At 41.1% G+C, this 264,774-nt stretch overlaps 8 protein-coding genes across 11 annotated transcripts; 1 reads left to right on the plus strand and 7 right to left on the minus strand.

Annotated features, from left to right (window-relative positions):
• Window positions 1-11,511: 11,511 nt before the first annotated feature.
• On the minus strand, window positions 11,512-36,614 carry xkr4 (XK related 4). Its single transcript, XM_041949779.1, has 4 exons — window positions 35,920-36,614; window positions 14,054-14,253; window positions 12,247-12,601; window positions 11,512-12,112 (listed from the first exon to the last, which is right to left on the minus strand). The coding sequence occupies exons 1-4, from the start codon at window positions 36,612-36,614 to the stop codon at window positions 11,512-11,514; spliced, it is 1,851 nt and encodes a 616-aa protein (XP_041805713.1).
• Window positions 36,615-40,681: 4,067 nt separating this feature from the next.
• LOC121614462 (E3 ubiquitin-protein ligase RNF31) lies at window positions 40,682-106,083 on the minus strand. The gene is made up of 23 exons (XM_041948324.1): window positions 105,886-106,083; window positions 82,795-82,941; window positions 82,183-82,338; window positions 81,744-81,800; window positions 78,311-78,518; window positions 77,405-77,582; window positions 76,741-76,874; window positions 75,405-75,577; window positions 70,962-71,195; window positions 70,681-70,866; window positions 70,405-70,572; window positions 70,111-70,296; window positions 68,879-69,085; window positions 68,618-68,791; window positions 67,013-67,111; window positions 65,903-65,992; window positions 56,472-56,586; window positions 55,471-55,583; window positions 48,155-48,265; window positions 47,666-47,714; window positions 44,346-44,442; window positions 41,660-41,825; window positions 40,682-40,732 (listed from the first exon to the last, which is right to left on the minus strand). Exons 1-23 carry the CDS (start codon window positions 106,081-106,083, stop codon window positions 40,682-40,684), a joined length of 3,297 nt encoding a protein of 1,098 aa, XP_041804258.1.
• Window positions 106,084-109,211: 3,128 nt separating this feature from the next.
• On the minus strand, window positions 109,212-133,464 carry LOC121614463 (potassium voltage-gated channel subfamily B member 2-like). The gene is made up of 2 exons (XM_041948325.1): window positions 132,847-133,464; window positions 109,212-115,872 (listed from the first exon to the last, which is right to left on the minus strand). The coding sequence occupies exons 1-2, from the start codon at window positions 133,429-133,431 to the stop codon at window positions 113,851-113,853; spliced, it is 2,607 nt and encodes an 868-aa protein (XP_041804259.1). The 5' UTR covers window positions 133,432-133,464; the 3' UTR covers window positions 109,212-113,850.
• A 5,387-nt stretch (window positions 133,465-138,851) lies between these two features.
• LOC121614469 (dnaJ homolog subfamily B member 6-like) lies at window positions 138,852-149,791 on the minus strand. The gene is made up of 8 exons (XM_041948333.1): window positions 149,647-149,791; window positions 147,637-147,743; window positions 144,616-144,725; window positions 144,330-144,395; window positions 142,581-142,691; window positions 142,264-142,410; window positions 141,925-142,123; window positions 138,852-140,617 (listed from the first exon to the last, which is right to left on the minus strand). The coding sequence occupies exons 2-8, from the start codon at window positions 147,699-147,701 to the stop codon at window positions 140,512-140,514; spliced, it is 804 nt and encodes a 267-aa protein (XP_041804267.1). The 5' UTR covers window positions 147,702-147,743; window positions 149,647-149,791; the 3' UTR covers window positions 138,852-140,511.
• Window positions 149,792-152,001: 2,210 nt separating this feature from the next.
• exoc3 (exocyst complex component 3) lies at window positions 152,002-187,519 on the minus strand. Its single transcript, XM_041948326.1, has 16 exons — window positions 187,390-187,519; window positions 184,394-184,584; window positions 183,586-183,805; window positions 182,124-182,296; window positions 180,568-180,780; window positions 179,272-179,450; window positions 178,676-178,792; window positions 167,540-167,657; window positions 162,970-163,095; window positions 161,857-161,957; window positions 161,482-161,592; window positions 160,707-160,848; window positions 157,014-157,136; window positions 156,594-156,755; window positions 156,235-156,356; window positions 152,002-152,416 (listed from the first exon to the last, which is right to left on the minus strand). The coding sequence occupies exons 2-16, from the start codon at window positions 184,535-184,537 to the stop codon at window positions 152,212-152,214; spliced, it is 2,256 nt and encodes a 751-aa protein (XP_041804260.1). The 5' UTR covers window positions 184,538-184,584; window positions 187,390-187,519; the 3' UTR covers window positions 152,002-152,211.
• Window positions 187,520-202,833: 15,314 nt separating this feature from the next.
• blvra (biliverdin reductase A) lies at window positions 202,834-223,126 on the minus strand. Its single transcript, XM_041948332.1, has 7 exons — window positions 222,931-223,126; window positions 222,163-222,282; window positions 205,606-205,725; window positions 204,506-204,603; window positions 204,120-204,227; window positions 203,695-203,863; window positions 202,834-203,480 (listed from the first exon to the last, which is right to left on the minus strand). The coding sequence occupies exons 2-7, from the start codon at window positions 222,279-222,281 to the stop codon at window positions 203,225-203,227; spliced, it is 870 nt and encodes a 289-aa protein (XP_041804266.1). The 5' UTR covers window position 222,282; window positions 222,931-223,126; the 3' UTR covers window positions 202,834-203,224.
• Window positions 223,127-236,886: 13,760 nt separating this feature from the next.
• LOC121614470 (cytochrome c oxidase assembly factor 1 homolog) lies at window positions 236,887-244,684 on the plus strand. 2 transcript variants are annotated; one of them, XM_041948335.1, is made up of 5 exons: window positions 236,887-236,932; window positions 238,895-239,002; window positions 239,543-239,694; window positions 240,359-240,435; window positions 241,849-244,683. In XM_041948335.1, exons 2-5 carry the CDS (start codon window positions 238,909-238,911, stop codon window positions 241,973-241,975), a joined length of 450 nt encoding a protein of 149 aa, XP_041804269.1. In that variant the 5' UTR covers window positions 236,887-236,932; window positions 238,895-238,908; the 3' UTR covers window positions 241,976-244,683. The 2 variants fall into 2 exon arrangements, with proteins under 2 accessions (XP_041804269.1, XP_041804270.1); XM_041948336.1 differs by lacking the exon at window positions 236,887-236,932 and adding an exon at window positions 237,724-237,796 and having other exon boundaries at window positions 241,849-244,684.
• LOC121614467 (zinc finger protein 260-like) lies at window positions 239,572-246,632 on the minus strand. Of its 3 annotated transcripts, none has more exons than XR_006007231.1 (3): window positions 246,359-246,632; window positions 244,359-244,493; window positions 239,572-242,929 (listed from the first exon to the last, which is right to left on the minus strand). XR_006007231.1 is itself a non-coding variant. In XM_041948330.1 (3 exons), the coding sequence occupies exons 1-3, from the start codon at window positions 246,534-246,536 to the stop codon at window positions 239,983-239,985; spliced, it is 339 nt and encodes a 112-aa protein (XP_041804264.1). In that variant the 5' UTR covers window positions 246,537-246,632; the 3' UTR covers window positions 239,572-239,982. The 3 variants fall into 3 exon arrangements, 2 of the variants coding, with proteins under 2 accessions (XP_041804264.1, XP_041804263.1); XM_041948330.1 differs by having other exon boundaries at window positions 239,572-240,008; XM_041948329.1 differs by having other exon boundaries at window positions 239,572-244,493.
• Between the last annotated feature and the right edge of the window lie 18,142 nt (window positions 246,633-264,774).

Genomic DNA, 264,774 nt, shown 5'->3' on the forward strand with positions numbered 1-264,774 from the left:
CCAATAAAAGCGGGATGGGAATACAAACCCTGGTTCGGGTAGGGGGAGAGAAAGTTTAGAGGGCGCTGAAGGTGGAGGCCTAATCGATGGCCTCTTCTAACATTTCCTTCAAGAAGCAAAGAAAACAGGAAAACAACCAAAAAAGAACAAACAAGCCAACTCTGTATCTTACAACGCAAACTCACCTGAACAGGCCACATGGTTCCAAAGAGAGACTCTAGCTGGCCACACCCCCACCTTATCTACACTTCCTCTTCCTGGATCTCTTCCTACTGGGAGAGCGAGAAGATGGGGCGGGGAAAGCAGAGCAGAGGAGAGGTGTCTTGTTCAGACTTTAACCTCTTCTCCTGCCGGATTAGGCATGCATGTCCTCTGCCTCCCCCTACCCCCTCACTGCCCCTATTTCACCCCCAACTACTATTATTTCTCCTAATCCATATCCATCTGACATCTCCCTCACTGACTTCCTTAAATTTTGCCGCTGCACTCCCAGCTCCCTCAACAGTGAAACAGCTGACCCTGCAACAAAACCTCTACACCCCACTTCAACCGGACAGACCCTGGTCTTCCATCCCCTCTGCTCAGATTCTGTCTTTAAATCTGCATACTTAGTCTTCTTCCTTTCATAAGCTGCCTCCACTGAATTTTCCCAAGGGACTGTTAACTCAATAAAATACACAGTCTTTTCACTCATGGACCATAAAACAATGTCCGGCCTTAGATTACTATAAACTATTTCCTGGGGCACAACTAGCTTTCCTCCCAAGTCGACCTGCATTTGCCATCAGCCCCTACCAGGCAGCCACCTACCTGCCTTCTCCCTGACTTAGCAGCTCTATTTTTCTCCCCTCTCGAACAAACTGCACAACTAACCTCTCCTTTCTACAACTTCCAGAATTCACCTGCTTCCTTCTCTCTTCAATGCCTGCGGCTAAGCTTCTCAGCACCTGATTATGCTGCCATGTATACCGGCCTTGTGATAAGCTAATTCTACAACTTGACAAAATGTGCTTTAAACTTGCTGTGCCTGAGCAGAGTGGGCACGATTGATCGCCCTGTACCCAGAGTCAGGTTCTGCGGGGTTGGCAACACATTGTATGTCGCCCCTATCAGAAATTTAATACGGCCTTCCTCCATATTCCACAGGTCCCTCCAACTACGTTTCCTCTTCTCAACACCTTCCCAATTCAACCATTGTCCCTGTTTGGCCTGACCAACTGCTTTTGCAGTTATACCTTTTGGTGACCACTCCTACAAACATGATGAAGTTACCTGTAGGGTAGCACAAGGATGAATTTTAGGATTTCAATTCAATTTCAATTTTTCAATTTTATTTATATAGCACCAAATCACAACCAAAGTTGTCTCTGGGCACTTTCCATACAGAGCAGGTACAGACCAAACTCTTTATCTAGCACTTGGGGACAGTGGCGAGTAAAAAACTTCCTCTTAGCAGGCAGAAACCTCAAGCAAAACCAGGCTCTGGATGGGTGGCCATCTACCTCGACTGGTTGGGGGAGAGAGCGAGAGAGAGAGAGAGAGCACTGCAGCATTATTGATCTAATAACAATGGTAGTATAACTAATATTAATAGAAGTTGCAGTAAATGTCAGGCAGGGTCATGGCAGAAGAAACTATTCATGACACAATTACAATGTCAAAACCAACCACATATGACAGTTTTGCCTGTAATGGTAACACATTAAGCTAAAGTTTGATAATTAGACCTGTTATGGTATTTTTATAACAGCATATGTTTGTCTTGGTTAATGTCAGACATCTCAAGCAGTGTAAAGTTTGCATTGAAAATTACCTAATTCACCGAATGACACAGCAGCAGTCATAATAATTCATAAAAGCTCATGTTTATGATAGCTGTCATGTCAGCCGTATCCCCACACCTTCGAAGTGTTACCCAACATTGTCTACTTCACCAAATGTTTGATCAGACTTCACCTCTTGCAAGTGCTTTTTGTCAGTTGAATGCAAAACAAGCATCCAGCTTGCAGTCTTCTGTGACTAATGATCATTTCTGCTCACAGTTGTATTTCCACATTTATGCTGATTGTTTTGGGATGCTCTGACATGTATTTTTAAATCATGTCAATATTGTACAGTATAAATGTTTTGCACTTTTAAATATTGTGATCCATTGCAACCTGTTAATAAATCTGCTTCATTAGCATGTTTCATGTAAATTTCGTTCTTGTTTAATCAAGTGAAGAGCTACATCTGAAAATACATACTGACCTGACCATTCTGCCATTATAAATATGTGCACATGATTTATCATTCATATTTTTTCCACATAACCCTCGAGGACTCCATGATAAGGATTAAAATGGGTAAAAAAAAAAAAACCCAAAAAACAAGAAATCACACGACGTAGTACCACGACAGTCAAATTCCTCGCAGCACTAATTGGCCAAGCAATGTACTGTGATCATCTGCAGCCAGTGATGGCTAAGTGGGGCCTGTCATCACGAATTGAGGTGGGTGTGTCTTGACCTCCGCGGCAGAGGCTCTGCCGAACCCCTGAGACCAACTCACCGAACCCCTAGGGTTTGATCGAACCCAGGTTAAGAACCACTGGGTTGGAGTAGGCATGATCAGAGGTAAACTCAGGTCTAAAATGTTGACCAGACTTGGTTGTGGTATGGGAAGTCATGCAGGGTCAGATCAGTAAGAGGGAGACCAGATGTGGAGGTGTAAACAGAGAGATCCATCTTCCCTGAAGATATAGGTCAATAGGGTTAGAAGAGAAAAACACCTCTCAGTTCTTAAAATATAATCTTGTTTTTGAGTTAGGAAGAAATGGATGGAGTAAGACATAACGCCATGCCATATATTGTGTTGTCTGTATGTTAAGGGCACAGTTTTCTGATCTGACCCTGAAGCTCTCTCGGATGGCCGGCATCTGATCTGATACTGCTTGTTAATAAAGTTCTCCTCAACTTAAGCTTAAGCTTGAGTTCTTCCTACATCATCTTCACACCACTGCTCGGCAGGACCTGGCTGATAAACATCACTAGAAATCAAATGGTGAAGTTATTATACTGTCAGTTTTTCAATTTTTAAGACGTATGATGATATGACATCATCGTATGATGTCGCCTTCTACTGGTCATTCCTTAAACACTGGAGCTGTCCTAAATAATCTCGTCTGATTAATCCACTAATATCGCCACTGGCCTTAACACATTAGGAGGTTTTTGCATGGCACTATTACTCTCAATTTTAGAAATAACAACAAAATCATATCATAGAATGTGCAAACACTTAACAAGACGTGACTTTGATACAACATGCCAACCTGATCTGCACAAAATGGCTCGGTCCTCAGAAACAAATAAATTCAATAGTAATAATCCCAGAATACTCTTGCTTCAACTTTACAGGATAAATGAAAAAACAAAAGAAAAAACTTGAGGCCAGAAAAATGACCACAGTGTACTTTATTAAATTAATTTTGGTAATTTGTGTTGCATTAGATTCAAATAAAAATTTACAAAAATCCCATATATACAAAAATGTCATTTTGTTCATGTTAATCACTCGATTTATTTTTACAATATAATGTATACTGTCCCCCATTGAACGCATTTTTAGCACTTCAGACTTTCATCACATAATGCAACTTACTGAAAAGACCATTTTTTTTGTCTAAAGCATTTGTATCTTTTTTAATACACCACATACACCACATTTATCTGTTTTTTTTCTCTGTAGTATATCGTCATAGTTACAGTCATCATGGTGGCATCAAACCTTTAAGGACACCCTTCACAGTCAGAACTCAAAAAGAGAGGAATGTTCTTTTTAAACATGTACACTTTGCATACATTTATTTACAGATAAGCTTTAAAGTTGAGCAGTTCACTATCTGTGGTACTCCTTGTTTAATCAACTCTCTAAACTGACATCTGTACAGAATGATTATACAAGCGTGACTGGAATCCTTCAAATCAATATTCACCTCCTGGTTACTGTGCTTGTACTAAGGCTGCATTATCTAATCTGGAACTGTTGCTGCTGCACATATCTTTTCCTTGTCATTTTCTCTGGTTAGACAGCTGCAAGCTAAGAGTTAGAAAGTTAACTTCTCTGTTGTGTTTGACTGGCATGTACAGACCCCTACATCAGAGCTTTGAAGAATTGGTCCCCATCTCTCACATTGGTGTCAGAAAGAAACTGACTTTGACTTTTGATAGGAGATGAGATGTTTTCCAGGAAGAATAGCCTTGGTTCAAAATTATTAGAAATTATTTTTATATCTCACCGTCTCTGTAACCCAACTGGCCGGTAGCAGTGCAGCGATAAGGGCATGATCCCTCACTGGCTGCTCATCACCAATCAAAGATCATCAAATTGTTTTGGATATGTGACTTGCCCTCCATGTACATTCAGTTCAATTCAATTTTATTTCTATAGCGCCAAATCACAACCGAAGTTGTCTTAGGCCACTTTACATATAGAGCAGGTATAGACCAAACTCTTTATCTACAGAGACAATTCCCTCATGAGCAAGCACTTGGCGACAGTGGCGAGGAAAAACTTCCTTTTGGCAGGCAGAAACCTCGAGCAGAACATGGCTCTGGGTGCGCTGCCATCTGCCTCGACCAGTTGGGTGGTTGAGAGAACTACATATGTATTATAATGTTGCAGATTTTTACTGTATATCCCTGATATTATAAATTTTGCTTATGTAATTCCCTACAAATAACTGAATAACTGGACTCAGAACAATTGAGATGTCCAGGAATTTGTGAATAACCTTTACCTTTACTGTCTTATTCATGGAGTGACTGCTTAGTTTGTAGGCTAATTTATAGCAGTGCAGAATAAAGAAGTGCAGCAATAACAACCTGAGGCAGAGAGGAGAGACTGAAAAGTCTTAAAGGCTTTCCTACAGTGAGAAACCAAGGTTATGCAATGGGAAACAGTATTTACAGCACTACACAGCTGTCTATTTCTTTACAGCCGTTTTGTCAGAACTGATGTCTTTCATTACCACCACCAGCAGCCACATTTCTGACAATTGGACAGAAAGCTTTTCATCTGAGACATATTCAGGCTGGGGGGATAAAGGAAGGAGGTCTATGCAACCTCCCTGTTGGACAATGACTCCATCCTAGTATAAGCACAGTAACTGCTGTTGACACATTACTGCTATTATGAATAGTGTAAAAAGAACACACACACACACACATACACGCATATGCCAGGCTAATCAGAAAACCAAGCTGTGCTCTCAGTACAACCTCAATTAATGTCCTCAGCTATCAGGTTGAAATAAAGCCAAAAATAAAAAATATATTGTCTTTAAGGCCAACAAAACATGAAAAGCAGCTTTTAAGAGTCATGACCAAAGTGAAGAAAGGAGGCTGATGTTTCATGTCCTATGATACACTTCCAGTGAGCAGGATACCCACCACCAATCACATGTTCGAGAACTCAAGCACCTGTGGAACATTGATGGAGGAGTCCCATTTTTATGACAAGTCATTGTTTGTTTTAACCGTGAGATTAAACAAACCATTGCTTGGAATAAAGAAAGTGAATGCAGCCCAAATGCTGCCTGCTGTTGCAATGGCTTGTTTATAATGAAATTTACGGCCACATGCATTAAAAACTGTGCTTGGGAGTCCAGTGCTGTTATGCTGTGTGCATGATGTATGACAATTTAAGGTGAAGAATTAAAATTTTTATCGACAGGTTTAAAAATTACATGGAAATCAGCACATAATTAAAAAAAACAACAACAACAAAACAGTTTGCAGTTTCAGTTGTCTGTACATTTCAAAATGAACAGTCCAGAGTCACGTTCACTGTCACTTTAATGTCAGTGTTATATTTTGGAGTACACTGAATATCATTTGTTATTGGTATTTTCTATTTATTTTGGGAAATACTATACTTTCAGACTAATTGAGTTCCTTACAGAAACAGAAAGCTGAATCTAAATTGTCACCTGCCGCCAATGAGAAGGTGGAGGGTATTCTGTCCATGAGACAAACTGAGGTAGCTTTATGTACAGTATATATCAGTACACATCATATATATCAGTATATACTGTAAGTTAGTTCAAAAGATGTGATTAGCAAACAAACAATGTATTTGGGAGACACTGCAAATAAATGTACATAAAATGCTTTGATGTCTCTTTCAAACAATATGTGGCTGCATTTACACAAAGGAGACTACAGAGAAGAAATCTGCTTTTTAACCTTTTCAGCCTACAACTCCAGTGTTGATTGATAAGCCAAGGACCTCTGCTGGTGAATTAGACCTGTAGTAGAGAACAAAGATATGCTGTTTTCTGTAGTTATTCTACCAAAGAAAAGTCTGTCCAGTGTGATACCTATGTGATACCTATCAGCTGTTCTGTGAATTCTTGGTCTCCTGCCATCCACAGCATATATATTATCTGCAAAGGTTAATTAATAAATCAATAAATAAATTAAGAATGAGAATGAATAGATTCCTTCCAGGCACAAATTAAAAATAGGCAAATTTCTCCCTCTTCATAGACCTGAAGAAGAGCTGAACATGAGCTCTTGCAGTGCTATCTAAATGCAGCCTTGTACGGTATGTGCCAAGCTCTAACAGTATTGTGCCATCCTGAAACCTGTGCTTCTTCTACTTAGACAGTTAGAAAAAAGAACCCCCCCCCCGTTTCATTACCCACAATGCAACTTGCCTACTGACAGTTCAGTAGGACATTCAGGTGTGTAAGGCTAATAAGAGCTAATGTAGCCTGGAGCCTCTAGCAGAAATGAGGAGCGGGCTACAGAGGTCTCGTAAGCTCACTTCTTGTCACGCAACACCTGCAGATTTTTTTTTCATTTTCAAATTTGTAGTCTTCAGCCTCAACCAACACATGAGGCAATTTATCCAATTTCACGCACCATCATCTGAAGCCACAAATGACTTTATAGAACCACTTATACGACTCATATTTACTTGTACTTCCCAAGTCCTGTTGACAGAATTTGATGTGCAAAATGTGTAAGTCAACTAGAAGCTCAAAATTACATAAAAGACAAAAAGATATTTCAAGAGAACTATGGCCAAAACAACTGCAGCAGCCATTAACCAAAAATGTTTCCGACAAAATGCTCAGTACAGCAAAACAAGACGTTTGGTGACTTATGCTTAAACATGCACACTGTTTCATCAGCCACCGACTGAACTGAAACTGAAAGAATAAGACACTTTAAATAATAATAAAGGCAGCCAACTTTAAACTAATAACAACCTTGACAAACTTAAAGAACCATACCACTGTATTTGCAAATTTGATCTCTTACTATACATTATCTATAGTTATATTTTTGTAAATACAGGTACACAAGTACACAATACAAGTTTTTGGATGTTCCCAGTCTCCATAGGTTTCCTTTCATTTTGGAACACTATGACATAGCAGGTAATGCAGACAGATTTACCACGATAATGTCAATTCAACAACACTATAGATAATGTTCACTTGATTGCAAAGCTGAAGTGCAAGTTTTATACTATATTGCAACTGCAGTAAAACAATGGTCTCTTGGACAGTAGGAAAAGTACATTCAAATTCCTAAAACAAAACAGTATGGTTTGCAAAACAATTGGCTGTGACAGGAAGTAAATGTGACATTGTTAAATATGCAAAACCGCTGGTATGGTGCCTTTAAGTACGTCTCTGACAGAACACAGCACTATGAATCATTCAAGATCAACCAGCATTCTTGACTTTCCACCACCAACAAAGCATAGCTATTAAAACTTAAGCCATTTAAACGTATATCTAGTGAGAAAACCACAAATAAAAGCTGGAATATGTCAATATTTGTCAGGACAGTGGATCATGGAAACACATACTCCTGGTTCTCTCTGTAGTCTGTATCCATTGAGCCACACACAAAGCCTCTGTTTAGTGCTATATATTTGTATAAAATAATATGATCAATTTACTTTTGGTTTGGACATCAACTATAGTAACTTGCAACACAATTCTGACTTCATATACAGAATGACAACACCAGCTGAGATCAGAACAGCTTGGTACACCTGCGGCTGGTTTGGTTAAGCAGGACAAAAACAAATACTGTTTGCGGTCTTATGCCATGATTACCCCAATGACTTGTTTTGTGCTTTTCTCTCCTCTCGCCATCCAAAACAAGACATAACAAATCAAGTAACCTAACAAATCAAGAAAAACAACCTTGAACTCTCTCTTGTGCTGATATTTAAAGTTCTAACATAAACAGGTATCATTTAAACAGCATTGACTTGACTCTTTAGTTGTAAGTGAGACAGCTGAAATTCCAGAACATGGTGGATTTGACTGACAGCTCATTTAAAGTATGTGATGATGTCACTGCCTCTGGCTTCCCAGCATTCCCTGAAGTCAAACTGTTTGTGTTGGGAGTATAGGGTATGGAGTGTAGTGTAGTGTCCCCAGTTGATCTGCTCTAGCCCGTTTTTTCCACTCTGATGTTTGGATGTTCAAGGGTTTGGTTTTATATATGTACAGTGTCTGGCCACCATGTGGCAATTTGACTGGTACTGGTACAAGTATCAGTCAGGCCTGTGGGTGGCAATGATAGACAGTTTTTTCCACCTGTTCAACACTTTGATCAGAGTGAGGTATCTCCTGATATGGACCCTAGAAGATGGCTTTGGCAACCCCCTGACGCTCGCTTTAAAGCCACCATAAAGCTATGTCATTTTACTAACATTTTGACCCATGACTAGGTATCTTGGAAATGAATGCCTGGATTGTAATGAAATTTGCTGTAAATTTTAATGTCTCCACAGAATGGAAAGGCCCTGGTCTTTCCTTCCACACCACCATCAGGGCAAACCTCCAGTTTTCAACACCACTAATCGTAAGCTCTGAGAATAACAAAATAAACTATAGACCTTTAGCTTTGTTTCATCATTAGATATTATCTTGTCCTGATCAAGCACCTCCATACCACGCTGCTGATGTTGATCTGATCCAATGGAACCTGGACATTTAGGTCACCAAGGCGTTCATAAACTTTATGAACATTAAGGGAAGAAGGTTGGATGACAGGTCATTTCTTAGTGACTTCTTATGGCGGGAATTCACATTACAATTGTTTAGCCATGATAAATATGATTGAACATGACAACTGATCAGGCCAAGTTCAACAACTCAACTACTCAGTCTACTCCAGTCTGGATCAGGTGATGTTCACAGTCAGGAGTCATGTGATTGTGATCCAGTTGCTGCCTGTAATTCTAATTTAGTTATTTATATTTTAACAAGTGTAATATGACTTGAGTAGGACACTGACATCATGTTTTTGAAGTGGGAAAAATAATGATAAAACTGTTCAAAAATGGCGAGCCAACTAGTGCCGTGCTGTGAATGATAGAAACGCTTTAATTTTAATGAGCTACTTCATTAAGGTTAAGATCATCTTCATCTGAGCAATAGCTTAGCTTAAGTTCACAAAAACGTTCTGTGCACACCTCTCCTCATCTCTCCATCCACTATTTTCACATTTTCCCCTTGTTTCTTTCCCACTGCCATTGATTAGCTATGCAAACTTTTGATGAACATGTCTATTTTGGCACAGGAACACACAAGGATTAGTCTCCTCACAGATGAAAAATACCAAAAAACATTAATAACATAACTCGCTGAAAGGGATCTATATCTGTTGGAATCCTGTTTTTTATTATTTAACACCCATGTGTAATTGTTACTTTTCTTGTTGTTGTCACTCACTGAAAAATGTCTGCATTTGACCATGATGTGTGGCATGATGGTCCTGGATCAAGCTTTTATAGTGGCACTTCAGTTTAAAAAATCATTTTGTTAGCATAACTCATTGAAGCTAGTGGACACTACCAGCACCATACGGACTTGTGTTATGCGGGGTTAGCTTGAGGACAGAAACAGGAACATTTTCAGCAGAAGGTGACATGTGCATCAAGCAGACTTAACTCCAAATGTCAAGTTATACCTTCACTGATTGATGATAGCACAGAGCCGATTCAGGCATCCGACAGCACGTCCTCCTGAGCTGTTTCTTTTGTTTAAACAACACACACACACACACACACACACACACACACACGCACACACACATATCATCTATCATCAAGACATACACATGTAACCACAAAAAACACAGAATTACAATGACTTCAGTACCCTCTACATCATCTCTAAAGTAAAAAATGCTGCATGTTGTATCAGAGCACTGTACATCCTGGTGGTTGGTTTAGTTTGGCTGAGATGGCTGCTTGTCTACGTTTTCTCTTTTTCATCATCCCCTACTCATTTCCATTTCTTGCATCATCCTCTCTTGTCATCTCCTATTCATTGTTGTCTGGTGCTTTGTTAATTTCTTCTGCTGTCCCCTCCACATTCTCCTTCACAGACAAGCAAAGATCAGTATCATTGCACAACCAGGTTTATGAGGCTGGACTGCAAATAGTTGAATTCAGCTGCCAGGGAGATTTTTTTCTTGGCATTGTGTGATTTTGACTTATTTCCTTATGGGACAAAGACCATGGGCCTTATGTCTGTCCAGCTTTCACCGCCTCTGTCTCACTCCTTATCCTTTCCATCGAGCCAGGTTTTGTTGATTTCATCCAAACAAAATACAATGACTGAGTATAGATGCTACTTTGACTACTGTCTTCATGTAGTTCACTGACCTTCCGACCATCTTCCAGTGTAGACCAGAATTATCCAAGAGGAATGAAATGTCCAGGCCAGAGAAGAATATTTTGAACTACCCAACCATCTCTAAGGTGATCCACTCCTCAGGAGCAAGAGCACATTTCCAAGGAACCTTTTTGGCACTAAGAGAGCAGGAGCAATAAGTGTTACTATGTAGACATTGATGTAAGTACCCACCCAGTTGTGACTGCTATGGGACCACATCCTCAGAACTACAAATCAGTTAGCACTCTTCCAAATGCATTAAGGTAGATATGACAGTTTGAAGTTTCTACTGTTGGTGTATGAGGGATCCCTTCTTTTACTCAGCACATTAGGGGAATTTCTGTGTAACTCAGGTGTCATTTAGATTAAAGTGGAATATCTGATGACTTAAAACTTGTCTGCATGGACATGGACATATGCTAATTTTATCCTAAACTTTTCCAGCCATAACCAAACAGTGCATCACCTTCTTGTAGGGTCTGAGCAGAGTTTCTAAGTACTCTGTTGATTTGCATTTAGTTTGTACCAGACAGGGTTTCCCTGATGATGGGAAATAAAAATAACTGTAATAACCTACAAGAACCCAAATGCATCCAGCAACATCAACTGCACTGCACAGAAATCGCTCCTCCAACTACCTCCAACTAAGCACTGATGCCAAGGAGCAGAAAAAGAAAAAGGGGAATGGGAGATGAAAAGTGAGCTTGTTGGTCGTACCAAATTCTTATTGCCACAGTCCCTGTTGCTGTTGATGTGATAGCAGGATAATCATCTGAAGGCAGCACCCCTGAATGGGTTCCTAGAGCAGGGAGGAATTATAATGTGGTCTCATATTCCAACCTCTCCTGCACCATAGCATCATCTTTGTACTGCAGCCGTGGAGGAGTCAGTGAGCAATCTATGGCCAGGATTGCCTTGCGTATACTGCGGTCAAGAACATGGCGCTCCCAGGCTGGGTAGCGGTTCCTACAAAGATCGATTTTGATGACAGTTTCTTCGAGCCGTGGAGCACGAGATGATGGTGTGGATGGCACTGTGGGTCGGACCTGAAAAACGGGCATGCAGCCGTCCCGCTCAGAATACTTCCCCATGTCACGCTCCAGGGTTGTGGTGGCACCGCGGTTGGAACGCAGTGAGTTGGTGGCACCTTCAGATGGTAGTGTGGAGAACTGAGCAGTGGGGTCCAAGTCGAGACCCTGGCCGCTCGGTGAGCGTCCAAAGCGTGGCCCATTCGGATGGAAAAAGGCATAGTACATGAGCATGAAAACCACACCGGTGAGGAAACTGCTGAAGATGACACAGAGTGCTGGTACTGCAAAGGCGTCAGTGGTGTGAGGAGACCGATAAAGGTACCATAATGCACTGAGAGCTGCATTTTCCACCAGGATCACCAGGTAATAGATGAAAAGTCGACACCTATACAAGAACAAGAAACATAAGAATAAATTAATCAGATACTGTGAAACCAAATCAGTTAGCATAGCATGGAGCACTGTCCTCCAGTATTATTAGCAGGATAGATCACACTGAATGGAGTTGAGAGTCCTCACCTTGTCCGTCCCTCCTTGACGTTGAACCAGGAAAAGATGTAGATTATGCCCACCACCATGTCAAACACAATCTCCTCCCATTTGCTGATGCAGAAGTCTGTCTCACAATGGACAATCCAGAAGGTCATGATACACCAGTGCAGGACAATGAAGATGCCAAAGTAGAGTTGGAACACAGAGGCAAACAAGGCAAAGGTGATGACCCTCGCAGCAATAGTGAAGAAGTGCCAGCAGAACTGAATGATGACAGCCAGGTAGCTGATGGGCTTCTTGTCATCGCGAGACTCTCTGAGGGCTTTCTGGTAGGAAGCCAGGGCCCAGGCCAGAGAGACAAGGGATGCTGCTGCTGTCATACCTGCAACAGACAGACACACAGTGACACAACAGGTTTAATTTCAGTGCCATATTTGCATATGATATTTTTGCAGTCTACACAGCAAACTGTAAAATGTAAATGAAATGCCTGTTCAGAAATTTCATTTTGATTAATTACTTTGGTATGCTTGATTTTCTTTTTTTATTTACAGTGGATAATGGACAATTTCATTTTCTCTGTATTTGCCATCTGTTTTGTTAATATGTTTAGAATTCTTTATAGCGTCCTTTACTATGAAGTCTGATGTGATATAAGCACTACGAAGAAAGCATTATGTTCGACAATAATTACTGCAATATCACCATTGATGAGGTATGTGTTTGGATAGGATCCAATATGCTTATTGGTTGCCATAGGCCCTTTTCACAGCACACAGTGTGTCACTTCCCATAGACTTTATGTATGACAATTAGCATATATGTAAAAAAAATATATATATACAAGAAATTGGTCAAAGCAACACATAGGCTACACAAGAGGGTATTTTTCAAGGATATCAACTTTGGAGTAGAAAAACTATTGAACAGCTTTTAGGCTTTGCTGTCTTAAGTTAGATTAGTAAGTAATAAGTTAGATTGAGACCAAGAAAGATGAAGAAGAAGAAACATGAACAATATACATCCACTGAGAATTAGACAAGAAATGTCAACAAAACAGATAAGACAAAATTATGAAAACATGCAGGCTGTGGATATAACATTAATGTTACCTTCAGTTGCCAATCTATAGTGTTGCTATCCAAAAGAATGAGTGAGTTTCCATCAAAATTCAGGATTAACCATCAAAAATTTGCTAAAGAAATATCACAACATTATCAATTAAGTGAACACAGCTTTGGTATGAGTCCCTGCCCTGCAGTGGAGAGCACAGCTAGCTGTGGTAATGCTACATGAGCAGGGACAGAGAGACAGTGGTTCTGTTCAAACAGTGAGAGTTTGGAAATAACAATTGGATTTACAGAGAAGACTATGTCTGTTGTATTCCTGCAGAGTACAGTGACATGAGCACTGTTTTGTCAAGTGTCTTTTCCACTAACCTCACACAAGAGGAGAACCACGCCTGTGAACATAGTAACTACATGACAACAATCGCGGCCAAGTTAAATGCATGACAAAATTAGACTAGTCACTGATTAAAACTAGACTACCTGTCTTATGTTTTGGTTGAATACAAAAATCAAATGACTAAAGTTTCACGACAACTACATTTTTGTGCAAACACTAAGACTAAAAACTAAAGTGGTGGTTCCCAAATGAATACTATTTGTGAGAACCAATTTCTCTTTTAAGCCAGGGTTAGGGTTAAGTATTTAGCAGTGATGGTTAAGGTGGGGGTTAGGGACTAGGGACTAGGGAATACATTAAGTCAATGCAGTTTAGAATAAGTATAGAAAAATGATGACAACAAACGAGACAGAGAGAGAGAGAATACCTTGCACAGCCTGGAGTTTGTGTGTCTGTATGATGATGCACAACTGCAGCACCAGTTGTGGAGCACTCTCCAGAAAGGTGGCCAGTAGATGCAGCATGCTCACATCTGCAAACTCATAGACCATCCTCCAGTAGTAACGCCAGCGCTCTGTCTCAGCACTCTGACGACTCCGAACACCCAGGTAGATGGTATGGAAATACCTGGAGATAACAGAGAAAAAATATCATAAGATATGGTAAGATAAAACTTTATAAATCCCCTGAAAATTCAGGTGCTACAGGCAGCAGCCAATAGTAGTAGGAATAACAACAGCATAGAAAATACAAAATAAAAGTTGACTATATGTACATTTTATACAAAAGAACTATAAAAAATATATTGCTACAAAAGAACTATAAAAATATTGCCACAAATACACAGTACATCAACATACTAGAGAAAAGCAATGGTAACACCCAAGAATCGGATTGCACTGATTTTGCAATTTTAAATTATCAGGAATTCTGATCATCACATTTTACCAAATCTGTTTCTTAAAAGGTGCAGAAATACACTTTGAGTTGTGAGCAAAAATTGACCAAATAATATATAACAGTCAGGCTGGACAAAGATCCTGGTTGTGGCTGTATGCCTATTCAGGAACTCTGCCCAATTTGAAGGTGACATGATTTGGTCATAGTGTTCAATTGCACCCAAAATTCCTCCCAGCCACCACTGGTACAATTTAATGCAAAGTCAGTGTGTGAACTGCACCACTGTGCCCTTTGTCCAAAACAAAATCATTTTCTATAGACAGAGATTTCCAGCATATACAACACAACCACCTTCCTCAGAGGAGCCTTGGTAGATTTGAGCACAAAACTTGTGCAATTACTGTAAGCAAAACAAAGTAAAGGAAACAGAAATAAGAAATGGCAATGGAAAGCTATCATGGCAGGTGCAAAATGCATAAATATGTGGATTAAATTGTCTAATGTTTATCATGTGATATTAACAGTATACACTGCATAGAGTATCACAAGACAACACATGCATCAGCAATGTGAACAAAATGGCATCTGTGGCACACAGACCCACAAACCTACAAACTTATAAACTCTTATTTGCTGCATGACTAGCATTTGAAAGCACTTCATGATGGTGGAGGTCAGTGCAACAGGGCGGTAGTCATTGAAACAGGATGGAGATGACTTCTATGGCACAGGTATGACAGTGGAGGCTTTGAAGCACGTAGTGTCGTATTAGTGTTGTAAGTAGCTGCCTGCTTAAACATGTCCCAGTCTGTGGTGTCAAAACAGTCCTGAAATGGTGGGGGAGGGGTGACCCCTTGTATGCTCCTTTGCGCGTTGTGTAAACCAGGTCCAGAGTATTATTTCCCCTTTTTGGAAAATCAACATGCTGGTGTGTACAGTCATGAGGTCTGCATAGTTAAAATCTCTGGGTAGAATGAGAAATGCCTCTGAATGGGCTGTCAGTTGTTCACTGATGGCCTGATACAGTTCCCCTAGTGCTTCCTTTCTGTCATCATTGTTGGAACTGGGGAAATGTAAACAGCAACCAGTGCTAGGTGGAACATTAGCTGGTTAAGTTGAACAGCAGAGTCTGGGATGTTATTAAGCCATGTTTCAGTCAATATGAAAACACAGCATTCTCTCTCGCAATGCTGGGTAGACCTCAAGAGATGTATGTGGTCCATTTTGTTATTGAGGGAGTGTATACGGATACCTCCGTAGTTACTCTTTCACACCGCTTGCGGTGTCTTCTCTTCAGATGGGGAGCAGCAGTTGAAGCTGGTGATGTGGTAGGCAGGCTAGAAATCCAAGGCCCCAAAGTTTCTCAGCTTGTGTGGTTTCTAGGTTGTAATATGTCATTCTGCTGATGTCTAGCAGAAGATGACTGTGCTTATGTCTAGACAAAGACAGATTCGACAAACTTTTTACAAGAACACAACAACTTACACAAACATACACATGTAAACACTGTACAGTTGAGAGAGTGAGGGGCCGCTGTGTCTGCACGCACCACCATCTTGATAAGGTTTGTGCAGAACACACATTTTACTTAACATAGTTTTAATTTGTTACACTTTTGTTTATTAAAACTTCCAGGGTGGTTAAATATCAACTTTGTGGAGACACAAAAACAGACCCTCTTGTATATTGTTTAAACAGCAGCTTCACAAGTCGTTTCACCAGAAAAGGCTGAATTGCAAAATGAACATAATATGAATGAACAAAATATGCTGTAGCTCGTGGCAATCCAACTCCAGCTACACCTATTAGACCTGACTCGAAAGCTTGTTAATGAAGTGAATTTATTATTACTTTTCAGTTTGTCTGTGGCCCTCATTTTTATTTCTCTCTCTGTAACAAGATAATGAGCAGAGACTGAAAATGAAAGTGTTTCCATTCTCTGTCTCTATCTCTAAAATATCACCAACACATGGCAGTTTAGTAGCAGGCTAATGTCCTGTGAAATGAACTTCCATTGCCAATAAAGATTTTGGAAATTAAATCTGGGCTGAGGTCATTAAAGCTGCAGCCTGTACATGGACAGATGGACCTGACACATTTCTCACACACATAGACTTCCACTTGCTACAAAGTGAAAACCTGAACAAGTTTTTACATTTCTGGAAGGTGAGTGCATTTTGGAAGGTCCACGACTTTCCAAAACCAACTTTTTTTTATATTTATAATATATGTTTATATTATTGAAAGTTGTCTCAGCACATTTTCCATATAGGGCAATATATCCAACAGTCCCACCACAAGCAAGCATTTGGTGATGACCGTGAGGAAAAATTTCCTTTTAACAGGCAAAAAACCTTGAGCAGAACCAGGCTGTGGGCAGCTATATATCTACATTCATACAAAAGAGTATAAAAATAATATTGCTAATGGCATTTTTTTTTCAATTGCACATGGTAAAATATGGATAGTTAACTACAGTGTTTGTACTGTTGCACAGGAGAAAAAAAATATGTAACACAGTAGGAATAAATGTATAAATAAAAATATATAAAAAATATGTGATATTGCACAAGATATTGCATGGACATAGCAATTCAATTCAGTCTTATAAATATAGTGCCAAATCATAACCGAAGTTAGGGTTAGTGTCTCAGGACACTTTCCATGTAGAGCTGGTACAGAACTCTTTTCAATCTAAAGAGGACCAACAATTATCTCATGATGTGGGAATAGCAAGATGTGACACATAAATCACACATTTGTCCAACCACAATGCTAAAGTCGAACAGTCTGACACTTGTTGGAAAGAAGGACCTGTGGTAGCATTCCTTCTTACACACTGGATGCAGCAGTCTGTTGCTGGAGGAGCTACTTAATCCATGATTGATGCCAGTTTAGCTAATATCCAGATGTCCAGACGGTAGTCCAGGACATAACCAGTTTGTTAAGTATTTTTCTGTCAGTGCTCCGACAGTCCCAGTAGACCACTGCGTAGAAGATTGTAGCGTCATAAAAAGTTTTTAACAGTGTCCTACATACTCCAAAGGACCTCAGTCTTCTCAGCAGATGGTGTCAACTTTGACCCTTTTTGTACAGGACATCTGTGTCATCAGCCCAGTCAAGTTTGTTGTTGAGCTCCCAGATATTAGTTCTCACCCACGATTTCAAGGTCCAAACCCTGGATGTTCACTGGTGTAGTGTGTACCGGTGTAAAAAACAGAGTCTGATGGTGTTGAAAGCACTGGAAAAGTCAAAGAACATGACCCTCACAGTGCTGCCAGCAATCTCCAGCTGGGTGAGCGCCCACTGCAGCAGGTAGATGACGCCGTCCTCTACCCCAATGTTGGGTCTGTAGGCAAACTGCAGCGGTTCCAGGGTAGAGTCCACCACGGAGCGGAGGTGGCTAAGGAGGAGCCTCTCCATGGTCTTCATGAGGTGGGAGGTCAGGGCAACAGGTCTGTAGTGGGCTGGTTCCTTGACGTGCATTATTTTCGGGACTGAGATCAAACAGGAGGTCTTCCACAGGACAGTGACCTTCTCCAGGCTGAGGCTCAGGTTGTAGAGGTGGCAGAGGACCTCACAGAGCTGCTCTGCACAGGTCCTCAGCAGCCTATGACTGATGCTGTCTGGTCCTGCAGATTTCCTCTGCTTCAGTTGCCTCAGCTCTCTCCTCAGCTGGTCCAATGTGATGGAGAGGGAGGAGTGAGGGGGGGGCTGGGGTGTGCTGCAGAGGGTGGGGGGCAGAGGGGTCTGGTGCTGGGAACGGTCTGTGTGGGTGTGGGGAGGAGGGGGCAGGTAAAGGTGGTCTAGGGAGGGGGGAGGGAGGACTTTAGCCTCAGGGGTGACCCAGGGGTGGTTGTTGGAGAAGCACCGTACCCTCCAAGTTGACACAGTGCTGTCCACACAGAAGTTTATGTAGTCCGTGATGCAGTGCGTGAGGCCGTCGATATCATTGCCATAAGAGCTGCAAAGCATGCTCCAGTCTGTGTTCCATCCAAATTCCATTCAAACTAGACTACATTTAAACATACGCATAGCTGGTATAACACACTGCTGGGTATTAAACAGCCCCGGAATACCAGGCAGGGCTGGTGGGGTTCTTGACCGATCCTTTTTCATTGTACATGACAAAGCAGCTAAGGAATGTTAAGCTGCTTCCAGGATGTGTAATATCACTGTTATGCCAATGATGCACAGATCTATTTTTCTGCTAAACCCAGTAACCTGAATCAACTGTCCTCCCGCCATGATTGCTTAGCTACCACTAAAGAATGGATGTCTCTTAATTTCCTCCACCTAAACCCTGACAGTACAGAAATTCTTTTAATTGATCCTAATAACTTTTCCTGTGCATTTTATCAGTTTATTGATCCATTTCAATATTTAATCTACTGCTAAGAATGTTGGTATCATATTTTACCAGTATATGACTTGTGACCAAATGCAACTAAGCTCGTTCAGTCCTGTTTTCTTCAGCTAAGAAATATGGCAAAAATCTGATGTATGTTGTCTAAAGATCTTGAACTATTGATTCACACTTTCTTCTTTCTTCTTCATTTTAATAAGTGTTATATAAAGAGAGTTTTACTTACTTTTGAGGACCCTCATTAATATAATGCATTCTTAGCCCCAATCCCAACCTTGACCAAGACAACTAAATGGCTAAGCCTACCCTAAACCTAATTGTACTCATAAGCAAGCAACCTTTAAACTGCAAATGCAGAAATGTCCTCGCTATGATGGTTTAAAATGAAACTGGTTCTCACAATGACAGCAATACCAGTATCCTCAAAATCTATAACTCATATGAAACTGCAAAAGGGGAAAACACACTGAGATCAGGTCTGATGGTCGTTCAGTACACACAATTGAGCAGATATTCAAGCATCTACAGATAAGACACTCACATCAATATTTAACTTCCCTATTTGCCACTGATTTAGTAAGTGCAAAATGGCCTTGTTCACTATATCTGACGCAAGAAAAAAGTTGATTGACAGTTCTCTCCTTCACTCAGATATCAACTTGAACAGTGTGCATAGCACTAAAGTACTTCCTACAGAATATCAACAACATGGTCAACCACTAACTGCAAACATATTTACTGTAACTGACAACATTTTAAAACAAGTGCAAGAACAGTTTTTGAAATTATCCGCTGAATACAGTACAAACTCAGCTGGATCTTTTGTCTTTTTCCTTTGTTTGCAAAATGCTAAAATTATTTAAGGACTGTGAGAGGATTTTCCTTTTAATAAATAGGATTTTTAGTTTGCATATGGTCTGATTTATGTTAAAGCGGCTACACAGTTATGTTAAAAGTCTGACAATTTGACGACTACTGGGTGGAAAGCTGGTCCTTGAAGCAGCAGGTGAGTCTTGATTGCATGATTTGAGGCAGGTATGCTCATGACATGCCAGGCCTGCCAGCCACGTCCTGCAGGAAGACAATCACACATGATAGACAAGGGAGAGACATACAGGAGACATAGGGGAAGGGAAAAACAAAGGCACAATAGGAGAAAAATGAGGGAAAACCGTAGATCCTAACATTTTGGGCCCATTTGTAACTGGAGAGGCAGCCAGGAAGAAAGAGGGAGAAAATACTTAAAAAGGTAAAAACAAAGCAAGCAAATATGTATGTGCCAAGGGTAATGCAAATGTGCAAATGGTAAATAAAAAAAAATCTGATTCTGAACACATGTTCTTCTATGCACTAAAATCTTTCTTCTTATTATTGTTTCTTATTGTTATTATTATTTATTTACGTTTTTTGGTACTTTGGTCCTCACACATTCGTACTATTCAATGTTTCAATGAAGTTTTCTTCATTTTAAAGTAATGGACAGAATTTTTACACATTTTCACAGTCTTCATGCATTTTAAAACCTTAATTCAAACATTCAAATGTTCTACATATTTTCCGCAATATTTAACTTTCAAATCCCACTCAAATATTCAACAAAGCCACTCACCTTGATTCACATAGAAACTCCATTCAGATTTTCTGATGTTCCTGACATTTAGTACTTTATCATATTTATTCAACTTTTTCATATCATTAATACTTTTTACACACTTAGAGGTTTAAGATGTGAAAAGGGCTGTTTTCCTTTTTTGTTTTTGTGACTGTAAAAGATGGGAATAACAAAGTAATGTTGCTTAAAATATGAAAGAAATGTGTTTGTATCTGACTACTTTTAAAGCCAGCAAAGCGGTTTGGCATCAGCATTTCACTTTGCAGTTTCTTCAGAAATTGCCTTCTCTGGCATTCTTATTTATCGTACGTTTTTTGCTTCGCTATTTTTTCTGCATACTTTTAGCTACAGAAACCATTCAATTATCCAAATGTTCAGCTTTTTAGGCATATATATATACACGCTATACGCTACTTTAACCATTCTACCTTTTACAGTTCTTGAAATATGGTGTATTTATATACAGAACAGGCCAAAAGTTTGGCCACACCTTCTCATTCAATGCGTTTTCTTTATTTTCATGACTGTTTACATTGTAGATTCTCACTGAAGGCATCAAAACTATGAATGAACATATGTGGAGTTATGTACCTAACAAAAAAAAGGTCAAATAACTGAAAACATGTTTTATATTCTGGTTTCTTTACCCTTTGCTCTGATTACTGCTTTTCACACTCTTGGCATTCTCTCCATGAGCTTCAAGAGGTAGTCACCTGAAATGGTTTTCACTTCACAGGTGTGCCTTATCAGGGTTAATTAGTGGAATTTCTTGCTTTATCAATGGGGTTAGGACCATCAGTTGTGTGCAGAAGTCAGGTTAATACACAGCTCACAGCCCTATTGGACAAAATTCATATTATGGCAAGAACCAATCAGCTAACTAAAGAAAAACGAGTGGCCATCATTACTTTTAAGAAATGAAGGTCAGTCAGTCAGGAAAACTGCAAAATCTTTAAATGTGTCCCGAAGTGGAGTCGCAAAAACCATCAAGCACTACAACGAAACTGGCACACATGAGGACCGACCCAGGAAAGGAAGACCAAGAGTCACCTCTGCTTCTGAGGATAAGTTCATCCTAGTCACCAGCCTCAGAAATCGCAAGTTAACAACAGCTCAGATCAGAGACCAGATGAATGCCACACAGAGTTCTAGCAGCAGACCCATCTCTAGAGAAACTGTTAAGAGGAGACTGCGCGAATCTGCCTTCATGGTCAAATAGCTGCTAGGAAACCACTGCTAAGGAGAGGCAACAAGCAGAAGAGATTTGTTTGGGCCGAGAAACACAAGGAATGGACATTAGACCAGTGGAAATCTGTGCTTTGGTCTGATGAATCCAAATTTGAGATCTTTGGTTCCAACCGCCTTGTCTTTGTGAGGATTCCACATGAATGGTTCCCAGTGTGAAGCATGGAGGAGGAGGTGTGATGGTGTGGGGGGGTTTGCTGGTGACACTGTTGAGGATTTATTCAAAATTGAAGGCACACTGAACCAGCATGGCTACCGCAGCAGTTTAGTTGGATGATAATTTATTTTTCAACAGACGATGATCCCTAACACACCTCCAGGCTGTGTAAGGGCTATTTGACAAAAAAGAGAGTGATGGAGTGCTGTGGCAGATGACCTGGCCTCCACAGTCACCGGACCTGAACCCAATCGGGATGGTTTGGGGTGAGCTGGACCGCAAAGTGGAGGCAAAGGGGCCAACAACTGCTAAACACCTCTGGGAAATCCTTCAAGACTGTTGGAAAACCCTTTCAGGTGACTACCTCTTGAAGCTCATCAAGAGAATGCCAAGAGTGTGCAAAGCAGTAATCAGAGCAAAGGGTGGCTATTTTAAAGAAACTAAAATATAAAACGTTTTCAGTTATTTGACCTTTTTCTGTTAAGCACATAACTCCATATGTGTTCATTCATAGTTTTGATGCCTTCAGTGAGAATCTACATGTGTATGTAAATAGTCATGAAAATAAAGAAAACACATTGAATGAGAAGGTGTGTCCAAACTTTTGGCCTGTACTATATTGTATTAAACTTATTTTTTTGTTTTTGTTTTAGAGATATCACAGGTTTAGTTTTATGATTTATATATTTAGCCTCTTTTGAATGCTGGCTCCTTCTTTGACTGGAACTTTTACAGGTCTGTCTGTTGTATTTCTTATAGGCTTTGCCCTCTAAGGCTATTGCTCATGGGTTTATCTCTTGCGCATGTGCTCAGCACTGCCTCAGTCTTAGTCTCAACCCAAGTATAAATTTTGTTGAGACTGGACAATCCACTCTCTTTTTTCCAGCCTGAATTGATGTGGGGCAGCCTTCAGCATTTCTGCTTTGTACGGACAACAAGGCAATGGCAGCCTGTAAAAGTTGCTACGACGGAGTGTCCACAGTGCAGCTTGCCAGATAGCTGCTGTGACAAACACACACTTACTTACTCTCTCATGGCAGTGTACATTCATGTACCAAGAGCTGAGCATTGGGATAGACATCATGTTGAGACAAGGTCCTCATCAGGAACCTACATCTAGACCAGGTCTCCCAGGTTTTCAGCAGTAGCGTGGGGGTTGGTCTGTTTGTGGTGCACGGGAATGCACAGCGCACTCTCTGGTTCTCCTTGAGTGCCAGAGACAACCGTCAGCCATGGCCCACAATGCTTTTGTATGCCTTCCCTCCAAGTTTACTCATCCCTCAGCTTGTGAACCGAGTGTGGAAAGACCAGTGATTCTGATAGCTGGAGTGCACAGGTACGCTTTCCATGCCTGTGGTGGCTGCTGTCAGGCTGGCCGTGGCGGCTCCCATGCCACGGGAGACACTCTTTCCCAGGCCGGGGGGAGAGATTAGAAAGCATGGAAATTCTTCAAACTTTGTTGGACTGTTACAATGTGTACCTTCATCTCTCCTCTTTCACAACCAAAACTTCTTTTTGTTCCCTGTCTTCATTCATGGGAATTTTTTTTCTTTAGTGGCATGTGGCAGTCTGTTCGCAGTTATGCATGATGCACTGGCAGGGCATGGCATGCTATGTTTTTTCTTTTGTGAAGTAGGTATGCGTTTGTTCTTGTTGTACTGGACGGACCCAGTGTAGCATAGACCATATCCTGTTTCACCCTTATCCCACTAGCAACAGCCATAGAGGGCAAAGCCTATATAAAATAGAACATCAGTTACAGCACGTGGGCATGAATTTAAGTTTTTCAGTGCCATACAGGTGCACAAGGGATAAACCCGCTAGAGGACTGCGCCTAAGGACAAGAGAAGATGGTATAAACCAACCATACTGTCTCTTATTATGGGGAATGTAAGATCTCTCCCTACAAGATGGAAGAGCATGAACCAGGCTGTAGTGGAAGTACCTGGAGTATAGCATCATTTGCTTCTCAGAGACGTGGCTGAACGAACTCACGATGGACACACATGTTGCCTTGGACAATTTTCAACTTCTGAGAGCAGACAGGAGAACGACGGAGTGCAGTAAGACTAAGGGTTGGGGCATAGCGATGTTTGTGAACAACAAATGATGTAACCCAGGACACATCAGTGTTAAGGGGCAGTGCTGCATGAGAGCTATAGAGATGCTAGCTGTTAGCATTCGGCCACATTATCTCCCGAGGGAATTCTTGCATGATAATGGTGTACATCCCCCCTCGGCCAACACAGCAGCAGCACTGCAGACATCGTACCCCCAGACCCTCTTCCTCATCTCCGGAGATTTTAACCACGCTTCCCTGTCTTCAACTCTCCCCACCTTCATACAGAATGGCAAATGCCAGACCAGGGACAATAAAACACCCAACTTACTGTATGCAAGCACTAAGGATGCTTACAGCTCTTCACCTCTCCCCCCGGTGGGTCAATCTGACCACAACTTGATTCATCTGCTACCCACTTACATACTATTGGTGAGTAAACAACAGCCAACCATTAGGCATGTGAAGACATGCTCACAGGAATCCAGTATGGCACTGAGGGACTGTTTTGACACCACTGACTGGGAAGTGTTGTGCAGTCCTCACGGGGAGGACACTGACAGTTTGACAACATGCATCACGGACTACATTAATTTCTGTGTGGACAACACTGTGCTTACCAGGAAGGTGCAGTGTTTCCCAATTAACAAACCCTAGGTGTCCCTTGAACTGAAAGCCCTATTGAATGAGAAGAAGAGGATTTTTAGATCTGGAGACAGAACTGAGTTGAAGAAGGTGCAGAGGGAGCTGAAAAGGGAGATAAGAAGAGGCAAAGACAGCTACAGGAGGAAGCTGGAGGAGCACCTTGAGGTTAGGGGAGAGGTTAGGGGAGGCCTGAAAATCATCTCAGTCCACAGCAGTGACAGTGGCAGCAGGGGCCCTGAATCTGCAGATCAGGAATGGGCAAATTAGCTTTTTCTTTCTTCTCCAGTTCTTTCAACACAATCCAGCACAACACACTGCTGAGGAAGAAGCTGGAAGGAGCTGGGGTAGACTGCCACTCTGCTGCATGGACCATCAACTACCTCACCTACAGACCACAGTGTGTGTGGCTTCGGAACTGTGTGCCTGGTGTGGTAGTTTGCAGCACTGGGGCACCGCAGGGTACTGTGCTCTCTCTTTTTCTCTTCACCCTCTACACATCAGACTTCAGACTGACAGCTGTCACCTCCAGAAGTTCTAGGTTCTAGTTAGGTGGAAAATCTCAGTATAAACCACCTTTTCACATCAGTCATTGGGTTATTTGACTTAAAACATTAATTAATTCAGGTTAAATCTGTAGTGGACAACATCTGAACATACATAATATAAAAATGTGTGCTCCCTTGTACCACTCTGTTAAGCCCCTTGACCAAAACCACAATATTCAATGGCGGCAGAAAGGGTCGCTGGCCCTGTGAAACGTCATGCTTCGTTGGGCCTCCTCTCCACAGCCTGTGCCTCACCAAATCCCTGATCCCTCTCTCCGTGGCTTGTCTTGCTTGTTTTGTTAGAGACATCCTTCCACTGCTTCACGCCCCTGGCTTCAGAGGCGGCTCTGTCACCATCTAACAGCGAGATAAGAGGCTAGTGCACCACTCTCTCTCTCTGTCTCTCACACACACACACACACGATCACATGCACACACACACACACACACACACACACACACACACACACACACACACACACACCACTGTACCCCTTAGTTCTCCATTGTTCGTCATCATGCCTCTTTGACACTCGTCCATACGAGCACCATGGTGTCAAATATGAGATTTTCGCCCAATAACACCTATAATAAACTGTAATCTGTACATTTGATGCCTCAACAAAACTTTAAAAAATTAATTTCCACTGCTTATATTTGACTGCAAGTACATGGTGTGATATGCATGAGCAGAACAAGCAGAATGTGGTTGATGACTGCTCAACCCTCACATCTCTGTGAGGAGAATCTGCTGGGGACTGACTGAATCCAGAACAAAGCTGTGCATGCATGTCCATTAATAGCAAAGTGTGATGTTGCATGTCACTTAATGAAAAGTATGATGAAGTTCAGTTTGACTGTAATGTATCAATTGGCATGTAGTTTTTAATCAATAGTCCACTGACATCATCTAAAATACTGATAGTAAAACGGAATGATTCAGTACATATCAGCATTTTCCACCACATTTGAATATTTAGTCAAATGGCTATTTCTTTTGGAAAATTCACTATCAATCACTAAATCTCTGATTTTATCTATCTATAAAATTCTAGTAACTGAATAGTCATTTATTAAGATAAAACAGAAAATCTGTTCCGACTCCTCAAATGCTATTGGCATATTTTTTTTACTCGATTTAGTGTGATTAGAAGTTGTCCATTTGGATTGGTGTTCAAACATTATTTAGAACATGTGTCACAAAAAACATGGGTGACACAACCAAAACCAGACACTGTTGGTAGCCTACATGAAAACAAGTTACACAATGAGATAAATGAAGATATGAAATGTCATGTAGAAATACTATACATAGAAAAAGAGTCAAAGTAAAAGTACTTATGTTTACTGATACATATAGCTTTTGACATCCTTTCCAGGTTTGCAACTCTTACTGCTACAAGTGGCATTAAATCAGTTGTTTAATGTCACTAGGAATAGCATTTTTTACAATTTGAAATTCTTCATATGCAACTAGACAAGATTTAGATTTAAGAAATTCCTCATAGTGCAAATAAGAATCAGAACATTATCATGTTGTAAGTCTGTAGGAAAAATGATATTCCTATCAATCTAATGCTGTAAGTACGAATATTTATTCTTTCCGGTAATGTATTCATCATTCCATATAACAGTTTTGTAGGAAGAAAAACTGTGTACAAAACAATTTTGCTGCAGTAAGAACCTTTTGATACAATTTAGGCAATGTTTGTTGTATTGCAGCTGGAACGGATGTGAAAGGTCAAGGCTAGTGTGGTCCCTGTGGTAGTGGGGGTACTCGGGGCAGTAACCCCCAAACTGGGAGAGTGGCTCCAACAGATCCCAGGAAGATCATCTGAAGCCTCACTCCAGAAGAGCGCAGTCCTAGGAACAGCCAAGACACTGCGCAGAACCCTCAAACTCCCAGGACTGAGCTTGAGGATGACACAGACACAGATACCACCCCACCAGGGTGAGAGGGAGATGAGAGGGGATATATATATATATATATATATATATATATATATATATATATATATATATATATATGCACACATCTACTGTGCAATAGAGCAAGTACTTAATGTATCCATAACGACGTGCAATTGTTGTTTCAATCCCTTTGCAGGTCTTTGTCAATATTTCTCAGGTACTTTCATTGACATTGCCAATGTATTTTCTATATTCTTTTGCATAGAATGTACATGTACATAGTCAACTTCTTATTTTGTATTTAGTATTCTTTATTTTCCATTGGCTTTGCTATTTGCTATTTTTATTGATGTTTCCTGTGACACCAAATTCCCCCAGCTGGGGATTAATAAAGTTGATCTTATCTTATCTTATCTTATCTTATGTTAAAGGAGCTAACAACTGGGCCTCAAAAACTCTGATTGTGAATGACTTTGAGATGTAAAGTGATGTAAAGATGTAAAAGACATGAGCACTGTATGTGCTGTGCTGTGTTATGACAGACAGAATCCTGTGTACATACAGTACCAATGGCACTGTAAAAAAGCAGAGGTACAGAAACAAACTGCTATTGATCGACACACTGTTAATCAGTAAATGTTCATTAGTTGCCCTCTACCCCCAGTCAGAAGAGAATTTTGAGAATGAAAATATGGTGTTAAAAGAAAAAAAAAAAGACTGGATAAGATGAGTCTACAAAACAATGATAAAGGTTGATATTCTGAATGGTTTACCAATATATTCATGGCTGACCACTATTTCAGCAGTATATGCTAACTTTAACTAAGCTTAGAATAAATTTGTCCTTGACTTGATTATAACAACATGTAGAGTCCACCCGGATTCTTGGGCCGCTACAATTCAACCAGTACATCCTCCTAAGTCAAAACATGCATGGTAATAACATTGCTTACCACAGCTACGAAAATGAAGTTGACTTAGCTCTCTCACCAAGTTACTATGGTCTGTGCAATCTCATTTTTGTGACTTTAACTGACTATAACCAAGTGAGAGCGAGATAAATTGTTTGATACTGCGTGTGTGCTTTTGAATACAATGGTATCTGGAACCAATGGAGTGTGTTTGTCCACTACCATGAAAATATCAGTCATTGAGGAGGGAGGAGGGTAGACACCAATAAATTTCAGAAGGTAGTGGAAGGCACAGAAAGTGGAACAATAGTGTCTTGGCGAAAACTGATGGGGATGTGCTTAGAATAAAGCTACACATTAGGAGGAATTAGAAGTATGTATAATTGAGTGCAATTTTTTTTTACTGATTCAGTTGTTTCTGGGACCAGGAGCAATGGAAAAGAAAATACTATGAAAGAAAATTATATGAAAAGCAGCATCAGCTCTCACACTCACTGATGGATTCAGGATTTTACACCTGTTAATCAGGAGCTCATCTGTTGGATATGTTTCCTGCAGCTGCTGTTGTTAAGGTGTCATAGAAGTAAATTGCCCATTTAGTGCAAAGGACCTCTCTGTAAATGAGGCAGCAAGCTCTGTTGCTGGCAACTGTGGTTCAGGAGGCTACCTGTCTGAAGGCTGGTGGTTCAATCCCTGGCCTTGGCAGCCTACATGCGGCCTTAATACTTTAATGCTCATATTGATGGCATGGCCTAGATACCATTGTGTGAATGTGTGAATGCAGGCTTGTGTTGTAAAAGCACTTTGAGTGGTAAATAAATAAATACAGTCCATTTACCGACTTGGTTTATTGTGCACTGTTTGACAATAAAGAATAAACCTACCACATTAGACTCTATTGACTACTGGTTATTATTAAAGTGTTTCTAAGTTACGGAAATGAGAGCCTTTCTGGCCCAGGCTTGGGTCTTTTCATCCCCACAATAATCATTGGTGAGCCACCCAGGAGAGACTCAAAGTAGCTAAATGCTTGGACGGAGCTGCTAATTGTCAGATCACAGTGGCCACCAAAACACGGTAAGCAGAGCCTTTCCTAAGTCTGCATATACTGGTTGCATCTAAGGGCAGTATGTATATGGCGAGGCAAAAGTAAGCTGTAGCCTCTCCTCCAAAGAACCTACATTAATGAAGAGTTCAGTGTGATGTGTACATTTGTATGAAGAGACCTGAACTGTACATTCGCCTTGTGTACACCCAGTGTACAAGGTGAAATGACTGAGTGGATGCTTAATGTGAAGATAGTGTGTTGGTTAGCTGTTTGCATTATGTTTGCTGGTGGATTGATTCAGTTAGTGTTGACACATTACAGACAGTAAGAATAGAAGTAAGAGAGAAGGATACTTTTCAGTGTGTGTGGAAAACTGTGGTTACTGCTCTCCTTGTGATGGGGAAGTGTGAGAGGTCTGTACGGGCAGTGTAGTGTTTTGCAAAAAGTGGGAGAGAATGTGCTTATAGTTGTGCAGATCTGGGCTGAGGTTTTGCTCCTTGAGTGTCAGGTTTCAGTAACTGTGTGTTATTTTTAATTTTAGTGTGTAAGCAACTGTAAAAAAAAAAGTAACTACTCCAGTACAACTAATACAGTTTTGTTTTTCAATTGCTTACACACTAAAATAATTAAAAAAAAAACACACAGTTAATAAAACCAGATATATAAGGAGCAAAACCTCAGCCCAGATCTGCACAACTATAAGCACATTCTCACACTTTTTTGCAAAACACTACACTCACTTCTCTACATTAGACACAGAAATCTAACATGAAGTCACTTCCTTGCCATTCAAGGCACTGCCTTTCAAAATACCACACCTATAAACCAGTTGATCAAACACAGCTGTCAGGTGTGGGGACACTTAGGTACTTAACTGTAAACACACCAACCACACGTAAGCACTATAAAAAGGGAACAGGTGAGTGTACCTGTCCTCAACAAAAATGGAAGGTAACATTGCAGTCAGAGGCGACAGAGCTATTTTGAATGTCCCGGGTCAACGTGGTTGTAACATCACAATGTGCCCTACAATCACGCAGAATGGGGTCCTCCACCGCAATGCCAACTTAGGTCCTTACAACACCGCCCACCTACTCACATTTTAGACAGACTACACAACACTGTCACAGCAGAAGTCCAAATGGATGCAGAGCAGATGAGATACATTCTCATCTGGGACAATATATTTTTCGACTGATCTGCTTTGGTCCAAAACTGGTTTCATCAGCATCCACAATTTTCACTCCAATACCTCCCATCATACTCTCCCTCCTTTACCCCACTGAGGAGTTGTTTTTTCAGCATGGCGGTGGAAGGTTTATGATCAAGCCATGGAGGAGGCCTGTGACCAAATTGATTCAGGGTCTCTGCAAGGCTGGATTTGCCATTCAAGAAGATTCTTCCCTCCAAGTCTTGTGAGCGAGGACATATCCGGTGGTGTGGATAAAGTGTCATGGCCAGACCCAGCTAGGCCAAGAGACCATGCTTAGGGTTTCTTTTCTTTCTTTTTTCCTTCTTTTCAATTTGTCTGTCAGTTATAAATTATTGTTTAATCTTGAATAAAGGGTTTCATTTTGCGAAAGTTCTGAGGTGTTCTGCTTCTTGTGTGTGTGTGTTTGTGTGAATTGTGTGTAGTGTTTTGACAAAATGAGCCCTGTTTTCAAAATCGTGCTTAAGCAATTGTAAAAAACTGTAATAGAACGCCACTCAGATAATACAGTTTTTCTCAATTGTTTACACACAAATACTGGTACTTGAGACACAATGACCACAACATGTAACTCATGCACCAACCCCCTGAACCAATTCTGCTAAACTACAAGCACAATTCCTGCTTTACACTGAAAGTGCCGTTCTAAAACACGTTTTTCTCAAAACACTACACACAATTCTCTGCATTTGGCACAATTTTCATAGAAAAAATCTCTTGTTTTCACAAGGAACACACTGTCATTCAAAATTCTAGTTAATTGCCCTACAATGCACACTGACACATCACATGGGCAAACACCTGTCACACAGTTTTACAATTAGCAATCAGAGCTTTAGCATAAAAGGACAGGACAGAACAGGTGAGCTTATCTATTTTGGAGCAATGGATGCCAACATTTGCAACAGAGGCAGAGACAGAGCCAGAGGAGTGAGAGTAAGAGGAGGAGGATGGGGAGGACGAGGATGAGGACAAGGAAGGGCAGGGACCGTAATCTCTGATGAGATCCGAGCCACTTTGGTTGACCATGTGGTCAACCATGATCTCACAATGAGAAAGGCTGGGCAAAGAGTACAGCCAAATTTGAGGAGGTACACTGGAGCATCTATCATCCAGACTTTCCGAAGTGGAAATAGGTAAGTAATCTACTCTCACTAGAAAATAACAGTACTGCATCAATACAGTACTTAATGAGTACAGTAGTACAGTATTGCCTGTGGACTGTTCTGTAGGACTTTAAAAATAAAGTATGTTTTAAGTTCTTGGTAAATGTATTCCTACACAGTAATGACAGTATTTTACTATTTGTATTGCAGAACTGAAAGATTATCATCAATCCTTTTGCGGATTTTTTTCTGCCTGGAGATGGAAAGTGTATGGCCAAATTCCACAAACGCATATACCCCTTTGCCAAAGTTTGGAAGACGCATGTGGAGCTATAGCAGTTGATGCATTTCGTGGCTGGATAAGTCATGCTAGGTGATATTTCCCCCACTGCTTGGCCAGGGAAAACATTGTTTGCAATGTGGATGTGGGCTGTGGCCAGACAGAAACAGAAGAGAGGATGCAGCAATTTATTTTATTTTTTTTACTGTAAGTGTATATAGTAATTCCTTTTTTGTATGTAGACCACTGTATGTGCAACTTTGTGTTGGTTGGGATGTACACTTTGTACATTGTTTTTGTGAGAAAAATAAAATATATTCGTTATCATGTATTTGTGTATTCTCAGTATAAAAACAATATTCTAAAATATTTAACACATATATGTATGTACTGTCTATAGTAAGTGCAACACTGAACAAAAAAAGGGCTAAGTCATTATGATGAATGGAGAAGAAGCGTTTACATTAAGTTTACATTGAGCACATCAGTGTTCAACTGGTTCTTATAAATATATGTTCATATGATGGTTTGTGTGTGTCATTTGAAAACAAAATACCATTTTGAGAAGAAATAACATTGTTTTCAATGTAAAGTTTCATTTTGCAGGAGAATTGAGGGGTTTTGCACATTGTGTGTATGTTTTTTGATTTGTGTGTAGAATTTTGAGAGTATGAGGCATGCTTTTAGGCAATGTGTTGAAACAATCGAGAAAAACTGTAAATGACAGATTCTGGACTGCATGAACAAATGGCACAAAAGAATAGTGGAGCACCAAAATTGGCCAATAGAGGTCACCCTTGAATTGCCTGTCGTGATGAAGTGAAAACAAGCATTAAACATGACAAAGCCAAAGACACCAACAACAAAAGGGTAGGCAAAAGGCAGAAGAAAGAGCTGGGCTAGGATGGTTTAAATAATGGGAAAAGCAATATAAACAGTAATCAGGACAATGCTGAGCAGTGAAGTAGGAAATCAGGAAAGGAAGCGAAAGTGGAAAGGACAGTGGCTGGGGCATAAACCTGTCCCACCTAATAGCAAGGATATAAAATTTGCTTTAGAACAGGACAGTTCTAGGTGGCAGAAAGCAAAGCAGGAGATGAAGAAGAGAACCTACGATTGGAAGGGCAAATGGAAATAGAGGCTACAATGACAGTGAAGGTGGAACATCCAAAGCCTCACGCTAGAGGGACAATGAATTCTACACAAAGAGCAGGGTTGAGAAAAGAGATGAAATGGACAGAACCAACCATAAACAGATAGATGATAAGGGAGATTACCTGAGGGCACCGGGGAAGAAAAGAATAGGACAGAGTAAGAGCTTGACTGACCTATCTAAGCAACAAGCATCGAAGCAGGAAAGCTGCAGAAACAGCAATAGTGAAATAGAGGAGAGTGACTGTGAAGGATTTAGCAGGCCAAGCTCAAAGTGTATATGTCAGTTGACAGGTTATGACCAAATACAGCATCAACACCAAAAGGTTAGGGGGTGATTCCCAGTCAGGGAGAACACCACCACTAGTGTGTGGGGGCCTAGGGATTAAAGGCAGGGAGTAAGCAGACAGAAGATTGGCAAAGGTGGAGAGGATGCTGCAAGAGAACCAGGAAAGGTTGGAGAGGTCAGTGGCAGCTTTGGATAAGATAGAAGAGCAAAAGGCAATCGCAATGCAATTGCGCAATGGCACAATAGCGAAGGACAGAGTGGAGATAGACTGTGAAAGATCCATTATAGCCCCAATAATAACCAGAGGAAATCAGACTTGGTATTTGCCCTAGTCGCATATGTTAATGGTAGGACTAGTAGGCAGATTGCCAGAACTGTCAGAGCGAGTCGGAAAATGGATCACTGATCCATAGAAGAGTACAGATGGTACCAGGCTGGCCTTGGGAGACATCAAACCCCTACATGCATGTGGCAGAAACACCCAACAGTAGAGATATTTAGCAAAGCAGGACACGCAGTTCATTATGTTGGCTTTGGGGGATTCATAAACAACATGTGGGCAACACTTCACCAAGAATACCCAGAGAAAATAGATCCCTCTAAGCTAGAAGTGGAGAGGCTGAACAAAGATGAGTGTGTACAGAAGTTCCTTCACTCGTTTCAGCGTAGATGGAGGAAAGAAACAGAAAGGCCATGGAATGACAACATCACCACAGATAATTTATTCAAGCTAATGGTCAAGGAAAGCATGCCATGGCCAGTGCAAAAATGCCTGGGCAGTGTGGTGGGGCTGATGACGATAGATTGGCCACTGATCACTGAGCACATAGTAAATCAAGTGGAGAAGAAATAGTAGTAAAAAAAGATAATGACTGTTTTCAGCTACTGTTTAGGCACTGCAGCCTCATGGATTCAGTATGATATGCAGGTGTTGTCTGATACCTGTTTTATGTAAACACACTTCTGGAAAGATTAGAAAAACTTCTTCTCTGACTCTTGAACTGAGAGATCTCTCAACTTTGTGACCAATTTCTAATATATTCCATATCTTCAAATTCAAGCACTGTCCGTGTCAGAAAAAGACTTTGTGGGTCCTGGCACATTGGATCACATGAAGTATTTGAACACAGAAGAATACAAATCTAAAACACAGACTTTCACTACATTCATAGTGGTATAGACACACCTCTATAGGACCAAAATCATTGTCAGTATGATATAAATCTGTTCTTTAAAGGTAGTACTGGAGGATGATTTGCTGTCTTCCACTGATAAAATATTGATTTAATTTTGGTTATTAGCAATTAGTTTTTCTTTTGAATTCTGGAGAGTTTTTAGACAATTATAAGAAGGTAGCACAGTCCCATGGAGCTACCTGCAGGCAGAAAACAACAGAACAGTTTTCAACAGAAAACTCATTAGCATTAGTTGTAATCAATTAAGTCAGTCATCAACTGAAATGCCAATCACTTTCTACTTCCAGCTTCTAAAATGTGAGAATTTCCATTTTAGCTGACAACCATTTTTATATCCCATCAGTATATTTGCAGTGATAACTGTCTTCCTATTTTTATTTATTTATAAGGGAAATTAATTGGTTTACAAAAGACCTCAGCACACAGCACATCCCATGTCCACCCTATTCAACCTCTATTGTGTATTATGCACATCCAAATACACAGACCATTGTCTGCAGTAAAGAAAACTTCTGAAATAAAATACTGTAAATGTCACAAGGTACACTTCAAGTCCCAGTATATTCATATACACATGCATTATTACCCATCCCGAGGCCTCCATCCTACCTCCAGTCAAGCAGACAGTAATACTAAAGCTGCAGCCAGGGCTAGCAACTAAACAAACAAACTAAAGACCCTTAGGTCAGGTGTGGAAATATTTGCCATGTAGGGTAATCATCAGTGACTACATCAACTTCTAATTTGACATTTATGCCTCCCTTTGCTTTTCTTTGTCTTCTTTGATAGCAACATATTTCAACATGGCAGCTTACACTCTGCATTTTTAGATCCACTTATAAAATATGAAGCACTGTTACAAATTAAACCACCCAACAGATCAAATTAGCTCCACCCCAACCAGTTACAGCAGGAAAATGCTATTTACTCATTAAAGATGGTATTAACTCCAATTATATAATAATAGGAGTCTTTCACAACAGCTAATTTTTACTTTTGTTACTTTAGGTAGGCCTACATTTTGCTGATAAATCCTTTTGTATTTAATACTTTTACTGAAGAATCTAAATATTTCTTCCACCACTCCTTACTATTCAGTATGTGCACCCCAGGATAGGTCTATGGGGCTGCAGGCTTCACTTTTTATTTTATTTATTTATAAGTTAATATTGTTTAATATTTTGTAGAAACAAAGAGGGCTAGCTGCTGTCAAACACCACCATATGTATCTTGAGTTAAGGTTTATTCAAATTCATGACTCCACCCAGAGGCTGTCCAACCATTGAAGTTTTTTTCCAATGGCACCAAAAGGAAATAACTTCAGTGTCGACGGCGTTCACTGTGTGACATTATATTTGACTGGCATTTAAGGATCAACTCCCTCTGTGTTATACACAAAAAATACATTTTACAGTTGGTAAGGATATAGGAGACACAAGTGAGCTAAAAGCGCATGCTAAGGATGGCAGTTGGTGGCCATGCTGTAGGAGCTGGCGTCATTCAGAGGCCACAATGGTGCCAAGAATGCCAACTACTGTCAGAGAAGCCCCCTACTCACAGATTCATTTGATTACACACAAACGCACGCACGCATAAACACACACACACACACACACGCACACACACCACCATTATTACCCATCCCGAGGCCTCCATCCTACCTCCATATCTGGCCCAGCTGGAGGATGTGGATGACAGACTGGCCGAACCAGACGCAAAAGGAGTAATAGGCCGATCGTTTCCTACTCCTGCTGCACACCGCGGTGCTCGCGGTGCTGTTGGTCGTGGTGTTCTTGCTGGCGGTCGACGCCTGTCTCTGCGGCGTGGCCGGGTGATGCTGAGCGGTAACGTCGCCGTGCGAGGCAGAGCCGCTCAGTAGCTTATTCCCATCCATATGGGCGCAATCGGCGGCGGATTCCACAACATCCTCGGTACTGAAGTCGTGGACGAACCATCTGAAGCTAAACAGCTGGACTGAGAAGGAGCCGAGCACCACGAAGAAGAGCGTCAGGCCGAACCACCAGTAGTCGCGCCGGAGGTAGTAGTCGACTGACAGCCACACGTCGGTACCTACGTCGGCCAGATACACGGTCACTGCGGCTACGATCCACAGGCAGTCCCATACCGTGTATTTCTGCTGCTCCCTCGCCAGGCGAAGGCACGTCGTGTTGGAGCCTCCCCCGCCGCAACACCGCGACTCGCCGTTGGCAAAGTCCCCGTCCCCAGTGCCCGCAGAGTCGAGCTGGGCGCCCGGGTGGAGTCCTTGAACCGAGCCGGAGTGCTCCGAGTTCTGCAGGGGTGTGAAGGCCACGTCGCTCTTCTTCATCTTCAGGACCCCGTCCGATTTAGCCGCCATTATTAGAAGCTTGTAATATTCCTACTCTAATATTTTCCTCCGTTCCTCCCCTCCTCTTCTCTTTTGCCCCTGCCTCTCTCCGTCGACACCCTTCTGCGCGTCTCTCCTACTCCTCCTCCTTTCTGGGCAGGACTAGCTCCTCTATACTGCCTGTTCATAATAAAGAATAAAGACAAAAAAAGAAGACCGAAGGTCGCCCTGTGCTTGCACCGATATTTTGGTCCATACCACGTCTTTATTGGAACAGACTGCGTCTGTTGATGATTTGCTCATCCAACTGACAGAAGGGTTTTTCTTTGTTTCCTCCACCTGCAGATAACCTACCTTAACAGATTCTGTTTCTGCGGTTCGTCACTCTCTGCCCTACATGAGTCCTGATTCAGAGGCAGATGTTGGGAATGGTGATGGAAAAAAAGAGCCAAGGAAAAAGGGGAAGGCTGCAGCCATCTGTTTCTTCCATGGCACAGACTAAAAACTATGACATCATCCTCCCCCCTCTCTCTAGCTGACTCTCGCCCTCTCTCTGCCGGTCTCTTGGCTGTTGACATACCGTTTGAACTCAAACCAAAGACTGCTATCGTTAAAATCCCCTACCGAGGCCAAACAAATCTCCCAGTGTGAATCAGGATATTAAAAAAAATGAGTTGAAGCAGCCTTAAATCCTGCAGGGTCCAGACTGGTTTCCAGCACCATGGACAGATCCTGCAGTTGCTGTTACTTAGCAGCTTCTGCAGAAACTTTAACTTCATAATCTTACATCTTTTATCAAATAAAAGCAATCACCACATCATTTTTCACAATAATTCATTTGCCCAACATACGGCTGCCTCTCACTCAAAACCTTATCCAAACTGTTGCCACAGAATTGGAAGAATATTGATGCTCAAACTAGCATTGTACAGTGTAACATTCAACCAGACCTAAAGTACACTTAAGTTTGTGGACGGGACTGACCCCTAACAGGACAAGAAGGTCTAGAAGGTTCATTATCTTTACTGTTATCTTTTCTATTCACTGCTCTTCAGAACATTAACAACAAACTCTGTGCCTTTAGTGTTATGGACTAAATCTGGTCAGGTGACCTTTTTTTATTCTGCTGCTGTAACAAATGAATATCTCCAGTGTACAATAAAGTCTTATCTTATCTGATCTTATCTCATAGCACCATGAAGTACAATCGATGCAAAAATTACCTCTTTTGTGACACAGCAGCAATGTCGCTGCAAAGATGAAACGTGTGTTACATTACTTTATTATATGAGAATGCAAGGAAAAGAATGATGCAACCCGCCCTAAGCTCTTTTTGTTACTACTCTAAGTTGTCCTCTCTCTCAGTGCATGATGCAAAATGTAAACCCAGCTCAAAGCTCTCTTGAAGTCTCATCAGGATGGGCTGAGTCTATATAAACGACCAACGACCACATACAGTATATTGATCAGCATTAGTGTAAACATGCATGAAATGATGGCTGTAACAATGGCAGAATTATGCATTTCTACTACATGTTTACTTTCAGAGAGAAATAAACACACACACACACACACACACACACATAGATAGATTGATAGATCTAGCTGTTGTTTTTTCCAATCCTGATCTTTTTATTGCCATTACAACAAAGGCTGACTTGACACACAAACAGTTTTGCTTGCTGCTTGTGAAGTTTGCAACTTTTAAAATGTTTCAACAGAATCTAGTATAGTTCCCTGTTGATACAAAATACTTCTTGTGTGCTACCAAAATTATTCCATAATCAACACTAACACCAGCACAGTGAATGGAGTGTAGTGCTAGTGTATACTGTAAACTTCTTTGTAGAGTTATGCATTACAACTTTTGGAACCTTTGTATCATCATTTTACCATTAAAATGACTGACCCAAATGCGGACAACCAATCAGTCCTCTTCTGCTGCCTCGTACACATACACACACGAATTTATGGTAAATTAACTGTATTTATAAGTCACTTTCTGACGACAACTCAAAGTGCTTTTACAACACAAGCCTGCATTCACCATTCACACATGGTAGCTAGGCCACCTGCTCATTACGAGCATTAACATACTCACGCTCCTCCTCAACTTTGCATTTTCTTGATTTATTGTCTCAGCCCTCTCCTGAGACAATAAGACAATGTGGCCAGCTACATCTCCAACACCATCCCATGTTTGCTGATGACACTCCTGTCATTGATCCGATCACAGACAACAATGAGATAGCCTACAGAAAAGAGGTCAGAGCCCTGAAATTTTGATGCCAGGACAACATCAGCAGAACAAATGAGTTGATTGTGGACTACAAGAAATGACAGGGAGACAAAATGACACCATCAATGAGACTACTGTGGAGAGAGTCAGCGTGCCTCAGCATCAGCAAATACCTCACCTGGACCCACACGATCACAGAGACAATGGCTCTTCTTCTGCAGGCTGAGGAGTCTGTACTTCAGGATACTTTGCAATCTCTACAAGTGCACTATTGAGAGCATCCAGACTCGTTGCATCACTGTCTAGTATGGCAATTGCATCACCCTCAACTGTAAGGCTCTACAGAGGGTGAAGAAAACTGCTCAACATATAACCAGAATGGAGCTGCCATCAACGAAAGATCTATACACCCTGCAGTGCAGGACAGAGACCATCGGAGATCATCAGAGACCCTGCCACCCCGGGCATAATCTGCTCTGCCTGCTGCTGTCAATGAGATGGTTCTGCAGCATCCAGTCCCACATTGCCAGGCTCGGGGACAGCTTCATTCTGTAGGTCATGCGACTGTTGAACTCTTTAGTTCTTGAGCCCACCACTATGTCTGTACTTGTACTGTATTGATCGTTTTTAGTCTCTCTTTGTCAGCCCTAAGATAGCATCCTGTCTGGGGTTTACACCACCTTTTGCCCCATGTCAGCTGGGATTGGTAATAAAGAGCTTTAACTTGAAATGGCCCAGGCATAAACAGTGTTTGAAAACCTTTCGGTATGATGCTCAGTTACATCCTGAGTGTCCTTTGTAACTGTTGAGGCTGTTTGCGATTGTTGCCGTATTTGATATATTCCTCTTATACCATTTATCTGCTCTATGTGCAGATGTTCACAAAATAAAAATTTTTGATCAAATTTCTCATATTGTCATACAGTACACCATCACACGTCATGACCTCAACAATGATATGTTAGACTAAAGTTACACATGTGTGACAGTCTGGAACAAACATCACCAGTTGACACAGTACTGAGCACAGCTTTTACACTTCTTGCTTGTGTCTGTCAGTCCTACAAAAACCATATTTTCAAAAGAATAACATTCTCAAAAAAACAAACACTTCTTAAAAGTACTTGCAATCAGCAAGTCAGCAGTAGCCAGCAAGATAAATCTGTTCGTACTGATGCATATTAATCACACATTCACTGCACCCCATTGAATTAGTTTAATTTAGCAACTCTGCATGGTATGGCGGGGACTTCGACCACACCCCATCAGCAACAATGAATGCGAGACAAATCATCTGCAAATACTAAATACATGTAAACTGAGTCTGATACAGCACTTACATATACAGTTTAAACATGCACAATTATAATGTTTCATTTTACATGCAACAAATAAGACAAAACAATGACAAGCATGCAGTTGAGATTAAGGTAACCAGCTATGTTTGGGCTGAACAGTGGTTTTCTGGAATCACGAACCCGGCTCACTTTTACCTGGGGTAGATTACTACGGTAACAGACAATACACTGCAGGGACAAGGAATGAAGATGGACACATTTTATATTGTGTACCAGTAGAATCACTTGATATTTATCGCCTGATATATTTAATGAATTGATATTACTTTACTACCTTACCTTTTGTGCCATTAACTATGCTGTCAGAGCTCCTGTCAGCAATTATCTCATTTAGATCTGTGGTGAACACTAATGAAATGAAACTAAAATAATAAAAAGAAAGAAAAATATTCAGACAGAGCTTCAGAGATGACACTCTCCTGTATTTATACAATCATAGGAACGTGTGTGTGAAAGGTCAACATTATCACAACTGCAGGAAACAGGAAGCAAGGCGTTCATTATTTCTTGCGTGGCACCTTGTCACCAAGCGGTACTTCATCCATCAGTTTCTGGGGAGACCACAGAGGTATGTTAGTGTCATTGTATCAAAATAAACAACAATTGTTCATTTCAAAAATAAGAATAATTATGAATGTAAAAATGTATCGAACATATTGGTTCATGACATCCACAAGATGGTATTGTTTCATCTGATCAGAACAATATATTGCCATTTAGAAACAAGATATTACAAAAACAAGGGGTCCTTCATGAGCTTTAATTTAGTCTTCTAATAATTGATTAAAAATAAAATCGATTACACTCTGTAAATTTGCACAGTCCTTCAATCTGCTATGTCTCTGGTGCTTAGATAACTCCTGCAAAGGACAGTATTGTTTTTTACTGCTTGAGCAGCAGGGACTTATTTGTATGTGAAACTGAATCAACCTAGTCCTCTCAGATGGATGTTGTTTTGCATGTTTGCTGCAAAGGCATTTCAAACCAGTCCTCTGAATTGCTGAACCATAATTAAAGCAAACTCCTCGACTCCCTCATGGTCTAAGCTAGAGGTAGAGCTAGGTAGCAGCCTTTGTTTTTGCCTCTACTCGATACACATGCACAATCCATTTAGAATCACTGACATGCCCTTGTTATGGTTGGATCACCATGGTGTGCAATGTGCTTGATCAATGCACATGAATCGTCTTATTTTAAGGATGTTACGATCCAGCCCCAGTCCAAGTACAACAAACACTGCTGTGCCCGATAACCATAGGCCTATATTTGAACTTCCATTTTTGTCAAAAACGTAACTACAACAAACTCACCTCCATCCAACAGTACACATTTCACACAAAACCATAAAAAACCTTATGGTGGCATCACCAAAGTTTTTAGGTTTTTTCCTCTGGGTAAGCGAAGTCACATTTACCAATCAATCACATATGTACCATATGCAAACACACACACACGCACACAGAAACATACCCACTCACCTCCAGCAGTCTGCTGTAGTAGGTGAAGCCGTCCTCCCCATCCCTGCGGGTGTCTTCCACCTTGTACCTCTTGCAGGCCAGCAGCAGCTCATTGGAACTGTAGAGGGGGGCGGGGTCGATGGAGTGGCAATTGATCAGGCTAACCAGGTACTCCCGGTAATGCTTCCTGGACAACAGTACACCACCGTGTTAGCATGATCACATAGCACAGCATGGCAGCCTCCTCCTAATACTGATTATAAAACTCTGAATCGATGGTGTAGAATGAGCTTTTGTGGTTCTACCTGTCATAGGAAAACTATATCCTTTTTTCTTTTTCGTAGTTCTAGACATTTTTTGTATCAATTTTGATCATCTTATGATCGATTCTCAAAAACTGATGAGGAATTTAATTTACCTCAACTGCAGAAAGTACCAGGCTTTTGTTTGAATCAGGTTTATATTATAGGAGGGCTTTATTTCTAATTTTAATCATAATAATCATATTTTAATAAGAGAAGAAGCCTCCATTTTTACCTGCTGACTAGAAACATTTAGCATAATGTCACACTCACCATTCTGCTGCTCTTGTTGCCTCTCTTTAATCCAGTATGGCGTATTCACATTACAGCTGAAATACCAGGGCCTTTCACAACACATTCCACGTTGGTTGCCAGAGTAATTGCCATCATAGAACTCCCACACTTTAAGACAGTGCCATCTTAGTTATGATGCTAAATTTGCTAGCAGTAGATTGCTACATTTCAAATACTTAGTGTTTTTACAACAAACCTGGTATCTGCATCTGCATGCTGATATTTTGCCAAAATCAACAATTGTGAACCTTTCAGCATGGGTTATACTGGTTCATTCACTGACTGAATATCTTTCAGTTGCTTCTATTTTTCCCTTGTTTTTTGTTACGGTCAAAATAACTTCTTGAAAGTAGCTTAACAGTGAATGAAAAACTGCAAGGTGAAAGCAATTAAACAGTCAACCTGTCAGTTCATGGTAATTAGTTTCCATTGCTGAGACCTGAGGACACGGTGAAGTAAAATACAAGTCAAGCCAATGTGCCTAAGTTAGGTTGTGTGCACTCACAGAAATGAAAAAGACCAAAACTCGAGCATCATTACAGCTCGAAACATGCTAAATTGAATGCGTTGCAAGGACTAATAATGAAGTAATGCGGAAGACAAACAGACAGCAGGGGTAGAACAAAGCGACAAGGGAAGGAAGCTGGGTCCAGTCAACTGAGAGCTGGTGGCCCTGGTGAAGAGTCAGAGGGACTTCCACGAGTCTAGTGTTATGTGGTTTAAGGAGACATGTATACAGGAAGACATTTCGGATCCCAGCATTACCACTGATGAGGAGATCCAGCCAATCACAACCAATTATGCAAATGACTGGCCCTTTGCCACTGAAACACAGGGATATGCCACTTTATTTGTCAATTTTCCAACTACAACAAGGAAAACGTGTGTAATGGGACTAATACACAGCAGGCGTCCGTTCGTCAATTTATGCAACTTCTGCAACTTACATATGACTGTGTATTTTGGCATATATATTGGACTTCAACATAAATAAGTTCTAGTTTGACTTATGAAAACACATTTTGTAGGCTGCTTTTCACAAGAGACCAAAACCATGCATGTACGGCAAATGGTTCAAGAACAGCTTTCAATTTACTTTGGGTAGGCTTGGATAGGTGTTTTTATGCTGGAATGGTAAAGGGTATACAATTCCTCCCCTTTCTGCTGAAGTTGAACTTCATTATGAGCACTACTTTTACTATATTGGGCATTTTTTATCTTCACTCTTTACTATATTGTTATTTCACTTACCAGTAGTAGTTTTTACTATTACTTTTTACTTTATTATTATTAGTATTATGGTTATGTCCTCTTTATAGTAGTTTGTAACCTGTATGTTGAGCAAGTTGTACTGCAACAAAGCAATTTTCCTGCGGGGATCAATAAAGTTTTTCTGGATCTGAATTTGACCTTACAAAGTTCACACTCTCTGGCAGAGTTTGGGTGCTCACCAAGCTGCTTTCACAATACTGCATTTTGAGAGAGACAGCGCTATGCAGGCAAGTTTTGTGTTGAGTGAGCTTATAGCTAAGGAGCTGAAATCTCATTCAGGAGAATTTGTAAATGAGCACCTGTCTTTGCCGGACAAAACAAAATTGGTTTTAAGTCTCAGTTTGTCTCAAAGACTTCATGGCGATGAAGGGAAAACATGTCATGGAACTGTGATAGCAAGTGACTGTGTGATTTGACCTTCATGGTAAAGATCACCAAGGAACTCTCAGAGCTGTACCTCTAACTCCAATGTCTCAAGCTTTCTATGTTTGAAGTTAGGAACATCTGGTGCAACCAGCTCTGGTGACCATCTGCATTGCTGACTGAGGAAGCCTGCTATGAATAATTCTTATAAAAAACAAATATGTAAGAATGCTTCATTTTGTGCCAAATTACATAAGTAAGTGGAGTGGCATTGTAAGTCCTGGGAAAGCTGATATTGTGAGCAAAACCACAAGAGTCTGATTGAAGGAAGCATGACCAATCAAAAGAATTGCACAAAGGTGAAAATGATTGGACCTTGGGGAGTCCTAAAGACTCAAGCACCGAAGACGCATACTGTATAACATGCTGTTTTGGTTGGAGATAAGAGCAAACAACACTAAACAAAACCCTCATACTCGCAGAGTCCAGCATGTCCTGGTTGGGTCTGAGCTCCACAAGCTGAATCTGGCTGCTGACCTCCCTCATCCTTCTGCTCTATCACCCCACACAGACCTGGCAAAATAGGAAGATAAACAAAGCAAATGAGAGGTCAGAAGGGGGAAAGGGAATTGCAACAAAAAGAGTGTACTACTCTTACAAAGATCAAATGCACTAAAAACATTTAAAACGGCCACTTATTATTTTTACATGGAACTTGTTTTTTTTATTGTTAGGATTTATGCCCGAGGTTAAGATAGACAGACTTAATTAAGAATGAAGGTTAAGGGCAACGGTAGTTGAGAGTTGCTGCCATCCAATTTAGCGTGTTAGTAATATTTGGTAATTATAGTAATTATTTGTCAATCTCTTAAAAGTTAAGAGATTCCCTTGGCATCACTTCTGAAGGTACTGGGTAACCCTGTAGCATCATTTGTCAATGTGCAGGGCTCCATGGTCAAGTTACTAACAATCAATATGCAACGTCCAACTAGAGAAAAAAAGCTGCTGAGAACAATAATAAACATGTGTTTAACATGAAATGGTCATAGTTTGATTAGGTTTAGGCCCCAAAACTTAAAAAATAATACCAACACTGCAATAGTACAGCAAGATAGGGGAATTAAACATGGACTCTAAAACATCAGATCTCTGCCCCCTAAAGCTGTAGCAAATTGTCATTAACTGTGCTTGTCATGCCTGTTTTATGTTGAAGGTTTTCTTTTTGTGTTGTCATAGTCTGTTTTTGTCACGTCCTGTTTTATTTTGAAGGTTATGTTATGTTTCTTCTTTTGCTTTACTTTGTTTTTTCCCGCCCTTGTAATTGTCTGATTTGTTTCACCTGTGTGTCATTAGTTGTGTATTTAAGCCTGTGTCTTCCCCTTAGTCTTTGTCAGGTCTTTGTCTGTGAACCCTTGCCATGCCCTTTAACTTGTGAGTGTTTTTTTCCTGGTGTTGTCTTTGTTCTTGTCCATGCCATGTTTCAAGTAAGTGTTTGTCCAGCGACTTTAGTGTTGTCTATGTTTCCTCGCCATGCCATGAAGCCAAGTAAGTGTTTGTTCATTGTCTTCTAGTGTTGTCTTTGTTCCCTTGCCTTGCCATGTCCCATGTAAGTGTTTTTCCATAGTACCTAGTGTGTTTCATGTGTTTTGGATATTTGTTTAGTTTTCCCTGGACCCTTTTTTGTGCTTTGAGTTTTGGATTTCCTTTTCTTGTGTGTGTGTGTTTTTGGATTTTGCTTTATTTCTCATTATGGACTCATTATGTTGAGAGCCAAGGACCTCCCATTATGTTACTTCCTTGAACTTTTGATTTTGGTTAGATACTCACCCGCCTACCTGCCTTCTTGTTTCCTTTTAGTTAAATAAATTTGTTAAATTGCACCAGCTCTCCCTTGTGTCTACATCTGGGTTCAATCCATGTTACCTTGAATCGTGACACAAATGATTTAATGTTAGATTCTTATTTTATATATATATTTATATTTCTTTTGTGTTACTGAAACCTCACTGAGTCATGAGAGTATGGTAGCCTAAATGAAGCTACTTTCCCAGCTATATCAATACTCACATTCCTTGAGGTACCAGCCGAGTAGGTGGAGTCACAGCCATTTTTTAGCAATCCTTTACTTAAACTCAATTAAATTGTTCTTAGTCTTTCAAATGAAATCTGAAACACTGCAGCCAGTCTTATTTCTTGAAGTGTATCACATCATATTCTGAAGTTCATAGTCTTCAGATAATGTAATTATTGTAGATGATTTTATATTCATGTGGACATAGAATAATGATAGCATTAGTGCTGTGGTTATCACATTATTAGATTTGATTGGCTTCTGTCAGAGTGCTCACTGTTTTAACCACACCCTCAGTCATGTTCTGGCATGTGCATAGAAGTTGAAATTCAATAGTCTCTTCACACAATCCCCTTTTATTGGACCATAATTTAATAATGTTTGAATTCCTATTACCAGATCACATGCCATTAGGCAAAAATTCCTACATGTCAGGGAGGGATTCCATCGGCATTTCATTCATTACCACGTCTCAGTATAATAGAGGACTCCTATCCCAACGTCAGTCCGTCCCAAAGTGTTGCAGACTCACTGCATATGATACTCAACTCTATTGCCCCTCTAAAAAAGAAGCTAATAAAACAAACCCACAAATTAAAGCAAGTGAAGATTTGACGGGAAATGGTGTTCCACCGATATGGAAATAATAATAACAGTAGCATAGCACAGCCACAAAAAAGGTTGCAGGCCAACATTTGTGCTCCATTTTTCAGGTGTATGTCCCCATAGAAGGTTTAGACCAGGCATCTCAAACCGGTTCCATAAAGGGCCGCGTGGCTGCAGGTTTTCATTCCAACCCAGGAGGAGCACATCAGGCCAACCAATCAACATCAAGGGATCACTTAGTTATCAGCTGAAGACTGAGATGAGCTGATTAATTGATTCCAGCCTGGTGTGCTCCTCCTTGGTTGGAATGAAAACTTGCAGCCACGCGGCCCTTTATGGAACCGGTTTGAGATGCCTGGTTTAGACTGTGTCCCAGTCCCAGAAGAGACTGTGAAGACTGACAGAAACAGAGATACCCATGTGTGTGTCCTGTAAAAACTGCAGACATGTTATATGGATGACTGTCAACTACAAATTCTGAGTACTAAAACCTGTGTGGTCATGAGGGGCAAAAGGTCAAGCTCACAGATAACCAGAACTAATAGTAAAAAAAAAATCCTAAAATGGATGAAAAGGGGTGGAAAGAGACCCCACAAATGTGGGAGCTAACCAGGGGATACGCTGATTGAGTTTCAGTGCCAGTGTTTATGAACCAGCTTCGGTTCTACTGTATTTTGCTGAATTTACAGTGAACCTACATTGATATTGCACCTGACTCTGCCTGTCTTTGTGTCTTATTCTATTCTTGAACTTTTCTCAAAGAATTAAATGTAAACTAAAGTATTGTGGAGGATCTGAAGATTCACTGGCCCATCTGAAGAGATTATTCCACGACAACAGTATTAAAGGCCCTCCACGATGTTAGTTCAGCCTATTATCTATTGTTAATATAGGAAAATAAGAACCCCAGGATTCTTTTCAGCACTGTAGCCAGGCTGATGTAGAGTCATAACTTTATTGAGCCATATCTTCCTAAAGCCCTTTATTATGGATTTTCCATGTCATTTCATTTCATTGAAATGTTTCTATAATTTTGTACTATTATTTAAAAAAATACTAGAAACACCTGGAAACTTTGCCTATGTTTGGAACTATATTATATATCTGCATGGAGTCTACCTGTCTGTGTTCCAGGGGGGGGTTCAGAGTTGAAGGCCACTCCAGTTGTCTGTGTCAGATAGAAAAGAAGAACACTGATGGATGACATGAGATAAAGGCTCTGAGGTGCCAAATAGTAAACAAAACATAACAAAAAAATAGAAAACACAACATTTAAAAAAACATTTCTGAACACACTACAGCAAAACCGAAAACACAACCACATTTTGAGAACAAATCAACTAATTAAAAAACAAAGGAACGGAACGGAAAACACAACAACATGGCAGAAAAGACAGCCATAAAATAGAAAACACTGACAAGTCACACATACAAAAACCAAAAACATTTTAGAAAACAATGCAAAACACAAAACAAAGTGTTAGTTTTAAGTATTAGAAAATAACAATTCACAAAAGACATTTTAGAAGCAACACAACACAAACAATATAAATTTTATTTTTCACAAATGGTGTGTGTGTGTGTGTGTGTGTGTGTGTGTGTGTGCACCTGCAGTAAAGCCTGTAGTCTGGAAGGTTCCCAGTCTCTCAGATAAAAGAGGCAGTCTCTGGGATGATGGGCATGTAATCCAGATACACTGCACTCATCCACTGCACAGGTCTGATAGATAAATAGATAGATAGATAGATAGATACTTTATTTATCTCCAAGGAGAAATTTGCAGTTCCAGCAGCTCAAAAAGGTGGACACACAAGGGCATGCAAAATAAGAACAGTGTCACGTTTCGGGGTTCAGAGGCTCAGGTGCAGACTCAGACATGGCAGACGCAGGTTTGGCAAATAATTTGTAATAATATTGAGTTTATTTATAACAGAAAACGCTATGCAGACAGGGCATAGGAAAAACTAAATAGACACGAACCACTAGCGCCCTCTAACGGGAAAAGACAATACTCAACCGAAAATTACAACAACTGAAAACCAACACAGACCTCTAACGGTCTAGTGGGGAAAACTATATGGAGGGATAACTAATGAAAACTACTTTGTACAACAATAAGCAAAACACTATAAACACTAACAGAAAGTACCTAACCTAGGTTTATTGGCGGGACGACCCAAGAACTGAACACAATACCAAGGACTAATAGGTGGGGCCGAAGAGTACGGGCTGGACGCAGGGCTTGAGGGTTCCTGGATGGCAGAGGGTGGAGGTGGATGGTGTGGAAATGGAGCCAGGGAAGGCAGCAGAGCAGGTTGCGGTATGGCAGATGAGACCAGGCAGCAAGGAGGGAATTGATGAGCTTTTACGATCGTCGAGTCGTGGTCAGCAGGCTCCTTAAATAGCAGAGGGAATGATGAACAGGCCACTCCTCGCCGCAGCTGCAATCAGTTACATCAGGATCAGGAACAGGTGTGTCTCCAGCCCATCAGAGTAGGCAGGAATAGAGTGATGGATGCTCCACTAGGCGGAGCCAGAGGTGGAGGGCATGACAATACCCCCCCTCTTCTTAAGAGGGGGGGTACTTCTCCGGGTGACGCCTCTTCAGATCGTGAATTAACTCTGGGTCCATAATCAATTTCCTGGACACCCAACTCCTTTCCTCTGGGCCGTAGCCCTCCCAATCCACCAGGTATTGGAATCCTCTCCCATTTTTCCGCACATCCAGCAATCTTCTCACTGCAAACACCGGAGAGTTATCCACCATTCTGGGTGGAGGAGGGAGCTGGACAGGGGGGGCAAGAACAGATTCAGAAACAGGTTTGATTTGAGATACGTGGAATGTGGGGTGGATTTTCATAGACGGAGGGAGCTTTAGACAGACTGCACTGGGATTGACAATTTTAATGATAGAAAAAGGACCAATGAACCGAGGAGCCAGCTTCCTGGATTCCACTCTCAGAGGGAGGTCCTTGGCTCTCAACCAGACCTTCTGTCCGATTACATAGGTTGGGGCTGGAGTGCGCCGCCGATTTGCCTGTGACTCCATCCTTTGATTGGCACGCAGGAGAGATGCCCGGGCCTTCTTCCAGAGTCTTTGACATCTTCTGATGAAGTGCTGCACAGATGGTACGGCCAGTTCTAGTTCTTGCGATGGAAATAGTGGAGGCTGGTAACCTAAAGAGCACTGAAATGGGGATAAACCAGAGGATGAGTTAACCAAGGAGTTATGTGCATACTCGACCCAGGAGAGCTGGTCGCTCCAGGTGGTGGGGTTCTCAGAGATCAGACATCTTAGAAGGTTTCCAAGGACTGGTTTGCCCGTTCGGTCTGACCATTGGACTGCGGGTGATAGCCCGAGGACAGGCTAACTGTGGCTCCCAAAGCAGTGCAGAAAGCCTTCCATACTTAGGACACAAACTGTGGGCCCCGATCTGAAACGATTTCAGCTGGGATACCATGCAGACGAAACACATGTCTCACCATCAAGTCAGCAGTCTCTCTTGCAGAAGGAAGTTTGGGCAGTGGAATAAAGTGAGCAGCCTTAGAAAAGCGATCTACTATGGTGAAAATGGCTGTATTACCGTTTGATGTGGGGAGACCTGTGACAAAATCCACAGCTACATGCGACCAAGGACGTGAAGGAACCGGTAAGGGTTGCAGTAAACCAGAACTGGGGCTGTTTGAGCTCTTATACTGGCACACAACGTACAGGCTGCAACAAACTCCTGGGTATCTTTCTCCACGGTCGGCCACCAGAATCTTTGCCTCATGACATCAAGGGTGCGGGACACTCCAGGAAGACAGGACAGCCGAGAAGAGTGCGCCCACTGTAGTATCTTGGAACGGACACTATCAGGCACAAACAATTTATTAGGAGGGCCGTTACCTGGGTCAGGGTGAACTGTCTGTGCTTGTCGAACCTTATCCTCCACTGCCCAGGTGAGTGACGCAAATAGGCATGTTGAAGGCAGAACTGGCTCAGGATCAGATTTCCCTTCTTCTGCAGAGAACTGACGAGAGAGAGCATCAGGTTTCACATTACGGGACCCAGGACGATCTGAGGGTAGAGTCCTTTTTATCCACAAAAAAGAATCCGGCGCCGACTGGGGATGAAGAGGGACGAATTTTTCCCGCAGCAAGTGAGTCTCTGATGTACGCCTCCATAGCCTCTTCCTCAGGTTTGGACAGGTTATACAATCGGCTACTGGGTAGAGTGGCTCCAGGTAACAGATCAATGGCGCAGTCATAGGGTCTGTGAGGCGGTAGAGACAGAGCATCCTCTTTACTGAAAACAGGGGCCAAATCATGATATTCATTAGGTACCTTGGAGAGGTCGACGGGCTTGGGGGCGGTCTTAGGTGTGGTGGAGGCTGGAGTCAGAGCTGACCGAAGGCAGGTTTCGTGGCATAGCGGACTCCAGGATCTTACTATCTCCTTGCTCCAGTCGATCTGGGGATTATGCAACTTTAACCAAGGGAAACTGAGAGCAACTGCAGGATTAGAATGTTCCATTAAATGAAAAGTTAATGTTTCTTGGTGATTGCCAGCAGTAATCAAGGTTATGGGAACAGTCTTTTTGTCAACTTGGGCCAAGGGCAACCCATTCAGAGAATGTTCTGGGATCGGAAAGTCTGCTCCCGTCGCCTTTCCCTGAAACGGCAATCGAGGCGAATGGCAACGTCTACCAGGGAATCCAGATCAGGTGGATCATCCCGGGAGGCCAATTCATCCTTTATTAATTCAGACAGGCCCCGGTAAAAGGCTCCCTGCAGCGCGACGTCATTCCATCCACTCTCAGCCGCCAACGTACGGAACTCCACCGCGTAGTCCGCCACACTCCGCGATCCCTGCCGGAGAGTGGACGTAGAGTAGACGGTTTCCCGCATCTCGCCCGCTGATGGGGTGGTCAAAGATCTTCTTCATTTCAGCCGTGAAGAGGGCATAGGTCTGACAGTATGCGGCTTGTTCCTCCCATGCTGCGGCGCCCCAGTCTCTAGCTCTTCCAGACAACAAACTGATTAGATAAGCTACTCTAGACCTGTCTGTCGCATAGGAAGAAGGCTGCAGATCGAACACCAAAGAGACTTTGGACAGGCTGGATGCAGGGCTTGAGGGTTCCTGGATGGCAGAGGGTGGAGGTGGATGGTGTGGAAATGGAGCCAGGGAATGCAGCAGAACAGGTTGCGGTATGGCAGATGAGACCAGGCAGCGAGGAGGGAATTGATGAGCTTTTACGATCCGGCGTCGAGTCGTGGTCAGCAGGCTTCTTAAATAGCAGAGGGAATGATGAACAGGCCACTCCTCGCCGCAGCTGCAATCAGTTACATCAGGATCAGGAACAGGTGTGTCTCCAGCCCATCAGAGTAGGCAGGAATAGAGTGATGGATGCTCCACTAGGCGGAGCCAGAGGTGGAGGGCATGACAAACAGGAACTATTTTCAAGTAATGTGCAACTTACAAGTGATGAACAACTTTCAAGTACAGATCAACCTTCAAGTAAGGCACAACTTTCAAGTAAGAGGCAAAAATCCAATACAAAATACAAGATACCAATATAAGAAAAAAAAATAGTGAAGTAAAAAATAAAGAACTAAGCTATACAGGATAAACATCTGAACTAAACATTTGAGCAGTTAAATATGTGCGCAGTAGTGCAGTTGTGCAAAGTAGCAGTGTGCAATAGTCAGTTTGAGTCCAGCATATGGATGTGTGTGAGATAAAGTGCGTGTGTGGTGTAGGTGTGCAGTGGGTTCGGAGTTGTTGTGTTGGTTATTGTTTTTGTCGCCCTCCCAGAGAGGTGTTGAAGAGCCGTACAGCGTGGGGGAGGAACGATCTTTTCAGTCTGTCCGTAGAGCAGGAAAAATGACAGCAGTCTGTCACTGAAGCTGCTCCTCTGCCTGGAGATGGTGCTGTGCAGTGGATGATCAGGATTGTCTATTATGGACAGGAGCTTGTTCAGTGAACGTCGCTCTGCCACAGATGTTAGACTGATAGGAAGAAAAGAGAGATGCCTGCCATATGTTCAGGTACTGTATGTCAAATGTTACAGTTTATGATACCTGACACTCAAGGAGCAAAACCATACTGGCACATTCTCTGCCTCACACTTTTTGCAAAACACTACACTCACTTCTCTACATTAGACACAGACATCTAACATGATGTCACTTCCTTGCCATTCAAGGCACTGCCTTTCAAAATACCACACCTATAAACCAATTGATCAAACACAGCTGTCAGGTGTAGGGACACTCAGGTGCTTAATTGTAAACACACCAACCAGGGCCCTATAAAAAGGCAACAGGTGAGTGTACCTGTCTTCAAAAAAAATGGAAGGCGACATTGCAGTAAGAGGGAGAAACATCATTGGTCACAGAGCTATGGAAAGTGTATGACCGAAATCCACAAACTCTTTTACCTCACGAGGGAGTTTACAGCCATACTGTTTGTGGCTGTTTACATCCCTCCAAGCTCCAATGAAAACAACAGGAGCGAGGCATTGAATGAACTGTACCAACACGTCAGTGAGCAGCAGACTGCCCACCCAGATGCCTTCCTCATCCTGGCTGGGGATTTCAACCATGCAGACCCAAAGAGGATGTTTCCGAAGCTATACAAACACATAGACTTTCCAACACGTGGACATAACACACTGGACCAGGTTTACACCCCCCAGAGAGGAGCTTACAGGGCCCTTCCCCTCCCCCACCTCGGCGCCTCTGACCACATCACTGTTATGCTAATGCCAGCATACAGACCACTGGTTAAAGTTACCAAACCAGTTCTGAAAGAGATGCGAGTGTGGCCTGAAGGGTCTTTGGAGGAACTTCAGGACTGTTTAACACCACAAACTGGGACGTGTTTAAACAGGGTGCCACCGACAACAACATCACCGACCTCCAGGAGTACACAGACGTCGTCACTGCTTACATCACCAAATGCATCGATGATGTAACAGTAACAGAGACCATCACTGTCTGGGCCAATCAAAAGCCATGGCTGACAGGAGAGGTCCACAGGCTGCTGAAGGCCCGTAACACGGCCTTTAGAGAAGGAGACGAGGAGGGCCTGAGGACAGCCAGAGCCAACCTGTCACGCGGCATCAGAGAGGCCAAGAAGGTGTACTCCAGGAGGATAGCTCATCGCTTCAGCGACAGCAGGGATACGCAGAGCCTGTGGCGAGGGATACAGACCATCACGGACTACAAACCCCCACGCAGACCTGTGACAGCTCCACCTCCCTGCTAAATGAGCTAAATGACTTCTTTGCTCGCTTCGAAGCACGCAATAGCACACCGGCACAAAAATCCCCATCCCCTCCCGGCGAACAGGTGCTGTCGCTGTCCCCTGACAGTGTGAGGAGGACACTCAGCAGGATCAACGCTCGCAAAGCTTCTGGTCCTGACAACATTCCTGGTAGCGTGCTGAGGGACTGTGCCGGAGAGCTCACTGATGTCTTCACAGACATCTTCAACATCTCGCTGAGCCAAGCTGTTGTCCCCACATGCTTCAAAACCACCACCATCATCCCTGTCCAGAAGAAGTCGTCGCCCTCCTGTTTCAACGACTACCGTCAGGTAGCACTCACCCCCATCCTCATGAAGTGCTTCGAACGGCTAGTGTTGAGACACATCAAGACTGTCCTCCCACCCTCCCTGGACCCCTTCCAGTTTGCTTATCGGCCCAACCGCTCGACCGATGACGCCATCTCCACTGCCCTCCACTCAGCCCTCACACATCTGGACAAAAAAGACTCTTACGTCAGAATGCTGTTCATAGACTTCAGCTCAGCATTCAACACAATCATCCCACAACAGCTCATCACAAAACTGGACCAGCTGGGATTAAACACCTCTCTGTGCAACTGGCTGCTGGACTTCCTGACTGGGAGACCTCAGGCAGTTCGGGTCGGCAGGAACACATCCAGCACCACCACACTGAACACGGGGGCCCCCCAAGGATGTGTGCTGAGCCCCCTCCTCTTCACTCTGCTGACCCACGACTGCACACCGTCCCACAGCTCCAACCTCCTCGTCAAGTTCGCCGATGACACAACTGTGGTGGGTCTCATCAGTAACGACGACGAGGCGGACTACAGGAGCGAGGTGAGTCGCCTGGCCTCGTGGTGTGAACACAACAATGTCTCTCTGAATGTGGAGAAGACGAAGGAGATTGTTGTGGACTTCAGGAGAAGACGCCCCCAGTATCCCCTTACCATCAATGGTACTACGGTGGAGAGGGTAAGCAGCACCAAATTCCTGGGTGTGCACGTCACTGAGGACTTCTCCTGGACCACCAACACCACATCGCTGGCCAAGAAAGCGAACCAGCGCCTCTACTTCCTCCGCAAACTGAGGAAAGCTAGAGCCCCGGCCCCCATCATGCACACCTTCTACAGAGGCACCATCCAGAGCATCCTGACCAGCAGCATCACCGTGTGGTATGGCGCCTGCTCCACGTCCTGCAGGAAGAGCCTCCAGCGCATCGTGAGAGCAGCTGAGAAGATCATCGGTGCTTCTCTCCCCTCCCTCCACGACCTCTACACCTCCGCTGTCAGGATGCTGAACTCTCTCCCTGCCTGCCCTCCCCCTCCTCCGCACAAACACTCAACCTGGACTATAACTCCCTGCTGCCCCCCCCCCCCCCCCCCAACACACACCCACACACACACACACACACACACACCCTGCACCCTGCTGCATTTAATCTAATGTTACAGAAAAAAATCCCTAAAATATGTGTATTTTCAATTCCCAGTGTAAACCACAGTGTATGTTGTTGAAATAATTTAAAATGATAAATATATCTTGGGTACAGTAGCATGTGGACCAGTATTTCATCTAATAAAATATATTACTATGACATTACTTTGATAATTACAGCATGAAACGGTGATACAGGAAAATATGTGTTAGACTTACGGTGTGAAAAGGGTTGTTGCAGCCGCTGCAGAACTGGTAACGACACTGTGAGCAGCAGAAATGCATGCAGCCTCCTTTAGACAGTGCATACTGAAAGCGACAGTTAGGACAGGCTGGAGGGAGGAGGAGAGGAGGAGTAACAGGCAGGATGTGAATGGTAAGAAAAAGGAAGAAGAAAAACAAAGTGAGGAGAGAGGCCGTGTCTGTACGTGATTGAACAGTGAGCATAGATGACTTATTCACTGAATTAATGTCTCATATCACTGACTCATATAGGTGACTAGACAGAGAGACCGATATTGGGAATTTTGCCAGGACAGGGAATGCTCTACTCTTTGCAAAAAGTGCCATGGGATCTTTAATGACCACAGTTAGTCAAGACCTTGGTTTAACATCTCAGCCAGAGGAAGGCACATCCTGCAGCACAGCACTGCATTGGGGGCATTAGGATTTTTAAAAACATTTTTTATTAGGACTGCTCCCTACTGGCCCACCAACATTATTTGCAACAGCAACTTAGTTTTTTCTCATGGTGTCTTATCCAAGTACTCGCCAAAGCCACAGGCATTCAGCAGAAACAGGGTACATGGTGGTATGGTTGCTGACTAAAAAACTGCAGGCATGACAATCAAATTCAACTCGTCTCTCAACTCTTCTGCCCATTAGAACATTTTTGCATGTAATAACTCTGAGTATGACAGTCTTCTGTTTGGAGCTCTTTAAGATCCCTGATGTTGTCGTTCTCTACACTTGCAGCTTAGTGACACTGGTGGGTATCAGTATAACGCATCAATTTTGACAGGGTTGGTTTAAGAATTTTCAGTGTGGGGAAAGTGTAGCGTACAAAGATTACAAATCTATCATTTGTGCACACGTATGAACCACGTATACCTTTAACAAATACTGCTAGAAAAGAAATCTCTCCCTCTCTCTCTCTGTGTGTGTGTGTGTGTGTGTGTGTGTGTGTGTGTGTGTGTGTGTGTGTGTGTGTGTGTGCTTACTGATTCCATTGTCTCTAAGGTATCCAGCCAGGCCCTGTCTCTGATACTCTGGATCATTCTCTCTCTTCCATGACTGGAACTGTTCACAGGACAGGCCAGCATGCTGAGACTCCCACTGCAGAGACAAGGGCAAAATATGCATATACTGTATGTTCCACTGGTAACCACCTGTCCATTCCATGATGAAATCAATGCTCCAAGGGGATGAAAGGGAACAAAAGGGAACTAATTTTAAGTTTATTTTTGGTCATATTTTTGTGTTGAAACAACTTTAGATTTTTACTTTTATAGAGCAATGTAGAGCTCTGTCAATGATGATAGCATTACTGAATGCGCACAGATGCAAATGCATGTCTTTATATCTGAATGTCAGAAGGATACTAATGTATAGGACAAAAAGTAACTCCGACTTTGGTAATCTGTTATTAAAATGACCAAAATAAGTCAGATTAATGGCCACTAAGGCATATTTGAGATATGATGAAAAGAAAAACTGTCAAGAACAAGGCTGAAATTATATCTCAGATAAGTGTATAATTTGTAATGTAATATAATATTTATGAATAATATTGCAACAGTTACTCTCATGTGAATCTATTGCTGCTAAAATAACAAACTCAGGATCCCATTCTGCAGAAGAAGGCTTTTGTTTCTGAGGTATATGGTCAGATCAAGTATGATCAGGAGTAAACTGATGTCTGGAATGGAGACCACTTTTAATTGTGGTATTTGAGGCCACTAGGGTCAGATAAGGAAAAGATAAACCAGAGGTAGTAATGTTTAGGGGGCTATTAGGACTATTAACTTTAGATTTAGACATAGATTGTCACAAAGGAGAACATTCCTCAGTGGGACAATGCATTGTCTATATATAGACAATGCCCATGATCCAGTCTGTAAGATGGGAAAGGTATGGGTGGAATTAGATAAACAGTCATGCTACATATTGTGTTGTCTGGATGTTAAGGGCAGAGTCTTCTGATCTGACCGTGAAGCTCTCTCAGATGGCCGGCATCAGATCTGATACTGCTTGTTAACAAAGGTCTCGTCAACTCAAGCTTGTATCAGCGGAGTTCTTCCTACATCATCATCACACCACTGCTCAGCAGGACCTGGCTGATAAACCTTAATTCTCTTACGAAAATTCTCATGCCATCATTGATAGTGGCATTTTGATTATGCAAGTTCTGCTTTGCAAACTGGTTTGAACTTTGAACAAACTGCAGATGATGTAAAACTGTATTATTTGGTATTTACTAAAAGTGTCCCATCACACTCAAGTTGGTTGTGATGAATTAAGTAGGGTGGGACTGCTGCCAGTATAGTTCAGATAGACATTGCAAAAAATATGCACATCTTATCTTAAAAGAATGCAGAATAACTAGTCCACACATTTGTTACTTCTAGGCTGGATTATTGCAAGTCCTTACTATCAGGCTGCCTCAATTTGTTGCTAAATACTCTGCAGCTGATCCAGAATGATGTGACAAAAATTAGGAAAAGAGGTCCAGAATAGAATTTCAAAATCCTTCTCCTCACCCACAAAGCCCTAACTGGTCAGGCAGGTCTCAGACTGTCTCAGTCCACGGGGCAGACACCATCTCTAGATTTAAGAGTAGACTAGTAAACTTTCATTTTTGATGAAGTTTACAGTTGCACAGTTAGATATACTATGTTATGCTGTCATTGTTACTGCCATTGCATTTCTGTACACCCACCCGTCCAACTCTCTCTTCCTCTCTCTCTCCTTCTCCCTATTTCTCTCTAACCCAAATGGGCGAGGCAGATGACTACCCACCGAGGGCCTGGCTCTGCCACATTCTGTATTAACCTGCTCATTACATCATTGGGAACTCAACATTGGGGGTAAAGGATACTTCGACATGCAGTCTGCTGAGGCCAGGGATCGAACCACCACCAGCTCTACCTCCTGAGCCATAGCCACTTACAAATGTAACTAACATACTCATTTTAACTGAAACCACAATCTTTTCCTAAACCTAACCAAACTGCGACCATTTCATTGCTAATCACATGTTGTTACCATGATGATGGTCACATGACTATGATGATGAAGGCCACCTGACTATTGTTACCATCATGATGAAGGTCACCTGACCTCATCCTTCCCTGCATGTCCACAACTCATAACATGTGAAATAATTCTCAGCAAGCTTTATTTTTTAAGTCTAACCACACGCTGCATATTTGTGTAAATGCTCCAAGCAGATGCAGCTTCTTCTATATATTTTGTCCACATTGTTGCAATTTTCACAAATAAAGCATATATGTTTTACAGTGGCAGTTACTGTGGTTTAAGTTTTAAGTTTTCGGATATTGCTATCTTTTTTTTTGTTTGTAATTGGTTGCCAAAATTTTAAAGATGTGGCACAAGTGTGTAGTATTTCTTACAATTCTACCTCTATAGGGGAGGTAAAAAAATAACATGATAATTCTGCAATTCTGTGGTCTGTTAGAAAATGAAAGTTTGTACACAAGTTCTCCATGAGCAGGTTCATGACATTTTGAAGCAGGGTACCAACAGCCCCACCTTGTGACCCTTCAAAGACTTGCTTCTAGACTAGACCGCTAGACTTATTGCTGGTACAAATAGAATTGAACACATCACTCTGGTTTTAGCTGCACTTCACTGGCTACTTTAGAATTTATTTTTAAGATTTTATTATTAATTTATTATTAATCTGCCATTCAGGCAAATTAATAATAATCTAATAATCTAATCTAATAATAATCTTCAACCAGTGGTGCCTGTGGAAAGCACTCAGCATCATCAAGGACCCAGCACACAGACTGTGCTCCTTGTTACTGTCTGGTAGATCATACAGAAGCATGGCTGTGCACACCACCAGACTCAAGGACCATTTCTACCACCACTTGTAACTTTTACTCATCTTAATATATGTTTATAGTGTTAAATATTTCTTAATACTTACATTTATTTTTTATTTCTATATTTTTAATATTTCCTGTTGTTTATCTATCTTATGACTAGTGCTCTCTTTGCTGAGCTTAGCTGTTCCCTCCTCCAACACATTTCATTGTAGAGTTGATCCTCTGTTAACCTAAATATGACCAACAGAACTGAAACTGAACAAATATTATAGAGAGGCAATAATTTTGTTTATGGGTCAGTATTTTTTTTTCTTTGTTGTTGTGTAGGTTCTGGCTGAAAAAAGGCAGAAAATTAACCTGTCACCAGAGTACAGTGTCCAAGCAATGAAGTAACATGTTGTCGTCATAGGACCTTTGAGATTTCAAGTAAAAGAAAAGGTGTAAAACATATCACACTTTTCACAATCCCCTCAGCTGTATAATATCTTCAAATAGTTTATAAATAGAGAGTAGTAGCACACCGTATTTATTGTACACACTAATCACAAGAAGCAACAGCAGAAGATGCAGAAATCAAATGTCTTTTCTTCAGGAAATGTAAATATTTTAGTTATTATTGCTAACATGACCAAGGAGCACCACCGATCAAGTTTCTGTATTTGGGAGTGAGAACGTGTTACAGTGACATATGTGTGGGCTGTTGCCAAGGCTGAATTCGGTGCACCAGAGGGTTTTACCCCATTGCCCAGCAAGGAATGTTGAAATGTTACCTGTGATACAGGCCTCTGGCCTGACCCAGTACAAAGATGTGAATAAATCCCTCATCTGTATTATTATATTGCTTGCAAGACTTACTGTATATAATATGTTCTGTACTGAGTTATGAATTTACACACGTGGACAAAGAAAAACCCACAATGGTCACAGAAATAATTTTGAATCTGACAAAAGTAATAATAAATAAAAATTCTATTAAAATTAAACAATGAAAATCAGACAATGCTTTTGCACCTTGATTCAACAGAATTATTTTAAAAACTAAACTCATGAAACAGGGCTGGACAAAAATGATGGTACCCCTAGAAAAGACTGAAAATAATGTGACCGCAGGGACATGTTCAATCAAGGTGTGTCCTCTAATTAGCATCACAGGTGTCTACAAACTTGTAATCAGTCAGTCTGCCTATTTATAGGGTTACAAGTTGTCACTTTGCTGTTTGGTGACATGGTGTGTACCACACTAAACATGGACCAGAGGACGGGAAGGAGAGAGCTGTCTCAGGAGATTAGAGAGAAAATTATAGACAAGTGTGTTAAAGGTAAAGGCTATAAGACCATCTCCAAGCAGCTTGATGTTCCTGTGACTACAGTTGCACATATTATTCAGAAATTTAAGATCCATGGGACTATAGCCAACTTCCCTGGAGGAGGAAAATTGATGACAAGTCGAAGAGACAGATAATAGAAATGGTAACAAAAGAGCCAAGAAGATCTAAAGACATTGAAGGTGAACTCCAAAGTCAAGGTACATCAGTGTCAGATTGCACTCATTGTTTGAGCCAAAGTGGATTTCACGGTAGACGACCAAGGAGGACACCATTGTTGAAAACAAATCATAAAAAGCCAAACTGTAGAAGATGTAGACATCTCATTGACAGTTAGAGAAATCGTTTGATTGCAGTGATCGCCTCAAAAGGTTATGCGACAAAATATTAAGTTAAGGGCACCATTTTTGTCAATGTTTCATTAGTTTATAAAATAATTCTGTTAAACCAGAGTTCAAAAGCAATGTCTGATTTTCATCATTATTACTTTTGTCAGATTCAAATTATTTCTGTGACCATTGTGGGTTTTTCTTTCATTAACCGAGGGGGTACAATTTTGTCCACATGTCTGTCTGTTTATTTATTTATTATTTTATGTACTTTAATAATCCCAAACTGGGAAATTACTCTCTGCATTCAACCCATCACTGGTTCACTGAAACACACACACATGCAACATGCAGTGAAACACACAGGAGCAGAGGGCTGCATTCAAGCGCCCGGGGAGCATATAGGGGGGTTAAGTGCCTTGCTCAAGGGCAAGGCGGCTGGCTAATAGAGGGGGAGAGGATACTCTACCACACCCATTGGACTGGTCCAATGTAGTATGTAATGTCTTGGCAAATCTGCTGATCTGTTTTGTTCACTGGTGTTTGGTCTTGTCATACACTTCCTGTTTTAGTTTGTGCACACTCTCCTCTTGTTTCAGACCCTGACTTCCTTCCTGTCTGATTGTCTGCCCCACCCTGATTGTTTCCACCTGTTCATTGTTACCTCATGTGTATATATAGTCTGCGTCTCCCCTTGTCCTGTGCCAGATTGTCTTGTGTCCCTTGTCCAAGCAAAGCCTAGCTCTGTATTATATCCCTGTCTACCCGTGAGTGTTAGTTGATTCAAGTTTCTAGTTTGCACATTTTTGGAATCCTTGCGCCTTTTGTTCTCGTCTATTGTAATCAAGTCTTTTTGTTGTACTTTGAATTACCGAGCGCCTTTTGTTTGTTACTTTGTGAACTTCAGTCCTGTTTTTGCCTGATCCTTGTATCTGTGTTTTTTGTTAATAAATACTGCCTCGTGTTTTTGAACCTTGCCCGGGTGAACCGAGTTCCTGCATTTGAGCCCTGAAAATCCGCAAGCCCAACCGGCCCTGATACAGCCTGTAAAATAACAGTAAAATACTGGCAGCAGGGACGACAGTATTTTACTGTCATTTATTTTAACAGTATAGTACTGTATTTTGAATTACAGTATATTACCATAGGATAACAATGGCTGGTGTGGTAATTTTACAGCACATCTACTGTTTTTTATATTAAAAGTGTACTACTGTATTTTGGCCGGTACCGGTCCGTGGATCAATTTGTACCGGGCCGCACAATAAATAATTAATTATTTCCGTTTTATTTATTATCTGAGTCTGAACGATGTTTTATTTTGAAAAATCTTTTATTTTGAAAAATGACCGGATTCTCTCGGTTACATCTCGGTCACTTGAGTGTTCAAATTTACCCCACAAGCTAGCAAAATGCGTAAAAAATAAAATAAAATAATAAAAAAAAAACAGACGGAAAGTTTCTTTGCGAAGGCTAAAAGGCCCAGTGAAGAGACAGAAGAAGTCCAAGAAAAAGAAAACTTTTAACAGACATCACCAGCAGTCCTGCTTGAATTATGGATTTGTCGCGACAGGTGATTCCCACACACCGGCGACAGGTGATTCCCACACACCGGCGACAGGTGATTCCCACACACCGGCGACCGGCTTTCTAATGAGGCAATGAAGCCTCACAACTGCTTCACCTGGGGTCCGTTTCACAAAGCAGGTTTAACAAACTCTGAGTGTAACCCTGAACTCTGAGTTGATCTACTCTGAGATAGGAAACTCTGAGTTTTCGATTCCACAACAGCAGATTTGAGTTAGTTTGATAAACTCAGAGTAGGTTCACCTCGAGTTAAGCGCGTGCACCCCAACTTTAAAAAGACAGCATCAATCGAACCCCGATTTGAGGAGTCACCATGGCAACGGGGAAGCGGAAGGCTGCCTACTTCACGCCACTGGAAATTAGACATTTTAATGCGCTCATACTGCGAATATGAACACGTTTTTAGACGGAAGTACAACACCGCTGCAGCTGCGAAGGAGAGGGAGACGGCGTGGGAGATTGCTGCTCGGGTCAATGCGTGAGTATAAATGTAGTCCTTTGAAATCACAATAATATTACAGGGCAAAACTGCTTGAATGGTTGCCTATTGATTTATTTCATTTAGGTGCAATCGGGGGAGAAGCGCACTTGGCAGCAGCTTAAAATGAAATATAAAAACATGGTTCAAACAGGTAAGACCTCTGCATGATCTCATGGAGGTAGCTACCTCATTTTGATCATGTTTTACATTGTAAAGTAAATATTAAGTGGCTCCCCTTCATTGTAAAATTGGTTATATTTTTGTTTTGTTTTGTTTTTTGTTAACGAATGAAATAAAATTTAAAAATGAAAAAAAGTCTTCTCATCTATATCATGTTATGTTAAATAATTAAGCCTATATTTAAACTAACACAGACTTTTACCCAGCTAACAGGAAGAAGGCAGATGCACGAAGAACGGGTGGTGGCCTAAAAACTGTCTGGAAAAGCAATAACATCGTGGTCTGACAACTATCTCCCGACGAATATTTAATTCTATGCGCAGTATCGCATCACCTTCATCCAAAAGACGTTAACACCCTAACCCTAACCCGAAAAAAGTCACCACCTACTGTGCCTAATGGACTGACTGATATTTTTAGTGATTTTTTTTAATAACGTCTGCCGACTGAATGAATGAATGAGGAAATGAAATACGGTGTGGTTGAAAGAGGGCGGAGACACAGAGAAACTCGAGGTTCCTTGAGTAAAACCTGGTCCCGACCAGGTTAGGTTCATAGAGTTTAACTTACCTCTGTCTGTGAAACAGGCTTGAGTTACCTCTCTTTCTCTGGTTTGACTTACCTTCCTATGTGAAACGGAAAACTCAGAGTTTCCCTCATTTCAGGGTTAACATACTCAGAGTTTTCAGTAAACCTGCTTTGTGAAACGGACCTCTGGAGACCAAGCACCCTGGATTAAAAGATAGTGTTGTTGGCGCAATGTTACAAGGAAGCTGCAAATAAAGTTGCATAGAGTACACAGTGGAATTACGTTTATAATTATATTTACAATATACACAATCTCTGTACACCCCCTCCCCTCCCGGGCTGAATAAAAATCAGATCAGACCTTTCAGTAATAAGTTTGAGAGCCCCAGGTATAAAACACAAAAGAATATATATTCCATAACATTGCTACTTTAATACAAACCCCCAGCAGACTTTGTAATACTAATCACATTTGGAACATTTGTATTACAAAAAGAAAAGGTGTTCCATTACGAAACTGTACATAGTAACAAAATTCTTAATGACAGGCTTTACTAGTAGCATAACTAGCATAACTTCAGACAGTGCATTAAAATAGCATCAAGAACAGTGTAACATTGAATTAAAATGGCATATCAGTGTAACACAACAGTCGAGCTTTTAAACAAGTCTTTTGCACATGTAGATGTGAACAATAAAAGTGAAAGTGGAGAAAGGGAAGAGAAGGAGGAAGACAGAGTGAACAGTGAAAGTACTGACTGCAGCATTTGGCTGGTATCCTCCATCACCGATGACAAGTGCCTGTAAAACAAACAAACAAAAATTTAGCAACACAACGTCACTGGTAAAATATAAAAATGTGAACAGACTAATGGAGGGAGGTACCGGTACGTGATGTACTGTTAACAGGCTGGCCTATATTTGTAAGAACTCTTAAATGAAATGAAATGAGTAAGTGATAAGATGCTAACACACCTTACAAAGGTCAGAAACAACACCACATTGCTAACGTTAGCTAACTGAGTTCAAACTTGCTAAGTTACAGAGCTTGCTTTGCTAATTTTAGCAGCCTGACCAGGTGAAACAGACCTAATGAAATAGGCTATTATTTATAATGTGTAATAATCATGCAGACAGAACAATACTGGACACTGACATTTTTAAAAATTACTTTACCTCTTTGGCTGAAGTCCACATGGACTGCTCGGAGAGATGAAGAAACTGCGCTTTCCAAAGTCAGGTTCAATAATATCCTGTCACATGTTGTCACTCCAAAATGACTTGACTAATGTGAAACTAGTGTAGGCTAGTGTGAACTGGTACTAGGGGGGGTGACTCTGGGACGCAGAGTTTACCGCCTAGCCTCCTGGAGGTGTAGTGGGACTAAGTAGGCAAAACACCGTTGAAGGGAGGTTTCCACCTGATGACCCCCAGAGACGTGTTAGGAATCACTGCTCTTTGGCATGTATAGAGGCAGATTAGGGCTCCAAGGTTCTTCACTGAGAATGAATCCTCTTTTTGAGCACAAGTATCTTGTGTTTAAATTAACTGACTAATGTGTAAAGTTTGATTAAAAAAGAAGTGGTATCATCAAAGCAGAAGTCCACAATTATCAGTAAGATGCTGATGGATAGTGACAAGACTTGTGAGGAATGTGGTGCCTATCTCCACCGCTTGACAGAAAATACTGTGTTATACCGCTAAATTAGAGTTTGTTATTCTTAACCAAGCATTAACTGTTAATTTACATGCTGTGGATAAATATTTAACAGTATTTTACAATTATTATAAAAAACAGTAAGATACTGTTGTAAATCCACCGTAAATTTACAGAAATTCGTTACAGTGTACACACACACACACACACACACACATATATTATTGTTTTTAATTAAATATTTTCTTAATAATTAATACATTTTCTGTTCCCGGTTTTGAGAAAAGGGTGGAAGGTTCAATGTGTCTTAGCGATTGTAGAAAACCTTTTGCCACATTTAAAACATTTGTTATGATATAACATTTATGACTGGGGGAGAGGACAAGGCTACAAAAAGGGCGAAAACAATGTGATTTACAAGAAACCAAATACAGAAGGCACATAACAGGAAGAAGAGATCAAGGAAAGAGAAAGAAACAGATAATACCTACGGGCTTTTTACACTGAGCACAGAAACTGTTGCGGCACTGAAAACAGGTGACCTTCAGCTGATCTCCGTCATAGATAAACCCATATGAACACTGAGGAGGATGAGAGGAAAGAAGGAGAGGAAATAGTAGAGGAGAATTATCTAATAAGAATACACTGGAATACACTGGATTATGACTAAGCCATTGGAATACATTACTATCAACATTAGGTTTTGATTTAGCCACACTTAATGTTTAAAAAAATGAAACTTGGACAAGCAGTTATTCTTAAAAGCAAATTTTATTATAATATCTGCTTTACTGAATTGACATATAATATAATTCAATCTCACATTGTCCATACTGATGAGTGTATAGGCATGTGTGTTTATTCTGAAGCCGGTGTCATTTGCACATGATTTAGTGAAGATTAACACAGTAGACTGCTGTGTGTAATGGAACTCTGATGGAACACTTCTCAAATCGAAGGCTGCAGATTTAGCAACATGTGACCTGTTGTCTTGAGATGAATGCAGGGATTTCAGGCTATGAAGAGGAATTTTCATACCAAGCACTTTTGGTATGAAGACAGATGCTCACAACAGAACACAGACAAGAATCAAACAGAATCACTGTTTCTAATCGACAGATCACTGAAGACTGATTTAATAAAGTTCCTGCTTCTACTATTTTAAACAATATTTTTGAATGCCAATTTACACCCTTCTACTGGTTAGAGTGTTAAGTCAAAATAATATAATAGTCAGAGGAGTGACATTGCACCAGAAACAGACATGTTCCTGTGATGTCTAATCTCAGATCAGCTTCTAATACCCAACTTCAAACAAACAAGTAACTTTGCAGCTGCCTCACTGAATGACAGGAAATTTGTTCCTTTCCATCATCTGTGCACCGTGTAGTCTTTGCTGGACACCAAAATGCCACACAAGTGGGCAAAGTGAATTTCAAAGGCAGAAAAATACCAAAAGGTCTGAAGGCTGCTTGTGCTGACACGACCAAAATAGATCCCTTAATGTTATTGAAGCTTCCAGTCTTAAAAATTGTACTTTACAAAATCTGTTCAACATACTTTTTGTTGACAAAGACAGGAGTGACTCATTGTCTACTCACATGACAGCACCAGAGGAACTTGGGGTCCTTGATTAGAGCTTGCTCTGTCAGCTTCTTATGGAACAGCTCATAGACTTCCGACTCCAGACACTCTCGCAGCTGAAGCACATAATACAATAATGCAACCTGAAAATCAATGTCTGAAAGGTAGCAAAACCCCAGTCAGTATAAATATTTTAACATTGTTAGCAGAAGATGGGCTGAGACGTGCAAAAACAAATGAATGATCCTTTATATGTGCACCCCACTAATTTAACAGATGAGGTCATGGTTAGCATTAGGGTTAGCCCTCCTATCTCCTCCATAGGTCTCTTCCATATCTATATGTAGGAATGTATGTGATATTGTTAGGATCAGCTTGCCTCCCCTTTTCCTTGTGCTGTCTGTCTCTCCCTGTGTGTGTGTGGATGTGTCACACAGGTCACAGCGACAAGATTGGCTCTACCTGACCAAATAACAACTAAAATTCAGATTAAATGCAAGATTGTCAAAATCTGTATCACTGTAGCAGTTCGGTCAGAAGCATTTATTCTAGTAAAAAGTTTGGACTAATCATTCCAATGGAATCACTGCTAACAGTGGATTTGTGGCAAGTCTCTGAAATCAGTCTGAAATTTTCCTGTGGAGTTTAATTTAGGTGAACTTGGTGAAAGCTGACTAGTAGCAAACCATCTTGACAGTCCTGACCTGTGGGGGGCACAATGTAGGATGTTCTGATATTAGCTGTATTACACCATCCACTTTTATATAAACTTGAACTGATGGAGAATACATTGAATATTGTTGTGGCCCCTTTCTTGTGCACCAACAGTAGTCCCTATGTAGGGCTTTCAATGAATATTCTGCACTCGAATTTATATTTGAATTGCAAAAAAATCCATACATTGAAAATTAATATTCAAATGTAAAAAGTAGCAGCTGGATTGATAATGTTGATAATGTTGTCAGACACTTGTTATAACTATTTGAGCCTTAGAGTGGCAAAACCAAACACTTTTAGTGGACGTATATTGACATTATTTAGGAACAGAAATTATACTGCAGTGTGTTTCATGGCTGCTAGCTACAGCACTCTCATTCAACACTGAAAAACTGAAAACTGTCTCCATTAGTCACATGGACAAAAAAAACATGGGACAATAGGGTCCATAATCAGACAATATTTGACCGGAATTTCTCCCGTTTGTTTGGGACATTGAAGTCTTCCATGAAAGTGGACATCAGCACCAACTAGAAACTCTACACCTGCTTCACTTGAATTGATTTAAAGTGTAATGTAGGTCAAGCTGAAACAAGCGCATAATTCAGCAACACAGTATAGGACATTTTGTTTTTTTGTAATGTGTAGGTATGTAGATCTTTTAAGAGAAGTTCATGTGGAAATAATAGTAGTAGCATGTCCCTCTTTGTATTGGTTTTCCCTCTTTACACCCCTGTGGATGTAAAATAAATATAAGTAGATATATGTGTTGTTTTTTAAAGGGAGTATTCAAATGTCATTTTAGGACAATTTTGACAGCCCTATTGCTATCTCATCGTGACACTTGTGAGTCCAAGATAAAGCCTCACTCCCTTATTTCTTCCTCAGTACATCTACTTCCCTACCTGGATGTCGAGGGTGGAGAAGTAGCTGTTGAGGTGTTCTGGGTCGTTGATGTCAGGCTCCCAGCAAACTGGACACACCATGTCTCTGATGTGTTTGTCCCTCACAGCAATGGTGAAGTGCTGCTGGAAACAACTACAGCACACTGAACACTGGCACGATGTCAGAGACTGCATCTGAGGGAGGAGAGAAGGCGGAAGAAGAGGAAATTAAGATATGCTCCAACAATGTAAAACTCAAATAAAGATTCATTGTCTCAGTACCTTGTTGTGGGGGAAGACAGAGAGGCAGATGGGACACTCTTTTGCCAGCACTCTCTTTATAAACTCCCTGTCATGGGACTCTCGTACAGCCTGCACTACATCTTCCAGTGAGTAGGGGGCACTGTGCTCCAGAAGCAATGACAACGCCAGCTCACAGCGACCCCAGCTAGGAAGATCGTACACCGCCAGTAACCTCCGACATATACGCTGTAAATGAAGAAAAAAATTACAACGATCCCAGCCTGCTCTTTCCATGACATGAAAAGGCAGGATGAACAACTAATGCTTGGATCAGACTACATGAATCTAACCTAATTTTGAGATGATTTTGTCATGGCTGACCACGTTCATGGCCGATAGTGATTGACAATCAGGCGTTGACGTCCGTTTAGTGTGACATGCTAAATGACAGTGTCTGGGACACCCCATGACAGCCTGATGAAAAGATGTGACATTTCCCATGTCATGTTCCTGAGCATTGACCAATCAGATGCTCCCTTCAGAGCACAGTCAGGTAATCATAGTGAAGAGGAGGAGGAGGGATGCTGAGGTTGCTGCTACCAAGTGATACAACAAAAGACAGAAAGGGGTACTGTTGCCACAGCTCAACAAACTTTTCCTATTTCTATGTTTCCTCAATTGTGGGAATATGCTTATCATTACTAATTCCAGATCTAACATTAAGGTGTTTGATGCAAGCAACACAGCCAAGACTACTCCTTGTAATAAATACCTATGGAAATAAAATTACTATATGTGAAACTTCTTGTACCTATCGAAATTGTTATTCAGATGCTACCCAGTAGATGTATAAATAATGACCGAATGGGTAGAAGTTTACTGCTCCTCTTGCATTTGCTTTTAATGTTATAGGACATCCATATCCGTTTTTCCTTTTTTCTTTTTTTACACGAGTCCGTGAGCATGACACACAACACTTTCAGTTTGATTGACAGTGATCGTGGAAAGAGACGTGCTGTGATCGGTCGGGGTCATAAGACGTAGTCCTGCCAGTCACCCGACCAAAACACAGCAAGAATTTATGGCACTGTGATCGTTATATCTGAAACAGTGACCAATCATCAAAGACAAAAAAAAATCATGTAGTCTGATCCCATCATAAAGAGCATTTATGAATATCTAAACATCACACTGATAATAGAAATAAGATGGCTGAGGATTGAAATTTTATAGTGTCCTCACACTGACCTGATGTAAATGCCTGTTCTCACCTGTTTGTCAGGGTGATGGATGTCTACAGGTGGCTCAGGCTTGTCACTCCACATATGCTTGTGGAAGGATTCCAGAAGGGGTCGCTGCAGCAGGGCCAGGGCCCCTCTCACCTCGCCTCCACTCTGCGTCAAAACCTCATGACAGTGAGTCTCATCACTGAAGCCCAATGCACATAGCTCCTTTACCTGAGAGGGTGGTGTGAAGAAAAAATATGCTACCATCTCTACACAAAAGGAAAACTGATGGAATATTATCATGCATCCCTAAACAGGGTACAGAGACGTATTTGTTACCTTGGTGAGTCTATCTCTCAGAGCTTGTCTGGCAGCTCTCTCAGTGTCACCCCCGGCTGTCAGCCAGGCCTGCTTGGCCTCTGCTCTGGACAGCTGGACCATACTGTCTGTCTCTTCAGGGTCTACCTGTTTCCCAGCATCCTCAGCAGGAACTTCACATGATTTGCTCTGTGTTAGAGGAAGGGTTGTCACTAACAGGAAATACTTATGTGACAATGAGAGGAACACAGAGGTGTGATCTAAACAGCCTTTTATTACTATGAGACGCATACTGACTGTGTGCTGTGTTGTGGTCTTGTCAGAAATAGACTTGAGGGAAGATGTTGCCACCAACATCCTGATCTGGTCTAATAGCAGAGGAAGTTCTGTCTTTAACCACTTGCAGGGGAGGATGCTGCTGTCCCCAGTTACTCTCATGATTGTGTACACCTCCTCTGGACTGACTCCTTTCTTCTCCCCATCCTGATAAAGACATAAAGATAAACAGATAAACTAGAATATAGACACTAAATGTAGTCTAGATCCAAGAACAATGACATGGGATGAAGGTGACTTGCTCTAATCAGTTGAATTAGCTTCAGCCCCTCCTCCTTCATCAGCTTCTGCCTCCAGGAGTCCAGATCTTCAGAGGCAGGTTCTTTGGGTTTGGTTGGCAGGGCGGGGACCCGTCTAACAGGAGAGTGAGGGCGAAGCTTCACAGATAGGGGTGCAGGCTCCGGACGAGCCAGGTCACACATCTCACACACAGTAGCAGGAGAGTAGTTCAGATAGGTACAGAACTGACATACCCACTGGTCAGAGAGAGAGAGAGAGAGAGAGAGAGATCATTTACTGTACAAAAGTCAAAACATTATCTTATATCTCTCTGAATGTGAAGAAGACGAAGGAGATTGTTGTAGACTTCAGGAGAAGACGCCCCTAGCATGCCCCTCTTACCATCGATGGTGCAACGGTGGAGAGGGTAAGCAGCACCAAATTCCTGTCAGGCCGGGACTTAGATCAGGACTCAGACGCAGAGATTTTACTCACAGAGATTTATTCAGGCAACCAAGTAACCTCTTTGCTTCGTGCCAAACAAACAGGCTATGAAACTTACACTAGACTCAGTACAGGGAATCACTAACAAGAAATATATAATCTAAATGAGCCTAATAAACAAATCTCTACGGCTATGGAAAAAGAAAACAAAAACACTCCCGAAGGAGAAAGAACACAATGGCTATGAAATATAAAACATAAACGCTCCCGAAGGAGGAAGAAAACAATGGCTATGAAAAGATTAACTGAGCAACAAAATGAATCGAATTAGCAAAACTCCCAAAACAAAATACACTCCTAAAAGAACTGGAGGAATAAGATTCTAACTAACTAAACAATCAAATAGAAAATCACTCTTAATAGAGGAAAACAATTCGGCTAAGCTATAAGTATAAAAAGGAAAACAGAAAACTAGGTTATCAAAGTTACAAACAAAAAACACTCACGAAGAGTAACAAAGGCTTACGAGAATTAACGCTGTGGCAATGGGCAGAATCGACCTTCGGACAAAGACACACTGGCACAAGACAAGGGAGACGCAGACTGTTTAACACATGGAGGGTAATCAGGAACAGGTGGAGACAACAGGTGATCGGGGCAGACACACAGGACACACGAGGATGGGCATTTGCTCTGAAACGAGAGGTTAAGTTAGACCTTCAAAATAAAACAGGAAATGACAAGACGAGACAGACCTCACCACGGTGTGACATGTTGCGCACGCCCAAAAGGCGCTTAACCTTGTAGATGGGACCACCGTCTACCATCTCTGGAGGAAGAGGGGGCGGGGGGGCAGGGACCATGGAGCTTTTCTTGACCGGCTTGACCTGGCTCACGTGGAAGGTGGTATGGACACGGAGGGAACGGGGAAGGCGGAGATGGACTGGAGCAGGACCGATGACTTTGGCAACGGGGAATGGACCGACGAACCGGGGTGCCAATTTCTGGCACCCCGGAGATGGAGGTTCCTGGCAGAGAGCCACACTTTCTGGCCAGGTTGATAGACAGGTGCTGGTTGCCGCTTGTGATCCGCTGCCCTTTTGACCCGGTCACCTTGGCGGATGAGGACCTGTTGGGCAGCAGCCCAGATGAGTCGGCATCTGCGGATCATGGCGTGGGCGGAGGGGACTGAGACCTCGGGTTCCTGATCAGCGAATACTGGGGGATCATAACCAAATACACATTTAAAGGGTGAAAAACGGGTGTGTGTGGGTAATGAATTATGGGCATACTCAACCCAGACCAGGTGGTTGCTCCATGTGGAGGGGTTCTGGGACACCAGGCACCGGAGGCCGAAGCCTCTGATAAACTGCCTATAAAAGTTCACAAATCTGAGGAATTGCTGAACCTTCTTGCGGATATCGGGGGCACTCTTTCAGGGGCTACAATAAAGCCCAGGAAGGAGATGGTTTCGGCATGAAACTCACTTTTCTCTGCTTTAACATACAGCTTATGAGATAACAGATGCTGCAGTACTGCTGTAAGATGCTTCTTGTGAGTCTCTAGGTCAGGAGAGCAGATTAGAATGTCATCAAAGATACACATAAACAAACTGATCTATGAAATCTCTTAATACGTCATTAATCATTGCCTGAAAGACTGCGGGGGCATTGGTGAGTCCGAAAGGCATGACCAGGTATTCATAGTGACCGCTGGGTGTATTGAAACCTGTCTTCCACTCATCTCCCTCTCTGATTCTGACCAGATGATATGTGTTCCATAGATCTAGTTTGGTGAAAATTTTAGCCTGCTGGAGCTGGTCAAAGACGGAAGACATGAGCGGGAGAGGATAGCAGTTCTTTACCGTGATGTTGTTAAGGGGACTGTAGTCAATGCATGGTCTAAGGGACCCGTCTTTTTTAGTCACAAAGAAGAACCCCGCTCCGGCCAGAGACGAGGAGGGGCGTATCAGACCTGCCTTAAGCGATGTCTGGATGTACTCTGTCATGGCGGCTCTCTCGGGTCCGGAGACCGAATACAGACGACCCTTAGGAATGGTTGAACCAGGAATCAGGTCGATGGCGCAGTCATAAGGTCTGTGAGGGGGTAATGACAAGGCTTTAGACTTGCTAAAAACTTCCCTTAAATGGTGGTAACAGGCGGGTACGGTGTTCAAGTTGGTTTCTGGGTCTGTGGTAACATGAAGAGAAACATTGTTAATCGTGGGAACATTATTTTCCTGGAATCAGATGACACTCAACATGATCAGCACAGTCTTTACCCTACCCCATAATTGTCCCCGTTTTCCAGTCTACATGCGGATTATGCTTGCACAACCACGGGTAACCTAAGACCAGAGTCTGTGATGGAGAGTGGAACAAGAAAAAATTCATAGTGTCTTTATGACCCTGGATTTGTGTTTCCAGAGGCTCTGTGGCATGAGTAATCGTAAAAAGTTCCTTGCCGTCAAGAGCCCTAGCCTGAAGTGGAGTAGCCAGAGGCTCAGACTTGAGCCCCAGCTTAGCTGCCAACAGTAGAATAGAACAGTCTTTTAGGAATGCTTTGCACTGAACCGGTTCCCCGGAATATCGTTACGGTGGAGCAAGCTTGGGTCCCGCTCCAGCGATGGGTAGACTCTGAACTGGAGTGGGCGCGGCGGCAGGCTGTGGTGTCACGGAAGTCCTGGCAGGTTGCCGGAGGTGATCGATCAGGTCTCGCACCTGTGACGACAGTTGGCCTAATTGCGACGCCATGGCAGCCTGGAACTCCTCCTGATGGGAGAGATGAGCCTCCTGACCCTGAACCCGCAGCGGTGAGCTGGCCTGTGTCTGCTGAGTCCATACTGGCCAGTGTGTACTGTCAGGCCACTGCTCCTCTGTGTTTCACTGCATGTTGCATGTTGCATGTGTGTGTTTTAAAACAGCGATGGGTGAAATGCAGAGAAGAATTTCCCAGTTTGGGATCAATAAAGTGAATAAAATTAAAATTAAAAATCTTCTTATCTATCATCCCAAAACAAAACATGATGACTTTCTAGAATTTTCCTTTCTGCAGTGTATGCGGGTATTCTGTTCTATTACTTTTGTGGTTAGTTTAGATAAATTTGTTTGCACTATGACATGTAAGATTCTTATACTGTTAATTAGTGTAAAAAAACCCTAATTAATCCAATCCACTCTGATATAAAGAAACAATAAAACAAAGGGGGAATGATGACATTTTACAGGCACTGTATGTAATGTGACTTTGGGAGACAGGCTGTTGTGTCACTGCTCTCACATTCTATTAGGCTTTAAAAAGTATGCTTGTATTGTGTGAGAGTTTCTGAATTCAGAAACACTGTGCCATTTATTCTGAAGACTCTTTATGGATTTTTTGTCTGGGATTGGATTAGAGTATATATAATGAAACTTGTGAAAAAAATCAAGTATTATTAATGTGCTCTTGAATGTTAACTTGATTGGATTAAGACACAAACAATTTGATAACCAAAAAGACCAAAAATCTACAGCCATGCTAGCTGCTTTGTGAGTCTATAATTAGGCACAGTGGTGTTTTAAAATAAATAATAATTAGCATGCTAACATGCTCACAATGACATGTTAACATTCTGATGTTTCATTGGTATTATGGTTACCATGTCCACCAGCTTAGTTGTATGCTAGCATTGTCACACACATAATTATGCTTCTGTCACTTTTTGGGACATTACATAGACTTATGTTCATTTCCTGGAGACTTACCTTAAACATAACCACTATTCACTAACCCTAACACTAATCCTTACACTAACCATAGTTTTAACCTAACCTGACCCTAACCTTAGCTAAAAGATCACTATAAAACTGAATGATCTAAATTATGGGGACTTGCATTTTGTCCCCATAAGGAAGGTGAGTTCCCACAACTTGAGTAACACACACACACACACACACACACACACACACACACACACACACACACACACACACACACACACACACACACACACAAAACACAAACAAACACACACAAACACTGACCTGGCTGTCAGGATCACCAGGCATGCCCAGTACTGGTGCTGGTGGTCTCGGGGGGTTGATGGGTGGGTGTGACGAGGTCACTGGAGGTCGTGTGGCCAAACGCGGTCTTTCACACACCTCACACAGAATACTGCTGGCTGCATTCACCATGGTACAGCTCTTACACTGCCACTCTGCAGTAGAAGAGAAAAAATCCAATGAAGTCCACCTTGCCATTCTTTCTTGATTTAAATTTGCTGTAAATGAAATTCAAGTAAAGGCCTTACATGTAAGTGAAGGCATTAAGCCCCCTAGATATTTCAAATGAACCCCAAGTGTTCTAAGGGGCCCATTTTCTCATACATAATGATGATTAAGGACGTACTTGGGCCAAAAATAAAAACAGTACCATTTCACTTTAATAGTACAATCAAGTATTCATTTTATGATTAAAACTACAAATAACATCAAAATAACGAAGATAAGATAAGACAAGACTTTATATACCTGTTAAAGCAGCAGAATAAAAAAGGAGAGATAGAAAACAGAATGAGTAGAACATATAGACAGTTAAAAAATATTTAAAAAAATCAAAAATAGATTATAAAAGATACAAAATAAAATTAACAATAGAAGGCTGTGTTGGCATACAGTAAGTCCAGTAAGTAAGTTTTGTTTCTGGTGTGGCACAGACTCTGTGAATGTGGGGAGAGTGGAAGACAGGGAAGCATAATTGAAATCTCCAGAGATGAAGAGGGTGGACTGGGGCTGCGATGTGAGCAGCTGTGAAACCACAGTATGTAGGAGATCACAGGCCGCTACAGCATCGACCGGCAGGGGGGTATACACTGTTATTGCGATGACATGCTAGAACTCCCTCAGGAGGTAATATGGCCAAATGCCAACAGCTAGCAGCTATATGACTCTAGTGCAGCGCTGCTTCTTTACATTTGGTCACCCAGAGTTGTTCTAAATAGTTAATAAGACAGTATAAAGCATATCACTAGTCTCACCAATCATACATGCACCCAATCAAGCGAGACTTGTGACAAAAGAAACTCACAAAAAGTGCAGATACACACCAAAACAAATAGGTCAGAACTGCTGTCACTAGCTGCAGTACCATCTTGACATCAAGATTTACTGAATACAACGCATACTTCAGTGAACACTTGATTAATTGTTTTAAGTCAACAAACTTTCTCCTATCTGACACCACAGGTAGTAAGTCAAGGATAAATGCCATAGATTAATAGATTTACTTGCTTTTATCTTAGTTTCTATGTCATGAGGAAACTGGAAAGTAGTAGAAAAAGGATTACTGGAGCTGTGGGATGCACCTAGTGTTAACACAGACCAGTGAGGCTGGCAGGCTGAGATTCATCTGCTTTAGAGCTGATCGATTCCATGTGGGGGCGCTCACACTCCTTACAAAGCACATCCTGGACAGAGTTGACTTTAGTGCAGTGACGGCAATGCCAGGTGGAAGAACTGAAACAAGGGAAGAGGTATTGTTACTGTTGTATCAATTTGTATCAACAGAATATACATCCATGCATATTGATCTTGTGCTCCTTGTAGTCATAGTAGGGCTCAGTTCTAACTGACTTCCAATATGTCTAAACTGTCACTAGACTTTGCTGTGACCAGCTTTAGCTTTGACTATAGCCCTGACTTTCTGTAAACGACAGAATTTGATTGGTTCAGACACAGTCACAAGCACAGTCTTGGCAACTTGGTTCGCAAGTCAATATTCAGATGAAAATGAAAACCAGCAATTGCATTTCAATTTAATGTATTCTACACCACATTAAAGGCATCATTGAAACCTCTATTCTACAGGGACACCATAACAACTGATCTGCATCAAACCACACGGGGCGAAGAAAGTGACTCCTCAAATTAGTGGTGCTGACACAGATGCTGACCTTTTACCTCAATAGTTAAAGTTTTATTTGCCACTTGACATTGACTGACAAGCAGTCAGAACCAGCGCTGCAATCAAAACTATTGTTCCTGACCTGTAACTGTTCCTGTTTTGGGATGATGAACATGGTGATGATGATGTGACAGCTGTTCGATGGTGGTTGGCCCTCTCAGGGTAAGAGTGGTACAGTCTGTCACATTCTGAGCAGAGCCCCTGGAGGCAGGTGAGGCAGTGGGCAGAGATACGAAATATTTCACAGATAGTGCAGTTCTCTGAAACAGAGATAACATTAATTTGTACCAATTCACAAGTACAATATCTATGAGTAACTATAACTCTATTTTTTGCTGGGGAATAAAGGGCAGTAAAGCGTAGAATAAAAAAGAAATACTGATGTGCATACACAAGCAGAAAGTAAGAGGTTAATATCTTTAATTGAGTTACTGTATTCCTGAATGGTGACAAATCAATACTCTCCAGGTGCTGAAGTATAGGTGTAGTATGTAGTTGCCTGTGGTTGGCTGGCATATAACAGGGCAATTTATTGGATGGCAGTGTTGTTCTGGGTCAGTTCTCAGTTCAGGGTGTTGTAAATAGGTCTATTAAATAGAGTTACTGGGATTCTACTTGGCAGCTGCTATGTGGTTTCTATGGTCTATCAGGAGGTTATTCTGGCTTTGTAAATGTTAATGCAAGTAGCAGTAGCTGCTAAAGTAGCAGTAAAACACCATGTCAAAACATCTACCCATCGTCAAGTTCACTGTGGTTCTATGTGCCTTGATGCAGAATATATACCACTGTCCTATACACCCTAAAATACACTCTACACAATACAGCATTAAAATACATGAATCTACTATGTTTGTTGGATATGGCAGTAAGACACACATATCAACCATGTTTCTTCTTATTAAGCTATCCTAACATAAAATAAACAAGAACAAATAAATACATAGCTAACCAAGATGGTTGGTTAGTTAACAATGGTTTCTCTCCTCACCAGGGTGTTTGTTTGACGAGGTGGAAAAGACCTGAATGGACCTGAGACCTTGGTAGTTGGAGGACAGGAAGTAACCATAGTTGCTCTCCCTGGAGGTGTGATGGTGGGGAGGATGGAGGGGGAAGCCTAGAGACTTGGTCTGACCATCTGAATGGCATGAAGTAGAGGAGGAATGGCAGCCCACAGCATCAGTGTTGAGACCCACATCCTAAGATGATAGAAGAGTGAGTAAAAGCTGATTTGAAGAATTGGTGCCCATCATGAACTTCAAAAAAGAAATGGATCACTGAGTATAAACTAATGCTTACTAAAAAAGTACAAAAATAAAATGTACCAGACAAGATGGTGGAGAGTGATACAGCTGCAGCTACATTGTAAGCCATTTCGTGTGGTACAGCGCCCACGCTCAATACTGGACCAAATTCTGTCTCCATTAAACACAAAAACAAGCAGCAATTTTATACTAAACAGACTGCAACTTTGGAAGATACTCACTTGATTAGTCTAACCAGCCAGTCCTCACAAGAAGAATGGCCATAAAGGTTGTCTCTGTAAGTAGGTTATTACAACCCATATTTACATTTATTGTGAGGTTACAATCTCTAATGACCATAGTAATTGTGATGAAGCAAAGAATGAAGTCAGGAAAATCAGGTAGTATAAAAATCAGGGATGGCTGGTATAAATGGGCTAACAGGGCTAAGCCCTCCCAAACAAAAGATAAGAAAATAATTTTTTAAATAACAACAGATTGTTTAGAATTTAGGTGAAATCAAAGGTAGCAACAGCACCAATCAGTCAAAAGAAAAACATAGAATATCTCTAAATGGGCTCATTTTTTACAGTCCCAGCACGTACAGTCCGTTCATTTCATTCTTGTAAGTGATTGACAGGTGTCATGTCACGCCCCCGTTATTTACTGATCATTTGGGCTAACTTCAGTCAGCCCACAGGCCGATGACTTTTGACTGATATCAGCGAGTTAACGCAGTGGTGCAGGAGGGAGAAAAAGTTCAGCTATTGTGGGCGTTGGCATGAACGAGGTGGATTATTTGCTTTCTTGTCCATTTTCCTCAATGTCTTTGGAGGAAAAGCTGGAAGTTAAAGAGGATTAAAGCAGCAGCTATGCTAACTATTTTATCAGTATTATGCATTTGATAGCCCACCCAACATAAAAATACAAGAATGTCCACATGTGAAGGGGTGGCTGGATGTGTCAAACAAACACAGGACTTTTACTCCGGAGACCGGCCTTGTAAAACCAAAAGTCAACATTAACTTAAGTTGTTTACCGTACTTAAGTTACATAATGCAAGTAATGCTTTCAATCCAAACCATGATCTTTTCGTAACCTTTAAGGACTAGTTATGTTGCATTCACCGAATCAAGTAGTTTTGGTGCCTAAACCAAAGCAAACTGCCACCATTTCTCAACCATGACCACATGACGACGAAGGTCCAGTACACCTGTTGCTGGTACTCTCAAACAATCAGATCTATTATTTTGGGAGTAACTGGCATTCCACTTATCCAGCCATTTAGGTATGACGACATGTTCTAACATACTGAGCATCTTTCTATACAGAGCAAGGATTGTGAATTTTGTCTGTCATTACTTACATTGGAATCACATTAAGAAGAGCTCTTTTCAAGCCCAATATGAAGAAGAGGAAAGACCTCTTTCAATGTCCATATAGGCACCTGATAATTGTTTTAAGACAGGCTTAAAAAATTATACAACATATCCTTTAAACTAGGTCACCACGTATAACAAAGTGAGTGTCTTCATGTTCAGATTTAATCAACTTTAAAGCACTTGTTTATTTGTTATAGGGGTGAGCAACAAGGTCAAAATCATTTATCATGGTCCATATAATTTTATATCACTTTAACGGTACTAATCATAGTGTAGTAATTGTTCAGTACATTAAATTGAGAAATGCTTTAAAGTAACCATAACATAGCATACTATATAACCAAATCTCTGCCAGTGGACACATTTCTAACTAGTCATACCAACCCTAATTTGCTACTATGAGCATTGGGTTAGTGTCTGGTTTGGTAGCTTTCACTGTGTTCTGATGGTGGATTGATTTTTTTTTTTACCTCTATCATTAATTTGCTGTGCTTTTAGAGGAAACAAACTGCCCTGTAGGTGAGCCGCATGATATGTACTAGCTAGAAAATCATTTACTGTATGAACCAAGCCACATTTGACTGACACACAGCCATACCCCATCCAGTCAACATAAATGTTTTTTTTTTGTCTATCTGACAAATCAATATTCAAACCATGAAATCTCCACCAAGACCTTTGGGGAATGTCATGTTTCACATAAAAAAGTCATCAATAAAAAGAAATGTAAGCTTATACAAAGCTTTTCTCACAGAGCTAACATGGAAAGCAAAGAGCAAGTTAAAAGAAAATAAAAGTTTCAGCTTAGTTGTAATGGAATGAAATGACATTTGGTTTTGTCAGTAAATTTCAGTCACTGCATGCCTGCATTGAACTCAGTTCCCTGCCAGTCTATAATATTATCATCATTATATCATTTGGAGAAGAGATGGGATGGATTTAATTTATCTATCATAGGCTCAAAGGTGCCAAATTTAGGATTTCTCATGGGCAGCTCAAAATTGCTGCCCCATCCACCCCTGCTTCACCTATCTTTGCTATGTCCTATTCTAATGATATAGTCACCTCACAGTATGATTACTCCGCATGTGCTCACAACTGCTCATGGGTAAATAAGCTGCCATGGAATCAATATCTTCTCATCTTGGAAAGCTGCCCAAATAATACAAAAAGTAGCCCAAATAATCATGTTCCAAACTATATTTATCTGCCCAATCAAAAAAGAGGTTGCCTAATGTGGCAGAGAGAAATGTTCTTCTTACACATTAATTCATATTAAAAATTATTAAAAAGGCAATACCCGTTAAAACAATTGCATTTAAAAAAAATCTAAAGGTCACAAACATTTTTGTGTTATGATAATTTGAGACATTGTGCCCAATAACAAATAAAAAGTCGAAAAGAGCTGTACCAGTAAAACATTTTGTTGCAGTTCATGTTTACGTCCTGTATAGTTCACTCTAATGCTCAATGGTCAAAAAATGTGGACAACCTGGGAGGCCTGGAAAAACTCATATCATATGTGGCATTTCATTAGAAGAAAAAATGGTATTCAGGTCTCTCAATACATTCCTGGAATAAATTGAGGAAATATAAGAATATGATATGAGAGATAAATATGAGAATTTAGGACAGATTTTTCCTGTAAAGTAAACCATTCTTTCTTTGAGTACAGCAGAGGTTTTCTGACCATGCAATTCACTATTGATTTACCCCATAACAAAGTCTTTGCCAGTAGAATTCCTTTTAACTTAAAATGTATCTAAAAGAATGACAGACATGATCTTACGGACCCTACCTTATGTCTCAGTGTAGGAATGATTCTCTCATAGAACTCAGGATGGGGATGAGCCTCCTGGGATAAAAAATAAATAAAAAAATCACATTATTATTATTATTATTTATTTCAAGTCACGCAAAGAGTAATTTGCACTACACATTGTACATTTATTCGCGTACATATACCACAACAGTACCTCAGAATGAAGCTGTTGATGGCTACACAATCGGCATTAAAACATCGAAAACATTCTCCTGCAGCGATTACAACAATAATTAGTGTTTCACGATGACAATGACATCATTATCACTAACTGGGTGATTCCATTTCCATCTGTTTGGTAATTTCAAGGCTTCAAACAAACAACTGTGGCTCCATGTATACAGTTCAGGTAGTGCAGTGCAATTTATGTAGTTTTTCAGTCAACATGAACAATTGCAGGGCTACACATGCACACCTTAATTAGCATTTCTAGTTCCATCCTCAGGCTCATCACTTCTAATGTTACTGCAGCCACTCGGCCCACATCAGGATCCACAACATCATCAGGAAAGCTGAGCCCATCTGGCTGCTGGTTGGAGTAACCATAGAGACAGAGCACTGCTCGTCCTCCCTGGGAGCGAAAAGAGTAAGTGTAATGTGAACTCACCATTTTTGTTTATTTTTCCAAACAGGTGAGTATGAAATTAGACATTCCCAGGTTCTTTACATGGAAGTTCTGTCAGGCAGCACAGAAAATCATTCCTTGGGACATCATTAACATTATTCAGAAAAAATCATCACAATTTCAGGATAGGGGAAAGATACATTTGGGGCAAGATCAGGACAGGATCAAAATAGGTATGGGTTCAGGACAAGATTGGAAATGGTTTCAGAATAGTTTCAATGTAGTTTCTGGGCAAGTTTAGGAGTGGCTCAGAACTGGTTTGGGACAAGATTGGGACAACTTCAGGGCAGGTTCAGGGAAAGACAGAATTATCAGCATAATATGGTATTCAGGGCTGCTCAACTGAACTGGTCAGTGGTACTTTTGTTTTTCTTGTACTTTTTTTTTTTTTTTTTTTTTTACCTGAATAGCATCAACAGTGGCCCTGAAAACCGGGTTGTTGTGTTTCACAGTCCTCCAGTACTTTGGCCTGTTTGGATTTGTCAAGTTACAGCCATACTTTTCCAGGATGTTCAATGCTGTAGACAAACGCTGGATAGATGCAAGGGTCTAAAGAAGAAGAAGAGGAGCAATTAATCTCTCTGTTTATGTGTTTCTTCCAACTGAGGTGGCTTTTGGCTTGAATAGAAAGCAGATCTATGACAACACTGTCTACATTCAAATTTATAATAAAAACTTTGATATTTTCTTCTATCTCTTCTTCCTCTATCTTGTCAACTATTCTCAGCATGTAAGCAAATAAACACATTTCCTAGAATGTAAAAGTATACCTTTAAATATGATAATACATAATATACACAACATAAATATTTTAAATATAGTATAAGTGTTTTTTATCTTTAAAAGTCATCCTTTAATGAGGGTCGTCTTTAATCAGAGTCAATACTGTTTATCTTTAAAGCATGAAAAGTAACAACTTATTGAAAAGTCTCTGTCTTGATGTTGGGGCAAGGTGTGAAATGCAGCATTTTACTGGTGGCCTATTCAGTACTTTCCTCTACATATATATGAGGAGATATATATATATATATATATATATATATATCCTGATTTCTTTCTCTTTGTGTTTTTATTGTGCTTGTATTTATCTTGTGTTATTTGTGTTTTACCCGCTCTGTAAAGTGTCCTTGAGTGTTCTGAAAGGCGATTCCAAATAAAATGTATTATTATTATTATTACTTACATTTTTCAGATCATCAAACAAATTTTAATATTAGACAAAGATAACCTGAGTAAATACAATATGCATTTTTAATGATGATTTTGTTTATTAAGGGTAAAAAGCAACCCAAACGTACCTGACATGTGAAAAAGTAACTGCCCCCAACCTAATAAATCAATTCTGAATCAATTCTGCTGAACTACAAGCACAATTCCTGATTTACACTGAAAGTGCCGTTCTAAAACACGCTTTTCTCAAAACACTACAGACAATTCTCTGCATGTGGCACAATTTTCATGAAAAAAATCTCTTGTTTTCACAAGGAACACACTGTCATTCAAAATTCTAAAGTTAATTGCCCTACAATGCACACTGACTCATCACATGAGCAAACACCTGTCACACAATTTTACAATTAGCAATCAGAGCTTTAGCATAAAGGACAACAGGTGAGCTTATCTATTTTGGAGCAATGGATGCCAACATTTGCAACAGAAGCAGAGACAGAGCCAGAGGAGTGAGAGTAAGAGGAGGAGGATGGGGAGGACAAGGATGAGGAAGGCCAAGGACCATAATCTCTGATGAGATCCAAGCCACTTTGGTTGACCATGTGGTCAACCATGGTCTAACAATGAGGGAGGCTGGGCAAAGAGTACAGCCAAATTTGAGGAGGTACACTGGAGCATCTATCATCCAGACTTTCCAAAATGAGAATAGGTAAGTAATCTACTCTCATCAGAAAATTACAGTACTGCATCAATACAGTACTGAATGAGTACAGTAGAACACTATTGCCTGTGGACTGTTCTGTAGGACTTTAAAAATAAATGTTTCAAGTATTTAGTAAATGTATTCCTACACAGTAATGACAGCCTTTTACTATTTGTACTGCAGAACTGAAAGATTATCATCAATTCTGCCTGGAAATGGAAAGGCGTATACCCCTTCTTCATGCTATGGAAGACACATGTGGACCTATAGCAGTTTATGCTTTTTGTGACTGGATTCGTCATTTGTATTAATGCACCAAAAATGAGGTTGTTAAATCACAAATTTAAGTTTTTTCTTGTTCCAACAAAGTATATCATAACACACATCTCATTCCATGAGACTGAGTCTGCCTCTTTGTTCTTTGTTTTCTGAGTTCACAAACCCACTGGAGGACACATCAGGATGCCCACTGTGACCTGAGAACTCCATTACCAGCTGCCAGAACTTCTATATACAAGAAATCATTTATTCCAATGGAGGAAACATTTTTATTCCAGTGCATTTTAAGGAGAGTTTTGGACATTTTAAAATGTTGTATTTTGGGCCCTGTGGCAATCGAGAATATATCATGTTCTTTCACAAAGGTTTTATGTAATTACACTATTTGAACAAGTGACATAAATGATATAGAAGGGTCCAAAAAAACTGGTACATTTAACATGCCAACTATAAAAATGTGGAGTAGATGACAATTCTTTACTACAGATAGGAAATAGTGACTATGTAAGTGACAAAAGACTTATCTGTTTCACAATCAAACTTTATTATGGTGTTGTCAGATCACAATATAAATAACACAATATTCTCTACAGTATTTTGAAAGATAAGATACTTTATCTACATCAAAACTGCAGTAGTTGCTGTATAAAGCAGTAATAGTGCACACATGAAATAAAATATATAAAAACATGTCAGTAAGGTGCAGATCCTTAAAGGTAAGGATCAAAGATATCTATTCGAAGCAGAGGAAGAAGAGGTGTCTAGACAGTGTATATTTTCATTTAAAAACTTCAAAGATGATGTCTGTAATATTGCACACAATGTCCCATTATTGCGCATCATGGCCAACAGTGTTCTGTAAATCAATCTGTTATTGTAATCCACGGAGAGACAGGAATCCAGAGAGGAAAGGAGAGTGAGAGATTTTGATTTTTAAGAGTTACTTTATTCCATCAATTCTTTAACGAGCTATTTACAAAAAGAAGAAAAGGACAAACAAAAAAACAACAATCATCCTCAAAACACAAATACCTGAATAAAAACTCAAAATACATGAATAAATAAATCACTTCAGCTCCTCAGAGTAGAAAACCTGGTTTTCTTTCACAAAGCACAAAACATCACCATGAGTCCATTTTTCACTGAACTGATTGACATCTTTCATTTCTTTGTAATAATTAAAGTCAAATATTATTCTGGCTTTCACCATCCTGATGAACAGCAACGTCACATCAACGTCTACTGAATCCTCAGTTTTCCTCTTCCTGCTGACATAAATCGCCATCTTTGATTGTCCCAAGATGAAATTCATCAGTTGGACATACAGAAATAAATAAATAAAAACATTACTTAAACATACATCAAGACAACACGCAACTGTATTGTCACCTGACTCAACAGAAATCCGTCACGTTTGATCTATAAAGTGTAACAAAATGACGGTAAAAATTAAATGTACCTCATTGGCCGCTTTCCCTTGAGAGAAAATTAGAAGTCTTCTTAATCAGTGATCTCAGGTAGAGGAATCAGCGAGGTGTCTACCTGCTAGCTTGGTCCAAATGGTTTCAATCAACAAGTTCCGACCCTTAAAAGTAACACCCCTTCAACCCGCGGCAGCAAACTTTGGTTCCTACCTCAATTGAGATATGTCCCCCATATCAAACAAACAAAGAAAATACATGAAACAAATGAAATGTTACCTTTAATATTAAACTATTATTAAACTATTGTTAGTAGAAATATATATATTTATGAAGATTATATTTTTAACCTAATATTTATTAATCTATTATTTATTTATTTATCCTGACTTCGATGGCAGCTACACTCCCACCAAATCACTTGTGATTTTACTCAAACCTACATACCTAGCACTGGATGATTGCAAGAAAAAATGCTGCATCACTCAGCTTCAGTCAGGGTAACCGTCTTATGGATGGGTCTCTCCAAGTAAACTGGTTTTCCAATGCGTTTTCCTTCTTTATCCAAAGTTGAATTACTGATCAGCAGTTGCAGCTTCCTTACGCAACCATCTTCTGCAGGATAGACCTTTGTGACCTTTGCCAACTTCCACTCGGTTCTTAGGGCAGTGTCATCTTGCACAATCACTATATCATTGACCTTAGCATTTCTGCGTTTGCGTTGCCATTTCTGATGCTGTTGCAAGTTCAGCAGATATTCTTTGCGGCATCTGGACCAAAACTCGTTGGCTAAGTATTGGACCTTGCGCCACCTCTTACGAAGGTAGAGGTCTTCTCTTTCAAACTTTCCAGGTGGTGGAAGAATGATAGAGGACTTCATCGTCAGTATATGATTAGGCGAAAGAGGCTGCGGTCCCGTAGGATCGTTCAGCTGTTAATGGTCGACTGTTTATTATTGCCATGACTTCATAGAAGTATGTCCTCAATGAGGAACTATCGAGTTGATTGGAGGACTGGTCCAGGATAGACGTAAGCACACTTCTTATTGTCTGAATCTGCCTTTCCCAGGCACCGCCCATGTGATTTGCCGATGGCGGATTCATGACAAACTCGCAGCCCAGTACCTTTAGGCGTTCTTGATCCATTTCCTTCAAAGCCTCAACGAACTCGCGCCTGGCGCCAACGAAATTGGTGCCTTGATCACAGCGGAGTTGTCGAACATTGCCAGGTATGGCTATGAAGGCACAGAGAGCGATAATGAAAAAGTCTGTAGTCATCTCTTCAAGATGTTCTATTTGCACTGCATGAAAGCATAGGCAAGTAAACAGCAGGCCGTAGCGCTTAGACTTCTTCCTTCCATCCTTAACATGGAATGGTCCGAAGCAGTCTATTCCGCAATACGTAAACGGAGGTGTTTCTTCCATGAGGTCGCGTGGCAAGTCTGCCATTCGCTGCTGCTCAGTAGACCTTTGAAACTTTCTGCATTTGACACACTTGTAGATACAGGACGAGACGGCATGACTGCATCCGAGTATCCAAAATCCGTTAGCTCGTAGCTCGTTAACTGTTATGCCACGTCCTTGATGTTGCACTTGTTGATGATAATGCTGTATGAGCAGTCTTGTTACGTGACCTTTGGAAGGCAACACAGCTGGATGCTTGATATGATGGTGCAAATCAGCATACCTCAGCCGACCTCCCTCCCTGAGGAGTCCCTGTTCATCAAGGAAAGGGTTAAGTCCACGTAGCTTACTGGTCTTAGCGAGCTCCTTCCCATGTTGGAGGGTTTGGATTTCTACAGCGAAAGCTTCTCTCTGAACAAGACGAATGATGGTAGCTTTGGCATCACTTCTCTCTTGTAGACTTGTGGCTTCATTAGTTCTTGGTATTGAACCTTTCAGCTCCTAGCAAGTTGCATGAGATGAGCAATGGCCTTGACTAATCTTGTCCAGCAGGAGAACTTAAGGAAGTGATCCAGCAGTGAAACTTCTGTAGCTGAAGCCCTATGTATGAAGACATTACGTACTTCAGGGTCTTTTGCTGTTATATCTTCCACATCAACATTTCCACTAGGAAATTCTTTGCACCAGAGAAAATCAGGACCAGAAAACCAGTTGGAGGCAATGAGCTCCTTTGCCCGTAGGCCTCTCGATGCATGATCAGCGGGGTTGTCTTCTGAGCTCACGTGTCTCCACTGATCTGGTCTGGTGCTGTCTTTAATGCGTTGGATGCGATTTGCCACAAACACGTGGAATCTTCGCGCATCATTGTTAACGTATCCTAAGACGACCTTTGAGTCCGTCCAAAAGACTTCTTGAGCATCTATTTCTAGCTCCTTTCTGAGCATGTCGGCTATGACTGCCGCCGATAGCTCGAGTTTTGGCACTGTTGTCACCTTAGTGGGGGCCACTTGAGCTTTGCCCATCACTAAGGAGCAGTGGATTTGTCCTGTTTTAATAATTACCCTCAGGTAAGTACATTCTCCATACCCCAGGACACTCGCATCTGAGAAGTAATGGAGTTCATACTTTTGGACTTGCTTGAACTCTGATGGGAGATAACATCGCTGAATTTTGACGTCTGCCAGGTTCTTCAAGTCCAGGAGCCAAGACTCCCACCGTGGTCTTAGATCGTCAGGCAGCGGATCATCCCATCCAACCTTGTCGCGGCACATTTGCTGAAGAATTTGCTTCCCGATAAGAATGAAGGGAGCGACGAAGCCTAAAGGGTCAAAGATGGAGGCCACAGTCGAGAGCACTCCTCTTCTCGAAAGTGGCGTTCGTCCACCACCACTCGGAAGCTGAAGTGGTCCGATGTGACGCACCACTTAATGCCTAGGGCTCTCTCCATCTGGGGTTCACCCAGAGCTAGATCTTTACTTCTTGACGCATCTGCACACTCTTCTTTAAGGGAGGGATGCAAGCACCTCTTGGCTGTTCGAAACAAACTTGTGGATGCGCAACCTTCCAGAGCTGCAGAGTTGCCTGGCTTCACTCACCAACTGTATAGCTTCTTTGGCCGTTGAGACCCTAATCAAACCATCATCAACGTAAAAGTTGCGCTCGATGAAGTGGATTGTTGCCTCACTGAATTGACCTCGACCTTGTGCAGCGACATGTTTAAGGCCGTAGTTCGCACAGCCGGGTGACGAGGCTGCACCGAATAGGTGCACTTTCATTCTGTACACTGATGGCTCTGACTCGATGTCCCCGTTGTCCCACCAGAGGAACCTGAGATCTTGAGCTCTGACCCGAAACTGGTGAAACATGCGCTCTATATCGCACATCACCGCTACTGGGCCCTTCCTGAATCGACAGAGGACGCCTACCAAAGTATTTGTCAACTCTGGTCCAGTGAGTAGATGATCGTTAAGAGATATCCCTTCGAACTTCGCTGAACAATCAAACACCACACGGATCTTCCCTGGTTTCTGATGGTGGTAGACTCTGTGGTGCGGGATGTACCAGCAAGAGCCCCGTTGAACTTCACTTTCTGTTACCTTCTCAGCATCTCCACAGGAAATGATGTCGCTCATGAACCCAACGTAGTCCTTGTGGTATTGCTTGTCTTTCTCAAACCTTCTCTTGAGACACCGGAGACGATGATCTGCACATTTCAGGTTGTTGGGCAGACACGGCTTGTCCTCCTTGAATGGCAAAGGCATCTCGCGCTGTCCATTGGCTTGTGTCTTTATGCCCTCCTCCATTATTGAGATGAAGCGTAGGTCATCTTGTGAGAAATGAGCGTCTTCCACGTTTCTCTTGCTGAAGTCTGATTCGAGCACTTTCAGCACATCTGTGGGAACAATGACTTCTTTGACTTGCGTTCTGCAAATGTACTGAACTTGACTTGTTAGGTCACTAGGTGACTGTAGACTTGGTGTAACTTCTTTCACAACGATTCTGTGGCTGCTTCCAATGGCATCTACATAATCAATACAGGGGTTGACGCAGCCAATGATGCTCCAGCCAAGATCGGTTCTGGTTGTGACTGAGACTAGCAGGGATAAAGTCTCGTGAGTAAGTCACGGGAAGAGAGACTTTCTTGGAGGAGTAAAACCCTCTGACCTGCAACCCAACTAGCTTGTGACTTGGGATTACAGTCTGCTTAGACGCAAGCGTAGAAAGCTTCAATTGCACAGGCTCCATCTGCACATCAAGACTCTCTGCTCTTTCTTGGAGGATAAAGGTGCTATCGCTCTAACTGTCCAGCAGAGCATATACCAGAACCTCAGCCTCTGGGTTACTTGTGGTTGACAACCACACCGGCATTATTGTGGAAGCATATGTGTTGTTCCCATTGTGCATCACTTGGTTAGATGTTGCGGTGCTTGTTATTTCACTCGTTGTAGACTCTGCGTCAGTATGTTTAGGTTCTTTAGACATTTCTTTTCCCTTTAAGGGTTTTCCACTGCCCCTTTGTTTATCAACTTGGGCCTCTTCATTCGACTTAGCACGGTCTTCATGCAAACATGTGGGATGTCTCCCCTTGCACACGTTGCACACGCTTCTCTTTTCGCAGCTCTTTGAGTGGTGTCCTGGCTTTAAACATGCAAAGCATAGTTTCTTTGTCTGCACATACTTGACTCGCTCTTTGACAGGCCTTTCCATTAACTTCCGACATGTCTGAATGCCATGGTTTGTCCTTTCACAAAACAGGCACCCCTTACCATCGGCCTTTTGTCGTTCAACATCTTGCTTCTCTTCAGATGCACTTGCTAGCACCTTTGCGCCGACATTTCGGACCTTAGATGGCCTTGCCTTGTCAACATCACCACTCTTCAGAGCATAAAGCGAAGTCATTGGATTGCAAGCTATCTTGGCTTCCTTAGACACAAACTCAACAAAGGTGCTGAAACTCGGGAAGTCATGCGTTTCTTCTTCGAATTGCATGACCTTTCTGTTCCACCTGGCAGTAAGCCAGTCAGGGAGCTTGCTCAGGATCCTTTGATTTTCACTGCAGTCGTTTAGGACTTTAAGACTCTTAATGTGACTCCTTGCTGCTTGACAGCCTCGCAGGAAGTCTGCAAATTCCCTCAGCTCGACACTGTCTTTGGGTCCTATCTTGGTCCACGAATTCAGCTTGTCGCGGAAAGCTTTAGCAACCACAAAGGAGTTGCCATATCGCTCTTCCAATATTTCCCATGCTGAATCATAGGCTTTCTCTGTGCTCATTTACAGGAATGTTCTTGCGGCCTATCAGGGTTTGGAATGACATTTTCCAATCCTTGTATCTGAGTGGATCTCCGCTAAAGATTGGAGGCTCTGGCACTGGCAGAGTTCTAATTGTCTGCGTTTCTCTTCTAATAATCTGTGTCTTTCAGCATTTTCTGCTTCTTGTTGCGCAAGTCTCTCAGCATTTTCAGCCATTTGTTGCGCTAGTTTCCTCCTGTTCTCAGCCTCAAGTCTTTCAAGCTCCTTTTCTTCCTGTTCCATTTCTGCTAGAACCTTCAAGGTAGCTTTAGTTGCAGCTAACTCTGCCTCCGCTTCCTGTTTCCTTGTGGAGGACTGGCTTGAGCATCTCGAAACACATCCAGAGCCTGGGCGGCTCAACATGGATACTTGGTCTTCTTTACATGAAAACACAGAGCCAGGTTTACCCCATGGTGCTTGTACTGTGGGTAAATGCTGATCTGGGTCTTCTTGTAGCATAACATTTAGCCATTCAATGAGCTGTCTTGATACAGCATCACAGGTGTCCGCTCGACGGCATGTGTCTGTGTCGGGGACACTGTGTTTGCGAAAGTCCTCATAGCGTTCCTTTACTTCAGTATCAGCAGTGTGAATTTTAATTTGGTGTTGATGTAGAGCATGGCTTGTGCTGGGTAAAGCGAGTGCCTTTCTGGCCACCTTAGCAAGAACCTTCCATTTCTCGTATGTCTTATCGAACTTGCGTTGAAGTTTCTTTAATTTTTCATTATGGAGTTCCTGACCCTTTTCAGTAAGTGTCCTTTTTCTCTTGTCTTCAGCCACACTGGTTTCTGTATTCACTTCAACTTCCTGCGGAACATCCAGGTCTTCAGTTGCAATGTCCTTATCAGCCATTTTAGTATATTTATTTTAATCAAACTAAGGTTAGGAAATGTTAAGTTGGCCTTAAATAGCTTTAGGTAGCTTTAAATAGCACTAATTAACTTAGTTTGTTTGTAAATGAAAGTAACTTTCAGAGTAAGATAAACTATTTTTAAATCTATTAAACTTATTATCCTGTAGTTTAAAGGCTATGTTGTAAGGTAAAAAAAGTAAGAATATCAATAATGCAATGTTGTTAATAATGTAATGACAATGGGCTACTAATAGTGGCAAGTAATAAGTGAAGTAATAATATTGAAGTCAATCACACTAACCTAAGTCTTATGTGATAGCCTAAATGCACTATATGGCAAGAGTAACTTATTTTAAATGTATATTAAATGAGAGCACTTCTCAAAACTTACAAGTACTGCAAGTGGGAAAATGCCACAGTACCCCTTTAAACTAATTAATTCTTAGAAGATGCTAAATGTTACTTACACTTAACCTATAAACATTCATATATGAAAAGCAACCTTACTCATCTCCTCTCTCAGTCAGGAGGCTAGAGCCTTGGAGAGGTTTTTAGTCCGCACACAGCAGAGATACAGGCCTCCAGTTCCTCAGGTCTTGTAGATCACCTTTTTTTGGCAGCAGAGTGATAACTGCCCTCCTGCAGCTCAGTGGCAGCCGTCCTTTTTCCAAACTGTTCTTGAAGACCTCCAACAGATCTTCCCCCATCACTGACCAAAAGGACTTGTAGAAATCCACGGGTAATCCGTCGATGCCAGGTGCTTTGCCGTTTCCCAGGCCCATGAGAGCGGTGTACATTTCATTTAGGGAGAGTTCTGCGTCCAACACTGCATTGCTGTCAGCATCAGGCAGTCCAGCATAGAAACCACCAGCCAACTCCACCTCCTCCACATACTCCTTTTTAAACAGTTCTTTGTAGAAGCAGGTGGCATGTCTGTGAATCTCATGTCTGTGGATGATCTTCCTCTGGCCGTTCTTCCGCTCCAGACTGAAGAAAAACTGTGAGGGGGCATCCATTTCAGATGAGTTCATGAAGCGAGAGCGGAGCAGAGCACCCTGTGCTGTCAGGCCTGTGCTTGGTGACATTGCGAGTATACAGCTGACAGAAATGCATGATATGGATCTTTCCCACATCCCACCATTGCTGCACTGAAGAAAAAGCAGGTTTGCTTTTTCTGTGTAAAACCCATAAAACTTCAAAAGCCGCTCTAAAAGATTTGTCTTGTAAAAGTGCAGTATTAAAATGCCAGTATGCACTGTGGACCCTCACCCTCTGAATATGAAAGGAACACTGAATGAGACAATGATCGGAGAAACCAACAGGAATTTGGCACGATTTAAAAATACTGAAGTGATGTTTAAAACAGTAAAATCGATCGAGTCTGGCCAATGACAGCAGATTGTCTCTGGAGTGACTCCAGGTGTACTGCTGGTCGGTCCTGTTAAAACCTCTCCAAACATCTTTCAGATCATGGGTTTCAATCAGCTGCTTTAGTCTGGCAGATGACGCAGGATGGGGCTCCATGTGATTCCTGTCGAGTTTGGCATTTTCTGTACAGTTAAAATCACCCCCCAGGAACAGAAACTCATCAGAACAACTATGAAGAACGTCAAACAGAATTCTTTCAATGTGTGAAACTGGAGCATAAACAACCACAAAAACCATTTTTACATTTTCATGTTGTGTTTCAACTTTTAAAATGTGACCACACATTATTTCCTCCACCTGTACGGCACAGGGACTGAAGCCCTTTGAAAAAAGCAGGCCGACTCCACCACTATTGGATGTTTTGTGGCTTAGAAAGACGTTCCCAGGCCACTCTGTCCTCCACTGTCTTTCATTGTTAGTGTCGCTGTGCGTCTCCTGGACAAAAACCACATCTAGCTTTTAGATGGATGGATGGATGGATGGATGGATGGATGGATAGATAGATAGATAGATAGATAGATAGATAGATAGATAGATAGATAGATAGATAGATAGATAGATAGATATACTTTATTTATCCCAAGCTGGGAAATTGCAGTGCAGCAGCAGCATTACACACAGTGAAATAAGTGAAAATAAGACTATAAAGAACAAACTATACATAATAAAAATATAAAAATAGCGAGCAGTAAAAAGATTATATACATAACAATAATAATAAAATAGCCAAATAGTTAACAGTAGTAAAAAGTATTGCACAAAAGGAATATCAAATGCAAATGAATATCAAAATAAGAATATCAAAAGCAAATGGCAGTGAAAATAAAGTGTACCGTGACTGTAGGAACAAACTATATATAATAAAATATCGAAATAACAAGCAGTAAAAAATTATATACATAATAATAAAATATCAAAAGCAAACAGTAGTGGTAAGAAGTATTGTATTATTATTATTATTATTATTTTCAGCTGTTATTGTACAGTGTAATGGCATGTGGCAGGAAAGATTTCCTGTATCTGTCCCTTCGACAGCGGAGCTGTAGCAGTCTGTGGGAGAAGGTGCTCCGCTGTCTGTCCACTGTGTGATGGAGAGGGTGCTGATCATTGTCCATGATGGATAACAGTTTATTCAGCGTCCTCCTCTCCACCACAGTCTCAAAAGACTCAAGTCTGAGTCCAAGTACAGAGCCAGCCTTCTTGATGATCTTATCAAGTCTGTTGGTGTCGTTGGCTCTGATGCTGCTGCCCCAAACAAACAACAGCAAAGAAGATGGCGCTGGCAACAACAGACTGGTAGAAGATCTCCAACATTTTGCTGCACACGTTGAAGGATCTCAGTTTCCTCAGGAAGTAGAGTCTGCTCATCCCCTTCTTGTACACAGTCTCTGTGCTGGATTTCCAGTCCAGTCTGTTGTCGATCACCACTCCAAGGTATTTGTAGTCCTCCACCTCCTCCACCACCTCCCCTTTGATCCGTAGCGGCTGTGAAGGCGTCTTCTTCCTCCTGAAGTCGATCACCATCTCTCTGGTCTTGCTGATGTTCAGCCTCAGGTGGTTCTGTTCGGACCACTCGACAAAGTTGTCTATCAGTGTCCTGTACTCCCCCTCCTCTCCCTCTCTTATACACCCGACAACAGCTGAGTCATCAGAGAACATCTGCAGGTGACATGACTCAGAGTTGTACTTAAAATCAGTGGTGTATAAGGTGAAGAGGAAGGGAGAAAGCACAGTCCCCTGTGGAGCTCCTGTATCACTGACCACCACATCAGACAGCCCGCTGCCCAGACGGACAAACTGTGGCCGGCCTGTCAAGTAGTCAGTAATCCAGTAGATCACTGCGTCGTTAACACCCATCCCCCGCAGCTTCTCACCCAATAGCAGAGGTTGAATGGTGTTGAAGGCACTGGAGAAATCAAAGAATGTGATTCTTACAGTGCCTCCTCCACCATCAATATGCATATGAGCTCGTTGCAGCAGGTAAATGACAGCGTCATCGACTCCTAAATGGGGCTGATAGGCAAACTGCAGGGGGTCAAGGAATGTCTTCACCTGTGGACTCAGCTGGGCTAGGACCAATCTCTCCAGGACTTTCATCACATGGGATGTGAGGGTGACTGGTCTGTAGTCAGCTGGGTCAGATGGCCTCGGCTTCTTGGGGACTGGAACCAGGCAGGACGTCTTCCACAGCTTCGGGACTTTCTCCTGACTCAGGCTCAGGTTGAACAGATGTTCAAGTACAGGAGACAGCTGGCTAGCACAGGTCTTCAGGATCCTGGGTGTGATGCCATCAGGGCCTGATGCCTTTCGCTGATTGAGTCTTTCCAGCTGCCTCTTTACCTGACCTGAAGTCACCGTTGGGTGGTTAATGTTGGTGTCCTCAGTGGGGGAAGGGGAGGAGGAGGAGGAGGAGGGGGGGGGGCAGATGGAGAGGTGTTGTGCAGGAGAATGCTGGGGGGTGGTGCGAGCCATTTGGGTCAGTGTGGGTGTGTGGGAGGCAGGGGGCGTCTGAGAGGTGGCAGGAGGTGAGCTAAACCTGTTAAAAAACTGGCTGAACTGGTTTGCTCTGTCCAGGCTCCCTGATGTCTGCCTGTCCTTACCTTCATCCCTGTGATGTGCTTCATTCCTGTCCACACATCTCTTACACTGTTCTGTTGGAGTTTGGCTACCAGCTTCCTTCTGTAGTCGTCCTTACACTTCCTCAGCATGTCTCGGAGTCTGTGCTGCACTCTCCTCTGCTCCTCTCTGTCTCCAGACCTGAAAGCCCTCTTCTTCTCGTTCAGCAGTGCCTTCAGGTCGCTGGTGATCCAGGGGTTGTTGTTAGAGAAGCAGCATACAGTCCGGGCTGGCATGGTGGTGTCCTCACAGAATCTGATGTACTCTGTGATGCAGTCGGTCATGTTGTCAATGTCCTCCCCATGTGGCTCACAGAGTACATCCCAGTCTGTCGACTCAAAGCAGTCCTGCAGTGCTTCAGTGGCATCATGTGTCCACTTCCTTACTGTCGTGGTGTGCTTAGGTTGTCTTTTCACCAGAGGGACATACTTTGGAGTCATCCTGACCAAGTTGTGGTCTGACCTGCCGGGGGGGGGGGGGGGGGGGGGGGGGGCAGTGGCGTCATATGCGTCAATGGCGTTGGCATAAAGAAGATCCAGGGTTTTATTGTCTCTGGTGGGGCAGTCGATGTACTGATGAAAGTTATTTAACCATGAATGAGTCTGGGTGTTCAGTCAGTAGTTTTTGCAGCGGTGGAGCTGATGACGTCACAGGCTACCGCTGCATCAGCTGATGGAGGGATGTAAACAGCGATAGCAATGGTGGACATGAACTCCCTCAGTAAATAATACGGGCGCATTCCCACAGCCAGCAGTTCAGTGTCGGGGGTACAGAGACGTTCCTTCACGCTAACATGTCCGGGGTTGCACCACCTCTCACTGACATAAAGTGCAAGTCCGCCACCCTTCTTCTTCAAACTTTTGGAAAGGTCTCTGTCTCCCCGTACCAAACTCAACGCTGCTGTCCGGGATGTGCGAGTGCAGCCATGTTTCACTGAAGCAAAATAAGCTACACTCACGGTATTCCCTCTGGGTCTTCACCAGCGCTGCCAGCTTGTCTGTTTTATTCCCCAAAGACCTCACGTTCCTCATTGTAATCGCTGGGTTTGTGTCTTCTCCTTTTTTCCCTCCTTTTTACTCCAGACCTGCAGCCCCGGCTTCTCCTCCGTAACTCCTGCGGGACCACAGGTCTGTCTCCGGGCAGCAGCAGGTCTACACAGCGCAATCAGCTGTTCGCGCCTGTAAACAATGCTGCCACCGCTGCCGTCGGCATAGTTCCCAGTTACAAAAAGTAGGGAAAGTAGAAGAAAAACACGGAGAAGGGTAGCAAACTTAAGTCCAGACATTGTCACAACTCTAACGAACAGGTTGTGATTGATCAGAAAACAGAAAAAAAAGAACGAACTGACAAATAAACGAAAACTTAAAAAACACGATGGGAGCTGCTGCTACAGGCTGCCACCTGGGACGGCGCCAAACGCTCACTATTAGTTTGAACAGAGATGCTCTTTTCTCATCACTTCTGGCTCCATTTATGTTTAAAGAGCCTATTTTTAAATCACACATGAGAAAAGAAAAAAACGTCAATGCAGCCAAAAGACATACGTGTAGTATGTGGGCAGACATTTCAGATTTAGTCATCGTCTTCAATCAACTGGGCTCTGACTTTGGTCACAATTTTTTTTAGCCGGTAAACCTCCTGTTCACTGAACACATCGCTCTCCTTCCTCAGCTGAGTCACAGACTTGACAAAACCTCTCAAATCAGGAAAATAGAGCTCAGGTTTAACAGCTCTCTGTCCTTTAGTTTCCTGCAGGAACTTTCTCACTTTTTCAAAGGGATAAAAAGTGATCTCATCCTCTTGTGATGGCGTCCACTCACATTCCTCCTCGTTATCTGTCAGATCCTCTGTCCCTCTCCTAGCTCCAGCTCTGTTCTTTGTCACTGCTGTTTTTTTCTTTTTCCAGGTTTTTTTATTAGACTTAAATCATCTGACATATTTTCATCCATCAGCACCTCATTGATCACACTTTCAACCACCTGACTACTGTTTCCTTTATTTCTGTTACTTTTCTTTCTCATTAGTCTGAACATTTCTTCTCTTTTCAGTCTCAGTCTGATCCTGATCTACACTCTGCTCCCTGTCCTACATTTTTGCCTCTGTTTCCTGTGCTTTCTCAACAGACTGACACACACCGAGCGAGTCTGACCCGGGCCGCGGCGCATCAGCCGAGTTCGACCGGCCCGCGGCCTCAGGGCAAGGCCGAATCAAATGTCCCTCCACACCACAACCGAAACATTTCATCTTCTCTGAAGTTGCAAACACGATATAATTAAACCCTTCAACCCTACAGCTGAAAGTCAGGTTCAGGTCTTTGGAGCTGTCTTTGAAAACCATGAACACCTGCCTGCAGAAGCATCTTGATGAGGGAAACCAGCTGTCCGTAGCGCCCCAGCTCTTTCACCAGCTCTTCGTTTTTAATGAAAGGGGGGACATTAGAAATCATGATCTTTTTCGCTGGGTTTACCAGCGGCAGGACGGGCGTGAAACTTTCATTTATTACTACGCCAGATTCAACCACTTTTTCCACCTTTGCCACGTCAGAGAGAGACAGAGAGACAGAGAGAGAGAGAGAGAGAGAGGCAGCGAGAGAGAGAGGCAGAGAGACAGAGAGAGATTTTGATTTTTAAACAGACGTTTATTTGTCTTTTTGATTACTGTATAAATTCAGTAATCAGGACATTCACACAAACAGACGAATTGTCAGGTGTTACAGTTACATCAGCACATGTCCAAAGTGTAGTAGTCCCTCTGCTACAGAGCAGAGCACCTCCTCATAACACCACCTCACCTGGAAACTGTCCAGGTCCTCAGCAGCCCTGTAAAAACTGAAATCAATCATCAGTCTGGACTTCACCATTTTCACAAATCCGGAAGCACATCAACATTCAAGGCTTCCTACTTTCCTCCTCCGGCTCACATACACCGCCATCCTTGCCTGTCCTAAAACAAAGTTCAGTAGCTGACCTTTGTTTTTCTGTTGGCGAGTGTATTTAAAACCAAAGATAAAAACCTGCTTTGTGAAAACTTCTTCACATCTACTGAAGATGGTTTCCAGCAGCAGAAACAGAGCTGTGAGACGAGAGCACTCTGAGAAGCAGTGAGACACCGTCTCTCTGTGGCTGCAGAAGGGACATTTGTCCTCTACAGCAGCGTTGATCACAGAGACGAAGGAGTTCACTGCTACAGCGCCATGTAGGATCCTCCACTGCAGGTCTCCATGTTTCCCTGCTAGAGGAGGTTTGTACAAAGACCTCCATGCAGGCCTGAATGCATGATTTAAGAACCAGTAAGTCCTCCACGGGGTGTCACTGCGCCTGTTCAGTTTATTCTGGTTCAGAGTCTTTACCAACAGTTTGCACAGCGTCTTCCCTGAGGCGTCCTCCAAAGAAATACCTACAGGGTCAACAGGCTCGAGTAAAGGACCAGAACAGTTTTTAAAACCAGGAAACAGTCTGATGACAGGATACGGGTCAGCACAGTTTGGTAGTAGTGCACCACCACAAAAGTCTTTCAACAAAGTACATTCATGTCCTGTCAGCTGATGTCTCCAGTGCTGCAGCAGCTAATTGATGACTCGTGTTGATCTCACTCTCAGCTGAGCAGCAAGTCCAGCAGGGTCGTCCAACCAGGTCCGGTTAGCTCCACCACCTGGCCCAGAGTGGAAATTCCAGCAGTCTGAAGCATTCTGGACAGAGTGGGTCCACCCCAGCTCGGACTGGTCAAATGTCCTCCCAACATTACTGGTTCTTGCAGAAGCCAGTACAGAGAGTGCTGCTGCTTCTGCTTCCTCAGCAAAGTCCACACTGAAAACACAGTCCTGTAAAAGGCTGGCAGAGATGAAACGTTCAGCTTGCTGGGGTCCATTAGAAACAGAGACAGACCCAGTCCTAGACCACCACACCGCCTGAGGATGCAGCAGGATGTGGGTCTCCACACCAGGTCTGCAGGTCCACTGAGCAGTCTGAATGAACTGGAGGCGGAAGGCAGCTCCCCTACTGGCCAGATGGATCAGGCCCTGCCCACCTTCCTCCTTAGGGAGAAACAGGACGCTCTGTGGTACCCTGTGCAACCTGTCCCAAAAGAAGTCAACTAACAGTCTCTGGATGTTTGACAAAAGAGAAGCTGGGGGATCAATGCAGGCCAACCGGTGCCACAGAGCAGAAGAAACCAGGTTATTGACGACTAGAATGTGACCTCTGTACGATGTTTTTGATAAAATCCATTTCCATTTTGTGAGTCGACCTTTGATCTTTTCTAAAACATTATCCCAGTTTTTTTGTAAAAAAGTGTATTTACTCAGAAAGACTCCCAGATATTTCAGTCCTCCTTTCTTCCAGACCAAGCCCCCGGGTAGCCTGAGCCGATCCCCCAGCCTATCCCCCACCATGACTGCCTCACTCTTCCCCCAGTTTACTTTGGCAGATATGGAACTGAACAGGTTAGCGTTGTTCACTAACAGATCAATATCCTTCTGTGTGTTCACCAGGATAATGACATCATCAGCGTAGGCTGACAATTTAAAAGAGACGTCACAATCAGGAAAATGAACGCACTCAGATCATGTCTCAGTTTGTGCAGCAGAGGCTCGATGGCTAGTGAGTAGAGCATCCCTGTCTGACCCCCTCCCAACACTAAAAGGAGCACTCAGACCGCCATTCATTTTCAGAACACTCGCAATGTCACTGTACAGAATCTGGATCTCTGCTATGAAACCTGGGCTGAACCCAAAGGCATCTAGAGTTTGCCATAGATACTGGTGTTCAACCCGGTCAAAAGCCTTTTCCTGATCTATGGAAATAAGACCAGTGGCTACAACTGATGAGCCAGAGACCTCCAAAACATCCCGAATTAAAGTGACATTGTCACTTATGAGCCTGCCGGGCACACAGTAGGTCTGGTCAGTGTGGATGACAGAGGCCATCACCTCTCTGAGTCTGGTGGCCAGGGCCTTGGACAGTATTTTATAGTCCGTGCAGAGCAGAGAAACTGGTCTCCAGTCCTTGATTTCCTGTAGGTCTCCTTTCTTGGGCAGTAAGGTGATGACCGCCCTCCTGCAGCTCAGGGGCAGCCGTCCACTCTCCAGGCTGTTTGAGACCACCTCCAACAGGTCTTCCCCCAACACAGACCAGAAAGATTTGTAAAAATCAACAGGGAGACCGTCCAGACCAGGAGCTCTGCCACTCTGCAAGCCCATCAGAGCAGTGTACAGCTCACTGAGGGATAAAGGGGCCTCCAGTTCTGCGTTGGCCTCAGCGTCCACCTGAGGAAGACCAGAGAAGAAACTGCTGCACACCTCAGGGTTTTCAGTCCTCAGACAGAGAGAGAGAGAGAGGCAGAGATTCAGAGAGAGAGAGAGATTTGGCCTTTATGGTGAACATTACCAAGTACCTCTTGCATTGATATTAAGATGTCACTACCAGTTGTAACCAGTAGAGAGAGCTGGTGATGAGGATAAAGGGGGGTGTGCTTGAGGGCGTGAGGGGCATTCTGGTTAAATGGAGCTGGTTAGCTCGTGTAAAAAGAACACAAGTCTCATTGTTTAAAAAGATGAACAAAACATGGTACCAGGAGTGAAAGGCAGCTCATAATTGTCGGCTCGACATGGAGACTTTGACCTCAGGAGGGACTGAAGCTGGTGGGAAATGTTGACAGCAATGGGCGGAGCTTCAAGCAGCAATTTGAGCTGTACATGGCTGCCATTGGACTGGACTCGAAGCCCGACGCCAGGAAAATTGCGCTGCTGCTCACAGTAGCGGGTCCTCAAGCCATCAAGTCTTCAATACGTTTGAGTTTGAACAGCGTGATGACAGCGGTAAATACAACTGTGTAGTTGTTGAAAAGTTCCAGGCACATTGCTCACCAAGAAAAAACACAGTATATGAGAGATACGTGTTCCGTTTGCGGATGCAGCAGCCTGAAGAGACTTTTGACAGATTTGAAACTGAAGGCTATGATCCGTGATCAAATTTTGTACGGGATTTATGATAAACGGACGAGGGAACGGCTGCTACGGGATCCTCAGCTGACACTCGAGGAGGCAGCGAGACAGTGCCATGCAAGTGAGTTAGCACAACAGCATGCAAAGACATTCAGTGAAACAGGTATCACTGCAGGACATGACAGTGCAAAAGTAGCTGTGGTTAAAAATAAGATGAAGAGAACAACGCCACAAAAGAAAGGCACAGATGATACAAGCTACTCTTGCAAACGCTGTGGTGGAAGGCACGAGCCCCGACAATGTCCTGCTTATGGCAAAAAGTGTTCAAAATGTAATGGAAAAGATCATTTGCAAAACAGCGTCCCTCTAAAAGTAAACCCAAATCAGTGCGATTGGTGGAAGAAACTTACCTGAGTGAGACTTTCTTTGTCGGGATGGTGTCATGTGATAGTGCACAAAAACAGCAGGATGACACTGGTGAAAGTAAAAAGTGCTCAGGAAAAGGAGACACTTGGCTTGTATCACTTCAAATAAATGGAGCTATAGTAGCACTGAGGACTTATACAGGTGTACAAGCAAACCTAATCAGCATGAAAAGCCCAAAAAAAAAAAAAAAGGGCAGCTGAAGGACTACAATGGAAAAGACATTGAAAACATAGGTCAGTGCAGACTCAAGGTTAGAGTGAAGAATAAAACTTAAAATCTACTGTTTACAGTTGTACCTGAGGGTCGTGAGTCACTGTTAGGCGGAGCTGCATCAAAGACATTGAACTCAGTAAGGAGGGTGTATCATATTAAATGCTCAGAAGCAATAAATGCACACTCAGGCACAGTTGACCACATTGAGCACCGTTATGATGATGTCTTCAAAGGAATGGGATGCCTCCCATACACATACAGAATCCAACTAAAGGAAGATGCAAAGCCAGTGATTCACACGCCACGTAGAGTTCCAGCTCCACTTTGAGAGCGGCTCAAACAGCAACTGGACAAGATGTCACAGCTGCAAAAAGTGGAGGAACCTACCGAGTGGGTAAACTCAATGGTGTGCGTGGATAAAAAGAACAACAAACAAACAACAAACAACTGAGAATATATATGAATCCTGGAGATTTAACCAAGAAACTTAAAACGCGAGCACTACCAGATACCAAAGCGTGGGGAGATTGTAAGTGAAGTGGCAGGAGCCAAATACTTCTCAAAACTAGATGCAGCACAGGGATTTTGGCAAATCAAATTGGATGAACAAAGTTCAAAATACTGCACTTTCAACACACCTTATGGAAGATACAGTTTTCTCAGAATGCCATTTGGCATAATCTCAGCCTCTGAGATTTTTCACCATGCCATGGATAACATAGAGGGACATGAAGGGGTCCGTCGTTATGTAGATGACGTGGGCATATGCTTCCAGATCCATGACAAAGACTGAAAGCAAATATGCCCAAATTGAAAAAGAGTGTTTTGGACTGACTTATGGTCTGGAAATCTTTCACTGTTATGTGTATGGACTTCGCACCTTCACAGTTGAAACAGATCATCGTGAGAGACAAACGGATTGTCATTCCACACAGCCTGAGAAAAGAAATACGACAGAAACTACATGAGAGACACTTGGGCATAGAGAAATGCAAAAGGAGATCCAGAGACTCTGTATACTGGCATGGTATAAACAAGGACATGAAAATAAATGTGAAACATGAAAGAAGCACCAGAGCAAGCAGGGCCTTTTAATTGCACAAACGTTTTGCTTTTTTGGCAGGTACTCCATCCCTCTCATGCTCATCCATTTTCTTCTTTATTTTCCTCTTCTTGTTTTATTGGAGGGTGTTGTTTGAGTGAATGACTTCTCGTCACTTGATGTTGCAGTTAATGTTCTACATACTGCCACCTGCTGTACTGGAGGGGAATGTAGCAAACAAATCAGATAGGCTTAGTAGCTAGGCCTCCCCTTAACGTTACAGCCAACATTTTTTTTCTTTGTTTAGAAAGGTTAGAAAATATGGGAGATTTACAGGAAATTGGAGGCCAGTGGGAGAGAAGGCTAAAATAGAAGAGAATCCTACGAAAAACATGAGGGGGGATTTACTATTCTGTTGTTGTTTTCACTGTTATTTCCCTAATTATTTTGCTGCAAGTTCCTTTCATGAAACTCACTGAGATGGAGTACAGAAGTCTTCATGAGGGAGGGCACACTTTAATTGATTGGTCTCACTTTTCCTAGCCTTCATGAAATAATGAGGTGTTCATGTTTTTCCAGACCAGCTGCTGAGCTATAAACTGTTATCACAACAGCTGTCAATATGCAACAAACTCAGCGATACTGTTGTCAGTGAGTTAGTGAGCCGTTATAAGCATAACAAATCCCTTATGCATACATGTATTTTTACTGAGAAAATGCACATTGATCATCATTGCTGCCAATCTGACAATGTTGGTCAAATGTAATTTACAAACCTTGGTCTGGAACAACATCTGGATGGATGTTATATATGCATTTTTTTTTTATTCCAGATCGCAGCGCAAGTTCTTTGTTTTAGTGTGTTTTTGTGCTTTTTGCATGTTTCTGTCGTCAGAAGTCTCGGTTGATTGTACGCATGATCGTGAGACTGTTGATATGCTGTTTACTGTTTTCTAGACCAGTAAAACCGGGATCGGAAATTGTAAGATCCATTCAGTGATGGCTCCATTGTTTACATATGGGAACTGTTAGCACTGTGTTACACAACGCTGCAAGACTGGAGATCCCCACAAAAATAAGGAGAAGGAAGTGTGGATGCAGAGCTGGAGCAAAGTGCTTACCACTCTACACCCCCCGTCCTCCCCCAGAGCATCCCTGACACCAGGAACACTGACAGCTGTCACAACCAAAAGTTCTAAGTTGATACAGCTACCGTGGGACGTGCATCAAAGCGAAATGAACTGGAATACAGGGAAGTCATCACCAACTTTGTCAAATGGTGTGAACTGAACCACCTGCACATAAATGACAGCAAAACAAAGGAAATGGTGACTGACTTCTGCAGAAAGGTGCCACAGACTACACCTGTGAACATCCAGAGTTTGGACAAAGGGACTGTGGTCAAGTACAAATACCTGGGTGTTCACCTCAACTGCAAACAGGACTCGACTAACAACACATATGTCCTGTACAAAAAGGGCCAAAGTCAAATCCATCTGCTAAGACTGAGGTCCTTTGGAGTGTGTGGGATACTGTTAAGAATGTTTTATGACACTGTGGTGGCGTCTGCAGTTTTCTATGCAGTTGTCTACTGGGGGTGGACAGAAAAAGACTGAACAAACTGGTCAGGAGAGCTGGCTCTGTCCTGGACTGCCTTCTGGACACCACAGAGGAGGTGGGTAAGAGAAGGATGTTAGCAAAGCTGACATCATTCATGGACAACCCCTCTAACCTCGTGGGGGCAGCTCCTCCTGCAACAGACAGCTACACCCACTACGTGAGAAGGAACACCTTAGGTCCTTCATTCCAATGGCTGTCAGACTGTTTAACTCCAACATCATTTATTGTAACACTGTGTTGGTGTTCATGTCAAGTCACAACATCACAAACCTACTCACTGTACTGCTCCATCATTTATGTCATCATATGTTATATGTATGTGTGTTTGTGTGTGTGTGCAGTAACCCAAGGTTGGCAATATTTATTTTTATACTCTTTGTCTATAATGTACACAGTCTTCTACAGTTGATTTTATTTTGTAGCTTTTTATCTATTGTTGATTTTATTTTGTATCTTTTTAATTGTCTATTAGAGTTCTGCTTGTCCGTTTTTCTACCTCTCCTTTTTTAGTCTGCTGCTGCAACATGTGAAGGTCCTATCTTATCTTATCATTTCCAGGTGGGGATCATGTGTACTTGTTCTCTCTCACCTCCTTCCTGTTTCTGCCAAAGCTGTTTTCTATGACCATGGTCTCTGCAGTGATGTGGTGGTATTTGGAGCATGGCGGTAAGGGCAGATTCGCCATAGACATTACTCCGGCCCGCACCTCCACCACCCTGCCACCAGAGTACAGACACACTTCAGCCCGACTCCGCACCTCCTGCAGCTGCTCCGACAGAGACGGCATTCTACACACAGAAATACACACACACAGATTCAGTGACTATATCCAAATTAATTTATAATACAGATGCATTTACATTAAATCACATACATTTATAAAATGCTATCTAGATATCAGAGAAATGAGGATTCCTTCAGAGTTCGGTCTTCCTTACTCTATATGTAGATAAATGCTGAGAGCAGCTTTATTTATGGGGCAGTACTTAGCATAGCGGTGCTTTGAGCTAAATACTAACATCAGCATTCTAACATGCTCACAATAACAATGCCAACATGCAGATATAATGTTGAGCATGCTCAAAATCTTTTAGTTTAGCGTATTAGCATGCTTACACTTACCAGTGAGCGCTAAACACAAATAACAACTGATATTGCAAGCTGATGGGAATGCTATTAGTTTTGCAGGTATTTGGTCATAACCAAAGTTATTACAGTTCACCTTGAGAGGAACATGAATGTGTGTACCAAATTTCACATATTCAATAGCTGTTTACAGTTTAGACCAAAGTGACGGACCAACTGACCACCACCACCACCACCACTGTGGTATGGCGACTATGGTCAGCAGGTAGAGCGGTCGTCCACCTATCAGAAGCTGTGGTTCGATCCCTGTTCGAGCACGGGTGTAAAAAAAGTAGAAATTATGGCTCAGTTAAAGCAATTATTGCAATGCAGCAATTTAAAATGTATTTAGTTTTAGTTTGGTTCGTTTTGTTTCCCCATGGTTGTGGCTATTTTGAGTCAGCAGCAGGGTTGGAAAGAAAGACAGTACATTTACTCAAGCACTGTACTTGTGGGCAATTTTGAGGTACTTATACAATATATACATCTGCTCTGCAGGTTATGTGTCACAGGTAAATAATTTTGTGACTTACATTCATCTGTTGACTGAAGATATACTTTTCATTGCAGATAATAATTTTCAACACAAAGCATATCAGATCCCATAAAATGTGTTGCTTTGTAATAAATTGTATATAATAGATTCAGGCAGCACCTGGAACAGCTACAATGCTTATTACACGTACATTAATGATTTAACCCGAAGAGGGACCATTATCTCAAAAGGCCATCTTTTATTTTCACATTTAAGATTAATTTGCCCTCAGGAATATTTGTAATGCTGCACTTCTACTATTACATTATTACAAAAGTCACTGCTGTCAATACTGACTCCGGATGTTTCTCCATTGTGCAGTAGGTTACATGAACAGTCGCACGCCGCGGTGCAACCAGGCAACGAAGCTGTTGGTGTGCGCTGGTGTTGTTTCCTACCTCCGGTCGACAGGAGCACAGCAGTGATCCGGGGCTGCTTCACACGGTCCTCTTTGTGCACGTTGATTTCACAACAACCGTGACAACGCCGAGTAACGGTTTCCTTAATGACGCAATGTAAGGTCGTCGGTATTACAGCAGTAATGTACCTGTCTACCAGTAATGTAACCATTCTGTGGTACCACAAAATGGGACTGAATATTGTCCAGTGTATAATCCGAATGAAACACACGGGGCTCTCCCCTGAAACTGGAGCAAAACATGGAGGCATCTTAGGTGACGTCATGCATAGGTTTCTTTATGGCGATATCATGTATCAATTTCAGCTTGTTGTATTACATGGTGCCTATCACGTCTACCTATCTAGTTGAGAATATTTAGGGATTTAAAGACCGAGTGATGGTCATTTTGTAACGTTATTATTATTATTATTATTATTATTATTATTATGTCGCTGTTTGATCACCTAATGGTACGCAAAAAATCACGAAACTCGACACACGCGTCAGAAATAACGCCTGAAATTAAGTTCAGCACAGCTGCCCGCAGATCCTCTTACTGGCACTGTGGCAGGCGAGCAGCACTCGGTCGCCTCCCTCAACTCGCTGTCATATATGGCATGACCAAATTTCCGTAGGACATGGTTTATTGTCGGGACTTATGTTCACTCCTGACTATCGACATGCTTTAGAAGCATTTATAGTTGATGCTGCTGTGCATTTTTATGGGCAGCTTTAAAGGCATATTATAGGTGGATGACGACAAAGTACTATTTACCACTATTTAGGCCAGATACTTTCATCATATAAAAGGCAGAGATTGGACCTAGTGTTATGACACATGTTATGCTGCATAAATGTGCGTGTGTGTGTGTACTTTTACTTGCTACATAGTGAGAGGAGCAAGTTTTAAACCAACAGAGTGAGGACATTTTAGACTTTAGACTTTAAGACTTCTTCTTCTTTTTTTTTTTTTTTTTGTTGGAAAGTGAGGACTTTTTGGCTGGTCCTCACAATTCAAAGAGCTGTTTGAAGATTAACACTCTGTTTTAAGGATTATGTTAGAATTTGATTTAGATTACGGTTGGGGTTAGGCATTTAGTTGTGATGGCGAAGTAAGGGCCCAGGGGGAATGCATTATGTCAGTGAGGGTCCTCACAGAAGTAGCATTACCACACTGTGAAAATAAGTAAGTCATACATCCAAAAGTTTTCGTGAGTAGAAGTACAGAATATTAACAACAAAATGTGCTTAAAGGTATCAAAGGTAAAAGTACTCCAGGCAGTTGAATGACCCCTGTCATTGTAATAGTGCAGTATTATTGATTATAATTACTATAACATGTAAGGAGCATTTTAATGATGCAACTGGTCAAGGTGACCCTAACTTTAACTTTTTAAAATTATTCTGTTGAGTAATTTAGGTCTTTAACAATTTATCATTTTATAAACTCATCATAGCTCATCTTTGTAAAGTAAAATATTAACAGAAAAGTGACTGAAAAAGTAACTAGCAACAATTTAAGTCGGATAAATGTAGTGGAGTAAAAGTACTGTATAAAGTTGCACATTCTTTCTAACTTGTAAGTGATAAATATGCCACTTATAAGCATAACTGTGTCTTACGCACATTACCAGGTAACACTGCTCATCTTGCATATAGTTTACTGTGGCACAGTGAAACTGCAGCATTTGGGGTCCACTTTGCCAAGTTGGTTGTTCAGCCCTGTTCACAAACACACATTCATAATGCAAAAATGGACAAGACAAAAGTAGGTCACATGAACACGTTTATTTCTCTTGCATGTGGTAACTGATTCAAAAGTCGCCATCATTTACGGTCATTATGTTGACTTACAAATAATGAAACTGACTAATCATCACACGAGCTACTGTTAAACAAAGTAGATGAGGATGGAAGCGTGAAACATTAAAGAAACAATAACAGAAGGAGAGCAGGCAGTAAAGATGAAGAAGCAGGTTTTTAGTGTCTGGTCGGTATGATTGAATGTTTATCTAACTGTACAAAACCTAAATGGTTACAACAACAAATACAAATGGAGATTGTGACGTTTCTCAGATGATGTGCGGAGATTAGGTTGTGCATGGGAGAACCCAAGCAATATTGACCTGAGTGACAGGTCAGGACAGGACATTGTCTTCGAGCCGTAGGTGCGAGGGCCCTTTATCGCCGCTTGCAGCTTTAATTGTTTTTGTCGCCTGAAACGGAAGGTAAACATTTACACCTGCAGCAGTGATAAACCGACACTTTCTGTACCACAGAACATCTGACCAAACAAATCGGGCAGAGCTGCACTGATTCATTTCACGTGTGGACAGAGGTGAACCAGCAATGTACATTATGTACTCCACCACTAAATTCTCATTCTCATTTGAACAGAGCCCACCTGGGCTACCCTGTTCCAAGTTGCAGTCCGTAGCTTTTGCAAATTTACCTTAATTACTTAAAAATAGTTGCATCATGTTTAAGTCATTTTGGTTACTGTTATGTTGACTTTACTGATAAGGAATAAGATATAGCTTTGGTCATGGTGTTGCTTACTTTATTGTAAATACCCATTCTGGCTGAGTCCATGTGTTCTTCATATCAAGCAGGATAATATTTTTTTTTTCCATTTTTTCTTCTTTTTTTAAAAAAAGGAATTTACTGTGAGATCATACTGTGCTTACTAAAGCACTCTTATCTAATCAACAGCCTTGATTGGCCTGCCTGGGATACTGGCTCCCAGAAATGACATGAACACAGTTACAAACAAGTGCCCCCAAAAACTTACAAGGCTTAAAAAAAGAGTCATTTTATTATCTCACACTGCATCTCTAAAGCTACTGTACAGAAGTTGATGTTGATTGGTTGTCATGTGTCTTTATTGTGATCATTTTCCACATGCTGTGGTGTCATCTTTCTTTGTGTTAACCATTCCTTATTGAATGTCACTGTCCATCTAGTAAAGTGTGCAGTATAAATACATAGTATATTGCTCACTCACTTCTGAATGTAACTGAAGCCACTGCTTTCTACAAAGACTTGCATTTGCTGAAAAAAAGACATTGTGGCACAGTGAGGTTAGAACTGCAAGCTATGTTGCATGAAAATTAAACTAGATGACTGACTGATGACTGTTGAAATTGATTCGAGAACAACACAAAAGTAAAGTAACCTGAGGATTTGCACATCAACATATCCACTAAACATAGATAAACAAGAGAGAAATAACAACAAAAACCAAAAGAAAACATCTGGTCATAGTGAGGATACAGAGTTTTTTTTTTACCTTCTCATAAATTGTCTATTTATGAAAAGGCACCTATTTCTTTAAATACACTGAGATGTTAACAACATACAACTTCATGTTCCTCTTATAAAAATGCAATGAGTTAATTTTAACTGACAACAAAAATATGATATCTTAATCTAGAAAGAGTAAGTATACTTGAAAACACAGTTACAATTCATGTTTCACCTTGTGACTGGTCCCATTACTAGACACTTACTCTGTGTTGTGCGTGAGTAATCCATTGTGCACACAATTAAATGTGCATTTAAATGTGTCAACATGCGTTCAAATTAATGCACAGCTGATCTAATAAAACAATATTAATTAAATAAGATTATGCAAAAGAGGCATCAGGTCCTTTCATTCAAGTCCCTTGAGAATACCTGTAGAGGGCACTCTTAGACTACCTTTACAATACAATCAGCACCCATGGAAAAGAACTCACACAGACACACTTCCCGTCTTTGTCCCTCTCCAGTCCTTATATATAAATATGTGCTGGGTAACAGTACAAATGACATTTATATAAAACTAAATAGCAACACCAGAAATGTTTCGAAGGAAATGTAATGCAGACCAAATTGTGTCTGTTAACATAATGAGGAAATGGTGTTAATTAACGTACCCACACACTATCCACTCATAGTGACTACAGCATTATTCAGCTTTTTAATGGTTGTGTTTAGGCACTGACTACACTTTTGGGAAAAGATCATTGGATCTTTACCTGACCTTCACCAAAATGCTTTTGTTGTGTAAACCTAACCACAGTCTGCGCATGAACCCTGGATTCTGGTATCATAGTCCTGCACTTTGTATACCTGCCATCAACCCCAACCATGTCCCTGCAACTCCTGTGTGGTAAATAAATGTAGTGTTTCATTCACTCAAAGAAACTTTGACCCTGAAGATAATCCAGGCAGTGATTACATTTGTTAGTGCACTATAATTATGAATTAAAATTTGTTTTATATAAATATAATTTCGAGGAGACAGGGGTAGGCAGTGTGGAGTCACATGAGTTCAGGGACCATGTCCTTCATTGGGCTTCAATGATGAAGCCTTTGCAGAACTGAAGGCCAGTAGGTTGACATGCACTTCCTCCCTCAAATGATTTATTTGTTTTCTTACCACTTGGTTTTATTTTGATTTGTTTTGTCCATCTGCCATGATAGTCTCCACATTGTCTGGGAGCGTGTCTACTTTGCTACAGCAAAGTCTGTGGAGTTAAGAAACGTACACAGTCTGATGATCAGAAAGGAAAGAAACAAGCTACTGATGTACCTTAAAATGAAGTAATTTCAATAATATGGATAAACACACTTGATATGTTGCTAGTAATCCTTTATTGTCCAGAGAAACTGTGTGCACTCAACTGCCGTGATAGATTCAGTATGCTCTGTGCCATTTTGAGGTCTTTTTAGTCCTGACTAAATGAAAAGTACAAATGGAGGAAATGACACACACTTTCAGACAATCTCTTTTCAAAAGCATTCATGGTGTTGCATTCAGCTGTTCACAAATAAGTGTTATAGGAGCTTGAGAGAAAAGTTTAAACCTTGTCTGCTCTCACACATCCACAAAAATGCCCATCATTGTAGAAGTGATTGTTAGGTTGTTGTTGTTGTTTTGGAAAAATCACCAAAAATGGTGGCCTCTGCCTCGCCCCTTCAAATCACAGGTAGTTTGTCTGAATGATACTGGGGCCCTAAGGAGAGTGGAGGGTCTGTAAAATGTCTTCTTTTTATTGATGTTCCAAGGCCTCAGCTATTCACTTGAACTGACAGTCAAAGCTACAAAACATAACCCAAGATGTAATAAATTGGAATTATCCGTTAATAAGATAAGACCAAAACAAATGGTGTGTTTGAATGCTCTTCTTCAATATTTAATACACACTTGACATTACTGAATTTAGCCTGATGACATCATTAAACAAGCAGCAAGTAAATGTTTTTGATAAAGGATGGGAGAAGAGCCTGTTACAATACAGAAATGCATAACACTGAAAGAGGAGCCCATGAGCATGACACAGGCGGTGTGTGATGATCAACATATGAATAACCAGTGAACTTATTCCCCATCCTTCTGCATTTTCCTGTCTTTATGTCTACATATCTGCTCATTTCACCAGTCACCATATGAATCTAGAGTGCCGTGTCCTAAGCTTTTATATTTTTTAGGATTTTTGATTCTAGAAGTGCATGCAAATACTGATCTTGCAGTGAATACTGCCTTTGCATCCCTATTCTATTCCCTTTTCACCTTCAAGACCCAGCTTTGATTTCAGGTAAAAAGGAAAGACAAAAAACAAAACAAATACATAAAAACAAAACATACATAAAACAGACAAACATCAGTGTTCAGGATTTGGTAGATACATATGTCTTCTTGGACTGTGTCCAATGAAGACAATAAAAATAACTTTGGAATTTTGGTCCTGTATCATGTGCTTGATACAGTTTGATCTGGGTCCTTACAAGAGCGCAACACTTGGCGTGACAGAATGGTGTGTGAGGAAGACCCATAATATAGAGTAAAGACTCATTACTGTTTTTTCAAGTCTTGCAAATTTTCAAAAGTTGCTTAGGCAATTGTAAAAAAAGATATTTTTTCCTTCCACCTTCTGTCTTTCCTTAGTGTTATTTGTCCATCACAAGAAATAGGCCTATATATCAAGAAATAGGAAACTGCAAATTATACCTGTTGAGCTGTACACAAAAACTCATCAGGTTAGTCCTAAATATTCTCATTTACACAAGGCTTCATTTATGCTCAGGTCTGAGCCCTAAATGATTAATCAGTTGTCACTGTTTTCAGTCTGGTCTTTAAAGAAAAGGTCAACAACATTGAGAAGAGACAGCGTCTTTCAAATCATGTGAACATGTGCTCCTAACTTCCTTTAGTATCCAGTAATAAAGCCATGTGACAACAATGCACAGATGTTGTTTGTGGACAGCAGTGCTCATCAAAAACAGATGAGAGTCCAAAAGTCTCATGGGATATGATCACTGCATCGCTGCAGAAAAACTACAACTGTATGATAGTTTTGTTAGTTTTGTTTAACGCGCGTATCTGTGTCCACACTGGGTAATAGTTATTGCAGTTTATTCTGGGTAGTTGCTGTCATTAATCCCAGCAATCTTATTCTTTACCCGTCCATTTGGAGTGCCTGTCTGTGAACCTTTCTGCACTTTTAGGTTCACATGCTCGTTTCACAGGGCGGTGTCAGGTTTCCATCCAGAACAATGTGGTTTTCTCTTTTCTCTCCACTCTGTTCTGCTCCCTCTCTCCCTTCTCCTCCCTCCACTCCCTCCATTGTTACTAGCTCCTGGGTGCAGTTGAGCGGGCTGCCTTTAGCCAACAGTGGGCTAGCAATGCTGCCTGAGCTGAGAGCAGACCTCTCCATGTGATTCCTCCCCTGCTGGCTTAAGCTGGTGAGCTGCCCTTCACCTTCTAAGCTCCTGGCTACTGAGCCCTCACCTCCCCCCTGGTAGTTGCTTGGACTAACAGATTGCTGGGCCAGACATGTAGATTGAAGGATCGCCAGTGGAGATTTACCTTCCTGGGTTGTAGAGCTAGGAGATGTAGAAAAACTGGAAACCATGTCTTCAGAAAGTAGTTGAGCAAGGTTGGAGCCGGAGGAGGCTGAGGTTGCCACAGGTGTCATTACAGCCATTAGCACATCATCTTGGGATTCAATGAAGTCAACCTTGAGGGCTGTTGTCTTTTGAGGGCTAATATAATCTCGCAAGGAGCTGCAGATGGTGTCGTAGGTCATCCCAAAGCTTTCCACGTTCCGTGATGCCAAACCTGTATCTCCAGTCCCACTTCCTCTGGGACTGGACACAAATTCATACAAGCCCTCTTTGATGATAGTCATTGGCTGGATGCTGTCAGGGGCCCTGTTCACCTCCATGGTGCTGATCTGACTTAGATCCAAGGGAGGGGGGATACGCTGGTGTCTAATTCCACCTTGACCCCCTTCAGCACGAGGGAGCAGAGAGCTTCGTTCTCCTCTCCCAATAGAAAAATCATCAGCCACAATGGAGGATTTCCTGGCAATGCTCATTTCAGGCGAAGTTTGACGGGCTTCGGTTGAGGTCAACTCTTTCATCTCTATCTTCTCCTCAGTATTTTTTTCTTGTTGCTCTGGGATAGACGGTGTCTCATTGTAAGTGTCATCCACCCGCTTTGTGTTGAGGTGTTGAGGGGTAGTTTTGTTAGACAAAGGCTTCATTCGTTCAGGAGAGCCCAGCTGAGCCACTTCCTGGTAATGTGAATGTTGGGACCTGCCTGGGCTACCCACCTCTGCATTGCAGTAGTGTTTGTGGTAGCTCCAGCGACTGGGTGACAGGTGATTGTCCACAGGTAACTTGCTGTCCTCTCTCTTTTCTACCAAGACATCTGTGAGTTCCATACTTCGTGCAAAAGCATCCTTTAGGTTAATAGAAACAATGCTTCCACTTCGTTTGGCTCTTTCAAGAGCTTCCCTCCTTTTGATGGCCTTCTCCTGCCTCTTCTGCTCTCGGTAGAACTCAGAGAAGTTGTTGACAATGATTGGGATTGGAAGGGCAATGACCAATACACCTGCTATGCAGCAAAGTCCTCCTACAATCTTGCCCAGCAGCGTTTGTGGATAGATGTCTCCATAACCAACAGTGGTCATAGTAATGGTAGCCCACCAGAAGGAGGCAGGAATACTTGTGAATTTAGTGGCATCCTCATCTTTCTCAGCAAAGAACACCAAGCTAGAAAAGATCATAATGCCCATGGCTAAGAAGAGGATCAGCAGACCCAACTCGTTATAGCTCCTTCGCAAAGTGAAGCCCAAAGACTGCAGTCCTGTCGAGTGCCTGGCAAGCTTCAGGATCCTCAGTATCCTCATAATTCGAAAGATCTGGACAACACGGCGCACGTTCTGAAACTGCATCACACTCTTGTTAGATTCAGTTAGGCAGAGGGTCACATAGTAAGGCAATATAGCCAGCAAATCAATAATGTTCAGTGGTGCTTTGATGAAATCCCACTTGTTGGGTGCTGAAAGCAGGCGCAGCATGTACTCCATTGTGAACCAGGCAATGCAGACAGCTTCCACATGGGCTAGGTTAGGGTTGTCATTGAATTGGCCAAATTCATCTACCACCTGAAGCTCTGGCAGAGTGTTGAGGGACAACGAGATGGTGGAAATGATGATGAACAGAATGGATATCATAGCCAGGATCTGCGAAACAAAGACAAGATTTTGGGTTACTGTTATGTGGCATAAAATTATATACAGACATTAACAATCCCGAGAGGATGATTCATAATGGCTTTGGGGATCCCCTGATTTTTGTCATTTTTGCTTTAAATGTCATGACAATTATTGAACGGATTGCTATAGAATTTGGTACAGACATTCCTGTTCCCCACAGGATGAAGTGAAATTTATCCAGTATTTTAGTTTATGACCAAAGAGTTCCAAAACCAGTATCATTCTCATCAGCCTCAGCTGCACTTGTGGACAGTGGAAATATGCAATAATTAGCATGCTAACATGCCACTGTGGGTGTACATACATGGTAAACATAACCTGCTAAACATCAGCATGTCAACATTGTCACTGTGAGCATGTTTAATGTTCAATCAGTGTTTCGAGATTTGAGTGGCACCCAGCAACCCATGCAGAACCCGAAACCCATTTCCTTAAAAGTCGCCTTTTTTTTTTTTTTTTTTTACAGTCCTACGATGTGCCTCTGGTTTTACTCTTACAATCAGGTGAACCCAAATGCATGATTACTAAGCAAAATTACCTGCACTAAGTCTTTTAGATGATAAAATTGTAAAAGTCATCACTTACAAGGGTTTTATTACAGAGCTGATCGATAAATTGAAAAGGATGCGTAGCTGTGGCTAGCTCTAGTGGCTCCTAGTAGCTGCAGTGTTCATAACACCCCTCTGTACAAATGTGTTAGACTCAATAAACAGCATACTGATGGTTCAGCTCTCTTAAAGCCTTAACAGTGGGGCAAAAAAGTTCAGAGGGTGGCACGAGAGGAAAAGGTCAACAGTGATCACTTTCTGACCAGTGCTCTTTATATTATTTAGCTCTGAAAGCTGTGGCATGTTAGTGGAGTCAGCCCCTAACCATCTTCTACTTGCGACCTGTGATTGCAAAGGAGAACTTGCTGTCTTCCCACATGATAAAGTCCTTGCAGAGGCTGGTCCTGGCATACCTATGGCCCCTGATTAGCAAACTAATTAGTTTACATACCAACGAAAGGTGGGAGTGGAAGACAGCATCACCTTCCTGAATCACTGTGCCTTTTCTCACATGGAAGGGCCAGACAGAACTGCGAGAGTAATGTTGTTTGACTTCTCCAGTGCCTTCAACACCATCCGACCTGCCCTGCTGTGGAGCAAACTGACAGCTGTCCTGGTGTCCTGGAGTGTTAACTATCTAACTGGTCGTCCAAAGTACGTTCGACTTCAGGGCTGCCTGTCTGACACTGTTGTGAACAACACTGGGGCCCCACCGCATTCACCAGACCCATCATGAGAGCCAACCCACGTGTGCACACAGCTGCAGCAGCACATATGTGAGTGTGTTTCAGGGAGGGAGACGAAAGGCAGTGAACTTCAATAACCGAAAACATCCCTTACACCATCTTCCAGGGGGTGGTTGTAGTGACTATATTTCAGTGTCTGCAGCAATATACTGAGAATGTTCTGCCAGTCTATTTTCTTTGCTGTCTGCTGGGGTGGCAGGGTGAGGGCCTTGGACACTGATAGAATCAACAATTTCATCAGGAAGGCTGGTTCTGTCCAGGGGAACTTTATGGCTCCAATTTTTTTGAGTAATTTACAAAGCATTTTAACTAAAAGTAGGACTTAATTCAGAGAGAAGTAAGGGGAAATGGAAGACTACTAAGCCAGGAAGACCAACTTTCAGTCAGTAATGTGCTACAGGTAGGCTAAAGTGTCTCATCTCGGGATGTCAATGGTTAACAGTTTATTGGTTGAGAATTGTAACACGTCTATACAGTGTGATGTGCTCCGGTCCGAGGCCACCACCCAGCTGGTGTGCCGTATGATTGAGAGCCATTTGTGGCCAATCAGTGTGGCAGAGGGTGAGGGATTCAAAGAGTTAGAGTTCAGTACCTTAAACCCAAGTATGTTATGCTATCAGGAGCTACACTGTCTTAATTCAGTTCAATTAAATTTTATTTATATAGCGCCAAATCACAACCGAAGTTGTCTGAGGACACTTTACATATAGAGCAGAAACCTCAAGCAGAACCAGGCTGTGGGTGGGCGGCCATCTGCTTTAACGAGTTGGGTAAGAGAGAGAGAGGGAGAGAGAGAGAGAGAGAGAGAGAGGCACAGAATAAAACTTTGAAGAGAAGAAGAAGCATGAGCTAGCAGTAAGACAGCTCTCACAAATGAAAGCTACATCACAACTGCCTGTCACTTCAATGCCAACCAGGAGCAGGGTTTCCATTAGGTAAGGGATAATGACGCGAACCTGCTCACTCTACATTATCCCCCTTAGAACATGGCTTACTACTAAAGCATTCAATAATGTGACACAAAATAGTGATTAAAACATATTTTAGTCATTTAAAATCAGCCTACTCTCCTCTCTTTCACTACGCAGTAGCTAACGGATAGCCCCATTAGTCTATGACTGTTGCTATGGCTTCCCTAGCAACAGAGTGCCTGAGCAGCTGGTGGTCTCTCAAATAAATAAACACTCCTGAATTTTGGCAATTGGCAAATCAGAACTGAGTATTTAAGAGCGCCATGTTCTAATTGGTAATAGCCGTTTGTTTTAATTGGAAAAATCTGTTGAAGTCATAGACATGAACGTATTTAAGTTTCTCCAGTCTTGATGTTTGGAGGAAGTAATTCCCAAGTGAGATGTAAAATGTGCAAATAGTAAAAAATGCTGCTCTAGCAGCCTCTTTTACTGATCGGTTCACTTGTTCCCACAATGCACCAGAAAGAATTGATTATCAGGGCCAGCAAACTTACTAAAAATTACAAATTGCTAAGTAAAATGTAAACAGAGTGAGTTAGTTTTGCAACTGGCCCAGGCCCCTTACTCATTCTTGATCCTGGCTGATTTGAAGTAGTCCTACTTGTCAGAACATGACTCACCTAGTAAATGAACCAAGGGTAATCAACACGACTCCTAAATACCACTGTTCAAAAAACTGTAACTGGGAAATCAAATGTCTGAGGTGAGTGAGGTAGCTAAAGCATGTGCAATCTGAGTCTTCTCTCTGCAGCACTTGCTAGGACATTTCAGGATAATTGTAATAGGATTGTGTTGCTATCTATAGAAAGGATAGAGAGAGGTTAGAAGTGGTTACTTATTCCTGCCTCCCCCAACAGGAGGAATCAATTAAGCAATTTATATATTATACAAATTATATATATATATATATATATATATATATATATATATATATATATATATATATATATATATATATATATATATATATATATATATAATTTTCCAGGAAGATTCTTTGTTTTATTACCATCTTTTACAGTTTCTAAATAACCCAAAAAGCAAAAAAAATCTGGCTGAAAACATGCTCCTCACCCGTAGAAAAAGTCACAGGAGCAGCTAGCCGATGTTGGCTGTGATTTAGCAAGGAGGATAGGAGGCCCTGTAGGCAAAGTTTTCCCTCGCTTCCGACACCAAATGTAGCATCACTATGTTAGTGAAGCTACATTAGCTGGTTTCACTCACTCTTTAGTAATCAGGCTACTGTGTGCCATAACCAGTGCCAAAATAACAAAACCTGTTTTACAGTATGATCTCAAGCACTAGAATTTCACCTCAACTCTTGCTTATAGACTAACACTCACTTTTCAGACTAGCAGGAACAATAACAAGTGTCCTATCACATCATACATATTTTGGACAGAGAGGACAAATGGTTTGAAAGAGAGGTGAAGGAGGCTATTTACATAAAAATAAAGAATCATCCCTCAACAGAGGAGGAGCACTAATTAGCCAGGTGGTGTCAATGGCTGTGATAACAACCTCACAGAGGTCAAATTCCTGGAAAAATTCAATTCAGTTCAATATTATCAGTAGGTGCGGACCATACTCTTAATTAACAGAGACCCCAATATTCCCCCGTGAGCAAGCACTTGACAACTAAGGGCTGGTCCAAGGCAAGGTTGAGCCAGCCATAACTGTAAGCTTTATCAAAAAGGAAAGTTTTAAGACTACTCTTAAATCTAGACAGGGTGTCGGCCTCCTGGACCAAGACTGGAATATGGTTGCACAGGCGAGGAGCTTGATAGCTGAAGGCTCTGGCTCCAATTCTAGTTTTGGAGACTTTAGGAACCATAAGTAAGCCTGCATTCTGGGAACACAGTGCTCTAGTCAAGTAAAAGCTAAATGAGCTCTTTAAGATATGATGGTGTCTGACCATTCAGGGCTTTGTAGGTAAGGAGAAGGATTTTAAATTCTATTCTAGATTGTACAGAGAGCAAGTGCAGAGTGGCTAATATGGGACAAATTTGATCTCTTTTTACAATCTTATGCAGGTGAAAAGGCAGTCCTGATCCTGATCAAAGATAACTCCCACATTCCTAACTTTAGTGCTATGGGCCAGCGCAAAGCCATCCAGAGTAGCTATATCATCAGATAGTGATACCAGTCAGTTAAATCTGAAGAAACCCCTTGGATGAGAGATGAAACGTTTTCAGTTTTCTACAACCAATCCAGCTGTCATAGATTCAACTCTCCTTGGATAACCATGACCTGAACAACTCAGAATCTCTTATAGGGTTAGGGTCCTCTCTAACTCTGCCAACTGTAGGGATGCTATCTCACTGTCATAGGTAGCTCAGATGACAGACAGGCTTTACAGCCTCTAAGTGAGCATATCACACATTTACTGACAAGCACTCAACAAATTCACTGACATTCTGGAAAACTCAGTAGCTGCAACTAACAATCATTTTTACATTGGCTGAACACTAAACAGTCTTATCACAGTGACATTATAACATAACAGTTCACACCAACATATCACCCTGTCCGATACATAAGGAATGAGAATCACAACTGACTTTATTGGGCAACTATGTGTACATACACAATGAATTTGACTCTTTTTGACTTTGTCATAGCTCTCAATATAGCAAATACAGGAATAGACATACAGCTGTAAACAAGGAAGGATACCAAATTTTGAACAAATAAAGACCAAATAAAGGTTAGACTGGTAGAGAGTAAAGAATGGTCAGGACTGTAATGTACGCTAGTGTGTGTGTGTTTGTGTGTGTGTATATATATATATATATTATATATATATATATATATATATATATATATATACAGTATATACTGAACGTTAAACAGTGTGAACTGTATGTGTGTGTGTATGTACGTGAGCGTGTGGGTGTTTGTGTATGGGCTTGGGTTTCTCTGCCTATATTTGATTTATATATATGATTTTGTACAATATATGCATCTATATATGTGTCTATATACTGTATACCTGTTTATGACAAGCAAGATGATATATACATGTTGAGAAGACTCACACTGCTCAACATAATTTAAAAGCAAATATACCCTACAGGGACTGATAGCCCATTGATAATTTAAAGACATGCAGATAATGCACCACTCACACACTGAAGGCACCACTCACACACTGAAGGAGACATCAAGTTATTTACTTAAATGCTGCTGGAATGGATTGGGCTCCAGTGACAGAGAATATTGTGTGTGACTGATTTACAGTTTACAATGATCTTTTAAAAAAGACATAATTACTCATAAAGCATGTACTTTTTCTATTCTGCAATGACACCTGTTCCTGTAACTCAAAAGAGCATTTCTTCAGGGACAGGACAAAGGGAAGTAGAGGGCAGGTGTATCAAAGTGTGTCCACTCTGCAGCGTCTTAGTGGCTTAATGGCTGCCAAATACTGTGACCTTGGCACCTAGGGCAGATTTAAAGCAGTACCAGGAACACACAAGCTGCTTTAGAAGCTGTACACTGGAGGAAGAATTAACAGAGGCTCCACATTTAAGATTCAGCTGATCAATAACACTTCAAATAAACAATTCAAATAGATAAAAGCGGAGGAACGTCAGTATTAATGTAACAGTAGACTATGTAGACTTCAAGAGAGAGAGCAAGGTAGGAAATCAGAGAAATTGACAGAGAGAGAAAACTCATAGAATTAAAGATTCTATGAGTTTTCAATATCAATATATGGAGGTATTTCTGGAACAACAGGCAGGATCTGTTGCACAGCTGTTGTTTTTGCATAGGTCATCAACACAATGTATCTAGAAAGCTGGTGCTTTCACCAGTCAGTGTTTTCATCTGTTGTGACGCAGACGTCATTCTAATAATCATTCTTTCATCCAGTCATTAATCAAGATGTTCTACATTCACTGTGAGTAACATTAGGAACACATTGTTGATAGTGACATGGATCTTCTTTCAGTAATGGAAAAATAATTGTGGATACTCATTGCAGTGTTAAATATACAGATATACTGACTTTTTATAATCCAACAGCATCAACAGATCCCCTAATCAAATTTCGTCCCAGCTCAGCTCACCATTGATGCTCTTGTGTACCCACAGCAGATGCTGGATGCACAGATTGTTTTTAGCAGGCATGTGGGCATGGCCATGATCGTGATGACAGCTTGTCATAACACAGTACACACACACTAAATTGCAATATTTAATCAATACACACATCAGTATTTTTTAACAGATTTTATCAATCATGACCAACCATTTGAAATACAATGATACCTGACAAGAACTTAAGCTGTATTGCAAAAATCAGCTGTAACTTAGTTGAGGTGAGTAGTTGTTCTGGAGCTCTTGATTATGTGATTAAATCTTCACCAGCAGATAGAGTTTGCCCATTCATGATATGTTAGATTGCATTTTTGTTGAGCTCAAAATGGACTTCTTGTACAATGTTGGTTTAGTTGCTGACCTTGGAAACTTTGAAAATATTTTAAAAGAGCAACTGAGTTCCATGGAAACGAAGCAAACTCCATCCCCTGATAAAGATAATGTGATGAAAACAGAAGACCAGCTATGGTCTGTGTTGTGGACCCTGTGTTGAGATGGATTTCTAAACTATAGTTTATATAGATGTGTTAGAGGGATTAAAATAACATAGTTACAATTTTACCAGTATTTGTTGGGATATTAAATTTTATATTAGGTGGTGATGGTTCACAAATGCATAAACACACAAGATAGAGACAGCGAAGAAGGAGGAGCAGAATAAAGACAGAAAGACAGAGTGAGAATTATAGTAATTACTTCGAAACAAAGCCTCTGGATGGTCTGACACACCGGACTGTAATTAGCCAAACATGGTATGTAATTAGGCATCCAGGCAGTGTGATCACTACAACACCTACACTGAACCACAATGGAAGCTGCTTTACTGTGGATCTGTTGGTTTGGTCATTTGATGAATCTTTGTTGTGTCACAGAGACAAATTTGTGACCTTTGTAATCATGTCCAGAAATATATACATATGTACAAAAAATCTCACACACTTTGAAGACAATCCCCAACCCCACCCACACTTAACAATTTTTTTGTGTTCTTGAAGATGGACACAGTGCTAAATTCAAAGCTGCGATTAAGATCAAGTCCATCTCAAGCCAACAAGGAAAACCAAAAAGTGGCATTATATATGTTTTGCTTTTAGGTTTGAGCTCAGTTATTTCATGTTTTATGATGTAGTCTCTCCTTATGTGCCATGTTTTGTTTACTTCCTGCCTTTGTCTCTTTCCCGCACTGTAAATTGTAGATTAGTTCCACCTGTCCCAAGTGACCAGTCTGCCTGCCAGTTCCAGTGCCTGAGTCAGCTAGCAACTGACCTCCAGCCTCAGTCTACTTCTGACGATACCCTGGAGTCTCATTTCACGGTGAACTGGCTAGCTTTCAAGATGGCCCCCACGAGAAAGCAAGGCTCTGCAGACATTAGAGCTCTCTGTAATCTGGCTCACTGCTGTCCAGCTCTCGCCCATCTTCTCAGCTTCTGGGCTGTCCTGGTAGGCACAGTGTTGTCCACACAGAAGTTAATGTCGCCTTTAATGCATGTTGTCAAACTGCATCACAGGTGGTTTTTGTTGTGCAGTCCTCACCTCCCTGTGAGGACTGCACAACACTTCCCAGTCAGTGGTGTCAAAACAGTCCCTCAGTGCCATACTGGACTCATCTGACCACGTCTTCACATACCTAATGGTTGGCCATTGTTTTCTCACCAAAGGCATGTAAGTAGGTAGCAGATGAACCAGGTTGTGATCAGATCTGCTCAGTGGGGGGAGGGGTGAAGAGCTGTAAGCATTCTTGGTGTTTGCATACAGTAAATCCAGTGTTTTATTGTCTCTGGTGTGGCATTTGACATACTTGGTGAAGGTGGGAGCATAGTTGAAATCTCCAGACATGGGGAGAAAGGCCTGGGGGTGCAATGTCTGTGAGACCACAGTGTGTAGGAGGTCGCATGCTGCTGCCACGTCGGCCGAGGGGGGCATGTACACAGTTATCGCAATGACATGCGATAACTCCCTCAGGAGGTAATAAAGCCGAGAGCTTACAGCTAGCAGCCGATGAAAATTGTCCAAAGAAACATGCGTGTCCGGCATGAGTTCGTTCAGCCACGTCTCTGTGAAACACATGACGCTACACTCCCGATACTCCCGCTGGTTAGGGCCGTTAGCTCTTCCATCTTATTTGGGAGAGATCTTACATTCCCCACAATAAGAGACAGTATGAATGGTTTATACTGTCTTTGCTTGTCCCGGCACTTTTTGTTCACAAGGGTTAGGGTTAGGTAAGTTCACAAAAGAGTAAAAAGCAAATCACTAGTCTCACCAGTTGTACATCAGTAGGTACACACGACCGACTGAAACTAGTGATGGAAAAAAGATGAAACACACACAATAAAACACTAAAACAAAGGAAAGCAGTTGGAGCTGCTATAGCTGCCACTCGCGCCATCTTCAGTCTTTATATTCATATTCACTTCATACATGCATACTATTAACAAATACACATCAGCGAATTGAAGAAACTATTGCGAAAAATGACTTACAGTCACATTTTCCAGCTATAAGAGAGAGGTGTAAAGGTGCCATTCCTTGCTGGTATTGTGTAAAATAGAGCCAACCGGAGTTTTAACTGCAACACAAATACTGATTACTGATTACAATGAAACACCAATACTTTACTACAACTATAATATACAATACTAACAAAATGAAAAAGTAAAAATCACTAAACATAAAAAGGTTGCTTGTATTAAGAAATCTCTGCATGTGATAGCACCACAGGAGCTAAACTTGATGGAGTGTCTGTCTATGTGATGTCTAAATTCCATGGTGACTATAACCTTAATTCACCCAATAACTCCAAAGTAATTTAAAACAGCCAAGAGTGAATGACCAACCAATGATTGGTTGGTCATAATGGCTGAAAGCTACTGTAATATAAGTTCTAAATCAGGATATGTTAACCCAATAAAAGCATAGGGTATAGGTTATATGGAGTAAAGCTGCTGCAGGTGGAAGGAAGGGATGCAGTTGAAAGATGTGGGAACTAAGCAGGCTCAGTGTTAGATTGGTTTAATCACAGCAAACCCTCCATCAGATACTCAGCTGCTCATCAGAGTTGGGTCAAAACACTTATGACTGATGACTCATGACCAGAAGGTGGAGATCTGGTTCTGCAAGGGACCATATGTTCTACATCGGCCAGCTTCCTACAAAGGGTCAGGGTGTGACCTTAAGCAGCAGCAGATAAGCTAAGTGTGTGTTGTGTGACCAACCGAACCAACCTGCCTGACCTCTACCAACCCGAAGATCTTTCCCCTCTTTCCTCTTTTGCTGTAGATTCACACACATACCTCTTGCACTCACATGAACTCTCTCTCTCTCACAGACATACACATACACACACAGTCAACCCTGGCTTAGGTAACTGCCTTAGCATAATTATATTTGTTCTTCTATTTACTTCTATTATAACTTGTGGGGGGGGGGGGGGGGGGGGGGGTCCTATGGGAATGGCTGGTCAAGGTTCCCTCCAGATCAGCGTTTGCAGGGGCCTCACTACTTCATAGTTGCCATCCTGGGTCATTTTCTCCAGGCCCAGCCAGTCTCTCATAGAAAGAAAGAAAGATGTAGCTTGTTGGTGTCACTGCAATATTGGTGGCCTTTAAATATGAGGAGATGTATGCTCCAGAGGTCGGAGACTTCAGCTACATCTCAATGCATGTACAAAATCTCAGATTTTTATGAGCTGCAGGGTGTCATTTTCACCTCAGGCACATGACGATGAAAAAGGAAAACAACATTTTGAAAGACTGGAGCTATAATTTGGGGGGTAGAGTGAGACTTATCTGTCCACTATAGACCAGTGGTTCATCAGAGAGACACCATGTGTGCTCTGGGTAAACAAGTACTTCCTGCAGTGTGAAGAATGCACATACAAGACTTTAAGAAACAAGTTTTTTCCCCCAAAATCACAAGCAATATCTTTTGTTTTGATGTTTGCATTTGTTTGATAAACTGAATCAACCATACAAAAAGCAGTAGCCTAAATGACTGAAGTGGTAGTGAAGTGGTGTAGTGGTGGTAGTACTAGCACGAAATAAGTCTTATCTGTACAGTTTGTTTATCTTGCCCTTCATTTCACTCAGTTGTCTATTTGTTGGATTGTATTTAATTTACAGTTATACCAGACAACACTGGATTCTGAGTGGCTGGATGGGTTTCGGATATGTACCCAGTTCATACCTATATGGCATCCTCATCATTATTCAAACATTACATGTAAACATAATAATACCATAGTCTAAGGCTATTAAGCTTAGGCCATGTGGAGACCAAACACAGTGATGTCATTTCTTTGAACTGCCTAATTTATCATCAGTTCTGTATGACATGCACAAAACTATCCAAACACATGCTCTTTATTATTTTTTTATCTTTATGTAAGGAAACCTAATAATTTGATCCTAGTTTGAAGAAAGAGGTTTAAAAATGCTTGGCTTATCAGTGTACTGACCACCTTGTGGGCATGTACAGTCGGTGACTCAGTAATTGCGCAGTTTGCATAAAACTGTGCATTAAAAAGTGACATTGTCATTAGATAAAACTTTTTTTTTTGCATTGTGTTCTTGACTCCCCCCTCTCTCTCCAGCAGGTCAGACAGTGGACAGGACAGACTACCCAACCTGCCAACAGTTAGTCTATTTGCAGCAGCAGCAGTCCTGGTAAAAGCCTCAAAGGAGATTAAGCCATTCTCCTAAGTCGTACTCTGTGTGTGCGTGTGTGTGTAAGTCACTTTTGGTTTGCTTTGACCAATTGTGCAATTCCTGAAACTGTTTAGCCAGAAGCATTACATGCATTTTACCAACTGTTTGAAAAGAAACTGAAATTAAACAATCCTGTTTTGTTGTATTCTGTTAGGGGGTTAGGGTTGTGTGTACATCAGTACAAAATATGTGTGCAAGAGGAACATGTCAAAAAATATAATGAGAGCCAAAAATACGAAGATTACACATATTATGTAAAGTAATAAACAAATCTCGGTTATTGGAACATTTAATTATCATATTATCCAACAAAACTCAAAACTGTTATGGATTGTTGTCCATCTGGAGTCTTTACATGCCACCAATAAGAGAAACTCCAATTGGTTAAGAGTGGAACTGCATGCTACAGAGTGGTACACGGCTGGTGTCAGTGCAGAGTGGCCTAAGCAGCTTCCCTCCTGCTGACACTATGTTTACAACATAGTCACATGGACCCCTGAAGGCCAGCACTGTTATATATATAGAGTGATGAACTATCTGGTTACTTCACTTTTATCATGAAAAATAAGTAGGTATACGTATACATGCCATACACCATTTTACCTAATACATGTCATATATTGGACTCTACTGTTGGCCTTTTTACTGTACTATACCCTGGTTATCTATGATTGACAAATACAAAGGACAAGCTATCAGACTATGGGAGCTGACAACATGGTTCACAGCTGTTCAGGGCAGAAAAAACACCTACGGAGCGCACTGCCATACTGATGTGAGTTTCTCCTAAACACTGCTGGACAATCAAAGTTAAATAAAAGGGAACAGTCATGTAATGGCAGTAACAATATAAATACAAAAACAACAAGGAGAAGAAGAAAACAAAGAATGAGCAATGGACATGAGAGGGATGGAGTACCTAACAAAAAGGCTAAAAATATCTCACCAAATGGGAGGAGGATTACCCATACTTAATGAAGAGTGAATAAACACTGGTCAACGTCATGCTTTTTGTTAAAGATGCCACAGGGATTTTACTGTATCACACAGAGAAAAGCAACAAATCTGCCAAGCTTAATCCTTTATAGGGCACTCATTGAAATACTTTGAAATTCAAAAATTCAACCTTAGAGTGTTAATGGAGGCCATAACGAGTTCATTTCTGTTGCAACATTTTCAAATATTTTCAGTGTCTTGTAGAAAATCAAAGTGAACCAAGTTATTGTATTTGGTTCCTTGGCCTAAAGTGATGAAAAAAATCCAATAAGTGTATATGTAAAATATACAACAAAAACACCTATAAGGTGAAAGGGACATGTATGTTTCACATAAGAACATTAGAACATAAGTGCTAATACAGACACCTTTCAAAATAAACAGTATAACATTATACGCTGTATAACACACACAGTATAACGTACACAGTACAACTTTAGGTACTGTCTAACAATATAACACATAGTACAACTTTATAAACTTTATAACATTCTTCTGATTGGCTGAGTGAGGACCACATGGTTTTTGACCTCAATGAGGTATAGGAGGATGGCCATTTGTAAAGGGTGCAGAAATTACCAAAAACAGTCACTTGCCCTATAAAGGGATAAGCAACCCATGAGGCGTAGAAGTATGCTCCACCAGTGACTGCATGAACACTATCTCTCCCATCCATAGTCATAATCACCCCTTCTGCCAATTGTATCTCTTGCCAGTGGCATCTCTGAAAATCACAATTTAAGCATAATGTATAAGTGATGTATACACTTGACTTTATAGGGCCTTTTGTGTATTCATTTATATAATGCAGGGATATTGACAGAATTGCACTTTCAGCCAGGTACTACTTCCTCTACTACTTGTAGTCACTTATTTCATTTAGGAACTAATTAATGTAATCTTTGTTGCTCTGCTATTAATAATTAATATAATCTAAGTGGTTGCTTAGAGGTGATTCACTGTGTGTACCCTTGTCTAAATGTAAGGATAGTTCATGGCGGGGTGCCATAAAATTTCCCTTATGTTCAAATCCCAGTGCTGACAGGTATGCACCAGGCTGATTAAAATCAGTTAAACAGTCAGTGCAATCATGGTGGCCCACGGAAAATGCTACTTACAGCACCTTGGCCAAGACCAGAACTGAATGACCCACCTCTTTTTAAAAGACCTGAATATCACAAATAACTGCACCCATTCCTGCTTGTTCACGGACTGATATGGTATCGGTCTCTTTTATGTTCTGTGTATATTTGCAGCGTGGCATCTTATGTGTTATTTGTTTGTTATGTGTAACCCTCTACTCCCTACGGAGCCCCTAAAGTGTCATGAAGAAAAAAAACTATCTAGAAAAAAAACTAAATATTGTGCGTACGAGATACTAAAACGTGCGCACGAGAAACTAAAACGTGCGCTCGATTTAATGCACTCGTTCATTTATACAGACAGGAAGCAACAACAATAGACAGCCGGGCTCCGTTGCTGAAGCGTCAAAGTTCTACACCTACAAGAAGTACACTTACTTCAAGTATTGGTAAGTTGATTTGATTATATTGTGAGCTCATCATAGTGTAAATCATTCTGGAAAGGGACAACTAGGTGCAAACAACATATCTGCATGACGGTAGCTCGGTGCATAATGAGAGCATTTGTGACTGTTAAGTCCGCGGCCTGACCAGCTGTCAGCCAACGTTAGCCAAGGGTTGTCTGTGAATATCTCGTGCGCACGTTTTAGTATCTCGTGTGCTCGATTTAGTATCTCGTACGCACAATATTTCGTTTTTTTTCTAGATAGTTTTTTTTCTTCATGACACTTTAGGGGCTCCGTAGGGAGTAGAGGGTTACACATAACAAACAAATAACACATAAGATGCCACGCTGCAAATATACACAGAACATAAAAGAGGCCGATACCATATCAGTCCGTGAACAAGCAGGAATGGGTGAAGTTATTTGTGATATTCAGGTCTTTTAAAAAGAGGTGGGTCATTCAGTTCTGGTCTTGGCCAAGGTGCTGTAAGTAGCATTTTTACGTGGGCCACCATGATTGCACTGACTGTTTAACTGATTTTAATCAGCCTGGTGCATACGTGCTCACGCTTTAACATCTCGTGTGCACGTTTTAGTATCTTGAGCGCACGATTTAGCTTAAACTTGCACACGTTTTAATGTCTCATGCTACGTTTTAATATCTTGTGTGCAAAAAAGAAGGAACACTACCGCAGGTCCTTCATTCCAACAGACGTCAGGTTATTCAACTCAGGCATTGTATAATGTAGCACTGTGTCCACACAAATACTGCTTCTTCTTTTGCACTACTGTAAACATCCTTCTATCTACATGCTATAAGCTGTGCAATATTACAATCTTTTTTCCTTAAATACTACACGTATGCATGCGTATTTTTTATTTCCACTGTGACACACATATATATTTTTCTACTGTGTACTAAAGCAAATACTGTAACTTATCCATACCAACCATGTGCATTTTTTTCAATCCTTGTGCAATTTTTCTATATTTCTCAATATTTTCCATTGGCAATATAGATATATTTTTTATAGTCTTTCGTATAAAGCGTACATATACATATAGTGATGTTCTTATTTTGTATTTTTTATTTTCCATTGCCTAAGTATTGTTACTTCTATTGATGCTGCCAAATTTCCCCAGCTGGGGATTAATAAAGTTTATCTTATCTTAAACTCGCTAAGTAAAAAAGCGGGCTTTTTTGTAGAAACAAGACTTGTATTAGTCAAAACTGCAGAAAGCAAATTGTTCAGTCAGCCTTTTTGGTAATTCATTTGAATTCTTCTGCCTCTACTCTTAAATTTAAGAATGCAGCCTATTATTCTGCCTTTAGGTTCATAATTGGGGATTTCAGAATGTATGAATGTTTACTACATAATATCGCTTCTGTCTTTTTAAAGTTTGCACTGCACTCGGTCCCCTGACTACTTGGTTACCACGTCAGAACTGAGATTGGGAAACTTTTCCTAGAACGCTATGTACCACACAAAGGGAACAGCCTGCAGAAACTCTTTACACTAGACATGCTGATCCCTTTTAATCACTTTAAACTATAAAACTATAAACTTTAAACTCCCAAATAACAATAAGACAAAAGAGTCAATACAGAGAGAGTCACAGAAAAATGAAACAAGTTAAGTTGGAAACAAGTTAAAGAGCAGGGCAAGTTAACAGATAATTAGCAAAGTTAGAATCAGAATTAATAAGTATAAGTTCTCTTACAAACCAAACATTTTAGATTGGAAATCAACCCATGAAAAATTAAATAAAAAAACATAAATGACATTCTTTACAACATGGTAGTAATAATATCACAGTGCTGTGGTCAGGAACATCATATCCATGCAAGGGTACAGAGTGGCCACTGTAAGCTGTGGATGTGAATGATTTTCCGTGTATCACTCTGCTGATACACTCATGTCAACACCTTTTGCTGTTGCAGATGTGCAATATTTTCATATTATTTATTTAACTAAAAGTTAATGCTCATGGATGCATTTTAAAGGTTCAGTGCACTTTAAAATGCAGTTAAACCTAGATGACTGTTCCGCCATTGCCATTGTTATATGAAGATGTGAAAGTTATCATTTTGAGCAGAGCAGACAGTTTCTCTGTTGCTGGCTGCAACAATCAACTGAATCAACCATCTGAGGAGAGATACAGTGGATTCAATTTCGTTTTGATGGAAATGTCCACGCAAGGACTTGAAAACTCTTTTGTGTTTTAACCTCGGACTGCTTTGAGGGTCATTACAAAGCTATGAACTGAGACCTAAGAATTACTCTGTTGTTGGCTGCAAGAACCAGTGAACATGTGCAGTGATAAAGTTTTTATTTTAGAAGTATTTATTGTGGTGATTTTCACTGCAGAGGTGCAGCTAGCTGGAAGCTAATAACACTGTCGGACCTGACAGGAAACATGGCCAGCAGTGCCTACTCAGGCCTGTGTGAACTTACCAATCAGAGCAGACTTGGTGGGGGTGGTTAAGGAGGACTGGAGTTAAAACGAGCATTTCAGACAGAGAGAATAATGGCGCAGCAATTGACAGTGTAAGTATAAAACATAAGCATAAAAGGATGTATTTTTTTTTTTTACATTGAAGGATGTAAACCTATTTTAGTAGACATCCAAAGTAAAAGTATGAACCTGAAAATAAGCATTACATGGCCTCTTACAACCTAGATTTGAGCTCCAAAGATAATCAGATCCTATCTGACTCTCTGATTAAACCCATAGCTCTTAACAGTCTCTCCTCATGCTGCTGACATTGCAGGTGGCCAGCTGAAATCAGTTAACAATATGAGTTCTTATCTTCCCTAACCGCTTGCTTTTGTTTTATGTGTCTCTTTGCTCTCATATCTGTTGTCTTTCTGTTACTTAAATGATACCATAATGCAAGAGGAAACAAACACAAAGCAGCTAATTGACACTGCTGGACAGTTTTCATTACCTGAAGGTTTACCAACACATTCACTCAATGACAGGACACAAAGTCTAGCACCCTAGAGTCATCATGCTATTGATTCACCCGCTATACATGTAAACCTAATCATAGCTATAGGTCTCCTCCCCTCTCCTGAAGTAATGAGAGGACAGGAGAGATCCTGTCCTCTCATTACTTCTTCTTCTCCTCTCTCCATCTCTACTTTCTTATACTCCTCTCTCATCCTTGCTTCTTGTCTCCTTCCCTCAAAACAGAAATTATTAGCAATCAGGACCCGGGAGAACAGGATGAAAGCTTTAGTTAGGTTATCTCATACTAAAGGATCATAGAATGGGGATATTTTTAGAGTGGAATTTCCCTTTACCAGCATGTTTGTAGAATATGTGCAGCTGTTGTTACCTTTGCAGCCACAGATGAACTGGGTTTCTCCAGCAGATCCCAGAGCTTCTGTCTCTTGTCGGGGCAGCAGCCTTGGTCCCCTTCCTCCCCCTCATTCTCCCGAAGCGTCTCCGCCTCCCTCCTCAGCTCCTCATTCATCTGCTCCTTCTTCTGGTGGTACCGTGCCTGGCAGCATGATTCCAGGTAGATCTCATCAATTCCCCAGTAGTCCAGCTCCTGGCCAAAGGACAGGGCACACATCTCTTCCATCATGTGCAGCTTCCCTGTTCTGTAGAAGTTGAGGATGGAGGAGAAGGCCACTGGGTGCCGGTCAAAGAAGTACTCGTTCTCAGTGAGGCTGTAGTCATCGCAGATCTCCAGCAGTGACTCATGGGTGTTGCAGTCTCTAAGACGTCCAAGACGGGTTCTGGGCAGCCGGTCCAGTGTTCTCCACAGGACTTCATGTGTGAGACCTCCGACATTAAGCCTGACCCGCCGTGAACGTGCCTTGATGCGGATAATGTCTATTGGCTCAGGGGGGAGCACGGGAGCTGCAGTGGGCCGAGGGTTGACTTTGGGTGTGCTGAAGCTCACTCTGTCTGTCATTTTGCTGTGCGTGTGCTACTCTCTTACTGTCGGGGTCCGTCACCTCAATCAAAGGTTAGAGTGGTGTATGTGAGTGTCTGGAACTCGTGTGTCTCAGTCAGAAGATGGTGGTCAGAAGGGGAAGCTTGCCCAGGCCCACCAAGCTAGCCTGGCTGCGTTCAGACCGCTGAACTCCTGTAAAGATCCATGGCTGGGAAAACAAGACTCTATACATTATACAAGTCTGAGCAGAGTAAATTAAATTAGAGAATTCTCCTAAATGACCTGTAGAACCCTTTCAGTGACCACAAGATGTGCTACTATCAACATTTGTAAAGGTAATGACACACACCTACAATAAATTAAACAAACAAACAAACAAAAAAAAACATCCACATGTCATTGTGGCCAGATTAACTTGCTAGGGGGCCCTGAGGAAAAAATGAGTTGCTAGGCCACTATCAATCCTCAAACCCTGCATTCTCTATATATTCCAATGCACTCATTTTGTCCAAACTGACATAATTTTTTCCCAATAAGACAACATTCATGGTATAAATGAGACCTCAGATCAGTTAATATTGGGTTTTAGTGATTTGTATTTCTAAACCAATTTTCAATCAAATGAGAAGAACCACTCTCAGGGACACCTTGATAACTTTCTATACTACAGTAGACTATGCAGAGGAGAAAGAAAGTGTCAGTATGGGCCTAGCAGCTAATTTTTGCCTTGCAGTCCTCTTGTAGGTTAATCTGGCCATGCCTACAGAATGTTTTAAAGAAGCAGAGCTAGGGGTTGGGAGGCATTGGATAGGTCAAATCTACTAATTTCCTAAAATATCATTAGCAATGTCATGAGGGCACAGACTGTATGTTTAGAGCATGATACAGGCTAGCGTATATATAAGATACCATTTGATATCTCTGTATAATATGAGAAATATATATCTCATATATATAGCCCACATCAGATATGTCTTGTTTTTTTCATATGAGATACAGACTGTTCTTAGAGTGCAGCTTAGAAGCTGCCAGACAGTAAATTACTTTCAGTGAGTAGAAGACAAAATCTAATTAAAAAATCAGAGTATTTACATTAGAAAGGCATATTCCATCCACATTGTTATTGGAAATATTGTAGATGTGATACATTGCAATATCTGGGGGCCCTGTTAAACTCATCAAGACTCATCAAAACCTAGGAAAGTTTGGTATGTTTAATTATCAAGAATCCTTTCATTAAATCAGCAAATTATGAAACTGTATATCTGTCTGGTCTTCTGATGTAATGTTTACCAATTTGAAATTTTAATCCACTGTCTGAATGGAATCTAAAGGCTTTTTTTTTTTCTTCTTCTTGGAAGCCTTTCATCTGTTGGACTATAAAGGCTTATATTGCCATTAGAAGCCCTCTGACTGCAGGACTTTTATCTGATTGTGTAATGGAGTTCCACAAATCCCAGTAGTGGCATTAGGCTTCGTCTCCCCTGGCTCAAGTCTGCCTTAGTTAATTATAGACCGTCTATCTTCTGCTGGGACACATGGCTATGTAAGGAACCAAGCTGCTGCGTCAATGCTAAAAAATCGGTCTTATCCAGTCTTTCCCCTCTAAAAATAAATTACAATTAACTTCTGTAACAAACTGTTAAACTGATTAATAAACTGACTTTACAGTTTGTATGTTGGGTTTATTAAACTGAGATTTACTGGATTGCAACTGGAAATGTTATAATAGGTGACAGAGTTGACTATTTGCTCTCTCTCCACTTTCTTTTTCAAACCAGACCAAATGAATTTCAGGGCCAGGTGGAACAAACCAGAGTAAGAGCCCAAAGTGAATGCCTCCAGTTCGTTGTCAAGAGATTAAGGCGACTTAACCTGTGATTATGCACATAAGTGCACACCAAGTTCAAAAAGTACGATGTAGATAGAAAGTAGATATAAATTATATCTGGACGAACACACATCACGTTCAGGGCTGTTTTTCGATTTCCTCAAATTAACGTAATCAAGGTAGCTTACCATTGTTATGAAAATCTATATTTTTAACTACATTAAACAACGTGTTAAGAATCTGTGTGTAGCCCACCTCTGTGTTAACTGCTGATATTTCGGATAGCCGAACTCTTGCACTGCCAGGAGGTCCGACCATAGCACCCAGTTAGTTATTTCAGCTGGTTCTCCTCCACTCTGGCCGCTGATTCATGAAGCCCGACAGCACACAGACTGCTGAAGATCCGCATGTTGACGGAAAAAAGTGTCAGTGCAGGAGAGGAATGTCCCGGAAAGTATGTCTGCAACGCTGAGCGCCACGAGGAAACACAGATCCAGAGAGAGAAGCGTGAACCGGATGGCCCGGGGAGCTAACGGCCTCGAGGAGGAGAGAAGAAAGCGATGAGAAGGAAGGAGAAGGAGAGAGGGGAGAGAAAGAGAAAAGGGAAACGGAAAGAGACGGAGAGCGTGGGGGAAGGAAAGGGGGAGAGAGGGAGAGAGGGGGAGAGAGAGGTAATTGGATTGAGGCGTCCAGCACCAAGGACAGCGGCAGATCAACAGCTTGTTTCCACTGAGCGCTTATCACTGCTCCACTCCTCCGCTGGTCTGTCAGGGCCCTCACAGAGGACAGCACTGTACCTGTATTCATCCTCCCCAGAAACAAGACCTGGATGTCATCACTAGATAGAGAGACAGTGACCTGCTTGTAAAAACTTATTTATTTGTCTGTTTATTGCGGCTAACTGCCTGAAATGCACATTTACAACCAGTAAGGTGAAAACTTATTTCAGTTTCAAGTTTGTATACCAAATGCAAACAAAAAAAAAAAAAAAAAAAGAAAGAAAGAAAAAGTATAGAGCCCGTGTAGCTGTAGCTTCAGCACCATTTAGCTCACGCATGGATACATGTCCTTTTGTGATGTATCAGTAGGGGGCAGCACGTGGAAAGCCTGGAAATCGTCTGTCATTCACTCTGTCTCTGTCATGACAGTCAATCATGTGGAGAGAGCAGATACACGAACAGGCAGAGGGACATGACCAGGCAAACTCATTTTTACTGTTGAGACCCCCCCCCCCCCCCTCCGCCCCATTAAGCATTCAGGGGTAGCTAAAACCCAACTGACGTGCTTTTGCAAATCTTCATTACAAAAACAGTATTCATAATGGATTTTTGAAGACTGATATCGTTTTCAGAATAATTGTATTCAGGTTAGTGTATCTTACAGCCCTCCATACAATACATTCAGTCATTAAAGATAGCTCAAAATTTACCACCAGAGGGTAATTTTTGGAAGTGTAGAGGGGTCATGAAACTGCAACCAAGTGACCAGCCAGCTTCACCTCAGTATTAAATGGTACTGATGCAGAAAAGATTTGAAAATGGTCATGTCAATTAACTAAAGTTTTCTGTGTGGGAATTGTTATGAACAGATTACTTAAAATTAAAATGTGCTTATTCAGGCCCCTTGCCAACTACAAGGCCCTCAACAGCATCTCTCTTTTGTATTTTCTGAGGTGTGGATCAACATTTGAGGGGTTTTTTTGTAAAATAATTAAAATTTATTCCTTCACCCACACATGCTGCTAATTTCATACAAACTCAACTCAAATTTTCAGTTGATTAAATATGAGAGGAATCAAGCGGAGTTGTGAGGTGCCTAGAGACTGAGAAGATGGTGGTGTAATTTTAAGTAAAACATATCTGAGCTGTGGTGCGAGTTGTGATTCATGAAGATGTCATATGTAATTAAGGCACAAAATAGATTTTACAGTAGCGCCCATCCAGACTAAGTGGATGAATTCTCACAGTGCCAAACAGTGGAACAATCACTGGCCACGTCAAAGTCAAGTGTTTTTTTTTTTTTTAAAGAACAGGATATAAACATTTCAACAACATCATCCTAAGTTAAAAGCTATTGTGCATTATGACAATTTCGAAATTAACTATTTTTGTCAGCCACATGTACACTGCAACACCTGTTTACAAATTCTTCATATAGTTTATGAAGAATATATTATATATGTATATATACATGCATACATATACATATATACATATATATACACATATACATATATACATATATATATATATGTATATACATGACCCCTCTACACTTCCAAAAATTACCCTCTGGTGGTAAATTTTGAGCTATCTTTAATGACTGAATGTATTGTATGGAGGGCAGTAAGATACACTAACCTGAATACAATTATTCTGAAAACGATATCAGTCTTCAAAAATCCATTATGAATACTGTTTTTGTAATGAAGATTTGCAGTATATATATATATATATACGTATATATATATACATATATATGTATATACGTATATACATGTATATGTGTATACGTATATACATATATATGTACTGTATATATATATGTATGTACGTATATACATATATGTATATATATATACACATGTATATACACATATGTATATGTATATACGTATATACATATATATGTATATACATATATATATACGTATATACATATATATGTATATACGTATATATACATACATATGTATATATATACATACATATGTATATATACATATATACGTATATATATATACATATATACGTATATACATATATACATATATATATATATACACATATATATGTTCAGATGTAGTACTTACTTACTTAGACATAGGTGAGAAGACCTTCAGTGCGATGTTAGATAAAAATAGAATGTTTTAACTGACAGGTTGAATCCGTCTTTGTCTTTTGATGCTTCCAGATGATCCGTAGGAATTCAGAATGTTGAGTAAATATCCCCATTCCACCATGTCAAAGGCCTTCTTGACATCTAAAGACAATGTGGTACCTGTGGAACATTTCAGCATGGTGTGTCTGTCCTGGTGTCCAGAACACCTCCAAACGGGCCTTCCTGATCAGATGGTGAACCACATCATGTGGAGTTCCAGACACCCAGGGATAGGATGATACTAATTCAGACAAACTGATCGTTACTAATTGAGGAAAACCTCAGCCTGCAGTTTATAAAGATGACTGTATAACCGCTATTAAAAATAGTTGAAGTTTTGATATACTGCCAAACTGAAATTTTGAGAAAACACTATTCTTTTGTCACCAGCACTGCGCTGATACTTAGACTCCTGCAAAATTAATTTTTTCATTATTAATCCACAGAAAACAGAATCAAGAATTAGTGGTCTCCCAGTAGAGTTTTATCCTCCACCACCTTCTATTCGCAACTAAGCTTAAACAAGTTTGTCCCTGAATAACTAAGCTCATTTTTGCCTTGGAGTCCTCTTACTAAACTACTGCAGCAAGGTATAACTTTTAATTTTGGAGACTCACGCGAATTAGAACAAACACACAGACTCTGTCTTTATTTTTCCAATCTAATACTGTATACACAGTGTGATGAATATGGCCTCCCTGCCTGTTACAAATGTCTTATTCTGTTTTATATTTCTGTTTAGCTTAAAGATAGTCCTGACGGAAGAGATTACAACAGAATCTTTTTGCTCCTCAGTCTGTCAAACCGCAGTCTGAGGACGTGATGCAGGGCCTGTGTACCTGTGGAGTAAGGCACTAAAAGTGGAAACAAGCATTGAAACAGAGTGCACTGCAGCTACACGATGTTTTTTTTCTTTTTTTTAATATTTCACTGTAATACAAATTCTTGTTTGTAATATTGTTTTGGTATGTCTATGAAACATCATCTTGTCATTCGAGACACATTTCTAACAAATCTGACAAAGTGAAATTTATGAGCACTGACACTCTGGTAACTACCCATGGTAACGCTCATGATACTTGATGGCTAGAACATAATTGTTTATCTGCTTCACAATAAACTAACAGAGCAGAGATCAGCCAAGATTTCAGCATCCTGAAAACAGGATGAAACTCAGCTTTACAAATTTTCTTCCATGTTCATAAAACATTTATACAACCCCGGTTCCAAAAAAGTTGGCACGCTGTGCAAAACATGAATAGGACAGAATGTGATCATTTGCTAATCCTATTTGACATATTTAATGTTTTATATTATTATGTTATAATGTTTTAATCAACTTCATAGATTTTTGTATACATATGCTTATTCTGAATTTGTTGGGACAGGGTGAACAAAAGACTGGGAAAGTTGTGGAATGCTCAAAAATAACATTCCACAGGTTCATTGCTAACAGGTAATAGTATTACGATCGGGTATGAAAGGGGCATCTTCGAAAGGCTCAGCTGTTCACAAGGAAAGATAGGGCGAGGTTCACCACTTTGTGAAATACAAGAATAAAGGACATTTCTACACGGAACACGTCCGTTAGTAAATACAGTTTGCTTGCAAATGACTGCATTCTGTTTTTATTTATGTTTTACACAGTATCCTAACTTTTGGAAGGGGGGCTATAGAACGCCTTCCAATACTTGTGCATCATAATGCAACTTTAACATTAAGACTGAACATCAACAGGTGTACATGCGTTATTAAATAAACGAAAACACATTGGTATTAGAACATATAAAATTGCATAACTCATCCTAACAGCATTATTTTTTTTTAATAAAAAATGATTTTGAAGAGTCTGGACAAGCAGTAAACGGGGGGTGGGGGGTGCTTCAGATATTCCTACCCACTTTTAAATATCAAATTCAACACTTTTTTTTTACTTTTTAGATGAAAAAACAAAGTCATGCTTTGTTTTCTGAACACAGCGTCTGCGCTGTCTGCACACAGACACAGTGGAGTGCATACAGAAAGTGTTGGAAGGGGGAAGGGGGTCTGGTCATACATACATCAGAACAATACTGTGGTCCCAAACACGAAAACAATAACACCACCCTGAGCCAACATATAAGGACAGCTCCTATTCGAAAATACATGAACAAAATGCATAGAAAAGTCTGCATCCAAATCCTGTGATTTGAATTGTAGGTTAACAAATGAGTCAACAGGGAGGGGACATGAGGAGAAATAAACACAACCTAAGTATGTACATCCAAACAACAGTAGAGCACTATTATTACATTGTTGTGTTGCTTTTTCCCCTTCTATTTCAAGCTCAAGTTTGTTGGTATGTTTGTGCTGAGGTAACACCTCTCCAGCAGAGGATGCTTCCATCTTTACTTGTGTTCCAGCCGCAGCAGCTGCTCCTTACCGTTAATAGTTAATGACCTTAGCTGCCCATCCTCTTCCACCTCTACCCGCTCTTGACCATTCTCCACAATTCTGGTGGAAGAGAGACCCACAAGGTAGAGAGGATGAGAAGGAGGAGAGAATGTACATGTGAGTTTAAACCAGACTTCACTGACACAAATCATCCTAAACAGAAGAAACCAAGATCTAAGATCTCAGTCCACAGGTAAACAGGTTAACTGGCAACAGGTGATAGTATCATGATTGGGTATGAAACAGGCATCCTCAAAAGGCTTGGTCAAAGGCTGTGTGGGCAAATAGTCAAACAAAATGACTGTAAAATTGCAAGGAATTTAAGGATTTATTAATTGGCCTAACCTTGATTCTGGTTTCAGCTTTAACAAAAAAGAATTCAGTTGCTATGTAGTTTATACAGCTGAGGACATTACTAAAACACTGCTATTGCTCTGAATGAGTGTAGACTGGCTGTTCTCACTTTAGTTATAATCTGTGAAAAGCTAAAAACACAATCCACAAACACATTCATTACAAAATGCTTGTACAATAGTCTGTTAATTAAATGAAGGAAAAAAGAATGGATTGTAATCAGTGCAAATTAGTGAAAATTAGTAACTAGATACAGTTATTAGTTACTTCTTTTAAACACAATTGAATTACTTTACCAATTAATGCATATAAAACTAATTAGTTAGCTAATCTGTTGCAGTTCTCTTCTTAATGCACACAGTTTTTTTTCATTAAATTATTTTAGTTAAATTATTTTCATGTTTCTGTGCCACAGTATGGGACAACTGTCAAATTTTATCTATCACTCAACCCATTATCACTATATCCATAGGAGTTATTAATACTCCAAACCACCAGAGGACAGTACTGACTATCTTTCCTACCTGTAAGACATCTTGTATTGTCTTGGTTACAGTAGGATTTGGTAGAAGAATACCTGCAAGATGCTGGATGTACATGCTTTGTTATAGTACGTAATAACTATAATTGATAAACCCAAGTTTCTTTAGGTAATAGAGAAACATCACAATCACTATGATGAAAAGAGAGGTTGCTTTTTTTTATCATTTCACCATTATATCGGGTGACGCTTGATCATAAGCCACAAAATCCAGGGAATAGGCTGTGTTTGCTACCCTCTGTAGTTGTCCACTATTTTCATGTAAGACAAAATTAACAATAAGGGTCAAGGGAGGGCCAGGCAAGTGTCTGTCTACTAGATTTTCATTTCCAGTGATGTGTGTAGGGTAGGAAAGAATAAATAAAATCATGCAATATATACCACTGCAATGTGAGAAGAAATGAAAAAGACTAATGCCATAGTGCATACCATTAATTTCTAATGGCAGATGGCAGTCACTGTCAGTATCTACCTTTTTGTAGTGATTTCCCTGCCGTTGATGATCTTGGTGGAAGTGGACACAGAGCGGAAGTTGCCCATGCCTCCTCCTCCACCTCCTCCCCCAAAGGAAGTGGAAGAGAAAGAGGTGAAGCCTCCACCTCCCAGACTGCCCATGGTTGTCATTTGACCCATGTGACCCATGGTGCTCATGGGGCCAAAAGAACTGAAGCCTGAGATAAACAATACAAAAAAGTCTCAACAGGCCAGCAGTAATGTTCCCCTGGCAACAGTGTGTAATATTTTTGAGCTTGTGTAGTTTGCAGTGAAAAATGTTTTTAATACTTTTATAATTCATTGGTGTATATCTTACCTGGGTCAAAAGGTGAGAAGCCAGCCCCAAAGGGAGGAAAACCTACAAAGCCCCCATAAAATGAGACACCTGTACGACTGCGATTTGCCCGATTTTGGTGCCGCCGGCCACTGCCAAAAAATGGATCATCACTGAATGGATCTGCACCTGAGGGAACAGGACAGACAACAGTTTTAAAGAAAATCAAAACTTGGAGCAGGTAATAAGGAAGATTATGCTTCAGGCTGAAACTTTTCAAATTTGTTGGTATAAACTCCTAAAGCAGTGGCAGACTGAGTGACACAAGAACGTCTTTCCACTGTAAGAGTATGACTTACCAAAGAAGTTTGCAAATGGGTCTCTGCCCCCGAAGAATTCCCTGAAGACGTCATCTGGGTTGCGGAATGTGAACGGTTCGTGGAAATGCTCTCCATTGTGGAAATGCCCCCCTGAAACATTATATTAATGAAAGCTAATGTAAACAATATAAATATGGACCATCACCAAAAAAGAACAAAATGCATACAGTACTCAATACTGCTGAGTCGGTGTTTATTTTCACCTGTCTGGCCATCGTCATCTGTTCCATTCAACATCAAACTATGCTTCTGTTGAATTGCCCAGCGGCCAACTTTGCTGGAACTGGACACACACTCCCTGATGTGATGGGTCATTGGAACCACACCTGATGTATTTGACATGTGTCTTAACATGTAATCCTTGCCACTGAATCATTTTAGAAAGCCTACACTGAGCAAGTATAATTCTTTTGCGTAATCTGAGTGGAAGTTTGAAAAGGCACATAATGATGTAAAGTAACGGTGGAAATATCACAAAGACATCTGCTGAACAGGCTACAGTCGCTCTCTGTACTAGAGTGTGCAGCTAATCTTTCTGGTACCTGGCGCAGAGCGCTTAGTTTGAAGAGTAGCTGCTACAAACATGGACATGGATTAGATAAACTGATTTTTGAGGTTGCATATCTGTTTGCAAGCAGTTTTTAATAAGAGTTTTAATGAAAGTATGTTGGTCATAGACTTCAGTTCAGCGTAAAACACTCTCATCCCTCAGCAGTTGAAACTGCACTGGCTGGGCCTGAGCACCTCTCTCTGTAATTGGTTGCTGGACTTTTTCACAGAAAGATCACTAGCAGTATAGGTCTGCAGCAACACATCAAGCACCATCACACAGAGCACAGGGGTCCCCCCAAGGATGTGTGCTCAGCCCGCTGTTATCCACCCTGCTGACCCATGACTGTGCACCAACGAACATCACCAATCACCTCATAAAATTTGCGGATGAAACAACTGTGGTGGGTCTAATCAGCAACAATGATGACACTAACGACAGGAATTAGGTGAACCATGTGGTGCAGAAATAACTATCTCTCCCTGAATGCAGGGAAAACAAAGGATATTGTTATTATTGACTTCCAGAGAACCAACACCCAACCCCATGGAGACTATCCTGACCAGCTCCATCACTGTGTGGTATGGGAGCTGCACTACCTCCAACCGCAAGACTCTGCAGGACATAATGAATACCCACAAAGTATTCAGCATTGTGGGCAGCTCAACCCATCCCTCCTACATCTGGGAGAAGATACTGGAGCCTCCATGAGACATCCACCAGGCTGTCAGGATGCTGGACTCTCTCCCACTTCTCCCCTCTGTACCGGCCACTGCCCACCACCTCTTCTCATCACACACACACCCATATTCAGCACCAGCCACTTTATATATACAGAGACTATAAAATACTACTATAAAAATCTGCTGCTATCTGTTCTTGCACTTAAGTCTCATAGCATTTGCAGTACATTTTTAAACACGTCCTGTTGCTGTCCTATTCCTCTTTATTGTTATTGTTTTTAACGTTATATTTTTTGCATACACCGTGGGACTATGAGAAACATTACTTCGACCCCTCTATATGTCCTGTACATATGGTGGAAATCAACAACAAAGCTGAGTTTGGAAAAAAAACTGACATGTTCTCATATTTGTAAACAAGAAAAACAGTTGTTCATAGACATACACAAAAAATGCTTCTGGTAAGCTGTGAGCTTTTCTAAAAGGAGCACTTACCTCTTCCAGTGTTGTTCCCTGTCAGCCCCACCTTGCCGTAGCGATCATATATGCTCCTCTTGTTTACTGGAAGAGGAAAGTGAAAAAACTCATAAGTACAATAACAATAGTGACAATGCAACTAAGTCAGAAATACAAGCACCACTGCTTAGGAGAAAGAGATGAACTCCTCTGCTCCCCTCAGACTCTGTGTTGCTGGTATTAGCTTCTCTACATTAACTACTGAGCAGTGTTTCCATGGTGTCTGGTGTTAATTTGCATATTTGTACAGAGTTGTAATACAAACCATCTGACAGGACTTCATAAGCCTCTGAAAGCTCCTTGAACTTCTTCTCAGCTTCCTCCTTGTTGTCTGGGTTTTTATCGGGGTGCCACCTCAGGGCCAGCTTTCTGTACCTACATGAGGACAGAGGGAGGATGATGGCTGTTTAATAAGACTGAAAAAATAAAATACATTTATCTTGCTGTCATGATACTGCTAACTGTGGACAAGAAGAACAAAAAACAATCAGCTGTCTTCTTTTCCAACCTGTACATTTTTGTGGACACAGGTCATTTTGTTTCTTTAACTATAATGTTCTCACCATCTCATTAATTGTAGTATTTGTATTATTTTGCTTGAATATCTTATAACTGTTAAATCTGTGGTGCCAAACATTGTAATTCAAAAATCGTTTAGACAAAATAAAAACAATTTCAGTTAAAAGATTTTAATCAAATTAAATTTAAAATCAAACCACATTTAGTATTATTACTTACCCTTCAGCCATTGCTACAAAAAAATCCTAAGATTTACAGGGAAAAATGCAGCACACACTCCAGCACTATGCTCTGCAGCTTTATCTTACTGGCTTTTATTGTGAAGCAGCAGGAGATAATGCAGTTTCTCTGTCACAGAGATTAGCATCACTTTGTTAGCAGTGTGCTTTACTACAACCGAAAAATAAGTCCACACAACTAGATATTTTGGACCTTTGTTTGTCACTGTATTTTGCAATTGAAATGCTAATGGTATGTTCATGTCAATATAATTAAACAATGTTACAGTTAGGTCATGTTACTGCCTACAAGAGCAGGAAGGAGCAAAATCCAAAATACAAAGAAGAAATACAAATTTCCAAGCTAATACCAATCCGATGCACAGGCTAGAAAAGAAATATAAAATGGTCCTGTCTAATATCCACAATTTCAGAACATAATTCACACTAATAAGCACAGAAGTTGAATTATAAAGCTCTTCAGTGAGAAGAGAACAGCTTTAATTTTTCTGCAAATCATGGTTTCAGAGCACAGGAGCAGATATAAAACATGTTTTGCATAACTTCTACCTGAAGTTTTGGCTGACGGGTTTCAGCAGGGTTTGTTGGAGTCAGCTCTTTATGGCAGGTAAAGCTGATGGAGCCAAACTGGGGAGTGGCTTAATATTACTCAGAAGGAGTAATAACAGTTGACACCTCACAAGCAAAATTGCCACTAAGTGACATTAAAGTTCTCACATATATGGTGAGCAGTTTGAAGACACTGAGCACTGGAATCCTCACTGTTTAAGTCTCAGTTCCAATCACCCCTCCACCCTTGCATGCTCTGACTTTACAAATGTGTCCCTTCACACTCTAAAATCTTGAGCTGCAGACTGATAACTTCGTTGGTTTTAGCTCAATCCATAGTTTTGTTGTTAGTGAGGCTCCACAGAAAGTTGACCACCCTAGATAGAATCATTCATTAGTTGTACAGTTGTGTTCAAAATAACAGCAGTCCCACATCACTCACAAGATAAATCACTGTTTTTTGTTAGAATTTCAACCTCTGCACTGCAGGTAAGTTTCTAGAAGGTTTAGTAAAGGTATAGAAAACCAACAGGCATGAACTGAAAGGGGCGTGTTCAACAAAAAAGGCAGTGCTGAGTTCACTTAGTGAGGTCATTGATTCTGTGAGAAAAATAGGTGTTAAACAGGTAGCCCTGATTTAAGGATCAAGGCAACTGACGCTGCAGATGCTGGCTGTGCATTTGTCCTTGAATAAGATAGTAAAATGGTCGTTCAAGACACTGTTCAGAAGAAGAGCATTCTTTGATGAAGAAATTAATAAAAGAGGGGTAAACCTATAAAGAAGTGCAGAAAATGGCGAGGAAGAAAAAGAAAAATGACTATTCGAATGGATCGGAGAATAACCAAACTGGCCAGCCATTGATCAGCTCCAGGATGCTCAAAGAAGACCTAATGCCTGTGAGTACTGTAACAATCAGACGACGTCTATGTGAAGCCAAGCTACCAGCAAGAAGCCCCCGCAAAGTCCCATTGTTAATAAAAAGACGTGTCGAAGCGGTAAAAATTTGCTAAAGAACACATTGACTGGCCTAATAAGAAATGGTGTAATATTTTGGGGACTGATGAGAGTAAGATTGCTCTTTTTGGGTCTAAGGGCCACAGACAATTTGTCAGACGTCCTGCAAACACTGAATTCAAGCCACAGTACACAGTGAAGCATGGTGGTGCAAGCATCATGATATGGGGATGTTTCTCATACTATGGTGTTGGTCCTATATATCACATACCAGGGATCATGGATCAGTTTGAGTCCATTAGAATACTGGAAGAAGTCATGTTGCCGTATGCTGAAGAGGAAATGCCTTTGAAATGGGTGTTTCAACAAGACAATGACCCCGAACACACCAGCAAGCGGGCAAAATCATGGTTCCGGACAAACAGTTTCAGGTAATGGAGTGGCCAGCACAATCCCCGGACCTGAATCCCATAGAAAACTTGTGGGTTGACATAAAAAATGCTTCATGAGGCAAAACAAAGAAAGGCAGAGGAATTGTGGAATGTGGTACAATTGTCCTGGGCTGCAATACCTGTTGACTGAGCCAGAAGTTGGTCGACTCCATGCACCACAGATGTGAAGCAGTTATCAGGAACCGTGGTTATACAACTAAATATTCATTTATGATTCTCAGGAAAGCATTTTTTTAGTTTATAGAGATCATTTTTGAGTTTGTAAAGACAGATGTCAACACTGCTATTTTTTTTAACATTATATTTCTTGACTTTCTGTAAAATCTTATCAAATTCAATTACTTTTTCCAATTTTCGTGCTTTGAAATAGAATGTGCAGTTTCCCCAATGCATTTTTGTTCATTAAAATACAATTTTTTTGAAGAATTTTGACGTTTACCCACCTTTTTAAACACACTGCTATTATTTTGAACACAACGGTATGTCTGGCAATCAGAGCTTTTGGAGGACAAGAAGGTGACAGCAGCACACTTGCTAAAATGTGTCAGAGCACTAAGACTTCATCAACTCACGCTTTCTTTATGTCATCTGCAGATGCATCTCTCCGTACTCCTAAAACCTGGTAGTACTCCACCATGATGAGTGGATGAAGGGGGAAAATTCAGCAAGCTTGATGAACCTGAAAGAAAAATGAGAGCTGCTGACTAATGTTATACATGAAGTTAATTTAAATTATACGTCACCCAAACAGCAACACGGCACCAATGTGGCTGTCAGTCTGAGTAGCCACTATGGTTGGTATCCTGGATTTATCAGTCAGAACATTTTAAGCAACATTGCTGTCTTGTGACCTTTTATAGCTAAGCAATGTCTACTTTTAGGTTACGCATGTCGTTGAGCTATGAGAAGCCCAACTGAAGCGTGATCTCATCTCACATTGTTTCACTTTTATGTGCATAAACATAAATGCACAAGGTTATTATGCGTTTATCAAAGGGTACTCTGGAGCTGCTGGTATACAACAGATATGGTTACACTTAACCAGTCTGAACTGGTCTTAAAGCAGAAAATCAAAGGAAGATAAAAGCAGACAATGAGGACTTTTATTTTATTTTATTAATTATTTTGAGATATATAATGCGCACATCTTAAATATCTGATGCAAGCATTTTAGAGCCAATACTTCAAATACTGCCAGGACTGTATGGGGAAATAGCTTTAGTTTTACTTTTAATAGACTAAAATCAAGCTGAGTGAACAGATGGAAATCAAAGCTCCAATGGACCAGCCAGATATGTAACATCTGCAAACATGCTGGACATCTCAGAGCCTTTCAGAAGTTTGCCTACAAGCTTGATCCTAGAGGCAGTGCCAACGTCTAGGTCAGGAGAATGATGGAGTACTCCTGCCTTGCCTGGATGAATGCCTCACAAACCACTCTTAGGCAGCTAGATATCATACAGAAAAAAAACTGAAGATCACTGGTGTGGACAGCATAAATGATTATGCCATCAACAAGCTGGGCCATCATAGAACAGTTGCTCCGACAACTGTTCTTTTCAAGATGCATAATCCCGACTTTCTGAGCCTGAGCTCGCGGTTGAAGCACCCAGAGGTTACTACCAAGCCATGCCTCGTCACCCCCAAGAGCTCAAACCAAATGCCTTGACAGGAGCTTTCTCCACTCTGATTTAACAACATGAAACAGCCTTCCCTCTGCTGTCATCGGAAATGTCACATCAACTAGTGTTGATTTTGATACACAAAACATTGAAACCATATATTTAATTGAAAATGGCACAAAGACAACATATCAAATGTTGAAACTTGGAAATTTCATCGTTTTCAAAAAATAATATCTTCGTTTATAATTTGATGCCAAGTATCGATATCATTATTTTCAAACACTGGCAGCAGAGTCACCAGTGCTTATAGCAATCACATACACTTTCTTCAGGAAATTCTTCTCTAGTCCACGAGCGCTCAGTTGTAATGCTCCATATTGATATTATTGATATTATGAAACCGATAATAACCATAGTAGGGTCACTGAGCATGGAATCGCAATACTGATGAATGGGAAATGAACTATGTCTGAGTCCTGATTTGTCGACGCTAATCATTTCATACATTTTATAGTTATAAATATAGTGGTAGCTAGAAGACATGCAAGACTAGGATGCAATTAAAATGTAGTTTAACTGAATGACTCTAACGCCAACCATCTAAACCTGATCTCCATACACCCTATTTCAGCTTTATGAGTGACGCTGACTTGTTTATCTCTCTGTGACCCTGAATGGCTGCTGCTACCGAGCTAACATAAATAAATGGAAAAGACCTAGGAAAAGAGCACGGAGCGGATGTGTAAATAAGGGTTAAACCAGCACAGCTTTAATATATAGTATGTCTAACAATTCGCAATGAAGAATTTAATCTCACTCAAATATTTTTGTTTGTTGAGGTTTTTGTTAGCTGCTCACTTTAGCTAACCTAGGCGTAAAATGGTTATAGCGTTAGCTTAGCTCTGCTTAGCAGTACACATCATTAGCCCAATTAGCTATTCTGTCAAATACTCTTACCCAATTCAAGTGCAGTTGTCCGTGATCTCAGGAGATATATACGTAAGAAAGAGAGACAGTATGTTAATTAGCTTTTGACAAAAACTAAACAGGTTTTTTCATGATCAGCGGTTTGCAGGTTCAGATTAGACGCAACGTCCTGTTTCTGACATCTTCTTCTTTGAGGTTTTACGGCATCTGGCATCAATGATGGGGCATTACTGCCACCCTCAGGTGTTATTCTCAATCTTTATCCATTATAAGGGGAGATACTACAGCGTCCCGTAGAGCCGCCTGTCCAGACCAGTTGTCCTAAGAAAGCGAAATATTCATTTCCTCCCATGCACATTGTCCCCAGAGTCTATACTTTTAACGCTGTCCTCCACCCGCCCTATTTTCCATAACTGTGTCATCATTTCTTGTCTGTCATGTATACATTTCCTGCATGATATAAGAATATACTCAACTGTCTCAGCCTCATGACATGAATGTAATGGCCTGTTGGGTGTTTTCCTATAATGAATAGTGTACTGTAAAGGTTGCTGTGCCCAAAACTCAGCTTGCTTAATTTGACTTTCTCAGTCCACTTATTTCCTCTACTTCTTAATATTTTTAAAATAAACAGAACAATATTATCATACCTTACTTTGCAGGAGTCCCGGAAAGACACACTTCAAGCCAAGTAACTAGCCACCCTAAGGACAAAACACCCCAGGCACATACAGAGCAATGTGATGTTTGCAGTGCACGCCTTTCCCCTCTAATTTTGATTGAATGAATTCAGTATTGTCTTTAACCATTTCTCTTTTGACTGCTTCTTTTGCCAGTTTATCTGCTCTCTCATTTCCCAGGAACCCTGAATGTGCTGAGACCCACATGAATGTCACATTTTCCCCTGTCTAACTATTATATAACATATAGCAGATCCTGATGACTTCTGGCTGTTCCTGATTTGATGCTCGTAAGGTCTGAAGTCCTGATTTCTTCATCACCCTCTTCTTGTTTATTGGAGGTCATTACAACATAAAGGTGCATTACTGCCACCATCAGCCCTATTTTAATTCTCTGTTTCAGGAAACACTGATTAACTGATTACTGAAATGATGACAGGAAAAGCTTCACTAAAATCAATGGCACTATTTGTATTTGCTTACAATCTACTGAACACTTTACTTGTACTGTACAGTAGAGATTGTATTTTGCTTGCCATTGTTTTTTTTATCTATATATAATTTCACACCTACTGGTATTTACATAATAGTTCTACACTAGTTTTAGACTTATCTCTGTTCACATTTGTTGTCCTTGTTTTTATCTTTATGTCTGTTTCTTTTTTTTTTATGTAAATTGTCGTAACTACATTGAGAATAACCAGGGTCGAATTCGTGGTATGTGTACACACTCATGGCCAATAAAGCTGTTTGATTCTATTACTTTATTACATAAAGGACAAAATCTGAAAAAGGGTAAACCTGCACTGATTGCATCATTCCGGAAAGAGGATAACTGGCAACTCGATAATCCATCTGATAACACAAATCCCACAGACATTTCCAATTGACAATTCACACATCGCTTGCTGTCCCAGGAGCAGCAATCAGGACCGCAAGGACAGCCACATTTTAGTGTATATTGATTTACCATCACTGCAGTGGTAAAAAAAATAAATACTTACAATCGCATGGAGTCACCATTTTGCTTGTTATGAATTTAGATTACCTGTAACTCAGACTACATCCATATTTACCATACCATTTACCATTATTAAAATTCCATTGCATTTTTTCTTATAGTTATATGTATAATCTTGATGAAATGACCACTGCAAACACTTTTTTAATGGCAGTTGGTCATGAATATAAAAAAAACACTCATAAAGATGAAAAGAAAAGAAGAAAACACTATTGTGTTGCTCCGATACACTTCCATATATCACTACTACTTTTCAATTTGTGTGCTGTGTGGGATTTTGAGGACAAAATTAGGAGTATAACATTTTTTATTTGTTATCTGGTGTATTTTGATCTATTTCTATTTTTCTATGGCTATTTTCTCATATGAAAATAAGGACCCTACAATATTGGTGCCTTTTTGATTTCTTATGTATTATTTCCTCCCTGACTTCATTGTATTTTGTTCACTAACTCAGTCTGTGCATCTAATTCATAGTGTTGACAAATAAAGAAGATTTTGTTAGCTGACTGCGACATCTGTGGACAAGCCAAAGTGCAGCAGTGGTGGTAAAGCCACAGGATGAGGAGAAAAAGAAGTAAAAAAAAAAAAAAAAGGGAGGACAAAGAAGATGAAGAGGAGAAGAAAAAGCAGGGACCCAACTGCTTGATTCTTCAACCTGTAATTAGTAGTCATAATGCAGTCTGTTTTACAATTATAACTTTATTGTTTTGTTGAAGCAGACATGTGATCCGGATGACAATTAAAACTGCAAATATGTAAAAGGTGGGGACAGTAAAACACAGCAAGGTGCATTAAACAATTAAAGTTAACCGAGAGTTTGGAAAAAGAAGTTTGCTTATGGTCTCATGTCTGAAGGCGATGAAAATGTTAATAGTGTCATGGTGATTGGCTTTATTTGAGTAGCTTTGCAGTTGCCATGGAGGTCATGGTAGTCATGGTCGTCATGGTGATGGTGGGCACAGTGATATCTTTAAAGATAGGCTCTGTCACACCAGAGTAGGATACTTTGTTCTCACTGAGAGTCCCAATGATCATCTGGCGCATTTCCCTGCTGGCATCACCACGTACTGCCAGCAACGCCTGGATGTGCTCCTCCCTACAGACAACACAAGGGACAAAAACCTTAGCCATGTACTGCCTATAATGATTGCTGATCATGTCTATCATCCCATCTCTAATACAGTGTGTAAGTGCTACAACAGTTGACATGTCAATACAATGCATGATACAAAAAAGGGAAAAAATTGTGTGTTGTCATAGTGATAATAAATACATGATGTAATAGCATAACTAGACAATTCCGGTGCCGCCGGAATTTTGACAGTGGCACGAGGGGGCTGCTGGTGTTATCTATACCACTGTTTCTCAAGCCTGGTTCTGGAGTACCACTGCCCTGCATCTTTTAGATGTATCCCTGCTCCAGCACACCTGATTCAAATGAATGGCTCGTTAACAGGCCTCAGCAGAGCCCAGGAACGAGCTGAGCATTTGAATCAGGTGTTTTGGAGCACGGAAACATCTAAAACATTTAGGGCAGTGGTACTCCAGGACCAGGACTGAGAAACACTGATCTTACTTAACATTCAGTAGTCACAATTTCAGTTCAAGATATCTCTCCCTTGTTTTAACTAGTTAAAACATTGGGTTAGGGTTATAATTGAAGGTCACTTCAAGGGACTGCCGTCTTGAGCCACAAATGCATTTTTTTCAACAGGGAAGTGTCTGTAGCCAATCAGATGTATTGGCATATTTCAATAAAATTATTGATTATCAAACTGTGGTATATGTATCAATATCTACAAGTGTTGTCATGATACCAACATGTATTTCAATATTTTTTGATACTTAAAAAAAAAAAAAGTGTGTTGTGTTATTATTGGCTGTCATTCGATACAGCCTGTCTTAAGAAGGACCAAAGTCTTTAAATGGTATGTTACTATCTTTATAACATATTAAATGGCTAAATGTGTATGTAAAAGTTTGTTACTTCATAAAGATCATGTGTGTGTGCATTTACAGCTCTTAAAAAAAATTAAGGGGCCACTTCAACTTTATTGCAAATGGCAAAAAGTTTAAAAATTACTGTAAGAATATTAATATAATAGACCTAATATAAAATAATACAAATGGGCTATTTAAACCAGAGAATGTGGTAGCTAATTGCAGTGCAGCTTCATTTTTTTCCCATTTTTTCTGTACTTTTGTGGACAGTGAAGGGGGCGGGAGTTGCTGCTTTTAGCTCTGAATGTGGCTTTTTTTCATGGCTATACATATAAGTTATTACCTGACTCCTGTTCATGTTCTTACATAGAGCCTGTAAGATTGGCTAAAAAGCATACAGCGTTGCTTGTGCTATGACACGCTCATTATCGCTAGGTAGCTAGCACTAGATATTGCTAGCGCTAATTATCGCTAGCTAGCTAGATTGCTAGCCAGATCGCTACCTAGCTAGATCACTAGTTAGCTAGCACTAGCTATTGCTATCTAGCTAGCGATCTAATCTTATCTGATAAATGTATCTATGGTGGCAATGCTGTTTGTCCATGGGGACTTGCGTAGATAGCGGTTTTTATGTGATGTCATCGGCAGGTGCGGCCTGAGGGGGGGTTTCACTGGTTGTCATGGAGATGTGTCTGGTGTGTGTGTGTGTGTGTGTGTGAATGTGTGTGAATTTGTGTCTGTGTCTGTCTTAACTGTGTGTGTGTGTGTGCGCGTGTGAGTGTGCTTAAACTATCCATATATACAGTATATATACACTGTCCCAGTTTTTTTGAGCCCAGCCCAACCTGCAATAATGAGGCTGAGTTCAGTTGCTATAGGACAGAGGTTGTTCTCAAACAATGCTCTTGTTTTGACGTACTTGTTTAGGGGGCACCTTTGATCTTAACGGGCTTTAATCATGCTCAGGCTGGTTGTCATGGAGATGTGTGTGTGTGACAGTTACACCTGATGACAGTTAATTCTCCCCTTGAGGAACAGCTACTTTTTCACTGTCGGCTTCCCGAACAACTTGTGATTGTGAGAAAACGGCAGCTGCTATCAAAAAAATGATTACACTGTGAGATGTGGACAAGTCTGGGCCAGATGTACGTGTGTTTTATGTCCAGATATTCTTTAGAAAAATGACTTAATGGTCGATTTAAAAAGACTCACTCCGGCAGGCTGTGACTCAGAAAAAAGGAGATTGTACGGGTTTAAATGGAGCAGCAGAGCAGGGCAGCTGGTGCAAGATCCCTCTTTATTTAAATTTGGTGGGGGCTAACCCTTTAAAATTGAACTTTGACGAGAGAAGAAAGGTTTTTCTACAAAAAGATCCAAAAATTATGTTTCTCCTATTCACCGTTTGGATTTTATGGCAATTTTAGAAAAACATTTCAGCTACGCTCCAGCCACTCGCCTCTATAGCTCATTGAGCAATAGAGGCGAGTGGCACTTGCATTGCCTCATGCCACTAATAACATTGCCAGGGTCATTATCATATGCATAATGATAACCATTAGGATAGTTCACATTACATTTATACAGCAAGAAGGAGTGAGGCCAGACCGGGCCACCGGAGAGGCAAGCAAGAGCTGCAGGGCATATTTGATACGTTGATTTCTGAAGTGTCCCCAAAGCTGTGGGGATGGAGGGATTCTGAAGTCCAAAATTTTGGGAAAGGAATTTGTGATGTATTTTGTATTTCTGTCTAAAATAGTGGGGATAGTATGTGCCAAAAGTGGAGCCGTCAGGTCTGGGTGATTTATTACTTGGCGTTTGGAATAGGGCTTTGGAGAGTTCATCTGATGTTAATGTCGTGTCTAGAGTGTCTGTGTCTTGCTTAGATAATTTAGGTACATTCAGGACTGTGTCTCTGATCTGTCTGAGTCAATATTCGAAAAATATTAATTACTGTAAAATATCTGGAAAATTACATTTATTTCTTGTGGGTCTGCTGAATTCTTCATGGCTTTCTTGTGTAGTAAGAGGTTGTCTTATTGACTGCCTGACTTATTACTGTTTCAAAATAATCATATTTAAGTTGTTGATTCAGAAATTTGTTTTTTTGTTTGTAATTTTGTCTAGCTGATAATTGGCATCTTGTAGCTCATTTTGTGTTTGTTCATTGGGATTGTTTGAGTATATGTCTATAAAGTGCTTAATCTCCTGTTCCAGATGTTTTTCTAGTTCCTTTTTCTCCTTGTTAGTTGAGTATGTTATTATTTGGCCTCAAATTACTGCCTGACCTGTTTCTGGGGAGTCATTAAATTCCATAAAGGATGCCCACTCTCTCTGTGTACAGACAGTACAATCAGAACATTTAAGGAGTGAGGAGTTGAGCACCAGTGGGGAGAATGTTTGGTAGTGGATTCAATGTTTGGGGTTATGGCCACTGGTGCATGGTCACTGATAATGATTGGATGAAGGTTGGTCTCAGATACCTTGCTTACAAGTGTATTATTGATCAAAAAGAGATGTAATCGGAAGAATGTTTGGTGTGGTGGGCAGAAATAAGAATGTTGTTGAAATGATGGGTTAGTCTTTCTCAAACTGTTGTCAACACCAAAATCTCATGAATTATTTTAAAATAGTTCGCTAGAGTGCCAGTTTCTGAAATGACCAGGTGTGCTTGATCTACTAATTGTATTAAAATCTGTATTGTATTGAAGTCCCCACCAATCATGATATTTGTTGATTCTAGTAATGTGTATAATGAAAAAATGTGTCAAAGAAAGAAAGATAAATTGTCAGTGTTGGGACCATATAGGTCAATCATACCATAATATTTATTATTTATTTTAATGACAATACTGTATTCTCTCAATGTCAAGGCACACAAGTTAGTTACTGATGCAAGGAGAAATGGCTGTCAAAGTGTGTGTGTATGTGTGTGTGTGTGTGTATGTGTGTTTGACTGTGTGTGACTGTGTTTACCTGATGTCAGGATATTTGGACACAAGAGTGGTGACTTCTAGGAACAGAAGTGTGGGGTCAGTCAGCTTGAACACCTCAGCGATTGCAGTGATGGCGCCACAAAGCCGGTCTGTGTCTTCACCCTACACACAACAGTTAGCCAAAGTTAGATGTGCCCCTCCAACCTTAAAAGGTTTGACTGTCATTACGCCTCCAACTGTTACACCATGTCCGCAGTGGCTCTACTGGATCTGTTCAGCAACAGTATTGCTGGTTGACAGATTTGTCAAACTGAACACAGTAACTACTTACTGATTAAAAATGCAATGCTTGTGAGTGAGCAATGTTGCAGTATGACAAAGCCATTAATGTGAACTCACAGCAGCCAGCTTCCTGAAGAGGAACTTGAACTGATCAGCTTCTTTGATCATCCTCTCTGCTCCCTCCCTCCTCTCATCGGGGTTTTTAAAGGTGATCCTCTTCTGCATCACTGCTTTAATGTACTCCACCACCACCCTGCGCAGGGCCTCGCTTGTCATCTCCTGCACACACCACAGCCAACATGTCAGAAGATCACATTAATAGTCTCTAATTTATTAACACAAGATGGCACTCATAGGGCTCATAGCTCTCCTACAGCTATGGAACTGGGGGAACATGATACTTGTTCCACGTGCTTGATTCCTCAAGATTGGTTCTACCTTACCCCATGACAAACATTTCCATTAGGCTACAGAGGAATTAATTACAAATTTTTAGAGATACCCTGCTAAGAGCACTGTGTTCTGCTCCCATCCTACCTCATTGAAGGGTTTCTTGATCTTGTTGAAGTCATTGAAGTAGTCCTCCACTGTCACACATATGGTGTCTACAGCATGAGAGCCCATCAGCCACTTCCTGGTCAGCAGCTCATTCAGGTGATGCTGGTCAATGCAATGTCAAAAGTAAAGCAATTAACTGCACTGGAAAAATCAGTAGAATTCCTGTATGTGCCATTGTAAAGTTGTTTTTGTCTTTATTTTTTTGTGAAAATCAATCACATTCATTTGCACACCAGTTAGCTAGTAGTTATAGTATATAATGACATGATGTCTTTGAAAAGCAAAGAAGCAACATTTAAATAAATATCATGTATTTTTAGTTTTAGGAAAATGTTATTTATACTTCGTAGAAAATGTGTGCAAGAAGTTTACTGTTGCACATTTATTGTTGATGTATGATCGGGTGCTTTATTTTGAAAATTTACTGCATTGTCTCTCTCTCTCTCTCCGCGGAGCAGAGCGTAGATATGCTTCTGAAAAGGAGACACTACACGCCTGGAGGAAATGCATTCATTGATTGCAATGGAAGCTGTCAACTCAGTCATACGCGTCACAGACAAATATTACACGCATTTAGGGAAAACTGCATTTAGGGTGATGGCAGAAATTAACTGCAGAGGAAATCTCAACACCTCCCACATCACACAAATCTGTTTAGCCAGATAAAGTGGTAAGATGTGTGTGTGTATGTAGGGGTTGTGTGTGTAATATGTGTCAACTAACCCTTTTCATCATTTCATAGCGAATCTGTGAATTTCATGCGCACTGTATAAGACAATAGAATATGTGGGGATTACTGAAGCCCCTGAGGACATATACAGTTGTGGTCAAAAGTTTACATACACTTGTAAAAAAACATAATGTCATGGCTCTCTTGAGTTTCCAGTTATTTCTACAACTCTGATTTTTCTCTGATAGAATGATTAGAACAGATAATTCTTTGTCACAAAAAACATTCATGAAGTTTGGTTCTTTTGTGACTTTTTGATGGGTTAACAGAAAAAGTGCTCAAATCTGCTGGGTCAAATATTTACATACAGCAACATTAATTAGCAATTTTGGTGAGTTAGAAATGAGCTTCATAGCATGGCCTCTTAACTTCTTGTGAGTGATTATGAGTGACTACAGTTGGTGACTTCTCTGAGGCCATTTAAATAGGGCTCATTGGATACAAACGCTACAATGGGAAAGTCAAAGGAGCTCAGCACGGATCTGAAAAAGCGAATAATTCTTTGTCACAAAAAACATTCATGTAGTTTGTTTCTTTTATGACTTTTTATGGGTTAACAGAAAGAGTGACCAAATCCGCGGGGTCGAAAATATACATACAGCAATGCTAATATTTGGTCACATGTCCCTTGGCCATTTTCACTTCAATTAGGTGCTTTTGGTAGCCATCCACAAGCTTATGGCAAGCTTCTGGTTGAATCTTTGAGCACTCCTCTTGACATAATTGGTGCAGTTCAGTTAAATTTGTTGGCTTTCTGACATTCAGCATTGTCCACATGTTCTCAATAGGGTTTAAGTCAGGACTATGGGAGGGCCATTCTAAAACCTTAATTCTAGCCTGATTTAGCCATTCCATTACCACTTTTGATGTGTGTTTGGGGTCATTGTCCTGTTGGAACACCCAGCTGCGCCCAAGACCCAACCTTCGGGCTGATGCTTTAGGTTATCTTGAAGAATGTGAAGGTAATCCTCCTTCTTTATTATCCCATTTACTCTCTGTAAAGCACTGGCAGCAAAACAGCCCTACAGCATAATACTACCACCACCGTGCTTGATGGTAGGCATGGTGTTCTTGGGGTTAAAGACCTCACCTTTTCTCCTCTAAACATATTGCTGGGCATTGTGGCCAAACAGCCCAATCTTTGTTTCGTCTGAACACAGAACTTTCCACCAGAAGGTCTTATCTTTGTCCATGTGATCAGCAGCAAACTTCGAGCCTTAAGGTGCCGCTTTTGAGCAAGGGCTTCCTTCTTGCATGGCAGACCATGGCGATGCAAAACACACTTGACTGTGGACAGTGACACCTGTGTTCCAGCAGCTTCTAATTCTTGGCAGATGTGCTTTTTGGTGGTTCTCAGTTGACTCTTCACCCTACTGACCAATTTTCTCTCAGCAGCAGGTGATAGCTTGCATTTTCGTCCTGATCGTGACAGTGCCATGCACTTTATACTTACTAACAATTGTTTGCACTGTTGCACTTGGGACCTGCAGCTGCTTTGAAATGGCTCTGAGTGAATTTTTCTGACTTGTTCAAGTCAATGATTCGCTTTTTCAGATCCGTGCTGAGCTCCTTTGACTTTCCCATTGTAGCGTTTGTATCCAATGAGCCCTATTTAAATGGCCTCAGAGAAGTCACCAACTGTAGTCACTCATAATCACTCACAAGGAGTTAAGAGGCCATGCTATGAAGCTCATTTCTAACTCACCAAAATTGCTAATTAATGTTGCTGTATGTAAATATTTGACCCAGCAGATTTGAGCACTTTTTCTGTTAACCCATCAAAAAGTCACAAAAGAACCAAACTTCATGAATGTTTTTTGTGACAAAGAATTATCTGTTCTAATCATTCTATCAGAGAAAATCAGAGATGTAAAAATAACTGGAAACTCAAGAGAGCCATGACATTATGTTCTTTACAGGTGTATGTAAACTTTTGACCACAACTGTACACTACCAGTCAAAAGTTTGGACACACCTTCTCACTCAATAGTTTTTATTTATTTGTATTTACTTTCTCTTCATACTGAAGACATCAAAACTATGAAGGAATACATATGGAATTACGTAGTAAACACAAAAAGAGTTAAACAAACCAGAATATGTTTTATATTTCAGATTCTTTAGACCAGTGGAAATCTGTACTTTGGTCTGATGGGTCCAAATTTGAGATTTTTGGTTCCACCCGCCATGTCTTTGTGACATGCAGAAAAGGTGAGTGGATTGTTTCAACATGTCTGGTTCCCACCGTGAAGCATGGAGGAGGAGGTGTGATGGTGTGGGGGTGGTTTGCTGGTGACACTGTTGGTGATTTATTCAAAATTCAAGGTACACTTAACCAGCATGGTGGCCACAGCATTCTGCAGCAACATGCGATCCAATTAGATTTGCGCCTGGTTTGATCGTCATTTGTTTTTCAATAGGACAATGACCCCAAACACACCACCAGGCTATGTAAGGGCTATTTAACCAAGAAGGAGAGTGATGGGGTGCTGCGTCAGATGACTTGGCCTCCACAATCACCTTACCTAAACCTAATTAAGAAGGTTTTGGATGAGTTGGACCATAGAGTGAAGGCAAAACAGCCAACAAGTGCTCAGCACCTCCTTCAAGACTGTTGGAAAACCATTTCAGGTCAAACCAAAAGGTGGCTACTTTGAAGAATCCAAAATATAAAACATATTCTGGTTTGTTTAACTCTTTTTTTGCTTACTATATAAGTCTGTATGTGTTTCTTCATAGTTTTGATGTCTTCAGGATAAATCTACAATGTAGAAAGTAATAAAAATAAAATAAAACCACTGAGTGAGAAGGTGTGTCCAAACTTTTGACTGGTAGTGTGTATAATGTATATCATGTATAAAAATCAAAGACTCTGCTGAGAATACAACACACACCCTTTAAACATACAGCAAATATAGTTCAGTCCAATAAGCCTTTCTTACTTCAAGGTCTAGGAAGACTTCATCCAATAGGAACTGACATCCCTCCTTGGCCACATCATTGAGTGTCCGCTCTATGGCAGCATCACTGTCAGCGGGCTCTGATGACTGAGAGTACTTCCTCTTCAGACTGTTGATGGACTCTCTGAGGACACATGGGACAACTGTAATGTATTTGAGTATGAAACCCCAAAGTGTTCAGTGTTAAATTACTTCCGCACAATTTCATGTTTTTATGTCTTAGATTCTAATTTTACTTGCAAGATTTTCTTTTTTTTCTACACATACTGTCTGAGCCTTGTTGGAGGGAGCCTGAGAACTAAGAATTTCACTCTGTAACACAAAAAAGGCCTACATTCAAAATTTTACTTAATTATTAAAGTTCAGAAGTATTAGCAACCAAATATCCAAATATACTTAAAGTACAAAAAGCCACTCTGTTTTTCTAAGCACTGGTCCCCCTTACTAAACTGCCCTTGGTAAAAAAACAAACAAATGCAGCTTCTGTCTGACCTGAAGTAAGAGGGTCGTTGAAGTGGTTTTCCTCTCTACTCTAATTTATGGAGATTTCATTTATTGTCATGCTGCTCCACTCTGAGTCCAATATATTCCATTTACATGCTGCCATCAGATTTACAACAGGGGACAATTACAACAGTCACCACTGCATTCTATATGATAACACTGTGTGTGACAGGGAGGGCCAAACAACTTGACGAAAGTTGTCAGTGTAATAAGTTTAAGTGTAAAAACGAATTCATGAACAAATAAATCTTACTTGAATGTCTGGCAGTTGTTAATGATGGCTATCATGTACTGTACGTAACACTGAGGAAGCTGTCTGTCTCTCAGGTGCTCCTCTTTGTAGACCACTGCTTCCTCTCTGTACCTAGGCACAACAATAAACACTACTGTTAGATTTACAGACATATTATGGGTGGCAGAAATCATTGTATGAATGGTGGGAGAAAATAACCCAGGTGGTTATACTGTGGAGTTGAAAACTATTTTTTCATTTGACCTTAAATTCAAAAAGACATCATTCTTCATTGTGCATGTGGTGTATGTGGTGAAATGAATCCCATAAATCCAAAGAATGTGTTTAAGAGACTTTTATCATTTAGGAAAAGGTCTGAAGTATGAAAAAATGTACCTGATGAGAAAAGTGTTCATCTGTTTCAGGCAGAGCTTCAGAACTTGCTCTTTGAAATCCCCATCAATCTGTGCAGCTACTTGCAGATTCTGCTCAAACATCTGATGAAGAGCAGAGTGAAGATACATTAAGATCAGAAAGACAGAGATTGAGTGACAAACTATTTTCATTACAATCATCAGGAAGCTTCATACAGTGGTTTCAGAAACTATTTTTTTAACATATGTTGAGTGACAATGGCACAAAATGTGCACAAAAGTATTCAAATTGAAATAGATAAATACTGTATCTGATTTACGTACATGAGTTCAGATCACATGCTGCGACATTCAAACTAAAACTTTGATGGATCCAGTTTTCTTTGATCATCCTTGACATGTTTCCAGAACTTGACTGGAGTTCTTGTCTTATAAACTTAAGATAAGATAAGATAAAACTTTATTTATCCCCAGCTGGGGAAAACCTTAAACCTGCATTAAGAGTTTTTTGGGCCAGATGCAAACACAACACTGACATATTTTAAGTTGATATGGCTAACATGGACGCAAAATGTTTATTCACACATCAAGTTCTCTGGTGACCTGATGGATGTAAGTTCAATGTTTATTTTAATTTTAGCTGTGGTTTGGTCTCCACCAACTCCTAAGGGAAATATCACAACACAGCACACACACAGTAGTCTGAGAGACTGGTGTCTGTTGTGATGAGACACATCTGGCCTGAGAGCCAAGAGCCAAATCTGGTAAAAATCCAGTATAGTTCATCACCTGGAAGACCACATTCCTATGGAGAAACTTTTATAGCATCTGCATGTAATTGGAGTTGCTTGTGCTTATGCTCAGCACAGGGATGAGAGAACCAGTTTCTAAGAAGCCACAAGCAAAATGATATTGCAGCAGTGTATGGGGAAAGTTTCACCTGTCAGCAAGGCAAGGCCGTGGCCGATAGGGAGCATCTTTAAGACATGTCTGAATGCTATTGAGTGCCCGTCCTGAACCTGCACACCTCCAGCCCACTGAAAATCTGTTGAGCGATTCTCTATTTCTGCTTATTCCTATTCAGGGTCAGGAATACTTCATCAAAAGTTTTAAGTTTGTGTGATGGTTGTATTACCTGAAAGACAATGGCAGGCAGTGTGGTCTGGTAGTATCCGTCTTGGTCAGCCTCAGGCTCAGTTTCTTTCTGCCAGTCCTTCTTGTCTGTTTCCAGGGCCTTCCGCAGCCAGCCTGTTATATTAGACTGCAGACATCAGAATCAGAATCAGCTTTATTGACCAAGTTTGTGTGCACAAAAAGGAATTTGACTCTGGTTTAAACATAGTGACGGGATATCGATAGATAGATAGATAGATAGATACTTTATTCATCTCCAAAGAGAAATTTGCAGTTCCAGCAGCTCAAAAGGTGGACACACAAGGGCATGCAAAATAAGAACAAGAACTACTTTCAAGTAATGAACAACTTACAATTGATGAACAACTTTCAAGTAGAGATGAACTTTCAAGTAAGTGGCAAAAATACAATACAAAATACAAAATAACAATACAAGAAAAAATAGTGAAATAAAAATATAGAACTAAGCTATACAGGATAAACATCTTAACATCTGGCTATACAGGATAAACATCTGTAATACAGGATAAACATTCGAGCAGTTAAATATGGGCACAGTAGTGCAGTTGTGCAAAATAACAGTGTGCAACAGTCGCTTTGTCCACACTTGGGTCCAGCATATAGATGTGTGTGTGATAAAGTCCAGCATTTAGATGTGTGTGTGATGGAGTCCAGCATATAGATATGTGTGTGATGGAGTCCAGCATACGGATGTGTGTGTGATAAAGTGCGTGTGTCTATGCTGTGTGGTGTAAGTGTGTAGTGAGTTCGGAGTTGTTGTGTTGATTATTGTTTTTGTCACCCTCCCCAAGAGGTGTTGAAGAGCTGTACGGCGTGGGGGAGGAACGATCTTTTCAGTCTGTCCGTAGAGCAGGACAATGACAGCAGTCTTTCACTGAAGCTGCTCCTCTGCCTGGAGATGCTGCTGTGCAGTGGATGATCAGGATTGTCTATTATGGACAGGAGCTTGTTCAGCTTGTTCGCTCTGCCACAGATGTTAGACTGTCCAGCTCTGTGCCAACGACGGAGCCTGCCTTCCTCACCAGTTTGTCCAGTCGTGCTGCGTCCTTTTTCTTTAAGCTGCTCCCCCAGCACACTACTGCATACAGGAGGGCACTCGCTACCACAGACTGGTAGAAGATCTGCAGCAGCTTTTTGCAGATGTTGAAGGACGCCAGCCTTCTGAGGAAGTACAGGCTGCTCTGTCCTTTCCTGCAAAGAGCGTCGGTGTTGGCAGTCCAATCCAGTTTCTCATCCAGCTGCACTCCCAGGTATTTGTAGGTGTGAACCACCTCCACGCAGTCCCCTTTAATGATGACCGGTTCTGGACACGGCCTGGGTCTCCTAAAGTCCACTACCATCTCCCTGGTCTTGGTGGTGTTGAGGAGCAGGTGGTTGGAGTCCTGGATCAGTTCCCTGTACTCATCCTCTTGTCCACTCCTGATACAGCCCACTATGGCTGTATCGTCCGCAAACTTCTATGACAGAGCTCTGAGTTGTACTGAAAGTCGGACTTGTACAGGGTGAACAGGGTGAGCAGGACCGGAGAGAGCACAGTTCCCTGTGGTGCTCCTGTGCTGCTGGCCACAGCGTTGGACCTGCAGTCCCCCAGCTTCACATACTGAGGTCTGCCAGTCAGGTAGTCTGTAATCCATGCCATCAGGTGTGTTTCAACTCCCATCTCTGTCAGTTTGTCCCTGAGGAGCAGTGGCAGGATGGTGTTAAAGGCACTGGAGAAGTCCAAGAATGCAATCCTCATAGCACCACTGCCTCTGTCCAGGTGAGAGAGAGATCGGTGGAGCAGGAAGGTGATGGCATCCTCCACTCCCGTCTTCTGAAACTGCAGAGGGTCAAGAGCATGGTGGATCTGTGGCCTCAGGTGATGGAGCAGCAGCCGTTCCATGGTCTTCATCACATGTGACGTCAGGGCTACCGGCCTGAAGTCGTTCAGCTCCCCAGGATGTAGTTTCTTAGGGACTGGAATGATGCAGGATGTCTTCCACAGCTGGGGAACCCTCCCCTGTCCCAGGCTCAGGTTGAATATGCACTGAAGGGGGTGTCCCAGCTCCCACAGGCCTTCAGCAGTCGTGGTGACATTCCATCTGGACCTGCGGCTTTGCTGGGGCGCAGCCTCTTCAGCTCACTACAGACCTGAGCTGCTGTGATTGTTGTGGGTGGTGTGAGGGGAGGAGGGGAGATGTCCTCATCTGTGTTGGTGATGGCTTGCGGGAGTAGGAGGGTGGGGGCTGCTGTGCTCAGAGGTGTGAATGGGTTGGGGTGATCAAATCTATTGAAGAAGTGGTTGAGCTGGTTTGCTCTCCCCACATCCCCCTCAATGTGGGCACCCTTTTTGGAGCTGCAGCCAGTGATGGTCTTCATCTGCTCCCACACCCCCCTCATGTTGTTGTTCTGCATCCTTTCTTCTAATTTCCTTCCGTACTGCTCCTTCGCCTTTCTGAGCTGGACTCTCAGTTCCTTCTGTACCCTCTTGATATCCCAGACCTGAGAGAGACGTAGCTGGTGAGTTTGGTTTACCGCTATTATTTCGTACTGATGGATAGAAGTCGCACAGCAGCTGGTTTCGGCATTCAGCGTCATACATTAAAAATCTGTCTCCAGTTTTGTCTCCACTAAGCAGTCTTTTAGCACGTTGATCGCTCATGCTGTTTTTTTCTTGGTGTTTTTTCGTGTCTGTCAGCTTCACCCTGGTCAGTCTCTGTGTCCTCAAGTCACTTGTGCCTTAATATTGCTTCTCCTGTTGGTCCAGCGTTGTTCTTTAATTTTCTCGTCTTTTTTGCTGTGGACATGTCATCCTCCAGCCACACGTCCTCTCCAAACAAATTAAAAGTAATGTCCGGAAAATGCTCCATATTTTGCCACTCAAATCCCCTGGCAATTTGTTATTGAGCTTGGTAGATTAAGGGATTCCCCTTTAGCCAATGACAGTTAGGAATTCCTGAGCAGGCGATCGTCTACAAATAAACAGAGCTTTGGCGATTGACCAATCAGAATTGAGTATTCAAGAGTGCCATGTTCTAATGGATTATAAATGGCTAGTCAGTGGATGTTTTCGTGTCAGAGGATAAGTTACACTGTATGACTAGCTAAATGTTCATCAGGATGACAGCTTTTCGAAAGAAACTGTTCTGTGTTTGGTTGTTTTAGCGATCTGTAGCGCCTACCAGATGGGAGAAACTGGAACAGGTTGTGTCCAGGATGTGATGAGTTTGCAGTGACGCTTCCTGCCTGTTTCCACAGTCTAGAGATGTGTAAGTCCTGCATGGAGTCCTTACAGTCCATTGCAGTCTGTCCTTGTCCTGTTTGGTGGCAGACCCAAACAAGACGATGATGGATGTACATTGAACAGACTGGAATATTCCTGAGTAGAACTGTTGAGGCAGGTTGATCTTTCTGAGCTGATGCAGGAAGTATCCACTGTTGTGCCTTTGTGGTCATTGAGACTATGTTCTGTCCTGGGAGACAGTAGATCCCGGAAACCTGAAGGTTTCCACAGTGGTAACAATGTTGTTGGGGAGGATGATAGGGGGCAGGGTTAAGGGGCTTCCCCTGAAATCCATTGTCATCTCCAGCTCCATGTTGTTCTGACTGCACCAGAGGACCAGCTGTTCAACTTATGCAGACTCGTCACAGTCTTGGATGGGGTTGATGTGTCCTATGCAAACTTCAGGTTAATTTGAGTTATTATGCAGTGTTTGAGGCATGAGGGAACTTCACACAGCTCCATTGATTTGTTGAAAATCTGTGTGTAAATGGGTGTCAGCTGGTCAGCACAGACACACTATCTGTATTCAGGTTGTCAGCCAGTTGACATTTCTCAGCTGTGTGGAGGCGATGGTCTCCTGTAGTTAGTAATGCCCTGCAGTTCTCTCCACACTGATAAAGGGTTGTTGGCTGAGAAGCTGTCCTCTAGCTTTTTGGTGTAGCACCTCTTTGCTACTTTCATCTCCTTTGTCAGTGTGTTTCTGGCTTGGTTATACAGGACTTTCTGTAGATCTCTTCCTTAGCCTTGCAAAGCTGCCTGAGTTTAGCCGAGAAACATGGTTTACTGTTGTTGTATGTGCAGAAGGTTTTCTTTGGCACACACAAGTCCTCACAAAACTAACAACAACTAGTGGACAGTCAAACAGAGAGAGATTCTGGGCCCACACTTTAAGATAAAGAATGTTTTTTAATATATTTTCCGTGCTACTGTAACCTGGTTAACCTTTATTAATGATGACACAATGGCACTTTTCTAGTGTGAATGTTTATTTGACACATAACAGCTCAGTGCAGGAGAAGGTGCAAGACCGGTAGAGGAGGGCACAGAAGGAAGTAGCACAAGGCAAGGAATTGGTCATTTTCTGAAATGAAGTTACTGTAATTGAGTGGAGCTGCAGAAGCAGGTTTATTTTCAGTGTAGCACTCAATTTGATCGTGTGGGAAATTGACCAGCTGGCCCAAATGAAATAAAGGCAGGCATAATGTCTGTTAAGGGTAAATATAATAACTTGAATAGGACATCCATTAGTGTCCTTGTTAGTTTGTGAGTGTGTGTGTGCTACACTTACTGTAAAGGTCTTGACATATTTGCTGAGCAGATCGTCCACCACATCCTGAGGCAGCAGAGGCTCCAGCTGGTTGATGTCACACTCTGAACAGAGCTCCGGATGGCCCATCATCTCCACACTAAAACATATACATGCACAAACAGACAGGTTCTATCTAACCATGATATAACTATATTATATCTGCAGGCGCATCATGAATTTTGCGAACATGCTTTGAGTTAAGTCTTTCCCTTTAAATTATTTCATTTGGGAAACATGCTTATTTGTGCTTGGTGGACAAATAAACCGATGAATCTGAACAAGTTTTGCAACAACATAAACAGCAAACTGCACTGCAGACTCTAGATGCATAAGGTAAATCAAACTAACAGCATCTTAATAGGGGTGAACTAGAAAATTCCCCCTGGGAAATTTTGAAAGGGACACGGGGTGCGTTCGAGCCGACAAAATTATCTACGTTTTAAAGTTTGAATGAAGTCTCTAGGAGAAACTATGGCGAAGCAGCGGACAATTGAAAAAGGCTGCAATTTGAGAAAACGGCAGATATCAGAGGTAGTCAGTCCCTGATTAATGAATTGCTCTCAGCTGTGTTTCTGTGGCTTTCTCCTTGTCTGTCTCTGTTGATCACCTCAGCTGTCTGTGTCTGCTTCTCTCCTCTGCTTCATGTCTCTGTTAACATGAATTAATGAACTGAATCAATAAACATGAATGGAGCTAATGCTAACAGAGCTAACAGAGCTAACACTAACTGAGCTAACAGCTAAAGGTGCGAATATAGCTAACGGCGCTAGCGCTAACAGAGCTAACTGTGCTAACAGAGCTAACAGAGCTAACGGCGTTAACAAGGGGGCGGGGGGATGGGGTTTTCATTATGCATTTGTCTGTGTGTGTGTGTTTATGTATCTGTCGTTGTGTGTGACTGCGTATGTGTGTGTCTTCGTCTGTTTGTGTGTGTGTGTCTGCTTGAACTACACAAGCAGCCCAACCAGCTCCTACATGGAGATGTGTCTGGTATATGTGTGTCTGAATGTGTGTGTGTGTGTGTGTGTGTTTGTTTGTGTGCGTGTGTAACTTCTGCCCCACCTGCTGATAATTACCTCTCTACCTCTCCCACTTTTTACCTGTTCCTGTTCAGTTTTGACGTGCTTGTTTTTAATCACTTTTTAGCTGTTGGTTAGCCCTGCTTGTGTGTGTGTTTGTGTGACTACTGTCTCAACCTTTTTGGCAAAGCGCTTGGTGAAGCTGAGTTTAACTGTTTGTTGGATGGAGATTGTTTTCAAACAATGCCCTTGTTTTGACTGAGCTCGTTAAGATAATCATTCTCAGGCTTGTTGTCCTGCAGATGTGTGTGCGTGGGTTATTGACCGGTGTGTGTGTAAATGACAGTTAATGACACACCTGTTAACTGAAAAGCGGCTTTTTCGCTGTCGGTTTCTTCCGAACAACTTGCGATTGTGTCAAAACCGTAGCTGCTATCAAAAAACCGATTACACTGTGAGATGCGGACAAGTCTGGGCCAGATGTACGTGTGTTTTATGTCCAGATATTCTTTAGAAAAATGACAAAATGGTCGACTTAAAAAGACTCTGCGACTCAGAGAACAGGAGTTTGTATTGTATGCAGTGAGATTTGGGTTCGGCGAACCTCCTGAACTAAATCCTCTGGTGAGAGAACCGTACCTCGTATCAGAGTGTACTATAGATCATCGGACTCCCGAGAACTTCCTGAGTCCGAATATCATCTCGTTTTATTCCTGAGACAACAACTTTTCGTTTTATGGCGATGTAAAGACAGGAGGCATTTATGCTTTTCTCACAAAACAGCTCTGAATTTTTACATTGGAGTCAATGGGAGAGCTAGAGGGAGGTGGCTACACAAAAAGCCTCACTATTTAAATTCAGTAAGTCTCTCGGCTTTTTCGAGGACATCACATGAAAGAGGACAAGTTTGTCTACAAAAGATCCCAAAATTATGTGTCTCCTATTCACCGTTTGTATTTTACGGCAATTTTAGAAACACATTTCAGGCGATTTTTCACCGGCTGTCTCACTCTAACTTATGACATCACCCACTGTAGAGGGAGAGATTCTGAGCATTTTTGTGAGAAACTTGATGGTCTTCAGATGGTCATAGCTCGAAAACCGTAAGAGATATCAAAAAATGTGCCGGTATTAATTTTGAGCTGACAAATTTATCTACGTTTTAAACTTTGAATGAAGTCTCTAGGACAAAGTATGGCCGAGCTGCGGACAATTGAAAAAGGCTGAAATTTGAGGAAATTTCCCCATTCATTTCTTATGGGAAAGTCTTCGCAGTTGTTCGCGTCTTACGTCGGCCTTCGATGGTCATAGTTCGAAAACCGTAAGAGATATCAAAATGTGCCGAGGGTCATTTGGAGCCGACAAAATTATCTACGTTTTAAAGTTCAAATGAAGTCTCTCGGTGAATGTATGCCTGAGCTACAGACGTTTGAAAAACTCCAATTTCCATCTTTTTTTTTTCGCCCGTCCCATTCATTCTTATGGGAAATTTATCGCAGTTTTTCGCGTCTTACGACGCGAAAAACTGCGATAAATTTGAGAAAAGTAATAGCACACCGATCCTGATCAAACCGCACGTTTTGATATATAATTTGCAAGGGTTTTCTCAAAGCTGCGGGGCGAGTTCAGGGACAAAAATTTGGAGGATGATGAAAAATAATAATAACTAGAAAATTCCCCCTGGGAAATTTTGAAAGGGACACGGGGTGTGTTCGAGCCGACAAAATTATCTACGTTTTAAAGTTTGAATGAAGTCTCTAGGACAAAGTATGGCCGAGCAGCGGACAATTGAAAAAGGCTGAAATTTGAGGAAATTTCCCCATTCATTTCTTATGGGAAATTTATCGCAGTTGTTCGCGTCTTACGTCGGCCTTCGATGGTCATAGCTCGAAAACCGTAAGAGATATCAAAATGTGCCGAGGGTCATTTGGAGCCGACAAAATTATCTACGTTTTAAAGTTTGAATGAAGTCTCTAGGAGAAACTATGGCGAAGCAGCGGACAATTGAAAAAGGCTGCAATGTGAGAAAACGGCAGATATCAGAGGCAGTCAGTCCCTGATTAATGAATTGCTCTCAGCTGTGTTTCTGTGGCTTTCTCCTTGTCTGTCTCTGTTGATCACCTCAGCTGTCTGTGTCTGCTTCTCTCCTCTGCTTCATGTCTCTGTTAACATGAATTAATGAACTGAATCAATAAACATGAATGGAGCTAATGCTAACGGAGCTAACAGAGCTAACACTAACTGAGCTAACAGCTAAAGGTGCGAATATAGCTAACGGCGCTAGCGCTAACAGAGCTAACTGTGCTAACAGAGCTAACAGAGCTAACGGCGTTAACAAGGGGGCGGGGGGATGGGGTTTTCATTATGCATTTGTCTGTGTGTGTGTGTTTATGTATCTGTCGTTGTGTGTGACTGCGTATGTGTGTGTCTTCGTCTGTTTGTGTGTGTGTGTCTGCTTGAACTACACAAGCAGCCCAACCAGCTCCTACATGGAGATGTGTCTGGTATATGTGTGTCTGAATGTGTGTGTGTGTGTGTTTGTTTGTGTGCGTGTGTAACTTCTGCCCCACCTGCTGATAATTACCTCTCTACCTCTCCCACTTTTTACCTGTTCCTGTTCAGTTTTGACGTGCTTGTTTTTAATCACTTTTTAGCTGTTGGTTAGCCCTGCTTGTGTGTGTGTTTGTGTGACTACTGTCTCAACCTTTTTGGCAAAGCGCTTGGTGAAGCTGAGTTTAACTGTTTGTTGGATGGAGATTGTTTTCAAACAATGCCCTTGTTTTGACTGAGCTCGTTAAGATAATCATTCTCAGGCTTGTTGTCCTGCAGATGTGTGTGCGTGGGTTATTGACCGGTGTGTGTGTAAATGACAGTTAATGACACACCTGTTAACTGAAAAGCGGCTTTTTCGCTGTCGGTTTCTTCCGAACAACTTGCGATTGTGTCAAAACCGTAGCTGCTATCAAAAAACCGATTACACTGTGAGATGCGGACAAGTCTGGGCCAGATGTACGTGTGTTTTATGTCCAGATATTCTTTAGAAAAATGACAAAATGGTCGACTTAAAAAGACTCTGCGACTCAGAGAACAGGAGTTTGTATTGTATGCAGTGAGATTTGGGTTCGGCGAACCTCCTGAACTAAATCCTCTGGTGAGAGAACCGTACCTCGTATCAGAGTGTACTATAGATCATCGGACTCCCGAGAACTTCCTGAGTCCGGCCATCTCCTCGTTTTATTCCTGACACAACAACTTTTCGTTTTATGGCGATCTAAAGACAGGAGGCATTTCTGCTTTGCTCACAAAACAGCTCTGAATTTTAACATGGGACTTAATGGGAGAACAGGAGGGCGCTGGCTGCACAAAACGTCTCACTATTTAAATTCAGTAAGTCTCTCGGCTTTTTCGAGGACATCACACGAAAGAGGACAAGTTTGTCTACAAAATGAGCCCAAAATTATGCGTGTAGAGTGTAATTTGTGGCCGTAGCGACGAGAAAAAGAGAAGATTTTCAGATCGTTTTTAGACTCTGTGCCACTCTAGCACGCACTCTAGCACGAACATTCCGCGCAATACACACCCATTATAATCTCAAAATTTCCCGCCAAACGATCACTGTCATTGAACAGTGACTGATCAAAAACTATAGGACCAATCAAAATGTGGATGAACACACCAATAGACCAGACTTGGGTCTACATTTTAAAGTTGAAATGAAGTCTCTCGGTGAATGTATGCCTGAGCTACAGATGTTTGAAAAACTCCAATTTCAATCTTGTTTTTTTCGGCCGTCCCATTCATTTCTTATGGGAAATTTATCGCAGTTTTTCGCGTCTTACGACGCGAAAAACTGCGATAAATTTGAGAAAAGTAATAGCACACCGATCCCGAACAATACGCACGTTTTGATATATAATTTGCGAGGGTTTTCTCAAAGCTGTGGGACGAGTTTGAGGACGAAAACTTGGAGGAAGATGAAAAATAATAACTAGAAAATTCCCCCTGGGAAATTTTGAAAGGGACACGGGGTGTGTTCGAGCCGACAAAATTATCTACGTTTTAAAGTTTGAATGAAGTCTCTAGGACAAAGTATGGCCGAGCAGCGGACAATTGAAAAAGGCTGAAATTTGAGGAAATTTCCCCATTCATTTCTTATGGGAAATTTATCGCAGTTGTTCGCGTCTTACGTCGGCCTTCGATGGTCATAGCTCGAAAACCGTAAGAGATATCAAAATGTGCCGAGGGTCATTTGGAGCCGACAAAATTATCTACGTTTTAAAGTTTGAATGAAGTCTCTAGGAGAAACTATGGCGAAGCAGCGGACAATTGAAAAAGGCTGCAATGTGAGAAAACGGCAGATATCAGAGGCAGTCAGTCCCTGATTAATGAATTGCTCTCAGCTGTGTTTCTGTGGCTTTCTCCTTGTCTGTCTCTGTTGATCACCTCAGCTGTCTGTGTCTGCTTCTCTCCTCTGCTTCATGTCTCTGTTAACATGAATTAATGAACTGAATCAATAAACATGAATGGAGCTAATGCTAACGGAGCTAACAGAGCTAACACTAATGGAGCGAACAGCTAACGGTGCGAATAGAGCTAACGGCGCTAACGCAAACAGAGCTAACTGTGCTAACAGAGCTAATAGAGCTAGCGGCGTTAACAAGGGGGCGGGGGGATGGGGTTTTCATTATGCATTTGTCTGTGTGTGTGTGTTTATGTATCTGTCGTTGTGTGTGACTGCGTATGTGTGTGTCTTCGTCTGTTTCTGTGGCTTTCTCCTTGTCTGTCTCTGTTGATCACCTCAGCTGTCTGTGTCTGCTTCTCTCCTCTGCTTCATGTCTCTGTTAACATGAATTAATGAACTGAATCAATAAGCATGAATGGAGTTAATGCTAACAGAGCTAACAGAGCTAACACTAACGGAGCTAACACTAACGGAGCTAACAGCTAACGGCGTGAATAGAGCTAACGGCGCTAACGCTAACAGAGCTAACTGTGCTAACAGAGCTAATAGAGCTAACGGTGTTAACAAGGGGGCGGGGGGATGGGGTTTTCATTATGCATTTGTCTGTGTATGTGTGTTTATGTATCTGTCATTGTGTGTGACTGCGTATGTGTGTGTCTTCGTCTGTTTGTGTGTGTGTGTCTGCTTGAACTACACAAGCAGCCCAACCAGCTCCTACATGGAGATGTGTATAGTATATATGTGTCTGAATGTGTGTGTGTGTGTGTGTGCGTGTGTGCCTGTGTAACTTCTGCCCCACCTGCTGATAATTACCTCTCTACCTCTCCCACTTTTTACCTGTTCCTGTTCAGTTTTGACGTGCTGTTTTTAATCACTTTTTAGCTGTTGGTTAGCCCTGCTTGTGTGTGTGTTTGTGTGACTACTGTCTCAACCTTTTTGGCAAAGCGCTTGGTGAAGCTGAGTTTAACTGTTTGTTGGATGGAGATTGTTTTCAAACAATGCCCTTGTTTTGACTGAGCTCGTTAAGATAATCATTCTCAGGCTTGTTGTCCTGCAGATGTGTGTGCGTGGGTTATTGACCGGTGTGTGTGTAAATGACAGTTGCACCTGTTAAACTCCTCCCTTGAAAAGCGGCTTTTTCGCTGTCGGTTTCTTCCGAACAACTTGCGATTGTGTCAAAACCGTAGCTGCTATCAAAAAACCGATTACACTGTGAGATGCGGACAAGTCTGGGCCAGATGTACGTGTGTTTTATGTCCAGATATTCTTTAGAAAAATGACAAAATGGTCGACTTAAAAAGACTCTGCGACTCAGAGAACAGGAGTTTGTATTGTATGCAGTGAGATTTGGGTTCGGCGAACCTCCTGAACTAAATCCTCTGGTGAGAGAACCGTACCTCGTATCAGAGTGTACTATAGATCATCGGACTCCCGAGAACTTCCTGAGTCCGGCCATCTCCTCGTTTTATTCCTGACACAACAACTTTTCGTTTTATGGCGATCTAAAGACAGGAGGCATTTCTGCTTTGCTCACAAAACAGCTCTGAATTTTAACATGGGACTTAATGGGAGAACAGGAGGGCGCTGGCTGCACAAAACGTCTCACTATTTAAATTCAGTAAGTCTCTCAGCTTTTTCGAGGACATCACACGAAAGAGGACAAGTTTGTCTACAAAATGAGCCCAAAATTATGCGTGTAGAGTGTAATTTGTGGCCGTAGCGACGAGAAAAAGAGAAGATTTTCAGATCGTTTTTAGACTCTGTGCCACTCTAGCACGCACTCTAGCACGAACATTCCGCGCAATACACACCCATTATAATCTCAAAATTTCCCTCCAAACGATCACTGTCATTGAACAGTGACTGATCAAAAACTATAGGACCAATCAAAATGTGGATGAACACACCAATAGACCAGACTTGGGTCTACATTTTAAAGTTGAAATGAAGTCTCTCGGTGAATGTATGCCTGAGCTACAGATGTTTGAAAAACTCCAATTTCAATCTTGTTTTTTTCGCCCGTCCCATTCATTTCTTATGGGAAATTTATCGCAGTTTTTCGCGTCTTACGACGCGAAAAACTGCGATAAATTTGAGAAAAGTAATAGCACACCGATCCCGAACAATACGCACGTTTTGATATATAATTTGCGAGGGTTTTCTCAAAGCTGTGGGACGAGTTTGAGGACGAAAACTTGGAGGAAGATGAAAAATAATAATAATAAGAAGAAGAAGAAACGCGCGGGATAGTAATAAGTGACTCGGGGCTACGCCCCGAGTCACTGGCTCCTGCAGCTATTTCATAGCTGTAGGAGCCAGTGACTCGGGACGTTGCCCCGTGTCCCTAATAATAACTAGAAAATTCCCCCTGGGAAATTTTGAAAGGGACACGGGGTGTGTTTGAGCCGACAAAATTATCTACGTTTTAAAGTTTGAATGAAGTCTCTAGGACAAAGTATGGCCGAGCAGCGGACAATTGAAAAAGGCTGAAATTTGAGGAAATTTCCCCATTCATTTCTTATGGGAAATTTATCGCAGTTGTTTGCGTCTTACGTCGGCCTTCGATGGTCATAGCTCGAAAACCGTAAGAGATATCAAAATGTGCCGAGGGTCATTTTGAGCCGACAAAATTATCTACGTTTTAAAGTTTGAATGAAGTCTCTAGGAGAAACTATGGCGAAGCAGCGGACAATTGAAAAAGGCTGCAAATTGAGAAAACGGCAGATATCAGAGGTAGTCAGTCCCTGATTAATGAATTGCTCTCAGCTGTGTTTCTGTGGCTTTCTCCTTGTCTGTCTCTGTTGATCACCTCAGCTGTCTGTGTCTGCTTCTCTCCTCTGCTTCATGTCTCTGTTAACATGAATTAATGAACTGAATCAATAAACATGAATGGAGCTAATGCTAACGGAGCTAACAGAGCTAACACTAACTGAGCTAACAGCTAAAGGTGCGAATATAGCTAACGGCGCTAGCGCTAACAGAGCTAACTGTGCTAGCAGAGCTAACAGAGCCAACGGCGTTAACAAGGGGGCGGGGGGATGGGGTTTTCATTATGCATTTGTCTGTGTGTGTGTGTTTATGTATCTGTCGTTGTGTGTGACTGCGTATGTGTGTGTCTTCGTCTGTTTGTGTGTGTGTGTCTGCTTGAACTACACAAGCAGCCCAACCAGCTCCTACATGGAGATGTGTCTGGTATATGTGTGTCTGAATGTGTGTGTGTGTGTGTGTGTGTGTGTGTGTGTGTGTGTTTGTGTGCGTGTGTAACTTCTGCCCCACCTGCTGATAATTACCTCTCTACCTCTCCCACTTTTTACCTGTTCCTGTTCAGTTTTGACGTGCTTGTTTTTAATCACTTTTTAGCTGTTGGTTAGCCCTGCTTGTGTGTGCGTTTGTGTGACTACTGTCTCAACCTTTTTGGCAAAGCGCTTGGTGAAGCTGAGTTTAACTGTTTGTTGGATGGAGATTGTTTTCAAACAATGCCCTTGTTTTGACTGAGCTCGTTAAGATAATCATTCTCAGGCTTGTTGTCCTGCAGATGTGTGTGCGTGGGTTATTGACCGGTGTGTGTGTAAATGACAGTTGCACCTGTTAAACTCCTCCCTTGAAAAGCGGCTTTTTCGCTGTCGGTTTCTTCCGAACAACTTGCGATTGTGTCAAAACCGTAGCTGCTATCAAAAAACCGATTACACTGTGAGATGCGGACAAGTCTGGGCCAGATGTACGTGTGTTTTATGTCCAGATATTCTTTAGAAAAATGACAAAATGGTCGACTTAAAAAGACTCTGCGACTCAGAGAACAGGAGTTTGTATTGTATGCAGTGAGATTTGGGTTCGGCGAACCTCCTGAACTAAATCCTCTGGTGAGAGAACCGTACCTCGTATCAGAGTGTACTATAGATCATCGGACTCCCGAGAACTTCCTGAGTCCGTCCATCTCCTCGTTTTATTCCTGACACAACAACTTTTCGTTTTATGGCGATCTAAAGACAGGAGGCATTTCTGCTTTGCTCACAAAACAGCTCTGAATTTTAACATGGGACTTAATGGGAGAACAGGAGGGCGCTGGCTGCACAAAACGTCTCACTATTTAAATTCAGTAAGTCTCTCGGCTTTTTCGAGGACATCACACGAAAGAGGACAAGTTTGTCTACAAAATGAGCCCAAAATTATGCGTGTAGAGTGTAATTTGTGGCCGTAGCGACGAGAAAAAGAGAAGATTTTCAGATCGTTTTTAGACTCTGTGCCACTCTAGCACGCACTCTAGCACGAACATTCCGCGCAATACACACCCATTATAATCTCAAAATTTCCCGCCAAACGATCACTGTCATTGAACAGTGACTGATCAAAAACTATAGGACCAATCAAAATGTGGATGAACACACCAATAGACCAGACTTGGGTCTACATTTTAAAGTTGAAATGAAGTCTCTCGGTGAATGTATGCCTGAGCTACAGATGTTTGAAAAACTCCAATTTCAATCTTGTTTTTTTTCGGCCGTCCCATTCATTTCTTATGGGAAATTTATCGCAGTTTTTCGCGTCTTACGACGCGAAAAACTGCGATAAATTTGAGAAAAGTAATAGCACACCGATCCCGAACAATACGCACGTTTTGATATATAATTTGCGAGGGTTTTCTCAAAGCTGTGGGACGAGTTTGAGGACAAAAACTTGGAGGAAGATGAAAAATAATAATAATAATAAGAAGAAGAAGAAGAAACGCGCGGGATAGTAATAAGTGACTCGGGGCTACGCCCCGAGTCACTGGCTCCTGCAGCTATTTCATAGCTGTAGGAGCCAGTGACTCGGGACGTTGCCCCGTGTCCCTAATAAGAAGAAGAAGAAACGCGCGGGATAGTAATAAGTGACTCGGGGCTACGCCCCGAGTCACTGGCTCCTGCAGCTATTTCATAGCTGTAGGAGCCAGTGACTCGGGACGTTGCCCCGTGTCCCTAATAAGAAGAAACACGCGGGATAGTAATAAGTGACTCGGGGCGATAGTAATAAGTGACTCGGGGCGTGCCTCGGAGCGTGCCCCGTGTCCCTAATTACTGTGGTAATGCTAGATGGACTTATGGCGATGATGACATGTACAATGCCAGCTGTCAGTTTAGTCACGTGTTAAAGTACCAGTTTGCAATACTGTATCATTGGATTGCTTAAGATGATTCAGAGAGGCATGCAGGGGAGGTAGACCTGTCCAGAATTTAAAAGAGCTCGGAACATGACTGCTGAATATAACAAAATGTAGCAAAACGTAACAAATTACCTTGGAGGTGAGAAATAGTTAATATTATATTACATTATTATATTATGATATTAATATATCAATATCATATGTTTAGGGATAGGAACAGTAATTAGCAATCATAACAGACTGAATGACTGTCACAACACTGAGGAAATGTTGTTAAATTACTGTACAATGTGCCATAAATAAAGCACTAGCTTGACTTGACTGGCATGAACTTCAAAGTGAAACCTTACAATGGTGACACTGTTGCCAGTTTGTACACTGCGTTTGTTTTGGGGGATTCAGTCCCCATATATACATAATGGGGTTGAGCCTTTTTTCATTATTATTTTTTTCATTATCTAATACCACTGTGTAGATGTCTATTGCGTTTGTACCTTTTATATGTGTTGAGGACCCAAGTCAGCAGGGATACAATTTCATTAGCCTCCAAGTCCTCAGATGCCAGTTCCTTGACACGAGTGGACACAGCATTGTGGTAGAGGCTAAAAAACCTGAAACATGCATACAGAAAAGTTGGCATACACTTGCCTGAATGTGTTAAATTACAGTGGAATGAATGTACAACTGAACACTTGGACTTCTTGCAGGTTCACATCAGTTGGTTGTGCAACAGTTTACTTAATTCATAGTTCAACTTAATACATTGTACTAGTGACACAATTTCCAATTTCAGTTAATCCTGACATTCAACAGTTCAAATGTGCTGTTTAGGTAATAAATGAAATTAGGATGTGCACCAACGACTATGATACAGGATGGTGCTCCTAAGACTGCTGCAGTTGTTTGCATAGTAGGTTAATCAAGTGGACGATAAAGTTTCCGTAACTGTAAATGATGTGAATGAAAGTGGAAGGACAGTTAGGTGTCCAGACAAACAAGTTTTTCTATTCTGAATGTGTATTCAATAATCTTGTGTTTGGATTCTATGCTGACAGAAAAACAGGCACTCAAAACATTTTGTATCTGTTACCTGTTGAATGTATTGTAATGTGGGGGGAAGCACTGAACCATGAGGTTCTTGACAACAATGAGATCATCCAGAACATATTTCCTGGTTATTTCGAGAAGGCGAACAAGCCACATTTTATCAGCCTCTCTTGTCACTGACTGGGTACCCTCAATGCGAGTGCTGACTGTGGCCTCCAACACCTACAACAGAAAAAACAGATCAAATTGGTTTAGAGGTTGAATCAGTAGGGTTGGCCAGAAACTGTCTCTTAATGAGGTAAAGGTAACAAAAACTTTAACACCTATTCCTAGTCTATTCCACAGCAAATCATATCAAATTAACTCTCGGCATAAATTTGGTTATGTTCCATACTAACAAAATCTGATGACATTGCAGAGACAGGAGGCTGTGAAAGCCACTCTTGGGGAGATCTAAGATGGCAGCCACCAGCTGCTGAGCTACTGATCTACTCAAATCTCTCCTTGGACATAAAACTTTTTTTCTTCTCTATTTTTCCACATCTATTGTCCCATTTAATACATTCAAAAAATGGAATACGGTATCAAATGTCCTGGATGGTCTGGAAGAAGACATCAATGAATGCTTCAACAGACTCTGCATCACGGACAGCAAAGACAACACCAAACAGGCAAGGCCAGAGAGACTCTTCAGGTACATTCTACAGCACAATTACAACACCATTCACATTGCCAAAACCTCTGTGCAGAGGTAAGTGATATACTCATCTCTATCGGAAAATAAACTTTCCAGACTTGACATTATAATTGCACTCATAGAGTTCCACACGGAATTTCAGGCACTGCACCACAGCCTGAAATTCAGTCAGGAGCAAATAGACACTCTCAGTAACGAAAACACACCCAAACCTCACTCTGCCAACGCACTTACCACCCAGCTCGTCTCTGTCACTGCCAACAACAAAGCCAGAAAAGAAACCATTGTGGACTTGAAAGTACATGGCATGAGAGATAGACAGCTTTAAATACCAGCCTCAGACAGTCAACAACACCATGTTTTACCATGTACACTATCTGGGACCGAAAAATGGCAACAACCAACCATGTGGTTGAGAAATATGAACACTACAAACAAAAAGAACAAGCCCACGGACAAAGCAGGCCGCTCATTACTTTGAATCAGCCTTCAAACCAGCCTCCATATGGCCTCCAAATCTTAGTGGAAAAGCAGCAAAAATCTAATGAAAAGTTGGATAAAAAGTCAAATGGAGAACAAGGAGAGTTAGAAGGCAAAAGGCATAAGAAGCACTAAAGAGCTTTCCTTAATTGTGTCTCTTACCTCAAACATCTTGTCCTTCCAGCGTTTGGGTCGCCCAGGTGGAATGAACCCAGTCTGCTTCTTACGGTCAACCATACGCCGATCAATCTTCTCCTCCCGCTCAATGATGCGAACTACTGACACCAGCATGGTAGGGTCACGACGAACCGTTACCATGGACCTCTGCAGTACCATCCACAACTGTTTGGCCAGCTCATCTGATAACCCCTGAACCTGGAAGGGGAAAGAAAGATATTGAAAGTTGATAGGGTGACATAACAATTAACAACCTGCATCACAGACTACATTAACTTTGTGTGGAAAACACAGTGCCTACAAGGAAGCTATGGTGTTTCACAAACTAAAACTGATTGACAAGAAAAGTGTTTTTAGGTCTGGGGACAAATATGAGCTGAGGAGGTTGCAGAAGGGAGCTGAAAAGGAAGAAAAGGAAAGGCAAGGATAGCTATAGGAGAAAGCTGGAGGAGTGCTAAAGGGGAACAATGAAAGAGAGTTCTAGAAAGGCCTGAAAACCATCAGAATCTGGAGACTGGTTGGTTTGGGAATGGGTAAACCAACTAAATCTGTTTTTCAAAAGAACTTATTCTGTCCCCGTTCACTCCCCTACCCACCAGAGCCCAGACATGACAGTGTTGCGACTGCACACTCCCTCCTCCTCCACCACCAGAGCATCCCTGACACCAGCAGCATCCTCATCACACTGCTTAACCCCCTCCTCTCCACCTTCACATCAGAACAAACTATGTACCTCCCCCCGACCTTGCGGAACAGGAGCATTAAAACGTGAGTCTTAAAGGTAAAATAAGAGACTCGTGCAGGCTGATTCAGGCGTTTAATTAGTAAGTTTCATGAACACTAATCAGGCAGGGGAGTGAAATATATACTTTTCATATTCATAGGTAAGATGTATTGAAGATATCAGTAATAAAAATGATAATGAATAAAAAAGTATGAACCAATGAACCAGAAGCACATGACAAATCAAAGACAACCCCCTTGCTTTAAAGTGCTGACACTGAGTCGACAGATTCTGGGACAGGCCTAGAAAATAATATTTCCAACATTAAATAATTGAATTTGTTAATTTATTCTTGCTTAGATTCATTAATTTTTTTGTTTTGTTTAAAGAGAAATAAAGAAGTAGGCTTTAGGCCTATACTGTTGAAGAAGAGATTAATTAATTTTTAACTGTTTAATTTAATGTTTCTTCATTTAAACATTAAACGTGTAACAAGAAACAAGAAATACACGTGCACTGCCTGTCTCATTATTACAACAAATCCATATGGTAGCCTGACATTAGTCTGTAATTCAGCAATTTAAATAGGCTGCAACTCAAATCTTGCATCATATGCAGTTGTCTTATATTGATATTTAAATACTCAAAAATATGTTCAAAAATATGCTCTTAGATAATACCCAGAGTTTATGTACCTAAATCGTAATCAGAATCTGGGGAGAGAGGGTCAGTTTGGTCCATTCCAAAAAATTCTGATAATCCACATGACACTCAGATCTTTCAGTTACGCTACAACACTCTAATCACTTGGACTTACATCTTCAAAGTAGATGGAGATGAGGTTCATGTCACTTGTGTTCTTGCTGTCCATACGGTACTGCTCATACATGAGGTCATCCCGTGAACACTCCAGCTCCATCAGTTTCCTGTGGGCCTGAAGCAGCTCTGCCTGCTCTATCAGCTGCTGTGTCTCTGCCACAATCTCTGGTACTGCACAAACAGCAAAGTGACAAAGACAAACAGAGTACCAAGAACAAGAGAAAGCAGGGGAAATCTTTGTCAGTGATATAGTCAAAACCAGAATTTTTCCTTCACACAAGTCTGAGTTAAACTTCATGAATACCCCAGGATGTTTCTATAGTGACAGTAGATTGTCTGCGATGAGACACAAAGATACCGCAAAAACTAATAGATAAAAATTCTAAAATAAATTAGTTGGGTCTATGTTATGATGCACGACACACAATGTGGCAACTTTTAATAAGGTGGGGGCACCAAGCCAGCCATTGTAGCTAATGTGATGAATTAGTGCAGGGGTCGGCAACCTTTACCAATCAAAGAGCCATTTGGATGCGTTTCCCACAGTAAAGAAAACACTGGGAGCGACAAAACCCTTTTGACATTTAAAATGAAATAACACTGCATATGCAGTCAGCTGTTAACCTGAATAATAAAAGGACTATTTCACTGAACAATGAAAAATATGAATTTATGCAAAATATTCATCAAACTTGGTTAATGTGATATCCGCTCCTGACCCTCAGCGCACAGTGTCTGCACACCAGGGCTGTATGTCACCTGCATCTTCACACAGGATCGTGGCTGTCATCTGTGAGGCGTGCACGATGTTTGTTTTAAAAACGACAAACTAAAATAAAATACATTTGAATTAAATACTCATTCATTATTTTGAAAAGCCACAGGGAGCCGCATCAGAGGGATGAAAGAGCAGCATGCGGCTCCGGAGCCACAGGTTGCCGAGCCCTGAATCACACACACACACACACACACACACACAGAATGTAGAAAAATCTAAAAGGAAAACATGCAACTTGGGAAAAAATAAAACTGAATCTTGAAAAAATGAAAATGGATTTCATAGGGCCCAACATGAGTCAGAGACAGCCTGAAGTGAATCGTTCATTTCTTCACAACATAAACTTGAGCAATATATATATTGCTAATATATATTTGTTACATTTCCCTTCAATTCTCAATGCATGGCTGCATGCCCAATATCCAGTTGTTTCACGTTTTTTTGGGAGTGACATTGTCTTCATTTGCCTTGCCAAGTTGTTGGAAAAAGCATTTTACAAAAAGATGAGGAACAAGGTGTGTTTTTTTAAATGCTGGAAAAATTGATCTTTTTTTCAATACAATTTATAATCAATTAATAGAAGCAATAGTAGACAGATTAATCGATTCTCCAAATAGCTGTTAGTTGCAGCCCTATAGGAAACACAATCATTGTCTTTTAGGCATGGTTGAGCTAGGCTTACCAGAGAAAATGTTTTTAAGGTTTTCCACAGCGGAGGCCAACTGACTGTGTTGAACTACAGCATCCTTGACGTCTTTCAGGTTCTCTATGGTGTTGATGCTTTGTCTCCAGTCTTTACTCACATCAGCCAGTGAGCTCTGGATATCTTTGACATCCAGCAGGGCACTATGCAGCTGAGTCAGTCCAGTGCGAACACCATCTAGCTGGGACTGGATGGCTGCCTGAGGGACATCATGAGACACATATTATTGTTAACTATTAAAGTTACTCTCATTAGAATTCCACCATTTATGTCAATTAATAATAATGTGTTATACGAATGCTTGCTTTCTTACTAAGTATATGTCACATTACCATGTAGAACAGCATAATGTATGCTTGGTCACTTTAAAATACATGAAAGCATTATCACTTAGCTGTAATAATGCACAAGTGATCAGAGATCTCTACACAAACAGTAACAGACTTTTTACAAATGGAAATAAGGTTAATTAGCAACTATCAAATTTTTGTGATTGCTCAATTAATTCTTTTAGAACTGAAGCAGCTAGTCAATCTTTTTTTGTTTAATTGAAAATGGATCAAAACCTATTTTAATCACGACTGATCATTTATCAAGAAAAAATACCAACGACTCCCTTGTTCCAGCTTTTCTCCATTTTATTATAATTTTTAATGGATTATCTTTGAGATTTGGACTGCTGACATTTCAAGAGAACTTTTCTAACTAACATTTTATTAACAGTGAGGGAACAGATGTGTAGAATTAAATATACTGAACTTTGGAATTCTGTTTGCTAACACATCACCTTCAGCCTAGCTTCCACAGAGGCCTTTTTGCGGGCCTCTCTTCTTCGGTACTGCTCCACTTTGTCCAGCTGGTCCGATCGCTGCAGCATTCCTGCCACACGCTGCACTGCCGTGGCAACCGCCTCCCGACTTGTTTCCTCCATAGTATTGCTCAGTAGTGTAAAGTACCACTCAGATGCAAAATCTTGAGCTGAAAGAGAAAAATACAGAATGCCATATGTCTCTGTCTGAATGGTAATCTCCTGCACATCAATCACATTTTGAATATTTGAGACCTAACTCTTTGTTCAAATTATACACTTACACACACCAAACAATTGGCAGTTTTTGATACAGTATAAACCTGATACTGATTTAAGAAGACTTCTAGTTCTTTGTTGAATGACTGTCACACTAATAATAAAAAAAATATCAATTTGGCTCAGTTTTTTGTAAGCAAATACAAAATATCCATATTCAGTAATAATTTCAATGTTTACAACAACATTGTAACTATTGGTATAAAAATGGCACAAATTCTCTTTACAGAGACACATAGCATAGCAACCCATATCAGGTAGCTGTTTAAAGGCACATTTGGTCAAAAAATTATCAGTACATTCACATCAATAGTTGATTATAAGGTTTCTCATTTCAGTGGTTTACAACAATGATGAGAGTCAATTAACATTGATTTAACCATGACACCACAAAATACAATACATGGCAAATGTAAGAAAGATGCATAAGGTTATAAAATCAATAACAAAGCAGCACAGATGGAATACATCTTCAAAATATTTTAAAATGTAACTAAATGAACGTCAGTATTTAGTCCATCCTGAATATGAAGGAGAGATACCGAGATCCACCCAGTGGCACTGGCAGGTAGTGGCACTGTAGTGGTAATCTCTGGCTGGCTGGTTTGTTGTAAGACGGATAAACAGCCATAAAACTGCAATACTTTTTTGTTTTCCATTCTTTTTACGTAATTATTTCCACCTCAGAGGCTATGAGTTGCCCTTTTACCTAAATAAAAAGGAACTAAAATACAGTCTTTACTAATAATTACCTTTATAGTCATTACTAAGAATCAGTTGCAATAATGAAAACTAAACCCTCCATTTTATCATTCTTGGTCATTCTTGACAATGACAAAAACATGCTGAAAAAATCCAGCTACATATTTACACATTTTTACTTACAAACCTGTTTGCTTTTTACTCTTTATATATTTTTAATTCATTTCTTCGCAACATCTGAACAGCATCAGTTAACAGTTAAGTGGTATAAAAATATTTAAATATTTAACAAAAACACAACTTAAAAATGGACTGTAGACTGTAGATGGTAAATGGACCGTATTTATGTAGTGCTATTCTAGTCAAGACATCCACTCAAAGCGGTTTACAAGCAAGTCTGCTTTCACCCTTTCAGACACATTCATACATGGCTAGGCCATCTGCTCCTTACAACAATATAATTGTGAATATACCTTAGTATTTGCCACAGGTGCCACAAGAGTGGCACTAATTGGCACAGGAGTGCCACTAGGTACCACAAGCAGACACAGCCGTGGCATGAGCTGTTATGGAAGTAACACTAGCTGCTACAACAGTGCCACTAGGTGGCAGTATTAGGCCAAATAAATACAGCAGTAGGCCATAAAAATTACAGAATGAAAAGGTACAGAAACGCAATAGAATTGAAAAAAGTAAAGAGCAATTAAGACATAAAGAAAACATGATTACTAAAGCCTAATAAATATAATCATACGACTGGCATAATAGGTTAGTATTAAAGTACAGAAACAAAAACAGAGATACAATAATGCAGTGATCATTGTCTGAAAAAAAGAATAACAAATGATAGAAAAAACAATGCAGTTTCTCTGCTCCGAGTCCCGAGTGACAAAAAAGAAAATACTTGGTGCAGAAAGAAACTTCCTATTGAAACACATTAACAGATTATTACAATATTATTTTTGGCGGATCAGTATTATTAAGTTGTTAACCACCACATATAAATTAAATCCAACAAATTTCAACAGCAACTTTTCATTTAAAAAATACAAACAATTCAGTTAACGAGACTAATTATCTGAACCCTCCTTTTTCCTCTGGCAGCCAGCACTCTTCTGGCAAATATTACAATATTTTCACAATTGGAAATTGTTTTATTGTTGTTTTTTTTTTTTTAAGATGAACAAACATAAGTGCTCAACAACCATCCTAAAACAGATTTAGAGCTGCTGGCCTGTTGTGACAACAAACTATGCACAGAAAGTAATTGTTAGTAAAGCATGTATTTCTGTCCTCTTTTTTTAAAGCCAAACAGGCAAAATCATAACCTTCTACATAATTACATGAAACATATGAAAAAAAAACGTATAACAGATATATGTCTGCAGCCCCGTCTTGACAAATGCACAGAAATTTGCCCCTGCCGTATTTAACAGCAACTCATGGCAGGCAGCTCTCAATTGCCACAGTCTGCCACTGCCTGCCAGTGACACTAGGAGGATCCTGGCCGTGCTAACATAAACTGGCTAAGATAATTCCTGTCACAACAAATCCACATGACACTCCATTCTCCAGTTAATATGGGACGCTACACAACTTGTGACCGGTAAGCAAAACGGAAAACTATGACGGAGCCTGTCGTGCTATTCAGCTCTCATATACTGTTAGATGGTTCACTAATTCCAATGCAACATCGAGCGTTCGTAACTACAGACTGACGATGTAACTGAGTGACAGCTAGCAAGCTAGCGGTTAACTGGCGTTAGCGTAGTACTTGTTTTACCAGATGGTAAAAAGCAGGCGGAAAACCTATGCAATGTGACATATAGAGTGTAAAATAAAACATTAGTTAACCGTATAAATGAACTTGCAATTAATCTCCCACTTCAATAAATCTAATATAACTTGCTAAGCTAACAACGGAGGAAAAAAAGCTAACACTATCTCACCGCCCGTAAAACTAACTACATAAAAAAAACAACAAACAATCTTACCTCAGGCACTTAAGGGATAAACACGGGGAAGATTAAATACATTTCATAAATGTAACGTTAATATTTATAACGCTGTTATGTTGCTGTTGCTTTCACTTCCTTCTACGAGCTCAGCACTGCTCCGCCTTCTTCTTCTTCTTCTTCTTCTTCTTCTTCTTCTTCTGTGGGGTTTATTGGCGGTTGGCAAATCAACTTATGGCGCATTACCGCCATCAACTGGACTGGGGTGTGGACAGGATGTAAAGCAGTAAAATAATAATAATAAAAAACTTGATTCTTTTATTTAACGCAGTTTCTTTAATGAACTTAACAATGTAATATTGTATCTTGCCTGCTGATTTCCCTAGAAGTCCTGTGTAAAATCGTGGTGTTTTGCCTCGCTTGTTGACCCAGTATGTCAACATTAGTTTAACTCTACTAATTTGCAGAGGCAACTCTCCCATTTCCACCTGCACCTCAGGGCCTGTGCTCGCAGAACATCCAGCTTCTTAAGATTTGACTCTGCTGCTGACATATAAGCTATACACCCATAATCAAACATCTATCTCGTGAGCGCCCAGTGTATATTTTGTAGAGATGATCTACTTGCTCCCCAATCCTGTCCTGCCAGACACCACAGTACATTCAAGACCCTCATACTTTTACTTACCACTTTACTTAAGTGAGTGCCCCATGTAAGCTTCTCATCAAACCAGACCCCAAGAAATTTGATGACTTTAACTTGTTCAAGTTGCTGTCTGTACAGTTTTAATGAGAGTGGTGTAATTTTAAAAAGCAGATCACTTGTGTTTTTGCCACCGATAATATAAACCCCCACTTACTTGCCCACCAAGCTACATTGCGGACCACTTTGGTCTGGAGACAGAAGAGCTCTACTTTCTAGGAATTATATTAATCTTTCTGTGACCATTCATTCCATGATTTTACACAGATGCGATGTCAAGGCAATAGGTCTGTAGCTAGATGAATCTGAGGGTTCCTTTCCTGGTTTTTGAACTGGTACTATTATTGGTTGTTTCCACACTGAGGGAAGTTGACCACACTCCCAAACCCTATTAAAAAACCTCATCACTATGGCTAGTGCATCCTCGGTCAGGTGTTCCAACATTTTGTAGCATACACCATCTTTTCCAGGGGTAGTTTGACGAGCACTAACAATAGCTCTTCTCAGCTCAAACACACTAAAAGGCAGGTCTAATGGATCCCCTGACACCTCCACTTTTTCCAATATGTCAGGGTTCCTTATTAAGGTTCTAATTCTACTCTGCCTGGCCTCTTCTGTGAGATTTTCTGAACTGTGTGAATTTTCCTAAATGTTTGAACAAGAAGTGCAGCCTTCTCCAAGTTAACAGCCATTTTGTCCCCACTGCTTAATACTGGTAACCGTAATTTCTTCTGAACCCCCAGCCTATTCTCCTTATCATGCCCCATATATCTGACAGCTGTACTTCACTCCCAATGCTGTTGCAATATTGCCTCCAAAATGTGTGCTTTTGTGTTCTTATTGTTTTCCTTTCTATTGCCTGGGCCCTTATACTGCTTGAGAGAATTCTGAGAATGGATTTTTTCGAGTTGCCTAGGTGCTTTATTTCTTGCTTTTATGGCTTTGCCACACTCACTATTCCACCAGGGTACGTTGTTGGTTTGTCTAGCTCCTGCACTTTTAGAGATTGCTTCCTCAGCAGATCGAATTATTTCATTAACTAGATCCTCATTAAATATGTCAACATCCACCTTGTCCTCCTCTTGAAGTTTTTTAAATCTGCTTGCACTGATCTTTTGGAAAGCATCGCAATTAGCATTTCCCAATTTCCATCTAGGAATTTTCTTTGCACTGGTTCCAAACGTCAGTCCAATTCTGTGTCTTGCGTGCTATTATATCGTGTTCTTTCCCACGTTAAGACACACCAAACCGTGAACATCTAAAAATTCCTCAACACCTGAACCATTTGCATCTGTGCTACTGCTTCCCCATAATGAATTATGCGAGTTGAAATCCCCACACCATATTACACTATCTTCCACTGATCCCCCAACGTAATTTAATATATCTAAACTTAATTTCTCACATGGATTATAGTAGTTAACTATATCTATAGAACCGTTGTCTGTCCATTTCCCAACCACAATTGCTTCATGATCTGTGTTTATCTTTTCAAATTTTTCAATTTTTTTCAAATTTTATTCACTTTACTGATCCCAAACTGGGAAATTCTCTGCATTTCACCCATCACTGTAAACACACACATGCAACATGCAGTTAACACACAGGACCAGTGGGCTGCCGCTTTAGGCGCCCAGGGAGCATATGGGGGGGTTAAGTGCCTTGCTCAAGGGCACATCAGCCGGCTAATGGAAGGGGAGGGGATAATAATAATAATAATAATACATTTTATTTGTTAATAATTAAGAGGATCATTAAGAATGTCTTTAACAACTTCACAACTCAGACCCTTCGCATAAAGGTACTTTTCAGCTGATTTGACAATTATTTTGATCCTTTCATTTCGGCACCTTGACTGTGCTGAGCAGTTAATCACATTTCCCATAAACAATACAAAGTCATTTTTACTAACTAGCAGAGTTTCCTCCTACAACTTATCACATCTTTTGTATTTTCCTGCATCATTGTTCTTGTCATTTTGTTTTGTTATCTGAACACTTCCTGAAACCACTTTTGCTGCCTCTGCATAATTCACTCCCTGGGAACCCTGATTCTCTGCACCTCTGCTGCTTTTTTGCTAGCCTCACATTCACGGTATGCAGAGCTATGCTCCCCTCCACAATTACAACACTTCAGTTTAGCCCCATCACATTTGCCATATTCATGGTCTCCACCACATCTGCCACATCCACATCCAAACCGCCACTACATGTCCAAATCTCTGACACCTAAAGCATCTTAGGGGTGGGTGAAGATATGGTCTCATATCATAGCACATATACCCAATAATTTTTTTTCCGGGAGTCTTTCTTCATCAAACGTGATCAGAACTGACTGTCACTGTAATTCCATTTCTATTGGCTTTCAGATGTGTGACCTCAATGTGTATGTATGTGACACGCACATACTGTGCTACATTATACAATGCCTGAGTTAATGACTCTGAATGAAGGACCTGCGGTAGCGTTCCTTCTTGCAGAGTGGATGCAGCAGTCTGCTGCTGAAGGAGCTGCTGAAGGCCACCACAGTGTCATGCAGGGGGTAAGAGAGTTTGTCACTGATAGGTGTCAGCTTGGCTAACATCCTACTCTCGCCTACGTTCTCAACGGCCTTCATGTACAGGGTGTCTGTATTTATGGTCCAGTCCAGTTTATTGTTTAGGTGTATACTCAGGTATTTGTACTTCCCTATGATCTCAGTGTCCACCTGAGATCATAAGGAACCCTAGATGCTCACTGGTGTAATCTGTGACCCCTTCCTGTCTATCACCATCTCCTTGGCCTTGCTGGCGTTTATGTGCAGGTGGTTTGGTCCACACCAGTCGACAATGTTATTGATGATTGTCCCTGTATTCCAGCTGTAACCAATGTTGATTCATCTTTCTCCACACTAAGTGATGTGACCCTGACAAAATGTTTGGAAATCTTTTTTTTTTTTCACTTTCACTTTTGAGTTTGAGTTCATACAATACAGTTTATTTTTCCTGTCAATTTCTATTTGGTGGCACACAATTTAGTTAAAATAGATTTTTATTTGCAAAGTAATACTTACCTTTTTGTTTCCTGAGCTCTTTGGGCTAAAGGCTGGAAAAACGGAAAAAGTTGGCTTTTTAAGGACGATCAACAGGAAGTGGAGGGAACCACGAGGGAGACGGAAGAAGGAGGGGCTGGTTTTGGTTAATTGGTTTAAAATCTCTTTGTTGTTTCTTGTGTTAGTTACTGTGAGCTGATTATTTCTTTGTTTATCATATATTTTGCTTTGTTGCTGTTTATCAGTTTGAGTATCTTTAAATAGTCGGAGGTCTTAGATTTAATGTTGGTGTGATCCCCTGTGTGTCTGTCTAGGACTAGTCCATGTCCATATAACCCCCTGGTGTGTAATTTGTGGCAGGTCTTTTTGATTATGTTAAGTTGAAGTTTATAGTTTTTGTACTGTTTAGCTGACCTCCCTTTTGAGTTTGGGCCCTGTTTTTTGGTTGCTCACTTTTCTACTTAAGTTATGTGAATTACTTTGTTTCTGGTTTATCAGTTTATGAAAGAAAAGTTCCTTTTTTACACCTTTGTCCTCTTGCCTTTTTGATGGGTCCCTACTGATAGATACAGATATCATGTCACAAGTTAACCAGGACGTGCACTTTGCCACAGCTACCAGCAGTGTATTATAACCGTCATGAATTTTTTGCAGGACTGTTAGACTGCATTAGTTTTAGTTTGATGTACCTAATAAACTAGCAACTGTATATATGCTAATAGGCTTTATAGGAACATGCCATAATTGTATATTTTAAGAGTAGTTGAGTACAAATACCATGTTGCCTCAACAATAACCCGGAGAAGCTCTCGTCCACATTTTAGTAAATATGTAAATAGTGATTATGGGACATACAATTGATCTGAGCTACAGACATATTAACACATCCTCCCTTTCAGCCAATGGTTGTCACACTGTGTGTGTATGTGTGAATCCCCATAATGTAAATTATTTTAGGGATGGATGGCTGGGTTAAAGACTTGGGTTAAAGTTAGGATAAGTTTAGGTTTAGTTAAGGTTAGGGTAAGTGCAAAAGCTGAATTATATAAGTAACAAACAAAAAATCAGTTGTTTCAAGGAATAAAGGCTTACGTGTGGCAGACTCTATGGCTATGAACATATGACAGGCTCGGGGGACCAACGGACAAAGACACAGGACACTGGCACAGGACAAGGGAGACACAGACTATTTAAGCACATGGAGGGTAATGGGAACAGGTGGAGACAATAGGTAATCAGAGCGGATGCATAGTGACACATGAGGAAGGGCAAGTGCTCTGAAATGAGAGGAGAGTTAGTCCTTAAGACAAAACAGGAAATGACAAGACAGAAAACCCAAGACGAGACAAACCTCACCACGGTGGGACAGGTGTTTTTAGACTGCTTTTCTCCTGTCGACCATAACCAACCAATCTTAACAATTTCTTTTTTTTTATAGTTCAATTTTTTTATTGTATTTTCATTATTGTAACAGACAAACGAACAACAAACACAACAGACAAAATGGAGGTCAAAATAATATTAAAAAAAATTTAACTAGAAATAAAAATAAGACAGGCAGTAAATAGATAAGGCAGGTAAATTTACACATTTGTCTTTCAAAATCATTCCATTTTTCTTTTATCACATCACCTTCACAGTTTAATCTCCCCAACATCTTTTAGCATGCCACAGTCCCCGTCATCTGTGTCTTCCACATACTCAGTGTGGGAGCCTGGGGATTCCTCCAACACCTCAGAATAATCAGTGCGCATGTTATTAGGCCAGTTTTTAATATTCTAAAACTGTATTTATTCAACTGGGGTACCACAGTTCTGTCTCCAAGGAGACATAGTCTTGGTGACCTGGGAAGTTCACAATTTAATGATTTGCTCATATACTCCATAACTTTTTCCCACAGGGGAAGGATCTTAGAACATTCCCATAATGCATGGATAAATGTGTCACTTTCTGCTCCACACTTCCAACATAGATCATTATTTATCAAGCCCATTCTGTAAGGTCTTGATGGTGTAAAATAATACCTATGAATTATTTTGTACTGAATAAATTTGCCTCTGGCTTCTCTTATGCATTCTTCAGTGTTGGAACGAATCCCCTCCCATGTTTTTCTCTGAACAATTTCTTCATCAAAATCATCAGCCTGTATTTTATACCCCATTTCTCAACTATCTACCCACCAACTAGACTGCTTAAAGAAGTTTTACCCTTAATCTACTCTTCTGTATTTGACATATTCAGCCTGTCTTTATCAACAGACTACGTACCACAGTCCTTTAAAGTAGCTGAAATAAAACCTCTTCTTAAAAAGCCTACTCTTGATCCAGGCGTTTTAGCCAACTATAGGACTATATCTAACCTCCTCTTTCTCTCCAAAATCCTTGAGAAAGCAGTTGCTAGTTGGCTGTGTGACTTTCTACATAACAATAGCTTATTTGAGGATTTCCAGTCAGGATTTAGAGTGCATCATAGCACAGAGACAGCATTGGTTAAAGTTACAAATGATCTGAAAAATGATTGTCTCTGTGCTAATCTTGTTAGAGCTTAGTGCTACAATTGACACCATTGAGACTGGAACACTTCATTGGCATTAAGGAACTGCACTAAGGTTTAAATCATATTGTGGTGTTGGAATTTTAGCCCAATTATGATTAGGTGAGAACAATGATGAAACACTTATGTGGACAAAGATTTTGTTGAGTGCTTGTCACAATTTTTGGATGACATTTAATTTAACATTTTGTCAAGAAAACACCTTTTCTCTTTCTTTTAAGAGGTGATAGAGAACTGTAGAACAGCTTTGCAGCAAATTGGAGGTAATGTGTGGAAATGTGTATGTTCAATTATTCATTTATTACTGAGGTCATAGTTAAAAGTGGTGTTGAACTGAACAACATTATATTGAGAGGGGTTTCTCCCTATTTATATACACAAGGTGGGCAGAATATTAGAAACACCTCTGAATATGATGCAGCTCAGTACAACGCTACCACAAGCATGACCTAGATGCTAAAATGTATAATTGCATTAACACCTCTACGACAGCTTCAAAAAACTGAACATTGTGGGTAACATAAAAGCAGAATTTATGACTGAGCTGGTGAACTGGATTCCATTTGAATACCAACCTTTTGAAAATGTTTGGGAAACACTGGCTTAATGTGTTTTTATGTACTTCAATGTACTAACCTTAATTAGTTTCATCTTTAATTCTCTCCAGCAGTGACAAGCTTGACTTGACTGGTCTCTCCTGGATTCTGTGGCATGGTCTGCTCCTGGCAGTGGAATTCACTTACCAAAAAATTCCATTAACTGTAGCATTACTTGTGTTGTGGAGTTTAAATGTTTTTGCTATCATTGTATGAATATGTAGTTGACCCTGTGATTCTTGTGTGTGTCTGGAGAAGTTCTGAGCAGTGATCATCCAATGAAGTTTATTGAGCGCTCACAGCCAGGTGACCACATGCCCTACTGTTGGGGTGGAGAAATATAATGGTTGTTTTGAACACTTTATGTTTTTCTTGGCCTGCTTTCTGCCATCTTTCTCTCCTTGTGGGAAGGTGAATGAATTTCTGTGATGACTGCTCATTCAAGGAAAAACGTACCCTCCCTCGATATATATTATATAATATACTGTTCTGTTGAATGCAGTTGGTTGCCCTGTTCATTTTGCACTATTGACCAAACTTCTTTCTGAAGTTTGGAAGAAGTACTCAGACCTTTTACTTTAGCAAAAGTAACAATACCATAATATAAAAATACTCTATAACAAGTAAAAGTCCTGCTGTTGGTAAGTAAAAGTACTTGAGTAAAAGTACAAAGGTATGGGCATCAAACTTGGAACTTGGGCACTGTACTTACAGTACAAAAAGTGAAACTACACATTGTGTACAATTATAGACTTATTATTATTGTATTATTAATTATTGTATGTATTAATACCTACATTACTTTAGTGTTAGCTGTTTGTTCGTCTGTTTGTTTGTTTGTTTGTTTGTTTGTTTTTACCGTAATTACTGCTGGGTAGCTTGTGAATTTCACCCCAGGAATCTTATCCATAATATTATATCCATAATATTATATCACAATTTTTTGCTAATTATATTTGTATTAATAAGAATGAATCTACATAGTAGTAGAAGTAGTAATGTAGTGTATTAAAAAGTACAATATTTGCCTCTAAAATTTAGTGTAGTAGATGTAGAAAATAACAGTACCTTGAATGCTTGATAAATTAGGTTCCACCACTGTTGTAAATGTATTCTAGGTTATGGGAGCAGTCCCCCTTCCTCCAAGATTAAACACAGAAAAAATTATCAATGGTGTCTCTCCACCAGTCACCAGAAAAAAAAAAGATAAAGTTATCAATGCATCTTATTTCTTAATACTGACTGAAACTTGATGTAAATATAATCGCTGCTGTTGTGTGTCCTGCTTGAAACCATTCAAGCAGATGACAGTGCGTGCGTATTTGTTGGACCTAATGACAGCTACATGAACCCTGTGAGCAAAAAGATAAGAGTGTCACCATTTGGACACTCTTATCTCTTTGGTCACATTAGCCTAAGAGTGTCACCGTTTGGACACTTATCTCTTGTTTGGAACTGTTGAGAGGGGTAAGGGGTATCGAGTTGGAGAAAGATGGAGGAAATAGCGTCAGAGCAGAAGTCAGAAAACAAATTTGAAAATGAAGACATGAGAGGATTTGAAAATAAAATGAGGAGGAGAAAGGACAGTAGTTCAAATGATTCTAGTCAGTTAGTGAGCAAAGAACTGGTGGGGACGTTAGCAGTGACACAAATGGATGCGATTTTTGAAGGATCTACATGAGGTGGGGAAGTTTTTTTGGGGGGAAATTTGGAGATGCTCCATCAATCAAGATTAGTGGGTTCATCATCAAGTGCATGTCAACTAGACAGAGAAACAAAGCCCTGAAGATTCTTACATTTGCAGATAATAGCTGTGTGTAGTATTTCGCAGTGCACAGGGAAGGAGTAAGGGAGATGTAAGTGGTGTGCCACTATCAGTAAATGGCGAGTCATTTTGCAGTATTAGGGGTGTTGGTGAAGTAAGAAGACAACAAGATTCCTAGAAGAAGAAAAGGAGGACAGTACTTCAGTATTTTTGACTTTAGGATCATTTCCAGAGGGAATGTCTTGACTGTGTGTGCTACATGGTGGGCTGTATGAGAGAGCTCCTGTCAGATGTTTCTGTTGCCAGGAATAAAATAATAATCATAATAGTAAAACAAGGATAGAAAATTTTTACAAAATAAGATGGAGAATAAAACTCATTCATAAAATAGTACAAATAAAGTAGAATAAGGATGAAAATAATATAAAAAGGATGCATGACAAGATGGGAAATAAAATCCACTGAATAATAGTAATACAATAAAGATAAAAATAGAGTACATAGTGCATAAAATCACGCAAAATACAACATTTTTAAAAAGTACAGCAGTGCATAAAGTGTGAGGCAAAGCACAAAAGTTTCAGACCCATATCAGGAAACCCATAGCTTGTTAAAGAGAGATAAAGTGAAGAAAGTGAAGAGATACATTTTTAGATTTCTTTTAAAAATGTTTAGCAAGCTGGCTTCCCTGATATCTATAGCTAATATATTCCAGAGCTTTCGGGCGTAATAGACGCTGTCATTTACCTGCTGCAACGAGCCTATATGCATCTTGATGGTGGAGGAGGCACTGTGAGGATCATATTCTTTGATTTCTCCAGTGCTTTCAACACCATTCAACCGCTGCTATTGGGTGAGAAGCTGCGGGGGATGGGTGTTAACAACGCAGTGATCTCCTGGATTACTGACTACTTGACAGGCCGGCCACAGTTTTTCTGTCTGGGCAGCGGGCTGTCTGATGTGGTGGTCAGTGATACAGGAGCTCCACAGGGGACTGTGCTTTCTCCCTTCCTCTTCACCTTATACACCACTGACTTTAAGTACAACTCTGAGTCATGTAACCTGTACAAGTTCTCTGATGACTCAGCTGTTGTCGGGTGTAAAAGAGAGGGAGAGGAGGGGGAGTACAGGACACTGATAGACAACTTTGTTGAGTGGTCCGAACAAAGCCACCTGAGGCTGAACATTAGCCAGACCAGAGAGATGGTGATCGACTTCAGCAGGAAGAAGACGCCTTCACAGCCACTACGGATCAAAGGGGAGGTGGTGGAGGACTACAAATACCTTGGAGTGGTGATCGACAACAGACTGGACTGGAAATCCAACACAGAGACTGTGTACAAGAAGGGGATGAGCAGACTCTCCTTCCTGAGGAAACTGAGATCCTTCAACGTGTGCAGCAAAATGTTGGAGATATACCAGTCTGTGGTTGCCAGCACCATCTTCTTTGCTGTTGTATGTTGGGGCAGCAGCATCAGAGCCAGCGACACCAACAGACTTCATAAGATCATCAAGAAGGCTGGCTCTGTACTTGGACTCAGACTTAAGTCTTTTGAGACTGTGGTGGAGAGGAGGACGCTGAATAAACTGCTATCCATCATGGACAATGATCAGCACCCTCTCCATCACACAGTGGACAGACAGACAGAGACAGACAGCAAAGTACCTTCTCCCACAGGCTGCTACAGCGCCGCTGTCAAAGGGACAGATACAGGAAATCTTTCCTGCCACATGCCATTGCACTGTACAATAACAGTTAATTTTGATATTTTATTATGTATAGTTTGTTCTTTATAGTCCTACTTCACAATTTTTCACTTATTTCACTGTGTGTAATGCTGCTGCTGCACTGCAATTTCCCAGCTTGGGATAAATGAAGTATATCTGTCTGAAAATGCTGAATCACTGATTTTCTTTCAGCTGTTGCCAGCAACCTCAAATAAACCAGCAGCAGATGGTCATGGTGTTCTTGAAGGCAAATGGCAAACAAGAGAGTTAGCAATGTAGCTTGGTCCATTAAGGGCTTTGTAAACAAGGAGGACGACCTTAAAATCAGTTGTAAATGTTACAGGAAGAGCAGAGCAACTAAAATTTTGTGCATTATAGTAATCAAGTCATCTTAACCCCTTAACACTGATTGTCGCAAATTTGCATCATACCGCTTTAACCTGCATTGTGTACATTGTGAGATTTACTCACACAGTTCCTTATTGAACAACCCAAGAACCACTTCGCTGAGTGTTAAACAAATGGGCTATGAAATTATTCTCGGCAAAAAGCTATCACAATAATCTATCTATAATATAGGAAAATAACAAAGAAACAGAAAACGCTCACTAAGAGGAAAAATAATGAATCACTATGGCTATGAAAATTAAGAAACAAAGGATGCTCCAGAAGGAGGAAAACACAAAGGGCTATGAACACAGAAATGACTTAACAAAGCTAGAAAAGAAAAACCACAAACTCAAAATACACTCCCAGCTTGTCTGCCAAGTCCCAGGCCGTCAGGCTCTCATCGACCCCTGAGTCTATGAGGGCCTTGAGGCCGGTGACGATGGTGTTGTGTTTTACCTGAACCGGTGTGAATGCTCCTAGAGCAACATCCGCCGAAGAGGATGGACTCACTGACTCGGGTCTCTTGGCGGGACATGAGACAATAAGGTGACCGTACTCTCTGCAGTAAAAGCACCGACCCTCCGTCAGTCGGCGTCGGCGCTCTTCGGGTGTCAACCGAGTCCGGTCCAGTTGCATGGGTTCGTTACCTTTTTCGGTGAACGAGGACGGAGATGAGGCTGAGGCAGCGTGTCGAAGCTCCTGCCGGCTGGGGTTTGAAGTGCATGGGCCTCTTTCCTCTGATGTCCGGTTATCTCGGTGTTGCTTGAGTTTGTGGATCCGGTTATCTGTTCGGATAGCCAGAGCGATCAGCGAGTCCAGGTCCGATGGGAGGTCCAACATCTCCTGAATGGAGGTCGAGAGTCCTTTCAGGAACACGTCGTATTAAGCTGTGGAATTCCACCCACTCTCCGCCGCCAGTGTGTGGAAGTGGATGGCGTAGTCACTGACGGAGCTGTGATCTGTTTAAGGCCGCTCAGCTCTCGAGCCTTCTCTCGGCTGGTCATCACCGGGTCAAAAGTTCTCACCAGAGCCTCCTTAAAGTCCTTTAGGGAGGCACAGAGTGGCGATTCTCGATCCCACTCTGCCATAGCCCAAGCCCTCGCTCTACCGGTCAGGTGTGAAATCATGAAGGCAATTTTTGATCGTTCTGTGGGAAACGCAAAGGGAGAGTTCAATATGAATAGAGCAGTCTATCATGAATGCCTTGCACTGACCCGGTTCTCCGGAATAGCGTTCCGGTGGAGCAAGCTTGGGTCCAACTCCGGTGACGGGGAAACTTCATGGTGCTGCAAGGGTTCTGGTGGGTTGACGGAGGTGATCAATCAGGTCCTGTACTTGTGATGACAGCTGACCTAGCTGTGACGCCATGGCTGCCTGGAACTCTTCCTGACGGAAAAGACGAGCTTCCTGGGCATGAACCACGGCGTTGAGCTGGCCGGTTTCTGCTGAGTCCATGCTGGCCAGTGTGTACTGTCAGGCCGGGACTCAGATCAGGACTCAGACACAGAGATTTACTCACACAGTTCTTTATTGAACAACCCAAGAACCACTTCGCTGAGTGTTAACAAATCTCATCAGAAAATCACTCAATAATGAGGAAAACAATTCGGCTAAACTCTAATCTAAGAAAAGAAACCAGAAACTAATTTATCAAAATTACAAACCAGAAACACTCACGAAGAGGATACAATAGACGATGATCAATACTGTGGCTGTGGCAAGGACAACGGAGAAGACAGGCTCGGGTGAATCGCCGACGGACAAAGACACACTGGCACAAGACAAGGGAGACGCAGACTATTTAACACATGGAGGGTAATCAGGAACAGGTGGAGACAACAGATGATCGGGGCGGACACACAGGTGACACATGAGGAAGGGCAAGTGCTCTGAAACGAGAGGAGAGTTAGACCTTCAAAATAAAACAGGAAATGACAAGGCAACAACCCCATGACAAGACAAACCTCAGTGTGACACATTGCAGCCAAATCGTGCATGCATTCCTCTAATGCTGGTTCGTGCATATTCAACACACACCTAGGAACCTTTTGCAAGCACTGGTTTCTCGTCAGACCGGTCAAAATGAAAACTACATGTCACGTGGCCGGGAGAAGTCGGACAGAATACCCAACTCCAATATAAATTGAACCCAATTAAGAATGCAAAAGTAATTAAAACTTAACACCAAAAACTTGCCACGTGGCCAGGGACGATCTGGGCAAACTGCCCTTTAAAAACTAATACAAATATAAATTAAACCCAATTAGGAGATTTAAAAGTAATTGAAAGCAATTAAAACCCGACAACGCCACCTAGAGGTTAGCACCTCTAGGACTCTAAAAAGGTTCACAGGTTCTTTAAAAATCAGGGGTGAGCAGAGTAAAAAACAAGTCAAGGGATAGTTATCTAATTTATTAAAACAAAAGTCACAATAATGTACATAAAATAGATGATACCCAACAGGTCCATTAAACCCAGCAGTACCCCTCGTCCTCTGACTACCTCGACCTCTAATGGAGTCGCTTCCCACGAGCCACACCAGCAACCATGCATCTCCAGCAGCCGATTCCTCCCTGCTCTGGGAACAGCCTCCGACCGTCCGCTCCCTGCAGCACCTCCTCTGCTAACTCCGGTCGTCCTGAAGGAAGGTAACAGACCTGAACCAGTGCCACCGCTACCACAGCAAGCTCAACATACATCCCCACCCTGGCACCGCAGCCAGCCCTCCAATACCCACCGCACGTGCTTTTAAGGAATACTGACAATCTTCCTGGGCGGTAGTAAATCTACCGGCCCTGGCTGGAGTGTTCTCGCTGGACAGGTACCGACTGCTGCAGTTCGGGCATTGGTGTGGCTGTCGTCTGGGGTGTATGCTCTGCCAGTTCACTATCCTCCAAGCTGGCTGCGTGTGGCCGCTCTCTCTCCCTTCTTCTACTTTTCTTCTCTTCCTGTCCGATACCTGTTGCTGATCTGCTGATTGCTGCCCCGGGGCTTGATCAGTGTGCTGTGTTCAGGGGCTATAGGAAAACATGGCATGCAAGGGTAGCCACTGCATACATTAAAAAAACACAACCCATTAAAAGCATGCATTTTCTAAACACTGCAGAATTAAAACACAATAAGTTAAATAAAAACATGCAGCACAATATTAAACATGCATATAAAATCCCCATCAACTCCAGCCCTGTCACATACAGCCGTTGTGTTGTTGTGACAATGTAATGGTTGTAAGCCAATGTTGTGGCTGTTTTGATGAAATAAATTATTTGGAATGCACAAAAAAGATGTGGACATATACTGTTTGTTTGAACCCTATTCTAGTTGGTGCTATAATGTAAATAGTTGGGCTTTTAGATAGATAGATAGATAAGTATTTTTATTGCATTTAAGCATTAACGCCTTTTGTCGCTAATTTGCATCATACCTAAATTTATATCTGTTGTATGTGCTACAGAAAAATTAACAAACTCCTCTTATTTTAGGATCAATCTGAAAGCAAAAACACAAAGAATTAATTTTTAAATAATAATACCAAGACTCACATCCTCAGATTTAATGGAGGGAGTCAGATTGTTAAACAGCATTCTCTTTTTGTTAAAGGACCAACTGGCAGGATTTCAGTTTTGTCCTCAATTAACCTTTAAACTTTTTTAACAAGAAATTATTGCTCATCCATTTATTTATTGCCAAAAAACAGTTAATAATGGAGTTTATAGCTGCTGCATCATTTGGAACAGCAGAGATATACAGATGTGTGTCATTTGTATAAGTATAGAAAAATATAAAATATATATATAGTGCAACAGACTCAGCTCATTCGCCCATTCCTGATCTGAAGATTCAGGGCCCTTGCTGCTGTCACTGCTGTGGCCTGAGATGGTTTCCACGCCCCTTCAAACCTCTCTGGTGTTGTTCCCCTGAAGGCATCTTTCTGGCTTCCTCCTCTAGCTGTCTTTGCCTCTCCCTATCTCCATTTTCAGCTCCCTCTGCACCCTCCTGAGTTCAGTTTTGTCCACATATCTCAAAACCCTTTTCTTCTCATTGAATAGGGCTTTCAGTTCCGTGGACACCCAGGGTTGTTATTTGGGAAGCACCGCGCCTTCCTGGAAGGCACAGTGTTGTCCACACAGAAGTTAATATAGTCTGTGATGCAGGTCGTTAAACTGTTGATGTCCTCCCTCTGAGGACTGCACAATGCTTCCCAGTCAGTGGTGTCAACGTGTTTAAAAATGCTTTCTTTTGGAGTAAGTATACAAGACAAAATCTGAAAACACTTATAACAGTGGTGGGACATATAGTACACTCTCATTGTCATGTTAGCAGACTCCACAAGAAAGAGAACTTGTCAACGTTCAGTGTTGCCAGAATTGGATGCTCCCTCTCACATTTTCTTCAAACTCAAATGCAAAAATAAATAACAAAGACTCATGCATTCCCTGTGATCCAGCAATGGCCAGCTGCTGCAGGAGTCTACAGAGATTCACAGATGTGCAGTCGCCTTCTATGTGGAGTCCCAGGAGAGATGTTTCACACATTGTGTTACTTTGCAGTCTACACAGTGTTCTGTAAAATGCTACTCTGGTTTTCCCCACTAAATCTTAGGTCAATTCACCTTTTCAATTCTTCAAAGTACTGACCAGGCTAACGGGCCCTCTGTTGGGTTTTGATTACATATTTAAACATGTAGACTAAATGAAAAAGGCTTCCAGTAAGTCAGCTAGTGTTGCCAAGTTTTCCTTTTAATTATAAGTTCAAATGTTTTTTTAAAAAAAGAAAAACAATACCTTCCATCAACAACAGTCATTCCAGGTGCAGCCTACTGAATCTTTGCTGGATGCTGGACAGCTGTTCTATATGATCTTTCCAGTAGCCACAATATTCTACTTTCAGGCGCCCATGTCTTAATATGTGCTAATCATGTTAGAATGTATTATTATATATTATTCAATGACTCATCTTTCAAACAGTAATTCCCTCTGGTGTGATAAAATAATAAGTTCTTACATTTCGCAATACAAAACCTTAAGGGCATGATGATGAAAAATAATTAGAAATTAATGTTTGAATAAGATTAAGATTTATGATTATCATAAACTAGAGAGTTCCCTTTTAATTTTGGCAAAGTTGTTGTATCTTCTCAGCCAGCTTCAAGCAGTGTAGAATCCTGTTTTTCTCTTTCTGGAGCTCCTCGGAACTCACTTGGCCTGCCAGCTTGGCAGAGAAGTGAATCAGGTCCTTCATGAAAAGGCCCACAGCCTCTTTGGATGCGGAAGGGATCTGGGTCAGAGTGCAGGAGTCAAAGCGAAAGTTGATGTTCCTGCACCTGGGGAGGCCTGGTCCCCGTTCCTCAATCCACATCAGAGGTCTAAGGACACAGATTTTAATTAATCTTTCCATGCTTCTTAAATTCTCCCTGTATAATTTACCTGTATGCACATCAGTGCTCTCTTAACTGTCATGACAACCAACAGTGGCTACAAAACTGGCCTTTAAACATGTTGTTAATCTGGCCACTCCCCAATGAATGATCACATGTGAAGAACTTTGTTATTGCTGTGGTAGACATAATCCTCTCTCACTTGTTTTCAGATGTTTTCAGTTTTGCAGTCATCTTGCTGTAGCTGTTACCGGAGTCCTCCTCAATGGTTGCTGCAGTTACTGAAAGCTCACCAAACAACTCAACCAACCAGGTGAGGCGAGCAATGCCAGTGAATGCTGGAAAACCAAATCCGGGCTTCAGAGCTCCACCTTGAACAAATTACAGTACACACATTATTACTATGCCCTTATAGACATATTGTGAGTTTCAACCCTAAAACATATTTTCTTCCAGACAGCTTTTTCAGACAACTTTCCACATTAGACTGTCATTTTATGAAGTAGACAACACCACAAAACTTAAGACATACTCTAAAATTAAACTAATAAAAAATACTTTCAGTGCTTATTTTAAAAACTGAGAGGTACGTTTGTCACCACAGAGATACACACCACTGTCTCTTACCAGTAAAATGAAGTGCACCTTCTTGCAGGATTTTTCCCTCTACCTCTCTCCTCAGTTCTTTGTAGTCTTCTGTCAGTAGCTCGATGTGTTCCTCATGAAGAATCAGTCCTGACCACATACACACACACAAATGTTAACTGTGGTAGTAGAATGTGATGCACAAATTGTTAGTTTGGCCTATGTGTTTTTGCAAAAATGCCCAGAGCTGATGAAAGGTACAGAGCATTGATTTGAGGATTTAGTAGTCATTTAGTGTAATCAGGAGCACTGAATCTTTACCCTGACATTTTCCTCATAGTGAAAGATGCTGTTCATGTTGAATAGTAAACTGCTCCTCCTGACCTGCAGACATGTCGTACTTACACAATGTTATACATTAATATCACCTTTTTCCTGGGCAAAATCCCAGAGCTCCACAGCAGCCATGTAGTTCATGGTCATGGGATATTCGACACAAACATGTTTACCTGCCTGCAGAAAAGTCCTGATGAGATAAGAGAAGGGAGTTTTCTTGGTCAATACAGTAATTCTGCTTAGAAACTCTAAAACTGTGCATTCTGTTTCTCCATAAAGGGAAACGGATTTATAAAAAAGTTTAGAGGACAGAGCCATTAAGTTATATCGTGTCCGTTGACACATGGTGACATAAAAATCTCTCCACAACATGTGGCATGTCAGTACCTTATAAAGTTACAAACAGTTGCCTATTTACACATCCAGCAGACACAGAGCAAGATTAGCAATGATTCCGAGTTGTTTCTCTGGCCACCTTATGAATTTAAGTCCAGTATCAGCGCTGAGCAGGTGGTGTCCAGAGGATTTATCTGAGCTTTTTCAGTGGAAATAGCTGCTTTCTGCTGCCAAAACCAAAGACATGTTTCATGAAGATGGCTTAGGAAAGCATGGCTTACTGTGTCTGGAATTAACTTCACAGACTGAACCGGGATCAATCTGTTTTCTAAAACTGGAGCTAAAATGAGCAGACTAAAGTCTTGTTCCTTTCATGACTTAGAAACACAACAGCTGTTAGCTCAGTCTGTTGCTTTGTTATGCTTGTAATTATGACATTTCAAGGTAACGTGACTGACGTGAACTTTCTTTGTACAATATGCACTGAAAATGAGAAGATATGTTAGAATAAAATGTAATTTCGCAAATTAAGTGCATCCCATTATTTTATTCTCTTAAGCTAGTACAAGAGGTAGGATTTTGTTCTTACTTATCAACTGGAGTATTGCTCAGCGAGTGAGCTCTGTACTGCCGCTGGTGGCCAGAAGACGACCTATGCCTCCTTCATCTTTTTACTACCAGTGGCTACTCAGTGACTGAAATGCATTCTGAAATATGGCCAGGACTGATGGCCCAACACCATTCTAAAATGCTTTCTGGTGGGTTTTCCTTTCATTTTGAGTTAATTCATTGATTTATTCACTGACGTATTCAATGTGGCAGAAACTGTTTTGTAGTTGCTTGTCACGCACATTACCTGATGTTGTCCGCATGCGATTCATTTTCAGTGCAGATGAACGCCACATGAATGTCTTGTCTGCTCACAGCCTCTTCTACTGATATCTGACTCACTCCCTGGTGAGTGTCCAGGCTTCTCCTGTTGACAAGAACATCTATCAGAATGATACTGATAAGAACACCGCTCTGATAAAAGACACTGTCATGAAAGACGATATAGATTTTGATGAAGCCATTCTGCATGCCTCGAGCTGTGAAGCTGCACTGAAAACAAGTAACAGTTAAGCTAAAAAGAGCCTTATCTGACGGTTCAAACTGGAAACTGTATTTCAGCTGTTGAAAAATAACATTCATGAAGTGTTTTATAATAAAAAAAAGAAAAATGTTGTGTAGGTATATTTAGATAATAGAGAAAGAAATGTGGAATTGCTGGTTCTTGTCATTTATTTATTTTTCCACATTTTATTTCTAATTTATTTAGGGGGCAGAGAGGATGTTACCAAACACTTTGATGTTATACTCATGTTATGTTGTTGGCACAACGTTACGAGGAAGCTGCTAATAAAGTTGCAAATGAGTACACAGTGGATTTACGTTTATTATTATATTTATAATATAATATTGTTTATAATATAAACAATCTATATGCACCCCCTCCCCTCCTGGGCTGCGGTAAAATTGCCAAGCGTTGACCGGTCCACAGTGATAAAAAGGCTGGGGACAACTACTGTAATTGACGAAAATTAAAATGGACACTCAGTTTAATAGCAAAAACTAATGCAGTCTAATCCAACAGCCATGCAGTACATTAGGACTGTACACAAATCATGAGTGGAATCAGAGTCTGCACTTCAGTCGGAGGCGTCAAATCAGTGGGGGATGCAATATTTCTAATTTGTGCGTGTGCTTTTTCATGCCTTTGCTTGGTCATGCTTTTTCTTATGTGCAGATCACAGGTGACATTTCTCTATCTCTCTCTGAGTTATCTCTGAGGTAGTTTTTTTCATGATTTGCATGTTAACAGGGACATCAAACTCATGCATGGACATAATATCCCACATGATATTGCAGCATTCCTGCGAAAAGCAGGACGGCACTTCAGCAGGGACCGCACTGGACAGCACAGTGCAGTCCCTGCTGATCACTTCAATAACAACACCCACAGAACATGTGGAGAGGCATCAGAACCGTGACAGACTACAAGCCTAACACTCAGCTTGCCAGCCATGACCCCACCATGCCTGACACCTTAAGCTGCTTCTTTGCCCGCTTCGACACATCAGGTAGCAGAGAAGCTACACACCTACCGTATCTTAATTTTATTCTTTCTAATCTTTCTCATCTTTTTATTATCTTGTTTCTAGCACGGGGGTTGCACTGCAAATTTCATTGACATGTCCATGCTCAATGACAATAAAGAAATCTTGAATCTTGAAAAGAAGCTATATGCTTACAGGGTTTTCACATTCTCAGATTTCATCACTGGCCTTGTGAAAACTCTCTCCATCTAGGCAGAAGTGATTTTCGGTGAATTGCCAGTGTTCTTGCATTAAAAATTTTGCTTTGTCATATCCCTAATAATGAGGCGTGCACTGACACTTTCTGATAAGCTCGCTGGTGGACTGCTCCAGAAAAGTATAAGCAGTCTTTAGCACTGTGAGTCCTCTCTTCAATGTTGTGTTCAAAGGCCCTCATGAAGGTTTGATACTGTAAAGGGTCCCCATCAAAAATCTGAAATGAATCAGAAATCTAAATGTCCTGTCTAGGAAGGAAGGAGACTGCTGCTCAACTGGCAAGAATTTAATTTAATTTGTTTTTCCAAGACTGTTATTAGATGACCATCAGTACTGCCTTGCATTACACAGTGTGCAGAATTATTAGGCAGATGAGTATTTTGAGCACCATCCTTTTTATGCATGCTGTCCTACTCCAAGCTGTATAGGGTTGAAAGCCTACTACCAACTAAGTATATCAGGTGATGTGCAGCTGTGTGATGAGAAGGGGTGTGGTCTAATGGCATCAACACCCTATATCAGGTGTGTATAATTATTAGGAAACTTCCTTTCCTTTGGCAAAATGGGTCAGAAGAGAGATTTGACGGACTCTGAAAAGTCTAAAATTGTGAGATGTCTTGCAGAGGGATGCAGCAGTCTTGAAATTAGCAAGCTTTTGAGGCGCGATCACAGAACAATCAAGCGTTTCATGGCAAATAGCCAACAGGGTCGCAAGAAGCGCGTTGAACGAAAAAGGCGCAAAATAACTGCCCGTGAATTGAGGAAAATCAAGTGTGAAGCTGCAAAGATGCCATTTGCCACCAGTTTTGCCATATTTCAGAGCTGCAACGTTACTGGAGTGTCAAAAAGCACAAGGTGTGCAATACTCAGGGACATGGCCAAGGTAAGGACTGCTGAAAAATGACCACCATTGAACAAGAAACACAAGATAAAACGTCAAGACTGGGCCAAGAAATATCTTAAGACTGATTTTTCTAAGGTTTTATGGTCTGATGAAATGAGAGTGAGTCTTGATGGGCCAGATGAATGGGCCCGTGGCTGGATCAGTAAAGGGCAGAGAACTCCACTCCGACTCCGACGCCAGCAAGGTGGAGGTGGGGTACTGGTATGGGCTGGTATCATTAAAGATGAGCTTGTGGGACCTTTTCGGGTTGACGATGGAGTGAAACTCAACTCCCAGTCCTACTGCCAGTTTCTGGAAGACACCTTCTTCAAGCAGTGGTACAGGAAGAAGTCGGCATCTTTCAAGAAGACCATGATTTTCATGCAGGACAATGCTCCATCACACGCATCCAAATACACCACAGTGTGGCTGGCCAGTAAAGGTCTAAAAGAAGAAAAATTAATGACATGGCCCCCTTGTTCACCTGATCTGAACCCCATAGAGAACCTGTGGTCCCTCATAAAACGTGAGATTTACAGGGAGGGAAAACAGTACACCTCTCTGAGCAGTGTCTGGGAGGCTGTGGTTGCAGCAGCGCGCAATGTTGATCATGAACAGATCAAGAAATTGACAGAATCTATGGATGGAAGGCTTTTCAGTGTCCTCGTAAAGAAAGGTGGCTATATTGGTCACTGAATTGATTTTGTTTTGTTTTTTGAATGTCAGAAATGTTTATTTGTATATTCTCAGTTGTTATATTGGTTTACCTGGTGAAAATAAATAAGTGAGATGGGTATATATTTGGTTTTTATTAAGTTGCCTATTAATTCTGCACAGTAAAAGTTATCTGCACACACACTAAGCCTCCTAAGATAGCCCAAACTAAAAAAGCCCCACTCCAACTTCCAGAAATATTCAGCTTTGATATTATGCGTCTTTTGGGTTGATTGAGAACATAATTGTTGTTAAATAATAAAATCAATCTTCAAAAATACAACTTGCCTAATAATTCTGCACCACCTGTGAAGGTGCAGAGTAGTCCAGTTGTAACTCAAACTGAGGACATGCTTGAGTACCCTCAATTCCACATTGTTGCATCTGAACAATATGGCTTGAGAATTCACCTCCACATTTCTCACCTTATATCTTGCATCCAGCAAATGTGGATGCAGTCTGTAACCTGCAGAAATTTCATGAGATGGCTGCCCAACTCTCACAGAAACAAATGTTTTTCTCATCGGCATTCAAGGTGCTGACCTTTCCTTTGCTCTCTCTCCGAAATCAAATTCATCCCATCTGATCTACCAAGCATAGCACTAGGCACTGGAGAGCCTTCAGAGGCTCTTTACACTTTTATTCTAGTTATTGATAGCTATTTCAGTCTCCTAGTGAAGCTGGTCTTCTTTTTTCCTGAGCTACTATTCTTGCTCTTCCAAAGCATGTTTGTCCTATTCGTTTGTCGGGACAGCAATGATGTTCCTCGGTCAATTTGATATTTAATTATCCAAAATTGTCAGAAACCAAAAAATCCCAATAAACATCTGCAAAAACTTGCTGCAGATTTTCTACCAGTCTGTGGTAGCGAGTGCCCTTCTGTACGCAGTAGTGTGCTGGGGAAGCAGCTTAAAGAAAAAGGACGCAGCACGCCTGGACAAACTAGTGAGGAAGGCAGGCTCTGTCGTTGGCACAGAGCTGGACAGTCTGGCATCTGTGGCAGAGCAACGGACACTGAACAAGCTCCTGTCCATAATAGACAATCCTGATCACCCACTGCACAGCAACATCTCCAGGCAGAGGAGCAGCTTCAGTGACAGACTGCTGTCATTGTCCTGCTCTACTGACAGACTGAAGAGATCGTTCCTCCCCCACACCGTATGGCTCTTCAACACCTCTCGGGGAGGGTGACAAAAACAATAACCAACACAACAACTCCGAACCCACTACACACCTACACCACACAGCATAGACACACGCACTTTATCACACACACATCCATATGCTGGACTCCATCACACACACATCTATATGCTGGACTTTATCACACATACATCTATATGCTGGACCCAAGTGTGGACAAACCGACTGTTGCAGACTGTTATTTTGCACAACTGCACGACTGCACTCACATTTAACCGCCAGATGTCTATCTTGTATAACTTAGTTCTGTATTTTATCTCACTATTTTTTTTCTTATATTGTTAGTTGGTATTTTGTATTGTATTTTTGCCTCCTTACTTGAAAGTTGTTCTTTTTTGCATGCCTTTGTGTTACCACCTTTTGAGCTGCTGGAAATGTAAATTTTTCTTTGGAGATTAAAAAAGTATCTATCTATCTATCTATCTATCTAAACATTGTTTATATCTCATTATTAACTCAATTTGTTTTTGAATCACAAATGAACAAGATAGTGTAGCCAGTGTAACCCTGAATGTTCAATGCATAGCTTGTGTTTGCATCACATGCTGGGTTATAGAGCAGTGGAAGTTGCTCTACCCACTTGTCCCACACTGTCCTAATAGCTGCCAGCTTGTCTCTCAATTATCAAATCAAATTACTCTAGAGAAAATATAAAAGTTTCCAGAGACATTGTCTCTGCATCCAACAGATTGGCTGTTGATTCATCCATCCAGCCAGGATGAGGACCCCCAAATAAGCATTTTATCCAGCTTCCTTCACTTGTCCCCCAAACACGCCTTTCTTCTAGATTAGTCATTTCGAGAATGATTTTCTGTATTGAGTTGGGCATGACCAGCCCAAAAGCTGACTACATGTCTGTCACACGAGTCACTGCCATCCTTGTGGGCCCTGGCACTGTCTTTAGTTTTCTTCAGACAGCTTTGTCTGGCATATATTTGGTAATGAAGACCACTGTATTTCACTATTTTTTGATGTGAATGTCTTGCTTTGAGGAATATGAATAGCAGTTTCCTCATTTGGATGCAAAATGTGAAAGGAACCATTTTTAATTTTATATTTTTATCACACTTATTAAGCCAAGCAGAAGAAGTTTCATACCAAAAAATACAACTTATTTTCTTTTTTTTTTTACTTTAAAATGGGTCAATTTGACCCGCAACATAACAGGACAGTTAGCTTTTGGGGAAAGATATTAAAAACAAATACAACCTGCCCCTTCTGCAATGAAGGCAATCATTTGGACATGTGATATCCAGAGATAGATTTGGAACAACAACCCCCACTGGCTGCAAGCCCTTCAACAAACTGCAGCAATGTTCTAAACTTCCAGCCAACTTTGAACGGGCAAAGAAAATAACTCAGTCCATAGTGTATTTCATTTCAAAAGTCCTGCGTCCGTTCAGCATCGTTGATAATGTAGGCTTTCAGTACATGATGCACACAATTGAGCCCAGCTATATTACACCATGTCATCGTGTTTTTACTGAGAAAGCGGTGCCTCAGCCTCACCAAGAAACTGAATTAAATGTTGTCTTAGGGCCATCTCTTAGGGCCAGAGGTAGCAGTACTCAGGTGACAGGGAAGGCAACTAAGGAGAGCAAAAGTTGTGCAGCAGAGGATAAGAAGCTTCAAGTTTGCCCATGTGGCTGGCAGAAAATAACATCAATCCGAGGCCTTAGAACTCATCAGGGAAGGAGGAAGTGTTTAGCGGTGGAAGGGCAGAGTGGCCGCATCGACCAGTATTTCTTGAGAAGTCAGTCGAATCAGTCGGATGAAGTCCAGCGACAGGTAGAAAACCACAGTTCGCAGGATATCAGTAACACTATCCCTGGAGAGGAGGAGGTACGGAGAGGGGATGCAGTTGGTGTTGAGGGCAACAGGCCAGCCAAGGAGAGAAGCATGGAGCAGAAAGCTAGAGTTAGGTGGCCGAGGGCTAATGATAGCAAAGAGTGGGAGGCAGTTGATAGAGATTTATCAGTCATATTAAGCAGGCTTAGAGGAGATGTAGTGGAGAAATTGGATAAAATTGGAGATGTGATCTACTCCTATGGTCGAGAGAGATTTGGGGTGCTTGTCAAAAGGAAAGGCGAGAGGGTGCAGGTCGGCAAGTCTAGGCGGCAAAGAGAAATAGAGAAGTTAGTAAAGGAAAGGAGGCAGTTAAGAAAGCAGTGGAGGAAGGCGACAGAAGAAGAAAGGGAGGGAATTAAGGTGTTGCAGGAGGAACTGAGAAGCAGGTTAGCAGTACTCAGAAGGGCAGAACACCTTAGGGAGAAGAGAAAGAAGAAGGAACGTGCAAGGTCAGCATTTTTTAGGAACCCCTTTAATTTTGTGAAAGGCTTGTTTAATCAAGAAAAAGGAGGGCAACTTAAGGCAACGAAATCAGAGATTGAACAGTATTTGAAGTCGACGTATTCAGATTCAAAGGAGAATAGGAACATAGGTCTTCCACCTGACATGCCACCATTAGGGGAAGTGGAGCAGGAGATGTGAGCCCACCTAGGTGGAGAGAAGTGGTGGAGGTGGTTAGGCGTGCAAAGGCTTCTTCGGCCCCAGGGCCTAATGGAGTCCCCTACCGTGTCTATAAGAGTGCACCTGGCATCTTAAGGACACTATGGAGATACCTGAGAATAGTTTGGGAGAAACAAAGTATTCCAAGAGCATGGCGCAGGGCAGGAGGTGTCTTCATCCCTAAGGAGAAGGAGTCATCGGACCTTAGCCAGTTTCGGATGATTTCTCTCCTAAATGTTGAGGGAAAGATTTTCTTTAGTATCGTAGCACAGAGGCTGGCTAAATACTTAGAAAGGAATGGTATGATAGATACGACAGTGCAAAAAGCAGGGATACCAGGATTTGCGGGATGCTTAGAGCATACTAGCATGATTTGGCATCAGATTCAGACAGCTAAGAGGGAGAAAAGAGACTTGAATGTTGTATTTTTAGATCTGGCTAATGCGTTTGGGTCAGTGCCACATAACCTTATTTGGAGTTCCTTTGACTACTTTAAAGTGCCGGAGATAGTTGTTAACTTGGTGAAAGCATATTTCCAAGACATCAGACTGTGTGCAAGTATCGCAGAGCTCACAACAGGCTGGCAAAGATTGGAGGTTGGTATTATGGCAGGATGTACAGTGTCCCCGCTAGCTTTCACAATGGCTATGGAGGTAATTATTAGGGCTTCCAAGTGGGTCGTAGGTGGAGAGAGACGGCAGAATGGAATGCGTCTTCCACCAATTAGGGCTTATATGGATGATATGACACTGCTAACTTCAACAGTGCCATGTACAAGGAGGTTGTTAGATAAAGTCAATCAGAATCTCAAGTGGGCTAGTATGAAGATTAAGCCTAGTAAGTCAAGGAGTATTTCAATATACAGAGGGAAAGTAAGTGATAGAAAGTTTGCTATAGATGGTGAGGAAATCCCAACAATTAGGGAGAAATCAGTTAAGAGTCTAGGACGGTGGTACAATGTGGACCTGAATGATGTTGAACAGGTTGTGCAATTTAGAAAGGATGTTGCAGAAGGGCTGGAGAGAATAGATAAATCAGGGCTCCCAGGAAAACTGAGGTTGTGGTGCTTGCAGTTTGGTTTGTATCCTAGGTTAATGTGGCCAATGTCAGTATATGAAGTCCCATTATCTGTAGCAGAGAGAATGGAAAGGCTAGTTAGCTCTTATATTAGAAAATGGTTGGGTGCTCCCAGGTGCTTAAGCAATGTAGCTTTGTATGGGAAAGGAATGCTTCAGCTGCCAGTATCCAGTCTAACAGAGGAGTTTAAATGCACTAAGGTTAGGACAGAACTTTTATTATCTGGGAGTAAGGACATGTTAGTTAGCAATGTGGTTCCGAATCCTTCTGGGGGGAGGAAATGGAACCCAAGGGCAGCAGTGCAGGAGGCAGAGGCAGCTCTTAGGCATGCAGAAATAGTAGGAAATGTTCAATTTGGCCGGGGAGGCTTGGGGCTTGGCCCAGGCAAACCAGTGTGGAATAAAGCAGGTCTAAAGGAGAAAAGAAAGCTTGTAGTGGAACAGGTGCGTAGGCAGGAGGAGTTGTTAAGAGGGGCAAAAGCAGTTGGTCAAGCCAAACAGGGACAATGGTTGAATTGGGAAGGTGTTGAGAAGAGGAAACTTAGTTGGAGGGACCTGTGGAATATGGAGGAAGGCCGTATTAAATTTCTGATAGGGGCGACATACGATGTGTTGCCAACCCCGCAGAACCTAAGTCTCTGGGTACAGGGCGATCAATCGTGCCCACTCTGCTCAGGTACAGCAAGTTTAAAGCACATTTTGTCAGGTTGTAGAATTAGCTTATCACAAGGCCGGTATACATGGCGGCATAATCAGGTGCTGAGAAGCTTAGCCGCAGGCATTGAGGAGAGAAGGAAGCAGGTGAATTCTGGAAGTTCTAGAAAGGAGAGGTTAGATGTGCAGTTTGTTCGAGAGGGGGAGAAAAATAGAGCTGCTAAGTCAGGGAGAAAGCAGGTAGGTGGCTGCCTGGTAGGGGCTGATGATTGGCAAATGCAGGTCGACTTGGGAGGAAAGCTAGTTGTGCCCCAGGAAATAGTTTATAGTAATCTGAGGCCAGACATTGTCTTATGGTCCATGAGTAAAAAGACTGTGTATTTTATTGAGTTAACAGTCCCTTGGGAAAATTCAGTGGAGGCAGCTTATGAAAGGAAGAAGACTAAGTATGCAGATTTAAAGACAGAATCTGAGCAGAGGGGATGGAAGACCAGGGTCTGTCCGGTTGAAGTGGGGTGTAGAGGTTTTGTTGCAGGGTCAGCTGTTTCACTGTTGAGGGAGCTGGGAGTGCATGGGGGGGGGGGGGCAGAGGACATGCATGCCTAACCCGGCAAGAGAAGAGGTTAAAGTCTGAACAAGACACCTCTCCTCTGCTCTGCTTTCCCCGCCCCATCTTCTCGCTCTGCCAATAGGAAGAGAACCAGGAAGTTTAGATAAGGTGGGGGTGTGGCCAGCTAGAGTCTCTCTTTGGGACCATGCGGCCTGTTCAGGTGAGTTTGCGTGGTAAGACACAGAGTTGGCTTGTTTTTTGATCTTTTTGGTTGTTTTCCTGTTTTGTTTGCTTCTTGAAGGAAATGTTAGGGTTTGTTTTCCTGCTCTGTTTGCTTTTTGAAGGAAATGGTAGGGTTTGCTGCTTCTTGAAGGAAATGTTAGAAGAGGCTGTTAAATCTAGTCTGTGGTTTAAGGCCTCCACCTTCAGCACCTTCTAAATTTTCCACCCCCTACCCGAACAAGGGTCTGTATCCAATCCCTACTTTCATCTTTTGACTCTACCTCTTTATTTTCTATCCCCTACCCGAACCAGGGTTTGTATTCCCACCCCGCTTTTTCTTGGTGCAGTTGGTGAGAGGCAGGGGTAGATGATGGTAGTGTGGCAATCGGCAGTTACATGTGGCATCTAGGCCTGTGGTAGCATTGTAGCAGCTAACAATAGCTAAAGCGGTGAGAGTATGATAGTATCTTAGCAGTTAGTATTGGTAGCTAGCAATTAACATTAACAGTATAGGTGAATCTAGCTTTATTGTCTTCTTCTGTTCCTCTTAGCAGGTAGCGGTTAGCACGTAACATTAGCTAAATGGTAGCATCGGAACTGTATTGTCTTCTTCTGTTCTTCCTAGCGGTTAGCATTAGCATTAGCAATAGTTAAATGGTAGCATCGGTACTGGCCACTACCTGGAGCATCTCTGGGTCAGTTGAACGTGGCGGTGCTGTTTGGATTGTGTAGGAGCAGTGTGAACTGGCACTAGGGGGGGTGACTCTGGGACGCCGGAGTTCACTGCCTAACCTCCTGGAGGTGTAGTGGGACTAAGTAGGCGAAACACTGTTGAAGGGAGGTTTCCACCTGATGACCCCCAGAGACGTGTTAGGAATCACTGCTCTTTGGCAGGTATAGAGGCAGATTAGAGCTCCAAGGTTCTTCACTGAGAATGAATCCTCTTTTTGAGCACAAGTATCTTGTGTTTAAATTAACTGTGAAGGCCTTGAAGAAAGCACTGAGAGCGGCACCGACATATGATACACGGACATCAAAAGCAAGTCAATCATATGTCACCATTACCGCTCACTAAATCACTGATGGCTGGCAGCTCGAGTCTTGTGTTTTATAAACTAGAGTAATGCATTAAAGTCGCACAGAAGCAAACATGAATGAGATGTTTCGGACTGTCGCACAGGGATGGGGGCTCACAACCACTGACATGGTACTAGTTATCAATAACACTGCTAACATGGTAGTGGCTACACAGCTGGACAACTTATAGCTCAGGAAGTGTTTTGCACACAACGTCAACCTCGCCGCACCGAGAGCTCTAAAACTGCTGCCTGTGTCACGACTGCTGGGGAGGAATTGGTGAGTCTTGGGATTTTTCCACTGCAGCACAACCACAAATCATGCCCTCAAGAAGAAGAAAATTTGAGCTAGGGTAGGAGGTAGTAGGAAACATTTACATTTGATTCAGTGTGACTTTTTTCTTTGAGATGTCGACCACAGTCAAATGGGAAAAGTAACTCTATACTGCAATCTAGAACCACATCTGTGAGAGTACTGAATGGAAAAATGATTTTGAATGAAGAAACAAATATATTTCAAATTGTGGTTTTTACGGTTCATCCATTGTAGGGCTGTTGAAATTGGCCAAAAAATTAGGTTTGAATAATCTCGCTTAAAAAAAATATATATAGATTTGAACCAATCAAATATCAACTATACATTATTATATTATTTCAACATAAACATCCTTTAAAAGAGCTTTAGGGCATTCAATCGTTCGCAACTGGACCTCGTCAGTTTGTCTTAGAAGACGTTTCGCCTCTCATCCGAGCAGGCTTCATCAGTTCGTACGCAACCAGACTAGATAGGACAGCTCTAGTCCAATGCAATGATGTTAGGTTCAAGTATTTATCCCCTGAGTGAGACCAACCCACAAAAACAAGAATGGTATCACTCTATTGTGAGGCAAAACGATCCCCCCATTAAGGCGGGTTGGGGTGCAACCCTTTGGTGTCAACGACAGTCGTTAGCCTCGTTAGTCGTTAGGCCTCTCTCTTTTGAGGGTTTACAGAAAACCTACTCACACAGACCAATACCTCCTTTTTGACTCACATCACCCACTGGAACACAAACTAGGTGTTATCAGAACTCTACAACACAGAGCTGATAATGTTCCAACCAGCCAACAGGCAAGGGACAAGGAACACAAACACCTAAGAGGGGCCCTCAAAACCTGTGGTTATCCCAGCTGGTCTTTTGTGAAAAGTTCTGCTGCTTCCAGAAAGAACAGGGTGACAGAGGAAGAAAAGAGGGACAGACGACATAACATCGTCATTCCATATGTGTCTGGTGTATCAGAGAAGCTCAGGCGAATCTTCAACAAACACAACATCCCGGTACATTTCAAACCTGGGAACACTCTCAGACACCTCACACTCAGAAGAACAATCTGGTGTATGCAGTCCAGTGCAGTGAGGAATGCACAGACTTGTATATTGGGGAAACCAAACAGCCACTGAGCAGACGCATGGCACAACACAGAAGGGCTAACTCTTCAGGGCTGGACTCAGCTGTTTACCTGCATCTCAAGGAGAAAGCACACTCCTTTGAGGATAAAAATGTGCATATTCTGGACAGAGAAGACAGATGGTTTGAAAGAGGGGTAAGAGAAGCTATCTATGTCAAGGTTGAAAAACCATCTCTGAACAGAGGGGGAGGTCTTAGACACCACCTATCTCCCACATACAATGCTGTCCTTTCATCTCTCCCTAAGAGATTCAAAGATTTAGCCTCTGAAAACAAACAACAAAGCCATTCACACATGGCTCAAGGAGCCTCCCAATGACAACAATCGGACACTAACGAGGCTAACGACTGTCGTTGACACCAAAGGGTTGCACCCCACCCCGCCTTAATGGGGGGATCGTTTTGCCTCACAATAGAGTGATACCATTCTTGTTTTTGTGGGTTGGTCTCACTCGGGGGATAAATACTTGAACCTAACATCATTGCATTGGACTAGAGCTGTCCTATCTAGTCTGGTTGCGTACGAACTGATGAAGCCTGCTCGGATGAGAGGCGAAACGTCTTCTAAGACAAACTGACGAGGTCCAGTTGCGAACGATTGAATGCCCTAAAGCTTACAATGACCTGGATGAATGAGAATATTCACAGGCATCCTTTAAAAGATTGACATACCTACACATTACAAAATGAACAAAGGACAAGCTCATTTCAGCGTGTCCTACATTGAATGTCAATCAAAGTGACATTGCGTGTGCAATTGTGCAGGTCCACGTGACCCGGAAGACTTCAGTTTCCCAGACAAACGGGAGGAATTCCATACACATGTTATCTGATTAAGGACTATATTTTTCCATGTTTTGTATGTAAAATGGAGACAACGACTAAAACAAAATAAAACTCCTCAAAACCTTCTTGGTTTGTCTTGTTGCTGTTCCAGCAATCATCACTAACTCTGGTTTAGTTGAAATGAACTCTTAATTCACCGACTGGGGACAGAGCGAGAGGGCAGACATCAGAGAAGCAGTAAATCCTTCATATTTTCACATCTAACTCAAGATTTATTTCCATTGTACATTCTGACAGGAGAGACTTAAATATGATTTAAGAGACTTAACAGATTTTCTGAGTAAAAACGTATTAATTAAAATTAATTAATTAAAAAACAGTAATTACTGGACAATGGAAACTGGATTTGTGACTCCTGTCCATTATGCAGTGCTTTCAATGCAGCCACAACGGCAGTGCACATTCAAATATTAACTTTTTATAATCAATTGTGTGGTTTTGTTTTACAATTTGAATATTAATTTTGAATTTAGAATGTTCATTGACAGCCCTAGTCTGCTACCGGGGTATCTAACCTACTAGCAAGAAGCTTAGTAAGCATCTTTACATTTCCATTTAAAAGCGATATTGGCCAATGTGAGCTACACTCCTTTGCATCCTTAGTGGGCTTCAATAGAAGTGTAATATTAGATTCTGTGAGTGTGTGGCAAGGCCTCCTGAGCCAGGTTATTTATTATTATAACATTTCAAGAAGGAGAGGAGCCAATTTGGATAAAAATCGTTTTGTGGTATAAGCTGATCTACATTTCAGCTGGTGGGCCAAAAGTCGACTCGGCCTTTCTTCTGAGAAGATTGAGGTCCTTTGGTGTATTTGGACACTGTTAAAAACTTTTTATGACTCTGTGGTTACATCTGCAAAGTTCTACACAACGGTCTGCTGGGGCTGTGGAAGCTCTGAGAGGGACAGGAAGAGACTAAATAAACTGGTCAGGAGAGGTGGTTCTGCCCTCTGGACACCACTGAGGATGTAGGTGAGAGGAGGATGTTAGCCAAGCTGACATCTATAGTTGATAACCCCTCCCACCCCCTGCATGACACAGTGGGGGCCCTAAGCAGCTTCTTCAGTAACAGACTGCTGCATCCACCCTGTAAGAAGGAACACTACCACAGGTCCTTCATACCAACAGCTGTCAGAGTGTTCAACTCCAGCACCAGTTAATGTAGCACTGGGTCCATATTCTGACTGCACACAAATTACCTTGTTTTTTCACTCTCATTGAGTACTCTACCTATCAATACATACTGGTATTCTACTGTGACACATATATATTTATTACTGTGCAATATTGTAAATAATGTACTTACTTTATCTGTACCCACCATGTGCAATTTCTACCCATGTGTAATTTGTGTAAAAACTGTTTAATTCTATAGAATGTTTGGCAGTATATATTTGTGGCAATATTTCTTATGGTTCTTTATGGCAATATACATTTTTTATATATATTTTCTTTTATATAGCCCTTTGCATAAAATGTACATATATAGTAAGCTTTTATTTTGCATTTTGTATTTCTCTATTCTGTTGCTATTTTTTTCCAACTGCTATTACCTGCTGCCTGTAACACCTGAATTTCCGCAGCTGGGAATTAATTAAGTCTTGTTTTATATTAAAATCTTACTTTATGATCTGAACATACCTTTGTCAGATTTACATGAAAAAAAATACATACTGGGACCTTAAACAGCCAACACATAGGCATACACACATTATTATGACACACATTTTAACATTCATTACTGTTTATAACCAAACATCTTCTTCTTCTTTATGCATACATCTTTGAAATGTATGCATAAAACAGGCACTGGTTGTGTTCTAAAGCAAAATAGCAAAATAGGCATGGCATGAATGAATTAATGTATGAATGAAACTCACCTTTTCTTTACCACACAGGAAAACCATGTCCAAATGGTCTCATTAGTTTCAGTTTCTTATTGACTACTGTTGCTGCGGCATATTTAGTGCTGAACTCCAAATGTCAGGCAAAATCAAATCAAAAAGCAAAATCATTGATGTCCTTAAAGTCAAGTTTGTGGGCCAGCTGGCACTCTATGGAGAGCACTGAGAGCATTTAACTTCTACTAGGACAAGGTCGAGTGCAAGCAGTTTTTTTATGAGAAGTTCACGGGCAGAGACAGGAAATGTGCAGCTGGATGCACAGGACTCTATAAATGCTCTGTAGTTCCATTACATGACAGACCTAACCATTTTTTGCATTATAAGGAGGGAAGGTAGACTGCTATGTGATGGAAAATTGGGAAGATTAAAAGCCAAGTTTTTTTTATGGGACGCAGAAATACTATATAAAGTTTTAACAAATATGTATTTTGACAAAATATTGCAGCAAAATATTTAAAGGTCAGTGGGCCCTTCCTTGATGCATGTTGCGTGTTCCCCCACTGTCAGGGCCCCAATGACCATGCTTCAAACCATAAAGTACACGCACCAATAGTGACACTCCCATCAACCAAGTGCCAACGCAGATACAAACCAAGTACATGAATATGCAAGAAACCTACATATGTGGCATCTACAGTAATTTTTGTGTATTGTAATGTGCAGTAAAATATTATGAGGACTTTTTTGCAACAACGCCTTAGCAATACAAATTGCATAGAAATGGGATATTAGCCTAGAAGGCACTGCTCTATAGTGCACTAATGAAACTCCTTCTGTAGGCCACTAATGCACAAAAATACCTACACTATGCAGTTGTGATTATTTTGCTGCTGATTAAATGAATATCCTTTAAAGCCTACCCACTGCAAACCAATATGGAATAGTGATTAATACCACTTGGTACATTAATTTGTCTACTATGTAACATAGTATCACAGCTTAGAATCAAAGTTGTAGTGTAGGCTGCATAATGTAGACAACAATGAACAATGACCTTGATCATGTCTTAGACTCTGAAGGTATTTGGTTGCCTTTTGCTATGTGAAACAGTCAATATTTTGGTGACATGTCGTAATTTTTGCTGGTCAGTTTAGACAACACTATAGGAAGGACCACACAGTCTACTTCCACATATACTGTAATTAATTAGGTATCAATTCACGATATGCAATGCAGTGAATAATAGATTTATAAATGAATAGAAAAAAAACAAAAACAATAAATAAAGATCTTTTTATGTAGCCTATGTTTGAATCTATCTATCTATCTATCTATCGTTACAAAGCCTGTGCTTGCATAATGTTACACTTTTATAGAATGGCTTGGTTTTTATTTGGACTTTTTTTTTAACATGTGTGCTTCTCGTCTGTCCTCTGTCCTACTGGCGCCCCAAGAAGAAGAAAAATGAAAAATTGGACTGTTGTTGGAATTTGGTTTTCTCATTCTTCATTTGAAAACAAATATACCATGTGATATGTTTTTTAATTTACTATCTAGTTTAAAACAAAATAAAAAAGTGACTTCTGTTTTTTGGTTTTGAAGAAAACAAAGAATTGGCTAAAGGTACATGGACCTCTTCATGCTGCAGTTGAAAAAGGAGCAATGATAAAAGTAATTGCTAACCTGAAATAGACCATTTGCAATTGGTTTTTCATTTGGATCCTGACACAACAAATGCTTTCTGTTTTGGGTTTTAAAATAAATTACCCTAACCAAACTCATTCCTCATGCCTAAACCTAAATAACCCAACCCCGACCTTGTAAAACATACGGTTGACGAAAAAGGTCAACAGAGAGAGAAACAGTGGGGAGGGGGGGGGGCAAGCCAGTGTGCAGTAGCAGTAGTGTAAGTGTGCATGTGTGTGCGCATGTAAGTGAGTGGGAAAGAAAGTTCAGCAGATTAAGGTAGTTTGTAAGTATGCATTAAATGCAAGGGTGTAGAATCAAGTAGAATTAAAATGGGCAGCTTGTGTGTATTACCTGGATATGAATCCTCTGACAGCGAGTTTCTCAGCATGACTGCCAGGCAGTGGAGCCAACATGTCTCTAATCCTCACCCGTCCAGCTATGCCGATGCCAACCACCACCGCTCCGAGCATACTGAGAAACAAAGATGTTATGGAGTAGTTCAGTGACTGGAGTTAAACTGGTTGTCCAGGATATCAAAATATAATGATGGATGGTCAAGTGAACCCTGTTATATGTTCAAGCCAGGGTCAAAGAGGAATTATTAAAAAAAAAAAAAAACAAGTCACCACAATCCATCGGACGAGTTTGGAGATGTTCCATATGTTTTTATATATTTTTAATATGGTGGTGGACAGGTGTGTCCATATGTGGTGCATTACAAATTACATATTACAAATTACAAATGTTGTACTACAGAGTCAGAAGCTCAACTCAGGATTAAAAAAGGCCATTAACAAGCAAGTCACAGTTTGACTGCAGCTGTGTCAAGTTACAAGTGATCTACAATTACAGTTAGTGGTACTGAAATATACGTATTAATGTCATAAACCCAACACAACTGGTGCCGATCTCCTGTGTCTAACTGAACCAGAAAGACAAACTGACAGCACAGTTGATGTAAAATACGGTAACGTATCCTGTCGACACGAATGGGGACAGTTCCAAACAACTTCCTTGCTGTGTAGCAGCATATGGCTGTAAATGTCAGTGTTGATGAGCATTTGTTCATCGACATTCGTCGGCGCCAGAGTCACTGGTAAAACATTGCTATTCCCTTACCTGTCTTTATTCAGCCCTTCCGTGACCCAAGCGAAGAAACTTAGCTATTGTGCGTGAGCAGAAGACCCAACAAGACCCCGACGCTTCGATCCACAGCTCTGCGAGAATTAACGCCTTATTGGGTGTATCTCATTTCTCTCAATTGTCGTATCCGCTTCTCGCTTTTTCTTCTTCTTTTTCTTCTTCTTCTTCTTCTTCTTCTTCTTCTTCTTCTTCTTCTTCTTCTGTTTGGTTTTACGGCGGTTGGCAACCAACTTACTGGAGCATTACCGCCACCCTCTGGACTGGAGTGTGAACAGAAGCGTGACAGGAAACAAAATCGAAAAAACAAAACAAAACAAAAAACACCCATTTAAATCCTTCGTTCCAGCCCTGTCTCTCTTAAAAATACCAATACCCTTCCATACATCTCGGATGATTCATTGGGGATGGTCTCTAAGGAAAAACATACCCTTGCTTGCTTTGCTGCCTCCTTTATTTTTTCTTATTTATTTTCTTATTTATTATTTTCTCCTCCTCATATGCTGGACACAACAATAACACATGTTCTACAGATTCCAATTCCCCACAACACTCACACTTTCCTGTTTGATGTTTGCCTATCATATTCAATATCTTGTTTAGTCCTGTATGCCCTATTCTCAACCGAGTAATAATCGCCTCTTCTCCCTCCTCCTACTGACTCTCCTCCCACCGCTCAACTGTTTTTGGGTGTTGTACAGGTGCCTACCTGTGTCTAAAAAAAATCCCACACCTCCTGCCATGTTATATGCATATGGTTCTTAATTATACTTTTTGCCTCTGGTTTGCTTAATGCCACATCTAGTTGTATATACTGCGACTTGAGAGCCTGTTTTGCTGTTTGCCTGCTTTGCTGTTTGCATCTTCGCCCTCATTACCATCCACACCCATATGTGCTGGGACCCAGATGAAGCTGACCTGAATATTCTCCTGGTCCAGTTCATAAATAATACTGCATATTCGGCAAAGAATGTATTGTCTGCAGGACTTCCCAGATTTGATGCTGGCCAGTGCTGCCACACTATCTGGTGCCACCACAGAGCTCCGGTGCCCATTTGCTTTAACCCATTCCAAACTAACCATGATGGCTATCAGCTCTGTGGTGTACACTGCCAGTTCCTCTGTAGTTCTCTTTTTAATAGTGACCCTCTCCTCTGGGATATGAACCGCAGCGCCCGTTCGCCCAGTTTTGGGATCATTGGACCCATCAGTAAACACCATTACTTTATTTACACATTTCTTCTCCAGATACCTCTGCACTACAAATGGCATGGACACCTGCCTCAGTCTCTTTTTAATTTCCCCCTGCAATCTCATATCCACTTCCGCTGGAACGACCGACCAAGGTGGGAATGTATATGTGCCCCTAAAACAGTACTGGATATTTTGCAGGCCTGCACTTTTTGCCCCGTTGTTGCATACCCACCCAAAACTCATAAAATTAGTCAAGCAAGACCGCCTTTCCTGGATGCCTATCATTATGTCCTTGCAGACTGGCCCAGTATGATAGGATCTCTACCTGTACTGCAGCTGTTGGAGAGGTTCTGAAGGCTCCACAGCATATTGCTCCACCTCCAGCTTCCTCAGGTGACACTCAGCAGCAGACACGTTTGCTAAACACCCATAATCCGGTGCTGCCCTCATAAGAGCCCAGTAGATGTTGCGTAAGGTTGTTCTGGACGCCCCCTAGTCCTGCCCTGAGAGACATCTAAGCAGATTATTTATCTTTTTACATTTTGTTTTGACTTTCCCTATATGCTGACCCCACGTCAGTTTTTCATCAAACCAGACCCCAAGGAATCGGACTACGCTTGCTTGTTCTAGGATCTGATCATACAGTTTTAGTGATAATGACTTATGCCTCTTAGAGAAGCATATTACCTGAGTCTTGGCCACTGACATCTTGAAGCCCCACTTATTTGCCCACTGTTCCACCGCCTGGATTGCTTTTTGCATTTTCCCTTGCATGTATGTCAAATTCCGACCTCTGACCCAGAGGGCAGCGTCATCTGCATAAAGGGACTTCCCTATACTCCGATCAACCTGCATAATATTAAACACTATAGGGCTACAGACACTGCCCTGTGCGGTTCCATTCTACACTGGGTACATCCTGGAGTGATATTCCTTTACCTTAACCTCGACCACTCTTCCCTGAAAAAAGTCCATAATCCAATTGAACACCCTGCCCTCTGTACCCATCGCCTCCAGTTTTATCCGCAAACCTTCTTTCCATAACATATTATACTCTTTTCAATATCAAACATAGCTGCGATAACCATTTCTTTGTTTGCCTGAGCCTTTCTAATTTCTGACTCCAAACACAAAATAGTCCATAGTATTCCTCCCTTTGCGAAAACCACTCTGATATGGAGAGAGCAACTCTCTGCTTTCCATTATATAAGTCAGTCTCTCCGTACTGCTACTGCTCCATCACCCTGAAGTACTGGAATCTCACGAAACCCACGAATGCCATTCATTCATCTTATCATTCCCCAAATATCTGGTAACTTGGTCTCTTTACCTATACTGCCACAATACTTTCTCCAGTATGCCCTTTTTGCTGTTCTTATTCTTCTCCTAACTCCTGCCTCGGCCCTTTTATACTGAATTAACGTCTCCATTGAGTGGAGTGTCTTCAGGTGCCTGAATGCTCTATTTCTCTCCTTTACCACCTCCCACAGCTCTCATCCCACCATGGCACAGCCCTTCCTTCCTACTCCCACCACACTTTGGGATTGTCTCCTCTGCTGACTGTATGATTGCTGTTACAAGCTCCGCATTAAATTTGTCCACATCCTCCATACTTTCTCTGGATATTTCCCCACACCTGGCCTCACATACCTGCTGAAACTCATCCCAGTTAGCGCTACCAAATTTCCATCGCTGAACACCTCATACTTCTTTCATTCCCACTTGAATCATTATCGGATATTGATCACTGCGCACTGTTACTGTGTTGAGCACCTCCCATTCTGTGACACTTGCTAGCTCAGGTGATACTAACGTTAAATCAGTTGCACTTTCTGTGTTCCTTACACTGTCATACCTTGTACCTCTCCCATTATTAATACACACTAGCCTTTCCTTTACTATTAACTCCTCTATGCAGGTAACATTAGCATCAGTATTTACGCTTCCCCATAGTGTGCTGTGAGCATTAAAATCCCCACACCATATCTGCTTGCCCCACACCTCCCCACCATTCTGATTTAATACATCCAGACTTATTTTCTGGCACGGATTATAATAATTAATAATTGTTACCTCATCCTCCTCTGTCCATACTTTCACCCTGATTGACTCTTGTTCCTTCCCTAAGTTCATAACACTATATTTCACGTACAAATATTCCAACACCCCTACCTCTGCCCTCTGCTCGATCTCTCCTGACAGCTGCATATCCCTGCAACACAAAGTCCCACTCGGGCCTCAGCCATGTTTCCTGGACACATAACAAGTCAGGCTGATCACATTGTGTTGATATAAAATGTTTAAATTCTTGACCATTTGAGATAAGGCTTCTGGCATTCCACTGAAGGATCTTTAAGACCATGGAGGCTCCTCACCCCATGACTGAGATTGACTACTCCCAGTACCCAGCATGTTCTCTATATTTTCCAGACCTAGTCCTCTTACTCCCAGGAACCTCCCTGCAGCCTTGACTATAATCTTATTTTTTTCCGTCTTCCTCTCAGTTTGTGCCAAACAATTAACTACTTCCACCATGAACAATACAAAGTCAGTTTTTTTGACAATCAGGGTATCCGTCCTCAATCTGCTACACCACATATGTCAAAGTCAAGGCCCGCGGGCCGGATGCGGCCCGCAAATGATTTATGTGCGGCCCCCCGGATGATATTTGATTGATGATATTTGTATTAGAACTGGCTGCAGCCGCCCGCTGGTGTTTTGCACACACCAATACTACATTCCCCACAATGCAACGGTAGCCCACCAACTCACTGCAGCGCGGCAAACAGGCCTCGGCTTCATTATTCATCAGCAGCCAGAACAGATGTTAACTTTCAGTTACCCACTCCCCAAAAAGGAAAGTATTGTTTTGTCTGTGTCCTATAGATCTTTGTATTTTAATTTATTTTATTTATTTAGATTTATTTTTCAGTTGAACTTAACTTGCCTGTTGAAAATGTTTTCCCTTAATTACTGACAGAGCCATAAGAAAATATTGCTTTATTAATTTAAAGCACAGGACTTTTTTTCTTTGAAGGAAGTTTGTTTTTGTGCCTGTTGAAAAATGTTTACACTTGATGATAGAGCCGTAAAATAATGTTGGATTGTTCATTTAATCATTAAATAATATACATTGTGTTAGATCTTAGTTAAATAGGCTATGTGCAATCATTAAAATATGTTTTCATAAACATTGAACCAGTCCGGCCCTCGGCTTGTAGCAAATCTGTTTCTTTGGCCCTCTGTGTATTTTGACTTTGACATCCCTGTGCTACACCCTTCACATGGCCTCGTAGTACTGTTTTCAGTCTGTCTCACTCTTACTGGTTGGATCTGCACCCTCCTAGCTGCTTCGGCATAAGTGACCCCTTGCTCCACCCTTACTCTCTGTACCTCCACTGCCCTCTTATTAACTTCACATCCACGGTACCCTGAACTGTGCTCCCCCCCACAATTACAACATTTAGGCTGAGCTCCCCTCTCACACTTCCCATACTCGTGTACCCCTGCACACTGTGCACATCTTTGTTTTCCCTTACACACCGCTGCTATGTGACCATACTTCTGGCATTTAAAGCATTTCGCCTCACCCCACTCCATTTTCCTCCTTCCCCACGATCAAAATCAAACTCCATTTCTCCCAGACTACTTCCTGCTCTGTCACTTCCCTCTGCCAAACCGCCAACAGTGGTTGTGTTTTGATACATTTGCATTTGTGGATAAAGGTTTTTCCCAGAATAAGTAGGGTATTCAATAGAAGTTCTGAGTTCTTATCCTCCCTTAGAATTCCAAATGTGATGTCTCTGTTGGGGAAGTGAAGGAGAGAGGGAACTTTGGGCTCCAGCCACACATGCATATCATTCCAGAAAGTATTACTGAATCTACAAGTGAAGAATAGGTGATCTGTGGTCTGTGTGTTCATCACAGAACAGTTTTTGTTTTCTATATTAAATCTTCGTCTGAGGAGATTGCTTTAAGGATATATATCATTGAATACTTTAAAGTGAAGCTCTTTTGCTTTAGGAGGTAAAGGCATTTTTAAAAAGTTGGTATGAAATTTTTTAAGACAGGTTGACCAACGATGTGAGAGCCTGAGTTTCTGCTAAACTGTAAAGGATATATAGTGTATGTGAAGAGACCACGGATCACTTTATTTGGCAGAGTCCCACTTGAGAAATCTTGTCCATCAATGGTCAAAGAGGGGAGTTGGAGAGGGCCAGCCATATAGGGAAATATATTTTTTACCATCTGAAAAAAGGCTGTTGGGATACTTTTGATGACTTTATCATATTGATTACGGTTGCATTGGAAATTAAATTTAGCACGGAGTTCATCAAAGGGTAGGACTTTGCCACGTTCATCTAATAGATGAGTCACAGACCATATATTTTTCTCCATCCACTCACAAAAAATAAAGATTTGTTTCTGGAAAGGATGAATCTGCAGTTCCATATGGAAACATCATGGGGTGTAAAGTTATGTTTGTACAGCATCTTCCAGTAGAACAACGTCTGTGAGTGGAATAAAGACAATTTAACTGGGAGTTTTTGAACTGAGAAATCACAGCGTAACACAAAATCAATTCCACCAACCATTTTAAACACTTCTCTAGAGACGGAATACCAAAAACTGTTATTGTTTGACACGAAGGATCTTAACCATTTAATCTTTAACGTTCCATTAATACAGTCGAAATCAATAGCCTGCAGCCCCCCGTCTTCATAGTCTTTCACCAAGGTTGCTTTCTTTAGATAATGGGATTTTCTTTTCCAGATGTAATCTTTTCCAGATTTAATTTTTTATTTGCTTTGTTGGAAATGGAGAGAGAGTAAGCTGGATAGATACATCTTGAGAGACTTTCCATCTTTGTGATGTAAATGCAACCAAAGAGAGAGAGCTCTCTATTCAGCCATCTGTCTAACTTTGATTTACATTCATGCATCTTACTCCAGATATTCAGGGATTCACTCAGTTTATTATCTTTTGAGATGTGCACACCCAGGTATTTAACTGTAGACTTAATCGGAATACCATATGCTGCCACAGGGTGGCAGTCATGTATGGCTAACAGTTCACACTTTGCCAGATTTAGTTTTAGACCAGATGCCCTAGAAAAGAGATTGATGGTCTCAATGGCCTTTGGCACCTGCTCAGCATTTTTTAAGAATAAAGTTGTGTCATCTGCCAGCTGACTTACTACTATATCACACTCAGTTTCTCAACCACAGAGTTTTTGATAAGAATTGAGAGCATCTCTGCTGCAATTAGAAAAAGTGATGGTGAGATGGGGCAGCCTTGTTTTATGCCTCTATTTATTCTAAAACGAGGAGAGGTGCCCCCTAATAAGGAAACTGAGCTGGTTGTGTCGTGATAAAAGCATTTAATTGTCTTCCTGAAGTTCTCTCCAAAGCCGCAGAACTCTAATGCTTTGAAGATAAAGGGATGTTCTACAGTGTCAAATGCCTTGTAGAAGTCAAGAAATAAGATGAAGCCATCGTCATTTATATAATCACTATACTCGACTAAATCGAGAACCAGTCGAATATTGTTGTTGTTGTTGAATATTGGTCGCCAATTTTCAAGTAGTTTGGGGTCTTTGCCTGATTTTGGAGTAAGAATCGCCCCTTGTCTCATAGTTGGTGACAATAATGATGTTTTTAGAATTTCTTGGAGAGTTTCAAATAGAAGCATATTGAGGTGATCCCAGAAATGTTTATAAAAGTTGGCTGTAAGGCCGTCAGGGCCTGGGGAGCGGTCAGGCTTCAGGCACTGCAGCGCTTTCCCCAGTTCCTAAGGTGAAGTCTCTGCCTCACAACTATCTCTGAAATCCTCACTTATTAGCGGAATGCGTCCTTGAATTTTATCGAAGAAGGTTTCTGCGGCATTTGGTGAAAAGCTTGAACAGTATAGATTGTTATAGAAGGAGTAGACTTCTTTAGCAATTATTTTTGGGTCAGTACATTCAGTATTATCAATTAGTAAACTCCCTATGTTGTTTTTCACCTGTGTGTTGTATGTTGTCTTTTCTAGTCTACAGAAGTAAGAAGAATTTCCCTCTCCTTCCTCAATCCATTTGGCTCTGGATCTGATATAAGCCCCTTTTGCTTTATGTATATGAACCTCGTCCAGTTTGGTTTGGAGAGTGAGTAATTTCCCTTTATCTGTGTCAGAGATAATGGGTTTGCTGCAGCACAAGCTTATTTCCCTGGCCAGATCAGCCTCTTCTAGTTGGGAAGAATGTTTTTGTTGTTTACTAAATAACATAGAGAAGTTTCTGATTCTAAATTTTAGAAATTCCCACCTAGAAACATGAGAGGAAAAGTTAGCATCATCAGTGATTTCATGAATTATATCTTTAACCCCTTGACAACAGGCCTCAGAATGTAACAGGCTGGCATTAAACTTCCAATAACCTTTGTTTCGCTTGGTAGCATTAATAGGCTTCAGAGTTAACTGATAGAACAGTGGTCAGATAAGGGGGCAGCGGAAATGAGGCAGTCCGCAACTTGTTCTAAAAAATAGTCAGAGATTAACCAAAAACCTAAAGAAAATAAAACCTTGTCGCCGCACTGGTTGGACCAGAACTTTTCGTCGCTGTCATTAGAGTGAGTCTCTTGTCGCAGAACACAATGTGTCTTTTTGCTTTTGCAGAAAAGGAAAATTACCTTTCATTCAATGCTATCTCCTAAAGCCCTTACATTAAGTGACATAACATGCAAATCTGAATTAACCAAAAACAATAACAGCACAAAAAAAAAGAAAGAAATTACACAAATAAGTTTTCTATCTGAAAACTGAGATCGAAATAAACACTGAGGGCAGGCCCCTGGATGCCTCTTAAACATTGTCCTCAAGATCAGTCTGTAAATTAAATAATTCCTGTGTGACAGCCCCACACGTCCACACACATCCGCTTTTCTCACCCATGTTTCCTTTACAGATCGTGTCTTGATATGGTATGGTTTGGGTGATGAGTCAAGGAAACTAAATTGAAGTTAAGTTGCCTTTCTCAGCACCTAAGGATAACTTAAACTGACATTTTAAGATGCGGAGGTTATTAGCATATTTCTCTCAGATACTGAGAGTAACTGGCTCGAAGCCTTAATTATTCGTCCATCTATAATTGCTATGTGGCCTCTGTAAAATGCCACCTTACCTAATGCCCTGGCTTGCTGAACTCACCTGCCGATCCTCGTTTGTATCTTTCTGTTTCAAGGAGTCTCTCTTTTAGCTCTGCGTTTTCTACCTTAAGGTCTGCAGGCTCTTTTTCCAGCACCTCCACCTTTGAGTTGCACTTGGTAATGTTCACAGAGTTCAAATCCACTTGCCGTACAATACGGGGAAGCATGTCAGAGTTTGCCTTCAGTTGTTGACCAAAAGCCTCCACCTTGTTGTCCACGCTCTTTATAGCGGCAAGGACGTCGGTGAGGGATGGCTCGGTTTCTAAGGCTGGCTTCTTGGGCGGTGGAAGATTGGGTGGAAGGATGGTCGGTGCTCGTCTTGTCCCCGCGCCACTGGTGCTAGCTGTGTCCGGGCCAGACGCAACATATGCAGCATAGTTACGGATCGAGAGCTTAGTATTCGTATTGGCCTAGCATTAGCTTTAGCCTGGCTCCAGGTAAGTCTTTATTGGCCGACATGGTCTTTGTTGGCCTTTTTCCTTTCTTTGAGAGTGCTGGTAAGTTTTCGCTGTGTAGGTCAGTCGTCACAAGTACACTTCAATGCCGAGGACAGAATTAACTGTTAAAAATGTGGGACCAAACCAACGGCGCTTCACATGCGTGCCCTGTCCGCCATCCGCTGAGTGGCCACGTGACTCTGTGCGCGAGTGTAAGTATCCTGCAGTGAATGGCTGTAATTCAGACGCACCTAACTTGAGCACCCATGGGTGCATCTCATTTCAAGGGGCTTTGAGTTGTCGGAAGAGCCGTCACAGGCCACTATTCACTAATTACTCAACATTATAATGAACGTTCAATTTGGGCACTCAGTAATGGACATTACCAAAAGAATGCAATAATCCATATTTAATAATAATAATCCAGTTAAACCAAATCATGCAGCCTTTTGCTTGCTGTGTAAGATACTGCTGTGAAATACTGTAGAATGTATGTTACTATGACTGAATGTTTATCGAGTTCCTTGTGTGCATCAACATACTTGGCCTTACTGACTCTGATTCTGAATGTGTCCTACTACTGTTGTCTTTGCTCTTGTTTTCTATTTTCTTCCTGTGTTTTTTAATGGACTACTAGCCCTACACACTTGCAGCTAGAAAGATGATTCCAAGGCTACAATGTTCCGCATGTTTTGTCAACAGGTGCTAAGACTTTTGGTACTGATATCTGTGATGGCTGACTTTGTATACATCCCTATTTCCAAAAAGGTTGAGACACTGTGTCAAATAAATAGATACAGAATGTGATGATTTACAAAACACTAAAACCCCATATTTCATTGAAAACAGCACAAATCAATATTGAATAATGAAACTGAGAAATTTCAGTGTTCTTGAAAATAAGATCCTCATTTACAATTTGAAACCAGCAACATGTTTCAGAAAAGTTGGGACAGGGATATGTTTACCAGCCTGTTGCATCACCTCTTCTTTTAACAACACTGTCAGGAGTTGCCGGTAGTGGAAACACAGGAGAATGCACAGAACAGGCACAGGCAGATCAGAGTTTTAAGTGAGTTTATTGAAAACTTAACTCTCCGTGTGGCGGGTGGAATGCTGGAGAGGAATCAGCGTTCAGTTCACTGAGGACTCCGCCGGGCAGCTGTCAGTCCACAGCGGCTGCTTGTGGAGCAGCGGAGAGACGGAGCTGTCCAAGGTCCAGGGCTGGATCCGCCGGAGCGCACAGACAGACGGGGAAGGTATCGGCAAGTGGCCGAGCAGAGGGAAGGCGGCGGAGTCGAGGGCTGCCGAGCACAGAGGCAGTGGAATTCTCAGCTGGCGTTGTTGGCAGAATACAGGTGAATGCAGGATCTCGACAGAACGGTCGAAGGACTGCAGACAGAGAGGAAAAAACCACGTTAAACAACGTTCAGAAAAACTTGACACTAAAACATGCAAGCGGCTCAATCACTAACAGTCTGAAACTGAGTTTACGATCTCGCAGGGAGTGGAGTGTTGAGCCCGGTTATATGGAGGTGGTGATAATCAGTGAGATGACGCGCAGCCGTCGGGAACCCTATGGCGCTGATTGCAGATGGGAACCGCTGCTTGAGAGCTGCAATGACAGGAGCTGAGACAGGTGAGTGAGAGAATATGGAAGGAATGACACAGGATCAGAGAGGGCCTAAGCAGACACAGGGTGAGCCCTGACAAACACTCTGTCAGCATTTGGAAACTGAGGAGACTAACTGCTGTCATTTTGAAAGTGCAATGTTTTCTCATTCTTGCTTGGTGTACCATTTCATCTGCTCAGCAGTTCAGAGTCTCCTTTGTCATATATGACAAATTTTGTTAGAGCACAGTGCAATTTCAACTTCACCTCAGTCCATCTTAAATGAACTCGGGACCAGGGAGTGTGGACGTGTTTCTGGATCTGGTTTATATATGGTTTCCTTTTTGCATGGTGGAGTTTTGACTTGCATTTGTAGATTCAGCATCGAACTGTGCTCACAGACAATGGTTTTTGGAAGTGTTCCTGAGTACATGCAGTGATGTCCACTACAGAGTCGTATTTGTTTTCAATGCAGTGCTGTCTGAGGGCCCGAAGAGTTCTTCAGATTCTCTGAATTGTTTGATGTATTGTTTGCACTATTGACCAGCACAGTCTGTCACAGAATGGTGAACCCCTCCCCATCTTTACTTCAGAGAGACTCAGCCTCTTTGGGATGCTCTTGTTATACCCAGTCATGTGTCCCAGTCTTTTGTTGCCATTGTCCCACCTTCTCTGAAACATGTTTCAGGCATCAAATTCTAAATGAGGATATAATTTTCAAAAAACAATTACATTTCTCAGTTTCAACATTTGATTTGTTGTATTTGTGCTATTTTAAATTAAATATGGGGTTTCAGTGTTTTGCAAACAGTGTTTTTACACACTATATTCTAGGGACTATATTCTAGCGTCTTGCATTAATAGATGCATTGCAGCTAGGCAACTATGACCTTTTCTTCACCTAACCAAGTAGTCTTGTTGCCTAAATCTAACCAAACTACAACTGAAAACCAGAAATAATGTTAAAGAAAAAAAAGTAAATAGTAAGACAACCAAATCTAAAAATAAAATGTCAAACGTGGCTTTTGTTTTAGCAAGGGACATGAACACATGCCTCCTGGCACAAAATCCCTTATGGAAATGTCTCCCATAATCACCCACATGGGCGGACTTCAATTTCCATGTACAGAGGTGTGAGCCAAAATACACAAATTACAGGAAAGCAACTGGCACTGAGAGTGGGGGCCAAGGTCCCGGAACTGCCGGTCTGACTTGTATATAGACACTGTATGCTGTTGTTCATTGCTGATGAACTGATTGATTGAATGATTGTATGGATCAGAAAAAAAACAAAATCCAAAAGATATCATGTTAAAGTGAAAATACTTATTTCCTACATTGCCCCAATACGTTAAAAGATTAAAAAAGGCCAAAAAAAAAAAAAAGGCAAAAAAAAAAAAAAGCATAAGGCAATCAACATAAAAACTAAATGGCACAATTTCAGAATTTAAAAAACTTCCACAAAAACAAAAAACTTCCACAAAAAACAAAACAAAACAAAAGAACAAGAACAAGGACAGCTAAAGCAACAATGCCATTACAAATTTCACCAAATGTTTGCAATTTTAGTTGATAGCTTATTCTGGTTAGAAACCTGTGATATGACTGTTATAGTCAGTGTAGTTGTTGTCATTTTAATGGCAGGGCAGGTCTAGGAGTCTTGTACAGAAGCCAATTTACCAAATGCTTGTTACATGCTAAGCATTGAGTTACACTGGTAAAATTTCCTCTTCAGCCATTTCTCAACTGACAAATCAAAAAAACAAATAAATAAATAATATAAAAAGTTATTACAATCTTGATGTTCATCTCTTTATGATCATGTCTGATGTTTCACAAAAGGGAAAGTTCCAGCCTCATGTGCATATTTTTGTGTCATCTTTCTCTTGTTTACTGGTCCTAATTATTATATCAGTATTAGTATGAACAGTGAATCATTTCCCCCTGTATGTGCCATATGATTTGTTGTGTTTAATGTTAAATAACACGTTACGGTTACAGCAGTAACACATTGCAGCTGTATGTAGTGAGGTAGAGCTTTTGAATGCACCTCCAGACTCCAGTCCTCAGTAGCCACTCCCTTAATTACAGCCAGCCTATATAAGGGCTGAGTGAGCACATGCTCCTTCTTTTGGCTGCTGTTTCCTCTGAGTGATGGCTGCTGTTTGCTGCACTGGGTAGGTATGGGAGCCTTTTTCAGTTTAGTTGTCACGTTATTTCTTCCCTGCACTTTCATTTAAAACCCCTTTTTCCCTCTTAGTAAGGCTGAAGGTAGCAGTGGGGTCTGAGCCCTCTCCCTGCTGTAGTGGTCTGGTACTATAGGCGGTAAGTAGGGTTGTGCTTTTTAAACTTTCAAAAGCAGTGTTGTGAACCAGTATTAATCTCATTTTCACTTTATTATAGGTTCACGTTACTGCTGTTTTGCCCTTTTAGCATTCTTGTGTTTTGCCCCTTTAGAGTTCTTTTGTTTTGCCCTTTTAGCATTCTTGTGTTTTGCCCCTTTAGAGTTCTTTTGTTTTGCCCTTTTAGCATTCTTGTGTTTTGTCCCTTTAGAGTTCTTTTGTTTTGCCCTTTTAGCATTCTTTGTGTTTTGTCCTTTTTAGAGCCTTTGTGTTTGGCCCTCATTTTGTTTGGTTGTTTGGTTTCCTGTTTTGCTTTCTTGTATTTTGTGCTCAGTTTCTCATTTTGATTTGCTTTTACATCATATTGAGTTATTTCTTTGAATATATTAAAACATCTGGGTTGCTGTATTTGTTAATTTTGTTATTAGTATTTGTTTCTTTTAGTGAGGTGGAGCGCCATTTTGTTGGGGAGGCTAGCTACCCCGGGTAAGGGTCCTACATATTGCATGTAAGTAAAGGCACCGGGGCACGATTGTTGAGATTGCTGTGAGGATTGCTGTGAGGTTTGCTGTGTTTCACTAGTGGTGGCACCTTTAGGCACCCCTGCATAGTCTGCCTCCCCACTGATGGCCTCTGCTCACTCTTACCCTTAGGTTATGTTGGGCTGAGTTTTTTTTGGGTATTTTATTATATCTCTGGTTTTTTAGAGCGTATTTGTTAAGGCCTTTTTTAGATAAGATTGCAATAAAGAAATGTTCATGATCCCTTCCAGTGTTTGTTTATTTAGTTGTAGTTTGACTAGTTAATTTTTCCCTTTTCCCTTGCAGCTTCAGCCCTGCCTGTTTATATAGATTTTCAATAAATAATTCATTTATGTAACACAATACGTCTCTGTCCTGTTTCAGAACGAATCTGTGTACCTTACTAATCTCCCAACTGTTAATATTCTTGAGGTATTTCCTGGGGTGCAATTCCCCAGGTGGCGTTGTCGGTTCTCCCCCCTCATACTACTTTGTGACCTTTCTCCCCTCACTCCGCCACATGTAGAAGAAAAATGTTGCCATATGATCTCAGTTTTGGCGTATAGACGCCGCCTGCTCGTAGTGAGCGGACACTCCAAACACACAATGGAGCGCACCCAGACACAATTTGCGACAGTCTGTGACGTTTACGGATGTAAACGGAGCAGCGTCGTCTTACCGGATGTAAAAGAAGGTGAGCATGTTTTCAGATTTTTCTTTCAAGTGAGCCTTGACGTAGTTGGAAATGTAAACCTTACTAGAGAAAACGTGTGTTCCGTGTTCAGCTGTAAACACAAAGCAGTCATTTGGAGTTCAGCAATGTGGCACAACACATCGCCATGGCAAACTGCTCAGCTGATCTCAGCTCGTTGGGTACGTCCCATTTCTCCTTGCGCCTTAGTCCGGATGCAAGGAAACCACGCAAGGAGAGAAGAGAGGAACTATGTTTTAAGAGAATTGTTATAATAAATGATCAGGTATAACATTAAAGTAGACTATTAAAATAGGTGTTAAAAATCTTTGTTGTTGTTGTTTTTCTTTTCTTTGCTCTCTCTTGGACTGTGTGGGCGAGACACTGTCCCTATCACTGTGCTCATTGAATGTTAGGGGTATTCGAGATAATATAAAGAGGAAAGCTGTCTTTCTCTTCTGTAAAAAATGTAATGCTGATTTTATTGTCTTACAAGAGACCCATGCTTTAGTGACTGATTATACATTTTGGAAGCAGCAATGGGGAGAGGACATTTGGATGTCTTATGGCAGTAAAAATTCAGCAGGTGTAGCCATTCTAAAAGGGAAGTTTGAAGGTAAAATTTTGAAGAATAAAATTCATGTATTTGGAAGATGGATTATTCTGGCTGTGAAATTTATGGACACCATTTTCATATTGAGTAATATTTATGGTACAAATAATAGTTCCAGAAACCAAGCCTTATTTGAAGAAGTGGAAGCAGAAATCTGTTCATTTTTAATGCTATTCCCCAGCGCGAAACTAATCCTTGGAAGAGATTGGAACTCTATTAAAGATCCACTTTTGGATTGTGTGCCACCACGTCCGGTAAGAGTTGATAAAACTGCAGAAATTGATCAACTGTGTTTTAATTTAAATTGTTTTGATATATGGAGATATAGAAATCCTGATAAGAGTCAGTTTACATGGCAAACAAAAGACCTGAGTAAACAGTCAAGAGTAGATTTTTGGTTAATATCAACAGTTTTGGAGAAAGCAGTCATGGATGTTTATATTGAACCCTCTGTACTCACAGACCATAAATTGATATATATTTCAGCTAATTTTAATTACACAACAACCCAAATGAACAGGATAAAGAACTTGATTACTTTACAACTACAACTAGATCGGATCTATGAAGAAAAAGCAAGAGGGGCCTTTGTAAGATCTAAAAGAAAATGGATGGAGGAAGGTGAAAAGAACACAAAATATTTTTTCAATTTGGAAAAAAGAAATGCAGAAACCTCTTCAATAGTTAAACTAAATATCAATGGCCAGATTACAGATAATGCCATTGAAATATCTAATTTTGTTAAGAATTTTTATGAAAACCTGTATAAGAAAAAAGTTGATTTGTGTGATTTGTTTTCTTTCTTCAGTACTTTAGATGGGGATGTAAAACGAATAGATGAAGAACAAAAAAATGTATGTGACCAGGACATTACCCAAGAACAGATTAATTCATGTATTTCTAGGTTAAAAGATAATAAATCCCCTGGGAATGATGGTTTAACGAGTGAGTGAAACCCAGCAATTTCATTTAATCTATTTTTCATTTTATGTTATCTGCTAATTTGTAAGATTTGCTCTGGAGCTGGGCGCCAAAGAATTTCACTATACGTTAGATTGTGCATGATAATGTGACAATGAACTTGATTTGATATGATTGCCTGTGTTTAGTATAATTTAATGAAAAATACAAATGAAGAAATCATATACTGGAGGATATACCAAGTATGTACAGTGCCAAGTTTAATGTCCCAAAGCCAACATGTATAAAGAAACTACTGATTTATTTTCAGTAATTTTTCGATATGAGGACAATGTCTTTACAAATGATTCACAGTTCTCTGTCAGAAAAGTTCATGTATACATATTTCTACTAAACTGACCAGATCAGTGTCTGTCTGTGCTGTCTTACAGTGAAGTAAGCAAAGATGAGGGTTTCCACCTCTCAACTACAGCAGCTCACCATCTTCACCACTTTGCTGACTGGTGGAGGGATTGGCACCATGTACTACCTACAGCAGAGTGAGTACAAATTATCTGTGTGTGTGTGTGTTTTATCTATCTCCGGCTCGTCCACTGTGAATGGAATTGAATGGACTTGTTAGAGTAAGAATTTGTATGGCCAATATTCAATCAAGTAATGTGTGTGAAGTGGAGTCACTGTCCATTGTATAACTGCCAAGTTATTATGCTTGCATAGCGTGAGTGAAACACAAGCTGTTATCATGCAGCCTGTGTAGACGTCTTTATTGATTAAAAAAGAAGAGTATGTGCTCCATCAGATGTATGTGACACAGACAATTTAAAAATGGTTACTCTTCAACTGACAGCTGAATTTCTGTCAGAGCTGACACTTTAACTGACACTGCAATACCTGCTGCATGTCAACTAACCTCAACTGCTTATCAATGAAAGGTCCAACAAGTCACTCTTAGTCATTCAATTTCACAATTTTTACTGTTTTCATCACTTTTAATGATTACTTAGTGCCCATAACTTATTATTTTAAGCCCTCTTCAATCATTGTTCACTATTTGTACTTTCTGTCTGCTGTCCAATTAGAGACATTCATTAAGTCAGATTACCATGGACTGGCTCTGCAAAAGTTGGAAGCATGTCCTGCTGCCATGGAAAGCCTGGGGGCCCCACCTTTAAAAGTCCACAACATCCGTCTGACTGACAGAAACAACGTTATAACTCAGCACATGGCACAGGTACTGTATTTTCGAAAGTCATCAAAATGTGTTATTATGTTTGCCAGGAGCTTCCACCACACTGTGTTAAGGGCTGACAAGGAGGCAGATACAAAGTTAAAGGTTTTTATTGTAAAATACAGGAGGAAGATGTTGAAGAGGAGTAATGGTGCTGCTAGTAGAGAGCCACGGATTTGGGCTTTAGCAGGGCAGGGAGAGGCCATGGAACCACGCCGAAAATAACATCCAGGGGGACTGAGTGAGCTAGAACCTGGAGTGGAGGAGCAGGCCTGGGCCAGAACAGCAGACTCAACCATGTAAAGTTGAGGAAGCAGCTGGGAGGGAGAGAGAGGGCTGCTCTGAGAATGACACCAGGTTAATAAGGCACTGAAGGGCAGGTCTAACAAACTGTTTCTATGAAACATTTCCCACTCTCCTGCTTGTCAGTCACTCACCTGTTCCATTGCTGTTCAAATGTTTGTTTGGCTACCTTGTCCTTGTCAGCTTCCATTTTGGATCATTACTGCTTTGGAACATGGGTCACAATGTTATCCTTACATCCAGCCATCCAGAGATTGGTGTGGGAATCGTATGACTGACAGCTGTACCATACAATCCTGTTGTGAAGAGCTCTGATATCTGTTTACATGTGAGCAGATTACTTTGAATTTGCATTGTGTTGCAGCTAAAGATCCCTGTGACTGGGTCAAAAACTGGAGGCTATCTGCATACTTCTTCAGTTAGAGACCCTAATACCAACAGGTGAGTACATTCATTGCAAATGAAATGATTCTGACAATTCTATTCAATTTATTGTGATATAGCAAAAATTGATGCCTGTCACTCTTAATTGTTAGGAAAATTGAAGTGGCATTGTGACAACACACAGGGGACTGACACAGTTTGGTATTACCCTGCCTTTAAACTGGGCCCGTTTGTGTGGTATGTTGGTGTGTAGCACACAGTGCACAGGTGGAAGAAAGGAACAACCAGGTGGGAGGTTCATTCAGATGAGGCAGCTGCACAGTCAGTTGTTGGTGTTTTGATGGACACTGGGTCTCAGAAGCTGCTCTAAAATTAGATGACTCAAGCCATGTCTGTTTCTGGTGCAAGGTCATGCTAATTCTATGATCTGTTACAACTAGTTGATGAAGTAACAAAATAATGATATATTTAAAGCAGGAACATTGTTAGTTCAGTCTGCAGTTACATAAAGATTAGAATCAGTGATTCTTACAGTAGCTGCTTGGTATGAAAAACTTCCTCTCCAGTTCATTAAATGCCTGCAGCCATCTGAAAGCAGCAGGACACATGTTGATACATCTGCAGCCTCTGATTTAAGAAGTGTTGCACCAGAGTGAAGTTCCACTGGGCATCAGTCCACTGTGAATATAGAGTCATCTGCCAATGACACAGACTGTGACACAATAACCACACACACCTCTTTACACACACCAGACTGGTCTGTTATGGTACCCTGCCTGTTTATGAGAGAGACATTGGGTGTTGGGAGCTCTTTAATCCTGTGCATTACTGCCTCTTTTCCAACCTTTAAGCAAAAGTGGTGCTTCATATTTTATTCTTAAAATACATTATGATGCTAATGCTACTGTATCACATCAATTACAAACTAATGTGACAATTTACTTATGACCAGTGGTTCAGGTGTTTCAAAGGTCAGAGACAAGTGATGTGACTGGTGTACATATATATGCAACTATACAACTTCAACACACTGTATGAACCAAAATAGCAAGAGCGCTCATGACGTAAGCAACTTTCTGCAAACATTGTCACATTTCCATTTCATGCAAATGAGTGGCACTTAAATGTGACATTGCATGTGTTATGCAAATCATGAGTTTTGTGCATTTCACAGTTAGATTATGCAAATTAGTGATGAGACACAGAGTTTCAAGCAAGTAAGGCTGTGTTTCTTTGTACAATGAGAACAATGGTGGTGAACTGAATTACTCACTAATGTAACAGAGAGATACCTCCATATCCAATACAAATCAGTGCTGGACAAAACATAAGCTGTATGACACACAAGGAATCTACCAGACTGACCACCTCCTGTCTATGCTCTGCTTTTTCTTTTGAAAGTCAGACGCATTGTCAAAACAGCATTGCTAGTTCTTGTGTGCACCGCTCCATGTTTGTCCTTCCCTGCAGGTGGAGTCTGAAGCAGGCAGTTCTAAAGATCCGGGAAGGACAGACCATCGACCTGATGAATCCTCCTCCACCATTTGCAGCACAAACCCAGGCAGCAGAGCACACAGATGGGCTCTCCATGTACTGAGAACAATGAAAGTGGAAGATGACCTGTTCTAACAGGTGCTGAGTGGAGTTCTACTTAACCCAAATAAAATGGAGTTCTATCTACCAGTTGGCAAATCATCAACTCTAGTATGGTTTTGAAGAGACAACTGGTATTCTTGATGCACAGATCTGTGAGTGTCAGTGGGCTTCCAACAAACTGCTTTGGATTGTTGTGTTATGTCTCTGTGATTGTTTTTGATTAATTCATGTGATGCTGGCATGTTGCAGAGACTGTTGTGCTGCTCTATTAATTACTACATACCTAAGTGGCTACGTAAGTTGTGGCTCCTGTCAAAAAAGAAAAGATCATAGTAAACACAACACAGAACAATGATAATAACTGTACTGGGTTGAAGTTGAATTTATTCAGTGAAATGTGACGCTCATGCACAGACTTGTTCACAGGCTGCTTCTCCTCAGACTAACTAATCTCAACTATATCAAATTGTGGTTTTTCATGTGGGAGAACAACAATAGAACAAATCAGTGCCATAAAACTATGAACCTTTTTACTATTTGGACATATGTGCAAATACTACCTTCAGGTAGGGCTGTACCGAATGTAATTATTTTTGACATTAAAAGCTTCTATTGAGCTTTTTGAATTAAGCAAATGTCTGTCATATTTTATGTCATCACCTTAAAACAAACAAAACCTCACATTACTCATGCATGCGAGTTTAACCACGGAACCCTTTGTTTATTCACCACAAACAGCCATAATACTGTATATTAGCCGTATGGAAGTGAGCAATGTGTCAAAAACTGAGCTCTCCTCTCCCGATAAATGGCTTTGGATCAGACCAGGATCCAGTGTGACTCTGGGTGTTTATTCTTCCAGAAGTTCCAGTCTGCCCCCAGCTCTCAGCAGCTGTCTGCTGGTGGTTGTCCCTCCACCCTGCCTGCTACTCCTCACACAACGTTCTACAAATTCCTGCAATACAAATGATATTGAAGGTGACAAACATCCAGTTTTCCTCACTTCCTCCCCACTGTCATCTCTGCTTGCAGTCAGTGGAAGGGACAAATATGTGAAGAAAACATGGATGCAATAGAGAATTAAGATGTACTTTATGTTGTTAAATTGTCATATCCTTGATTATTATTGACCGACTCACAGCTGACATGTATGTGCATTAGGACTAATATGCAGCTGTGATCACTGACATAATTGGTTATCGATATGGTTATTGACATAATTTCGATAGTTAGTTCCATTTTGGATCCGACTCCTGGTCAGAAAAAAAACCCAAATTTGTAAAGCACCGGCACGTTTCCCCTATCCTTTTTATGAACAAAGAGTCATGGAAAACATGTAAGTAGTAGGCTTCCTGTCAACGGCAGATTAGACCAGCTATATGTAATTAAAGTGAGCTCTTCAATGACTGTTTGTGGTTTAAGTGCTCTCTGTAGCTTGTGTCTGTATTCAGCTATAGTGTGAGTGAAAACTCTGCAACAATACTGTATGACTGCCAGTGGACTGTTGTTTTTGTAGTTCAACAGGGACCAACAGGGTGGTGACTCTTCAGCTATTTGAATGCCCTGAAATAGATGGTAAGGAAGTCAAAAGTTCATTGATTCAGTTCTGCAGCACAACAGCTTCATTCCTGTTGCTGCTATCACTTGGGTTTTCTTTTTTTGTGACTGCTGACTTAATTTTTTGTTGTAAAAGCTATTCTGTCTTCTCCCTATGCCTTTGTCAGTTTCTCACCAACAAAGTTTTTCTCTTGTGTGGACTGTCATGTGTTGAGTCAGATTTCCTTTTTGTGCAAATTTTTCACCACAAACAGGACAACTACATGGTTTCTCCCTGGTGTGGACTGCCATGTGTTGTGTCAGATTTCCCTTCTGGGTAAATCTTTTACCACAAAGAGAACAACTAAATGGTTTCTCTCCAGTATGACATCTCATGTGTGTCTTCAGATGATGCTTCTGGCCAAATTTTTTACCACATTTTAAGCAGCTAAACAATTTGCCATTGTTAACAATATCATTTCCAGGAACTTTATTTTGCATAGTATTTAAATCTGTCTGAGGCATCTTGATCTCCTTCTGATCATCACCCCTGTCTTCAGTCACAGCTTTGGGAGAGTGTGAAGTCTTGTTGTCAGATCTAGATACACATTTAAAACCAGATACCAAGATCCTGTCTAGTTGTGATGCTCCACAGTCCTCTCCATCATCTTTTTTCATCTGTTCAATTAAGCTGCTGGCTGAAGCTTCTGACTCTCTATTGTCCTCAGTTTGTCTCTGATGAAGCTGTGAGGACTGAGGTTTCTCTTCATCATCTTCACTCTTCACAGGGACATGTGTGAATGGGAACTTAATCATATCCTCCTCATGCAGTCCTTGCAGCTGCTCACCTTCCTGACAGGTCCAAAAATCCTCCTTTTCTTCTTTTATGTGTGGGTGCTTTGAGTCCTCCTGGTCCAGACTGGGGCTCCACTCCTGCTGCTCTTCTTTAATCATCAATGGCTGCTTAACATCTGCAGAAAAGACTACCGACACACAATCAACTTTAAGTCAATCCAAACTTCATACCTTTATTTATTTTAATGAGATGAGTGGTGTACAGGAGCTTCTGAGAGTGAGAGGGTTGAGCATAAAATTAGAACTAAACGGAAACCAAAAACAGTCATTTCGTCTTTATTGTGGTTACCTGCTAAATAAAAAAAATACATATAAAATTAAAAGCCTCACTACTTTATTGGAAAATTATCAAGAGAAAATGGGGAGGGAGAGAGGAAGAGAGTGACACCTGGCTTAGGGTTGCTGCAGTGCCCTGTCGTGCGTTAAAAATGACATTGTCACATTGTTAGCGTCAAGTATGAAGGCTCCACCGTTGTGGTGGTAGGCACCCACTGTGTGCACTCAGCTTTTTATATCAACATGGGCGGCTTCAATGAAAGACTGGCAGAGCAGGTTTGCCTCTGCAAACACCTCTATGACCCTTCTGAGAGAGACCAAAGGGACAGCAAAATGACTCTGAATTAAACAATTTCAATATGGAGGTAAGCAGCAGTAATTACATTACACAACTGCAATGTTTGGCATTATGCTGGTGTTTACTCCTTGTTTTTCAGTAGCTTCCAAGTCATGTGGCCTAGTGACTCCAGACCAAAGCAGGATTGTTTTACTACTCTGGACAAATACGACACACCCTATCATGGTGTATTTTGTATCTGCTCTGTTGCCTGTTACATTGCATACAAATGGGAATTTCATTGTGAAAAGGAAAATCAAATACAAATCTACAAATCTAATAAGATTTTTGGAGCCATTCTAGTCATGGCTGGATATCTTCAATAAAGTGTCTCCCATGTTTGTTGTAAGTGTATGTAGCATTACTGTACAGTGAAAATAAAACACCCCCTGTAACAAGAGCATTGTTTCTTTAGATGGCAAGAACAGTGATGGAGGCCTTCCCTCTGATTCCAGATGTCAAATTTGAAACATCCAAAACTGACATGAGAAGGGAGAGGAGAGAGCTGTCTCCAAATTCTAGAAGCATCAGGTATGTAAGTTTTAAATCAGTTAAGTAAAATATACCTAATTTACTTTATTTTTAAATTACCTAAATGTATTATTTTGTAAAAACAAAAACAAAAAACAAATCTTGTTTCAGTGTTTGATGAGCACACTTGTTATGTGTGAAGCCTTAAAACTATCTGGACCTCCCGTTACTGACTTGGTAAGCTATTGTGAAACTGCAGTTACACTGTGATCTTTGATGTAGTCACAAGTACACTTGGATACGGCCAATAGAAGGACACCTCACACAATTATGTAAACAACTTGGTGTTTGATAGAAAAATAATGAAAAATAATTGAATCCAATCATATAAAACTTGAGAGAGGTGGTCCCACGCCCAGTGTGTGCAAATGGACAAGGCAGCATTGGAAAAAGCCTGAGAAGGAAACTGGAAACGTCTCATTTGTAAATAAAGTGACTTTAAAATTGGGTGTGTCTTATTTGTCCAGAGGAATAAAACAATCCTGCATTGGTTTGAAGTCACTAGGTCACATGACATGGAAGCTATTGAAAGGGAAAATGCCTATTTTTCCATAGAAATATTATTATATAAAATATGAGAGGCACTAAAACACACCATGATGGGGTGTGTCTTATTTGTCCAACGTAGTAATAATATCTGATATGGATTTTCAGTTATTAAATCACATGACATGGAAGCTATTGAAAATCAACAGCGGTGTCACGCACACACACACAAATAACAGCAAGCGTCCACTTCAGCATGGATACAACTGGCTGGAGCCAAAAGGCTGTGTACGAATAATTTTGTTATTTCATCATCGACTACCTGCAACAATAGCGACGCATTTAACGTGGTATTGTACAAACCTGATATTTCCAGCGTATCCTCAGGTTTTGTAGCCATGTCGCTCAGAAGCATGCGATGGCGGCACGACATCTCCTCTTCATACTCGGTTATAGTTGTCTCTAAATGGCCAATTATCTCCTCGACTGCCGCAGACAGCCTCTGGTAGATTAAAACCTTCACACTCTGGAGTCTCGACATTTCCTACAGATTTACTGGTCAAAGCACATATAAGAAGAAAACTCGATAATGACCGTTTTTGTGAGGCTTTCTTTAGCTGGTGTGTTTGTTTCTTTTTCGTCGCTTCTTTTTCTTCTTCGTTCGGTTGGCAAACAGTTGTCGGGTGCATCACCGCCACCTACTGATCTGGACGAACACACACGTGTGTGGGTGTGTGTGGAGTCTTGATGGAGACGGATCTGCTGCATTTACCGTTATACAGTTTGTCAGTTTCAAAATAAAAGCACGTGAGTTAAAGATTTCAAAATCAAATATTTTCCTCATTGGCGGTATAATTTGTGGGTGGGACAAATGTCTCTGTCTCTAATATTGGAGGGGACACGTGCCCCCATCCCACCCAGTTCCTACACCTATGAGGGTCACTGATCAGTTATCATTATGAAGTCCCATTATTAGTCAGTATATGAAGTCCCATTATCTGTAGCAGAGAGAATGGAAAGGCTAGTTAGCTCTTATATTAGAAAATGGTTGGGTGCTCCCAGGTGCTGAAGCAATGTAGCTTTGTATGGGAAAGGAATGCTTCAGCTGCCAGTATCCAGTCTAACAGAGGAGTTTAAATGCACTAAGGTTAGGACAGAACTTTTATTATCTGGGAGTAAGGACATGTTAGTTAGCAATGTGGTTCCGAACCCTTCTGGGGGGAGGAAATGGAACCCAAGGGCAGCAGTGCAGGAGGCAGAGGCAGCTCTTAGGCATGCAGAAATAGTAGGAAATGTTCAATTTGGCCGGGGAGGCTTGGGGCTTGGCCCAGGCAAACCAATGTGGAATAAAGCAGGTCTAAAGGAGAAAAGAAAGCTTGTAGTGGAACAGGTGCGTAGGCAGGAGGAGTTGTTAAGGGGGGCAAATGCAGTTGGTCAAGCCAAACAGGGACAATGGTTGAATTGGGAAGGTGTTGAGAAGAGGAAACTTAGTTGGAGGGACCTGTGGAATATGGAGGAAGGCCGTATTAAATTTCTGATAGGGGCGACATACGATGTGTTGCCAACCCCGCAGAACCTAAGTCTCTGGGTACAGGGCGATCAATCGTGCCCACTCTGCTCAGGTACAGCAAGTTTAAAGCACATTTTGTCAGGTTGTAGAATTAGCTTATCACAAGGCCGGTATACATGGCGGCATAATCAGGTGCTGAGAAGCTTAGCCGCAGGCAGAGGACATGCATGCCTAACCCGGCGGGAGAAGAGGTTAAAGTTTGAACAGGACACCTCTCCTCTGCTCTGCTTTCCTGGCCCCATCTTCTCGCTCTGCCAATAGGAAGAGAACCAGGAAGAGGAAGTTTAGATAAGGTGGGGGTGTGTCCAGCTAGAGTCTCTCTTTGGGACCATGCGGCCTGTTCAGGTGAGTTTGCGTTGTAAGATACAGAGTTGGCTTGTTTTTTGATCTTTTTGGTTGTTTTCCTGTTTTGTTTGCTTCTTGAAGGAAATGTTAGAGTTTGTTTTCCTGCTTTGTTTGCTTTTTGAAGGAAATGGTAGGGTTTGTTGCTTCTTGAAGGAAATGTTAGAAGAGGCTGTTAAATCTAGTCTGTGGTTTAGGCCTCCACCTTCAGCACCCTCTAAATTTTCCACCCCCTACCCGAACAAGGGTCTGTATCCAATCCCTACTTTCATCTTTTGACTCTACCTCTTTATTTTCTACCCCCTACCCGAACCAGGGTTTGTATTCCCACCCCGCTTTTTTGGTGCAGTTGGTGAGAGGCAGGTGTAGATGATGGTAGTGTGGCAATCGGCAGTTACATGTGGCATCTAGGCCTGTGGTAGCATTGTAGCAGCTAACAATAGCTAAAGCGGTGAGAGTATGATAGTATCTTAGCAGTTAGTATTGGTAGCTAGCAATTAACATTAACAGTATAGGTGAATCTAGCTTTATTGTCTTCTTCTGTTCCTCTTAGCAGGTAGCGGTTAGCATGTAACATTAGCTAAATAGTAGCATCGGAACTGTATTTTCTTCTTCTGTTCTTCCTAGCGGTTAGCATTAGCATTAGCAATAGTTAAATGGTAGCATCGGTACTGGCCACTACCTGGAGCATTTCTGGGTCAGTTGAACGTGGCGGTGCTGTTTGGATTGTGTAGGAGCAGTGTGAACTGGCACTAGGGGGGGTGACTCTGGGACGCTGGAGTTCACTGCCTAACCTCCTGGAGGTGTAGTGGGACTAAGTAGGCGAAACACTGTTGAAGGGAGGTTTCCACCTGATGACCCCCAGAGATGTGTTAGGAATCACTGCTCTTTGGCAGGTATAGAGGCAGATTAGAGCTCCAAGGTTCTTCACTGAGAATGAATCCTCTTTTTGAGCACAAGTATCTTGTGTTTAAATTAACTCACTGACTTCCGCTTGACTATAGCGGAGCATGCAACTTCCATCAGCTGAGCTGTGTAAAGCAGCTTAATCCTTTTCTCCTCTGCTCCTCCCTTCCAGAAAATCTGAGCTGTAACTGAATGTGGACTATGGACACACAAGTTCATGGGTCACAGTGCATGGCATTATATCTGTGCCTCAGTTCTCAGTATTCAATTTGTTCATTTTGAGCACAGAAGAGTTGTTATTGCTACTGTGACGTGGGGGGTTAAACTGTTACGACAACGCCAAAAATCACCAGGGAAAGACAACGTGTTTCAAACAAACTGTCACAAGGATTTACTTTGACTGCATTAACAAAAGCACTAGCATTCAGGCACGGAAATTAAAGAAAGAAAGGGGATAGAGCTGGGGCTTACCACTTACCACATTGCACACCAACCAAAAAGGGGATTGTGAAGAAAACACCACCACCAGGGAAATGGACTGCCACCTTGGCCACAGTGCCTTCCCAACAAAAAAAAAAAAAGTAAAAACCGTGCCATGAAATGCATCATCACTGGTGACAGACGATAATCACTCAAAAAAACTAATTGACACACACATTCACACCCAGTTACCATTAAAGGATAAAATAATTAAAAAAACACATTAAATTATGCTAAATCAATGCAAATTCAATTTACATGTTAATTTAAACACAAGATACTGTTTGCTAGAAAAGAGGATTCATTCTCAGTGAAGAACCTTGGACCCCTAATCTGTCTCTATACATGCCAAAGAGCAGTGATTCCGAACACGTCTCTGGGGGTCATCAGGTGGATACCTCCCTTCAACGGTGTTTCACCTACTTAGTCCCACGACACCTCCAGGAGGCTAGGCGGTGAACTCCGGCGTCCCGGAGTCACCCCCCCTAATGCCAGTTCACACTGCCCCTACACATTCCAAACAGCACTGCCACGTTCAACTGACCCAGGCCTGTTTAGGAGATGCTCCAGGTAGTGACCAGTACCGATGCTACCATTTAGCTAATACTAATGCTAATGCTAACTGCTAACTGCTAAGAAGAACAGAAGAAGACAATACAGCTAGATTCACCTATACTGTTAACGTTAACTGCTAAATGCCAATGCTAACTGCTAAGATAGTGTCAATCTGAGGGCTAATACAAGATTGTGCCACTCCACTCTGTCCACTCTGTGCTCAGTCTGTGCTCAGAGACATGGGGGAGACAGGCACATGAAGAGGATCTCTGTGCATGTTATCTTTACTCTTAACTCTGTATATTTAGAAATCACATCTCTTAAAGGATAACTTTCCTTTTTTACAACCTGGACTTTATTTGTAGCATTAAATACGACCATTTAGACACCCAGACAACTTTGGTGGCATTTGGAGTCGTTTTGAAGAAATTAGCCCCAGAAGAGCGGCGTGTATATCCGTATAATGCGAGTAATTGGGGCACCCGTGCGTAGCCTCTATAAACGTATAATCTGCGGCGAAACTCGTTCATATTCCATTATTTTGTTATGATATGCTGGCGCTATTCCCCTCTGAGCCCGTGGTGGCATGTTATCAACATCAAGTGTCTCTAGACAACTACTTCTGACGTGGATGACGTCATTTTCGAGCGCCGCGCGCTGCGAACAACCAACCACAACACGGCTAACTCTGCGACGGCTAGTCTAGCTGTAGTTTGCGACTGTTATTTTTCACAAAATGGATGAATATTTATATATAGCACGAGCATATCATAACAAAATACTGAAATATGAACAAGTTTCGCCGCAGATTATGCGTTTATAGAGGCTACGCACGGGTGCCCCAATTACTCGCATTATATGGATATACGCGCCGCTCTTCTGGGGCTAATTTCTTCAAAACGACTCCAAATGCCACCAAAGTTGTCTGGGTGTCTAAATGGTCGTATTTAATGCTACAAATAAAGTCCAGGTTGTAAAAAACGAAAGTTATCCTTTAACTCTGTATACTTAGGAAATCCCATCTCTGTTTATTTAGTGAAACTTCTGTTTACTTAGTGAGTCATATGTCTGTATAGTTAGTACTATCTCTGTTTTGCTTGGTCTATGTTCTGTTAAATAAATCTTTTTAAAAAATTTCCTAAGAGTTGGCTAGGCACCAATAAAACACTAGAATAGAGATAACTTGCTAAACTTAGTACAAAGCAGTGATCTGGAAAGTTCCTAAGATCCCAGTAGATACTGATGCCAGAGGGATCTCAGTGGAAAATCCCCAAAGGCTACAGTGGAAAATTACCAGTAGAAATAAGGTAAGAGATTATTCATTATGCATTAAAGGGGAAGAGCCCCCTCTATGAAAAAAACAATAAAATCAGTGTAAAGATGTAACTTGATAAAAAGGATGTGGCCAAACTGTATGGCCAAGCCGCCTGACAATAGTATAAAAGGTAATGCGCAGAACAGCATTTGGGCATTGTTTGGCAGGACTTGCCTGGGCTTTTTGATCTGTGAAGAGAATAAAGCTCCCTGGACTCAACTCTTCTGGACTCCGACTCTTTTTCCAGACTCTGTGCATATTTTGAAGAAAAGCTGATTTCTCCTAAGACTTAGAATTTTTAAGATTATAAGTGAAATTCTGAAGAGTTAAGAATTAGGCAAAGAATTATAATTTGACCCTGATCCAATCAGTATCTGGTACTTAGCGAGGCAGTAGGAGATCCCCGTCAACCCGGTAGGGGACTCCCTTAGGCCCTGGGGAAGAAGCCTTTGCACGCCTAACCACCTCCACAACTTCTCTCCATCTAGGTGGGCTAACATCCATCTCTTGCTCCACTTCCCCCAATGGTGGCATGTCAGGTGGAAGACCTATGTTCCTATCCTCCTTTGAATCTGAATACGTCGACTTCAAATACTGTTAAATCTCTGATTTCGTTGCCTTAAGTTGCCTTTTTCTTGATTAAACAAGCCCTTCACAAAATTAAAGGGGTTCCTAAAAAATGCTGACCTTGCACGTTCCTTCTTCTTTCTCTTCTCCCTAAGGTGTTCTGCCCTTCTGAGTACTGCTAACCTGCTTCTCAGTTCCTCCTGCAACACATTAATTCCCTCCCTTTCTTCTTCTGACGCCTTCCTCCACTGCTTTCTTAACTGCCTCCTTTCCTTTACTAACTTCTCTATTTCTCTTTGCCGCCTCGACCTGCACCCTCTCGCCTCTCCTTTTGACAAGCACCCCAAATCTTTCTAGACCATAGGAGTAGATCACATCTCCAATTTTATCCAATTTCTCCACTACATCTCCTCTAAGTCTGCATTGTATGACTGATAAATCTCTATTAATCGCCTCCCACTCTTTACCATCATTTGCCCTCGGCCACTTAACTCTAGCTTTCTGCTCCATGCTTCTCTCCTTGGCTGGCCTGTTGACCTCATCACCAACTGCATCCCCTCTCCGTACCTCCTCCTCTCCAGGGATAGTGTTACTGATATCCTGCGAACTGTGGTTTTCTACCTGAGGTCTGTTTCACAAAGCAGGTTTACTGAAAACTCCGAGTATGTTAACCCTGAAATGAGGGAAACTCTGAGTTTTCCGTTTCACATAGGAAGGTAAGTCAAACCAGAGAAAGAGGGGTAACTCAAGCCTGTTTCACAGACAGGGGTAAGTTAAACTCTGAGTCAGTTACCGCAGTAACTGACTCTATGAACCTAACCTGGTCGGGACCAGGTTTTACTCAAGGAACCTCGAGTTTCTCTGTGTCTCCGCCCTCTTTCAACAACACACCTTATTTCACTTTTTCATTCATTCATTCAGTCGGCAGACAAGTTTTGCCATAGTTCTGCCGTCTGTTATTAAAAAAAATCATCAAAAATATCAGTCAGTGGAAGTCCATTAGGCACAGTAGGTGGTGACTTTTTTCGCTAACATGGCATGTCCTTTTGATCATGATCCCGTGGATGAAGGTGCAGCGATACTGCGCAGAGAATTATATATTCGTCAGTAGATAGCTATCAAACCACGATGTTCTTGCTTTTCCAGACAGTTATCGGTTTTAGGCCACCACCCGTTCTTCGTGCATCTGCCATCTTTCTGTTAGCTGAGTAAAAGTCTGTGTTAGTTTAAATATAGGCTTAATTATTTAACATAACATGATATAGATGAGAACACTTCTTCTCATTTTTAAATTTTATTTCATTCGTTAACAAAAACAAAACATTATATGAACACAATATAACCAATTTTACAATGAAAGGGAGCCACTTAATATTTACTTTGCAATGTAAAACATGATCAAAATGAGGTAGCTACCTCCATGAGATCATGCAGAGGTCTTACCTGTTTGAACCATGTTTTTATATTTCATTTTAAGCTGCTGCCAAGTGCGCTTCTCCCCCGCGGGATTGCACCTAAATGAAATAAATTAATAGGTGATCATTCAAGCAGTTTTGCCCTGTAATATTATTGTGATTTCAAAGGACTGCATTTATACTCACGCATTGACCCGAGTGACAATGTTCTCCCACGCTGTCTCCCTCTCCTTCGCAGCTGCAGCGGTGTTGGACTTCCGTCTAAAAACGTGTTCATATTCGCTGTTTGAGTGCATTAAAATGGTGACCATGGTGACTCCTCAAATCGGGGTTCCATTGATGCTGTCTTTTTAAAGTTGCGGTGCACGCGCTTAACTCGAGGTGAACCTACTCTGAGTTAATCAAACTAACTCAAATCTGCTGTTGTGGAATCGAAAACTCAGAGTTTCCTATCTCAGAGTAGATCAACTCAGAGTTCAGGGTTACACTCAGAGTTTGTTGAACCTGCTTTGTGAAATGGACCCCTGTTGCTGGACTTAATCCGACTGATTCGACTGACTTCTCAAGAAATACTGGTCGATGCGGCCACTCTGCCCTTCCACTGCTAAACACTTGGACACTGGGAGCCCTGATTTATCTATTCTATACACAATATAAAGTAACAAAAGTAACTTACTTAATCCAAATAAAATCTACATTAAAGCAGACTAATACAAAAAACAAAAAAACAAAACACAGTCAATTACATTTTAACACAAAAATGAGCCAAAACCAGAAGGGGAAAGAGCCAAAACAACAGGATGAATCATGGGAGTGGTCGCTACACACTATATTTGCTGCCTATAAAAAGGCAAAAAAAACAATAATCAGTGGATTATCAAAGGCCATTATCTTGAAGGCCATTATCTTGAAGGTAATACAAACGCATACATACCACTTACCAGCAGGAGGGGGGAAAGCCACAAAGGGCCGTGGCTGAATCACATGGACACAAGACGCAACCAGCACAGCTTTTGAGTGAACCAACCCGTGCTGTCTGCACCTGCATCAGAGATGCGCCACGAGGATCAAGCACGGCAGCAACAGTCCTCCCAAGCCAGACAATGAGCTCCGCCACGCTAGAGTGCAGCCACCACCACGAGAGGATCAATTGAGAGCAGAAGAAGAAGTTAAAGTTAGGCCACCCTCCTGAATATACAGCGCTGCCCAGCAATCAGCTAGTCAGTAACCTGGCACAGTGCCATGCAATGGCAGGGAGGGACACATACATTTCAACCCTGTCTCCAAATTATGTTTATCACACACATCAGCGTTTAGATTGGTTCCATATAAGCCTCACTTTCACAATGCAATTTTGTCTGCCAACGGGAATGATCTCTTAAGAAAATGAAGGCTGACTAGTGATCCAGTCAGAGAGGCACGATTTCTACTTTCATGTCTCCATTGTAGATAAAATGAATCAATGACCTGGAACTTTTTCTCCTCATGTTTTTTTCTACTCCCTCCTCCAACCCCTGCTTAACTTCCTTGTTTATAAGACCTTATTTAACAAGGAAGTCACAATGAGATTAAAACCTCGTTACAAGTGAGACCTAGCCAAGACAGGGTCAAATAGCAGCACCAATCACATAAACAGGACAACAACATCAATACAATGATACATTCCATAATACAGGGTACTAAACAAGGTGGTATTAAATTAAATCTGTATTTTAAATAGTTTAAAAGGACAACAGTCTCAAATTTGAGTTTGGCTTGCAGATTGTACTGTAATAGAAAACATTTGCTTTGCCAGCATCTGATCTGATAGAGGGCACTTTAAACTGAAGCCTTTTGTGAAACCTAAGATTATGATTGCTTTTGAAAAATTAAACCTTTTGTCTCAAGTGGTTAGGCCCACCATGTTGTGCTGTGAAAGGCACAGTGACAGGTCCCGAAGCTAAGTTTAGAGACATACCTTAGGTTGATTTTGCACTGGGTGGACACTAAAGCAGACCTATACATAGTGTTGCTGCAGTCGATCTCAGTCAGAAAGAGGCCAACAACTAAGTGCTTTCTTGATGTCGAGGGAAAACAGAACTTTAACCTGTATAAGGATGCCCTGTGTGAATTTGAATTTCTTTACATGATAGTTAATATAATATTAAAAAATCTGATGTTGTGACGTGTTGGGTGCAGAGAGACCCAGGAGCGGAAACGGAGAAGGTTAACAGTGATTTATTTACTCAACAAATAGTCAATATAAGCACATGAGGCAGGAGGTCCACAAACAAAACTCAAAAAAGGAGGTCCAGAGAGTGCTGGGCTGTGCAGGCAAGGGGGCACTGGAAAACAAAAGAGAGGAGACCAAAATTACTCCACATGAAAAGTTCAATACTGGAAGATCAATAGTTTACCACAAGCAAGTTTAGAGCCGACTGGAACCACGATATGACGGTGTATACGCATCGAGGAGCGTCTCAGCAGCCTAGAAATAGGCGTCTTGATTGCGGAAATGATTTCAGGTGTGTCCAATCACTCCTCGACACCGTGGGGGGAAGGGTGCCTCCAGAAACAAAGAAAGAAACAACACAGGAAGTGGACCTTGAAAAATAAGTGCACCGGAAATACAAACCACAACAGATGTATGTTCAACCAAATACCCAGGTATTTGTAAATATCAGTAAACTGAATAGAAACACCATCAAGAGTATTGATGGAAAGACTAGGAGCCTTTATTTGCCCAGGGGCGAAAAATCCTAGTTTCAGTCTTGGTTGAGTTTAAAGGCCACAATGGGGTGGGCACTTTTACAATTTAGCTAATGCCAAATAAAACTGCATAAATATAATGACGCTCAATTCTTAATTATATTAATGTCATATTAATTTTTTGTGTCATAGCCCCACCTCTTTAAAACCTTTAATGTTGCGCTGCAGCCTCCAGGCAGGGCAGCAGCTGTCAGCCACTGCGACTATTTCAGTCATAGAAGAGCTGAGCCAACTTCCACACTTCCACACACTAACTCTAACTGAGTTAAATTATCTCTAATGGAATAGAACACTGCCCGCTGGGGGACAGATCAACTTAAGCAACAGGGAATGTCCCTCTTTTCTTCCCAGCCATTGTCTAACTGCACTGGATGAGACTATAATACTGCAATCATTGCATACAGTTTCTAGTGCAATGATAACATATTACATTTTATCGTAGTGACTAGATTAGTAATAGTGATCATAAATTCCTTGCTTTCCTTCCTTGTGAGTCTTGATCCTGGAAAGCAAAGGCAAACAATACACAAACACATTATGTAAAATGTAAACCCACTTTTTAATTTATCTTCATGGAAACAACTGCCAAAAAAGGAAAAACAAAAACAAACAGAAAATGAACATTTTTGTGAAAAATAACTGATAACAATATGTGCACTTTATTACCAGCAAAGATCAAGATGACAGTTGCATTTAGCAAACAAGTCAAATATTCAAAGTACAGTCATGAAGTTTTAGAAAAAAGGCTCTCTAAATGCCTTCAAATCATACACAACATACAGTGATGTAGAAATGTTGTACGGAGAAAAAAAACCCAAAAACATTATTATTTCAGATATCAGTGATAATAGATTGTCATGTTGGGGCAAAAATACTGATGGCACATTTGGCAGAATTGGCAGAAACTACACTGTACAAACAGCACTTGAACAATAAAAATGCTGGAGCTCATTCCACACACGTCCATTAAAGGATTTGTCAGAAAAATCATTGTCAACACCTATTTCATAGACAAGCTCTAATGAAAAAAATGAGCAAGGCTCAATTTCAAATTTACTACCAATTATAACTTAGCACAAAAAAGATAACATTAAAGATTAAAGACTCCCTTATCCTTCCTTCCTTGTTCTCCTGAAAATCAACATTTTATCAAAGAAACCAAAGAGATCAGTGCTGCTCAAATCCTCTCTTTCTCTTTCCTAGTCAAATGACCTCTTTCTGTAACAACAACTTGTTTCCTTTCTAATATCAGACCTGAATAAACCATTAAGATAGTATTTTCTCTGCTTGAAACTGAACAACACCCACACTCCAGCAAAGGTCTTATTTTAAGGAATACATGTTTGCATTCATCACAGGCCTTACTCAGGGCAGGCATAGTGTATGCCCAAACATTTCTTTCCAATAACCAAGTGTTCTGATTGAAAATAGCACTGCATTTAACAGAGCACAAGGGTCTGTTCAGTGTGGGCATGCTGCCACAGTGAGAAGATGAAACACTGCATGTTAACTTGAAATCCAATCAGACACATAAACACTGCATATCAGTTAGTACTATTGGACAGGATTTTAAATCTAAAAAAAGTTATTGGGATGATAATAATTTTATCGTCTATAGTGACAACCACGAGTTAAATATTGTCATATGTTGCAGCAAAAATTAAGTCAGGCTCAACAAGACATTTTTTGGTGGAGCCCTCCACAATTTACTTGCGAGATCCCTAATCCTAAGTCAATTATGGGTAGGGCTATACCCAAATCAGAGTTTGATTTTTTTTTAGATTAGACAGATGCTTTGAAAACCTGGGTTTGTAATATGCTGTATGATGTTATCCTGGGTTGTTCTGTGTACAATAACTCACTGAATAAAACAAACTTAGTTTTGAGCCTTTGACTCCTTGACTGATATTTCTAATCATCAACATACCTATGTATATATGTATGTTTTTGTTGTCCTGGTCACATCAGAAAGTGGTGCAGCGAAAGCAGCAGCATCTTCTTGAGAGAAGACAGAAATTCCTTTATTATTCCCCCTAGTGGGATAATCTTTACACTCTGATTAGTACTTTATTACATTTACACAGGCACACAGAGAAACCTATACATGCAATTGATGTGGAGTGATCAGAGTGATGGGTTGCCACAGTGCAGCGCCCTGAGCGGTAAAGGGTTAGGGGCCTTGCTCAAGGACACCTCGGCAGTGCCCCAGTGGTAAACTGACAAAACCAACCACCCTCTGGTCCCCAAGCAAAGTCCTTATGGACTCACCTACTGCAGCCCTTGAAAAGGTGGTTCTAGAAAATTGGTGACTAGGAAATATGAAATACTAGGACATACTTGTAGGGCTAGTTTTACAAACTACTGTGGCTGCCAAGCTAACCACTAGCACTCGAGCTAGCCAGAAACATACTAGAGCTAGTCACAATAGCTCTCCAAGTTGTTATCCAGTCTATTCAAAAGCTGTATGTGGCATCAAATCCTGTCTCATAACTGTGTAATCCCTGCCCCTAATGTGGAACACTTTATTTTCAACTGTAAAATGTCTAAGATGACTGCAACACATTTAAAAAAAATTGGGACAGGGGCGACAAAAGACTGGTAAAGTAGTGAACTGTTGAAAAAACCTCTGTAAGGAACATTCCACAGGCAAACAGAATCATTGGTAACAGGTCATAGTATAATAATTGGGTATAAAGGGGCACCCTTGAAAGGCTCAGTCGTTCACAAACAAGGATGGGGCAAGGTTCAACACTTTGTGAAAAACTGTGTGGGCAAATAGTCTAACAGTCTCTCAATGCAAAATTGCAAGGAATTTAGGAATTTCACCATCTGCAGTCCATAATAGCATCAACATTCAGGGAATTTAATTCAAAGAATCTGGAGAAATCTGGGAACATAAGGGGCAAGGCTGAAAACTAACAATGAATGTCCTGCTGCACTACATTAAAATTCAACGTGATTGCGTAAACAACATTACTACAAGGGCTCAGGAACACTTTGGAAAACCATTGTCAGTAAACATAGTTTGTTGCTGTATCTACAAATGAAGGTTAAGACTCTACCATGCAAAGCAAAGCCATATATCAATAACACCAAGAAAGCTGCTGACTTCTCTGGGCCCAAGGTGATTGACCAACACAAAGTATGCTGTGGTCTGACGAGTCCACATTTAAAATTGTTTTTGGAAATCATGTACATTGCGTCCTTCATGCTAAAGAGGAAAAGGACTGTTGCTTATTCCAGCAAGACAATATGAAGCCACACGCTGCACTTTATAACAGCATGGCTTCACAGTAAAAGAGTGCAGATACTAGAGTGGCCTGTCTGCAGTCCAGACCTGTTTCCCAAATTCGAAATTTTTTGCTGCATTATCAAGTTCAAAATACAACCTGGATTCCAAAAAAGTTGCATTTGTTTTGTAAAACGTAAATAAAAACAGAATGCAATCTGAACGGTGGTTACCTACAATGATTTTTACAAGGCGTTCCTGAGCCTATGTATTAATAACCCAAGTCTTTTCAAAACATCTGCAACTTTCACAATGTTTTGTTTCCCCTGTACCAACTTTTTTGTTTGCTTGTGTTGCTGGTATCAAATTCATTATAAGCATATATTTACAAAAGTCAATGAAGCTGATGAGGTAAAACATTAAACATGCTGTTTTTGTACTGTTTTCACTTGAGCATATAGGGATCAACAAATGATCACATTCTGTTGCATTTATATTTAACACAAAGTCCGTTGTCAGGCAACTTTGATTCCGTTTTTTTTGGAGTCAGGTTGTGTGACAATGGAGACACCGGACTGTTGACTGATGTCAAATATCAAGCAGCAATGGGTGTCCTCATTTCGCTTACTGAGTGCTGTTAAAGAGAAGGCGATGTAACACAGTGGTAAACGTGCCCATGTCCCAACTTTTTTGGAATGTGTCAAATTTAGAGTGACTGTATATTTACAAAAAACAACAAAGTTCATCACTTTCAACATTAAAAATCTTGTCTGTATCCAATTCAATTCATTGCATTCTGGTTTTAGTTAACATTTTACACAGTGTTCAAACTTTTGGGAATTGGGGTTATACACACACACACACACACACACAAGTATATATACATATACAGTGGTGGAGGAAGTATTCAGATCCTTTAATGAAATACAAGTATTAATAACACTTTTGTAACAGTAATGTCAACTGTTGGATCATGAGCCGCATCTCGTCCACCCAAGCTTCCCATCTGATTGGAATAGAAACATTAAAATTAATAAAATTATTGAAAGGAAAAGCAGCAAATCCTCACATTTGGGAAACTGGAACAATTAAATTTTCAAATATGTATCAATGTATCAAAATAATTGCCAATTTATTCCCCTTCAACTGACCAATGAACTGATGATTTCATGCATATAAACTGTAGCGTAGTTAATTTTCTAACAAACCACCATATATTATATGTTCTGTATATGTTTTTGTGTAAAAATAGGAATTTGTAAAGTAACTGCTAACTAAAGCTTTCAGATAAATGTAGTGAAGTAAAAAGTACAATATTTACTTCTGAGATGTAGTAGAGGTAGAAAGTAGCATGAATAGAAAAGACTCAGTTCAAGTACCTGAAATTTACACTTACTAGTTGAGTAAACGTACTTAATTGCATTCCACCACTATATAAATATATATAGGATTCTCTGTATCTCCATTCCTTCAAAGGTCAGCACTGTCAAGACTGCATGCTGTTGGTCAATGGTACACATTTGCTTGGCAAAGTTCACCATTGTTGAACTTACCTCAGACTTGCAAGTGAATCCACTAATCACAGCAAATCCACTGAAACCATTTAATTTTGCCACAATATGCTGCTGTGACCGTGCTTTAACCAAGACAGGAACCATTACGTTATAGTGTGAGAAATTTTAATAATTTGCTGGAGAGTGGGTCTAATGCAGTTTTCAGATCAGACTTTCGCACCCCTGCATGTGAAACATGTGCTTTAATACCATAACTTTGACTCATTTCACCTACAGTTATACTCCTGTAGGCCCAAATGATCATCTTCCAGTCATGATAGCACAGCACCATTCATGCTTGGCATCACATACAGCTGCCACATGCATCTGAAGCCATCACCCGTTCATACTGTATTCATATACAACCACACAACTGTGCTGATTACAACACTACACCATTACTTATAACCCTGCTCATCTTCTATATGGTGGCAAGAAATTCAAGTAAAAGATTATGACACATCATCAATGCAAGGTTTGCATTCTCCCTCTGTTCATCAAGTCTGCATTTATGTACTGTAAACCTTTGGCAAGAAAAACAATAAAAAGCTTCGTCCTTTGTAATAAATTGACTTAAATACATGCGTGATTACTTTTATCTATATGCTATTTCCCCACTGGTTTCCACTTTAAAGTACCTCTAAGTTCATTCAAAGTGGAAACCATCTTTGATGAAACGATGCCAGCAGGGAATTCTCAGATCAAAATGGGAAAAGAAAATCTCTTAGATGTTTTAAATCTAAGTCTGGTAAACATTTAAAGGAAATCCAAATTTGCAAAAAACTCCAATACACCACTTTTTCAGTTACATCAAAACTGTATCTGTATTATGTGTTGGGTGTCAAATGATAATTAAGACCTCAAGTACAATGCCCTTGCATAGTTAGAGGTCCTCAAAGAACAATTTCACACCCTGTTTTACCTGAACCCCTTTACATGTTCAAAAGATGTTTTTTTTTTTTTTTAAAACAACCTCAAAAATAGTTATTTATATTATTTATATTATATATTTATTTTATATATGAGTACAGTTCTATGACTTCTGGAATGACTGCCAGAGATGCTGTGTAATAACTGATTTTCGAGTAGTGTTACGTCACTCGTACGGAGCTGCCAAATCTAAAATATAAATCATATATATCATCATATATAAATCATTAGGATGGGCTCAGTAGAGGTTTTTAGTATTTCAAAAGTAGTGACATATATAGACACTAAATGTCTCCTAAAGGTATACTGAATCCATTGATATTCTAACCTCCAAACCCCTCTTCTTATGTACAGTGGACTTATAGTATCAAGATTAAATTTTCGGTTATGTTATATGCACTGAGCTAATTACGTTATTATAACAAGCCTAGATGAACAGTTCACAGCAGATTTTCTTTCAGCAACTATCTTGCTCCTATCCTGATGTTATGGAAACATAGTTTATAGCTAGTGATTATTTTTTCTGCTGAGCATGCTGTTCATGCTGTATCAGTCGTTATTATCCAAGAAGAAAGAAGAAGCTATTTCTCTGCAGATAGTGGACAGCACTAAATTCCCTGTGATGGAATGAAGAAGACACATTGTCAGTGGTGTTTCTGGTGGAGTTTCAGAGGGATCCTATAAAGAAATGGGAAAGGAGCTTTCCAGTAAGTTACTGATCTAAAAATGCACTGTAAGCACCATAATGCAGACTTGTTGGCACTGGAGTTTCAAACAAATGTAAGGAAAAAAAAAAGAAGAAAAAAAAAAACAAGTTTCATCACAAGTTTTGCCTTAACCTCTGCAACCGATTCCAAACTGTCAACAGTTCCTCACAACAACGTTCACTTGTTTATATTTTACATCCAAACTCACAAACAAAACTAGCATATATGTGCATGCTAAACCAGGCACCGCAATCATAATAAAATAAATGATGCTAAATCCAACAATCAGCGTGGAAACATTTAAGACAATGCTTTTTTTTCTTTTCTTAACATAAACTTAATGAAGAGTTCAAATCCTATCGAAACCTTTCATCCAAACATGAATAAATTTGACATGGCATCATGTGCGTTAGAGGTGGCTGATTTCAAAAGGCAAATACTTTATTTTGAAACCACCATTCACGCCACAGCAGCAAAAATGTTCCTCAGAACAGAAATCATTGACATTAATAAAATTACTGATTTCAAAGCCCCATCTGGAGAACAATTCAGTTATCACACACAAAATGACTAATTCATACTCTGCTTCTATGTTGTGTTATTTTTCATTTTTCATGTATGTAATTGCCTAATTCTTTCCTGGAAAATTTCCTGGAAAGACACTGAACTTCATGGAAATTATCTGTAAATTTCAAAACCATAAAATGAAGTGCATCAACATGCAGACATTTTGGCTTGTGGTTGTCACACAGGTATTATAATGACTATATATGAATCATGAGGCCATTGTTACACAGAACAGGTATCATGCCATCATGTTGAGCAACTATTATATTATATTATTATTATTATTTATTAAGCTGAAAAATGCATGTTTTCAGATCAAAACATAAATTAATAAATAATATATATTTTGCATTGTATCTATATCTATATCTAAGCATTTTTATTATGGAGGATTCTTTGGATGGTCTGTAAAACATAGATCTTGGCAGTAGTTAGATTTTTTAATACTGCATGATAATCACAACATGTGACAAAGTCTCTAACATAAATTCTGTTGAAACTGCATGATGACTGACAATGTAAGGGAAATCAGCATCATCAGCTCAACATCAATAAATTGTATTTCCTGAACAGAGGAGTAATTTACTGGTAGTTCAGCAATGCTCAAATTAATAGCAATATACAAAAGTATATAAACTAAACTGGTAAACAAAACAAAACAAAAACAAGCTCCACCTTTCCCAGAATGGCCAAAAAGTCATACAAACTAGTAGGCCTAAAACTAAATGCCAATGTTAACTGTAGCCCTTCAGCAAAGGTAGATACAAAAAAAAAGAAAAAAAAAAGAAGAAGCTCTAAGCAGAGGAGAGAAAAAACAAAAAATAGCAACTTTCTTGGACTGAAATTGTTAGTGCAATTACATAGTAGTACCATACTGTGTTGCATATTTAAAAATATAGTATGCTTTGTAAAATACAGTGTAAAGCAACAAAGAATATCAGCAAAGTATGACAAATATACTAGTACATACTAGTACATTTCACAGACACCAGTGGAAGTGTCTGTACCTCTGAATATTCATTTTCCTGGTGCAGTTGATGGTCACTCACTCTTGATCTGTCCTCATGTTACAGCTCCAAACAAGAGTTAGGTATGTAACTGTGGTTCCATGTCTTCTGGATGACTACTTGAGACATTGTGTAATAGCTGGAGTTTTTTCTATTGCGGTAATCACTCAGAATGTAACAGAACTGTTTACACCACTGAGAGATGACTTCTGTTTTGAAGATGACACATTTCCTTAGTGCACATTTTAGTTGATCAATGGCACAGATATTCAAACTGAGGTGAACCAGATTTGAAACAATTTTTTAAAATTCAATTGTGACCATAATCCAGTCATAATTGTAGTTTTTGTTCATTCAATTATTTCAGATATAATTAGGAAAACAACAGCCACTGCACCTCTATTGGGTTTACTGTGTGCACCTACAGTACAATGCACTGTCACTGAAATGGCTTCAAAGTAAGTAATTACTTTATTCACATGCACATAGTATTCCGACTGAGAATTCAACAGATTGAAATACACTTCATCATTTTTCTATACAGCCCCAATTTCAAACATTTCCTTCCAGCTCAGTGTTGATGTTTTGCCATCTGGAAATTATCACTCGATGGATTTGAGGAATTCATGTAATAAACAACTGAAATTTAAATTCACTAATCCTTACTAACTATAAAAATCCACTGACTTCCTCGATAATGGTCTCACTGTCACTCTTGCACCAAGGTTTGAGTAGTATTCACTTTGCACTTTGCAGAGGGAGGAGAAAATTTGGGAAATTGAGTGACAACAAGAAGAGATTTTCCTGTGAAAGCAGCTCCATTGTTGGGCTAGCTGCTGCCCTTGGTGTTCTTCAAACTTAGTTTGCTGTAACAGGCTAGTATAGCTA

Source organism: Chelmon rostratus, chromosome 12, assembly GCF_017976325.1.
Source record: "Chelmon rostratus isolate fCheRos1 chromosome 12, fCheRos1.pri, whole genome shotgun sequence".
NCBI classification, from domain to species: domain Eukaryota; kingdom Metazoa; phylum Chordata; class Actinopteri; order Chaetodontiformes; family Chaetodontidae; genus Chelmon; species Chelmon rostratus.

Bases quoted from the DNA above. Each gene is read 5' to 3' on its own strand.
- LOC121614470 (XM_041948335.1), top strand. From the start codon at position 238,909: ATGAGGGTTTCCACCTCTCAACTACAGCAGCTCACCATCTTCACCACT. The intron at 239,003-239,542 runs GTGAGTACAAAT...CTGTCCAATTAG, and splicing joins CATGTACTACCTACAGCAGA to AGACATTCATTAAGTCAGAT. The intron at 240,436-241,848 runs GTGAGTACATTC...CCTTCCCTGCAG, and splicing joins AGAGACCCTAATACCAACAG to GTGGAGTCTGAAGCAGGCAG.
- exoc3 (XM_041948326.1), bottom strand. From the start codon at position 184,537: ATGGAGGAAACAAGTCGGGAGGCGGTTGCCACGGCAGTGCAGCGTGTG. The intron at 183,806-184,393 runs GTGATGTGTTAG...GATGTCCCTCAG, and splicing joins CTGTGGAAGCTAGGCTGAAG to GCAGCCATCCAGTCCCAGCT. The intron at 156,756-157,013 runs GTAGGATGGGAG...TGGTGTGTGCAG, and splicing joins TCAAGAAACCCTTCAATGAG to GAGATGACAAGCGAGGCCCT.
- blvra (XM_041948332.1), bottom strand. From the start codon at position 222,281: ATGCTCGGAGCGGTGGTGGTTGGCATCGGCATAGCTGGACGGGTGAGG. The intron at 204,604-205,605 runs GTAATGTGCGTG...TTATCTCATCAG, and splicing joins TCGCATGCGGACAACATCAG to GACTTTTCTGCAGGCAGGTA. The intron at 204,228-204,505 runs GTGATATTAATG...GTATGTGGTCAG, and splicing joins GGATTTTGCCCAGGAAAAAG to GACTGATTCTTCATGAGGAA.
- xkr4 (XM_041949779.1), bottom strand. From the start codon at position 36,614: ATGGCGGCTAAATCGGACGGGGTCCTGAAGATGAAGAAGAGCGACGTG. The intron at 14,254-35,919 runs GTAGGATGGAGG...TGTTATCTCCAG, and splicing joins CAGCTGGGCCAGATATGGAG to GTATTTCCATACCATCTACC. The intron at 12,113-12,246 runs GTGAGGACTCTC...GTTCTTGTATAG, and splicing joins GTCAAGGAGGGACGGACAAG to GTGTCGACTTTTCATCTATT.
- LOC121614463 (XM_041948325.1), bottom strand. From the start codon at position 133,431: ATGACAGACAGAGTGAGCTTCAGCACACCCAAAGTCAACCCTCGGCCC. The intron at 115,873-132,846 runs GTAACAACAGCT...TTTGTTTCGCAG, and splicing joins GTTCATCTGTGGCTGCAAAG to ATCCTGGCTATGATATCCAT.
- LOC121614469 (XM_041948333.1), bottom strand. From the start codon at position 147,701: ATGGTGGAGTACTACCAGGTTTTAGGAGTACGGAGAGATGCATCTGCA. The intron at 144,726-147,636 runs GTGAGTTGATGA...GTCCTCATGTAG, and splicing joins GCAGATGACATAAAGAAAGC to GTACAGAAAGCTGGCCCTGA. The intron at 142,124-142,263 runs GTAAGATATACA...TGTTTATCTCAG, and splicing joins CTTCTCACCTTTTGACCCAG to GCTTCAGTTCTTTTGGCCCC.
- LOC121614462 (XM_041948324.1), bottom strand. From the start codon at position 106,083: ATGCCGTCTCTGTCGGAGCAGCTGCAGGAGGTGCGGAGTCGGGCTGAA. The intron at 70,867-70,961 runs GCAAGTCACCTT...TGTCTTTATCAG, and splicing joins AGCTAATTCAACTGATTAGA to GATGGGGAGAAGAAAGGAGT. The intron at 56,587-65,902 runs GTAGGTATTATC...TTGTCTCTGCAG, and splicing joins GTGCTCAGTGTAAAAAGCCC to TGGGAGTCTCAGCATGCTGG.
- LOC121614467 (XM_041948329.1), bottom strand. From the start codon at position 246,536: ATGTCGAGACTCCAGAGTGTGAAGGTTTTAATCTACCAGAGGCTGTCT. The intron at 244,494-246,358 runs GTTTGTACAATA...GTGTGTCGGTAG, and splicing joins GGATACGCTGGAAATATCAG to TCTTTTCTGCAGATGTTAAG.